The following is a 288,358-nucleotide window of genomic DNA, read 5'->3' on the forward strand; positions in this document are numbered from 1 at the left end:
AGGAATATTTTATTTCTAGTGTGAAATTTATAGTTTTAACTTTTTAGGAATGCAGACTTCGTAGTGTAACATATTTCTCTTTTCCCCTTAATACCAGAGCATTAGTCAGCACTCCCTTGTAATCATGGGTTACTCTTGGTCTTGGTAATGTGGCTTGTAGAGAAGTGCCTGGTTAATACAAACTTGCTGATTTGTTGAATGCAGGGATTTGTTCCTTTTGACCAACTCATTTTTATTTCTGAAGTAAATGTCATATTTTACATTGTGCTTCAGCTTATACTTCAGCTTATACTTCAGATTATCTCAGAAGCAGACTGAGAATCTTAAATTCAATCTATAAAAACAAAGAGGTGAACTGCTCCTATAGAAAAATAAGACAATGATTTTCCTTCACCTCATTGCTTATTGTAATATAATGTAATCTCTAAGAACACAACCAATGTTGGTTTCATCTTTAAGGTAAGTCAAGAAAAAAATAACCATTTCACAATTTTTAGCTAATACTTTGAGTTGGTTCAAGGAAATAAGCTCACAGGAGGAATGTGCTCTTTGAGGTCAGTTTACATAAAATTTACAAATGTTCTGACCTTGGAAAGCTAAAAAGCTCCTCTGAATCTGTTTTTCTTTCTTTTGTCTGCAAAACTGAAGCAATAATAGCAAATATCTCTGATGGTAGCATATGAGTTAAATGAGATAACATGTGAAGCCTTGGACATATAATTGGACAGAGCTAAATGTTCAGGGGACTTTAGATCCTTTCCATTTCCTGTGAGCATCACAACAAGCAGAAATTCAACTATGGGAGAAGAAAGGGAATTAAGGAACATTCAATTTTCCTTATATTCTTACAAATCAAGAACATATTTATGAGTTACATTTTAATGTGCTTACAGGAGAAAGTGAAAACAGCAAACACAAAAACCAGGTACTAAGCCTCACTATTCTCTTATATTATCATGACTGTAAAAGGTCCATGGCATTTTTCATTTGCCATTTAAAATCTGGTGTTCCTGAGTCCTGTGAGGAACCCTGCAAACCACTCACTCAGCTTCAGGTATTGACATTCCTGTGAAGAACTGATATTTTCTATAGGATTATTACTCAACATGACTGAAGTTCAATAGGTAAATTAAAAACAGAGCCACTCCTCAGCCCTGGAAGTGACTCACTTCTCAAGTAATGCTTTCCCTTCCCTTCAAGATGGGCTTAAAGATGCCATGAATCAGAAATGCTCATTGTCAAAGGGGCCTCTGGACCATTCCCGGAAGAATTTGTGGGTTGTCTAATAGAACTGCGCAGACATTTGGCTGAGTGCTTTCTGGAGCCTGTCCTGCAAATTCCTGTAATTTGCACCAGGTCACTTGTTATCCATTTTAGCTGACTGAACAATTTGAATTCACGGGTGTGAAAAGGCAGTAGTTAGCAGAGACCTTCCAGGAATGTGTGATTGCCATCATGATTGTATGTAAGCAGGGTCATGAACCACCACAAGCTCTTCACTTTGCAGAAAACACACACACACATAATTTGTTTAAGAATGATTATAGGTCACTGTGAAAACTGCCTTACAATGAGTATCTGCAAAAAAACATGAACTCTAAGCCTGAGTGGAAAATACTTGAACTAACTGAAAGCAAACACTTCTTAAACTCTAATGGGTCTCCAGCCCTGTTTTGGATATCTTTGGTGTCCCTTTTAGATTCATTAAAGCTTAAACAGTTCAGTGCTGTTTTCTATGTTACATTGCAAACGTGGTATTCAGACACTTATTTTCCAGTTTAGCATTTCACTAATAGTCTGTTATTTTCTGCCTAGGTTGCATTGTGACAATCTCATGCAGAATTTCCTCTTATGTGGTCTTTTCTTTTTAGATATGTCTTTATTATCCATTAAAGAATAATGAGATAAATAGGTGCCATCAAGGGACTACAGAGCAGTAGTGCCCAGCACAACCTTGCAAATAAGTAGTTGCTCTCTCACCTGGAGGGCTTTACAATATGTCCACACTGTTAAAAGGGCTAGTTAAAAAGAAAACCTTTACTTAGTATTGCATCTATACAGTTCTCACAGGAGTCTTGTTAAAACTCTACTTACCATGAATACACATGGGTGTGTACAGAAGCAAGAAAAGTGAAAACGTGAAATGGTTTTCCCATTGGGCATGTTTTATGCAGGGTATGAAGCACAGAAGTGGCCAGAAATGCTAGATTTCTCCAGGGAAAGCTATCCCCTCAGCCCAGAGCCTTGAGGAAGGGTGGTTGGTTGAAGGCAGAGGTGCTCTGACTGGAACAGCTGTCTGCAGATGCCACAAGGAGCACCAGTCACTTCTGGGGCCTCCATTGCAGGAAGGAGGAACTTAAAGTCCTACCGAGGACCCATTTAGGGCAGAAGGAATGAATCTGTGGTTCACTGTGCAATACCAGGAAGAGGAATAAGGCTGCCAGCTGGGGCGTCCATGGTCTGTGTTCTGTGACGTACTTCATTAGAGCAGGAGGTAAAACTACTTGGCCGCAGTTCCAGACACCACCCTTTGTTTCTCTTGCTTGTGTCCTGTGGAGTTTGCCACAAGGTCTGTGCCATTGTCTGACCTCTATGATCCAGATTCCTTCAGACTCCCCAGACTAACTCCTAGTTAAATTTGTGAAACAGAGGTTGGGAGCTAGAATAATATATAGATCACAGTTTTAGAAACTTAAAAACAATTATTCAGAAAATCTCTTTTATCCATCCCCTTTATCCATTTGAGTATCAGGGGAATTCAAATTTAGAGATTAGTTTCTCCTAAAATCAGGCCCAGTGTTCATGGTGCTGTAGTAACATTGCTAATGAAAGAGAGTTTCCATGAGACCCATCTGTCAAATTGTTCCAACCACAAGGGCTGGATTTATAAGCTCCATAAACTACTTCAACTCTACTCATTCTCCACAGATTCATGTATTATTTTGTAGGCAGACATCAAACTAGGTAGCTGGATTAAAAATGTAATAAAATACTATGACTGCTAGACTATCTATTGAAACCAATTAGAAAGATTGTAGTCATCATTATACTTACCCAGTGTTTTCTTTCTTTAGTTTATACAAGCTTTAGTGGCAAAACTTCTTCCAAATCCTGCGCATACCCATGATATAAAGACAGATGTCATCAAACTCCTCCCAACCCAGAAAAAAGTGATGCATTCAAACATCTGGAGCTTCGGTAAATTAAATCCCAGCTTCAGATTTTGACTTTGACCCCATCCTCTGTTTGATGCCACTAGTTAGTGTGTGATACCTTCTTCCAAAAATGATATGCAGGGGTGTAAGCAGATAGATGCTGTAAGCAGGAGCTTCAGTTTTCCAATGGCAGATTGAGTACACATTTGCCTTTGATATTTCCTAAAAACCGCTGGGAAATAAAGGGCTAGAGGTAGATAAGGGCAAGGGGTGGTGGGGGATAAAGAAGAGAGTTTAATGCATTTCTGGAAGACAGAAAGAGAATGGAATTATTTGGATGGAAGGAAGCCCAGAACCTTCTGTGGGAGGTAGCAGTGCAAGCAGGAGCTGAGAACCTTGAAGAGACCCCACCTTCTGCATCAAATCATAAGATAAAAGAGGAGCAAAGGGTGCGCACGAGTCAAAGCTGATCTTAAGGAACAATTGCCCAGGTGGATTCCTCAGGTCTGTATGCAGAACAGCAAGAAGCCTAGGACTTCTCTGTGAGCTAAACCCATCAACCAAACATCTAATCCACCCACCCACCAACCGACCAGCAATAAAAGAGGGCTGCTCCCTAAAACAAATATGAACTCTGAGAAAATGTTAAGGTTCTAGCTAGGTGTTGGACCCCTCTGCCTCTGGTAGACCTGTAGCCCAGCAGAGGCTGAGCTTTCACTCATTCTAAAGTAAAGCTGTCAGCTGATGTGCTTCATCCAGGTGAGCAGACTTCTCAATCAGAATTTCCCCAACAAAGGAGAGGACCTTTTGGGATATAGATCCACTTTTATAAGAGCAGAGGAAAGTCACACCAGCCACTCTGTTTTCTGCTCTTAAATATGAATGACCATCATCAGTCATAGGACAAAATAGGAGATTCATCAGTATGGGACAAAAACCAGGCACATGGAAAAGAAATGCCAAGATAACCTTTATCAGCTAAGATGCATTCAACTGCGAGTAACTGAAAACCCAATTAAGATGGATTTGAACAAGGAGGATATTAATTTTCTCGTATAAACAAAAGTCTAGAGATAGGAGGGTTCTTAAATAGAGTAGCTTAATAGTGTTGCTAGAGTTGGGGATCTCTTCTTTCTATTCCACCCTCCTTAGCATCTTAGGGATTTCTTTCCTCATGGCTGTGGCTAGCAGCAGTTACTACATGAAGAAAATTGTTCTTTAAACTTTTAAATTATTTATTAATTTTTTTACCATGTGTCACTGACTGTTAGTGTGAGTGCCCTTCCCATAAATGTTCTAGGAGATTTCCCTAGGGTCACATTGGATCTCATGAATTGGGTCTCATGCCTCTGCCTATAAAATCACTAGAAATGGGAATGAGACTATGGTGAATAGCCTAGATCAAGCTTTCCTAATCTTTGCACTATTTACATTTTTAGAACAGATAATTCTCTGCTGTGGGGGGTTGTCCTGTGAGTGGCAGAATGTCTAGCAACATCCCTGGCTCCCACCACTGGATTCTCCTAGCACTCCTACCCTGTTGTGATAACCAAAAATATCTCCAGATATTGCCAGATATCTCCTGGGGGCCAAAATGACTCCCATTTGACAATCATAGCCCTACAGTAACCATCAGACCCCTGATTTTGTGCCAATAGGTTCAGAGGCGCACATGTATCATTCTTTAGGGGCATCTTCTCACTTGGTCCCTAGTAGGCCATGGAAGACCATGGTCAGCAGTGAGTCTCCTAGAGCTCAGAACAAGGGGCAGGAGAAGGACCAGGGGAGCTGCAAACAGAGAGCAAAGCCAAAGGCTCGTTTGGCTGTAATGGGATGTGGTAAGTGCAGGCGAGGGGTGATCTCTGTACACGTTCCATTCTGTCATTTCCTAAATGCGTGGTATTTGTCCTGTTTTGTTTTTTGGTTTGCTGGGTTTATTTTTGTTTTTCAGTTATTCTGTTTCTTCTCCTCCATTGTATATTACATGTACTGTTTCCTAGGATAGATCACCTGACCCCAAAGAGAACCACCCACACCTGGCAAAGAATAATTGCTTAGAGATTGTGGACTTCAAGCTTGATGCAGCATCTGACCGAGACTGGGTGTCTCCCTTGTGTCTGCTAATGTGTATGGATGCTGGGGAGCCAAAGGGAGGACTTAGGTGGACATATAAATCGGATTACTCATAATCTATTGCAACCTTTTTTATAGAGGTTGTCAATGTGCATACTTACCCAGTCGTTCACACAGCTAGTGGTGGCCGCCTGACACAGTGCTGACAGTGAGACATAAACAGGAGTTTATGGAGGGGCTGCTGCACGAAGGCACTTGCTTCACTGACAAAACAGATACAGCTGGTCTCAGCTCTTTCTTCCCTTTTCTGCTTCCTCTTGCCTGAATCACAACTGTGATTCCTGGAACTATAATCATGTTGCAGCCACAGGACAACAAGCCAACATGCTAAGGGTGGCACAGTGGGAAGATACAGTCTCGTTATTTGATAACCTCATTGTCCATTGTATCAGTGCTGATTGCCTGTCTCTGGACTTACTGATTATTGAGTAATTTATAAATCAGGTATTCAGCCATTTGAAAATGAACAGCAACTGATTAATAACAAAGAAGAAGGTTGTGAGTGAAGGACAAAAGATGGAATGAAGTATAGGAACCTCGCCTTCATACAGTGCAATTCAGATACTGATTTCTATCTTAGGAACCTGGTCTGTAGTAATATTTGGTAATTCCCCACCTACCCCACCTTTTGTTTGTTTTTAACCCCAAGATCTTTTCCCTATTAAGTACAGTATACTAGCCTGTGGCATTCTGGGTTTATTACCTAGAGGAGGGCTGACATGGGCACATGTATCAATCAAGCTTTTAGCTTTTGAGATTCTAAATATGCTTTTGAAATTCACTGTCTCTTGAAATCCAAAGACTTCAATTTGCAAGAGCCAGGACTTGCAAATTTTGCAATTTGCAAGAATATGTCATTGAATTCCAAAAGCTGGGTTTTAAGTATCCAGAGGAAAATGTCTGAAGGAATAATGGGGGCACAGGGGTAGATTTGTCTAAGTAAGGAAGGCGGTCAGAGGTTTACCAAGTTAGAAGGAGAGCAAGTAGTTGGGAACTTGCCTGTGTTCTGCCCACCACCCTGACCCAAGTCCTGGGTAGGAGTGGGCAGGTCTGAAAATGGAAGAGTGGAAAGGGGCAGTTCACTCCTCTCTGAATCCAGTTCCTGGACGGTGGCAAGCCAAACAGCAAGCTGCACAGAGGTCCCCCCTCAGCGCCCAGCAGAAGATACTTTAACTGGATTGAGAGCTGTGTGACAGGCCAAGGCCAAGAGGGCCCAAGACATCCTACTGAGTTTGCTGTGTCCCCATAAATCGTAGAAGAGAATGAAAAAAACTGCTTATGGCCCTAAAAAGGGTCACAGGAGGGTTAGAATGGGTAGTGGATATAAAGGGATCTCTTATTAGAGCAGGGATGATACAAATCATATAGACTGGTAACGAGAGAGCCTGATAATTCCCTGATCAGTTCAGTGGATGTCAAATGAGATGCCAATGATCAAAGATCAGATGCCAAAAAAAAGACAAATGTCAAGCAAAGAGAAGCCTACTTACTCCCAACGTTTGGTGCCACATAAACACCTCAGCAATGACCTGCCCTCCCCTGAATGGTGGTAGGGAAGGGAGGGATTAAATCTGACTTTTATAGAGTTTAAATGTAAAATGACCGAGTTTGCTTGGAATTGACAATGATTAAAGGTTTCTGGGGGCTGGTGCAATGGGATCTTTAGTTTCAGAAATAAAGAAAGTTAATCCTTTTTCTGCCTTACAAAATGGCTTGAGAAAATTGAACATGCTACATAGGAAACTGAGGCATAAATATATTATTTAATGTAATTAAAGATACACAAGCAAAGAAATAAAAATGATAATACATCAAATGAGGAGGGGATGGGAGAGGAGAGGATGGTTGTAAAAGTTAATTAAATCCTCATCTTTCATTTATGGAAGACAATAGGCTAAATATAAATTTGATTGTAAAGAAATCTCATATTCATGTATTTTGTATTTGGAAGGTAGCAAGTATAAGAATGGAAAACAAACAGTTTAGAGGTTGTTTCTTGGGAGAGGAACTGGGATAGGTAGGGGACTGTTTCTTTTCATCCTTAATTGTTCTTTACAATTTGATTTTTTTCTTACAACATAATCGTATTGCTTTGATATAAATTGAACTAGAAAAAAAAAACCATGAGCTGTGTGTGTTCATGCTGTGTGCTGCAGCAGTGTATATTAATATATATGCTAAAGATAAAATACACTTAAGTGTTCTAAAAGTATGGAATACCGTACATTTGAAAATGGCTTTGCAGAGCTCTGCAAACTTCCTTGACTCTGTGGGCAGATACCGCAACCACCAGACCAATAGGAAATGGATATTATAGGGCAAGAGATAGACAGAAGGACAAACAACATGAAGGTTTAAATAGGGAGACTTTTCAAAACAGTTATTGTGAGAGAGCTTGTATCAGAGGTTGTGTCAGCAGTTGGAGGTGCAGAATGATAAATAAATGTGGAGCTTGGATTGTCTTTAGTGAAATATACTGGGAGTGGCTTTTAAGGCATAAACACACACACACACACACACACACACACACACACACGCATGTTGGGTTTGGCTTGTGCACTAGATCACCAGTTGTCTGTTTCTCATTTAGCCCTTGAGTCTTGGGAGCCCATTTAGAGACCCCAGAAGTAAGAGTCTGTGATTACTGTCTGATCTCCATACTTCACCCAGGTTCCCTCATAGTCAGAGGGCTGCAGATAGAGGTTAGGGGGTTATAACTGAGATTGGGGTGTCATTTGACCCATATCAAAACATATAGTTCCTGGAACAAAGGACTGTGACTTCTCAGGGGTCTAGAAAACAGCCCAGCAAATCCTTGTAATGTTGTCAAGCATATGACTACTGTGCAATTACATGGAGACCACTTTTTTTTTCTTAGTCTGGATAACTTTTGTGCAGAAAATTCTGGCCAGCAAGCTTCATTATCTTCTTGGGCTAATGGAACTGTAAAGAGGTACATTCTGGGATAGGTGAATTAGTGACATGGATAGCATCCCCTAATTGCTTGTTTAGGCAAAACATGTAAAGTAGTATTTTCAAAATGTTACCAAGTTCAGTCTCGTCGAGTCTGAAGAGGCAAGAAAGGGTTACATATATTCTGGTTTCCAAATCAGTTCAAGTTGATTTATGGCTGGGAACAACAATTAGTGGGCTTATTTAAAATGGTCATCAGACAAATTCCCTGAAAGAATTTGCAGAAATTCGTAAAAAACAAGAGAATGAGTTGAGATTAAAAAAAAAATTGATTTCAATCCATGACACCAAGGGTATAATCATGCTGCTTCAGAGCTATATTATGGGCTCACCAAAAAAAAAATTCTATTTGTGTGGCCACAGGGAGGTGAATGGGAGCTTCTGACCTCTAATAATGCAATTTTGCTTTCCCAATAACAGTGTGATGGAAGCACTGGGTGTAGATTGCTTTTGCTAGAATGCAATACCTGAAAACTGGCCTTTACTTTCTGGCCATTCATCTGACCACCTAGGAGAGGGCTTTTCACAGCAGACAATGCAGAAAGAAGTTTAATCAAAACCAAGCTCCATACACATATTTTATACCTCCAAGAGGGTGCTTTGGTTGAAATTCAACCCTAGGATTTTTGAAGTCTTGCTGGTAAGAGTTGGAAAACTGATCATTTAAAACCTGCCAGCAGGTGTCTAGCTCCGTGGAGGCAGCAGAACTCCTTTCGGAACAAGATGGTTCTTTTGTTCTGGGCGAACCACCTCAAAGGGCTGCTTAGCCAACAAAACGCAAATATACTCGACCCTCACCATCAGCATGAATTCTGTCCCGAAACCCCTGCTACTGAAGAATTTTACATGAAAAATATTTCCATTATTTGTAATGAATTCTGTCCTCACTTTAGGTTATCAAACAATTTTCTCAGAAATAGATCAACTGGATAATGAAAATAAGATTACACAGTTAATAAACAATAATTGTAAAATACAATAGATAAAATTTGCACATAAAAATTAATGTAATGGAGGGTTTATTGTACCCTTTTTCCCTGCACCATTTTCTTCACCCATTTTAGGGCTCATGGTTATCTTGCATCAGGCAACATTTAAAAATAAATTTAAGCACGGACAAGTATCTTTAGGGAAAAATAAAAGCTGAGAATTCTTGGAAGGTACAATGAACTGAAGATGAGTAGAAGATGCCCCCTTTTCATTTCTCTCACTCTGTATAGGTACACAAAGCAACACATCCAAACATGTGCAATTCAGATTTGTTCCAGACAATAGTCTCTCCAACTAGAAGCTGTCAACTTGAGTGATTCGTGAGTGTGTCTTTGCCTGAATGTATAATTTCAAAATATTTTTTATAGCTCATTTATTTAGCATGTTTTGGGATACAAAAGTCATTATACTAAAATAAAGTGTGAAAGGCAGAATAATGGCTCCCAAAGATATCTATGCTCTAATCCCCAAACCCTGCGAATATGCTACCTTACATGGCAAAAAAGATTTGCAGATGTGGTTAAGTTAAGGATCTTGTGACATGAAGCTTACTCTGGATTATCTGGGCATGTCTGATGTAATCACAAAAGTTCTTTTAAGAGGGAGGACAGAGGGTCAGAGAAAGAAATGTGAGGATGGAAGCAGAGGTCAAAGTGATACAAGGAAGGGGCCATTAGACAAATGTGTGGACAGATGGCTCTAGAAAAGGCACGCAAATGGCTTTTCCCCCGGGAGTCTCCAGCAGAAACACAGTGCTGCTATTCCATTTTAGACTTCTCACCTCGAAAACTGTCAGATAATAAAGAAGTGTCCACCATGGAAGAATGGGTAAAGGAGTTGTGGCATGTATAGTAGAATATTATATATATTATTATATTAATATAATGGAATGTTATTAATACAATGGAATATTATTCAGCCAGGAGAAAGAAGGAAATCCTGCCACTTGGGACAACATGGAAGGAACTTGAGGACATGGTGCTGAGTGAAATAAGCCAGACAGAGAAAGACAAGTAGTACATGATCTCAAACATATGTAGCTTAAAAGAAAAAAAGGTCAAAATCATAGAAACAGAGTAGAAAAGTGGTTGCCAAGAGTTGGAGCAAGGGGGAAATAGGGAGGGTTGATAAAAGGATATAATTTTGTATCTATAAATAGTCACATTTTAACAATTGGTTACCATTGTACACTAGGTCTGAGAATTCTCATTTAAAAAAATTCTAATTTAACAAAAAGAGGCTGCTGATTAGTGTCCTAAACAACCAGAAATTTAAAAAATCGTCTTGAAAGCTATTTTCCATAATCAACCTGCTTGATTAAATATGCATTTAATAAGTATCAGTGTATCCAATTCAATTCAGCAAACCCTTAGTGAATATTTATTCTATTATCTCTTTTAAACTTCTGTCTCAGTAAATTCATGAAAACATTTTTTTCCCATTGTACAAATCAATCTCATTAAAAGATGTCTGTTAAAAGACTACCATTTAAGGTACTGTAAGAGTCACTATAGTAACTTTAAACCTGGCCCAATGAGAAGGTATAATATGTTAAATATGAGGGAGAAAAATTTGTTACTGGAGTCAGAAAACCAAACTCAGGCTTAAGAAAATTTATGAATTTATTAATTTAACTGAAAAGCATAAAATGGCATGACTCCAAGTACTGTCTTACCCAGAGTTTCAAAATATCACATTTTCTTCATGATTCTTTTAGTTGTCCCTCCTCTTTGTTGCAGATTTATCTTTAGGATGGCTCCTGTCATGTTAGCAAAATGACTTCTGCAATTCTAGACCTCACACCCCCCATCACACCATCTGAGAGAGAGAGAAAATGTCTTCTTAGAGTTCCTGTGGAAGACAAGGGAGCCTTCTATTCTCAGAGCTCCAGCAAATCTCTCTCACGCCTCATGGGCCTTAACTGGGTCATTTCTTTTTCTCTAAACAAACTATCGAGACTCAGGGATGGGGGGAATGGGGAGGGGGTGGGGCTGATGGACTGGTGGATTTTGAAAATGAGAGGAATAAATTCCACCCAAATCACATGGCAAAAAATAGGAAAGGAGTGATTGTCCAAAGAAAAAGGTGCGTGCTGTTTGAGGGAAGAGGTGAATCAATATATGCCCACATCGTAGAGTAAAATAAATGCAGTAGGATAAACACAAAGTCCTATGATGCCATGGTATCAAACAAAGAAAGGCTCAACCTCTTGTCAGTGTTGGCAAGATAAGTAAAGGTTTCATTAAATATTTGTGGTTTGCCTGTAGGTTCCTACTTATCTTTAAAGGTCTATTTCAGAGAAAAAAGATCCTCAGAGGTAGGGATGTAGCAGCAAAAGCAGGGAGGCAGAAAGCTGTAGAGTTGTCGTACGGTACACTAATTACAGTAGCATTACTACAATGCAAAATGTTGGAAGACAGAGCCGACAGGGGAAGCTGCAGCCTTACTGTGCAGGGCTTTCCTTGAATTCCAGCAAGAGGTGTCATATTTAACATAGAAACCAGTAGGAAGCTATTGAATAGGGAAGAGACATAACCAAATACACCCACTGGAAATACTAATCTTTCAGCAGAGAGTTGGATGAATTGCAGCAGAGAGAGACACAGCTCATGGAGACCAGCTAGGAGGCTGTTGTGTTCTGATGAAAAGCGGTGAAGTAGGGTGGCAGCTAAGAAGTGGAAGTTGATGAAGGACATGAGAGACAATGGTAGAATCTTCGTGGCTGGTTAATAAATTTGTTGTAATGGATTAAAGGGAGATCAGTAGTGACATCGAGTTCTGATGTCACTGTAATTAGCAAGAGAATGATATCATTCATGAAAATGAACTCAGAAGCATGAGATATTTTGCAGAGCAACAAGCTGCATGAGGAAGGAGAGGAAGGAGCCCTAAAGACTGCCTGCCCTTATGCCAGCTGATCCTTAATTGCTTGAAAAGCAAGGGGGTCCCTCTGCTGTAATTTGCCTCTTTTATGAGCAAAAGTAGTTAACTATGATCTCTTTTACTGTGTCATTTCATTAGCTCTTAACATCGCAGAGACACAACCCAGGGGCAGAATCATGAGCCTTCAAAAGTGTCGCGGTTTGAGTGGGTTAGAATGACATCCATTTTTCTTTAGGCAGGTTCAGAATTAAAAGTCTAGAGTCAGGTAGATGGGAGATCAAAATATTATCTCCAGTACAGATAAAACCATAGGAGAATGAGGCTTAGTGTGAGGGTCAGATGGACTTCCTTAGGTTGCCCTTAAAATGACTCAAATGACTCAGTGATTACAGCCAATGCTCCGTGTGCAGGTTGCCTCCTGCGGTGACAAGAGTCCCTCAGTGAGAACTTAGGCCGCATCATAAGAGAACGGCACTTTCTTTATGCTCAGGCAGGTCCCCGGGAGCAGAGAGGACATACTGGCTCATTTATATCATCAGTACCTCCCCCTGCCAACCTCCTGGGAGGAATGGGAGAAAGGGGCGGAAGCAGGCCTGGGGATTTGTTCCTCCCTGACAGTGGGGACCTTCCTGTGACCCCATGCAGAGCTTGACTTCCCCTTCTTCATGCTCAAAGCCTGGCGTCCCTGATTCAAGACAGCCTCTGACCTCTTTCCCCTTGGCTTTGTCTAGACAGAGAGGTAGAGGAAGGAGATGAGGCAGATTTCCCAGTAATTATATGAGGGGCTTGAAGGAATTTAATTTATGACTGTTGCGGTGAGATTGGGGTTGTAGAAGGTTCACTCTGGAGCCAGTGTGGAGAAGAGCACATGGTGGAGAGACCAGCTGGAAAGACTGGGCTGAATCCGGGGGGACGGTGAGGAGGGGGTGCACTGAGGCACCGAAGTGGGGCTGGGGCGGAGCAGAGAGACCCCCGAGCCACGGAGGAGGAGGAACCCACGAACTACCCGAGGGCAGACTGGGGCGAACTGGATGACTGACTGTGGCGACTACCTTGGGCCTGCGCTTGATCAGTAATGTCGTTCCTTAAGGAAGCCGCAGGAAGATAAGCATGTTGGAGGGGGCACAGTAAGATTTTATTCTGTGGCATGTTAGATCCATAGGGCATTTCCAAGGGAGGATGGCGAGCGATGGCCTTGCCTCCTTGCCGAGGAAAGGGCAGGATAAAGCTGGGACCTCTGGGAGTGGAAGCATGGAGGCACGTACTTCTCACTCTTCACAGTGCCCAGCCCCGGGGAGGGACGCACACCCTCCCGTCCTCTCCGCTGCCCCATTCACCCACGCCTTCCCTGGAGCCCTCGCTCTTCCCGCTGGATCTGCCTGCCCACCCAGCGCCTCCTTGCCTCCCCCGCCTGTGTCCAGGGAAGGCCTGCTGCCTTGGTTTCCCTGCACGCCCTGTTGGCTGCTGACTCACAGCCACGTTCTCAGATCAGTTCTATCACTGATTTGGCCGGCGCTTTGCTCTCATCCGTTTCCTGTATCTTATTTGTTAGTTGGCTCAGAACTCCCCAGGAGAGCATATTAGTTTGCTAGGGCTGCTATTACAAAGTATCACCAACTGGGTGGCTTAAATAATGGGAATTTATTTTCTCACAGTTCTGGAGGCTGGAAATCCAAGATTAAGGCATCTGCAGGGTTGGCTTTTTCTGAGGTTTCTCCGCTTGGTTTATAGATGGCTGTCTTCTTCCTGTGTCTTTACCTGACCTTCCCTCTGTAGCTTCCTGCGTCCGAATTTCCTCTTCCTGCAAGGATTCTGGTCATATTAGATCAGGGCCCACTCTAATGACCAAATTTAACTTGATCACCCCTTTCAAGGCTCCGTCTCCAAATACATGCTAAGGTACTCAGGGTTAGGACTTCAACATAGGAATTTTGAGAGCGGCAGAAGGGTTGCAGTTCAGCTGATAACAGAGAATGGTATTTATTGATCCTGTAAAGATCCATCAACAGCTCCTATCCTGTCTTTCTTCTTAAATACATTGTCATACACAATTTTGAGACTTTTTTCCCCTCCACTTATTTCAATGCCAAGAACTAGGAAACTTAATCAGGGCATTTTAAATTTCATTTAAGAAAAAGTAGGGCCTTTGCACTTGAAGGCTAGATGCCAGGAGGGGGAGGGTTGCTGGGCTGTGCTTCACCTGGAACTGGAACTGCATTCCAGACGAGAGCTGGTGGGCACCTGACCCCCTGATAACCAAGACATCAGTACGTCCTCCCTCAGAAACAGCATGAAGCAGTGAGGTCGTCATCTCCTTAGCCCTGCAGAATTTACGATTTGCCAAAATACCTGAGGTCCACGTTGTGCATATATTCGGGTTCACAAGTCATTATAAGGCCATAATAATCCAGGCCTGTGATTCCCCATTAACTTTCTTCTCTGATATTTCTCCACCTGATTTGAGTCAGAATGGTTTTCCCAAGGGAAATTATGCATCTTGAGTGCTGGCTGATTTTATGGAATTCTGTTACTATCCTGAACACCACTTGAGATGATCATTCAGAGCCTTGTTTCAGGGACGTTAAGACCTTTAGGCATCTGCACCCAAGGAGAGGAAGAAACAACACACTTGTGGCGAGCCGGTGCCTTTGCTGTCAGTGTGATGCTGTCAGAATGCTCAACCTGGATGTATTGATTTGTCTTTGAGAGCGCTTTGTGCCACATAAATCTCATGGAAATATCTTTCAGGGGCTGCCTCAGAAGGCCACTGCTCCCCTCCTTTGCAAAGAGCAGCAGAGCCAGGGAGTCATTTGTCAGAGTTTCAAACAAAATGGTCCATTTATGAACTGATACTAGATGGTTTCCTATTCTGACATTCATGGGATTTTAAAACAAAGATGCATATTATGATTAACCTTAGTATATAGAAGCAAAGAGCTATATTTGTCTCTTTTGACTTACTTCACCAACCTCAGTTTTTAAAAAATCACCTTTAAGGAGAATGGTATTTATTATACCTCAGAAATTCAGTTTATATGCACCATTGTTGGAGCAATTCCTTTTTCCCTATTCTTCATGGCCAAGTGGTCATTTGTTTTGGAGATGCACTCATCTTTGGGAGATTTGGCCACCAATGGACAAGAACATTCTTGAGTATGTTCCCCCAACCCCCACCCACCACCTTAGTATAGGGAAAATAATCTTAAAAATTATAAATGAATTGATGAAAAGTTTCTCACCTGCTCTTTTTTCTGGGATACATAACATCAATTTTCTAACTCTTAAGCGCTGTGATGAAAAACCATCTTTTCTCTCTCTCTGGAATTGGGTGACCTTGAACAAATTACTGAATTCAAATTTACTTTCCTCCCCTTGTGAAATGAATACTGTGATGTTCATATTACTAAGGAGGCAGTTCTGGAGAAAGAGGGGGAGTAGCTGGTACATCTGTCACTTGGTAGTCATACGATATGGGCTGTGTGTTAACCCCATAAGCCTCAGTTTCCTTATCTGGGAAGTAGGCATATGATTGCTCCTTCTTCATGTGGTTCTTTGGGAAGGAAATGAAATAATTCACAAGCATAGTGCGAAGCACACTGTAAAGGTGAAGTCATCAACCATTGTCACCATGATGATGAAAATAACAAATTACCACTAACTGGCTTAATTATTTTACTTCCATTAATATACTAAGTAAGACATGGACTCAAAGGGAAGGTAGAATCCATAAAATTCAAACTGTTCTGGGCAAAATGGACTGAAACCAGATTTCTTTAATTTAGAATATGTCTTTTGAATGTCTATATTCATCTATACATATACATATGCAAATATATATACATATACACACAGACACATAGATATTTATATAGAAATATGAAATACCTATTTATACTCAGTTGAAATTTGTTTTAAATAATAACTTGAAGTATACTTACCAAGATTTTATATTATAACTATATATTTCCATTTTTAATGCAAAACTATTTTCTAAATAAAAAAATATTTTGTCTCAAGGACAAAATTGGAGTAAGATTTAATACTCTCCTTTAGGAACTGATTTTAAGGTTTAAATTATCTTTTTATGAACACTGTATTAACTCTTAAATCCTTCTTACAACGTCTTCCTATTTAAGCTTCAGTGGAAAGAAAGGAGCTCACCATTCTCTCACTTGTTTAAAAATATTCCTGGATTAAAAAATATTCAGAGCTTCCGCTGGAAGATGGCCCCATAAAGATAATTGTATTAAGTTCCACTCTCTAATATCAACTGAAAGCAACACAAATTCCAACAGAAGGGCCCAGCTTTAGTGAAACCAGGAGACAGACACAACCCCAAACCATGAAGAATTATTTCTAAATATAGGGACATTTGGCCCCAATTCCAGGAGCATGCCAAAGTAGATTCACACTCGACAGTCTACACACATATTGCAGTTTTCCACACTGCCACTGCCTTGCATAGCTGCACCAGTGATCCCTTACTGGAGACCATTCATTCCACATCCCACACTGAGCAACTGCAGTGCACGTGGAATTGCAAGGAGAAAAATCCATTAACTGTGCAGAAGGTATATAATGGATAATACCAATACTAATAACCATATCAGCAATAACAATAGCTGGTATATATGACTGCTTCCTATGTGCTACACCCTTCTTCAAGTGGTTTACATGGGCCAAACTCAGTAGTCCTCACAGTAACCTTATGATGAGGGTACTATTATTGTCCCAATTTCACTCATCACTTGTAGAGCCTCTATTCTTAATCTCCAGTTCTGCTGCCTTTCTAATGTGTGTATGGTGTCAGCTTCAATCAGTGGCTCAATATCGTTTGAGGATTATGAAAATAAATGTCAAATTACCCATAGGAACTGGATTCTGCCAACAACTTGAATGAACTTGGAATCAGACTCTTCCCCAGAGCTTCAATGGAAAAGCCCAGCCCAGCTGACACCTGAGTTCAGTCTTGTGAGATCTTGAGCCAAGAATGTAGTCATGCTGTGCCAGACTCGTGACCTACAGAACTCTGAGTTAATAAGTGTGTGTTTTAAGTTGCCGTAATAATTTTTACACAGCAATGGAGAACTAATACATAATCATCCCTCACTAGCTGAATGTCCCAGAGAAAATCTGATGATAAATTCTGGGTGGAAAGAGGCAAGGGAATATTACAATGCTTTTGCAGAGAATGGCTAAACCAAAATACAAGGTTAACTCTTTTCCTCCATGCCTACCCACTGTCCTCATGGTCACCAGATCAGAAACAGCTGATAGACATCCCAGCCTCCCCTTCTGCCTGTTCCTCATTTCTTAGTTAGCCAACAAGTTCTGTCCAATGTCCATCCAAAGTACCTCCTCTATTTTTTTTTCCTCACTGAGTGGTCTCATTAGAAAACTTCATTATCTCTTAATTTTTTAGTTAAGATACAATTGGCATATAACATTATATTAATTTCAGGTCTACAACATAGTGATTTGACATTTGTGTATATTGTGAAATAATCACAATAAGTGTAGTTAACATCCATCACCACACAGTGTGTATTTTGTGATCTGCTCTCTTAGCCTTTATTACTTCTTGATTATATTAGTATAGTAACCCCCTAACTCAGGGCTGTACTCAGTTCCATACATTGCTCTTGCTTTGAAGCTTCTGAATCTCTAATTCAGTTATGCCACTCTTCCACTTTAATTCCCTCAAAGACATTCGATAGCTCCTTGGCATAGTACTTCCAGCTTGAATTTCTCCCACACTTGTCATGGGCTTTAGTTAATATGAAATTACTTTCCTTTACCACAGTGAAGTGTATTTTTGTGCCACTCTGTGCTTGAAGACTATTGCCAATTCTGTAAGAAAAATTGTTCATCCTCAAAATTCAATTTGAACATCATCCCTTCCTGGAAGTGTTCTGAGAGTTAGATATGCCATTTCTCTCACAGGAGCCTCCTCATTAGACAGTTGGATTCTTTAATGGGGACTTTGTTCCCTTTGTTACTGAAGGTCCTCACAACCCCTTTACCAACAGGCAGAGAGAGACCCTGGATTTAGACCAGGGTCACATGGATGTGCATCAGACAGGTCCAGTCCAGGTCCAGAAGTGTGTCTCAGTCTTTGTCATTGTGTCAGGCTTTGACCAGCCTTGGAGCAGGATGGGGCAGTTCGCATAGGAGACTCATACGTGTGTGAGAAAGAGGGCTAGTCACTCATCTGTCTCTTGGCCAGATGAATGTCTAGTGATAGAGAAGAACAGTAAGACATTTCATATAATGCTAGTTTGAGTCCAGAGAGGGATATGAAAGGCTAACACAAAGGGATGGTAGTCCTGGTCTATTAGGTGCTGCTGAAATGGCCTTGACCTGGTTCATGTGGGGCCTGTTCTTGCCCAGGGAAATGGTTATGTGAGAATGGAAAGGGCTGGTAACTCAGGCCCAGTAAGTTGTGGCCAGCCTTGATGGATGGAGTGGGCCACCTTCCCTTGAACAAAGTCCTCCCAAACACCAGGGAGCAGGGCACTTAGCAAAAGACAGGACAGTCAGCTGCTGCAGCCATCCTTGCATTTTTACTCCAGGAATGATTCTTTAGCCTTGTTGGCTGGTTTCCTTGGTGCTGAGGAAACAGTAGGGAGTGGGCAGGTCCCCCGGTGGAGCTGTTACTGGTGTGGTAGCTGGTAGCATAGGGAGTTTGTCCCGCCTCTGGTGCTTTGGACATCATCTGCTGTAGCCAGCATCTTTTCTCTGTCAGAGCATCTCCTCCATGCTGGAGGTGGGATAATAGGATGAGTTTCCTCCTGCTACCAGTGTGCTGGTGCTTGAGCAAGGTGCTTTGGCACTTTTATGGTTTCCTCAGTAACATTTTGTTCCAGTAAGTAACAGAAATAAAAGTAACCTTTCTTCTTTCCTTCACTCTGTGCAAAGTAATGCAAACAAAACTATGTAAGTAACTGTGTAAGTAACAGAAACGATAGTTGAACTTCCAAAAATATTTGCCTAACCAGCCATGCCTAGGAGACCCCAGTGGCTTGAGGCAGGATTGTCAGTCTTCAGGCAATCAAGCTGGACAGACACCTCAACACGCGTTTACAAGACCATGGTACTCTATGCACTGGTTTACCTGTTTTTTTCTGCAGCCAGCTTAACAACATTTTAAAGTCATTCCTTTTTTCTATTTCTTTTTTTTTTTTTTTTTGTAGATAATTATTTTTTATTGAAGGGTAGTTGACACAGTATTACATTACATTAGTTTCAGGTGTAAAACATACTGATTCAACATTTATATACATGACAATTCTAGGTACCAGCTATCACCATACCAAGCTGTTACAATGTCTTGACTATATTCATTACATCCCGGTTACTTATTATTTTACCATTGGAAGTGTGTACTTTTTTTTTTTTTTTTTTTTTGTGAGGGCATCTCTCATATTTATTGATCAAATGGTTGTTAACAACAATAAAATTCTGTATAGGGGAGTCAATGCTCAATGCACAATCATTAATCCACCCCAAGCCTAATTTTCGTCAGTCTCCAATCTTCTGAGGCATAACAAACAAGTTCTTAAATGGAGAACAAATTTTTACATAGTGAATAAGTTCTTACCTGGTGAACAGTACAAGGGCAGTCATCACAGAAACTTTCGGTTTTGCTCATGCATTATGAACTATAAACAGTCAGTTCAAATATGAATACTCATTTGATTTTTATACTTGATTTATATGTGGATACCACATTTCTCTCTTTATTATTATTATTTTTAATAAAATGCTGAAGTGGTAGGTAGATACAAGATAAAGGTAGAAAACATAGTTTAGTGTTGTAAGAGAGCAAATGTAGATGATCAGGTGTGTGACTGTAGACTATGTGTTAATCCAACCTAGAAAAGGGCAATAAAACATCCACGTATGCAGAAGATTTCTCTCAGAACAGGGGGGGTGAGGTTCTAAACCTCACCTCTGTTGATCCCCAATTTCTCACCTGATGACCCCCCTGCAACTGTGCCTGTCTTAGGTTGTTCCTCCCTTGAGAAATCTTACCCGTCTCTGGCTAACCAGTCATCTTCCGGGGCCATACAGGGAAATGTAAAGTTGGTAAGTGAGAGAGAAGCCTTATTGTTTGAAATGGTTAGCTTTTTATTTCTTTGCATATTTATGCCCTGTAGCTTCTATGCCCAGCATTTGTCTTGAGGTATCTTTACCACTTGGAAGAATTATGATACTCGGTAAATTTGATATGAGGCACTAATTCTATTTAAGGGTTGTAATTAGGAAGGAATAAGAAAAGCTATAGAAGTAGCAGGCGGCAGAAAACATGGGAAGATTGATTATTTCTTTGACATATCTTCTTGTCGAGTAACTTCAGCAAGTATAGGTTTTAAGCTACTCCTTAAATTGCGCACATATATTAACATAATAGGAGTATAGTTACATAACCAAAGCATACCTGTAATTACCAGCCATCTCCAGTGAAACCAAGAAAACCAGTTAGGCACCTTAGGCATTTGTGAAAACTTATCTATGATATGGTGGATATTGTCCAACTGAACTTGAACAGTCTGAGAGAAATCAGACAAATTAAAACAACCCATTCCTGGGGAATGTTCACATCCCTTATGTTCTTTTAACAGTAAATAGTCTGTAGTTGTAAGATTTTGGAGTGCTACAATTTGCACTTCTCCTAATTATTGGTTGAGTTCCAACAGTATAGATCCAGTCAAATTTGTTGTTTTACTGTATGCACAGGCCAGCTTAGATATCTCCTTCATTCCCATGGCAAGTCCAGGAACTGGTGGGATGAGTGCATCTACAGCTGTAGCAGTGCGTGGATCTTTGTTGGGGTTTTTTGATGATTATCTTCTGGCATGAGTCTTCCAGAGAGTGCTGATGTTGGAAGTTCTCTTTCATATCGTATCTTAGTTCATTTTCAGGGTAGCCCAATTAGGCTTTGATTCTCTGTATAAACACAAACAGACCCTTTGCCTACACTTTTATATTACCCTTATACTCTCGTGTAGAACTCATTGGAGGTCACCACACAGGAAGTGCCTTTTTTTTTTTTTGGTATCACTAATCTATACTTACATGACGAATATTATGTTTACTAGGCTCTCCCCTATACCAGGTCCCCCCATAAACCCCTTTACAGTCACTGTCCATCAGCATAGCAAAATGTTGTAGAATCACTGCTTGCCTTCTCTGTGTTGTACAGCCCTCCCTTTTCTCCTACCCCCCCATGCATGCTAATCTTAATACCCCCCTACTTCTCCCCACCCTTATCCCTCCCTACCCACCCATCCTCCCCAGTCCCTTTCCCTTTGGTACCTGTTAGTCAATTCTTGAGTTCTGTGATTCTGCTGCTGTTTTGTTCCTTCAGTTTTTCCTTTGTTCTTATATTCCACAGATAAGTGAAATCATTTGGTATTTCTCTTTCTCGGCTTGGCTTGTTTCACTGAGCATAATAGCCTCCAGCTCCATCCATGTTGCTGCAAATGGTTGGATTTGCCCTTTTCTTATGGCTGAGTAGTATTCCATTGTGTATATGTACCACTTCTTCTTTATCCATTCATCTATCGATGGACATTTAGGTTGCTTCCAATTCTTGGTTATTGTAAATAGTGCTGCGATAAACATAGGGGTGCACTGATCTTTCTCATACTTGATTGGTGCACTCTTAGGGTAAATTCCTAGGAGTGCAATTCCTGGGTCAAATGGTAGGTCTGTTTTGAGCATTTTGATGTACCTCCATACTGCTTTCCACAATGGTTGAACTAATTTACATTCCCACCAGCAGTGTAGGAGGGTTCCCCTTTCTCCACAGCCTCGCCAACATTTGTTGTTGTTTGTCTTTTGGATGGCAGCCATCCTTACTGGTGTGAGGTGATACCTCATTGTAGTTTTAATTTGCATTTCTCTGATAATTAGCGATGTGGAGCATCTTTTCATGTGTCTGCTGGCCATCTGTATTTCTTTTTTGGAGAACTGTCTGTTCAGTTCCTCTGCCCATTTTTTAATTGGGTTATTTGTTTTTTGTTTGTTGAGGCGTGTGAGCTCTTTATATATTCTGGACGTCAAGCCTTTATCGGATGTGTCATTTTCAAATATATTCTCCCATACTGTAGGGTTCCTTTTTGTTCTATTGATGGTGTCTTTTGCTGTACAGAAGGTTTTCAGCTTAATATAGTCCCACTTGTTCATTTTTGCTGTTGTTTTCCTTGCCCGGTGAGATATGTTCAAGAAGAGGTCACTCATGTTTATGTCTAAGAGGTTTTTGCCTATGTTTTCTTGCAAGAGTTTAATGATTTCATGACTTACATTCAGGTCTTTGATCCATTTTGAGTTTGCTTTTGTATATGGGGTTAGACAATGGTCCAGTTTCATTCTCCTACATGTAGCTGTCCAGTTTTGCCAGCACCATCTGTTGAAGACACTGTCATTCTGCCATTGTATGTCCATGGCTCCTTTATCAAATATTAATTGACCATATATGTCTGGGTTAATGTCTGGATTCTCTACTCCGTTCCATTGGTCTGTGGCTCTGCTCTTGTGCCAGTACCAAATTGTCTTGATTACTATGGCTTTATAGTAGAGCTTGAAGTTGGGGAGTGAGATTCCCCCTACTTTATTCTTCTTTCTCAGGATTGCTTTGGCTATTCGGGGTCTTTGGTGTTTCCATATGAATTTTTGAATTATTTGTTCCAGTTCATTGAAGAATGTTGCTGGTAGTTTCATAGGGATTGCATCAAAACTGTATATTGCTTTGGGCAGGATGGCCATTTTGATGATATTAATTCTTCCTAGCCACGAGCATGGGATGAGTTTCCATCTGTTAGTGTCTCCTTTAATTTCTCTTAAGAGTGACTTGTACTTTTCAGAGTATAAGTCTTTCACTTCCTTGGTTAGGTTTATTCCTACGTATTTTATTTTTTTTGATGCAATTGTGAATGGAGTTGTTTTCCTGATTTCTCTTTCTGTTGGTTCATTGTTAGTGTATAGGAAAGCCACAGATTTCTGTGTGTTGATTTTGTGTCCTGCAACTTTGCTGTATTCCGATATCAGTTCTAGTAGTTCTGGGGTGGAGTCTTTAGGGTTTTTTATGTACAGTATCATGTCATCTGCAAATAGTGACAGTTTAACTTCTTCTTTACCAATCTGGATTCCTTGTATTTCTTTGTTTTGTCTGATTGCCGTGGCTAGGACCTCCAGCACTATGTTAAATAACAGTGGAGAGAGTGGGCATCCCTGTCTAGTTCCCGATCTCAGAGGAAATGCTTTCAGCCTCTCACTGTTCAATATAATTTTGGCTGTGGGTTTTTCATAGATGGCCTTTATTATGTTGAGGTACTTGCCCTCTATTCCCATTTTGCTGAGAGTTTTTATCATGAATGGATGTTGAACTTTGTCAAATGCTTTCTAAGCATCTATGGAGATGATCATGTGGTTTTTGTCTTTCTTTTTGTTTATGTGGTGGATGATGTTGATGGACTTTCGAATGTTGTACCATCCTTGCATCCCTGGGATGAATCCCACGTGGTCATGGTGTATGATCCTTTCGATATATTTTTGAATTCGGTTTGCTAATATTTTGTTGAGTATTTTTGCATCTACGTTCATCAGGGATATTGGTCTGTAGTTTTCTTTTTTGGTGGGGTCTTTGCCTGGTTTTGGTATTAGGGTGATGTTAGCTTCATAGAATGAGTTTGAGAGTATCCCCTCCTCCTCTGTTTTTTGGAAAACTCTGAGGAGAATGGGTATTATGTCTTCCCTTTATGTCTGATAAAATTCCGAGGTAAATCCATCTGGCCCGGGGGTTTTGTTCTTTGGTAGTTTTTTGATTACCGCTTCAATTTCATTGCTGGTAATTGGTCTGTTTAGATTTTCTGTTTCTTTTTGGGTCAATCATGGAAGGTTGTATTTTTCTAGGAAGTTGTCCATTTCTCCTAGGTTTCCCAGCTTGTTAGCATATAGGTTTTCATAGTACTCTCTAATAATTCTTTGTATTTCTGTGGGGTCCGTCGTGATATTTCCTTTCTCGTTTCTCATACTTTTGATTTGTGTTGACTCTCTTTTCTTCTTAATAAGTCTGGCTAGAGGCTTATCTATTTTGTTTATTTTCTCGAAGAACCAGTTCTTGGTTTCATTGATTTTTGCTATTGTTTTATTCTTCTCAATTTTATTTATTTCTTCTCTGATCTTTATTATGTCCCTCCTTCTGCTGACCTTAGGCCTCATTTGTTCCTCTTTTTCCAATTTCGATAATTGTGACATTAGACCATTCATTTGGGATTGTTCTTCCTTTTTTAAATATGCTTGCATTGCTATATATTTTCCTCTTAAGACTGCTTTTGCTGCGTCCCACAGAAGTTGGGGCTTAGTGTTGTTGTTGTCATTTGTTTCCATATATTGCTGGATCTCCATTTTGATTTGGTCATTGATCCATTGATTATTTAGGAGCGTATTGTTAAGCCTCCATGTGTTTGTGAGCCTCTTTGCTTTTCTTTGTACAGTTTATTTCTAGTTTTATGCCTTTGTGGTCTGAAAAGTTGGTTGGTAGGATTTCAATCTTTTGGAATTTTCTGAGGCTCTTTTTGTGGCCTAGTATGTGGTCTATTCTGGAGAATGTTCCATGTGCACTTGAGAATAATGTATATCCTGTTGCTTTTGGATGTAGATTTCTATAGATATCTATTAGGTCCATCTGCTCTATTGTGTTGTTCAGTGCTTCCATGTCCTTACTTATTTTCTGCCAAGTGGATCTATCCTTTGCAGTGAGTGGTGTGTTGAAGTCTCCTAGAATGAATGCATTGCAGTCTATTTCCCCCTTTAATTCTGTTAGTATTTGTTTCACATATGCTGGTGCTCCTGTGTTGGGTGCATATATATTTAGAATTTTTATATCCTCTTGTTGGACTGAACCCTTTATCATTATGTAGTGTCCTTCTTTATCTCTTGTTACTTTCTTTGTTTTGAAGTCTATTTTGTCTGATATTAGTACTGCAACCCCTGCTTTCTTCTTACTGTTGTTTGCTTGAAATATGTTTTTCCATCCCTTGACTTTTAGTCTGTGCATGTCTTTGGGTTTGAGGTGAGTTTCTTGTAAGTAGCATATAGATGGGTCTTGCTTTTTTATCCATTCTATTACTCTATGTCTTTTGATTGTTGCATTCAGCCCATTAACATTTAGGGTGACTATTGAAAGATATGTACTTATTGCCATTGCAGGCTTTAAATTCGTGGTTACCAAAGGTTCAAGGTTAGCCTCTTTAGTATCTTACTGCCTAACTTAGCTCGCTTATTGAGCTGTTATATACACTGTCTGGAGATTCTTTTTTTCTCTCCCTTCTTATTCCTCCTCCTCGATTCTTCATATGTTGGGTGTTTTGTGCTGTGCTCCTTCTAGGAGTGCTCCCATCTAGAGCAGTCCCTGTAAGATGTTCTGTAGAGGTGGTTTGTGGGAAGCAAATTCCCTCAGCTTTTGTTTGTTTGGGAATTGTTTAATCCCACCGTCATATTTGAATGATAGTCATGCTGGATACAGTATCCTTGGTTCAAGGCGCTTCTGTTTCATTGTATTAAATATATCATGCCAATCTCTTCTGGCCTGTAGGGTTTCTGTCGAGAAGTCTGATGTTAGCCTGATGCGGTTTCCTTTAAAGGTGACCTTTTTCTCTCTAGCTGCCTTTAAAACTCTTTCTTTGTCCTTGATCTTTGCCATTTTAATTATTATGTGTCTTGGTGTTGTCCTTATTGGATCCTTTCTGTTGGGGGTTCTGTGTATTTCCGTGGTCTGTTCGATTATTTCCTCCCCCAGTTTGGGGAATTTTTCAGCAATTATTTCTTCTAAGATACTTTCCATCTCTTTTCCTCTCTCTTCTTCTTCTGGAACCCCTATAATACGGATATTGTTCTTTTTGGATTGGTTACACAGTTCTCTTAACATTGTTTCATTCCTGGAGTTCCTTTTATCTCTCTCTATGTCAGCTTCTATGCGTTCCTGTTCTCTGGTTTCAATTCCATCAATGGCCTCTTGCATCCTATCCATTCTGCTTATAAACCCTTCCAGAGTTTGTTTCATTTCTGTAATCTCCTTTCTGGCATCTGTGATCTCTCTCCGGACTTCATCCCATTTCTCTTGTGTATTTCTCTGCATCTCTGTCAGCATGTTTATGATTCTTATTTTGAATTCTTTTTCAGGAAGACTGGTTAGGTCTGTCTCCTTCTTTGGTGTTGTCTCTGTGATCTTTGTCTGCCTGTAGCTTTGCCTTTTCATGGTGATAGGAATAGTTTGCAGAGCTGGGACGAGTGACGGCTGGAAGAACTTCCCTTCTTGTTGGTTTGTGGCCCTCCTCTCCTGGGAGAACAGCGACCTCTAGTGGCTTGTGCTGGGCAGCTGCGCACATACAGGGTTTCTGCTTCCTGCCCGGCTGCTATGGAGTTTATCTCCGCTGTTGCTGTGGGCGTGGCCTGGCTCGGGCCTCTGCTCCAAAGTGGTGGAGTCGCGTTGGAGGGGGAGCGGCGTGGAGGCTATTTATCTCCGTAAGGGGCCTCCCTGCTTCCTGCAGCCCAGGGGTTAGGGTGCCCAGAGATCCCTGGATTCCCTACCTCTGGATTAAGTGTCCCGCCCTGCCCCTTTAAGACTTCCAACAAGCACCCGCCAAAACAAAACAAAGATCACACACACACAAAAAAATTTAAATTAAAAAAAAAAATTTTTTTTAATTAAAAAGAAAAAAATGTGGCCGCTCGTTTTTCTTTATTCTCCGGCACCAGCCTCAGGCATCTGCTCACCGGTCTTGCTGCCCTGTTTCCCTAGTCTTGGGAGCCCTATCCCTTTAAGACTTCCAAAAAGCGCTCACCAAAACAAAACAGAAAAAAAAAAATGGTCACTCGCTTTTCTGGTGTCCTCCGGCGCCAGGCCACTGGTGCCCGCTCACTGTTCTTGCTGCCCTGTTTCCCTAGTCTTGGGAGCCCTATCCCTTTAAGACTTCCAAAAAGCGCTCACCAAAACAAAACAGAAAAAAAAAAAAATGGTCACTCGCTTTTCTGGTGTCCTCCGGCGCCAGGCCACTGGTGCCCGCTCACTGTTCTTGCTGCCCTGTTTCCCTAGTCTTGGGAGCCCTATCCCTTTAAGACTTCCAAAAAGTGCTCGCCAAAACAAAACAGCAAAAAAAAAAAAAAAAAAATTGGTTGCTTGCTTTTCTTATGTTCTCCGGTGCCCGGCCTCCGGTGCCCGCTCACTGTTATTGCTGCCCTGTTTTCCTAGTATCCAGGGCCCTGCACTCTGGCCCGGATGGCTGGGGCTGGGTGTTCGGCAGCCCTGGGCTCCGTCTCCCTCCCGCTCTGCCCGCTCCTCTCCCGCCGGGAGCTGGGGGGAGGGGCGCTCGGCTCCCGCGGGGCCGGGGCTTGTATCTTACCCCCTTCGCGAGGCGCTGGGTTCTCTCAGGTGCGGATGTGGTCTGGATATTGTCCTGTGTCCTCTGGTCTTTATTCTAGGAAGGGTTGTCTTTGTTATATTTTCATAGATATATGTGGTTTTGGGAGGAGATTTCCGCTGCTCTACTCATGCTACCATCTTCCACCCCTCCCCCTTTTTTCTATTTCTAGTGAGAATCTACCTCATTCACATTAGGCAATTCAAATAATGTTCAACCAATTTAAAAAAGGCAGGGTTTTGTATCCTGCATTTTTGTACATGTGTTTTATTATCATACTTAGTTTTACAGATATAACATGCATTCTCAAAGGATGAAGAATGCTGATAATTAAGTATGCCCGTTAATTACTAGTTATTTAGATACTTGATAAAAATATTTGAGGCAGATTTGTTGGGAACGTAATTTGTCTAATCAAATGAATACTATGAAAATTATAATAAAAGCACTGCTTTATCAACACATTTAAAGTCTACCATTTTCCTCCAAATTGGAAAATTATCTAAAAAAATCCCACATAGCTTTCCTTCATAGAAAATACAGAAACAAGAAGTTAACAATAAAAAAATCAAATGATTATACTTATTCAGCTACATCAAATGTTATTTTACACTAACAAAATGCTTAAATATTTAATTTTATAATAATTTTCCCTCTACTTCCATGAAAGGAATTAGTAATTCCTATGACAAAAGCAGGACACTAGTAATTTGAGTTATTATTCTAACTTAAGAATTTTACTGCAGACAGGAGAAATACTTTCTGTAAAGGTTTCTTTCTTTCTCACTCTGCAAAATAATGCAAAGTAAAAGACTTTGAAATACTCAAGACTCATGATTCAATGTATCCAAGTCTACAAGTGGAAATGTAAACTATTAATTTCTCCTTGGGAGTTTATTAACTGAAACCAGATAACAGACAAGTTAGAAAAGCAACCCTTATGGGTAAAACAGCTAGAGGAATCAAATAATTTCTCCTTATAACTGGAGAGTATATACAGTCATTTTTAATGAACAGTGCTGAGCCACTCAGAGGGTGAAAATATTTAACAACTCTTGCAAAATAAACAAAAATCCAATTTCTTATCTCTGACATGGCTTTGAAAGAACTTTGCATGGAGCAGGTGGACTACAAATGCTTTTAGAAACCACTGTGTGGGGAAAAAAAGATGGTGGTGTGAAAAATGAGGCAGAAATCTCCTCCCAGAACCACATATAATACGAAAATACAGCAAATACAACTATTCCTAAAAGAGTGACCAGAAATTAGATTGCACCAGATGTAAAGAGAACATCTCATGGAAAATGGTAAAGTAATAAAGCCGTGTCCTGGCGGGACCCGAGCACTCCCCACACCCCAGCTCACTGGTGGGAGGAAGAGAATCAGAGTGGGAAGGGAGTAGAAGTCCAGAACTGCTAAACACTCAGCCCTGGAGATCTACTCTGGGAGCACAAACCCACATTGCATGGTGCTCAGGAGATTAGAGGGGTTGAAAACCAAAATCAGAGACTGAGATTCCAGCCACTTGTGGTGAACACGTTCCCACAACTGGCTGCTCTGGGAAAAAAGAAAGGCAGGTGCTTTGAAAGACTCAGCAGTGAGAGGGCTGCTAAAGGGGCAAGGAATCAGGAGGAAGAACAGGTGAACAAAATCGTCCTGGCACAGTCAGCCCAGCAGGTTGGGAAATTTCAGGAGCTTCAGGCGCCCCCATCTCCCTGGCTGGCACGCAGCCCCAAGGGCCCCCACCATGATAAGCAGCTTGCTGCTCTTTCCTGCCCACCGGCACCCACGCACAAACCTGCTGCCCCTGCCATAGCTTCAGGGCAACCAGAGGGTAGCCCCGCCTACAGCAACTACAGTGGCTTAATGCAGAGGCTGCTCCTTGTGCGCAGCTCACATAATAGGCCACAAAGAGCCTCAGCAAATTCAGAAAGATTGAAATTGTATCCACCAATATCTCAGATTACAAAGGTATAAAACTAGAAATAAATTGTACAAAGAAAACAAAAAGGCTCACAAACACATGGAGGCTTAACAACATGCTCCTAAATAATCAATGGATCAGTGACCAAATTAAAATAGAGATCAAGCAATATATGGAGACAAATTAAAACAACAGCTCAATGTCCCAACTTCTGTACCATGCAGCTAAGGCAGTTCTAAGAGGAAAGTATATAGCATTTCAGGCCAATTTAAAGAAGGAAGAATAATCCCAAGTGAAAAGTCTAAATTCACAATTAATGAAAATGGAAAAGGAAGAACAAATGAGGCTCAAAGGTAGTAGAAGAAGGGACATAATAAAGATCAGAGAAGAAATAAATACAATTGAGAATAATAAAACAATAGAAAAAATTAATGAAACCAAGAGCTGGTTCTTTGACAAAATAAACAAAATAGATAAACCCCTAGCCAGACTTATCAAGAAAAAAAGAGAATTTACACACATAAACAGAATCAGATATGAGAAAGGAAAAATCACTACAGGCACCACTGAAATACGAAGAATTACTAGAAAATACTATGAAAAATTATATGCTAACAAATTGAATAACCAAGAAGAAATGGACAACTTTCTACAAAAATGCAACCTTCCAAGACAGACCCAAGAAGAAATAGAAAATCTGAACAGATCAATTACCAGCAATGAAATTAAATTGGTAATCAAAAAACTACCCAAGAAAAAAATCCCAGACCAGATGGATTTACCACTGAATTTTATCAGACATTTAGAGAAGACATAATACCCATCCTCCTTAAAGTTTTCCAAAAAAGTAGAAGAGGAGGAAATACTTCCAAACTCATTCTATGAAGCCAGCATCACTCTAATACCAAAACCAGGCAAAGATACCACAAAATAAGAAAATTACAGACCAATATCTGTGATGAACACTGATGCAAAAATACTCAACAAAATATTAGCAAACCAAATTCAGAAAACATCAAAGTGATCACACGTCATTATTAAGTGTGATATATTCCAGGGTTGCAGGGACGGTACAACATTCGAAAATACATCAACATCATCCACTACATCAACAAAAAGGACAAAAATTACACGATCATCTCCATAGATGCTGAAAAAACATTTGACAAAGTTCAACATCTATTCATGGTAAAAACTCTCAACAAATGGGTATAGAGGGCAAGTACCTCAGCATAATAAAGGCCATATATGACAAACCCACAGCCACCATCATACTTAACAGTGAAAATCTGAAAGCTTTTCCTCTAGGATTTGGAACAAGACAAGGATGCCCACTCCCTCCACTTTTATTCAACATAGTACTGGAGGTCCTTGCCACAGCAATCAGGCAACACAAAGAAATAAAAGGCATCCAGATTGGTAAGGAAGAAGTCAAACTGTCACTGTTTGCAGATGACATGGTATTGTACATAAAAAACCTAAAGAATCCACTCCTAAACTACTAGAACTAACACCTGAATTCAGCAAAGTTGTAGGATACAAAATTAATACACAGAAATCTATTGCATTCCTATATACTAATGAGGAACTAGCCGAAAGAGAAATCAGAAAAACAACTTCATTCACAATTGCATCAAAAATAATAAAATACCTAGGAATAAACCTAACCAAGAAAGAGAAAGACCTATACCATGAAAACTACAAGACACTCATAAGAGAAATTAAAGAGGACAGTAATAAATGGAAATACCTTCCATGCTCTTGGCTAGGAAGAATTAATATTGTCAAAATGGCCATCCTGCCTAAAGCAATCTACAGATTCAGTGCAATCCTTATCAAAATACCAACAGCATTCTTCAGCAAACTAGAGCAAATCGTTCTAAAATTCATATGGAACCACAAAAGGCCCCAAATAGCCAAAACAATCTTTATAAGGCAGAATAAAATGGGGAGGATTATGCTCCCCAACTTCAAGCTCTACTACAAAGCCACAGTAATCAAAACAATTTGGTATACTGGTACAAGAACAGAGCCATATGATAAAGGAGCCATGGATATACACTGGGGAAATAACAGACTCTTCTAAAACTGATGTTGGCAAAACTGGATAGTTACCTGTAAGAGAATGAAACTGGGTTACTGTCTAACTCCATACACAAAAGTAAACTCAAAATGGATCAAAGACCTGAACGTAATTCATGAAACCATAAAACTCATAGAACAAAACACAGGCAAAACTCTCTTGAATATAAACATGAGCAACTTTTTCATGAATTTATCTCCTTGGGCAAGGGAATCAAGAGCAAAAATGAACAAGTGGGACTACATCAAACTAAAAATAACTTTTGTACAGCAATGGACACCATGAGTAGAACAAAAAGGCATCCTATAGTATGGGAGAATATATTCATAAATGATGTATCCAATAAGGGGTTAACATCCAAAATATATAAAGAGCTCACATGCCTCAACATCCAAAAAGCAAATAACCTGATTAAAAAATGGGCAGAGGATCTAAACTGACACTTCTCCAAAGAATAAATTCAGATGGCCAGCAGGCATATGAAAAGATGCTCCACATCAGTAATCATCAGGGAAATGCAAATTAAAACCACAATGAGATATCACTTCACACCAGTTGGGATGGCCAACTTCCAAAAGACAAGCAACAACAAATGCTGGCAAGGATGCGGTAAAAGGGGAGCCCTCCTATACTGTTGGTGGAATGTAAATTATTTTAACCATTGTGGAAAGCAGTATGGAGGTTCCTCAAAAGACTCAAAAGAGAAATACCATTTGACCCAGGAATTCCACTCCTAGGAGTTTACCCTAAGAAAACAGGATCACAGATTCAAAAAGACACATGTAGCCATATGTTTATTGCTGCACTATTTACAATTGAGAAGACATGGAAGCAACCTAAGTGTCCATCAATAGATGAATGGATAAAGAACAGGTGGTACATATACACAATGGTATATTATTCAGCCATAAGAAGAAAACAAATCCTACCATTTGCAACAACATGGATAGAGCTAGAGGGTATTATGCTCAGTGAAATAATCCAGGTGGAGAAAGACAAGTACCAAATGATTTCACTCATCTGTGGAGTATAACAAAAAGAAATTGAAGGAACAAAACAGCAGCAGACTCAAAAACTCCAAGAGGAGACTAGCGGTTACCAAAGGGAAAGGGGTTGGGGAGGGTAGGTGGAAAGGGAGGTTTAAGGGCATTAAGGGATATTTTAAATAGTGCACATAATATAGGGAGTCACAGGGAAGGCAGTATACAACAGAGAAGACAAGTGACTTTATAACATCTTACTATGCTTATGGACAGTGACTATAATGGGGTATGTGGTTGGGACTTGATAACAGGGCAAATGTAGTAGCCACAGTGTTGCTCATGTGGAAACTGAACATAAGATTGTATATCAGTGGTACCTCAATAAAAAAAAAAATACAAGAAAAAAAGTAAAAAAAAAAAAAAAAAAGAAACCGCTGTGTAAATGGATGCAGAAACAAAGATAAGGGAGTACAAGAGCCTCCTGAAAGCAAATTCCTAGTTTAAGTGTTTTGGATGTTTGAGATGTTGAGAGCAAACTTAGAATAAAATGGTTTTTACTTGTAAAAAGTTAGCCATTTTATTAACCTTCAGTTGGAAAGTCATTATTTTTATCTAAACCAAGGATTTAAAAATTTTTGTTTTTCCTGGCTTCAACTTTCTGGTGCTATGCCTCAGTGATCTCTCCTCATCTCCCCCCAGCAACAGACCAATAGATGTTGTAGTCACATTCAGATAAAAATGTTTTCTTTTTGCAAACAGCCAAAATTCAGAAAGGAATCTTAATACCAAATCTTAAAAAAAAAAAGTAAGTTTTGCAATTTCATAACAGTATTTTCAAAGCTGCTGAATGAGACTTTTTCCATCAGTTTTGATTGTGCAGCATTTTTGCATGGTCCTCATTAATATCCTGAACCTTCTCCGTGCTCAGTCCCATGCTCCTTTCCATTATTGTGTATTCAGAATAGACGAACAATGTGTTTCTGTGTGTGTATAACACTTGTCCCCAGGTATTCAATCTATTTTCTCCTTACTAAGAAGCCCAGCAGCAAAATTCAACACTTAAAAAAAATTCTAATATGTTTTCCTGAGTCACCATCAAATTCTGTATCAGGGGACTTCAAGGTCAATGTGTAATAGCTCAACACAGAATCTTAACTATGTGAGATCATTGCAAACATGAAAAAGATGCTTTATGCACCTGCTCTCTGAAAGTGAGTGTGAAAACATATAACCTTTAAGGTACAAAAGCTTAGGAAAATATTACAGTTGTCACCCTTGATTACTTTTAGACACAGGTTGACATTCCGAAAGACTAGATATTAAAGAGTAACTCTTCTTCAGAGATATAAACATTCATTCATTCAGGTATTCAATAAATATTCATTGGGAACCTACTGGGTCATAATATGACTGGTACATTGATGGATAACAAAGATGTATAGCATATTGATGGTGTGTGTATCATTTGCTGGAGGGCTTTACCAACAAATTAGAAATAAAGAGGACTGATTATTGTAAATAGTGTAGAAAGTTATTTTTTACGTATAGTAGTAACATGACCAGGCATATGTTTAACAACCTTGTCCCCCCAAAGATGCATTGTTTATTATTCACCAATAACCAAGGAGAATTTTTAAAAGGTTCTTCTGTGGATGAAGTAGACCTAAACCAAATTTGATTGAAGATAGGTAATCTGAGCACCAGTGCTTTAAAAAATTTCCAAGTGAAATGAAATAAGCCTGACTTGACTATAGATGTCATCTGTTTACTGAGATAATCATACAGATTTAAAACAAAAGGTATCAGTGCAGTGCAACAGTGGGATCCCAGGGTAGAGGCAGGATTTTCCAAATATAGGAAGCTGCTTGTTCTCTAAGGGTCTAATAAACTAAGGGAGCCTTTGAAACTAAGAGAGCAAGAAAACTCAACTGGGCTATTTAAGGGAATCATTTAAAGGCTTTTTCTATAAAAAAAAAATGATCTTCCAAACTGTGAACTAGATATCAACAGACTGAAATTTTAACACTGCTGAATATGTCACTGAATTGTTCTGTAAAATACAGTATTACTATTTTCCTAAATTTTCTATGTAGTTTACGAGTTTGATGGAAAGGTGAATGGCTTTATATCACATTACATCTTTTAGGCTTTGGAAAAAAGGAGATGGTTCAAACTTTAATCACATCAGGTTAGAGATTGGAGTTACTACCCAAATTCATTGTCCCGAAAACCAACATGGACCTTAATGCTACGTGGAAAGACTTCTCTTTTCAATCATCTCCTTTTCCTCTTCTCCACAGAGGTAACTATGCCTGCTTCTCCTCAGAAACTCCAGAATCTTCTGATCCCAAATCTGTCATCCTAGTACTTCATCTCCTCGCCATCACATTCTCTCACTGCTTCTTAATTTCTGGACAGTGCTGGCAAAGTTCACTACTTCCCATCCTTACTCATTACAACCTGGCTCATGTCCCATCTCCACTGAAACTGCTGTCGCCAGGTCATCTACCACCTCCTGTTTTCTGTCTATTGGAAGCTTTTCAGTCCTTATCTTAATTGACCCTTGAGAGGCAATTGATATTATGGGCCTTCCCACCTTTATTATAACTCTTCTCCTCCATTGAAAACACCATCTCCCCAGCTGTCCTCCTAGTTTTTGAGAAAATGTTTCTCAGTCTGCATAGCAGGGTCTTTGTTTTTGTTGTTCCTTAAATACTGGTGTTCTGATAGGCTTTGTCCTGTCTCTCCTCCCTTCACACTCTGCAGACTCCCCTGCACAATCTCATCTCTCCTGTGCCTGGAACTGCTATCTACATATTGCTGCCTCGCAAAGCTACATCTACAGCCCAAATTGCTTATTTGAAACTTCAGATCCATACCTTCAACTGTTGCTTGACTTTTCTTCTGGAATGTCACACAAACACCTCAAACTTAGCATGCTCAAATCGAACAGGTTGTTTTTCTTTCAAAAACCGTTCCCTTTTTGTGTACCTTCTCTATGACAGTATCACAAGCCATATATATGCTCAACCCAGAAACATGTAGGGATGGTCCACAAATCCAGTCAATCAGTAAAATAGTTTTAAATCTCTTATGAATCCATGGACATAAAAATATAAGCCTGGTTGCTACTGTACTGGTGCTGGCTATTTATACTTCTTGTCCAAATGACTGCACTAGCCTCCTATTTTGTCTCCTTGCTTGTAATTCCATCTCCTTTCCAAGATTTTCTCCACCCTAGAGCCAGAGTTTCAGTCTTTCAAAAGGAAATCTTACCATACTATGCCCCTTCTTCAAATCTTATAATGGCTTCCATTTTAGAATAAAGCCCCAACTCTTTAAAATGTCTTGTGTACTGCTCTTCATGACTTCATCTCCATTCTCCTTGCCTTTCATATCTCACTTTCACTATGCTTCAATCATACCAAACTTTTGAAGTTATCTAAATGTACCATAGTCTCTGTCAATTTTGAGTCTTCTCATAGGCTGTTCATCTGTGTGGATGGTTTCTCTCATCTCATGCCTGACTCTTTTTCACTGTTTCGCATAATCATTCATTCTCAGAAGCTATGATTTGCATCCATACTCCATCTCCATGCTTTTATCATAGCATTTTATTATAACTGCTATTTAACTGTCTGGTTTTTTTCTGCTAGGCTATAAACCCCAAGTGTCTGTCATGTTCAAAGTTGTAGTCCCAAATACCTATCAGAATAAATATTTATTCATATTCATTGATTGAAGAAAAATAGAAAAAGACATAATTTCCGGATGCCATGTTGGGTGGAATGCGTGCATTTGCTTACTTTCTCGAGAAACTGCACTAAAAACCCTCAGAATAAAGAGAATGGAAAAGGGGATAAAAGCTGGTGAGAGTTAGCAACTGAAGTTTAGGAGATGAAGGAGGAGGATAAATGGATGGCATAGAGAGTTAGCTGAATGGAAAAATTGAAGCATAATTTTTAGCACAGGATGGGATCCAATTAGAAGCAAGCTGATTCATAATGACCCCACACAAGGGCAAGAACTTCAGATGTAAGGTCCCTCTGACTGCAAGTCTATGGGCTGTGGCTGAAAACGAATTGACTGTAAATCTGTACAGGAGCCATTAGACCCTCTCCCCTATCCTGCATGTCCAGGTGACATTTTTTCACTGTTTCTTCCCATCCCAGCACAAGGCAGGTTTACTTTCTAGAAAAGCAGAATCAAAGGGACCCTGTACTCAGGTATATTTGAGGACAGGGAAAGAGCAGTACTTGCAAGGTAGATTAAGTGGAAATCTATGCTCTGAACATTGGGATTCCCCCCAGTTCCTTACCCCTGGAAAGTTCTCTGAAAGATGGCAGCCAGGACTGAACCATCAGGTAGGAGGTTGGCAGGATCCCCTCAATGCAAACTGACTGATCCAAGACCAAAGATTTACAAATGCTGACATTTGGGTCTTTCAGTGAGCCCTTCAGTCACTTCCATTACCCTATGTTGACACCCACCAGCTGACACACAGAGCTTCTAAGCAGCTTTTCGGGACCTCACTATTAGAATGAGCAGGTGCTAACCATCACCAGACGTTTGAGGAAGATTTCTAACATGGAAGACAAAGACCAAAGCAAACAGAGAAAATAAATTCAGAAAAACTAGAGCTAAGGGAATAGCAAGTAACAGAAGAAAATGTTTAAAAAATTATTCATGAGAGAATGTTCATCAGAGAAATGGAGAGTTTCTGTAGTGATATTGCAAGAAAAAAAAACTGATAGAGATTACCTTACAGGGCTGAAAGGAATTCAAGAATCATGTTAGGAAGTCTGTGGCTGAATTATGACAGATATGTAGAAAAATGGGCAAAATTAAAAAAATTTTTTAACTAGTATTTTTTAAATTGAAATATAGTCGATATACAACATATTGGTTTCAGGTGCACAACATAGTGATTCAGTAATGTTATATATATTACTAAATGTTTACCATGATAAGTGTAGTTGTCAACATACAGAGATATTACAATATTATTGAGTATATTTCCTGTGCTGTATTTCATCTCTGTGACTAATTTATTTTATAATTGGATGTTTAAACCAATTTATCCCCCTCATCTATTACACCCATGAGTGTAATGTGTGTAATTACTAAAGGCTTAATTCAGCAAGAAGATACAACACTTGTAAATATCCACATATCAAACATAGGATCACCTAAATATATAAAGTAAATAGTAATAGATATCAGGAGAGATATTGACAGTGATACAATAATAGTAGGGAACTTTGACACCCCACTTATATCAATGGATAGATCATTTAGACAAAGAAATCAATAAAGAAACAGTGGTTTTAATGACACATTAGACTAAATGGACATAGGTATATGTGTGTGTGTGTGTGTGTATATATATATATATATATAAAAGTGTGTGTGTGTGTGTGTGTGTGTGTGTGTGTGTGTGTGTAGAGAGAGAGAGAGATCATTCCAAACACAAACAGCAGAATGCATATTCTTTTTATGTGCACACAGAACATTCTCCAGGAAAGATCACATGTTAGGCCACAAAACAAGCCTCAATAAACTTAAGATTGAAATCATACCAAGCATCTTTTCCAACCACACAGTATGAGACTGAAAATCAATTACAAGACAAAAACCTGGGAAAAACACACACATGGAGGCCAAACAACATGCCAGTGAACAACCGGTGGGTCAATGAAGAATTCAAAGAGGAAATAAAAAATACTTGGAGAATAATAAAAATAGAAACACCATTGTACAAAATTTTTGGAATGCAGCAAAAGCAGTTCTAAGAAAAAAGTTGATAGGAATACAGGCCTACCTCAAGAAGCAAGAGGCATCTCAAATAAACAATGCAGCCCTACACCTAAGGAACTAGAGAAAGAAGAGGAAAGCCCAAAGTTAATAGAAGGAAGGAAATAATAAAGATCAGAGAGGAAACAAATGAAGCAGAGACTAAGAATCAATACAAAACATCAATAAAACTAAGAGCTGGTTCTTTGAAAAGATAAACAAAATTGATAGACCTTTGGCTAGACTCATCAAGAAAAAAAGAGGACTCAAAATCAGGAAGAAGTTACAACTGACACCACATACAAATAATTTTAAGAAAATATACAATTCAATTCATATATTCATTTATGAAAAATTATATGAAAACTAAGCAAAGTTTTTAAAAAGCAGTTGTTAATTTCAGGGAAACATTAAGTTGAATAAGAAAAGTGAAATTATAGGACAGTATAAGGTTCAACTGTGAGCAACATTTACATAGGCTGGTAATATAAACATTTAGTTACCAATTGTGCTGTAACTATAGCGGAAGGATGGGGCAGAAAGAAGCATGTGCATGCATATGTGTGTGTGCATGTGTGTGTGTGTGTGTGTGTGTGTGTTGGTGTTGTAGTAAATCTAAATCCTTACTCTTCATATGGTAAGTCAATAGACAATGTTTAAAACTGTAAACCCAAGAAATAGTTAAGTTGAACCATCTGAAATTGTTGAAATTAACCACTTTTTAACCTACAAAAATGGCAGTTTCTTATGATTCAACCTAATATAAGGATTACATAGAAATATAGAAATAAATACTAGAACTGTCTGGAAGAGTGAAAGGGGATTACCTCTGAGTAAGGGAATGAGGGCAGAGTGGGAAGTTTTTGCCATAAGCATTATAAAATTATTTGGCATTTTAGACAATACACCAACATTTAATTTAAAAATTAAAATTAATAAAAGAATAAATAAATGGCTTACTTCCAAATTACCTAAGTGTAAAGACCCAACTTCTAGGAATTATTAACAGTGGTAACTGTTCTGATTATGCTCATCTTTTTGTTCTTAAAGGATTTTTACCTTTTAAAAAAAGATGATTAGAAAAGCTTTCTCTGAGAAGGCAAAAATAGCTGTTTCAATAGTACCTTTAGAACTTTAATTGGAAATTTTGTTGTTTTCTTCTAATTAAGCTAAATGAAATGGAACTCTGATTGGGTCCTGGGAGAGGAGGTGTTCCCCAGCCGAAGCTCATAGAATAACAGCTGACTTTAAAAAGAGAGAAACAGAAGTAAATGCTTAGGAAGACTGGTGAATCAACTCTGGAGGGATTCCAATTATTTACTTATTGACTGACACATGCAGGGAAAGCAGCCAGAAAAGTTCTGAAAAAAAAGTGGGATTGGGGAGAACTTCACCTGAGGTTTTAGTTAAATGTCTATGAACTGTTCCTGGTATTTTAATTGGAAACTTGCAACTTTTTCTAGGGAGGACATCTGTTTTAATCCCTCTGTAATTTTAACTCCACATCATTATCAATGACAAGTACATGCTTTGCATCCAATAGGTAGAGGAAAGTTGGAAAGCATGTGCAAAAATGTTAGAACTTATATTCTTCCCCATCTCTTCCAGAACCTTCTTTGCTTGTCAAAATAATTTACTCACAGTTCCTTCAGCATGACTTCGCCTCTGTTCCTTCAAGAGCTTTGCTTCTATCTCAAACTCTGGTGTGCATAAAAAATCACTGGGGAACTTGCTATAAATGCAGATTCTCAAATCCCAGACCTTTTCCATGATGTGTTTGAATACATTAGACACAATACACACAACACCTATTTGCTCTCAGATGAGCTATGGCCCCCCAAAACCTAACTTTAACAACAATAACAAAAGGCCTCAAAATACAGAAGGAAAATTGCAAAAATAAAAGCAATAGAAGTCTAATGGTGTATATAACCTTGGTATGTAAACTAGTGAACTGCAACTTGATTTATATCTTTAAGGTAGTGTGAGTACATTTTTATATGTTTTATATAATGAAGCTGAGACCTCCAAAGTTTGGAATGCCTTCGGGCTATGGACTACATAAAATAGCCCTGATGATTTCTGGAGGGGGTACCAGGACTTTGCATTTTAGAGAAGCATCCTGGTGACATTTGCTGTACATTCTAGTGCTCCCTTTGGGAGGCCCAGCTTAAGTCTTACTGGTGAAACCAACCTGTGCCTCATCCTTTTCTCACCTGAGAGTTATCATTTTTGCCATATTCTTTTAAGGTAGATGTATTTGCCAAAGGGAACCAAACAGTCTGGATTTAACTTGTTTATTGTTTCCAATACTGATTACTTGTTAAATATATAGTCCCCTGTGATTTCATTTTTGTAACTTTGCAAGGTTTTTTCATAGAAATGTATCACAAATCAGAAAACACTTTGTCATGATCTTCTTGATTTATGACAAAGAAATACATATTTAATGCATAAAGTAGGTAGTAAAGTTCTCAGCACATAAGAGAAATTCAGAAATTGTTGAAGACTGGCTCAATCTTCAAATACTATTTAATATATTTTAATACTATAAATGAATACTTTTTACAATTTTTGAGATAGTAAAGCATTAAGAAAACACTGTTATAGATTAGTGTTGTTTGAAATAGTAACACTGGGGTAACTTTCAGCTCTCTCTGAGTCCCTACCAAAGCCATAAGTCAGGAAAGAATCAGGTGTCTTTCTTAAACTGTTGATCCTGACCTTCTGAGAATGAGAAATAATGACAATAACAGAAAAAAACATTTCTGATCAATAAACTTCAGCCTCCCCATTCTGTGGCGGGTGGGAGAACAGGCAGGGAGGGCGAAGAGAATTATCATATTTTTTATGGAATCCAAATACTCTTCCTAGTTCCCTGAGCAGTGTAGGTTTAAGCTATAACCACCTCACCTTCCTCTTAACCCCAAGTCTTCATGTGACCTTAGCTCCTTAGACCTGAACTGCAATTCCAGTTTGAGGTTGTGGGAAGGAGCCTTAAATGACTAAAGTTGAGTTTCTGTTGCTCACAGGAATCAGAGTTCGAAACAGAAATTAAATTCAGTTCTAGATAAATATGGAAAACACATTATTTTGAGTTTGTGAATGAAGATTTGTAGCTACTGCCCTGGCCACACAGACAACCACCTAACTGAACAGTCGGGTTCCCTGGAATGTCACAGACTCCACATTCTTGCGATGGGGACCTGGATTCAACAGGTGCCCATGGCTGAGCAAGTCTCCCTTCTCCCTCCACAGTGGCCGAATGACTTGAAAGAGCCACTAGTCATGTGTCTGACTTGCCTAAGGAGCAGTTCTTCTTCCTCTCCTATTCTAAGGGCATCGTTGCTCTGCAGAGGGCTTACCACGGGTGATGTCTGAAATATCAATATTGTCAAGTGTGGGGAAGTTGGGGTCCCTATAGCTAGGATCCTCACTGAACTTACCACTTGATGATGTAACTGGCCTGTTGCTCGGCTACTGCTTCCACACCCGTAGGCAATAAGATATTATTGCACTATACGAGAGCTTTGTCCAGTGCTCTGGGCAGAGGCAGAGACGCTTCTGCTAGACCTACCCCTGGGAGAACAAGCTGGGTAATGAACCCTTTCACCCCAAGAATGTTCTACTGTCATTCCTTTGGTTACACTGAATCCATAGTGAACTTGCCTGGGCTGAAACCCATTGGCAAGACATCAAGATTATTATTATATGAAAAATTAGAACTTTTGCAGTCTTTGGTGGAATTTTATATTTCTTGGGAATATTTTTCTTTGGCTACACTTCCAATTTTATAATTGGAATCGGTAGCAGGAGTTAATAGGCAGAATTTTGTTTTTGAGACTTTTTTCCTTAAGATCACGTGGACTGATCTTATAGATAGGAATGTCTTTGAAGCTGCCACCATCAGCAGAGTCCAGCCTCATCTGAATTTGTATAAAGGACAAAAAAATCCTTTTTTCTCCCAATATACATTTCTTGCTGTCTTGCCAATGGGTTTCAGCCCCGGGCAAGTTCACTGTGGATTCAATGTGACCAAAGAAATGAGAGTAGAATGTTCTTGGTGTGAAAGGGTTATACCCAACTTTATTTCCACGGTGGCAGGTCAGTCACTAGAATCCCATTCACTCAGAGCGAGTCTGCATGCAGCAAGCCGGTCTCTGCCTCTGGGCCTCTCTACCTGCACAGCCGTCCTCTGGGCCTCTGTCCTTGGCTCTGCCACCACTCCAGTCTTGTCTCTGCTCTCCTGCAGCCTTGCAGCCATGCCACTGTGTCACCCAGAGCCCTGGGCAGAGCTCTTTATGTAAAGTTAATAATATCATATTGTCCACACATGTGTAGTGAGCTAGCTGACCAGAGCCAGGTGAGAATCCTGGCCACAGGAACCTTCATTTTATCCACACTTGCAAATGGATTAGATTGGACTATGTATACAAAAGGGGAAATGTGGGGTTCAGTGGCAGGATCTCAGAGCCTGAGTTAAAAGGAGTAAGTTTAATTCTAATTCCTGTGACAGGACCTAGGGACAAATGACCTCACTTTGTGAAATGGGGTTGATGCAGCCTATTGGACAGGCTTGTGCGAGAGTTGTTAGGTCATTTGTATGACAGTTACTTCTAAAGTGCTGTGTAAAAGTAAGGTATTATTATCAGGCATCTAAGCAAAGTTAAAAGCTTTAATAAAACCTATGCTTTATAGACTATAATGAGACATTTTCTTATCAATGTGCAAACAAGACATATTTGTCATTAAAAGTTAAGTTTTTGAGACTAAATGGCTTGGGAAGCAATAAATATGATCTAATATGTCAAGAGAGATGTTTTAAAAAAGGAATAAGTATACTTGTCAAGTAGGAGACAATCTACTTTTTTTAAAGAGGCATATGTATTCATAGCATATTTGGAAAAGGATTGAAGTCAGGAATATGAGGCCCAGAAAAGTGATCTAGAGAATTCGGGTGTCATTCAACACAAAATGTTTAGTAAGGCAAGATAAATAATGGGAGATTAAATGATGGCAGTCCTTCAGGAAAGGGTAAGTGCTGAGCAGGATGTACGTCTTTTCACCCCTGTTGGTCTGTCACCTTGATCCGTGCCTGGTCCATTGTTGGTTCGCAAATTATTTTTGCAGAATGAACATGAATGTTCTGGAGTATCACTGAGGAGAGATTCATCAACCAAGCTGAAATAAACATCTGAATTGTCCAAAGATATACATGCTTGTTGGTTCAGATTTATCAAGTAAAGATATGAGCTATATAATGGCAGGCTGAGCCTTTGGCTTCCTAAATTATGCCAAATTTTTGACAATCTCAGGACCAGAATGCTCTTCCCACATGACAGTGGTGAGTATTTAACAAAACTTAGAATGAAAGAAAACAAGCTTTCCTGGAGAACTTAATCTGTTTGGTTTGGGATGGCAGATAGGTTACCAATATTCTCTTTTTGATGTCTGCTGGAGGATTATTAGGGATTCTAAGGCCGCATGTAGGAGCTCAATTAGTCAATTGATTAGCAATATTTACCATGGGTGAAGGAGTCAGGGATGGTAGACCAACGCCTCTTAAATGGGTCCTCAACTTGAAGGTTAAATTTGCAAATGACTTCCTCTGCTCTTCTGATAACATCTTCATGATTATTATGGGGTATGGCTTATTATGGTGACTGAAATTGAGGAGAATTGGGAAAGATCAAAAGATTAACAGAGATTGAACCTCTGTGTGGCAGGTACATGTAAGTGTGCTCATCAAATGCACATGAGTTTATCTGTCTACATATCCCAGCCTCTGCCCAGTTAGTTTGGGGCCATGTGACTGAGCTCTGGTCAATGAGATGTGAACAGACACATATGAGCTACATCTAGGTCCTGCCCTTTAGAAACGTCTCACATGATCATCCAGCAAACTGCTTCCTTGCCTTGTCAAACTTTGGAGGCAGTGTGCTCCACGTGGTTTAGCTACAGGAGGGAGAAAAGCTCACAACCACCCTGAACTTTGTAAGAGTGAGACATAAACTTCATGGAGATTTTGGATTTTGTCTGCTGCAGCAGTTGGTGTGCATTGCTGTAACATATACTGATAATCATTATGGGAAGTGATTTGCTGTGGTGGTGGGAAAGGGCTTCACCTGTCTAATGGTAGCATGAATCTGCTTCCTGAACTGGGTCCTTTAGACAGCACATTGCACTTCCTGCCTCTGTTTCCATTAAGTCAGGGAAATTTCCCAGGTGCTGTAGACTCTTCTTGCCCTGAGGTGGTGGGAGCGCCAAGGAAGGGCTTGGCTCCGGGTGTTGAGTATACTACCGTGCGATGTACATGTCCTTTGAAAAGTGTATTTCTAATAGCATCATTCCTTTTTATGGGTTTCTGTTTCCCACCAAGTTAACTTCAAAGAAAATTGCAAAAACAAAAACAAAGCAACCACAAGAACCAGCTGCTGTGGTGAAGAGGAACCCCTGTGCTCTGGTGCCACATGACTGTCCAAGCCTAGTCCCCTTCCAGCTGAGATCAATTGTGCTGTTTAAACATTCTCTCTTTCCCCTGTATTTAAAATAAAATTTCTTATCTCCCTTTATCTCAGCCTTACTAAATCCTAAGCCTACCCACACTCTCTTCCACTTGGGCAGAAACAGTTTTTCCTTCTTATGAACTCTGTCATCTGCACTTCTCTGAAGACATCTCCGTGCCGCCTTCTGGTGGGTGCTACAGTTATCCACCCTTTCTTCTGGACCACAAGCTTCTGTTGAGATGGGGAAATACGTCTGTCTGGCTTACTGTTGAATATTCCACAGCACACAGTGGAGTACCTATTATATACATTGAACAAATGAATGAATAAGTGAGTCGCTTTTCAAAGCTATGAATTCTCCCAGTTAAAAAATTATGAAATGGCCTCTGTAGAAATAGGCAGCAGCTTAAAAAAGAACAAGCATGGAACATATAGTAGCTCTGAATATGCTAAAAACATTTACTCATAGCATCAGAATGCTGGAAGGATTTTATTCTCATTTCCCTTTGGTCTGGCTCTATTTTTTTCTTCTTTCTTTTCTCAATCAGAGATCCATAGACAATTGTTTTTGTGGGAGTGAGATAAAGAATGGAGATTTGGGATGGGCAAAAATATAGAACTCTTCTTTTTTATCTAAAGCAATTTCCATGAGGATAAACAGCTTTCTTCTTAATATAGCAATTCCATAAATAACAGTAGAATTCTTCATGTCCCAGCAGTAAGAAGTCTGCAGGGCAGTCAGTGCCAATGATACATATTGCTGGCTGGGAGAAACTGTAGTTGACAAGCTAATTATTGTATAACAAGTTGGCTTTAGATAGCTATTTGAGAGTTTAAAACAGCAGATTTGGAAAGATAAAGTGTGTCAGCAGGTACATTTTAAAAATCTGATTACAAGCAATTGAGAGAATTAAGAAAAACAAGTTAGAAAAAAAACCGGTTTATTAAGTAATATCATATAAATAACATGTTACAAAAATTGATTTGCAAAAGGCATATTTACTCTGAGAAATCACTTTTTAAATTGCATTCTTTTCAAATTTAATATGTTTAAGAAAACAAAGCAACAGCAAAGAAGCCGTTTCAAGGAGCGTGTATTTGCCATTTGACTACAACAAAAGGCCCGGCCACACTGAGCTAAAAGCTAATTATCTCAACCCCAATCTTCTAATACAGAGACTTCCTCATGTAAACTGTGAAGTCAGGACAACTACGATGCTGAAAGCTGAGCAGTGGTTCTCACGCTCAGGTGTTCTCATTGCCAAAGAATGAGCGATACTGAGAAAAACCATATGAATTGAGCACTCCAGCCAGTAAATCTTCAAGGGTGGCATCAGCTTCAATTTAAACTTGGGAGTATTTTTAGTTAAAAACAATCAATAGCAAAAAAAGCTTTTATTTTCTGGGTTTAAAATCACAAATCACAGTCGAAGAATGCCAAATTGCCTTAGCTTGGTACTACCGAAGACGCACGTAGCATTTATTATAAGGCCCATTCCTACGTGGTTTACTTTCAAAGCAATGAAAATAATCACAAACAAAACAGTCCGGTAGCTTTGAAGCGTTCCTATGTTTCTTCCACGCAGATCAGTTTAACGTTTGCTACACAGCATTCCCCCTGAATGCAAAGTAATTCTATACATTTGATTTCTTAGTAAACACTAAACTAATAGATCATAGAAAACTAAAAGCATATAGAGGGTAACTGTAGACATATTTACATAAATAATGTAGTCTCGAAAGAAAGACCAAGATCTCATTACAGTGGAATGCTTTTTCCGCAACACTGGGTCTATGCCTTATTTGTCAAATTAACCCCATTTGAAGAGAAATTTGTGATCCAGGGGTTTTTAAGAAAATGGAATTAAGCAACGTGTAAAAGCTCTTTTGAAATTAATCTAATAACCCAGTGGCTCTCAGGCTAAGTGCCTCTGTCCTGTCTGCAGTACAGTGGGTAAAAGGGTTTGTTGCCATTTAACCTCCTTTCGGCACTTTTGTGTGTGGGATCTGTCAGGCTAACAGTCCTCCCAAATTAAAAAATGAAAGTGCTTTGTAAATAAGGTCTTGCAAAATGGAGAGTAGATTAAAGATTGTCTCTACAATGTTTAAATTGACGATGCAGAGACCATAAACTTCCGGCTTTAAAAATGAGCTATTTCTTTATTAACTTTTAACAAGTGTGTGAGTCAGTGTATTTCCTTTCTAAGTGGGAGACTATCTCTGCACATTGAATATAGTTGGGGTCTGATGTTTCTTTGTAGAGAATTATCCCTTTAGAAAATTATTCCATAAAGATGCCAAAGGGAGATTAAAAATGCTTCAACTAGTAATAGTCACCAAACTTTTAAGGAGACCATATTGTAATTCTGAATTTTCTGGAAAGGAAAGCTGCTCATTAGATTTTAGGAAATAGTTCATGTTCCTGAGATCCACACACTAAATCCTGATCTTTCCACCCTTATAATCTGATAAAGGAGACTGTGTTGTACTGTTAACGTAAACACAGTAGACTGCTTGGATTTTTAACCCCGTCACAGTTCAAAAAAATATTTTATTTAGATAAAAACAAAAAATGTTACACTAAAAATGATACTTTTCAGAGGATATTTTTCGAAATAGTGAGGATCATGACTTTTAGAAGGTTCTTTCAAAACAATTACACTGCCTCAAAACTAGTGATTAGGTGAAAGTAATTTATTTGGTGGTTCGTTTCCTAGGGAAAATGAATTTAGCTGTACTTGACTTAAATAATTATTTTGTGCCCAAGGATCAACTCTGTTATTTCGTTTCAACTGCATACTTTTAATGATCCTCAAGTATATAGAATTGAGAAATGCCCGATGCATAGTTCATATACTATTATCTCCATTGAAATACCCATTTCAGGCAAAGCATTTGAGGTAAGGTTTTGCTCAGGACAGGAAGTAATTTAGGTACTTAAAAATGAAAGTAATGGAAACATTCTAAAGTTAATTTGGATTCATAAAATTTGGATGCCTAAGGGAGTCAACTTTTAAGAACTTTTTGTACAACTTTTTGGGAGCTGAAAATGAGCACCAGACCAAACATTTTTGTACTGAGTTAAAATTGAATCAGTAGGTTTTGTTCCATCTGAAAATGGAGTCAATTTGTAACCAGATTTCCCTTTATGCTCCTAAACTGTAAAGCTAAGAAAACTCTGTAAAAAAAAAACATATATTTACTTTGCTCAGATGCTCTCTCTTACAGTTCTATGGAACCATGTTTCCTTCTCCATTTAGTTTAGGTTTCTATTTGGGACCAAATGTTTGCCAGGATTTACACCAGAAAGGGCTCATGAAGTGAAGGGACTTTAAACTTATTCACAATAGCTTAATGTTCTTAAAATATCAGCTTATCTTAGGAACATCTCAGTGGTTTGAAGAATATCTCCCTATTTTTGAAGTGATCTTATATTTAATAAATTTTAGGTTTTCAGTGATTAAAACAAATATTAAAATTTTACCTCTTGCCACTTTTCTTCCATCTTTCTAATATCAGGACATGTGATAACAGGACAGAAGCAGTGTGAAAACTGGGCTTAAAACTAGTATTTTTTTCCTGTAATCATTCATGTTGATCCTGGTCTTTGGCCGGATGCCTTGGTGGGAAGGGAGACGCACACAGAATGTTGGAAACTATGGTTCTTATTGTTTCTGTGACGTGGAAAGTCTTAATCATAGGAGATTATTATTCCACCTTGATACTTATACAGAACCTTAGCTCTGGTCTTAAATTATCCAATTTCTTGGAGATTCACTTCATCATCAGGTTTTGTGGTAAGAGATTGAACAGTTATTTCAGTATGTAGTTGTATTAACCTGTCATGGGTACACTGTACCATCTTCAGAGTGGGATAAAATACCCTGCCAATTACATCTCAAATAATCCACTATAGAAGTTGGAAGTTGCTAGTGTCAACCCTCAGACAGTTCAATTAACCCAAAAGTTCAAAAGGAAGATTTCTGATGGTACCTTTCTTTTTACTGGACTATCTTGATACAATTTATTACATGACATGAAACAGAAGGATAGAGAGCTCTTTAATTTTTACAGTAAGTCGGTGATTAAGGTGCTGTTCTATTGCTATAAATACTGAGTTCTTATTAATTGACTTTACTAAACTATCCTTTTTCAACACTTACTGTGGTTATAATATATATCAATTTATTAGAGTGAAGCCCTACTGTAGTATTTTGCATTCCAGGGTGTGTGTGTGTGTGCATGTATGTGTATGAAGACCTAGCAAAAGAAAACCCTGGAAGCAGGAAATAGCCCAGACAAGAAATACTTGTTAGTACACAGGGAAGTCCATTACAAAATAAGAAACCATTCGGGAAACACAAGGAATAAAATGGTTGTAAAAAATTTTCACCCTAATCAAGCACCCCGAAAGACTACATTTCTCTTATTTTAAAGGTGCTGTCTTTACTTCCTGGTAATATGCCTATTTAAAACTCAACTGAACAACAGGGTGTTTCCAAACAGAAAATATGTGCTGATATGAAATTATCTCCATATGGAGATGACACTAAGATTATCTGTAGGAAATTAACATTAATTCAAAATAAATTGCCAAGACTAATAGCTGAAGTCAGCATATTCTTAAGTACATATTATATATACACAGAGTCTATTTTTTTTTTCTAAGTTCAAAATAAAGATATCTTCATTATAGTAGTTTGGAAATTTATGATGACGGCACAATGTAAGATTCTAATGATAAGACTCATTAGAACAGCCATATGAAATGAATGATATGAACCTGCCAAAAGGACTAGTTCAGTTCAGTTGGGTCCTCTGGATAATAATTATGATGCTAATTGCATAATTAGAGAAATAATAGAGTAGATGAATTGTGCATTACTTTTCTGTCCTAGTTTGAGACCATTACTTTATCATTAGTTCAAAGACAAGGATGCTAGGGTTGTCATAGCAACAAAGTTAAAACCAGTGAAAAAATATTAATGCTTCTGAAAGTCAACTATCATTTGAATACAATATTAAGCACTCTTGTTGGATGGAATCCATGTTTTCCTTTTGTAAGCGTCTTCCAAACCTGTAATATGTTGGTTTTCCACTATGATCTCAGTGTTCATATGTATCTATCATGTTACGTAAATATATAGATGTTTCCATATGTGAAGGACAGGTTATCAGGTTCAAGCGTGGCTGGCTTTTACCTCCCCATCAAACTCCGAGAGCAGGATTTGAGTTTTATTCAATCTGCCTTTACTAATGCAACTTTATTGTGTAAGAAGTATGTGAAGAATATGAATCATTGTACTTCACACTGCTACTTTCCAGTATATTAGCATAACACTGATGACAACTACAGACAAGGAGTTAAAATTTGCCTCGGAAAAGTTCTTTCAAGGATGTCTAGACTATTAGACTTATTTGTAAGTAGCCTACTGATGGCACAAACTTTAAAATATGAATAATATTTCCTTTGTTAACATTATTAGCTATTTCCCTTTCCTTTTACAGGGTGCAAGGGCAAATTTTTACATGTTTAATATTACCAAATTATGAGCTAGTGGCAAAAAAATAAGGTCTTATTGTTTCTTTGTGTTTGTTTTTGAAAGTGGCCATTTAATTTGCTTCCATTCCTCAGGAGGAAAGAGAATCTTAAAACATTGGTGGATTTGATGTTTTCAATAGTCATCGGTGCCAGAAGAAGTTCATGAAGAACAAAACAGGATAGACAGATGTCATTTTAAACGCTTTGTGACAGAAATAACCACGCATACATAGTTCATTATCTCCTTGTGAGCCGCTATACCCGAAACAACCTCACAGTTGTTCCTCTCTCATTGCTTTTACTAAAACTATATTGTTGTCATTAAAGCACAGTCCCTTATCCCATTAGCATGTGAAATGTACAGTCAGAGCAGTCAGCTGAACTGAGGCAATGGAGTGTACTGCAAAGACCAGGCCAGTGGCACGGGGCACGTTCCAAACCTGCCCTCAGAGGGCAAGGGGAAATACTACTCCCCGGCCCCTCCTTCCAGCGTGGTGCCTGTTGGGCTGACTGACTTGGTTAAGTGGATGCACTAAAAAATAAACATTTGCCTCTTGGAAGCTCATAAAAGTGTACTAGAAAAGAGTCCCTAACATTGGATCCGCACGGACTGCAGCCATTGACTTTTGGAATGGGTAGAACAGAGAACCCTTCACCGACCAGTGGATAAATAGAAAGAAATAGCAACTCCACGTATTTCAGTGTCGTATTGGAAGATGAACAAGGCAACGGATTAGGAGTCTCTATCGCTGTCCACGCCTCCGTACATGTCGGCGAGCTTTTTGAACCGGGGGCCCCAGTCACTCAGGTAGTCGTAGTCTTGGTCTCCATCTGTGGTCGCCGACTCCAGCGAGCTCAGGGAATCAGCGACCGAGCCGGTGCCCTCGTAGGCGTAAGTGGCTAAGGAGTCGTAGGGGGGGGCAGTGGGGTCCGTGTCATTTTCCTTTAACCTTTGGTTAATGAAATCTCTGACGTCGGTGTTGTCTCGAGCTGCTGGAGTCCGTCGGGGTAGAAAAAGGGCTTCGGGCACAATGTCCCTGCGTAATTTGCTGTCCTCTATGGCTTCGGGATTCCTCAGGGTGCCGATGTCAAAGGCCTGCGTGTCCTCCTCTCCACCACCTTCGTCGTTGTAGCTGACAATGTTGTCTCTGATGTCCTCTTTGGAAATGATCAAAGGTTCCTTTTTCCGCTGCCTCCTCAAAGCTGCAAACAACACTACTGTCACTGGAAGCAGAAATAAAACAGAAAGGGAAGGGAAAGTTAATTTGCTGCCCAATTAATGTCAGGAAGAAACACTGTGCTCCAATCTAGAGTTTTAAAAGTTCTCTAGGAAACTGCAGACTCAACTTTTATTTCTTTAAGGCTGCACTTGCCTCCTTGCATGATCAAACCAGGAACCCAAACGCAGGAGTAAATATTTGAAAGGAAGTTACAATTTAATAGGAGATAAAACACCTTCATATTTTGTCAGTAGTTCCTTTTGGCTTTGAAATGGCAAACTTGTTCCAAGGTAAGGAAAAAAATAATATAATAATAAAAAACCCCTCAAACACAGTGAGAGTTCTGCAATAAGAGTGCAAATTATGCTGAACACCTAAAATGCTCTGAAACTGCTTATAAGCACAAGGCTGGCACCTTCGGGAAGTGTTAAAAGGTTTGCATAACTCCACATCTAAAATAACTTTTGCACTATGCCTTTTTTTTTTGAGAGAAATGTAAAATAAGTTTAAAACTCAAGGTAGAGATGTGAATGTTTGCACACCTTTCCTACATGTGAGGAATATTGTTACAGGTAATGCCTAGAGAGACCCAGATACAATTCAGAAAGCCATTTTGACTTCAAAATCAGCCAATTTGAAAGGGGGCAGGTAATAATATACACACCAGATTATTTCTGTTTGAGCGAAACAAAATAAACCCATTTAAGTGGAAACTTAAAAAAAATTTTCTTTCAAAGGTTCATGTTCTGTTAAGTTTGTTGTCCAGAATGTTTGCTCTTTTGATTTTTCCTCGTAACTCATATTGGAGGAAAGGCAAGAATTGTGTTTAAATAGCTCCTAATGTTTCTTCACAGCTGGCTGTGTAGAAAACAGCTGGCTACCTGTAGAGAGACACATCTAAAAATGGACATATGGGTGGGAAAATAAAAACCGAGCAACAACTTGAGAGAAAACAGCCATTCAGGGCAGAAAAAATGCATTGCTAAACTGGGTTTGTCCAGGGGAATTTATTACAGGAAGTACTAGTAACAAGGTCAAATATTATGATCCATGAAAATTGCATCATTGCAATAAGAACTGCGGAATAATGGCTTTTGGTGGGTATGTATACCTACCTATGGGATATATGCACACCCATGTCTACGAATTAAGTTTTCAGATGTTAATATTAATGATATTTGGTTATCTGTTGACAGAGTTCTATGAACCAAGCACTGTGCTAAGTGTTTTACATACTCAATCTCATTTAATTATCACTGTAGCTTTACAAAGTAGATACCCTCATTATAACCCCATTTTACATAAAGGAAATTGAGGTTTAGAGATGACGCATGTACAAGCAGTTGAAATCCAGGTCAGACTAAAAAGCTAACACTCTTAATTACTGCGCTTTGTAGCCTGTTTGGATCATAGACTTTCTAAAGGATATGCAATACTGCCACATTCAGATGCGTGGTTGTGTAGTTGTACACATTCTCTTCTGCTGCCAGAGAGCATCCCAAATCTTCATTCATCCCATTCATTCAGGATATTTATTTATTCATTCAGTAGATATTTACGTAGGGCCTACTCTGTGACAGGTGTAGTTCTAGGCACTATCAGTAAAAAAAATTGATCAATAGCCCTGTGCTAATAAGGTAGGCAGGCATGGTGATGGTGGATGGACACAGAGAACCGAAAATAATAAATAAGGAAATTGGTAGAACATGGTAAGTGCAATATAAGCAAGAAAAAATAAAGCAGAGTAAGGAAGATGCAGAGTACCTCTGTGTGTGAATGAAGGGTTGCGTATGTGTTTTAGGAGGAGATTCCAAGATTGAAGAAGTGACGTTTGAGCAAAGATAGGAGGAGATATCCAGGAAGTTATCTGGTGAAGAGGAAGAGCTAGAGGAAGGCCGTCAATGGGAGTGTGCCTGGTGTGTTTAAGGAACAGAAGCCCCTGTGGCTGGGCCAGAGGGAGCTGGGCAGAGGAAAAGAGCAGGAAAGGGCCATGTCATGGGCCTGAGAGGCTCTGTACATCTTCACTTTACTCCGAGGTGTAGTGGGCAGGAAATTACAGGGCTTCAGGCAGAGGGATGTTCATAATCTACCCTTTATCCTGGTTTCCAGTGTGTCCAATGCCAAAGATTTGCAAAACAGAGGGTTGTAGTAAGGTTGGCCTTTTGGATTAGAGAATAGAATCAAGCTGGCTGTGTTGCAAAGAATTAAACTCAGGTGTTCGTGGGTTCATTCCATCATGTAACACCAGATAGCAGGCATTTATCACTTCCTAATTCTTCCCCAGCTTAAGTTTCCTATCTTTTATTTTAGTCCTATGCACACCTGAAAGTATATTTGTGTAGAAGAGAGAGGGCACATTCAGTAATTCAAGGCATTTGTTCACTGCCTTTCTCTTCTACAGCCACAACTGCCTATATCTTTTATTAGCCTAGTGCCTATCAAACAGGATTTCTTGAGAGTATAACTGTTTGGAAGGAGATCTTTCCCTAAGCTAACTTTTATAAACTGAAGACATGAATTCTAAGATCATGGAACAAAAACATTCTGAGAAAGTAGCATACTTTCTTCCGAGTACCTGAGCCCTTCTCATCTCTCTACCCACTTCTGGCCAGAGGACAGCAGTGAGATTTGGGAGGGGAGTGGGGTCGGGCAGCTGCACTTGGACCAGTCTGTGCTCAGATCCCACCATAAAACTAGAAGGTAGTAAGGCATTTGAAATCAGCAGGCCTAGGTTCAGTTAAACGATCTGACCTTTGTTTCCTTCTTTGAAAAAAAAAGCAAGAACACTGAACCGAGTGTTGTTGTCAGGAATGAGTTAATAAATGTGAAAGTTTTGCAAACTCGAAAGCACAATAGAGACACAAGATACAGTAGTGTTTTTATTGTTGCTTTATTTTTGTATATACATCACCTGACCTACTGTCTTGACCTCAGATTTCCTCTGTCAGTGTAGCTCTCCTTCTCGTGTAAAATCTCAGGGTGGCTTCCACTTTCACCTTGGGCTTTCTTTCAGCCTGGACATGGCCTGGCATTGTATAGTCTCACAAAAAAGTGCACTGCAGTGTGGAAGCTCCAAGGCTCAGCGGAGAAGACCTGGGTTTAGAACTTAGTTCTACCACCTGTTCGCTTTGTGACTTGGCTACACATGTTGGCACCTAAGTTTTCTTATTTAAGAATAAATATATACCAGATGGTTCTGAGGCTTAAGTGAGAAAAGCATTTGTGAAGCATGTTTGCCCAGTGTCTAGCTCATGATGTGAGCCTAGTAAAGAGTAAATCCCATTTTTCTCCTTTTGTTATTAGGTATAGAATTTTATTAGAGCAGAATTTCAAAGAGGCTAGACAAGATGAAGTACTGAGGCAAGTTAGGACTAATTAGGAGACAGTGAATTCATTGGAGGAAGGAAATGAAAATGGAGGGTAAAGGGAGCTGGTTAGAAGTGAAAAAATGGGTGGAGAAAATGAGTAGATGATGAGGGAAAAGAAAATGACCTCTGAGATGACAGTCAGCTCTCCTTCCAGAGATTCCAGGAGAGTCCATGGAGTTCTACCTGAGTGCAGCCCTACCACTTCAGCCCTTCTAAGAACAACCTTCTTTTTCAGTCAAAAAGAATATTCATATCATTCTCTTCCAAAACAATTTTTACAGATTCACACCATTAGAAATACTGATTTGTCTGTGTGTACTGTCAGTTTTTATTTATCCTCGTATCATAAAATGCTTTCCCCAGATCTTAGTTGACAGAAACACAGTTCTGTAGTTGAATTTTAAGACTTCTGTTATAATTAGCAAAGCTCTTGTGCTAGGATTCCCTAGGTATTCTCTTCATGGAGAAATGTAGGTCTTTACCTTTCTCAAAGTCACTATATAATATTTATATTTTAGAGTTTTTTCCCCTGTATGATACAGGTAAACTCTTAACACCTTACTCCCTCCCACCGGCCATTGTGTAGGCAAGCTTTATAAATCTTACTTTTATGTTCAGAAGGGCTACATTAGCTAACATTTTATTTCTTGGTTCACAATCATCAAGGGTCTGCTGAGCATTTTCTGCTCAGTTTGTGTGACTAATTACTTGGTTGGGGGTAAAAGTCACATTTAGATCACTGTTAACTTTGACTTTTGCTTTTACCTTATTTATTTCTTTTAGGTCCCAGATTTATTTCCTGAATCACAGAATTTATTTATTACTGAGACTCAGAAATAGCCATCATATATATTTCAATCAAAGAATAATGCTAACAATGTAGTTATGTAACTGGGCAGATCAAAGTAAATTTGCTGGATTAAAGCAAATTTCACAACTTTTTACTTTCCTGTATGAGAGAGAAAAAGTCATCACAATCTTTCCATGCTTCCATTGATCTTTGCACTTGACCTTTGGAGAATCAGCCATCATCATATACTCTATGTCGAATGACTTTCACTCTGAAGTTTACCAGTGTTTGCTAGGTTAAACACTAAACAACAAATGAAATGAAAAGGGCATATTGTTATTGCCCTCCACTCCCACTGTGATTCATTCCTAGTCTGATAGACCAGGGATTTTTAAAAATGGAATAATTCCCTGGATAGATCAAGACACAGGGAAATTTCACTTCTGTTCATTCTCCAAAGCCATTTTCAAGCAAACTCTAGTTCATGGTTAAGCAACGCAGATTCTCAACATATCACTCTACTCACCTAGATCAGGCTGTATGCCTTAATAGGGGAGGCAGATAAACCTAAGGTGTCACAGTAACAGTGTGCGCCCCTCAGCATGGGGAGGTAAGATTTAGGGAGAAGCAGTTTACCTAGTAGCGTCATGATGCACAGAAGGATGGCAATCAGAGCCCCTGTGCTCAGTCCCGTTGGGTGGATGAGGGCCTCGGCGTGGCAGGACTGCATATTCCCGTGGTGGTCACATGCACAGACACGGACAGTCACTGTCCCAGTGCTGCTTTGGACTGGGTAGTCGTTGTCCGAAATGACCACAGGCAGGAGATAGGTGCTCATCTCGTGTCTATTATAGCCATTTTTCCGAGTTAAGATCCCCGCTGTGTTGTCTGGAACCGGGAAGCAAAGTGGTGAATATATGTGGCTACCACATCACATACTGGATCAGTTGTGATGGGAATACGGAGATACAGATAAAGATACAAATACGCAGACAGGGAAGGTAACTTGGGCTCATTTACCTTTGTTGTCTTGAATGGTAAAGTTTGAGCCACTGGCCGCTTCGGGGGCCAAAGAGAATGAAAACTGGTGCCCACTGTATGGGTCATCCTTGTCAATGGCCCGTAGGGTCTGAATCAACTGAAATCAAAACCATAAAGCTGCCGTAAAGTTTTGCTAACTCAAAAGTGTTTCTTAGAGTTTTGCAGTAAATTGCTAGACTAAATGATTTCTAATTTTAACTTAAAAATGAGAGCTTCTAGAAAACTTATGATGAATCCACTCTACGTGTAAACCGATGGGTGGGAAAGAGCAAGGGACAGCCCTTTGCTGGAGGGGTCACACGGTGCATGGCAGGGCATTCAGCAGCTTGCCCAGCCTCATCCTGCTCCATGCCAGGGGCACCGTGGTTGTGACAGCTGAAAATGTCTCCAGACATTGCTCCATGCTCCCTAAGGGGTTAAAACCACCCAGGTTGAGAAGCCCTGCCCTGGAGTGATGCAAAGCTATAAAATATCACAATGATTTATGACAACACCTTGAGAAAGTGGAGGCCCTCTTTGGGCAGCCTGTTTAGAAATGCAATCTGGACATGTACAAAAGCCATTGACTTGCAAAAAAGCTAAGAAGGAAATTTGTATAGAAAACACATAACTTCAGCTTCCCACTTTACCATGTATTTTTACAGTGGCACTTCTATTTTGACAAACTGTGACATAATTTTTACATCACTGGCAGAGAAGATCTATTTCAGGTGGGGAAAATGTAAAACAGGAAAGCATTCGTGAGCTTGTATTACTTGTACAGGTGGGTAATGTGAATTTGTGCAACTATGAATTATAGGCAGTTGTAAAATATGTTCTAGTTATTATTTCTCAGTGTATATGTGGTAATTAAAAGTATCTGCTCACCAATAAAGATTTTTCCAATAAAGCTGTGACTGATCTATTTTAATGAAAACTTAAGACTGATTTGAATCATCATCAGTCTTTGAGACTGATGAACTTCCAGGTCCTAAAAACTGTGTTCTCTTATACAAGTTAAACATCCATCCTGGTTCTTATTTATAGTATTAATTTTGTTAGCTTTCATTTCATAGATAATTCAAAACTAGCCCTGTGCTCTCTGTATTGTCTGAATTATTTGAAGATTAAATTCATCTCAGTATATTAATTTACTTTTTTATGAAACTCACCTGATCTGCTTTTGCTTTTTCACAGACATAGGTTTCATAGAATTCAGCAAACTCTGGGGCGTTGTCATTAACATCTAGAACTTTAATATATAGAGGTACTCGGCTGCTTTGCTTTGGATTATCTGAATATGCCAAAAAGAAAGGAAGAGTCATTTATATGTTGATCAGCAATCTCCTTTAGACAACATTCACTCACTCCTTCTTTCTCGTTCATACACTGACTTCCCAAGGCTGCTGCGAGTACCGTAAGGCATTTTGTACCAACTAGTCACAAAAAAGAATTTGATTGCTGGGTACGTCTGGAGTTGGATGCTCCTGATGGAAATACCTAGGAGACAGAGCTGCCTGTTGGTCCGGTGCAGCTGTATATGTTTATAAACCTCAGAGTAACACACAATAAGGAAAAGCTACCAGGTAAGGTATTTTAGAGGTAGGTTTTAAAGGAAGCCAAGGAAGCAGGAAAACAGGAATATTTTGGACAAAATGAAGGACACCAAATGGTTGTTATTGGTCATAGTGTTTTAGTTTGAGTACTGAAGAAGAGCTAGACATTGTGCTCGGTACTTTGCTATATTATCTTATTTAATCCTTACAAACTGCTGAGGTGGATACAGTTATTTCCCACTGTACAGGTGAGGAAACTGAGCATAGATAAGATAGGCAGTTTGTCCCTGTTCGTAGAGATAGTAAGTCATAAAGTGTATATTCAAACACGGTTCTGTCTGTGTCCGAAGCACAGCCTGCTCATCTAGGCTAATAGAGGGCAGAACCAATGTTTGAAGACCTGAGATAAATGAAGCATTTTGTTTGTCTTCTATGACAACAGGTACTGTTCTGGGTAATGTAGAAGAGAGCTTCCAGGGCTCAGAATCATTCCAGGGGTCATCTTCATTCACTTCAGTCATGTATCTATTTATTTGTTCTCTTCATATTTAGTAAGCATCTAATACCTACCAGGTGCCAGCCTCTACTTGAGGTGCTAGACTCATGGAGAACATAACAAAGATCCTGCGTCCTGGAGCTTTATTCTATGGGGGTAGGCAAACTATAAACACATAAATACACAATGTATCAGAATACATTATATATTTGGATAAATTAAATGGAGAAAGTAACACGGAAAAGGGATTGGAGAGAGATGAAGGTGCTACTTTGAACAGGGTGAACAGGGATGGCTTCTCTGCCATTTGTGCAGAGACATGAATGAAGAGAAGGATTAAGTCATGTGAATATTTCTGGCTTTCCAGATAGAGGAAACAGCAACTGTAAAGACCCTGAAGAGGGAATGGGCTGGTTTTGTATGAGTTCTTGGTTTCTGTCATATCAAAGGTAGTTGAGAAGTTTGGGCAATAACATTTTTTAAGCTTGCCTTGCGTCTAAATTTTGCTTAGATTATTCTTCCAAAGTTAGAGCTGCTGGATATGAAGTTTTAAAAACTCTATCACTAGTACTTTCAAAAACATCACAGAAATATTAAATCTTAAAAACAGAAATTTGTTGGCACACAGCTTAAACTACACATGAAAGGACTTCTTCAATAAAAATTTCATGATGTTGTAAAGAATGGTCCTTTTCAGTGGGAAATAATTTTGTAATTTTAAAGCTTTAAGTTCTGTTCTGTTCTTGGTATCTCCACATAAATTCTGAAGAGCAAATTCCTACTTCACAAATTTATAATGAGGAGTTCTTACCACTTTTAAAGAGCAATGCTTCATTTTACCCATTATTTATTATTCTACTTAATATCTTTCATCCACTTCAAATCTCATGAGTTGATAAAGAATACAATTGTAGTACACCATTTGAAATGGAATATTTCACTTGATATCCAATTGAGCTAAAAATGTTTCAACTTTTAAAAACAAAAACAAAAACTGAAAAATGAGCTATAATTTAGAAGTCTATTTTTAAAACATTTAAATGTTATTTTAAAGATCCTTTTCCTTTCATGGACTTAGATCTACACATTGTGTTTACATTACACAATTTTCACTGTGTATGATCATTTTATTTGAAGCATTCTGTTGGCACTATTTTTCTTGCCTTAAATTCATGGGCACTGCCATAGAAATTCATTCCAAACATTTATTGATTACTTGGTGGTCTGTAGTGCTCACGTTGGTGTATCATGGAAAAGCTAACATTTGTATCTCTTAATTTTGTAATGATTTTGAAATAGAAATTCTATAGAAAGCTTGAGGATGAATATCCAAAAGATTTCTAAATAATGCCTACATTTAAAAATATTCTCCAGTTCTGTGTGCCCATTTTTCTTTTCAGTTGTTTCTGTAATGTTCTGACATACAAGTTTTCTGGAATCAAATCCAACATGTAGCAATTCAGAATCATTTGAGAGGTATGTTCCCATTTTATTGTTTCCAAACTGCAGAACTTCCCCAATTGCCTCTGAATTTGTGAATGAACCCACACATGTCTAGAAGACACTTTATTGCACATCATTACAGCATTTTTCCACTTAATATGTATGGAGCAGGATCATCAATACATGGTGATGAATTTCAGCTGTGCTTCAGCAGCCCTTGCTGGGACACTCACTCTGTCAATTGTGACAGCAGTGCCATGAGGTTGGACTTACTGATTTCTGTTGCTATCACTGTAATGTTGTGCCACAGCAATGTTTCCCGGTCAAGGAGTTTTGATGTAAAAATCGAACCATTTCCAGAATCGATGTTGAATAATCTGTCCATATCTGTGTGTCGATCGACTGAGTACCTGAAAATGTGGAGTAGAATTTAGAAAGGTTTTCTTTATATTTGCTATTGTCACATTCTGAATCTATTCCCAGAACATCTTTTGCATGCATTTTTTCCCTGCAAACTTGTAGCATGTATCTGAACATCTACAACTTAACATTAAGCAAAATATTCTGAGAAATTAGTTCTTTACAGTTGAGATCTTACTAGTAAACCTGCTGGACAAGTTGCAGATTTTGAGAATCACCAATAAAGTTTCTTTTTTTATGTAATTTTGATCAAGTTTATATAGTAATTATTATATTTTAAGTCAATGTTTTTGAACTGTAGAACTTTAATTTGTGCACATGAGTGTGTGCTTGTGTGCATAAATTGGGTTATTGGCTATTTTTCTATTATCTGCTTTACTTTTAAAGTCATTATGCTGAAAGAAGCAAAAGATGGCTAGTGTGGCTGAAGTCAGTGAGGCAGGAGAGGGAGACAGGAGGTGAGGTTGGGGAGAGATCCCGAGGCTGAACTATAGGGCAGGCTGGCCATGCTGAAGAGTTGGAATTTATTCTAACAACAATGTGAATGTACCACTGGATGCTAAGAAGGGGTGTTTCACAATCTAAATCATGTTTAACCTTTGTTTACTGGTTGAATTAAGGAGCATGGTTGAATGGTGCTGTCATAAACTGATAGGAGAGAAGTGAAGAACAGGACTTGGGAAAGATCATAAGTTTCTGTTTTGATATTGAAGCTGAGATGTGGGAGGGATGTCCAGGAAGAGACATCTAGTCTGAAGCTCAAGATCAAGATCTGGACTGACAACCTGGATTTCTTACTCAACTGTCTGGGAAGAGAACATTCAGGAGGGGAGAAAAACACTAAGGGAATAATCAATCACTTAAAGGACATATGGGAGAATGGAGACTACAGACCCACAGGGACTAGAACAGCACCCAGAGCAGAGTAGGAACTTGATAAATATTGTAGGAGAATTTGGAGAATTCAAAGAAAAATAAAAACTAAGAAAAGTTTTGGTCAAAACAAAGGAGGACAGAGTTTTCAACACTGAAATTGATGGAAGACCAGTAGATTTTGAGAAATGTTATCTTCTTTATAAATTTATGTCTAGTTTTTGGAATAACTATGTAAGGGGAAAATATATAAGCATTCTATTTTATGGGGGTTACATAAAAGAGAAAACTCAGAGGGAAGTTGATATGTTAAGGCCATTAGGAAAAAGAATTGCCCATTTCAGCTATATTCTCAAAACTTACATCATGATAGGAAATTTAAAAATGTTGGCTCAGTGTAAATACAATTTAAGTAAATAACCTAACTAATCATACACATGTGAAATTATTATGAGTGCTCTAAGAAAAATAAACTCTTGTTACTAACTTGCAATGATGTGCCATGCCCAAGATTCTATTTCAATTAATTATTTTGTTTTAAAATGTAACTAGTGAATTAAAATAAACAATATATTTTATCTTACTAAAATCTATTTTTGTCATCTAGCAGGGGTCTAAATTAAATAGGTGTTTCATTATTTAAGTTCTTTAAGCCTAATTTTAAAGAAAATTAATGAAGTTCACAAAGGATATATATATCAAGTTCGGTTAGAATTTTAGTTTTCATTTATATAAAACTCTTTCTTTTATTATCAAAAGGGCAGAAACAGATGAGACAGTTATTGTTTTTGCCATTTATGTCATGAATCAGCATTTATGAAGAATTTAGGCAATAGTATTGAACTTGCTTGATCACCATTTTTCATTTGAGAATGATAAATATTTATAGCACATGATTAATTATCAAAAAGGAAACTTCAATATCCATAGACTTTGTAAGAAATCTAATAATTGTTACAAATACAATTTTTTTCCTCATGAAATATGTCAACTTAAAATGACCTGCTTATTGTCTTTATAAGCTGTTACCATTTCATACACCAGTAATCTTATTGTTCCTCATCTCTTTTCTTCCTGCTACAGTTTATGTTTTACAAGTGATATATTTCCCCAGTAAGCCTTGAAGAGAAGGTTAACGGGTGAGGAACTTTTAGTTGAAGGCAGCTTTTGATTTTAAAGAGCAAGTAACTATTTAGGAAATACCAAAATTGCATATTACTTTTTTCCTTAATGGAGTGATTTAAATATTAATAATAAACCTAAAATGTCTACAGTTTTTAGGAAAGATGCTTGCACACGAAGCCTTGTTTGTTGCTTTTCTTTCCAAAGTAATTTCAATTTATGTCTAGGATATTCACCATCAGTCAATTAATTGTAGTCATAACTGATAAGGAACAAGGTAATCAATCTCATCGGATTATACCAGATCATTTTAGGTGGATTTTTTTTTTCTAGAACTTTATTGTATTCTGTGATTCAATAGTTTGTCTTCTAATATGTCCTTCCAAGTAAGGAGATTCATGGGTTAGAAGGGGAAGTGTATTTGCATGTAAATTTTTCATAGTATGTATTCAGAATAACATTTTATAAGACTCATGGAAATTCAAGGGCATTTTTTTATAAAGTTATTGGAAGAAAATTATTTTATGTGGTTAAAGAATTAAAGATTTGTGCCTGCATAATGATAAATCAATGTTTGGGGGAAGAACTTCCTAGTATTAAGTATGTACCTAACATTGTCTAGCACCTAGTTCTTCAATATTTATATCTTGAATCATCAGAAACTATATAAGGATGTACGCTCTTAATATAAGAATCCATTTTATCCTCCAGAAGGCATCACTGGAATATGCATTTATATACCAGCATATCTATGTGTATTTCTATCCTTAAATCTATATCTATATATGAAATCCATATGTACCAATGGAAGGCTGGCAGGAAAAAAGTTCAAAATTTGCTGACAGCCAACACAGTCTGACAAACTAACTATTTCCTTTAATAAAACAAAATAATGTAGTGGGTAAAAATGGTTTTGGTATAAAAGGTAAAATAGACAAAAATTCACTCCTTCTTCCAGAAGACATTATATCTTTCAATTAAAAATGTGTTGACTGATCAAAGAAGTAACTGATGCTCATACTTATAAACTTGAAGCATTAACACTTTTTAATTGGTCTTGACATTGATTTGCTAAGATTTTTCCTTACATAGAACAATCTCCAAGTGGGAGAACAGTTGTGAAAGTACTTAAAATTATTTGTGTTACTTAGGTGAGTATCATCATTCATTTTCCTGATTAATAATATTAAATGTCTATGGATGCACACTTGACTGATGGAGCTCATGTGTGGCTACTTCAGGTTGGTCACCGTGCAATTCAAGGAGTGTGTAGATACTCCAGTAGAATGATAAAACAACAGTCTATTTTCCCAATGATTTAAAGTTGTTCCTTGAAAGTAAGCCAGACATTTTTGTTTTGTTTTGTTTTAGGTGTGGAACTTGCCACAAGTTTCTTTGGAACAAAGGGCTCAATGGCTAAAAAGTTAGAAAACAACTTCCTTAAAACATCACTGTTTTATCTGTAATAGTAATCTTCATGCAGCAGCCAGTGCAATCCTTTTACAAAGTAGTTTTGGATTAGGTAACACTTCTGTTCAAAACTTTCCAGTGGTTTCTTAGCTCAGTCAGAATAAGATCCCATCTGTATCAGGCTACAAACTTCGGTAGGACCTGCTGCATTCACCACCGCCCAAACCTTTCTGTTGCCTCCTAGGTTTTCTAGGTTTCTGCTTCACTCACTCCCTTGCAGCTTCCTGGGCAGCCTAGCTGCTCCCCCTACCTATGGAGCAGGTTCCGGTGTCAGACCTCATTCTTGCTCTTCCCTCTTCCTCGGATGTTCTTCCCCACACTGTCAACTTGGTTCATCCCTTCAGTTCTGTCAGATCTTCACTTAAGTGATTTCCTACCAAAGCCAAGCCTGACTACCCTATCTAAAATTGTGCAACAGATAAACTTAAGGTCTCTATACCCTATCTTATTTCACTGCTTACAATGTATTTTACCTCATATATCACTACATATTTATTGTTTGTTACTTCTGTTTTCCCTGTTAGAATGTAAGCTCCATGAGATTAGGACCTGGTATTGTTCTCTGTTGTATCCCCAATGCCTAGAACATGCTGGCATATGGCAAGTGCCCTGATAATATATTTCTGAACTCACTGGCAAGAGTTCCTCTAGCTTGTCAGCCTTCTTACTTTCTTTATGGGGAATAATTTACACATGATATTCTGGTTTAGCACTTTTCTCATGTAGTCAGCTAAGTTGCTGGCTAAAGGCTGGAAGTTGTTGACTCCACTGCTTTTATGATATGCATCTGGAATACAAAGCATCCGCGGTCTCAGAGCAGTGAGGCTTTCTTGCAATGTGATGTACATCTAAGGTGTAAAGAAAAGTACGGGGAGAATAGAGCTTGCTTACATAGTATAAATTTGGATTCAGCTCTATTAATTTCCCCAGGATTTCACAGACATATATTATAAGATGGTTCTTGTTTTTATCCATGTCTGCAAAAGAAAAAAAATTATGCTCCAAATGGAGCATAATTCTGCCTCTGAGTTGCATGATAGGTTCTTCCACACCGAAAAACAAAAACAGACTGTGAAGCCCAGTGCTCTGTTTGTTAAAAATCACAATGCTTTCTCCATGCCACTTTTCAACAAATCTAAGAGCTTAAAAAAAGATTCCAGGTCCCTCAGCTGCATTACCTCACACCACTTCCATGTATGCAGTAAACTCATTTTATGTGCCCCTCTGCCTAAATGTTGTGTTTTTAGGTTTATGCTGTTGCTAAAATAGTATGTTGAGCAAGGAGAGTTAATATGTTGTTTAGAGTAGTTTCTCAGGAAGACACAAGTGTCTAATTGGGAAAAAAGGATTCCTCTTTTCTAACCCTCAGGTAGGTACTTGAATGTAATGTGCCACACAAGTATGCTTACTTGACAGGATTCCTGGCAGCGTCTGGATCTTGGGCTGCGACCGCGCCAATTGTGGTGTTTATCTGAGCATCCTCTCTTACTTGTAGGATGTAGGCCAGTTTGCTGAAGGCAGGGGGCTCATCCACATCTTCCACTGTGATTCTCACGGTGGCTGAGTCTTTGAAAGGACCCAGGTAGAGAAAGCGGGATTCAACTTGAGGGTTGGAGGCTTCCACTTTGAGGGTGTACACTTTCTTCTTTTCAAAGTCCAAGAGCTTGGTTAGTGGGAGTGGGGTGGGAGAGAGAAAAATGACATATTTAAAGCAGCCAAGACACAAAAAACTAAGACATGAGCCATTTTTATGCAAATCACTGATAAATGAATGTGATCATATTGCTTAGAGACATCACTATAACGCTGTGATAATGGGCAAAGTCATGGGAGTTCAGATGCCATACAGTCCTGAGGCAAGTGCACGATGAAACCACGCCTGCTATTGACTTGAAAATGGGCCCTGGGGTGCAAGGTATAATGGACAGGACAGGGAACCTGGAAGCAGCCTTTGTGACTGCTTGGAGACAGCCATGCCAGTGGCAAGTTGGTAAATATGTAGTAGGTTATTCTGTGCCAGATGTTGTCACATCAACTTTAATCTAACACCTAATCAGTGTTTAAAATTTGCTGATATTTAGGCCCCACTTTGGACCATTAAACCAAAATAGTGGATCTGGGGTGGGGATGGGTATCTATACTTTTAAACACTTCCCCTAGTGATTCTAACGTGCAGCCAGAATTGAGAACTACAGGTTTGCATCTTGACTTCCTCTTCCCCATTCAGATAAAACAGACTAAAAACGTGTGTGTGTGTGTGTGTGTGTGTGCATGAGATGATAAAATATTCCAAGTGATAATCTGATAAGGGCATTGGGCTCATTACTTGCCAAAGAAGGTAATGATGGTTGTTGTCAGAGGTCTTTAGGAAAAACTATCTCTGTTTCTGGAGACATAGTGAACCCAAATGCTGGCTGCTGACTTTTAGTTTCAGATGATCATATGACAAGACTCACTGGAAATACAATTAATCAAGACATCAGTGAATGGGATTCAGTCAGCTAGGCAAAATTTCAGTTTGAATCTGATAAGGCACCAAGAAAATTAAAAAGGTTAATGTACACTAATGGGCTTTCTAATTATATTATAGTATAAAACATTGGTCTGAATGTCACTTAAACATGTTTTATTGTGTTTCCAGGCACTAAGCTACATTATCCAAAGCTTAAAAAGAAAAGAGTTTTCTTGTTATTTACACCCATTTATTTACACCCATATTTAACAGCAAATATAATGCTGTGTTAAAGAAGAGAGAATATATTACACCATGCATGATAAAAGTGAAATCATTTTAAAAAGGAACCAAAATAGATACTATTTTTTGCTTTAAAACACCGTTTTATTAATTTTAATATTTTGCCACCCTTGTACACTGATTTGTGGTGCTAGACAGTTTGGGGGTTAAACAGTGAATGAGTACATAGGGGAAAAGTAGGAATTCAGCATATGAAAATTTTATTGTTGTGCTCCAAAAAGTAGCCCAAAACCTTGCAGGAAATTCATGTTACTTAATTTATTTTTGCTGTCTTTTTATATGTTCTCTCTCTAATTCAGGTCATTTTTTTCATCAGTGCTGTATTAGTCTTTTCCTTCAATGCATATGCCAGAATTTGTAGTTACACATTTCTTGTTAGCTTCCTTGTCTCTTCCCTGCTTGGACTGGGTGTTCCATGAGAGCAGAGACCATTCTGTTGAATGTACTATTGGGACTCCAGTATCTTGTACAGTGCCTAGCACTGTTTGCTTATTTATTGTGCTTTGATATTATGTACTTCATGTACTTTAATTTGTATCATTTAAAAATATCATTTATTTACTTACTAGGTTTTTAATAAAAATTTATGGAAAGTATGAAATTAATGAATGCATCAGATTATTGAGAAACCCTAAAAGCCAAAGAGATCGCAATGTAATTAGACTTGGTGTTTTAAAAAATATAATCAGTAAAAGAAAAATCTAGAGGAATGTTCATGTGAGATGTAATTGCCCCCAGGTACTCGGGGACCTGAGGAAAGTAAATATGATCATTTGTATGGTATTTAACACACAGCATTACCTTTTTGACAGTTATAATGCCTTCCTGTGTTTCCTGGTCGGTGATGACGTCAAACATGTCCAGCCCCTCTCCCTCTGTAATGCTGTACTCAATTTCAGCATTTTCTCCCACATCCGCGTCACTGGCTTTGATCCTGCCAATTGGTGTACCCGATGGAGAAGATTCAGGGGTTTTAAACTGGTACGTACCTATTAATCACCAGACAGACATAAGTCAAAACACAGCATCCTCTAACATAATAAAAACAAAACCCATTTACTAACAGTGGTTTTAGACATTACCACGAATGCAGGCAGATTTGTACTTTCCTTAAAATAATTAATGGTGCCCTATTCTCCTCAGGTCTTTACTTTTATGATGGTTAGGAATATTTCTTCTGTCACGACCTGTCTCTTTGCAAATGGAGAATACTTTTCTTGTCCTGTAAATAGATTTCTAGGTTCATGGTGTGTGTGATTGTATGGCTGAACTGCTAGGAAAGGGCGCAGAAGGTTTTAAAGCCCCCTGTTGACATAATCGCGCAGAAAAGAGTAGAAAAGAATTTAACCTGACCTGTGTCTTTAAACCAATTACTGGGTATTCTTTAAAATATTTCTTTCTGTCATTGCTAATAATAACTGAAGGAAAATAAATTATGGCAATTTGGAGAATGTATCCAAGTAGACATTCTCTCACCCACTCGTGGAGCTGGTCTGGTCACAGTTAGGGATATAGATAAATACATGGAGAGCCAAAGCTTGTAAAAATTTTTTTTTTTACTAATTCTTTTAAAGTTTATGATAATATTTTTCTATGCATAGGTTTCTCCCATTCTTGTATTTAGATTAAGGATTTAAAATCTATTTTTCATAGATACACACTTTTATTTATGGCCTTATGTTGCAAAATTAGTTTAAGGAGATTGCATGTGAGTTTCAGTTTAGATCTGTCAGACCAGCATATAGTTAGGACCAAAAAGATAAAAGAATGAAAACAAAACTGACTCTACTCCCATTGGTTACATTTTGCCAACCATTCACTCCCATTTTTTAGGAAAAAAATACAGACTATGACACTAATAAAATGTAGTCATTCAATAATGTCTGTCCATTAAGTATTGGGCTCATCCTTGGTAAAATGATAAAAACAGGCCAAGTTTTTTTCTATAGGTGTCCTCTCCTCCTGTTTCAGTAATGATCACAGGGTATCCAAGGAGAGGGCAGAGAGAGGTCAGGTCCCAGTGGTATCAGGTGCTGGTGAATCATTTTGTTTTCCTTCCTGAGGGCATTCCCTGCTAAGGAGAATTTTGGGCAAAGTGTTGGTGAACCTGATATTTTTCATTTCAAGCCTTTGTGGCAGAAATTTTAGGGCTTATAATACCCTTATTCTACCCATTAAATCAGGAATTGGTTAGTTATTCTGTTTTCTTACATTTAGCTAACTGTGATTAACTACTTAAAAAAAAGTAAAGAAAATATAAGGATGTCCTGTTGATCCATGCATATCTCCATTATGAAAGAAGCCGAGCAGCTTAAAAATGCAGTGATTGGGTAAATGGGTTTCCTATTTAATAATAGGCAGCTATTTTTCTCCTGGAAGATAGGATTCAGGTAATTTTCTTAGGAGTTCATGGTCAGAAAGGAATTTTGTTCCTGGAGGAAAAATTACATCGACAACAATACCCACTTGAGATACTTTCTATGAAAGGATCTAGTGAACTGCTTGATAAAAAGTGGGAATTTAAGAATGCTGTTTCCCTTTCTTCTTCCTTCCTGTCTAGTCTTAAGAGTTAATGATTTTAGGGATGACTTTCAGTTAACCATAATGTAGAAAACTATTTATAATTACAAATGGATTAAGTACATAGTTATTTCCTCAGTTTTATTTTTAGAAACAGTAAAATGATAAATCCTTCCCTTACAAACCTTCTTGAGGATTTAAGAGATTACATGCCTGATTAAATTCACAAAACATAGTCAGATTTTTCCTGACGAATAGCAGCATGCTTTTATTCACATGTTCTGCACAAGCAAATTTATGACTATGGTAGTCTTTTTAATAAAGAAAAACAAAACAATGATGTTTAGCTAATTACCAATAGAGGAACATAAATGTTCACATCTATTGAGCATAAATGTTGTCAAATTATTTTTAATAAAGTGCCAGTTCTAAGTTCACTAATTTTGACAATTAATAACAACAGTGGAAAATAAATATCATGCTTAGAGTTTTACAAAAGTGCACAGAAGAAACTCATTCATTCAAATGTTCCTACTCTGGGGAAACCGGGGTGGATTGTCGTTGACGTCGGTCAGTGTGATGTTTACTGTGGTGGTCCCAGATAACCCCCCCATCTGGCCGCCCATGTCCTTGGCTTGAATCACCACTTGGTACTGCTCCCTGTTTTCTCGGTCCATGTTGAGCAAAGCCGTCTTGATGATTCCTATGGATATGAAATTCAGAAGCAGAAAAGGATGCAGTAAAAATACTTGATCAAATCATTTATTTATACAAACATAGATTGTCACCTATAATATGCAAACACTATCTAGATGTCATGGGTGACATAAAGATGATTATAGGTAGCCTGTATTGTGAAGGGGAGATAGATACATTAAAAAACCCTATAATATGAGGAAACTAAGTACAAGTCAAATCCTGAAATACATAGACTGTAAGTAGTATAAATATACTATAGCATAGTGAAGTAGAACTTGGCATGTGTTACAATGGTATACTGTAGTAGTTGCTTGATAAAAGGTGTATTATGAGGAAATTGTTAAGAAACTGACTCTTGAATTTCACTTTACTGAATTGGCTAATTAGTCATCAGATATACCTACCATTCTGAAGGTTCTGAGGATATTTCTAAACCACAAAATTATTGTCTTAATAAAACACAATATTGGTTTGCTCATAATTTTCATCTGTATTTTTCTAGGAAATTAAAGTTATCCTAAAGCTGATGTGGACATCAGTCATTTCAACTGGTCCCAGCAGTAATCAGCATTCTTAAATTAGTTTCAATTTATCTCAGTTGTAAGATAGTAATAAAATAATTAGTTAAGGAGCTTCTAAAAGTTTGCCTAATCTCTGTGTAGGTTTTACGCTTAAATTAACAACATTCTTTAAAAAATCTTTTTAGACTTTAAAGGCTTTGAAAACTTTAAAGCCTTCTCTGGAAGCACATTCCAGTGCTTCATTCAACCAATGAAGTTGAAAATGTATACTTTTTATTTTTAACAAGAGTATCTCCAACAACAGGTCAATTTTATTCCTATAGTCCTGGCTTCAGTAAAAGTGTAGTTGCATTCTGTTCTCCAAATAATAGGACTTCTCTCCTTAAACACAGGAGATCACCTTAGCCTTTTCTACTTCAGGTTGAATAATTCTAATTTTTCAGACCTCAATGTTCTTCAACTCAACATTTTCTTTCTCCTTGGGATTCTTTCCAAGTTCATTGCACCTCTTAACACATCAATTTCCAACTGGATATAGTAACCTCGACAAGTTTTGGTTTCTACTGACAATAATGGATGTTTGAAAAATGTATAAAAGGAACTCAACTCCTATTATGATAGCAAAAATATGTGTAGCATTTACTATACTGTACAAATGATATTTACTAAAAAAATAGTTCATTATAAGATAGTATGTAACTTTGTGGGGAAAGTGCAGAAAAATTAGATGTTGAAGAAAGGATCCCATTAAGGCCATCTACTTCATTAGGACAGTATCAGTTAGGACAGGCTATACAATGTAATAACAAACAATGCAAAGCCTCAGTGGTTTAGCAGAACTAAAACTAATTTTTTTTCATGCTCTGAGGAGGCCAGCAAGAAGCTCTGCTCATAACACCTAGATATCCAGGCTGGAGACTCTTTCCAACATTGGTTTCATCTGTGATCATCCATGATCTCAAGAGGAAAGGAACATGGTAGATAGTGCACCAGGCCTAGAAGTCCCACTTGGAAGTGACTCACATTACTGCCACACTTCACTGGCTCAAATAAATCACATGGCTACATCTAGCATCAGAGAGGGGTAAAGAGATGCAATCCTAACAAATAATTAGAGAAAGAATTGGCATATTTACAAACAGCCCCAGTGGCTATCAGAAGGGGTTGGTCTTTTAGCTTCACCCCGAACTGGAAGAAACAATAAAGCAGTGTATGTTTTCTGAATCTAACCTATCTAAACATCATGGATGAAAGATCCATCATCAGATTTCTTGATTAAAATGATCTGGATATTACATTTACAAATACATCACTGTGTTTGGCAAATGATTTGGAAAATTCCATCACACTGATTTTTTAAAAATATGCTAGTTCAGGTGAGCATGTCAAAGTTGAAGAGTGTAAAAGGAAGATGAAAAAGGAATTCTCACCTGTTTCTGATTCAACTGAAAAATAGGGCTGTCCCTGTAGGATACTGTAGACGACTTTAGCACTGTTCCCGTAAGTCGGGTCATCAGCATCAGTTGCAGTGACTTGGACAACAAATGTGCCTGCAATGACAGGAACATGACTTGAAAATAGATTGAGGGTCCATATGAGTCCTTGATACACACATGTAATGAGGAAGCATGATCTTATTTTGTATAAACTGTCATGACAAGGCAGTAGAGAACTTCAGCAGGATAATAGGTTAAAAAGCCTTGGATTTCTAATGCCTAAGGAAGGTGATCAACATTCATAACTACTGTAAGGATTAGGTTAAATAGAAGCCTGGTAATGATCATGACTTTGGGTGGAACTGATTTCACCCCATCTCCAAGGATGAGATTTGACTGGATTCTTGCTCTGGTGATTCTTCCATGTTATGTAGAATTGTTATTTTTCCTAACAAAACAGAGGCTTCAAATAATAAGATGAGCAAGTTCTTTATGAGAAATATTTAGATGTTTTATAATCATGTGTGTGGATTAGGTATTTTTTTAAGTCTTGGAACTGTGACCTAAAATGCCCTTGATATCTGACTCACAGAATTATAGACTATGTCATTTAACCCTTTTGAATTAGACGCTTAGTGAGAATACAAATAACCCTTTATGTAAGTAATTTAAAATTTGTCACCATCTCCCAGTGAAGTATTTTGATGTGGCTAAGAATGACGTTAGGTAGAATTTCTTTTCTAAATTTGAATTCTGTTTGCACTCTCCCAATACAAGCAAATTAAATGTACACATATTAACTTTAAAATTGGTAGTAGTACTGTGCACAAATATTAATTCACCATATTAATGTTATGAAAGTCTCTTAATTTCCACCACTTAGTAAAGGGTGGGCCCCCTAGATGTCATCTGCATATTGTTTATGGATTTTTTTTTAAGTTTTCTTTGACTCTCTTCTCCAAATATACAGTTAGGTAAAGCAACCATCATTACTCTTCAGTCTGGACTGTAAATCCAGGCTTTTGCTTCGCATCGGGGAGATGCTCACCTGAAGACTAATGCCAATATGGAGTAAGAGAAATAGGAAGGGCTGCTATCTTTCAGCCGAGGAGCCAGAGTGGGCCTTTGTGGGGGAGGCAGTAGATGAGATAGGCTCCTGTTCTTCCTCCCACTCTCACCCTGCCATTTTTCATACCCTCCTCATCAGAGGAAATGCTGTTTTCTTAAAAAATAATGATAAAATGAGAGAAGAGTAATATTAGGAAACACGGGTGCGCTTACAAAAAGAACATAGATGGATTGTTTGAAATAGGATACTTTTAGAATTTAGCATCTCAATCCACTCTACTTAGCAAATTTTACTTACAGGAGTCTTTATTCAGTTGAGGCACTAGAGGAGAAACATTGAATGGTTAAAATCACATGTCACTCACCAACATCAGACATTTCAGGAACAGTGGCCGTGTAAACCTCCTCGGTGAATATTGGTTCGTTGTCGTTGATGTCATGGATCTTGATGATAAATTCAGACTCAGGCTCCACGGGCCTCCCTGTCCTTCTGTTTATAGCTTGAGCTCGAAGGATGTAGACAGGTTTTTCTTCCCTGTCCAACCTCTTGGTGGCCTGTATGTCCCCTGTGTTTTCATTGATAATGAAGAGATCTCCTGCTCCATCTCCTGAAAGGATATATTTAAGTGATCCATCTCCTCTATCCTGGTCTGAATGTAACTAGCGTAGAAAAAAAAAGATTAAAGAAAGTAAAAGTCAGGCATATGATCCTAAACTGTATGTCTTTATGATGCATGCACTGCATGCAGTGTTGACTTTCATTCAATCCTTTCTAAGGGATGCAGGTTTTTTCTTTTGATTATTTACTTAAATCCTCAGTAGTAAATGCCATGCATTAATGAATATGTTTCCTTATAATCCTAGAAATGTCCAGAACTAGAGCAGAGTTGAAAATTTAGTAATTCTTGTTTTTGAAGAAAGGAAAACTAAAGGCCAGAGTAATAGCAAGATGCCCAAGGACAGTTTTAGCCTGGCTGGAATGAAACTATTTTCACTATTTTCCTATTTTCATTCGTTTTCAGATTCCACTGATATACTCTCCTCCTCACTTATATGTAAATGGACACACTAGAGAAGCAATATACTATTGAGAAAAGGATTTGGGTTTTTGAAACAGAGAGACCTGAGTGCATTCTGCCTACATTTTTCTATCTTGGTGAATTTAGGGAAGCAAGTTAATCAACTTGAAACTAATTATGATGGAGTTTGTAATCACTTGTATGGGAAGTTGTGATATTTATTTACTTATTTATGAAATTCAACTCATAACATTTGAGAAACCAAGTGTTGCCATGAAAAATGCCTTGAAAATCCCTTGAGTAGATAATTTACAAGATCACTTGGTAGAAGAACATTTAACCATCATATTTTAGTTTAATATAGGAAAGAATCTTCTAAAAAATGAAGCCAGCATAAAATAGAATGCCTTGTTAAGTAGTGGGTTCCCTGCTTCTGAAGGTAATCAAGCAGAGACTTGTAAGATTAACTGACAATGAAATGGGTGTGCGTAAAATGTTGAATGAATGCTGATACCATTTCCTAACCTGGAAAACTAGCCATATTACCTACCCCCCAAAATTATTGAATTCCTCTTGTTTTCTTAGTTCCCTTTTTCCCACCTCAGAAAAAGTTTAGAAGGTATATCTCATAGGTACCTTCAGATAAGCTAACCATATTTACAAAATTTCAAAAAATGTTTTTAATTGAGGAAAACTATTAAGACACTGTTATAAGTATTAGCTACAAACTGACAAGTTAGTTTTAGTGGGAAGTCAGCTAATCTCTTTTTTCAACTCTGTCTAGAGTATAGGCTATGTTACAGCAGTAATGACAATAGCAACAGGTAAACCAACCCTGTGTCCTCTTGATTAAAGCTACACTAAATGGTCAGGGTAGCGTCTACAAGTACATTTGAAAACAGAATCTTAGGGCAAAAGGGACTTGTTAAATATACTAACCCAGGCTTTCTAAAGGTATATCCCATGGAATGTCATTTGTACAAAATGTAAAGGAAAAAGCATTCTGTGGTCCAGTAAGTTTGGGAAATACTTCCTTTTTCTGCCTTTCTCTCAGAGTCATCAAGTGCCCATTAACTTATTAAAGGCTAGGATGCCTGTAGTTCAAAACTGTGCTTGACTATTTAATCCTGCTTTCTTGAACTTCCTTGTGTAAAGAATCCTTGTGTAAAGGGGCCTATTAATCCTTTAAATAGATATAAACTATATTTATAACCCCTAGAACAGTTTTCCAAGAAACACACTTTGGGACACATGAACTAATTGAATCCATCATAGTAAATTCAAGAAAACCAAGGCTCCAGTTTATGTAGTGTTTCCAGAAGCACATAGCCTGTGTGGAAGACTCAGAAGATTAGAACGTGAGTGCAAAAAGAGATCTGGTAAATTATTAATGCAACCTCCTCATTTTTTGAGACAGGGAAACTGTGTCCAATGACACACAACTAATGCTAGTTAGCTAATAGCAGAGTTTGAGAAAGAGAATATTATTCATACAATTAGTAGCCTTGAAAGCAGTTTGGCAGAAATAATGGAAGATAAATGTGAGCAGGGAAGAAAATGCTTAGAAGTGAGACAAACGCAGTAAGAATTGTAAAACAAGAGCATGCCATGATTTGTGTAATGTGATATGCTAAGGAAATGTTGAAACCATGATTACACAGAAAGAGCCACGAGGGAAAATTTAACTCTCCGTAGTCAAATTCTAATGACTGAAGAGAGCTCTTAAAAAGCTATTTCATTAACTCATGAGTAATGAATCCAACATCACTGCCCATCGCATCCTGCCCCAGGATAGCCATGGTTAGTAACCTGGCACAGTGCAGGGGGCACCACACCCGGAGTCCCCAGGCCAAGCTATGCTCCTGTCTCACTCCCCAAATGTGAGAATAGCTGAGTCAGCCTCCATGCACCTGGATCCTTACCAACAAAATGAGGAAAACAGAGCTACAGGACAAGGCCGTCATGGAGATTTAATTAAAGACTACATGCAAGCACTCTATTAATTCCTGCATAAACAGGTGATAAAGCATAATATATGTCGTATAAATTATAAAGCACCTTCCAAATTTAAGATATTGTTACTATTAGTTCATGATAAGCATGTTTTTGCTCTTCTTTTAACTTTTAGAGCTTTGTTGTGAGTACTTTAAAAACCTAATTCTATAAAAAGTATCTCTAAGGTGAAGTCTATTATCAAAAGCCAGTATTCTACCAGGTGGCCGTTTCTGTCTTTCCATGTGATTTCTTCTATTCTTCATTCCACTAGATTATAGACTCCCCTGGCCAGTTCTTTCATCACTCTCAATGTGTAATTGTTGCACACTTAGTAGTTGAATACCACATCTGGTCACAAGATTTATTCAGGTAAAAGTAATCAGAAACTTCTTTTAAGCTGTCAGGAGGGACCGTTTGGATGACTTATAGAACAAACACTGGAGACAAAATTAAAAGGGCAGTGGAGACGCCAACTGAGTATGATACAGGATTGCTCTGCAGATCCCAATTCTGATTTATCAGTATTTGAAAACTACTGGGGAAATGCATCTCTTCACTCAGGCATTGTCTGATAATAAAAGTTTCACCACATCCCTGTCGAAGTACAGTCTCTGCATCTGACAGAGTGTAAGGAGTGGAAATCTCCAGAAACATTCCTGTGTTCTTTCCCTTCTTCTTTCCCCTTCCCTTGAGCTCCCCTGGGGCCAGTAATTTTCTCTCTTCTTAGGGAAAAGAGGAAACAAGACATCAGCTCCAGTGAAAGCAATGGTGGCAACCAGACATTAGGGGTTTATTGAGCACTTAGATTTTAATTGGAGTTTTTCTTTTGTGATGTCATTCATCATGGCCACTGTAAAAGGCAGAAGTTAAACAACAACAAATAAAAGGTTGTAGGCTGCCTGAGGCATGTTTTTACTAATCAGTTTAATGCGGCTGTTCCATTAAGTTTAATCATCTGGTTCACTTTTAACGATTCACCATCAAGTAAAAATTACCCACTTTCCCAGAAAGTCACATCTCATCTGGGGCTGGCAGGACTTTTTACTACTGTACCTGTAGCATTTCGTTCCAGAAGGAGCTCTTGGTCTTTGTTTATCTGTTGATTTATTATTATTTTAAAGTGCAACACCCTGACAAATAGATATGGGGATTTGGGGTTGGAAACATGGCCCTACTGAGGTTGACACCAGAGCAGTGCCTACATCTTTTTACCTGCTACAAGTGTCAACTCTCAACTTGATTTTGACTCCAATTCAAAGACACAACACTAATTGTACAGATTATTAGTGGTTTAATGATTTACTTAAGGCTGCTCTGTTCCTCCCATTACCTGTGTGTTGCTGAGTCACTATCTGACCCAGTAACCAAATCAAATCTAAGCATGTGCATTCTGAGACAGAAAACAGAGTCTAAACAAAAGCTTACATACAAGGCACGCATAGGGAAATACCTCCAACAGACTTAGGGAAAGAATTATGTGCTTTTTTTTTTTTTTCCTGAAATAAAAAGTTGGGTTTTTGGCTAATATGCTCACAGAGTGTAGAGCAATCGTCATGTGCCCTTAAAGAAACATAATGGTTGCCAGTCTCGGATGTCACAGGGCAGTCAGAGAACAGCTGTGGTGGTAGGATGTCTGATTGGGACTGAAGTGGAGAAACAGGAGTTACAGCAGAGAGAGAGAACACCTTTGTGCTAAATAGATTATTATTTTAAATTAGGGAAATAAATCTACCACCAAGTTAGGACAAATTGAGGCTTAACTGAATTCAATATGTATATGTATATGTATATGTATATGTATATGTATGTATGTAGGTAGGTATATCTACAGACATCTCTCTTCATAATGCTTTTACATGTAATGCTAATAAATATACTTAATATTGTGAAGGCTGTGAAGAGTAGAGTTTATGTCAGGAAGAAATTCAACTTTGTGGCAGGGATTAGGAGTAGATTCTGTTTTAGAGATAATAAATAGGGTTAGGTAAATAAAAATAGCTTTAAATAAAATTTTATATATCTTAGTGTGCTGTATTTGAATGTTAATGATTTAGTACGAGTTAACTAATTTATATCTGATTTATGCTAATGGCAGAGTTGGGGAGGAAGAAATTTCCTCTATCCTTTGAGGTTCTTCTTGTTGGACTAAGACTAATTGACATGAGACAGATTAACAGGAGAAAAAAAAACAAAGTTTAATTACATATGTACAGGGAAGCCATAGACATGGATTCCAAAGGCAGTCAGAGAGAGGGATGGTGTATATGTCATCCTGAACCAGGGAGGAGGGGGAGGGACCTGAGGCCTCAAAGGGAAAGGGAAGCAATTCATAGGAATTTGAAAAGAGTAAACATTTGATACAAAGGTTTTCTGGGCCACACAGAGGGGACACAGAAAGAAATTTTAACAGACTTTGTCACATTCCTTCCAGTCTGTCACCCCCAGGTTACATTATGACACAGCTACCTCTGGTAATAGCCCGCCTCCTGGAGTAGTTCCTCCACCTAAATTCTTTTTATGTAGTGGGGAGGACAGGAAGCAAAGTGTCCTCCTGGGTCCTTTGAGCCTTGATGGTTTTTCAGCTCTAAATAATCTTCACATCCACAATGGCACATCTTGGAGCAGCCTGCCTTTGGTCCCTATAGCAGCATATTATTGTGGCGGGTTTGGCTAGAAATGCAAATTAAAATAAGGGAGCAGTGCAAATTATCAGGCCCCCACCTACCTCCAGGTAATTCTAATAAGTGTTCAAGTTTTAGAACCACTGCCTTAACTACTACTATCATAATGGTTAAAAACATGGACTTGGACAAGGGAAAGAAATGGGTGTAAATTCATGCTATGTACTAGTCGTGTAATTGTGGGGAACTTAGTTAATTTCTCCAAGTCTCAGTTTCCTTCTCTACATGATAGGAACAATAATGATATTTAGTTTACAGGTACATTGACCTGAAAATAAATAAAAATAATGTACATAAAATGCTTTACAGAAAGCCTAGCTCAGAGAAATGCTTCAATAAATTATTCTTGCAACATGAAGAAGCAGTAATCAGAAGGTGGGCTTTGAAGGTGGAACGATTTGGGTCTGAATTCTGACTTTCCTATTAATCAACTAAGTTAAGTTTTCTTAGTTTTCATTCCATCATTTATAAGATAGAAGTCAGAATAATTAATTAGCTTTGCCAGCTATTTCTCCTCTGCTTGTCCCTTAAAAGTTAAAGTCCCTTAAAACTCTCCTCTCCGCTTCCATTCCCACGTTCATTAAGCCACCTGCTGCCGTCAATTCCATCTGTTCCGAATATCTAGACTCACCCATTTGCCTTCCTTTCCACTGTTGCCACCCTGGTCCAAATCGCCACCATTTCTCCGTGGCTTACTGCAGTGAGGCCCTCTTAACACATACTCCATCTTGCTTTCCATCTATTTTCCTTTCTGTAACCAGACCAACTTCAACAATAACAACACCAGCTCTGAAGATGCCACTCTTCTCTAATTAAATCCTTCAGTGTTTTCTCTTTGCTCTTGGGATAAAGCTCTCATCCCCACTCCTGCATGTGGCCTCCAAAATCCACCACAGTCTGCCCCTCTCTTCAGCCTCCTCAGTCCCATTCTCTCCTCAACGCTCCTAGTTCTAGCATGCTCTTCTTAGTGCAGTTTCCTGATGATACATTACACTTTCCTATCTAGGCCTCCCAGCATGTGGTCCCCTTGGCATCAAATCCTTTTGTACATCTTCTCCTGGTTAATCCAACTCATATGTCAGCTCTGCATGACCTTTGTTCCCTCGGGGAAGCTTTCCCTAGACTGCTAGTCTAAGTTAGATTCCCCTGTGTACACTCTCAATTTATTCCCCTATTAGCCCTTAGTGAATTCCATTTTTTGATGACTTCTTTCACAGCTGTTTCTGAGGAAAGCAGGTACTTGGGACAAGGGTCATGCCATTATGAAATCTACTTAGCCAGTGAACAGAGGCCTCGTTTATTCCTTAATTTAACTTTTAACATACCGTTCTCCCCTTCTAGTCACCTTTATCAATTAAGTAACAATGTGACTAGAACAGAAGACAGACCTCTCCCCTTGTAAATGAACGTACATGGGTAAAGAATGCCGAGATACGAATCAGCATGGTCACCTGGATAATCCTATTCTTAAGACAAAACTTCAAAGGAAATATTAATCACCTGTACACATCATCCCTTATACTACCCCTACCCAAAAGGCCCTATTAAACCACAGATCCCAACCCCTTAAGTGTGCGTCCTCTGTAGGTTGCCTGAACTCCTGAGTGTGTACTGCTTGACGCCTCTTCTCCAGCGTTGCTCATATTCCCCACAGCCCCTTTTCAAGTGTGTACTTTGTTTTAAGTAAAACTTTCTTGCTGTTCAGCCTATTGTGCTTTGTCTCTGAATTCTTTCTTATGATGAAGACAACAACGTGGATCTTAATCAGGCGCAAGGGAGCCTCTCTGACTCACCAATGCCAAGCGCCTTGTCACTTCACTATTTCATTCAGCTTTCTAGTGTTGAATGCAAACCTTTTCTCTCTCCCTGTTTTATTTCAGACAAGTAGAAATGGCTGCAGGGACCTTGGAGTAGGGGGCCTTGCACGTTCCTGTCACCTAGGTGACACGGACAGGACTGTGGCCGTAAGACCACATTGTTTAGCAGCCTGCCTGAATGTCTCCTTTCTTTTGCTTTGCAAAGTTCCCAGAACATAAAGTGATTCCATCCAGTGCTCCTTGGCTGCCCCAGTCCTGGGGTGGGGGGACATAATGCCCATGTCATGTAGATTCAAGCAGACGTTGGATGCCAGGTGACCTTGGCTTTAGGGATTGGTAAGGGATTTGTCTTATACTGAGCAGTAGTTCAGTGGACTTTCCTTTTCTCCCTCTGTTGTTTCTTGCTTTCCACCACTTGCATGTCCTCTCTTCCCAGCACAATGTGAGCAACTCCAACAATCACTCCTGCTTTCACTTTAAGGAATTCCTTTCTTGCTTGCACTTGTTTGCCTGTTCTTGAATTCTTTCAGTTCAGAGTCAAGAGCTCTCTTCCGCCAGGGTTGAGTTTTCACCTAGCACACACAGAGAGACCCCACTAGACGGGACTGCCTAACAGCATTTCCATGTTTCAATCAGCAAGCTGCTAGACTGCAAGTTCCGTGAGGGAAGGCAACAGACCTGTCTGGTTCATTTCTGTATTCTCAGCACCCAACACATTGGCACATTAGAGATCCTTAATAACTAGTGATTGCAAAGAAAGGAGGATTGGATATTATAAAGATAAAATTGGATAAAATATCAATAATCAGTGAAGACCCCTGTCATACAGAAGGCAATCAATGAATGTTAGTGTCCTCTACCCCTCTTGCTTGATTTTAGGATCACTCTATGTATCAAGACGATACATTCTTGAAGTTGCCAGATGATTTAACATTCACTACCAAGCACTGGTCTACTCTGCACAATATGAGGGAGGAATTCGAGTTATCACTTCAGCTCTAAATAGTGTCCTTTAATACCCAATTAAACCTCAGTACAAAAGTAAAGCCAGCTTGGATTGGATCTATTGAAGAGAGAAGACAGGTTATAAGTACATTGAGCACATTGGCCATTGTAAGAACACTGGGTTCTGCAACAGAAGTCAACTGTCAAGAGTGAAGAAGCTTCAAGGTTTATTGAACCCTATCTGAAGTATCATCCTGTTGTGGAAACTAATGGATAATGAATGGAAAATACTCTGTTTCGTGGAAACACTGTTTCAGATTTAAAATAATTTAACTTGTCAGCTAAGACCATTTAAAAACACTTATTGGCCTGAGAGCTGCATATGGCAATGAATAAAAAATACTTAATACCTGCCTTCTACAAACTTGCCATATAAGCTTGGCAACTCACATATAAAAGATAAAGGATAAAAGCAGAAATTAGACATTTGAGTACTCTTAAGTATTAGTGGGAATAATAACATAAGTGAGAAGCTGGGGAATAGCGCAGAAGGAGCTTGTAAATTGGATAAGGTGGAGGCAGGGAATGTGTTAGCTCTTTGACGGTTTATGAAGACTGGAGAAGTTTAGATTACGGTAAGAGACAAATGACTTAGCAGCCAGTATGAGTGCATGGCGTGGTTTCAAGGCTCAGTGTGGCAGAAAATCAGAGGAGGCCTTGAGTATGTGCCTGGGGTAATAAAAGCAATAAAATCAGCTAAAATAGTAACACTCCCTGAGTTGCAGGGTCACATATTTTCTTATACTGCACTCAGAAGTGCACGGGAAAATGCAGCTCCCTCATTTTTTTATAGCTTATCCCTCAAGCTCTAATCCCATTGAGTATTAGGAACTTGATATTAGGTTGAATATCAAGTCAATAATTTAGTGCAGCCCAATAATGTCTGCCTGATTCAATAATACAGTCTCTTTAGATAAGTCTTTTAGATAAATCCCAGTCTTTCTGGTTTCTGCTTTCTCCCTTTGTCCCTGATCCACTCCAGAATGCCATCTGGGTATACAAAGAAGAGAAACCCAGACAGCCTGTGTCAGAGGGAAATTCAGGGCTTTTAGAGCCCCAGTCCTCGTACTGCCTCTGGCCCGCTGCTCTGTCTAGATACTAACTCTCATCCATTACTTTCACGGTGGCGTCATCTGTAGTTTTGGCAGGTGGAGTCATAATCTCAGCTCTCCAGGGCCCAAGGTCCAAGGCTAGCTCCATCCTGCGGGCCGCATTGCCGTCACACACCCTGATGTCTGACAGGGGCTCCACCATTCCCCGTGGCACATATGCCTGGTTGCTTTGTCCTGGGCAGGTGCCATCTACGGGAGCCTCCATCCTTTGCTTGCCCTGGAGAAGCCCTGGAAGTCACCTGGGAGCCAAAAGCAGCTTCTGCCATATCAGGTGAGAGCCCCAAAGGGAAGTGGGCAAAACCCCCCTCTGCTTTTACCTTTACCCACAGACTTGCCACTGCTGCCCCTGGGGCTTCAGACACCTGTCTCAGGACAGCAGAAATGACTTCAGGTACATACAGGGCTGTGTGTTTGTGTATTTAATCACCAGGACTGTGAAACGCCTCCCTTAGTGTCAGGAATACCCTACCGTATGAGTTTGGGTGGGAAGAAGAAACAATTCCCTCTGTAAAACTGAGAAGGTAACTGGGGTGGAAGCATGAACTACAGCCCAGAGCCTGGCACTAATAATTTTTGGTGACTACATTTATAAGTATAATTTGCGAGTTTTTTCTAGTTGGTCAGGCCCATCTTTTGATATGTTAAATGGGCTCTAAAAGAATCTAGAAAATCTTTTTTTCTCTGACAAAACCTAGGATCAGGTTGCCTCCATATCCCATCTTCTTTTTCTATGACACCATGTTGGCTTTTATAATGATCCGAAAAAATTATATTCTTCTATGCAATATAAATAATCTGATTGATTTTTGTGAAAGTGGACATATTTTATCTTTAAAGTATTCTGTTATGTGTATCATTTGGCAACTGATCTGGCTGGGATTTGGGAAAATAGTAATAGCAGACATGTATTAGCTCATACAATGGGGCCAGGAAATGTGCCACACTTGTTACATGGATTATGTAATTTGTTACTCATCATGATCCTTCTATCCCCTCTTAACTGATGAGGAAACTGAGGCAAGATAAGAGTTATGTAAATTCTTAGCATCATACCACCAACAGGAGCAGGCCTTGGTCTGATACCATAATCTGTTTCATTAATCACAACACAGATATTTTCTCTGGGATGTTTACGTTCAGTTCTATGAATATTCATTAAAGGCTTATTCTGTATCAAATGATATTTTAAGTGCTGAGTTACAAAGATCTATCTAATTCAAGATTATCAAACCTCTGCACTATTGACATCTTGTGATGGCTAACTCTTGGTGGTGAGACCTATCCTGTGCATTACAGGGTGTTCAACAGCATCCCTGGTCCCTACCCAGTGGATACCCTTTGCACCTTTCAAATAGTGGCAGCCAAAAAATACCTGCAGATATTGCCAAACATCCCTTGGGGGACAAAATTGCCTCCACTGAGAATGACTGACTGACTTCTCTCTCTCTTCTTATCTTTCCATCTTTTCTCCCATAGGGTACCTTCAAGCTTTTAAAATACATTCAAATAATATCATAAAGTGTTCTGCATGTTCTGAGATTCCAGTGACCCCACTCAATTCAATCTTTTGTTAGATTTAATAACCATTGAAACAGACCTTGTGGTATGTGGAGGAGAATTTTTGACAAAGTGCTAAAAGCAAGAGAATTTTAAATCAAGCTCAGAAGAAATTTATGAATTCTCTTGACATTTGTCATTTGCACTCAATACCTTGAATTTAATGTCAAAAGTACCAGAGAAACTATTAAATGAGTAAAACTTTAGAGCTATAATGATTGTGGTAGACAGAGTATTAGTTCATCCCAAAGATGTCCATGTCCTAATTCCAGGAACCAGGGACTGTGTTGATTTACCTGGTAAAAAGGAATTTACAGATGTGATTAGGTTAAAGATGTTGAGATAGGTTAAAGATGTTGAGATAGAGAGATTATCCTGGATTATCTAGGTGAGCCCAATGTAATCACCTGTGTCCCTGTAAGAAAAAGATGTAGGGGAGACTTGGAGCCAGGAGGAAATGCCACGAAGGAGCAGAGGTTAGAGAGAGAGAGTGTGTGTGTCTGCACATAAGAGAGAGACAGAAGCAGAGAGAGAGATTTGAAATGCTCTGCTTCTGACTTTGAAGATGGAGGAAAGACCATGGACCGAGGAATGCAAGCAGCCTCTGGACGCTCGAGAGGCAAGGAGACGGATCCTATCCTAGAGCCTCCAGAAGGACACCTTGCAGATCTTTGATTTAGCCCAGTGAAACCCTCTTTAGACTCTGACCTCCGGCACTCTGAGATAATAAATTTGTACTATTTTAAGCCACTAAATTTGAGGTAATTTGTTACAATAGCAATAGCAAACTAAAGCAGTAGTTCCATATCTTTGGAATTCAAGGTGAACTGAAACTGCATGTGGTCCCTAAAGAATCCCAGCAAGGAATAAGGAAAACTATGACAATTACTGTATGTCAGGTACTGCAGGAATGCTTCGTGTGTTACGTCAATTAATTCTCATAATGACTGCAGGAGCTAACCTTTATTTTCTCCATTTTTTCAGTGGAACTGAGGTCTGGGAGGTTAAGTAACTTGCCCAAATTAAGGGCAGAGCCAGGAAGGATACCAAGATCTGCCTGACTCCAAAGTTTATGCTCACTCACACCTAGTATACTGCCAAACAAGAGTCTTCACAATAATTACAAACATCTCTGGCTCACTGTATTTATTATATTAGACTCCTGGCTAAGTTATTTGTAAACTTCTGTTGGCACATATGATAGAAACTGTAATTGATGTTATTGTTCACTTGGGATTTATCAGTTAAACAAGTGCTTTTTGGTTCATTCACTGCATGAAGTTATTTCCCCAAAAAGGCTTTGTTTACTGCTTTTTGCTTGGCTCTGAAAGTCCAAGGTCTTTGGCAGGCTGCAGCTTTAGGCTCAGCTCCTGCTTAGTCTAACATTTCCATTTTCAAAAAGTCAGTGGTAAATCAACCTGAGAGCCAGATACCCAGTCAAAAATTGATTTAGTGAGGCATTGTACCTCCGCAGTTACAATCCTGCCTTTTTGCCTTACAGTGTAATCTCTTTAGCAGTTGCCAAATCTAAGAACATACACACACACACGCCCACTCCCCAGCCCCTCTCTCTCTCCCCCTCTCTTTCTGATGCATAAACTTTGGAAGAAAATATTAATAGATAAATGCAGACATTTGATGATTCAAGTGATGGAAGTTAAAAAAAAAAAACGTGTTCTAATGAGCTAATGGACTTTTTCCAAAATGTGTTTTTTTCTTCAAAGGTAAAAAATATATTGGATATAATATTGTTATGTTGATAAAACAAGGAGTTTGCTTGAGAGAGAGACTATTTCTTGTTCAAATTCCTAACTCTCAAGCATCTTGTATGTGCTCAATAAATGTTGATTAAATTGAATACTGTAACTTATTCATATAGATCCAGGTGAACGATTCTGCAGAAAACCAGCTTATAAATTCTTAAATGATTTGAACAGCCCTTCCTCCCTTCTTTCCTCCCTCCCTCCCTCCCCTCCTTTCCTCCCTTCCTTTTCCTTTACAGGAATTGACTGTGAAACAACAGTAAAGAGAACTGTGTACTACCAGGATGGCCACACTAGGGAAAGTGTGTTCATGGTGAAGTTAAGTGCCATGAACTTGCATGCTGTTCTCACAGAGCTACAACTCCTAGGATTTAGGGGATGGTTTCATTTGCCTATCATGTCTGAAATACTCTCTGCTATTTTGGTATCTTGATAAGGTGGTATAAGGAAGATTGTTAGACTCAATCACATCAAAAAAACTGGACTCCCCGGCTTTGGCACTCTGCTAGCGCGGGCGTTGTGGTCTCTGGGACGCTGTTTCCTCACACACAGAAGGACTTAGTCCTGCTCAACTGGAGTGTGCTTATAGCGGTCACCTGAGGCATGGTTGTACGTGTGAAAGAACTTCATAAACTATAGCGCCTGATACAATGTGAGGAAATACTATCATTGCCTCCTATCTTGTTACAAATTGTCTACAATGAAAGTCTGCTAAAGAACAGTCTGGAATGCCTTTTTGCCTGCCAGAGGATGATTTCTCTTGTGTCATTTCTGTTCTGCCTCTCCCTATCCTGCACCCTCCATTCTTTAGAAGTTACTTGATTTGCCAGTGCCGTAAAGTTCCAACTGCTGAATCATCATTTTAAAACTCTTTTTAAAGTACTGCCACTCAAGTTTGTCCAAGTCAATTTTCTTGATTTGGTTTTAAAACTGTATTTCCCTTTAAGGGCAGGTGGATTGATAATCGCCAAGATCATAACTCTAACACAAGGTAAATAGCTCCCCCACTTTTATTCTCTTATTGGGGGGGATAGATCGAGCATTCAAGATACAAATAGTGTTATCGCAATGAGAATTTCTTTTTCTCTTTTGAGTATATCTATATGAGATAATGGATGTTAAATGAAGTCATTGTGGTCCTCGTTTCACAATATATGTAAACCAAACCATCATACTGTGCACCTTAAAGCATACAGTGATGTACATCAATTATTTCTCAATAAAACTGCTGTAAAAAGGTACCTATAGGTTAGGAAAGTAATTTCTTATAGTCCATTCTGCTTTACTTGATTTCTAAAGGGGAAGTTCACTTCCCAGAGGGTACATACCCTCATTGGAAAAAAAAAAAGGAAAAAGAGGAAGCCCTAGGCTATAGATTAAGTGAGGGTTAAGATTCTTAAGCTTCACAATTATAGAAAGAAAACAATAAAGCATGCTAAAATTTTGCATAACTCAAAGTTTTTACTTTAAAACTTTTACTTTTACTCTTCACATCTCTTATGTTTCTCTTCTGAATTGTACTTACAAGTACTAAAAAGAGTTAAGATGGGATTATTTTCCAGAAATGATTATTTTTCCTGCAAGAACTCAAAATATGTTGATTAGAAGAATACATAGTTAGTAAAAAAAAGGAATTAGTCTTTATATAGAATTTTTCTCTCCCTGTATTACTGCATTTTTCTCTATAGTTGATTTTTTGTGAATCATTTAAATCACCATTCTCAGGTCTTAAATGATTTCTTTTTTACTGAGTGCTTGAATTGTCTGCTAAATTTAGCTTCTTAGGCATTTTAAGAAAAATAAATTTTCTTTCTATTGGCCAATTCTGGCTTTCTCTCATTTTATTTCAAACTTTCTTCTGTTAAGACCCTAAATAATATCTGGTTTTCATTTGCTTTAAAGGAACCAATTTTATGATATTATTTCCTCTTTTTGTCTTTCCTGTTAGCTTGTGTTGTCTTTAGTTTTTCTGGTTTGCACTAAGGAAGCTTGAGTTTTCTCTTAATGTATCATAAAATACTTGTGTCATTTTGATGTGAAGTTTCCAAAGGTAGTTTCTATGAAAAGACGTAGTAAATTTGGTTTATATTTGCTATCTAATATATCCTTGCACTTTAAAGCCTTTAGATTTTCTGATGTCAACCCAATGACACAACTATCAATGATATCTGCATCAAACCACCTACATCAGTAAATCGGGAGGCAGTTTTTAGATAGCACAGCAGGCTGTTACTTTTTTGGTTCTTGCAGCTTAATTCAAGTAATGTTTGGCTATTTCCAATGTGTAAAGTCTGTGTGAGGCACCTTTAAGGTAGAAAGATGAATAGAACATGTAGTTTAGGGTCTTGTGGAGTTTACAAAGATATAAGTGTCTGAAGGTTTAAATTCAATACCTAAAGTACTCACTGAAAGAGCAGCTCTGGGATCCGACACAAAACACTACTCAATATATTGAAGGTCATAGTTCAACCTTAAACAAGAAAGTAATTATTTTGCTCTTAAAAAGGTGAAGCTTTCAGAGTAAGGAATTAAGTCAAGAGTAATCTTTCCATAATAAAATTTTCATTCAATAATACAGGGAGATTATAATATTAATTCCAACTTCATAACTAAACTATGATCATTCCAACTTCAAACATTAGTATGCCCCAAGTGCAATAGTGATCTTTTGAATTAGTGGCTGCATTAAACTTTTTTTTTGAAAAAGTAACAAGATCTAAACAAACCCTTAACATGTCACAGCCATTTAAGTAATAGGAACTCCAAAGAGTGGTGTAAAGTGATGATTTTAAAAGGAAATGATAAATAGCCTTAATAGGATGATCTACAAAAGTTATCAGAATTACCAAATAACATGAAGAATAGTTACTACTACCACTACTACTTCCCAGAGGGTATCTACCCATGGGGGACATGGGGAAGACCTCATGTGTTTGTACATACGCAGCCTCTGACTTGCTGTTGATGAGTCCCGTTTGCAGCTGCCTTCGCTGCTTTGGCGCCATCTTCTAGCCCATAATACTTGACTTCACAGAAGGAGACTGAGCAGTAGTGGAATTGTCACCTGGGCACCTATGGTTAGTCCTCCTCATCACCTCTCCTAGTCAGCGACGGTGCAGCTGGTAGCAGGTCTGTCCCCATTACCCTACTAGTGAGTACAATGCGCCAGGCCCTGTACTAAGCCCTTTTCTGTGGAGTAACTTATTTAATCCTCACCTCAATAACATTATTACTCCATCACTTAACAGTTGAAAAAATGGGGGCAGAGAGGCTAACTAACTTGCTTGATTTTTATAGGTAGTCACAATGTAGCTGGTGCTCAAACATAGGCAGGCTCCTATGCTATTAACTTTACATTCTCTAGTGAATAATTGTTGAAAGAATGAAAAGCATTTTCTCTCCAAATCTATTAAAAAATGCCAGAGCTGAGATAACTTCTTCAATTGCCTTCTTAACTTCAATCTCCGTTCCCTCTAGTCAGCAGTAAATTCCACATCCAGAATGATATTTTAAGCTTTTTGTTATGCCCTACTACTGCCTTCAGGTTTTCTGAAAGACACCAATTCACCTAAAATATTTATTCATATATTTCACACATGTATACATTTTAATCTTCTAAAATGCCCGTCTTTTCTTGTGCATTCATATTCTCTGTGACTGGAAAACTGGAAGAAACTATAACCAATTTTCCTGTGAAATATGTTGGCATGCTGCTTTTCTTCTTATTCCAGGTGACATAATTTCAAATTTGGTTCTTGACATTGACCTTTGAGAATATATGTTAGTTTTACTTATTTATCAGTAATGACAGTAAGAAAAAATTCTCTTTCTCTTTGGGGGATTCTGTACTTTCTCTTAACTTCATCAATTCTAGATGGAAATATCAGCTTGCAAAGAATACTGATATATTTAGCATGCTCATGAGGATTATATTACATTGTCATCTTAATAATTGAAAACACAGAAGCTTGTAGGTAGCTGGAGTTTGCTACCAGCAACTTACATCTGCATAAAAAGGGATGCCTCCTTGAGGTTCCATTGCCACATTAACATAAACATAATCTCTAAATTTGATAAAGATTATCAAAGGCAGGGCCTCTTAACAAAAATCTGTTTATTTTTGGTGAAAGACAGTAGAGCATAAGGAACATATCCTCTTAATTCTGACTAGAGAGGTAAGGCCCTATAAAGATTAAAGTTACATTACTGGTTAAATATATTCTTGGCTTCTCATATTTAATAATGTACTAATTGTGTCATTCATATCAATGTAAATGCAAAAAAATCAGTGGTTTAAGAATCTTTGGACTGTTGATTACCAATATGTCAGGCACATTAATCTGATTTTTGAAATAAAATTCAGTCAAAATGCTAATCAGAGATTTTTATTTGAAAATAAATGTAAACTAGGATACTGGAATTTTTATACATTTACACTCCCCTCTGCTATGTCTAACCCATAACATGACAAAAAAATGAACAACCCTGGTGCAAATCAAATCAAGTATTTACATGGTTCTATAATAGTACAAACAAGGTAATCAGTAAAGAAATAATAGTGTCTATGGTATAGATTTGAGGGGATTTGTTATAATGAGCACCTAGAGTCTCTATAACCTTCCAACAACCTCTAGCTGTATTCGACTTGCAGAGCATAGAGGTAAAATAGCTCCGTGGGAACTAAAAAAGACCTGACCCTTAACTTTCTTTTATTCACCTTGATCCCTCCATTTTGTTCCGCAAACTGAATTACAAGCAGAAGGATATAGGATTCCACAGCCATCGTGACATGGAAGTTGGGGGATTTGGGACTGGGTCCTCATTTGGCTTTCTGTATTTTACTCTGTGTGACCCAGGCAGTCGAACTGTTGCCTCTGGGCTGGTGACCAAGGTCAGAATGTCCAACTGTTCTGCTCTCCACATGAGCGACAGTGCAGACTGGGAAGGTTCAGACTCAAAAAGAGAACGGCTGCTGCACAGGACATTTTCTTAGCATCAAATAGCAAATAAAACTTTGTCATTAGGAAAGTGAAATCAGTTGGCTGACAGTGGAAACAAAATGAGGATTACTGCCAATATTGGCAGTTATTTCTTGAAACATTTTTCAAACTTACATTCAGTGAGGAAGCGAGTATATGCACATTCTCTTAAATACACTAACTAGTTGAAATAGAAAAATGTTAAATGGCTGAGCATTAAATATAAATGATGAAGAAGAAAGATGTGCCCAAGGCATTTGTTCTGACTCAGAGAGAAAAGATTATTGCAGGTCATTGAACCAGAACAGAAGTTTAGAGAAGGTTATCAAGAGAAATGAAAAGAAGAGACATTTTTTCATCATGATGACCAAAAAGACTGCTAATTGCCTACCTAATTTTAAGGTGCTCACAAGTAACATTTTGAAGATGTGTTCTGTTCAAGAAAAAGCAAAAGGAACACACATAATAATAACGCAGACATATTTGTGTAGCTCTTTTAAAGTAATCTTTTTTTTTTTAAAAAAGTTCCTTTTCTTTCTACCCTTGGGTTTCACACTGCAAGTTCCTAGTAGATATTTGTGGTATTGAGTTGAATGCCATCACTGAATGCCAAAGCAGTTCGGCCTGTTTTTCATTTGTGCCTTCACACACTACTGTGTGAAGTAGTGGATGCACAGGGAAGGGGCGACAACTGAGCAGTTAGGAGGTTGGGTGGAGGCTGACTGCCAAGTTCTAGCAGTCTGAGACCTTGGGCTAAAATTCTTAACTGCTCTGAGGCTTCATTTTATTCATCTGTAAAACAGGGATATTAATGATATCTAGGTATAAGGGATCCAATGTGATAATACACCTGAAGCACTTGGCAGAGTGTCTGGAACAAAGTAATGCTCAGTAAATGTTAGCTATGATGGTGCTTTAACCTTGATGCTGCTCTGAAGCACCCATTGAGGTTTCTATTCTTGAACTTACATTCTTTTTGAAAAAAAAAAAAAAAAGGAATTGGAATATAAGAAAGCAATATTTTAATGACAGCATCTTTTAAATGGTCATTTAGAATAAATCAAATATTACCTAATGTTTACTGACTTTGGATCATGTAATTATAGGAACCAATAATTATTCATCCCTAGTTTTAAAGGTGTATATGAATGACAACTTTTATCTTTATGGACAGTTAAAACATGACTCTTTAATTATCCTGAGACTAGTGGATTCACTGAATTAGCTAGACATTAATTTTAAAGACTCAAGAGAAAGGCACATTAGGAAGACCTGTACATTAGAACTTCAAATAGAACCCAGTGCTGTTTATAACCTGATGGGGTTTCCATTATAAATCATCTTTTGTGTCTCTCTGGCTGCTTTTGATACTTTCTCCTTATCTTTATTCTTTGTCATTTTTATTACCATATGTGTTGGTGTTGTCTTCCTGAGGCTACTTTTGTTAGGAGCTCTCTGTACTTCCATGATCTGAGTGTCTATTTCCTTCCCCAGGTTGGACAATAGAATTTCATGCTGTTTAAAAAATGTAGCTGAACAATTTTTGGGAAAAGTCCCCCAAATAAAACCATCATTAGCTTCTAAAAAGCTAACATCAGAAAATATCTGTGAAAATATGCAGTTTATCAAATTAAATAAAAATAGATCTGGTATGCCGCTAAAAATAGAAGCATCTTAAATGCTGCTAATGGAGATTCCTTATATGTCTACATTGTATGGAAGGAGAGGATAAAGAACATTGTAAAGCATAAAATGGAGATAAGAAAATTACGTATTGCTGTGGGTTAATGGTCATATGCAAATCTTTTGCCCAAATTGTGCATAGGTCTGAGACTTTGAATATATTCATGGGTGTATTAATGAAAGCCCACATCCTCAAAATCTGTATCTATACTCATTCTTTGCTTATTGAACTTAATCTTGGACTACATAACAATCATCACCAAGGAACTACTACATTATGTAACTGGCAGGAGGGCTGTCGGGTTTCCTGAAATGTGGAATTATGAAGCTTCCCTCTTATTTTCTATGGCATTTTCATAAACTAAGTAGATGTTGTTTAAAATCAAATACACTTCTGTCAAGCTCCTGATAAGAAATTATGTATCTCTCTCTGTTTTCTGTGCTGGCATGAATGACACTTTCACTCTCCTGATGGTTCAATCTTGAAATATCCCTTTCAACTCCTGCCTTTCTCTCCTTTGGCTTCTGCATCCAGTTAATTGGGAGGTCCTGGTAATTCTCCTTCTGCAATGTGAGCTAACACCTGTTCTTCATTTAGCATGTGTTTCCAGCATCACCACCTTTAGGAAACTTTTCTGGTCCCCCAGGCCTGGTTGGCCTCTCTCCTTTGTATTTCCACAATACTTTGTGGATGCCCATTTTATCACTGAACTTGCCATGGTTTGTTATAATCATTGCCAGTAATGTCTTCCTAGGGCAGTCAAACTTTGCCACATATTAGAATCATAAACATTTCATTGAAATCAAACTAAATCAGAATCACTGGGAAGGTGAGACCTAGACCAAGCTCTTTTTAAATAAAGGTATTGAGACTTGGAGACTCAGGGAAAAAAAGATGGTGGAGTAGGAAGGCAAGGTGGTAACCTCCTCACACACACACGTGTACCAAGGAGGCAACTACAGCAAATACAACTAAAACTGAAAATGACCTGAAGACTATACAACAGACTACCTACACCTGGTGAAGAAGAGAAGACTACCCAGAGAAAGGTAAAGGGCAGAGCCGCTACTGAGCAGGACCCAAGTCCCTTCATCCTAGCCCAGAGTTGGGATGAAGAGGAATGGAGCAGGGAGGGGATAGGTGCTCAGGAGCTCTGCACACCTGGCCCTGGAGATCTGCTCTGGAAGCATGAGTCCACATTGCACTGGGTTCTGGTGATTAGCAGGGCTGGACACTAGGGACAGTTGGAACACTCTGGGAGGCTGAGACTCTAGCCACTTGTGGAGGACAGGCATATTCTGCTGGTCCTGCTGAGACCTAAGACAGAGGCGGCAGTTTGAAAGATTTGCCAGCAGTGGGAGGGGTGCCAAAGAGGCAAGGTTTGGATGAAGCTTTCTCTGCAGGAGAAAAGGAAGGTGGATGACACTTTCCCATCCCTCCCTTGGCCCAACAGGTCAGGCACTCTCAGGAGCCCCACATGCTCTATCCTCCTCACTGGCTGCTCAGCCATGTGGTGCTTCCCTGAATAGCACCGGTGCACCTGCCCACTCAGCCCAGCAGCATCAGGCTTCGCTGCCTGGCAGGCAGAGAAAGGTTTTCGTAGCTTTTTCAACAATGTCTTAGCCCAATTAGAGTGGCACCAACAGGATCCAGCTCCAAGCACTCCTTCCTCTGACAGGCAGTGAAGCCTGGTGCTATACAACCCTGTAACCACCTTTGGACCCACTGCTGTGAGTGCCTGCTGCACCCTGTTGCCAGGCAACTTGCTGTCGTCTTGCAACAGTGTGACTTGCCACCACCGTGCACTAGCACACCTGCTGTAGAGCCACGTGACCTCCCTGCCCACTCAGCTAACCCAGCAGTCCTGCCATTGCTGCAGGGAAGGCAGAGGGTGACCCCACTCACAGCGATCCCAGAAGAAGCCACTGCTCTGATCACAAAGGGCCAGCTGAGACAAATTGCTGGCAGCAGTGGACTGAGACCACTGCTGGCAGACAGACAGAAAGGTGGCCCCACCGATTGTCCACCAACAGCAACGGGTTCATAGCAAAGGAGAACCGGGCACTGGAGAGTAAAGAGTCTTGAGCTTCAGGACACCCCAGGACACCTTCTTTGTAAAGCCATTACTCTCTAGATCAGGAGGCATACAGATCCATCTAATACAAAGGAAGAAACACAGAAACCCTGACAAAATAAGGAGGAAGAGGAATATGTTCTAAAGAAAACTACAGGGTAAGACACTAGAAAGAGGGCTAGATGAAACGAGATCACCATTCAAAGATAACAGGAACAGTCATAAATATTCTTGCTGATCTGTGGAAAAGTCCTGAAGATCTCAGAGGACTTCAACAAAAAGATACAAGAGCTGAAAAAGAGCCACTCAGAGCTGAAGAATACAGTAACTAAAGTGGAATATATAATGGAGGGAATGTATAATAGATTGTTGCAAGTAAAGGAGACAATGAGCTTGAAATCAGACAACAGGAACACAACAAAGCTGAGGAACAGAGAAAAAAAGAATCTCTAGGAATCAAAGAGTAATATGAGAGCTGTGTGACCAATCCAAATGAAACAATATTCACATAATAGGGGGACCAGAAGAGAGAGACAAAGGGATAGAAAGTTTCTTTGAGGAAATAATTGTGGAAAACTTACCCCAACCTGGGAAGGAAATAGACACTCAGGTCATGGAAGTACAGAGAGCTCCTAGCAAAAGGAACCTCAGGAACACAACACCAAGACATATAATAATAAAAATAAAAAAGATTAAGAATAAGGAGAGGGTATCAAAAGCAGCCAGAGGAAGACAAAAGATTACCTATAATAGAAACCCCATGAGGTTATAAACAGACTTCTCAGCAGAAACTTTATAGGCCAGAAGGGAGTGGCATGAAATACTTAATGTATTGAAACAGAAGGACCTTCTAATAATCCTCTACCCAGTAAGACTATCATTCAAATTATGAGAGATTGAACACTTCCCAGATAAAGGCTGAAAGAATTTATAACCACTAAATCAGCCTTACAGGATATGTTAAAGGAGTTCCGTCAATGGAAATGTTCCTAAATCTAAATAGTTTTCACCAGTAAAAATTAAGCCACAGTAAAGGTAGTAGACCATTTACTAACTAAACAAGTATTAAAATAAAACAAAGCAAAAGTAGTAAAACCAACTATACACAAAATCAGTCAAGGGATACATTAGAAGTACATATTATGACATCTAATACATAAAGTGTGGAGGAGGAAGAAGAAAAAAGAAGTACTTTTAGATTGTGTTTGAAATAGAGCAATCATCAACTAAATATAGACTGTTATGTAGTCAGGAAGCTATCCTTGAAACTTATGGTAACCACAAACCTAAAGCCTATAGTAGATACACAAAAGAGTAAAAAAAGAGAAAGCAATCAGATAACAAGAGAAGAGTATAAGAAAGGAAAAACAACATCAGAGAGGAACTATAAAAACAGTGAGAAAACAATTAATAAAATAGTAAAAAATACATACCTACCAATAATCACCTTAAATGCAAATGGACTGAATGCAGCAATCAAAAGACATTGGGTGGCAGAATGGATAAGGAAACAAGACCCATCTATATGCTGCCTACAGGAGACTCATTTCAGATCCAAAGACATATACAGACTAAAAGTGAAGGAATGGAAAAAGATATTTCATGCAAATAATAGGGAGAAAAAAGCAGGAGTAGCAGTACTTATTTCAGACAAAATAGACTCCAAAACAATGAAAGTAACAAGAGACAAAGAAGGACTTTACATAATGATAAAGGGATCAGTTCAACAAGAGGATAGAACTACTATAAATATCTATGTATGCAACATAGGAGCACCTAAATATGTAAAACAAATACTAACAGAAAGAGGAAATAGATGGCAACTCACTCATTTTAGGAAACTTTAACACACCACTCACATTAATAGATCAACCAGAGAGAAAATAAATAAGGAAACAGAGGCATTGGACAATATATTAGATGAGATGGACTTAACAAATATCTACAGAACACTCCACCAGCAGGATACACATTTTTCTCAAGTGTACATGTAATGTTCTTCGGAATAGATCACATACTAGGCCCAAAGAGAGTCTCAATAAATTCAGAATGATTGAAATTGTATCAAGCAACTTCTCACATCACAGTGGTATGAAACTAGAAATAAATAGCACAAAGAAAACAAAAAGCCTACAAACACATGGAGGCTGAACAACATGCTTCTAAATAGTCAATGGATCAATGACCAAATTAAAACAGAAATGAAGCAATATATGGAGACAAAAGAACACAAAAATACAGTATTTGTGGGATGCCGCAAAGGTTGTTCTAAGAGGGAAGTACATAGCAATATAGGCCTACTCAAGAAACAAGAACAATCCTAAGTAAACAGCATAAACTCACAATTAAAGAAAGTAGAAAAAGAACAAATGAAACCCAAAGGTAGTGGAAGGAGGGACATAATAAAGATTGGAGCAGAAATAAATAAACTAGAGAAGAATAAAACAAAAAAAATCAGTGAAACCAAGAACTGGATCTTTGAGAAAATAAACAAAATTGACAACCCCCAACACAGATTTAGCAATAAAAAAGAGAACATATAAACAAAATCAGAAATGAAAAAGTAAGAGTCATAATGGTTACCACAGAAATACAAGAAAGTATCAGAGAATACTATGAAGAATTACACGTCAATAAATTGGATAACAGAAGAAATGGACAAATTCCTAGAAAAATACAACATTCCAAGACTGACCCAGGAAGAAACAGAAAATCTGAACAGACCAATTACTAGCAATGACATGGAATAGGTAATAAAAAAGTCCCAACAAACAAAATTCTAGAACCAGATGGCTTCTCCTAAATTCTACCAAACCTTTAAAGGAGAGCTAATACCCATCCTTCTTAAAGTATTCCAAAAGGTAGAAGAGGAGAGAATACCTCCAAACTTATTCTATGAGGCCAGCATCACTCTAATACGAAAACCAGACAGACACTCCCCAAAAAAAGAAAATTATAGACCAATATCCTGCAAAAATACATCAAAAGGATTATCCATCACAACCAAATGGGATTTATTCATATATGCAAGGATGGTCCAATATTTCTAAATCAACAAATTTCATATACCACATTAACAAAAAGAAGGATAATAACCACATGATCATCTCAACAGATGCTGAAAAAGCATTTGACAAAATTCAACATCCATTCATGATAAAAATTCTCAACAAAATCGGTATAGAGGTTACATACCTCAACATAAAAAAGGCCATATATGACAACTCACAGCCAACACCATACTTACTAGCAAAAAGCTGAAAGCTTTTCCTCAAAGATCAGGAAGAACACGAGGATATCCACTCTCACCACTTCTATTCAACATAGTACTGGAGGTCCTAGCCATGATAATCAGACAACACAAAGAGATAAAAGGCATCCGAATTGGTAAGGAAGAAGTTAAACTCACTATTTGCAGATGACATGATATCATACATAGAAAGCCCTAAAGACTACACCAAAAAACGATTAGAACTAATAACTGGATTCAGCAAAGTTGCAGGATGCAAAATTAATACACAGAAATCTGTTGCATTGCTATACCATCAACAAACTAGCAGAAAGAAAAATCGGGAAAACAATTCTGTTAACAAATACATCAAAAAGAATAAAATCCCTAGGAATAAACCTAACCAGGGAGGTGAAAGACCTGTATTGTGAAAGCTATAAGATACTCAGAGAGAAATTAAAGAAGAAACAAATAAATGGAAATCTATCTAGTGCTCATGGATAGGAAGAATTAATATTGTCATAATGGCCATCCTTCCCAAAGCAGTTTAGAGATTCAGTGCAATCTCTATCAAAATACCAACAGCATTTTTTCAATGAACTAAAACAAATAATCCTAAAATTCATATGGAACCACAAAAGACCCCCAAATACCCAAAGCAATCCTGAGAAAGAAGAACAAAGCTGGGGGTATTATGCTCACTGACTTCAAGCTCTATTACAAATCTACAGTAATCAAAACAGTATGGTACTGGCACAAAAACATACCCATAGATCAAAGGCATGGAATAAAGAGTCCAGATATAAACTCATGCACATATTGTGAATTAATATACAATAAAGGAGCCATGAATATACAATGGGGGGAAAGACAGCCTCTTCAATAACTGATATTGGGAAAACTAGACAGGCACATGCAAAGGAATGGAACTGGATTACTAACTCCATACGTGAAAGTAAAGTGAAAATGGATCAAAGACCTGAATGTGAGAAATGAGAAACCATAAAATTCTTAGAAAACATAGGCAAAAATATCTTGAACATAATAAGCATGAGCAATGTTTTCCTGGACATATTTCATTGGGCAAGGGAAACAAAATAAAAAATGAACAAGTGGGGCTACATCAAACTAAAAAGTTTCTGCACAGCAAAGGATACCATTAGCATAACAAAAAGGCAACCTATGGTATGGGGGAATATATTCATAAATGATTTATCCGATAAGGCGTTAACATCCAAAACCTTTAAAGAACTCATATAACTCAACACCAAAAAACAACTAACCTTATTAAAAAATGGGCAGAGGATCTGAAGAGACATTTATCCAAAGAATAAATAGAGATGGCCAATAAGAACATGAAAAGATGCTCCATATTGCTAATCGTCAAAGAAATGCAAATCAAAACCGCAGTGAAATCTCACCTCACACCAGTTAGAATGGCCACTATCCAAAAGACAAGAAATAACAAGTGTTGGTGAGGATGTGAAGAAAAGGGAACCTTCCTACACTGTTGGTGGGAATGTCAGTTGGTGCAGCTGCTGTGGAAAGCAGTACAGAGATTCCTCAAAAAACTAAAAATAAAAATACCATCCGACACAGTAATTCCATTTCTAGGAATTTAACTGAAGAAAACAAAACCCCTGATTCAAAATGATATGTGTTTATTGCTGCATTATTTACTATAGCCAAGATATAGAAGCAACCTAAGTGTCTATCAGTAGATGAATGTATAAAGAAGAGGTGGTACATACACAATGGAACATTATTCAGCCATTAAAAAAGAAATCCTACCATTTGCAACAAACTGGATGGACTTGGAGGATATTATGCTAAGTGAATAAACCAGGCAGAGAAAGACAAATCCTGTACGATTTCAGTTATTTGTGGAATCTTAAATCAAACCAAACCAAAATGAGCAAAATGGCAGTAGACTCACTGACACTGAGAAGTGACTGTTGGTTACCATGGGGGATAGGTTGGGATGGGTGGGTGGGGAAGGAGAAAAAGAGGCACAAAAAATTCTCATTCATAATATAAGTTGGTCAAAGAGATAGTAGTACAGCATGGAGAATATAGCCAATGATTCTGTAACATCTATGTTCACTGATAGTAAGTGCACTACAGGGGATGAGGATTTAATAAAATGGATAACTGTTGAACAGCTGTGTTGTACACTTGCAACCAATATAAGATTATATATTGGTGATACTTCAATTTTAGAAAAGCATCACTTCTCAAGTTTTCATGTGCATACAGTTCACCTGGGAATCTTGTTGAAATCCAGATTCTGATTCAACAAATCTCAGGGGTCCAAGAGTCTACATTTTTAACAAGCTCCCAGGTGACACAGATGCTGCTTATACTAAATTAGCTACATGTTGGCACCAGAAAGTCATGTCATGTATTTTAGAAAAAAATCATATTCCTTATCTGAATCTGTATTTGTATTTTAAGCTCACAGACTCTTACCCAATACAGGACAACTTCTTTGCATACGGGTACCCCTATGAGATGCCTCCATTTTAGGTGAGTGAGGGTGTTGCAATTATTTTATAAATCAGAATGTGGGTGGTCAATATTTCAGTTGTAATTGGCCTTCCACATTTTTACTCAGAGTGTGTGAACACCCCTCTGCCACCCTGCCTGGCCGTGTTTCTGCATTACTCTTGCTGGCCCCAGGACAGGGAAAGGCTGGGGAGGAAGGCCCTTGTTGCCATTTCTTGAGCTTCAAGTTTTTATGTTTGTTTTTAAAACATTTTTTTTGTTATCATTAATATACACTTACATGAACAACATTGTGGTTGCTATACTGCTTTCCCCATGTCCCCCGCCCCCACATAATATGTGCTAATCATAATGCCCCTTCTTCCCCTTATCCTGCCCTTCCCACCCATCCTCCCCAGTCCCTTTCCCTTTGGTAACTGTTATTCCATTCTGGGTTTCTGTGAGTCTGCTGCTGTTTTGTTCTTTCAGTTTTTGCTTTGTTCTTAAACTCCACAGATGAGTGAAATCATTTGGTACTTGTCTCTCTCCACCTGGCTTATTTCACTGAGCATAATACCCTCTAGCTCCATCCATGTTGCTGCAAATGGTAGGATTTGTTTTCTTCTTATGGCTGAATAATATTCCGTGTATATGTACCACCTCTTCTTTATCCATTCATCTACTGATGGACACTTAGGTTGCTTCTGTATCTTGGCTATTGTAAATAGTGCTGTGATAAACATAGGGATGCATATGTCTTTTTGAATCAGAGAAGTTGTATTCTTTGGGTAAATTCCAAGGAGTGGGACTCCTGGGAAAAATAGTATTTCTATTTTTAGTTTTTTGAGGAACCTCCACATTGCTTTCCACAATGGTTGAACTAATTTAAATTCCCACTAGCAGTGTAGTAGGGTTCCCCTTTCTCCGCATCCTCGCCAACATTTGTTGTTGTTTGTATTTTGGATGTTGGCCATTCTAACTGGTGTGAGGTGACATCTCATTGTGGTTTTAATTTGCATTTCTCTGATGATTATCAAGTGTGGAGCATCTCTTCATGTGCCGGTTGGCCATCTGGATTTCTTCCTTGGAGAAGTATCTGTTCAGTTCCTCTGGACATTTTTTAATTGGGTTACTTGTTTTTTGTTTGTTGAGGTGCATTGGCTCTTGGTATATTTTAGATGTCAACTCCTTATCTGATCTGTCATTTATGGATATATTCTCCCATACTGTAGAATGTCTTTTTGTTCAACTGATGGTGTCCTTTGCTATACAGAAGCTTTTTAGTTTGATATAGTCCCACTTGTTCATTTTTGTTTTTGTTTTTGTTTTCCTTGCCTGTGGAGATATGTTCATGAAGAACTTGCTCATGTTTATATCCAAGAGAGTTTTGCCTGTATTTTCTTCTAAGAGTTTTATGGTTTCATGCCATACATTCAGGTCTTTGATCCATTTTGAGTTTACTTTTGTGTATGGAGTTAGACAGTAATCCAGTTTAATTCTCTTGCATGTAGCTGTCCAGTTTTGCCAACACCAGCTGTTGAAGAGGCTGTCATTTCCCCATTGTATATCCATGGCTTCTTTATTGTATATTAATTTACCATATATGCTTGGGTTGATATCTGGACTTTCTGTTCTGTTCCACTGGTCTATGGGTCTGTTATTGTGCCTCTACCAAATTGTCTTGATTAGTGTGGCTTTGTAGTAGAGCTTGAAGTTGGGAAGCGAGATTCCCCCCTGCTTTATTTTTCCTTCTCAGGATTGCTTAGGCTATTTGGGGTCTTTTGTGGTCCATATGAATTTTAGAATTATTTGTTCCAGTTCATTGAAGAATGCTGTTGGTATTTTGATAGGATTGCATTGAATCTGTAGATTCCTTTAGGCAGGATAGCCATTTTAAGAATATCAATTCTTCCTACCCAAGATCATGGGATGAATTTCCATTTATTAGTGTCCTCTTTGATTTCTCTTAGGGGTGTCTTGTAGTTTTCAGAGTATAGATCTTTCACTTCCTTGGTTAGGTTTATTCCTAGGTATTTTATTCTTTTTGATGCAATTGTGAATGGAATTGTTTCCCTGATTTCTCTTTCTGCTATTTCATCATTAGTGTATAGGAATACAACAGATTTCTGTGTATTAATTTTGTATCCTGCAACTTTGCTGAATTCAGATATTAGTTCTAGTAGTTTTGTAGTGGATTCTTTAGGTTTTTTAATGTACAACAATATCATGTCATCTTCAAACAGTGACAGTTTGACTTCTTCCTTACCAATCTGGATGCTTTTTTATTTCTTTGTATTGTCTGTTTGACATGGCTAGGATCTCCAGTACTAAAAATAAAAAAATAAAAAGTTAAATAAAAGCAGAGAGAATGGGCGTGCTTGTCTTGTTCCTGATCTTAGAGGAAAAGCTTTCAACTTCTTACTGTTACATATGATGTTGGTTGTGGGTTTGTCATATATGGCCTTTATTATGTTGAGGTACTTCCCCTCTGTACCTATTTTGTTGAGAGTTTTTGTCATGAATGGATGTTGAAATTTGTCGAATGCTTTTTCAGCATCTATGGAAAGGATCATGTGGTTTTTGTCCTTTTTGTTGATGTGGTGGATGATGTTGATGGATTTTTGAATGTTGTACCATCCTTGCATCCCTGTGATGAATCCCACTTGACATTGGTATATGATCCTCTTGATGTATTTTTGTATTTGGCCTGCTAATATTTTGGTTAGCATTTTTGCATCTATGTTCATCAGGGATATTGGTCTGTAGTTTTCTTTTTTTGTGGTGTCTTTGCCTAGTTTTTGGTATTAGAGTGATGCTGGCTTCATAGAATGAGCTTGGAAGCATTCCATCCTCTTCTATTTTTTTAAAACCTTAAGAAAAATGGGTATTATGTCTTCTCTAAATGTCTGATAAAATTCAGCAGTGAGTCCATCTGGTTCAGGATTTTCTTCTTGGGTAGTTTTTTGATTACCGATTCAATTTCATTCCTGGTAATTGATCTGTCTAGATTCTCTCTTTCTTCCTTGGTTAGTCTTGGAAGGTTGTATTTTTCTGGAAAGTTGTCCATTTCTTCTTGGTTATCCAGTTTGTTAGCATATAGATTTTCATAGTATTCTCTAATAATTCTTTGTATTTCTGTGGTGTCAATCGTGATTTTCCCTTTCTCATTTCTGATTCTGTTGATGTATGTAGATTCTCTTTTTTTCTTAATAAGTCTGGCAAGCGGTTTATCTATTTTGTTTATCTTGTCAAAGAAGCAGCTCTTGGTTTCATTAATTTTTTTCTATTGTTTTATTCTTCTCAATTTTATTTATTTCTTCTCTGATCTTTATTATGTCCCTCCTTCTGCTGACTTTGGGCTTCATTTGTTCTTTTTCCACTTTCAATAATTTTTTATTTAAACTATTCATTTGGGATTGTTCTTCCTTCTTTAAATAGGCCTGGGTTGCAATACACTTCCCTCTTAGAAGTGCCTTCACCATGTCCCATGGGAGTTGAGGCACTGTGCTGCTGTTTTCATCTGTCTCCATATATAGCTCTCTCTGCTTTACTTTGATCATTGATCCACTGATTATTTAGGAGCATGTTGTTAAGCCTCCATGTATTTGTGAGCTTTTATGTTTTCTTTGTACAATTGATTTCTAGTTTTATATCCTTATGATCTCAGAAGTTGGTTAGTACATTTACAATCTTTTTGAATTTACTGCGGCTCTTTTTGTGGCTTAGTATATGGTCTATTCTGGAAAATGTTCTGTGTACACTTGAAAAGAATATGTATCCTGCTTCTTTTGGGTGGAGAGTTCTGTAGATGTCTGTTAACTCCATTTGTTCTAATGTGTTTTTCAATGCCTCTGTGTACTTACTTATTTTCTGTCAGGTTGATCTGTCTTTCAGAGTGAATGGAGTGTTGAAGTCTCCTAGAATGAATGCATTCCATTCTATTTCCCCTTTTAATTATCTTAGTATTTGTTTTACATATGTAGGTGCTCCTGTGTTGGTTGCACAGATATTTTTAATGGTTATATACTCCTGTTGGATTGACCCCTTTATCATTATGTAATGTCCTTCTTTGTCTCTTGTGACTTTCTTTGTTTTGTAGTCTATTTGATCTGATACAAGTACTACAACACCTGCTTTTCTCTCCCTATTAGTTGCATTAAATATGTTTTTCCATCCCTTCACTTTTAGTCTGTGTATGTCTTTGGGTTTGAAGTGAGTCTCTTGTAGGCCACATATACTTGGGTCCTGTTTTTTTAATCCATTCATTGACTCTATGTCTTTTTTTTCAACAAAACGAGGTATGTCTTTAATTTATTTTTCAGATTCCTCTGCAGGATTAAAAAGTCTCTTTCTCATTGCACTGCCATGCTCCCTGCTCTTGGTCCTCTTTTCAATGTACTCATTCTTCAAACATTTTCTCATCTCCCGATCTAGATCATTGCAATGACCAAAAAATTTCAGAAAGCCGACTCGCGGCCACACCCGACGGCTGAAGCAGTATTCACCAGCGAAGACTTGCCACTCGAAGGCCGGGGGCTGCGCGCCAGAACCCAGCCAGTGCTAGGGTGCGAGGCCACCGCGCCCTGACTCTATGTCTTTTGATTGGTGCATTCAGATCATTTACATTTAGGGTGATTATCGATAGGTATGTACTTATTGCCATTGCAGGCTTTAGATTTTTGGTTACCAAAGGTTCAAGGGTAACTTCTTTACCCTCTAAGAGTCTAACTTAGCTCACTTAGTATGCTATTACAATCACAATCTAAAGGTTCTTGTCTTTTTTTTCCCCTCCTTTTCTTCCTCCTCCATTCTTTATATATAGGGTATCATATTCTGTACTCTTTGTCTGTCCCTTTGTATTACCTCTGGTGACAGCTATTTAACCTTAGGAACACTTCCATCTATAGCAGTCCCTCCAAAATACATTGTAGATATGGTTTGTGGGAGCTAAATCTCTCAGCTTTTGCTTTCCTGGAAATTGTTTAATCCCTCTTTCAAATTTGAATGATAATCTTGCTGGATAAAGTATTCTTGGTTTGAGGCTCTTCTGCTTCATTGCAGTAAATATGTCATGCCACTCCCTTCTGGCCTGTAAGGTTTCTGCTGAGGCGGGTGATGATAGCCTGATGGGTTTTCCTTTGTATGTGATCTTATTTCTCTCTCTGGCTGCTTTTAATCATCTGTCCTTATCCTTCATCTTTGCCATTTTAATTATTATATGTTCTGGTGTTGTCTTTCTTGTGTCCTTTGTGTTGGGAGATCTGTGCACCTCCATGGAGTGAGAGACTATCTCCTTCCCCAGACTGGAGACATTTTCTGCAATTACTTCCTCAAAGACACTTTTTATCTCTTTTTTTCTCTTCTTCTTCTTCTGGTGCCCCTCTAATATGAATATTGTTCTGTTTGGATTGGTCACACAGTTCTCTCAGTATTCTTTCATTCTTAGAGATCCTTTTTTCTCTCTGTGCCTCAGCTTCTTTATATTCCTCTTCATAATTTCTATTTCATTTATCATCTCCTCCACTGTGTCTAATCTGCTTTTAGTACTCTCCATTGTGTTCTTCAATGATTGGATCTCCATCCTAAATTCGTTCCTGAGTTCTTGAATATTTTTCTGTACCTCCATAAGCATGTTAATGATTTTTATTTTGAAATCTCTTTCAGGAAGATTCATGATGTCGATTTCATTTGAATCTTTCTCAGGTATATTCATAATATTGCTTTTAACTAGGTTCCTTTGATTTTTTATAATTTGTCTGTGGTGTCATCTAGTGACCAGAAGCTCTACTCTTTGGAGCTACTCAGCCCCTGGAGCAGTGTTGGGGGTCACAGGGGAGTGGTGTTGGTGCCTAGGTGGGGGGAAAGAGCTGTTTCCTGCTTCCCGGCTGCTGTGCCTGTCTCCATTGCTAGACCAGTGAGCCAAACACACAGGTGTAAGCCTCTGTGCTTTGTGTTTGTAGCTGCCATAGGCAAGGCTTCCCTCTGGCTGGCCTGACACCAGGGCAGAGGTTGCTTATTTCCTAGCCTGAGCCAGGTGCAGTCTAGCCAGGAGGAGGACGCAGCAGGCTGAGTATCATGGTGGGGTGTGAGCTGCGTAGCCAGCCAGGGGAATGGAGTGCGTGAAGATTGTTTAAGCTCCCAACCTGCTGGGCAGAGTGCACTGGACAATTTTGTCTACCTTTCCTTTCTCATGAGCAGTAAGCTCTGTGCAATCTTGCCCCTTTAGCAGCCCTCTCGCTTTTAGGAAGTCTCTCAGGCTGCCCACCCAGATCAGCTGGATATGAATCCCTGTTTTCCACAAGCAGCTGGAATCTCTGTCTCTCCAGGTATTCCACCTGTCTTAGCTTTCCAACAGCACTAAATCACCAGAGCACCATGCAATGTAGGTTCGTGCTCCCAGAGCAGATCTCCAGGACTAGGTGTTCAGCATTTCCAGGCCTCCACTCTCTTCCTGCACTGTTTCGCTTCCTCCCACCCATGAGCTGGGATGGGGGAAGGGCTTGGGTCCCGCCAGGTCATAGCTTTGGTATGTTACCCTGTTCCTTGAGGTCTGCTGTTTTCTCCAGGTGTATGCATTCTGGTGCAGCCTTCTTTCTTGTTGGTCTTTCAGGATTAGTTGTATGAAATTATATTTTTGTATTATATGTGGTTCTAGGAGGAGGTCTCTGTCTCACCTCTCACGCCACCCTCTTTAATCCTATAGTGGAATTTTATCCCTAGCTTCAGGTTTTAAGTATGATCTCTACTCACTCCACTGTCACTCTGGCCTCTGATGCCTGTCTTTTACTGCTTCTCAGATGTTATGGGACCCTCCCTTTTTTTCTTCTTCTATAGTTGAAAGCCCTTTGCTCCAATACCCATTCCCACATTTTTCTGACTCCATCTTTATCACTGTCATCTTTATAGACTTACTCCAAGGTAACTGGAACCAGTTATAACCATTATAACATGCTTGTAATGTGAAAACTTCTTACTTCTACTTAAGTGCTATTTGCTCAACCACTTTAGTTTCCCCTAATTAATGCTTTTATGCATTACATGTACAGATCAATCTTTTCAGTTTTGGGACCCAAGGATAGGGTCAAAGTATCTATTATTAAGTAGGGCTAATAGCACAATTTAAGGTTTTATTAGCCTTTATACACCTTTGTATAGCAACCTGACTACCATCTTATGGTCCCGAAAGTGCACACTGAGGCACCCTGAGGTAAAGCAGGGAAATACAATAACACTTGAGCTCTATCACATACCCCTTGAATTACTAGCTCAGGGTAGTTACAGTTTCAGTAGTAGATGGTGCTACATTCCTTTTGATGATGTCATATGCTTATGAAGCTGGATTTTCCAAAATACTTGTGATAAAAAGCAAGTTTGGTGCAAAAAAAAAAAAATCAATGTGGAAAGGAAATAAAGAGATGGTGTCCATTCTGAGAAGTTGTTCAGCACACAGTAGGTGTCCATATTCCTTCAGTAATCATAATCATCATAAATAATTGTGGTTATTTAAGAGTGAAATAAAACATTATTCTTTTTCTGTTATTTTTTGCCTATTTTTTTCAAACAGTTATTTATATGTAAGAACATAAGTACTTATTAAGTTGTTAGGACCTGTTTCTTTTGGCCTAAGGGCATTGTGAAAAAAAAATATTGAGACATTAAGGGCATGGTGAACCAAGAAAGTTCTGGAACCTCTGCTTTAGTCTAGCATTTTTCTTTTCAAAAGTTTCTGCATCTGTGGACTTGAATCATCCCATCAGGTATCTGTTTTACTCCAAATCTATTAAAAGGGGACCAACTTGTCACTGCATGAGGAACAAACTTGTTTTTTGGTCTATTTTTAATATTGGTAAAAAATACATTATAGTTTAATCCTTTTGTCTATTGGTAAAACATAACTCCAAAGATAGATTTGAGAAAATGCCTTATGAATAGTGAAAAAACCCTTCTTACAAATATCTGATGTAGCAATGCTGGCACGTATGACAACTTCAATTATTGCCCTTGACATTTTTTCCCCAGTAGATACGCTCTTCTGTGTTACAACTTCAAGGAGGTGGGGCAAGCCACATGATAGTGAGGTAGTGAAATTTATTTAGCTGCCAATAAAAATGAATTGTGTTCAATTCTCCAAATTGAAGCTGTGTTGGTGAAAGAATTTTGCCACTATTCTCTACATTTTCCACCCACTGAGAGATCTGTTAATTACATTTTACTACTGCAATGATATAAAAAAGTCAATATTCCACTGCAATGCATTACAGGTAGACTTAGTAGAATGTACACAAGGATTTTTCACCAATATTTTTTTAAACGCACCTACTATGTGCCACCTCCTAGCTCTTGTCTTATTTAAACTGCACTGTGGACTCTGTGAGGCAGGCACTGTTAGATTCATTTTCTAGATGAAGAAACTAAAGCCCAGAAAGGGTGATAACCTGCCCTGGGCCACAAAGCTGGCAATTGGTGGCAGTGCTATGCCACTTCACATTTTCTATGCCATGTTCTTTGTTGCCACTTTTAGTATCCTGAAACATCCTGGCCTTTCTTTAAAAATATGTGGCACCATCTAATTTGAAAAAAGACATATGCACCCCTATGTTTATTGCAGCACTATTTACAATAGCCAAGAAATGGAAGCAACCTAAGTGTCCATCAGTAGATGAATGGATAAAGAAGATGGAGTACATATACACAATGGATTATTATTCAGCCATAAGAAGAAAACAAATCCTACCATTTGCAATAACATGGATGGAGCTAGAGGGTATTATGCTCAATGAAATAAGCCAGGCAGAAAAAGACAAGTATCAAATGATTTCACTCATCTGTGGAGTATAAGAACAAAGAATAAAACTGAAGGAACAAAATAGCAGCAGACTCACAGAACCCAAGAATGGACTAACAGTTACCAAAGGGAAAGGGACTGGGGAGGATGGATGGGAAGGGAGGAATAAGGGGGAAAAAAAGGGGCACGAGAATTAGCAGCCATAATGTAGGTGGGGTCACAGGGAGAGCTGTACAACACAGAGAAGATAGTAGTGACTCTATAGCATCTTACTGTGCTGATGGACAGTGACTGTAATGGGTATGTGGGGGGGGGACTTGATGATGGGGGGAGTCTAGTAAACATAACATTACTCATGTAATTGTAGATTAATGATACCAAAATAAAAAAATATATATATGGCACCATGATTTGAGAAGAACAAGCAGAAAAATAAAAGGGAGGATCAATGATTTAGACAAAGTATTATTAAAAACTCAATCTTTTATGGCAGTAATGTTATTTGTATTGCAACAAGTGCTTTAAAGATGATTAGATTATTGTTATTATTTTTTAACAAACATTACCCTATTAAAGTAGTGCTATTCAAATTTCACAGAGGAAACAAAGTAGAGTCCAAGTAAATGGACTGTCTTTCTCAGCAGTCACACAGCGTGTAAATTCCACAGCAAATACAAGGCTAGCCCCTCGGGGATCTGTGTTGATGCTCACTCCTTCACTGAATACTTCCTCTCCTACTTTATTCTATATTAATAATTCACATCATTGGAACAATGCCTGGTTACCTCAGCCCAAGCTGTGGATAGCTTTCCTTCATTTGTATAGTAGTAAATACTTTACAAGAATATTTCCACACAGTTATTGAAGAATATTTTATAACATTGAAGGATGAAACATGCAGCCCTTGGAATCTGCAAAATTTATGCTATTGGTTTGATATCCCAATATAGATATTTTTAAATGGTAGCTCTAATCATGAACAAAGACATTTTATTGTCTCTATTATGCTAATTCCTCATTAGTTTATGTAAAGGACATGTGCTAATTGTTTTTCTTATCAATACCATATAATGAAACACAGAACCTACAAAGTGCAAACCTGTAATCCTGCTTTTATATATCTATTTTTGCAGTATGCAGATATCCTGCAACAGGAATATAGCTGATGACAAAATTTCAGTGAACCTCACGATGACAGCCTAGCCAAGTGGCTTCCCTGACTCAGCTCCAGTAATCCGTAAGGGCTGTGGTAAGTGATACCTCCTCATTCTACCTTCTGGAGTCAGGAAAACGGTCAGATGATGTTTGGAAACAGTGCCTTTACATGCCATTTTTCTCGGTCATGAACCTTGCACAGTTAAATCACAAACCTTTGAAATGCCTGACTTTTGCCCATTATTTGAGACAAGACAAAACAGAAGCAGCGGGCGCGATAGTGACAGCCAGCTCTAAGGCACGTGTGTTCTGAGGACAAAGAGCTCCATTTGGTCAGAGAATGGATGGCACTGTAGGCAGCAGAATTTAGAAATAGTTTAATCGGAACCTGGCCAAAGAACTAAAACTCAGGATGTTTGCTTTCAGAGTGAGAAAAAGGAACCTTGTTTTCCTTACAGCTTAATCGCTCTATTCCTGTTTTGAATACATCCTACTTTATAGAACAGCTGGACCACATTTTTCAAGCTACAGTAAAAATTAAAGGATTTATGATAATCCTGTGTGGATGGCTGTGGGTGTTTCATTTTCAGGTGGAGCACTTTTTCCTTGGTTGCAGTGCTAACACTCCTCGCTTCTTGCTAGTCTTCTTCGCGAAACTACTCATGTGAAAAAAAAAGTCTTACCGGATAAGCAACAATCTTACTGTTTTGGGGGAATAGTTCACATCCTCCCCATCTATTTATCAGAAGTAACTTCTTCAGGCTTTTAAAGCTAGAATGTCAAAGTGCCCAGCGGAATCCTACCTTGCCCACATACTGATAATCGGATCCCGTATATTCCTCCAGGAGAAAGAACTGATTCCACATCCAGCTCCTTTTCGAACGGCTCAGCTCATTTTTGCTGCTTCCAGAGAGCTCCAGGGCTCTTTTCTTTGCAGGGAAACCACTAGTCCTCTTAGATAACGGAGTGGAGATAGTTGGGTAGGGCTGACCAACCCAAAAGAGCAGCAAGAAGTACCGGTAAGTTCTCATTCTGATGCCACAGTCCCGTCTCTGAGGGGTGGGTGCCCCTCTCCGCGAAGTGCCTTTTCTCACTGCACTGTAGCCAGCCTCATTCCTTCTTCCTTCCTTACTGTTCTTTGCTTGGCTCTCGGAGGATATCTGGAAGGAATAATAACATCAAGCAGTTTTAGAGACGCTTAAAATTCAGAGTTTGAGCAAATAAGCTCTGGAAAAAGAGGACAGACATTTGAAAAGCACAACAAGGGTAGGTTGGCTATCAATTTTGAAATGAGGAAAATGGTTTTCATATATGCTAAGCAGAAGGCGTGTGCCTAGTAGGAAGCTGCTGTTTTCTTTTCTCCTTTTCTAGCTCTTAAAAGTCCTATTTGAAGTAATAGCATTGCTGTAGGTCCACATGACGGGGTGGGTTATTTCACCACGCTTTTCTCTGAGTACATGGGCTGAGATCTGGTTTGAAGAAACGAGTTTGTGTTTCTGATTCTATTTGCATATTTATCCCCATGAGCAAGTCTGAAGCAAAGAATATCACAATTTCCATTCAACTAAAAGTGGGTGATGTTGAAATTTCACTAGAATGCATTGAGTAACTGTGAGGTGCAGGCGTAAGTCAATACAGAACCTATTACGAAGACTGTTGGCTTAGGAGAAATGCTGTGCGACACCATTCTGGGTCAGATAAAGTTGGAAAAGACCATACACATTTTCTTCGGAATGCCTATTAGCATATTGAAGTTTCTGAAGTGAAATATTTTGTAACAATGATAATGAGCCTACATTTTTTAACCCAGTATTTCCCAAACTTGACCTGGAAACGTTTGTTTCTCCTAGGACCTAATAACACTATAGGATGGGTAAATGAACAACCTACAGGGTTTGTATTTAATAGAATGTAGGAATAAAATGAACAATTCTCTTGAAATTTCTTTAGGATATCCTGGGCTTTTATCTCAAAATTTTGCTTATATCATGAGTAATCAAGCCTATTTATTAAAATTGGTCCAACAATTTCTATGTAATTTTCACAGGTACATCAAACGCCTCAGTATCACAGTTGAGGGCAATCAACTGCAGGATCTTCAGAAACTCAGCTATTATACTTGTGAGTAACAATTTTCTATGACAAATATTAATTTTCAAAGAATGTAACCAAGCATTTAAAAAATCCTCAGGCTAGACTACTTGGCAAAGATGTCACAATTTCATTTACTATCGTATGTAATTAAAATGATACATGCCTATATTTACATCCTGATCTTTCCCACGTTTCTTGGGAAAAAAAATTCGACACATTACTCCTTCATCATACTATTTGGTATGAGAAAAATATTTTCTTAACTAATACTAACCAAAAAATGAACTGCTTTGTAATGCAGATCATAATAGTTATTAAACTGCTACATTCGCTAAATAATGCAGGTAAGACACAAGTTTTGGGTAAGCTGATCAGTATTTTTTTCTCTATGTCAGAAAAGGTCTGTTTACTTGTCTTCTTTTGTTTTACCCGGTAAATGTATCTGTGACTTTTTTTTTTAAACCCCAACAATGAGTGATTATGGCCACCTAACACATGGCTTAATGAAGGATTTCTGTTGGAATGTAAGTGAAATGTTTCAGAGTGTTCATCATTTTAAAACATTTATTCCAGTATTATACATCTTTTTAATAGCAGACTGTGGATGTTGAAAATTCCATAGATGAGTAAATTAGTACTGTTGTTGCCAGGCAGCTGTATCTGGGGAGGGCTCTACCTGTGCACTAGGTAAAACCTCAACTTGGATAGGGGAGGGTTCTTGACTGATCGAGAAAGTTTTCAAACAGGTCAGATGAGTGTAGGTATGGGAGGAATTCATTAAAACAAGAGTAGTGTGATGAATGGCAGCAGCTGTGCAGGCAGTAGAGCGCAAGGGAGAACAGAAGGGGGAAAGGTAAGCTCAATGAACTCCTGCTCAGCATTGGGCAGATCCCTTGCCCACTCCTGAAGGCAAGGTCACCTGGCATCCAGTGCCTGCCTCAATCTGCACGGTGTGGGAACTAAGCCCCTACACACCCCAGGATTTGGGAGAGCCAAAGACCAGTGGATGGAGTGAGATTATGTTCTGAGAACTTCCCAAATGAAGGAAAGGAGATTTTCCAGCAGGCTGCTAAAGAGCATGATCTTACAGCGGTAGTCCTGCCTGGGTCACCCAGGCAACAGGAACTTGCAAGCCCAAATCAAAGCTCTTGGTAGCCCTTTACTACTTACCTGAAGTAGGACAGAATAAAGACTTATACTTAAGAATAGAATATTGAGTGAAATAGCAAAGTCACAAAGACACTAACCATGGGGAAAGGGGTCTCTTATTAACCTCCAGAGAGGCTTTGAAGAATGCAGAGACTTGACAAAGTAAGCTGAGCAGCAGGAAATCTTTATTTAAGGTAAAGTATACAGTTGAAGAAAGGGGGGTGTGGGCAACCTCAGAGAGGAGGCGTGCTTAAAGGATTCATGTCTTGTAAGGATTTCAAGACTGGGGCAAAGGGCCGGGGTGGTATAGGCTTGACATGTGGTCTCGTGATGTCTGTCTCTGGTGAGAGACATGTCATTGTCCATAGTCAGTGCTCTGGATATTCTGTAAGGTAAATGTTAACCCAAGGAGTTTATTGATCCTGTTCTTCTCCTATATAGTGGTTACCCTCAAGCAGTGGAAGCATACCCTTTAGGACTGCCTTTCCTGCCTTAAGAAAGGGTTGGTGGTTGGCTAAATCCCGTAAAATATGTTAGGAATCTTACCTGCTAACTCCCTGGTTTTTAAAATGAAATTTTAGCCTTAAGATGGAGTCCCTCCTATTCTTACTATACTATTTATATCCCTGCAGTTTTCATTATAGGCAGGATAAATTAATCAAGATGCTTGTCCCATGTCCCTTTCTACCTCACTAACAATTAGTCATGCTGGAAAGATGCCAGATAACAGAATACTTGTCATTATGTGGCCTTGGTACAGGTGTGGAATGACTGATGATCAATTAGGTAACACGATTCTTCTCTTTTCTCATGGATAGTATATAGAGGGGATTGAGAGAGCATATGTAGAAAAGCCCTCTAAAGACATCTATTCATTTTCAGTAGTAGAGATTACAGTGAGGTTGATTCAGTGGAAATTACATTTTTCTTAATTTCTCACATTCTCCATTATTTGCATAGACAAATCGTGCAGTGAAGAATTTCATGTCTGCTGCTGCACTCAGTGTGTGCCCCAAGGAGCTGGCAGGAAAGAGGGATGCAGAGAATGGAAGTGTCAGCTGTTTAAAGGCAGACTCCTAAAGGCCATTTTAAAGAAAAATCTATCCCTGTGGGTGTTGTGTGCAAACTCTACAAGCTGTTGCCACTCGAATATTAAATATTAGTTCTTTTTAATATCACAGATACCAAAATGTCAAGTATTTCTTTTTCTTTTCTTCTTCTTCTTTTTTTTTTTGCTTAGTTGGTAATGAGCTTTTAAAGTGATAAAAATTCAAGCAGTATTTCCAAGTATGCTAGAACATCTAGTTTGTTATAACCCAGCTTTCTCTGTAACAACTTGGCAGGGTGTGTCTTTGTTAAAAACTCAATGTGCAAAATTACTGTGATCCACTTGCATTTGGTGTTAGCATTTTAGAGAGATAGATTTCTCTGTGAAATTCCATAAAAAAACTATTAAATAACCCCAACAAACTCTAAACTGTTGAATATATAACTTAGCCATTCTTATTTAATAATTCCTAATGGACAGGACTGCACAGTGGTTAAGATTATCGATTCTGGAGCCAGACTGCCTGGGTTTATGTCCAGACTCTGCCCATTAGTTGCTATGAACTTGGGAATGCTTAATCTCACTGTACATTAGTTTCTTCTTCTATAAATGGGGATAATTGAGTAACTACCTCATAGGGTGTTGTAAGAATTAAATAAGTCATTGCATGCAAAGCACTTAGAAAGGTGTCTGGCACTTAGTAAAGTATCAACAATGATTAGCTATTATTCTTAGTATTACTATTGTTATCATAACTATTATTTGCATTTTATGTATAGAATCCATCTATAACACACTGCAAAAGTCTGCAAAAAATAGTGTAGTTCCCCCTTAGGCTTATATACTTTTTCTTTTTCTAGAAGCATTTCCAAGCAAGTCAAATTTTTTTAAAATTAAAGAATAGAAGCACTTTAAAAGTCAGAGTTAGTCCGTTTGCTAATTGTTTTTCTTTGTGTGGACTCAGTTCAGAATTTCACTGTAATAGTGTGCAAGGAGAGAAGGCAGAAGCTTTATGCGCAGTGCCTACATGAAGCAGAAGAATATAGGCAAAAAGGAATTACTGGAGGAATCACTCATTCATAAAATCAATGTGTACTTTTTTCCCTTGCCATTTTTGTTAAATTAAGGTTTTGAAAGTCATCTCTACATAATTTAGGTGAAAAAAAAATCAGAAGTAACTTAAACATAGTAATTTTGTCCTTACAAAAAAAAGACAAACAAGTCTTCTTGTAATCAACATGCTGATATTATTTTAATGTTATATTGGATAAGCATTCGAGGTAGTTAAAAAAATAATACACATATATTTTAGGTTCTACTTAATCTAAAAACATGAAAAAAGAAAAAAGAAGACACATCCACCAAATATGACCTTAGATGCAAACATCAGGAGTCTTAAGGTGCTGAGTGACTCTAAGTTCAAGGAAAGAAGGAAAAGACCCAGTGTAGCACAACTTTGAGAAACGTGGGAAGGCTGCACAGTGCAGGAGAACCACAGGGCAGGCAGTAGTCAGATGTGCCGGCTCTTTTTCGAGATGTCAGAAAGTAAACCAAAAGGACAATGCAGTAAGGCCATACATACATGAATTTTAAATTAGGTATGGTTTTTCAATTAAGAAAGAACCAGAAGGAGGGCTAAGGGGAAAAAGGGGGCATTATGATTAGCACACACAATGTGTGGTGGGGGGCACAGGGAAGGCAGTATATACAGAGAAGACTAGTAGTGACTCTATAGCATCTTACTAGGCTGATGGACAGTGACTGTGATGGGGTATGTGGTGGGGACTTGATAATGGGGGGAATCTAGTAACCATAATGTTGCTCATGTGATTGTACATTAATGATACCAAAATTAAAAAAAAAAAAAGAAAGAAAGAAACAGATGATTCGATAGCAGGAGGGGAAAAATGCAAAAGAAAGTAGACAGTGAACTTTCCCCCCCACCCTCACCTCATGGCATTAAGAGCAAATCAATTAGAAATATCAAAAAACTCTGTAAAAGTAAAACTAGAACTGCCTAATTACAGCCTGATGACAGCTTAGCAATGGACTTAAAAGATTACTTAATAGACAATATCTCTATTTTTTATTTTCTTTTTGCTGGGATCTGGGTTTTTTTGGGGAGGTGGGGGATCTTCTATTTCTTATAAGCAATCATTTACATGGTCTGAAATTTGATATGCTAAGCAGTTGATCCAGAAAAAGAGTTCAAATCTTTGTTGAAACCTTTTTTTTAGTGACGTGTAGGTGATAATTAAGATGTTTATGGATTGTGGGGCAAGGCCCATGTAGCTTTGATAATTGTATACTTTGAAATTTAGTTGCCTGCAGCCAGTATGCATATATACTTCAATCTTCACAAGAGTATATAGTCAAGTCCTGCTTTTATTTAATGCATGCCATTTAGGAGGAGTCTGGGCCTCATTAATTCAGGTTCTACCAATTTAGTATAGGTGATAATTAATGCAGAAGTTGGGCTGAAGCTTTTCTTTGATTAGCAAAACCTTTTCCTCTAGATTATTAGAAATTAATAATGTAAAAGTATCTCATAAGGATATATAGAATGAGAAGGCAAACTACTGTGTCTTCAAGTTCCCTAGAGTACTTTGGAATCACCTTTTATTTGCAAATAATTAATATGCTAATTAGAAAACTTCTCTGTTGATTGAACTGCTTCTCCAGTGACTTAATGTTTGATAACAGTCTGAATGACTCAACTATATTATCTGGTTTTGAGATACTGATTTCATTATACTATTTACAGACAAATAAATAACTAAATATTAGATTTAAAAGCAATATAATTACTTTAAAGTTTTAGAATGCAGACAGCGTATGTTCTGGTGCTCTTGATTAATTCTAATCAGTGCAATATTACTATAATGCTATTTAGGCTTGCAAATTAAGCCAAGCACATTCATTCTTTGGTATACAGAGCCTTAACTTTGGCCTTGAAAGCACAGTAAAGATTCAGTAAAGCAACATTATTAACATACTTTAATCATTTACCATAGTAAGAGAATATTTTAAAATCTGTTATGAAACTGTTTCTTCAAATAAACAGTGTTGCATATAAGTACTGTTGCATAGTATTTTGCATGCTGCTGCTCACAGAAAACATTTCTGAAAATATTGTCTATGCATAAGTCATCCTAACTCATTGGCATAATGCATTAGCAATGCTTTTAGCATATGTATCATAAATCCCTTATTCATTTTTGGTACATTTTCTCACACTACATCATTAATGAAGTAAAAAACAGCTGGTTATTTACAACTATTTAACATTTCTCCAGACCCTTTGGGATTCCAACTCTGAGCCTGAAATCTCTCTTGTCCCACCCTGTCTGGGTGTGATGGGGCTAGGATGGTATTTACTCCATTAAAACCTAGCAAATTAAAGAAACAGAACTGTGAAATCAGAATGAATTAAACAGAGTGAAGCCAAAGGCATACATGTCTTCCTGCAAGAAGATCTTTGAAAATACACATATGTTCTGTATTCTGAGAAGAATTGTATAGCCAGTTGACTTTGTTCAAGATTAATTTTCTGATCACCCAAGAAACTTTTGTTTTGAATAGGTTGCCACCTGCTGTGAATAAAAATAAGTCTATAGAAATAGCTGATCTAGATGTGGTGACATAAGGATAGAACCAATTTAAAATTTTTGGTAGAGATTTCACATGAAGTCTTCATTTCTAAACCGCCATTTCATTTTTCTGTAAATGTCAAAGTCACTGTTGAGTAAAATTGGTTCTGTTTCGTGTGTGTAATGAACTCCACTGAAATGTGTCAAACAGCTTTGGCATCTCTCATCATGTAGCATTTCTCTTGTGCCAATGAATCATTAGGGCAACAGCCATCAAATGATGCCTGGCTTTTTTTTTTAATGTTTATATTTGTGGATAATACGCCAATCTGTTTGCAAACTGATGTATTTCCAGATGAAGCTATTCCAACAGTATTACCCTCATTCTAAAATTATATTCCACACATTGCATTAATGAATTAAAATCAAATGTGTTACAGCACATAAAATGGTCTTATATGTAGTTGAGGCTCAAGGAATATTTGTTGATTTGAATAATCACTTGGGACAAAAAAAACACAAACTTGAACTAGAGGATAAAGACGAAGTTCTTTTTCCATATGGGGGAAAAGTACAAACTATTTTATCATGAGAGGATTATCAGAATATGGTTAAGAACAGGCTCCAGCACGCCACTGGCTGGGCAAGTGGGGAATAAATGTGAGTCTCAAATTTCTTTATATATGAAATGTAATGAAATTATTAGTTCTGAGATAGGGCAGGGAAATGGGATAAGGGTTATGCCATTGTAAAATCTACTTAACCTGTAAAAAAGGCCCAGCTTATTCTTTAAATTAATTTACATGCTGTTCTTCCTCTTCTTCCAGCCCCTTAATCAATTAAGTAATTTTGTAACCATGACAAGAGATAGATTTCTGAAGTGTAAATGAACTTCTCTATATAAAGAATGCTGAGATCTGGACAAATGCAGTCACCTAAATAACCCTATTCTTAAGACAAAACTTCAAAGGAATTATTAATCACCTGTATAAGTCATGTCTTGTGCTGACCTCTACCCAAAAGGCCCTATGAAACCCCAAACCCTAAATCCTTACATGTACCTCCTCTCTGAGGTCGCCTGCACTCCCATCTGAGTGTGTACTGTCTCATATCAAATAAAATTTCTTGTTCCATAAGCCTATTGCACTTGTCTCTGAACTCTTTTCCATGATAAAGACAAGAACTCTCCAACTTCCACCTCTGGTGGTAAATGCTTTTGTCATTTTGCTCTTCCATTCACTTTTCTAGGCTTAAGCACCAGTCTTCACTCTCTCTGTCCTACTTCAGGTAAGTAGGGAGGGGCTGCTGAGATATCTGACTTGGGCTTGCAAGTTCCCATCGCCTGGGTGATCTGGACAGGACTGCAGATGTATGATCATGCTCTTAGTGGGCTGCTGGAATATCTCCTCTCTTTGCCTTTGAGAAGTTCTCAGAACATAATCTCACTCCATCCAGTGCTCCACAACTCCCCCAAATCCAGGGGTGGTAGGGACTTAGTTCTCATGCCGTGCAGATTCAAGTAAACACTGGATGTCAGGTGATTCTGGCTTCAGGAGTTGGCAAGGGGTTCACCCTACACCGAGCAGGAGTTGAGTTAGCTTCCCTTTCCTGCCTGTGTTCTTCCTTGTTCTCTACTGCCTGCACACGTGCTGACATTCTCTTCTATTCTCGCTTTAATAAAATCCTTCCTTACCTACATTCATCAGACCTGGTCAAGAATTCCTTCTCCACCAGAGCCAAGAATCCTTGCCTGTCCGGGTTGAGGTTTTACCTAGTGCACAGGAAGAGGCATCCCCAGACGCAGCTGCCCGACAATGTACCTTCCTCATAGGATGACTTTGAGAGGAAATATGAATAAGTTCATGTGAGGTTTTGCTACTAACATTAAAATGGCCACAACTACCTAAAGTGTCAAAGAATGTCTCAGCAGAGGATGGACATTGGCTCTGCTAGGGCCAGTTTGCCTCTTGTGAATTTCTTGTTTTGCCTTTTACAATTAAGAAGCTGAAATTAGTCACTACTCCTTAAAGATTAATACATGCCCATTTCTGATTAACTTGAACCCTCAGAAGTCTGGTGACATTTTTATTTCTGGAGTGGAGGGAGCTGCCTCCTGGAGCAGAGCAGGTACATCCCCACCGATCCTGATTGATGCCTGTCCCACTTTGTGCTCAATTGACCTTGGCCTTCTCACTGTCACTGTGGTTTTCTTAAACCTGCTGCTTCATTTCTTTGTGCATATTGCTTGGCTCCCGAGGGCGCTGGGCTTGTGGATGTTTTTTTTTTTCCCAAGAGATTTACTCATGTGAGCAAAGGAGAAGAGAAAGCATCTTATACCTTTAATTAGCTATTCATACCATGAATTTTAAATGTGTCTGTAGCAACCTATATGTCTAGGTTGCAGAAATAGATGAAAGACTTGGTTTCATATTTCTCCCTGCTTGTACGTTAGACTGTCTGGCAGCTACGGTAATTCTTTTGGGCATAGCCATGTAGGACAATGAAGCTTGAACAAGACTGCAAGGTGTCAAAGCCCACTTGCATGTCAGCATGAATTATTTCAATGAGTTTTGCTCTTCTTTCAATAGCTGGATAAAAGGGCAGCCTGAGAATATTGGCTGGGACTATGGGCCAGCAGGAGATAAGGGAACCTTAGTGAGTGTGAGGAGTTCAAAACAGTTTTAACTTTATTAAGTTGCAAAAGGAGTCACATGGTTTGTCTTACCATTAAGTCACTGTGAAACCTGGTACATCACAAGATGATTTTTAAAGGCTCATACTTGTGTAAAGTGTTACGAGGAATGGAAATGTATTTATTTTTGCTGATATAATGTCTAAGCTTTTTATCAATTACATGAAGTCTGACTCATAAATAGTAATGCTAGTCAAATATGCTGTGTTCTATCCCTGAACTTGCTATGTGCTAAACACATCACAAACGTGATGATCGTGTGAGGCTGATAATATTCTTACAGTTTCTGCAGATGAGGGGCTGAAAGTTAGAGAGGTTGTGTAACTTGTCCAATGAGTACATAATGAGCCAATCCAAACCCCTGCATCAGACTTCAGATTCCTTACTCTGAACTCACCCTGAGGAGTCACAGGCCAGCCTGCTGCCCATGATAAGTACATAAATAACTGTGACCTTGAAATTGAGTTTTCACTTCCCTAAAAATATAATACAGGTCTCTGAGAGGTAAAAATAATTGTCACAAAGTGTATATGCTAAATAATAACAGCAAACAAACATTTTACTCTGTGCCAGGTAATGGGATAAATGATCTATAAACATGTAAGTCTTAAACAACAATCCCTTGAGAGGGAGACCATCATTATTATAATTTGTTGATTTAGAGATGAGCGGCATAGGCTTAGAGGGACCTGATCCTCTGACCAAGGGTGCACAGCAAGCAGTTGGCAGAACTTGGGTAAAACCTTGCTAAGGCTCCTTCTGAGCTATGATGCTCACAATCTCATTTGTATTTTGCTCATGGAAACAGCACCTAGGCCTTATTTACTCTCATTTCAGACAAAATTTGAACAAATTTATCACCAGGTTTTGAAATCCCCAGCAAATTCAAGGGAGGCATAAGGAGTGGGAGGAGATGGAATACTGATATAAGTGGGAGGGGGTGGCTGAAAGCGGCAGAGAGAGTGGCTACAAAAAGCAGGTAGCAGAACTACCGACAGAGGACCAAAAGAGGGGCTGGCCTTGGGAGAGTGGCGATGCTCTGTGGTCCCAAACTGAGAACAGTGCCTGCACACGGTGACACTAGATAGACATTTGTGAAGCTGGTGGATGGATGGATGAACGCATGAGCAACTGAATGTAAGAATGCTTATATGACTGAGTCAACTATGAGACGACTGATGAGCATAGGAATGCTTCACCTTTGTTTTCATCACGAGGACATCGCCATGTTGCCGATTCAGCAACGAGTGTTCATGAAGATGACCTTGTTTTCATCAATGTTTGGTTTGAGAAGGCATGGATATGTAGAATACATCTGAACAAAATGACATCAAACGTTTTTGAGGTAGGTTCTCACTGTCTATCTTTCTTCCCAGATTATCACGGGCAAGCTACTCACCTCTCTGAGCTTTTGTTTCTCATGTTTGAAATTAATGCTGGTGTGCTGATACCCAGGGATAGGTCAGCCCTGTGCACCGAGCCAGCTCACCCGTCTGTATGCCAGCATTAACATTATTCATCTTGAGAAGTTGGCAAGTGACTTGTTATGATGTGCTTCAATTCCTCATCTTCAAATTGGGAAGAATAAAGATTTGGGGACTCAGTGGAGGCACTTGATGAACACCCTGAGAAAGCACCCTGCTTGAGAAAGCACCCTGCTTTCTCTTCTGAGCTCCAAAGAAATTAAGAAGTAAAACAAAGGAGTGGTGGATGGAGACCACAGAATCACCTTTATTACTAAAAATCAAAGAGCCAGGCTGGAAAGGTCACTTAGCATGAGCGCTGAGTGGGCTTACTAAGTAAACATCAGCATTAGGGAGAATCCGCCTGGACTCAGGGGGATATTTTGCTTTTTCTTTTATAAAAGCAGAAGTGGTTGCTAGCTCCATATAGCAGGCTCCAGTTCCACAGTACAGAGACAGAGGGAATGACTTTCTGTTCCCCCCCTGGCCAGCTCAGGTACAGGAGCCATAGATCTAAAGAAATGATCTGGAGCAATCTGTTTTAATCCTCCCCAATTAAAAAAAAATCATTAGAAACATCAGTGATCCTGAGAGCCAGTAAATCACTTATAAACTACCAGTAATTCTTGTGTTTAAGGCTTTGTTTTTTGGAGTTGTTTACAGCATCACTAAAAGGAAAAAAGTATGAATAATTTAAAGAGAGGGAGTTTGATGTTTCCCTTAAAATGTCTTTCACTTCAGGTCAATCAATCCATTACAGGCAAAATGAATTATTTTCCATCTCTCTTCACCTTTCCCACTACACACACATACACACACAACCATACAGAAAAGTGGCAAAAAGAGATGATGATCCAGGTATTTTATGTGCTTTGGACATGTTCCTGTTAGCGTTGAAATGCTACTGTGCTACTCTCACCAAAAATGATAGCACTGTTTATAGAGGTGTAAGCCTTTTCATGAAGTTGTAATGGGAAAAAATTACCAAAGCCCCACTTCATGTTTCAATAGCTTCATTCATTCAATGTGCTTTATTTAACCTTTTATTTGTAGAGAATCCATCACCTAATCTAGATGCTTCTCATAATATCCTGGTGTAATAACTTAGAAGAAATTTAGTTGAATAAATATTGAATAACAACTTAAGGGGGTACTGCAACATTTAAAGGTTTATCCCCTAAGACTAACTAAAGTAGAATGGGGCCTGTGAAGGGGGAGGACATCTTAACTAATTCAGGTTAATGTTAACTGACCATCCAAGTAAACTTGCACTAGACAGGAAGACAATGTGCTTGAACGGATTGCTGGATGTTTTACCAATTTCAATTGCCTTCATTTAAAAACTTTAATTAGAACCTCTCTTTACTTGAGTCAAATTGTGCATAAACTATCATGCAAAACATTTAAAAAGGGAATTTTAATTATACTGCTAAAGAAATGCCCTTGTTCAATGTTTACTAAACACTTGCCAGAACAAGTTAATTAATACATGCTTAAATAAGTGAAAGAAGAAAGAGAGAAACAAACAAAAAAACCCCACCACATTCATCTTTCGTCAAGTTTTGCTGCAGTTGTCAAAGAAGTTCAATTTCTAATTTAACAACTGTACAGTGAACATGTGTAATTATAAACAACGGGGCACCAGAGCACAATGCGGGCCAGCGGAAAGCTAATTCCCACTGTAAGTTGTTGTTCAAAGTAACTGTCATTGTTACTTGGCGCTCTGCAGTCGGCAAATCAAGTGCTTTTCAGTATTGCTCATCTATCCATTTAGTCCTTGGTAGAAGATCAAAATGTTCACGTGGTACTTCTTTAATAAGTCAGTAATGTGGCCTTTTAACCATTTAAAACTATAGAAAAGTACTTTTTAATGAAGAGCATAATGTGTAGATAAACAACATTTTGATGATTTTGAGGTTTTAGTTCTAATTTTTATATGCCACCAACTTCTTATGTCATTTATCTTTTCATAATCCCCATTTTCTCCTCTATTGATGTAAACCATGATTACTTATGTTAGTAAAGATTGATTTTGGAAAGGAGTTGATAATCTACTAGAAGAACAAATTGAAATCAGTCTTTCTGAGATATTCCCTATCTCACTATCTTTATGAAAAATCAGGAGAAAAAGTATCCAAAATACTTTTGAAAGCTTCTGGACAAAGAAAGTACACATATTCCATTAATGGTCACGACAATTATTAAAAACACTTTTCTCTCTATTTCTAAACAACAGAACCTATATCAGGCCTATTACATTTTGTTTCCATACTGATAAAGCTAATCATCAAATTTCTCACATCCTCTAAGAAATCACAACCTGTGGAGGTCTAGGAAATGGCATTGACTTATGAGCAGGCTTCCCTTGGGTATCCTATTTGAATTACCACAGAGGGGCCTGGCCAAGCCAGCTGAGGAAGTTGAGCATTGATTGGTTTGTTATAAAAACTAAACATGATACAGCATGTAAAACATCATATTGCCATGTAAGCAGGCAATAAATACTAGCTGGTATTCCTTTTCAGTAAGCTTATTCGTTGCTTATCAAGAGCTGATCACATGCAGTACAAGAATAGCACATATAACAATCTGTAGTCTTTGGGCCAGTTAATATCAGGAAAAACATGAAGTCAAAATATAAAAGGCAGCCTACTTAAAAAACAAAACAAGTATTTTTCTTACATATTAATTTTATTTTAAAGAAGAAAACTTTATACCCAGAAAAAAGGCATGTTTGTTACTTAAGCATACCATTAAGTTGCTTTGTAATTTTAGATGGCAGGGGAAATAGAATTTCCTAATGTATTTTCATAATAAAATAAGAACCTGAAGTGCTAGCATATTTGCACACCTACCAATTATGAAATGAATTTCCTTGGATATTAAAACTAAGCCAGAATATGATTTAGTCCTATAGAACTACTGCCAAACTCAGCTATAGTTCCATTTGGAACATCACGAATTGTTATTTGATTAGCAATTTATTAATGGACTTTAATGTAATCATTCATTTTTTCCCATAACACATTAGAAAGCTTTTGTGAAAAGAGCATTATTTCTTTATGAAGAAAACAAAATCTATATCCATATTTATGTATGTGTGTATATATATATTTAAACACTTTAGAAGCATCTTTAAGAGTTGAGTGTTTCTGATATCCTAACTTTAGAACACATTGTAGCTCTGTCACTGATGTAGAATTTCTTTTAGGTGACTGTAAATAAAAATCAGGTATCCATGCTTATAAATAGTCCATTTCACATTTTCTTTAGTAACAGCAAAAAATTTCAATTAACTGAATCTCAGCCAACTACAAATAATGCCAGAAGTGCAATACTTGGTGCTCCAGGTCATGAGCAACCATTAATTAAGATGCAAAGGATCAGCATTAAGGGCCCCAAATAGAGGATTTTTGTCCCAGAATTCTTTTTTGATGGGTATGGACCAAAATATCTATAAAATGTAGTGTCAGCTACATGGGAAAAGAGGGAATTGGGTACAATCTTTATTTTGCTTGCTCTGGAATTTTGATAAAGTTCTGAAGTGTCATTTTTGAAATGAAAATGAAAATCTTAACTTAAGGATTTTTATTTATAGAAAAAAAGACCCTTTTGTATTCCATGTTATCATTATTTAAAGTAACACCGATTCAATGATTTCCCATTGAAGAGATGGAGGAAAACAAAGCTCTCTGAAATGGTTAAAGCCACAAAACGAGAAATTTGTAAACTATGACATAACTTATGCATAAATTTTCCCCAAAATTCCCCTGCCAAGAGGGCAATAGAAATTAGTTATTTGCAAGAGACAATCCACAATCTTTCATATCTAGATTTTAGGACAGTATAACTGCATATGTGTATATGATTTACTTTTTGGAATATAGATATTCCTTCATATTGCTTTATGGTAGATGAGTTCAAACAAGAGGAATTCTGAGAAAAAGATCAGTACAACTTGTTAGCCTCCAATTTATCATCCACCTATACAAGATCTAATGGCTGTGTTAACCTGGAGTCTCAAGAATAATTACGGTCTAAAACAAGCCCTTAATGTAAAGAGATGAAAAGAACGATATAAAGGGAAGGCTGTCGTGAAAAAGAAATTGCACAAGCAAGGGACTTTCATCATGTTTAGTAAGTACTTACTATGGGATTCTCTTTTAAATTAGGTCCCTCTTAAGTTGGATGAAAATAAAATATGTATGATTAGTAGGGAACACCTTGGCCCAGAGTAGTTGGATATGAGTGGAAAAAAGGACAGAAAGGTGGTTTTTTTCCCCCAAGTCATTACCAGATGGGGGTGGGGGGGTTAGTTCACAGAGAAGTTATTTCAAACACTTGCTTTGAAAGATTGCTTTGAGGTCTGCTTTTAATTTAACAGTTAAATATCATATTCATGCCAATGAATCTTTTTTTCTTGTTTTAATATCATTAGGAAGAAAGCCTCCCAGGCTGGAGTGAATAGTGTAATTGCTTAAAAGAAGAAATATAAAACATACATATTTAATTAGAACCTTTAAAATAATTTTCTGGTGTTGGCTAGGTACCTTTGTTTATATAAGTTTTAGTTTTTAGACAATTAAACTGCATTGAACCATACGGAAAAATCTCTAAAACAATAGTTTAGCAAGTAAATAACTTCTCTCAGCTCTTCCTCTGGTATATCTGTAATTTCTGGTTATATCTGTTTAGGCTTACAAGATCCTTAATTTTGCTAGTACAATTACAGTAGGCCACACTCTATACTAATCAGGAAAACTCCAAAGAACAAGATGGGGACATCATGAAACTTGGGTCATAAATTCAATAGGACAAATGCTTTGAAATTCTCCATGTCTTAAAGTGCTCCCACCAACTAAAAATATTTGTTTTCATGAAAAGTTTCTGAAAAATAGAATTAAGTGCCACTTTTCACAGCTCAACAGACTGCTGTCTGCATACACGACATTTACCACTGCTTATAACTAAAGAGAAATGACTTTGGTACTTTATCTGTTTGATGAAAGACTGTTATTGAAATTGTCCTATGAGACACCAAGCCACCTGAGACAGCACCCCTGGCTGTTTTCTTGTCCAAAGCAATCCTCTCCAGTTGGTGTGGGAATAGAAAACCAGTGTGCTACCAGATAGACTAGCTGGATCATTGTAGCTCAGAGAATGGGCTTTGGCATCAGCCAGATAAAGGCTGAAAATTGTATTTACTTATGTGACATTGAGCATGTTATGTAACCTTAAAATTTTTAGCCTTTTTAGCTTTAAACTGAGGATGACCAAATTCAGATCTGAGGGTATTAATGTGGAGATCGAATGACAGGGTACACAGAAGGAGTAGCTATTATTGGGTCACAGTTTGGTGAAAATCTGATGAATTGATAACTTTTGATATGCTTTTCTTTTCCATCATGGCTTTTCAGATAAAGTAGCTAGCTGACCCTCAGACTTCGCTGTAGAGATGTCCTGAGTATGAGGGTCCCTGGGGGTATGAAGGAAGGACCCAAGGTATGAAATTTATTCAAATTTTCCTTTTTATCTTACACACTTAACCATATTTTGCATTCTACTCAATAATAGTTCTAAATTGTTTTATTACCCAAATCCTTTTTGACCCTCAAATCTCCTTGCAGACCTGATGGTCTGATGTTGCCCTCACACTGTGGCTTGGCCTGGCCTCAGCATCAGGCTGGCCATGAGAACAGCTGGCCTGGGGCACCATGGAGAAAGACCAGACAACTTAGATGTCTGTAAACGCTGCTTTCTGGTGCCTTTGTCACAGTGATGAGCAGAGCTCCCTCTCTCGTGACCACCCTGTCTCATTCCAAAATGAAACAGACAGGAGGTTCCCCCTTACAGATTATCCTTGCATTTTTTACTTAAAATTTTGTCTGAGAAATGGGGTACAATGGTAAATAAAATATATCAAATGGTAAAACACATGCCACTCTATGTTGGCCTCTACACCTCCCTATTTTGGTGTCCATTAAGAAAATAATAAAATAGCCTAGAGTCAGAAGGGTTGCTCTAGGAATTATTACGTATGCTCAGTAGAGTTTGACTCTCATCCTATGAGTCTTTGGTAACTTTGCAGATTGAGAAGGAAGATAAAACATGCTTTGGGTGACTGGCTATGTAGACAACTGGGTTTTCTGCTTAAGCTAAATAACATTTCTTATAAATAAAAATCCATGATGATAATAAATAAATCATTTATAACATAAATAATAACATCACTGCTTTTATCAGTTCTCAACCTTCTGTCACTCTAATAGGTTAAACAACTATTTAACTTAAAAATAAAGCCCCACCGTGTCCTCTGCTCACCATCAACCTTTGAACTCTGTGAGCTGGGACAGCCATGTTGAGGAACTGACAGAGGCAGGATGGTGCTTCTCAACATTTCATACTGGACAAAGACCAGTAAGGCAGATGAGAGAGAAGGAGTCAAAAAGAGAGAGGGAAAGAGGAAGAATAAGGGCAAACTCTGCAGTGGTCCATTTATAATAATAACCGGAAAGGGATCAAAATCAAAATGTAAATGTGTCTCCCACTGTTTGTTTACATTTCATTCAGTGGAAGTAATATTTGCCTGTTACCAGGCCTGTGACAGGTGTGGCCTTTCTTTCTTCATAAATGGGCTATTTATTTTCTCAATTCAGTGAGTAGACTGTGACATATATATGCCACGATCAAACCAAATCCGGTTTAATAAATCTTCCCTTCTCAGCTCAGGCTTGCTTCCTGCTGGAAGTACGCCATGGAGAAGGGGTACAGCTCTGCTCCCTGCCTCCTAGCCCTGAGCTCCCAATTCATCAGCTGCAGCTTCTGTCCCATGTCAATGTTCACGTTGTTAGTTGGGAGGAGGGGTAAGTTAATGGAGCAGTTCTTTATGCTTTCTGGGCTTGTCAAATTGCTGAAATTGACGCGACTGGGTGATTCAGGTATATAATTAAAGTGGACTTTCCTCTCTTGGGGCATTTTGATGGGCTTCTCAAAAGTTCCCTACTTCTGGTGACTTTTCTGTAATTCCCTTGCTAGAATTATATGGTTCTATTCAGGATGCCCTAAGAGGTCTCCTTCTGCAGCACCTAAATACTTTTAGCCTCTTTCTCCTGAGGTTGCCTTACTCCTCCAGGCAGCCTGGCTGTATGGAGCCCAAGATAACCCCCTGCCAGTTCTTCACCATGTGCTCCACATGTGTCCCCAGGGAACACCACACTTCCATAGCCTGACAAACTGCAGAATGCCCCTAGCCCTGTCATCTAAAAATGAGTCAGTCCCTCTCTCAGACCCCAGTCCACAGCCTGCTTTTCCTCCTTCCACTGTGAGTCAAGACTAGTTCTTGTCTGTGTCTCCCAACTCAGGGAACACATCTCACAGCCTTCTAGGTGGTCTTGATGTCTCCCTTGACTAGGCTTAGGATTGGAAGGTAGCAGCCCCTATAACAAAGGGATGGGGGGTTGGTCTCGACAATGACAGAACCCCTCAGTGATCTCATCTCCAAATCCTGTCTCTGACCCTCTTTCATCTTCTCTATCTGGTGAGATTGTTGTTCATGCCATTTATAAATGGGAGTTGAATCCACATCCTGGCTGCCCATTATCTTGGTAACTCAGTTTTAACTGAGTTAGAAGTCTTCATCTTTATTGCACATAAATCTGGCTCAATTCAGTTAGGGAAAAAAGCAAACCCTCCATCATGACTAAAACTTAAAAATGTATAAACATTGTTGCCAAAATTAAGCCACCACAATACATTTAACTTTTCTGGCAGGCAATCCAGCACTTATATTTGACCATAAAAACAAGTCAGCACAAAATCAGACTGAAACAGTCATAAAAAGAAATGAACTTTAAAATTATATCAAATTCACCTCATGAACTTTTCCTTTAAAATTGTATTTACAGGCTTGGTACCAACTCTGTAAGCGAAACGTGAAGCAAACATTCCCTTTGCATGTTTTCAGGTGATGCCTTTGATTATGTTAATGGAGAGTGGATAAGATACTAGTTTGTTTTAAAGTATGTAGCAGGGGTCCAGGTTTGAGCATGAGCTGTGTTTACCTCTGGGATTCCAGGGGGTCTAGATGTGCCTGGCAGACTCCTGGGGTCAGTCTGCCCAGAGCCTGTGAGCATGAGACACCATGATACCTCCCTGGAGAGGAACCGTCCGCAGAGAGGGAAGTGTCAGGTAGACAGGCTTGAACCTGTACTGAAGCCTCAGCCATCCCATGGAAAGGACAATTCTGAGCACAGTGTGATGCTGCCATTTGAATTTGTTCCCTCAGGGACTCAGGTCTGAGTCCTAGGGAGGAGGGGGCTGCAAGTAGAAACGGAAAGAGCTATTTTTACTAAAATCTTCTGAGACACAACAAGATTCAGATGACCTGAATATCCCTAAATCCCAATCGCTCTCTGTGCCTCCCTGGCTGGAAAAAGCAGACCCGCTTCTCTCTGTAGAGACTGATACAGTCTTGGTTGAAGATGGCCCCGTAACCCCAAATTGGGATAGTTGCAAGGAATGCCAATTCTCATGTCCCCACCTTACTAAACCTCAGTGCTTAAAGACCTGTGTCTAGCAGCAGAGCTTAGCAGACCTCATGGGCCAATTACAAAATTAGGCCTGGAGAAGAAGGCTCTCACATGAAAAGAACTGCAAGGTTTTGAGGAATATGTGTTGAAAGGGATTCTAAACGTGTTACACCAAGTAGGGAAGATCACAATTTTAGATTGGGCATGTACGGACTTATCAGATCTACTTGGTTCTGTTTGCTTGGTTGGTCAGCTCAAAACTGGCCTCAACAGTTGCCTATGTTGAATGAAATTGAGAGGCCAGAGATTCACTGGAATAACATAGTAGAACTAGCTGAAAGACTTAGGGAGATAGGAAGTTGAAGTGGATTTGTCTTTTGTTACTGTTCAAGGTGCCCAGACAACACTCCCTTCATTAATATGTTGAGAAAATATACAAGCATCCTTGCAAAGTAACAAGGACATTCTGTGTAGGCTGGTGATGAGTATGGTGATGCTACCATTGAAAGGGTAGAACCCTGGCCAAAGTGGTGGTCAAAGTGGGGAGAACCACAGAAGTCTTGGGTGGTGGTTAAAGGATCACAGAGATTTTAGGGCTGAAATAGATAGCCTCCTAAGGTTCTCTCCTTGATCTGTAGAGCTGAAAAACTCCAGATTTGGCAAGCAGAGTCACCTCATATACAGACAAAGCCACTAACCAAATTCTAAGACTTAAGACAATTCCTTGACCCAGTAACTGTTAATGAAGAGGTCTGGAATCTTTGAGATCAGACCCTTTATAGACCTTAGGCTTCTCCAAGGGACCTGTAACCCTTTACCAGTTATTGTATACAAGGAAAGGCAGAGCCCCCAAATTCTTCATACTTTTGATGGTAGTATGTCTCTGAAACTCCACTGGAATGGTATTGCTTTTGGTTTACTTTGTTAGTTAAGGGGATGTCCATTAACTTACACTGACTCCTAGTTCAGTGCTCATTTCCAGGAATCAGGGAGCTCATGTAGAGATTCAGTTCCTGGGTTTATCTATTCCAACTGTATTCTCAGTAACTGAGTTGTGATCACAGGGACACTGGCTAATCCTGGGGCCCAGACACCACTGTGGTACACTGTCACAATGGGGGTTTCTAGAAGTCAAGGGGAAAATGGAATTTGGGGTCCAACCCAACTCTCAATGGGCCCTGCAGGTATGAGAAAACACACTGTAGTTATTTTCTCAGTAGGGGTTGTAAAACTGAGTCACCTGGCAAGCTAACTGGGATTAGGGAGCCTCTGCTTGCCTGGGACTTCTTTAAAGCCCTACAGCTTAAGCAGAGAATGAATTGAAGCATCATGTCCAAATATGGCATACATTGTCTACAAAGTCCAAAGAAATTCTAGCGAAGACCAGGCAGAAACTTGGCTGCAGGCCAGTTCTCAGCCCTCTTCCCTCCTGGAACAGACACGGTTCTTGGGTATGGATTTGCTTTCCCTGCATGCTATGGTTCTGCTACCACCATCATCCGTGGACTTACATTGTCATATTCACTGTCATAGTAAGCCATCCAACACTGAGCTGAACAAGAAACTTCCTTTACAGGAAAAAAAGAAAGCAAAGCAGTAGGTGAATGCCCATGATATTCTCTGATTTTCACCATGTACCCCATTACCCTGAAGCAGCTGGTCTTTAAGCAGAGTGGCTTGGCCTATTGAAAATTCAGTTACAGAAATAGTTGGGAGATGGCATTGTGAGACTGGATCACTGTCCTCTAGGATGCTCTGATCTAGTGAATAACATATGATCTAGTTTCTCCATAAATACAGTTCCTGGAGTAGAATGGCAGCTCCCATTATTACATCTAAATGATCTCACTTACAAATATCTTATTTCCCAACTCCACAGATTTGTGTTTTTCTGATTTAAAGACCCCAAGATTCAAAGGAAAAGTCTTTCCCTCAGGGACATAACAATAGGTCCATTTAATCAAACACTGAGACTTCCACCTGGTTACTGTACTTGCATGTTAGTGGACCAACAGGGAAAAGAGATGTCACTATGTTGTGGAATTCATCCTGATGATCAAGATGGATGGAAGGGCGATACTTCATAATAGGGGCTAAGAGGAGCTCAGGGACCCTCTAGGATGATCCCTAGTACTACCATGTAAGGTGGTAAAAGTTAACATAGCAGTGAAACAACTCTATGGCAGAGACTGTGGTATAGTCACCAAAACACATGTGCTTTTTCCTCCCAGGCACATGGCTAGACTATAATTCCTAGCCTGTCTTACAACTCATAGTGAGCATGTGACTGAGGTCTATCAATGGATTGTGAGGAAAGCATTTTCTGTTACTTGCAGGCCTAGCCTAGGAAAATCTCCCATGTAATCTTTTCTATTCACTTTCCTCAGCTGATTTCTGGGAATTCCAGGGCTATAGAAGAGGGCAGAGCTATAAGATAGAATGAGCTTAAGTATCAGAAGGCCACCTCATCTGACCAAGGACACTCTCTTCGTATCCTTAAAAGAGGAATAGACATCCACTGGGTTAAACCACTGAATATTTCAGGTTTATCTATTATAGCAGCTGGCATTACCTATTTCTAGCTGGGTTTATCTATTCCCACTTAATTACACACCCCTTAACAGCATGATTTTGCTGTGAGTCTATGGCAAACTTCAGGAGAGAGCCTGGCCATAGGCCTTTATGTCTGTGTTCTATCCAGGAGGGATGCTTTCTGGATGAGAGGCTCCAAACAGCAAAAGACCACAAGAAGCTCCAAACACAGAGGCTGGAAGAGGTTGAGCTCAAGTGGCTCTCTCACCTTAGGAACTGTGCGATTGGGGGACCCCTGCTGGATCCCTGAGAAACTCACACTTGGTCTGCATGTGAGAGCTTGATTTGAATGCCTGCCACACACACGATGTTAATGGACAGAAAGACCAGAGACGTTCACTTTGTCTCTCTTTCTCTTCTCTGTGCCCTAAAATGAGGATCTAGAACTAGAAGTTTGGTGGAAGGAGGAGGAGGGAAGCAGCCTTTCTCCAATCCATGTTCCGGCACTGCAGCTGGACATCGCCAAGGAGGGGAGTGAGAGAGGTTTAGGTCAGATCTGACACTGGAGCTTCCCACTGGACAGCACTAGACTAGACTATAAAAATAATAACACAACCTGAAAGTTACGGAATTTGTCCAAAATAAACATTAGCTCTGTGGCTCTTGGCAAAGAGAGACTCAAGACAGCATGAAGTAGACACTGAGAAGGGACTGCTGGTTACCATGGGGGAGGGGTTGAGGTGGGTGGGTGGGTAGGGTGAGGGGGATAAAAGGGCATAAAAATGCTCAATCATAATATAAGTTGGTCATGGGGATGGTAGGACAGCATGGAGCATACAGCCAATGATTCTGTAACATCTTCCTATGCTGATGGAGAGTAACCACAGTGGTGGGGGTAAGGATTAAATAATATGGCTAACTGTTGAACCACTGTGTTGTATACTTGAAACCAATCTATGATTATATATCAACAATACTTCAAAACATAAAAATAAAGAGCATGAAAGATTGTAGCAGCTGAAGAAAAACATTTCATACTGTTTAACTGTTGAACACAACTTCAAGTGACACAATTATTACACACTCCTTTTCACTCTGTGTTGTCAGATAAGCATGGAGAAAAATCAATTAATCCTAGCATTATGTTTTCTAATTGTGGGAGAAACCAGTTCATAATGACAATAAAAGTTGCTGTGTTTCTTCTTGGAAGTTGGTGGGCTGCCTGAGAAGAATGAGGTTTTCCTAAGGGAGGACGGAGAGAGTTCTTGATGGAGGTGCTGCTCGTGAGATATGAGGTGAATGTGTCAGTTATTCAGCATCTTATTTTCTGCTCTAAGAATGACCTAAATGATCTGGCTGTGTCCTACACACTTTGTCTCTAAGTGAAGGCTAAGATGCCTCAGGCGGGGCTGGTGGTGGTGGAAACATTCCCTCGCTGCCCTCCATGAATGGACGCTTCTGGTCTGGCACACTGCAGTTAATTCTACCTTTCCCCTCAGATAGAAGAAAGACACAGTTAGTATTTCCTAAAGTGTGTTCCACAGGAGTCTGCTTCCATGAGATGTTTATAGATGTGACAGAAGAAAAGAAATCTCTATGATCAAATAACGGGTAAATCTGGATTAAACAAGGGGGAAGAGTTTTCTCTTTACCACAGACTTCTCCCAGGCTTTATTAACGTGTGTAGTGGCACCCACGACAGAGATACTCAGAGCAGAATGTCACACTTCTAAATTGATAGACCCTCTTTTAACCCCACTCACTAAGATTGTCTTAGTGAATGAGTGTTCATCAGCCCAGACTTTGAGACCTGCCAGTACAATTCATTTCTCCTTTTGCTGAAAAATTCACAAGTAATAAATTGATGGGAATAAAAAGAGAAAGACAGTGAAATTCTATTCATTTATCTAAAAGACCATTTGAAGAATTGTCTGTGTTAAAATTATGTGCTTTTTTCTCAGACTAGAGAGAAGACAGACCATCCTTTGATAAAGTGAAGGTCAGTGAAATGGGAATGCATGTTTCATCCCAATGCCAAGGAACTCTGGACTCCTCTGTGACTCTTAATATACAGCTTTTGTGCAAGGGAGTTTTAAAATGAATACTATGCATTTCCCTTGTCAGGTTTTCCTCTCTTCATCACCTGTACCACCTTTTACCTGCCCATGTGGATAGAGAAGCCACACTTGCAACACATGCCCTGTTGCAATAGGGCAGACCCTAAATTCACCTTGCTTTTCTTAACCATTCATTCATAAATATTTTTTCCCTAAACTTCTGGGAATTCTCTTTGATACTATTTCACATCTTTGCATCAGTGATATTTCTAACTAGCTAAATTTTGTTTAAAAAGAAATTATGAACATAAATGGGGAAATAATCTTCCCCTGAAATAGTATGAATTAGAAACATGGATTTGGTGATCACCTAAAGTATGTGAGCAAGACCTAAATAAATTCTCATTATTCATAACGTAAAATAAATCTGAACTTGGAGTCAAGAAATCTACTTTCTGCTTCTCCTGTGTTCCTGATTAGTTCTGTGGCCCTTAGCAAGTTTCTTCTCTTTTCTAGGTCTCGGTTTTTCAACTATAAAGTAAGAGGGCTGGAGATGATATCCTCTAGAGATCTTTCGAGCTATAAAATTATATGATTCTCATACTATTTTTTCCCCAAACTTTCCACATTTAGCAGATTTCAATATATATCTGCCATTGTGATGCCCTGCAGAAGAACAGTTATGATGTCTAAAACCACACATCCATGGTATGTTGAAATAGATGACCTAACTAGAAATATCATACCCCATTATTTTATAAAGGATAGAACCAGCATATTTCTTCTAGCCATCAGTCAAAACTATGTTTGGGCATTTGGCTACTTAAGTGTGTCATCGTTTTCCTAAATATATACAGAGAAATAAATATGTGACCCAAAATTCAGACTGAACTTTATTTCAGAATTTCCTAATGATGCCATTAGGAAAAAGCAGGTAACACCTACCTCAGAGGAGAGGCAAAAATTTCTAGAGCTGTACTGTCCAATACAGTAGCCACTAGGTACATGTATTTACCGAGCACTTGAGATGTTGCTAGTTTGCATTGAGGTGTGGGTAAAATACGTACCAGATTTTGAAGATTTGTTACGAAAAAAATGTAAAATATATCATTAGTAATTTTAAAAAATTGATATTGATTACATGTTGAGATGATAATATTTTGGAATACTAGGCTAAATAAAGTACATTATTAAAATAAACCTTACTTATTTTTTTTTTAGTTTTTAAAATGTGGCTACTATAAAATTTAAAATAACATGTGTGGCTCTTACTTTTCTAGTGATGTAGTGTTTTAAGAGGTTCTGTCATGCTAATGAAAGTAAAGAGGCTTTAGATATCAATAATGAATTCTACTTCCTACAGAAACATTAATCAATATAAATATCTCCAAACTTCTAAGTGGGATCTGCTCCAAATTTTTATGTCACTTTTCTTTCGATTAGAATGATTTTTTTTTAACAGCAAAAACTATTATGAAAGACTGGTTAGTTTCCCAGCTTGGCTCTATAGCTTATTTTACTTTTAGTGCAACCAAAATAGTTATTTTAAACAATGAATTTATTAGGAAATGATACTATTCAGTTGACAGTAATCTTAAAAAATAAAATAAAACAAAAAATTTTTGGTATGTTCATTTTAGTTATTTATGCTTGAGTTAATTTTTTTCAACCAAAGGAGAAATACAAGATGTAGAAACCTTCAGTGTGGCCTTTCAGAGGACTTTGGGATGTCTTCAAAGATTTAAATCTTTTATGTCTATTATCACTCAAAACTTAAGACATATGTAATTCTTTCTCTACCTTCTTACTTAATTCCTTTAAATAAACAATTGCAGTAATTGTTTTGGCATACAACAGTGAAAGCAAAAGGGAAAGATGAAGCATTTAGAAAGACTTCTTCCTGTCTACTTTCAGGGGGACAACTGAACCAAACGGCTTGCTTTGAGATTGGGAGAAAGTAGAACAGCCTTGGGGTGGGAGAGTGAGGGGACAGAGGAGGAGCTAAGTGCATTCCTATGCATGGCCTCTCTTTGAAATAGTACTTTGCAATGGGTACATTTCAGTTCTCGGCCAGAGAGTACAGGGTTCTAAATGGCAATATAATTTTCCCATGTAATTGTTTTTTTGGAATACTTAAAAATGCACAATAGAACCTGACTACCTTAATAAAGCCAGCTACCACCATCTGACAGTTACATCCCACATTGAAAAATCCTTAAATGTAAAGTTTAAGATAATTTTTAAAATCATCAATGATCAATGATTTAACCAGTCATGCCTCTGTAATGAAGTCTTCATTAAACAAAATCAATTTATTATTTATGAACAAAATCAAATACAGGAATATCTGGATAAAGATTTAGGTGGTCCTAATTTAGGGGTAGGCTTTTCTTTCCCCCTTTCAGTTTTCATGGAGAGGAAGAGGCTGAAGAAAATAAAGGATTAATGCCTATTGAGCATCTTCCCTATACCAGGCGTTGTAAAAAGTGATTACAAATCTTTAGTATTTTTAACTACTGCAACAGTCCTGTGGGGTGGACATTATCATCTCTGTTGACTGAGGAGGAAACTGAGACTCAGGGGCTCCTGAGTAATTGCATAAGCTGCTGATGGTTGCACAGTGAGCAAAATGAAGGTCAGAAATGGATTCAATATCTTGTGATGAAAAAGCCCATTTAACCTTGCTCTTCTCCCACTTTGTCTCCCAGAAAACCAGTGAGAGGAAGAACATTGAGTGGGAGAGAAGAATTGTGGGGGTGAAACATATTTCACACACAAAGAAAAATCAGGGAACAAAGGTCAAATCCAGATCAGGGAACAAAGGTCAAAATCATCCAGAGAGTACAGGGTTCTAAATGGCAATATAATTTTCCCATTTAATTGTTTTTTTGGAATACTTAAAAATGCACAATAGAACCTGACTACCTTAATAAAGCCAGCTACCACCACCTGACAGTTACATCCCACAATGAAAAATCCTTAAATGTAAAGTTTTTTATCTCTGCCTCAGAAATGAAAAGTCAACTTTTAATTACATGGGTAAGGTTGACTGGGAGCTAACCTATCAAAAATGCTGAGTTCAGGCTTGAAGATTAAATACAAAGAAAGGCTTAATTTATTACTATTTGGGAGGAATAAACATCCTTACACAAGAAAGACTGGAATCTCTCTGCCTCCAGCCTGCCCTTGACCCTGAGGTAAAGAGTGTGAAGCATGATCTCTCGGGACAGTACATTAGTTAGTGAACAGCATGGACCAATTTATGCCATATGCTCTAGGGTGCTGACTGAGTGTGGGGTATCATGTGCCATCACCATCTGCTGACACCTCCATCCTTTTGGGGGCACAGGTTTGCCAGGTCATCGAATATCCTTGGGAGTCTGTTGAGGGCTCCTTTTTTGCTTGTGGATCCTAAACCCTTTGCCTGATTCATTCTTTTCTAAACTAAATGTCTCTGATTACTAACCAATTATTCAACATTATTCCTCCTGCTTACCTACCTTGTTCAACTGCCTTAAATCCTCTCTGGAACAAGACCAGATTTAAATAAACTGGGTTCATTCATTCTTAAACATGCTATCTTGCTGAACAGCTATTTTTCTGCATGTTTAAAAATATAAGATGGCTAAATGGCAATGTAGTCTTAAACAAACAAATCTGTGGATTTCTTTCCAAAATGAGATGAATTTTGCTTTTTATCATCTTACCAGCATGATTCCACAGTACTCCTCAAGCATCTAAAATCACACTGAATAAGGCACTAACGGTGATGAAAGACAGTTAGGGGACTACTACAAAACCATAGTAATCAAGACAATTTGGGACTGCCACAAGAATATAACCATAGACCAATGGAACAGACTAGAGAGCTCAGACATAAACCCAAGCATATATGGTCAATTAATATATGATAAAGGAGCCATGGACATACACTGGGGAAATGACAGCCTCTTCAACAAATGATGTTGGCAAAACTGGACAGCTACATGCAAGAGGATGAAACTAGATTATTGTCTAACCCCATATACAAAAGTAAACTTGAAATGGATCAAAGACCTGAATGTAAGCCATGAAACCATAAAACTCTTAGAAGACAACATCGGCAAAAATCTGAATATAAACATGAGCAACTTTTTCCTGAATGCATCTCCTCAGGCAAGGGAAACAAAAGCAAAAATGAACACATGGGACTACATAAAGCTAAAAAGCTTCTGTACAGCAAAGGACACCATCATCAGAACAAAAGTCATCCTACAATATGGGAGAATATATTTGTAAATGACATAGCTGACAGGGGTTAACATCCAAAATATATAAAGAACTCAAATGCCTCAACAAACAAAAGGCAAATAACCTGATTAAAAAAATGGGTGGAGGATATGACCAGACAATTCTCCAAAAAAGAAATTTGGATGGCCAACAGGCACATGAAAAGATGCTCCACATCGCTAATTATCAGGGAAATGCAAATTAAAACCACAATGAGATATCACCTCACACCAGTTAGGATGGCCAGTATCAAAAAGACTAAGAACAACAAATGCTGGTGAGGATGTGGAGAAAGGGGAACCCTCCTACACTGCAGGTGGGAATGTAAACTAGTTCAACCATTGTGCAAAGCAATATGGAGGTTCCTCAAAAAACTAAAAATAGAAATCCCATATGACCCAGGAATTCCACTCCTAGGAATTTACCCAAAGAATACAAGTTCTCAGATTCAAAAACACATAATGTACCCCTATGTTTATTGCAGCACTATTTACAATAGCCAAGATATGGAAGCAACCTAAATGTCCATCAGTAGATGAACAGATAAAGAAGAGGTGATACATATACACAATGGAATACTATTCAGCCATAAGAAAGAGACAAATCCTACCATTTGCAACAACATGGATGGAGCTGGAGGATATTATGTACAGTGAAATAAGTCAGATGGAGATGGACAAGTACCAAGTGATTTCTCTCATTTGTGGAGTATAACAATGAAGCAAAACTGAAGGAACAAAACAGCAGCTGACTCACAGACTCCAAGAAGGGACTAGCAATTACTAAAGAGGAGGGGTGGGAAGGGTGGGTGTGTGGGGAGGGAGAAGGAAATCGAGGGGTATTATGATTGGCACACATTGTGTAGGGGTGGTCACGGGGAAGACAGTGTAGCACAGAGAAGGCAAATAGTGACTCTGTGGCATCTTACTACACTGATGGACAGTGACTGCAATGACATATGGTGGGGGGACTTGATAATACGGGTGAATATATTAACCACATTGTTTTTCATGTGAAACCTTCATAAGAGTGTATATCAATAAAAAAAAAAGAAAGGGGAGAGAACAAGACCCATTAGGACCCTCTTCTCCATTCACATGTTGGGCCCAAATATTGATGTGAAATCCTAGCACATGGGGCCATAATTTCAAATTCTGCTGATCAAAATAGGTTTATAGGTAGCCCACTCAAGTACATAGATAAAATGACACTAGGAGACATGGGCAGAGGGGAGGAGATTCCTTCCATGCAGAGCCTCCCCTCATTATCTCCCTGTATCTCCTAGAAGATTAAAAGCACAGGTCAGGCAAAGAAGCTGGAGAGGATTTAGTGGTGTTTGTGGTAGGACAGAGCACATGGCAATGAATCCTGCCAGAGTTCATCACCACAGGCCAGGACTGGGAAGGGTTGTGTACCTCTGAGAACTAACTAGATGGGATGGAAAGTTGCCTCTATTTTCCCTGCTTCACATCACCTTCATTCACAGGGTGTTCACATCACTTCTTAATTAGGGGAGTATATTATGATACTTCAATGGGTCATTACAAACTATAACTGAAATAAACCTGAGTGATTTGTTCAGTGAAAGACACCTTGATTGAGGTGGTTATTAGTAAACCATAAAGTGCAGTGAGGATAATTGGTGTGAGCACTATCGTTATTTAGTGATGTCTTCAAATTTCCCATTAATTTTCCTGTGATTAAAGAAAATTACTTACATTTACCCAATAGAATGTAGAAAAGAAAAATCATTTGCCCAAGTATAAAATTGCCATTTATACTTAAACCATTAATAAAATTTATACTTCATAATAAATTGTTACATATTTTTGGACATCTGCTTCATATTCAAAAACCTGAGAAATGTTTTCTGCAATTCAAAACATGAATGACAAAGAATAAATTCTTAGCAATTAAAAGCAGATAAAACTGCAAATATCAATTCTGTTACTACAAACAACAGGCATAAATTGATACAAATGAGGTGAACTGATGTCCCAAAATGTCCATGATTTCCTTCTTCCGATCAAAGGAATACAAAAACTGTAAAACAGGTATTTTATAAATTTAAATTATATAGTTTTCTTAATATTCTAGAATGCAACTAACGTATAGCTTCTTTCATGTGTTAGAGTATATTCAGCCCTTGGCCTTTCATTTTGCATAAAAAAAAAAACCCATGTTTGAAAATGAAATTGTCTTTCATTTCCTTGAAAATAGAAATTATTTATTTGGTTTTTGTTGCTATAAATAAATTACTCATTTGAGTCTTGTTTCTCTAAAATGAAGGGTTTATGCAATCAGTCATTCATAAAATGTGTTATTCCCCCTCCACTTAGTCCAGTAGCTGCTTACAGAGAAATTGTATGAGTAGTTGGTTTTCACTGTCATTATGGCAAACTGGAGACAGAGAATAAGGGAGAATAGTGGAAATCAAATAGAGGGAAACTCTAAATGTACCATGATGGCAGACGGCAATAAAACTGTCGACTTTGAAATGAAATCATAGGACAATATTTCCTTACAAATATATGGGCACAGTGAAGCCACTCAAGTCACAAAATTATTCTTTTGTTGGTTTTGGCTCTGAAATACTGTATCAGCTGAAAAAGTAGTATTTTTCTAACTTTCTAATAGAGTAAAAGAAAATAATTCTTCTGTAGTTTCGAAACCATAAATAATATATGTATGTATAGTTATGAATATACATAGAATATATGTGTATGCAGGCCTATATACATGTTTCTGTAGATGTGTGTATATGCATTATGTATAATGTGTATGTATATCTATATATATATATATAGATATATGTGCTATATATACATATATGTAAATTGAGTTAATCATTATTATAATAATAGAGTTCTTAGAAAGAAGGCCTGGAGCCTAGAAGAGAAGACATGTTTATCTCTATAAACTCTGGCAAAAATACAGGGTAGAACTGACCATAAACTGCACTGTTGATATGTATGTTTGATAAGGGGATTTAAAAATAAAGTTTATTAGAAAAATACATCGGTGGGGTTATAGGGAAGGGTTGTCGACAAAGTGAAGCAAGGATGTGGAAATGAAGAATGCCAATGTGCAGTGATTTCCAATGAGGGCCCCAAGTTGACAGTACACAGTGGTGGACTGGAATGTGACTCCGATCCACTTTCCCTTCCTTTCTAGATGGATAGGATTCTAAATGGCAGACATTAGAAGAGCATCTTAGCTATTAGTAACTTTCTTTTAGATCACTAATAAGGCATTTTTCTGTGGATAATTTCCCATTCTCAGTCTGTGATAGTTTTGCTAAGTTTAAAGATCTGACTTAGCAGACATGGATACATTCAATAGACGTGATAAGACTCTGAAGTCATGACACATCCATTAAAAAATACAGTTGTTTTGAACTTTATCCCACTGTACAGAAAGATATAAATTTTTAGATTTCCTTTTCTAGTATTTTAGCATAATCTATGTGTGAATTTTTTATCTAGTGTATCATAAGTTTTTGTTACATTAGACAAGATAACATATTAATAAAGAATAAAAGTATACCAATGAATACATTTATTATTTGGCTAGAGATTTATAAATTTCCAGACTATAAAATATGATATTTTGTCAAACTTTTTATTAAAGAGACATTTTGTACAGAATAGTATTAAGAAAGAGAAATTTTGAGATATTGACTACTACCATAATTTTTCACTCATTTAAAAGCCATCAGAATTGAACATTTAATAATTCAGTCATTTTTTGAGAATTATTTTTGAGTTCTTAATATTATGCCCCAGACACTGTCCTGCTTTGTGGTGTTTATAATCTAGTGGAGAAGACAGACTATGATCAAGTGCATGGATAGGTCAGTTGTGTATTTTTGGGTCACTGATAAGGCTTATGCAGATAAAATGGACATGGACATGGTCAAGGGATACTGAATTACAGAGAGTGAGGGGGAGGCTATTTTATGTAGTTAAGGAGAACTTCTCTGTGAAGAAATGAATCATGATAAGCCACTCATGGAAGAACTGGTGGAAGTTTCTAGAAGAGGAAACAGCAAGTGCTATGGCCATGGAGGAAGCAAATTTTCAATGATTTTAATAGAGCAAGGTCAGAGTAACTGAAGTGAAGGAGGAAGTGAGTTGACCAGAAACTGTAAGGAATAATGGTAAGTAATAATAAGGACATAGACTAAGCAAAGTTTGGTAATTAAATTTTTTATAACACATTTCTCCTTTCTTAGCTTTTATACTTAAAAGATTACTTCTTTGGTATAAAGTATGCCCCTTATAATAGATATTCTCTCTGTATGTTTGCGTATATCTGTATGCGTGTTCATGCATATGTATATGAGTGTGTGTGGATGTGTATGGCAGTGTAATTACACTTGTATATGTGTGCGCATGTGTTTGCACACCTATGTCTGTGTATGCATGTGTGTGTGTGTGTGTATATTCAGTTATTCATTGCATATTAGGAATATGATATAGTGGGCTTTGATCACCTAGCTTTACATACTGGCTCTTATGTGTGCCAGCTCTGCAACCTTTGGAAAGTTATTTCATTTTCCTCATCTTTACAATGGGGTTCATGACAGTAATTACTTTGGAGGGATGCTGGGGACAGTGCCTGGTAACACAGTATATATGGCACATCATGTAAGTGCTACTTTATAACTTCCCCAACAATGATCATTTTATCTAAATGAGTGAAATATACTGTAATTATTAATTCCAATTTACACTCCCACAGGCAAACTGAAAGTCAGAAAGCCTGACTTGATAGTTCCTCATTGGCCTCTCATATTCATTTTATGTACTTGGCAATCTAGTTCAAGCTTTCATTTATTTTTGGAATATTTCAAGCTTAAAGAGGAAACCTCCTCTGCTTCTAAATTAGGACAATTAAATGTTTCTGTCCTGGATAGAATGTGCAGCCAAAAGTGTTTTCTATAGGTCAAGGGTGCACTAAACACGTGTCCACTTGAGGGAGTGCCAAGGGTTCTCCAAAGCCCTGGCCTCAGTCTTTTCAGCCCTGGGACAGGCACCCACACCTCTGGGCTTGGCTTACATACATTTTCGAAGGAAAATTTAAAATATCCACAGTTAAAGTTTGGGGAAAAAAAATGTGTCTGGTAGAAAAATGACAATTATTTTACTGTTTTCCAGTTATGTATTTAATTGAGGGGAACAGAAACACTTTTTTTGAGAATTTCAAACAGCTCAGCTGGAAGCACAGAAATTAGCATAAAGTGAAATATTTATGGGAGCTTAATACTGTTTAAGACTTATTTTCTCCTTGCCTTAAGACAAGAAGCCAAATTAACCATTTCTAATTAAAGAGTTGGAAACAAAGTAGTGTGAGACCAGAAGTAGAAGTTAAATGGCAATGTCTAAGTTGGGAAGTGTGAAAAAGTCATTTGACACAGAGGTCAGGAATGGGAACATATAAAAGAATCCCCATAGAACAAAGGAAACAAACCAGGGTGATTTAAAATGAAATATAATTATGGTAGGTTAACTGCCACTCATTCCTACATGAGTATTTTTCCTCTTAGGGCACATTCCTGCAACTGGACACGATAATGCCCCTTTGTCTCTCTCTGTTAATGGTTCAGCTACAAAGGAAGCATACACATGATATTCCAAGTGAGCTGGGATTGCTTTAGATATAATTCATGAGAATTCTGACCCAGAGGATCAACAACCCATTAAGGCTATCGAAAAGGAAAGAAATTCCTAAAGCCCAGTGAAAACAATCCTGGGAGCTCCAGGCCACTCTTCCTCTCTGTTTCTCAACCACTGTGTAGATACACAACTATTTACTTAACATATCAATTTTATGCACATAATTTAATTGTAATTACATCAGTAGTAAACTGTTAAAAAGCCTGAACGCTTGGCCCCTAAATCTCTATAGGTTGAGTCATCTAAAGAGGAGAAAATAAGGCAATAGAGACTACAGCTCAGAAGAAAAGAAAAATATTGTATTTGAATATGTTTTCAAGAAATGAAAACTATAATTAAAATATAATCATATGATTAGGAGCAAATTAAAAAGAGCACATCATCCTTCCAGCATATTGTTTATATGCTTAGATCTTAAATTTTAGTTTGTCTTAACATGGCTTTAAGCATTTTATGCAAAGATTCATGTCAATCTTTTCATTCACAGTTCATAAAATTCCCTACAATTATTTCTTTATTAATTAACATATAGTATTTTCACCTGGGTGGTATACTGTATTATTAAGATGCTTTTGTATGCATCCCAAATTTCCCTTCAGTGTTATCTTGATTTTTGACTACACTGAATGGATTTGTTGTGCTACTTGAGAGCAGAATCAGGAATATCCTGCAGATGGTTTTTAAAATCTTTTTTTTTTCTTAATCATTTCCATTTTTCATGGAGCATTTGCTTCTTTTTGCTTTGCCTGTAAATTTCTTCCCTTGTTTTTCATAAGTACATTACCTCATAGTCTTAAACATCTTCTGTTGCTTTCCTAAAGTTGAAACATGACAATATGCCTGTTGAGGAAGCCTAATGTTACTGTATTTTCTCTTAAAAAGTAAATTGGAAGTGTATTTTAATGATGTTTAACACAAAGGGTTTAATACTTACAAACAGAAACTTTCTCTGGCAAGGGACTAGGTATGAGCCAGCCTTTTTGGAGATTTTCTCTGCTTTTGATGGCTACACAGACAAGCCTATGGATAGTCTTTTTACACAATATCCTTTAGTGTGTTCTCCTTGTCTTTTTGGAGATGTAATCAGGTGGACAGAGACGACTTCTTGAGTTGATCTTTTTATTTACAGTGTAGACCCTAAGCATTGCCCTGGATCAGTACTTGGAGGAATTCGCAGGCCCCAGACTTCTTAACTCCTTTTCTAAATTGGGGCTTTACAGCTTTCTGTTAAAAAGAAGAAAGCAAATTCTTTTCAAATGTAGTATTCTGCAATGAGTGGGATCCTTGTTATCTTGACTTTGCTGTGGAGACAAGCCACGGTGATGGCCATGACAGCATCAGCCAGTTAAACCCCAATACAGCGCTCAAAGGGTATGAAGATATTATGAAACAGACGACACTCCTCAATCCTAATTGTTACACCAGGATCCAAGTCAAGGGCCTGTTTGTAAATAAACAGCCAGGAGAACGGATAGCAAGGCATTTTATATCACCAAGGGCAAAAACCATCAGTCCATAATCACACTGTACCTTAATAATTCCAGTTAGGAACAACAAATAGAAACTTCTTTTTACTTTCTTTAACATTAACTACTGGGAAGTATTTATTTGGTTACTACAATTGTAGGCAATTGGATTTCTCTTTCTTATAATTAATTTTCACTAAGAAATCCTTAGATGGAACTCTAGGATATCTTTAATTTTCACAAGTATTTGTAGTTACAATTCTTTTTACACAAAAAAATTAACTATACTTATTGGTTTAGTCAATAATATCAGGGGAACTAGAGACCTGTAAAAGCTTCCAAACTGGCACCAGCCATACAGTCAGGAACAGCCAAGATGCCTTAAGAAATTGCTGCAAACGCCTGACAGCTCCAGATAGAAATATTTTTCGGAACCTACAATTCCTCGTCTGTTTCACTTTTCTGCGAACTTCACAGAAATAATGGGCAATGTGCTTCATTTCCTATATAACAATCTATTTTGGCCAAACATTTAATTTCTAACCAGTATGGTGACCAGAAGTGGAGAACAAGAAGTCCATTATACAGAATAGAAAAATGTAGGATTAGAATCAAATTACTGGTTTGGAGTCCTTGCTTTGCCCTTTCACCTTTATCACAAAGGAAGTCCCATAACCTTCATGAGACTCAACTTTTGGAGGTGGGGTAGAGCCCACGGGTTGTTGTGTAGATTAAGAGAGATGACATGATTAAGACAAGTCAGTTAACTGTGGACATGCCATACATTTGCTAGTATGAGGTTGGAGCTGTAGCACCAAAATGGGAAAAGAACTAACCTTAATTGAACACCTATGTGGGTAAAATTTTAGTATTTCCAGAATATCTCGCCTGGCTTTAGTGCGTCTACATACCAGCAGGCATTCCTAGGCGGTGGAGAGAAGTAGTTCATGTCCGTATCAGTGGGTAATTACCTGGGCAACTAAGAGCTTATCTGAACCTGAGAGGTTAGGGGGAGGTCTTGCTCGCTTCTGCTGGAGCAGGAGGGAGAAATGGCCCCATTTCTAAGCAATAAATGGGTTTTAAACTTTATTTCGCCCTTTGACTGATTTCAGTTTTAGAGGTATTTTGCCCCAGTATTTCCTCTCCCCATTGTTACAGCCTACTAAAGGCTGTTTACATTTTGGTACATTTGCATCTTTATGCCCTTTACAAGGTCTGATTTTCTCCATGTTGCAGGATAGGAAACAATCATGAAGACATTAACATGTTTAAAATCATACAGCTTTGTTACTGGCAAAGCTGGGATGGGAATCTAGATATGCATAACCCTGGGATCATACTTTTTTCCATTCCTCCAAGTTTGGAATCAAGGCAAATAAATGCAGCTTCTGTCTTCAGCTGATTCAACTCCTGAGTCCTGGCATGGAATCTGTGGTTGGCCGAATAATGGCCCCCTAAAGATGTACACGTTGCAATTTCTGGAACCTGTGAATATGTTATTTGTTATCTTGTGTGGCAAAGGGATTTTGCAGATGTGATTAAGTTAGGGATCCTGAAATAGGGAAATTATCTGGGTAGGTCCAATGTAACTAACTGCAAGGACACTACATGAAGGTGGCAGAAAGGTCAGGGAAGAATGGCAGTGAGGCACAGGTCAGGGAGAAAGAGACCGATACTTGAAGATGCTGCCCCACCAGCTTTCAAGATAGAGGAAAGGGCCATGAGCCAAGGAATGCAGATGACATCCAGAGGGTGGAAAAGGTGGGAAATGGATCCTCCCCTAGAGAGTCCAAAAGCAACATAGCCCATTGATACGATGTTTCAGCTCAGTGACACTTCTGACCTATGTACACATCTGTAATATAATAAATTTGTATTGCTTTAAGCCACTATGTTGGGGTGATTTGTTAGAGCAGCAGTAGACAACTAATACAGGATTCTTGTCTTTTTTGTGGCTCTCAAACTTGGCTTGTGCAGATGTAGGGTGGCTCAGCTAGCGTCCCTTTAACTCGGGAGGTAAATGGATTGTGTAGGCTGGGCAGTTGGTAGGCAGGGAGTGTCTGAGAAACACAGCCATATCTTGTGGCTGGGCTGGAATCTATACCTGCTTCTTTAGAAAAATGAAGTTGGGACTGGAGATGATAGAGATAAAAATTCTGGAGGAAGCCATTTTCTGTGAGGCTTGTTAGGAAGGAAAGGGAAGAGGGCGTTTGGCTCTGATGCACCACCAGGGAGGGGAAGGAGGGGAAGACTCAGAAAATGTTTCTGTTCTAGAACATATAAAACAGTGACCTCAAAAAATTGTAAAGTTATATGTATATTTAGCTTTATTAATTATATCCATGTATTTCTGTACTAACACATATATGGCATTGAGTAAAGAAAAATAAATTGAAAGTATGTGTGATGAAAATAATTAATACTGAAGTTCAAATATCTTCTTCCAAACTGCAATAGATTACCTTCCATATTCACTGTGGAGTGGTATAGAGCACGGAGGTATGGAAAAGGAGATCTGGTGGGAAGGGGTACCCCCTTCATGTATTTCCCTTTCCTTGTCTCTTATACAATTGAGTTTAAGAAAGGGGGTGAGGTGGAAAGGGTGAGAAGAAGCCTCCACGTAAGTAGAGAGATTGTGACATCTGAGGCTTGAGGAGCCCTGCTTTTGGGGAAATGTGTCTGCAGGGAACATGCTGTCTGGGAGAAGTAATAGTGGTTCCAGAAAGGAGTATTTTCAGGCTTTGAGATTATATGGTTTGAACAGACTCACCATTTTCTTGTGAAAGTCATGAGATTGTATTTCTTCACATTTGATTCTGAGGAGCATAAAATACTGCAAAATCCTTAATTAGTTTTACAGAGTGATTTGACTGCATAATAATGAGGATTGTGGGATTTCACTGTTCTCATCTTTCTTCTTCAAAGGACTAATTTTCCAGAACATATTTGCAGTGCTAAACAATTTCTGGAAATAATGGAGATAATGAGTTTGTGTCCCTAGTCTATAAGAGCATTTCTCTAGTTCAAGTGGATGACCTGACAGAGGCTTCCCTACCATCAGCCCCACTGCAGGGAGAAGGGGGTCAAGGAGGTGGGTACACTGTGGGAAGAAGCAATAAAGGGACTAGAGGTAGGAGAACTGAGCCTGGTCACAGACTTCCCCTAACTTGCTGTGTGAGCACAATCAAGCTGCAAACCTCTATGTGCTTTGGTTTCTTTTTCAAAGAAGGGAAGCATCTGATTAGAAGAGATGATCACTCATATTCCATCCTAAATAAATACACTACTTTTCATACTCTGTTTATGACACAGCAGGGTATATATATATATATATTTTTGTGTGTGTGTGAAATGAGAACATTTATTCTCAAATTCTCATATCTAACGGGCTACTCAATTATATCTAAGCTGAAAAGTATATCTAAGCTGAAAAGACTTTATGTGAGGAAAAATCTCACATTACTACAGTAAAAGATTAGGGCAGAACTCGGGACTCTACATTCTCTTGCTGACTATGTCTGCGGAATGGTGAACAGAGACAGTATTTGGGATGTGAATCCTAGGGCATCTGCATATGAACTATTTAACTTTAGGAAAGTTATTTTAACCTCTGTACTATTCAGGCTTCTTAAACACAGTATGGAGAAACCCATACCCACCATGCACTAGCATCAGGAACATCTGACTATGTAACATAGTCGGTACAGTGTATGTCGAGAATGGGCTCTCATGTTCTGTCTATAGCAATAATATCAAGCCCGAAGGATACATTACTTTAACGCTCTGCAACTCTAAGGGATGATGTAAGCCCTCTGAGTTTGCTTTATGCAGTCTCTCCTATAAACACAAAGTCCAGAGTCATTTAGGCCTCAAAACACTGCAGTTAGAACAGAAAGCAAGCCATATAAAGGCATGATTACCAGAAGATCATTCACTGGACATCCTTACAACAGGTTTCACAATCTCCGCACTACTGACTTTTGGGCCAAATAATTATTTGTTTTGGGGCCTGTCCTGTGAATCGTAGGCTGTTTGGCAGCATCCCTGGCTTCTACCCACCAGATGCCAGTAGTACCTCCCAGTTTTAATAGCCACAAATGCCTCCAGATATTGACAAATGTTTCTCTGGGGCAAAATCCCCCCTGGTTGAGAACTACTGCCTTAAAATTATGAGCTAAACAATACAGAGAACTAGACTTAAATATAAATAATGTGAGATTACTTGTTATAAAGACCAAAATGCTAGTCAGAGTAGTTAAAAGCTTGTCTCTGGAAACTTGGTATTTCCTCTATCTCTAATTAACCATCTGACTTGAGATCATTTACTTGATCAAAGTTTAAGTTGTCTCGTTTATGAAATGGAATAATAATCATACATGTCTAACAGGTCATTGCGAGGATTAAATGAGATGATGTCAGGATACTGGGCCCACATAAACAGTTAGTAAGTGTTGGTAGTCTTTCTCTATTGTTTATCAATCACCACCACCACCATCATCATATCATTATCACTGATAAATCCTTCTCTATTGCTGCACTGCAGTATGTTTTAAAAATAGAGCTGTAGATAAAATTGCAATATTTCTAGAATCTCTAGCCTGGCCTTAATGCATCTAAATATCAATAGGCATTTCCAAGGGGTGGTGAGAAGTAGCCATCTTCATATCAACAGTTGATTACATGGGGGAGCAAGGGCCTTTCTGAATAGGAGAGGTTGGGTGGGGTCCCTTTTTGCAGCTGGGTTGTGAGACATGGGTGAGCAGAAGTGGAAGACTGCTTGTAAGCAATAAATGGGTTTCTCCCTCTGACTGATACCAGTTTCAAAGGTAATTTGCCCCAGGCTGGGAAAATATTCCCCCCCACCACATAATTACAAAAGCATACCTTTAATAAGTAATTATTTGGGAAAATACATTTTTAACTCCTTTATGGGATTTCAAACTTTAGCCTTCTAAATAAAAGGCTCATCAAAATAACCATCCTTTTTTCTTTTGACTCATTCATTCATTAGTAATCATTTTATTGGACACAGTTAAATATGCATTTCATCCAGAGATGCCCACAGGGAACCCAATGCAACATATCCCACCAGAACCAAAGTGTGATGTTAATGGAAATTCACAAAAGACAAATCATTCCATAGCACACTAATTAGTTTTTTAAGAATTAAATCACTGAGAGCTGCACATTCTACAAATAATTACAAAAAAGAATAAAATAAGAATCTCATTAAACTATTTAAACAAAGTCATGGGTTTATCAGACTCCTAAGTTCCACATTAAAGAGCACAAGTGTGCTTCCCAGAAGGAGGGATAATGTCACAAAGCTTCCATTTTTCTGAAATCCTAATTTTATTAGCAGCAGAGTAATTAATTTTTGTGACAACAAATTTCTTTAAGGAGAAGTATATACTAAGAGTGATGTTAGTAAAGCAGTTCAAGAGAGGGAGATGAAAACACGTCAAGGAAGCCTTAAGAGCAATTTTTATTCCCCACAATGAAACTGTCCTTAAAATCTGGTTCATTTTCAAAAGGGCTTTTAAACAAATCTCCACTGCTCAAAAGATAAACACGGTATCATGAGCTTGCAGAAAAGTCAACTAGGAAAGAAAATGGGGGAGGTTTTTTTAGGTACTGAAAGATACTGTATAGATTGAGGGAGTGAAGAGGTTGATGAAAAGAAAGCTGTATGTGCGTGTGTGAGAAAGAGAGTTGTAGGTGTTGCGGAAGGACGAAGGACTCCCCATCACACAAAAGGAGGACTTGCAAGACAATATAGTCTTTCAAATATTTAATGATCATGGCATTCATCACTATGATGTGCAAAATACTAAAAACAGAAGATAAGTGTATATTAGATTGGCTTAATTTTATTTTTGCTGTGTGCAGTTAATGAATAGAGGGTATGTGGAATTAGGTAGACTTTGATTTAGGTAATAAAACCATTATTAATTGTCCTATCTTAGGTAAGTTTCTTAACTTCATTGCATCTCAATTTTCTCATCTGCACAATGAATCTAAATACTTACACATTTATATCTTAGAAATATTGAGAGGATTAAGTGAGAGAAAGTGTACTAATAAACTCTTAGCATTGAACTTGGCACCCAGAAAGCGATCCTTATTGTATTGATATCTGAGGCATCAAAAGAAAACACTTTGATGTTAAGCCCAATTTAATGTACTCATCTGGAATTTTTTTTAATTAAAAAACTTTCCTTATATTCCAGAGAAAATAAAAACGCATAAAGTCTGATATGTATGACAAATAGAAAAATAAGCGACTTAACATACTCATTTCTAATTCACTCTCTCTGATTTATGAGCAGGGCTAACTTTTATATCTGTATCAATCACTTTAACAAGATGGCAGATTCCATTCTTGGAGTAAGGAAAAATTAGTTTTAAAGAATGTTCAACTGATGTCAGAGTTTGGTCATTGCATATCATATATTACAAGCTATATATTTCAAATATTAAAACATCTACAGAAGTTGTGAATATTCCTATCCAAAAAAAGTTATGTGGATCATTTTAAGATTTATTTCTCTTATAATGAGTTTTATAGAAAATCTGGTTTGGGAAGTCTTTTCCATTCTTAAAAATATGATGTGAAAGGTATTTCATAGTTTATTGAACATGTTAATAGGTAAAAGAAAAGCAAACTAACATGTACTGAAAGCTTACTACTTGAGAACAAGCGCCCTTGATGGTTTTGTATATGGTTTCTCATATAATCTACCCAACAAATCTAGCAGTTTTCATCCCTGTTTTTATACATGAAAAAACTGAAGTTTAAAGAACTTGAATTATTTGTCCCAGAGACTCAACTCATAATGGCCAAGTTGGAAGTTTAACTATTTGTTAGATTACCCACTGCAATGCCAGCTTTTCTTACAGCACGCTGCCTTTCTTTACCAACCCTCCCCCAACACCTCAAACAAACATTCACATTGATTAACTGACATGCCTGAATCTGATAACTCATCTTATTCACAAGAGAGATGGCTTTTATTCTATTTTACAGATGAGCAAATGAGGAATAAAAGAAATCAAGCACAAGATGGCACAGTCACCAAGTTCTATTACTATGCTAAGTTGGGTTTTCTGATTCCTTCAGTTCATTCCATGAGTCGTTGGTCTTTGATGGCAGCCTTTTCTCAGGTGTGTTTAATAAAGGTCAATAAAAATATATTTCAAAAGGTAAAGTCTTTCTCAGTAAGATGAGTTTTCTAAACCTCTGGAGGACTGTTTCCACTCAATTCCAAGATTCTATGACTTGGAGATGCTATTCCTTCAGAATAGAATTAAAGTTGATTTCATATGACCTAAATGTCTGTGGGCTGAGTGCAAGACCATTAATAGGTTTCTACATTCTACCATCTATGTTTGGCCAACATAATCAGTACAATAAGTATATAAGACAAAGAACTATTGGTTCAATCAATCCAGTCAGAAGCGTCTACTTTCTAAAGGGTTCTGGCAGTGAGCTGGAGTGCTTTACTAGCAAACCAGGAGTGACTAGGGATAAACTGAGTTGCTGAGGTTGACAAAGGACTTTGTCAAAGTGCAGCCACAATGTGCTTGCATAATGAACAACCAGGATATCTATTAAATCGAATTCTGTTCAAGAATTTCAGTTTGCATGACAAACTACATGGTTTCCATTTAAATGTCTCCCCCACTGCACACCCGCTGTCCAGAATAGGGTGAGAATTTAGGCAAGGCAGCATAAGATCTTAGCCAAAGGATAAAGGAAAGAAAAAAATCCATTAGATTTCAAGGATGATGTCTCATGGAAAAAGATGTCTTCAATTCCTAAACCGATCAAGCACATTTCTCTCCTTAGTCCTTACCCATGCTGCTCCCTCTTTCTGTGGCCCCTACCCGTCTCCATCTCCCCACCCTGCTTTTCTTTTGGCTTCCTCCTTGTCATCCTTCAGGTTGGGGAATAAAATATCAAAGGGACTTTTATGGCTTCCTTATCAGAGTGCATGTTCCCCCAGTTTTTCTCTCATTCTAATCAGGTCTGTCTCCTTCATGGCACACATTACAGTTTTAAAATAAAGTATCTCTTTGCTGAATTGTTTATTTGCTTACCCTGGTGTCCTTCCTTTAACACACTCTTAAGTTTCTTAAGGGGAGGGAGTATGTCTATTTTATTCACCAATGTATACTTATAAGGTAGCTCAGTACCTAGTGCTTAACAATGCTTCATAATGAAATGAATGAACAGATGAGAGAATAAATGGAGAATTTGGTCACCCTCACTTTAATCAACGACATTCACTCTATGAGATAATATGAGACCCAAGGAGTTTGGTGGAATATGTTTTTGAAGTTGTGGATAAAATGAAGGTTCTTGTGGCCAGGATTCTCACCTGGCCCTGGTCGGCTAGCTCACTGCACACGTGTGGGCAATATGTTGCTATTAACTCTATATAAAGGGTGAAGGATGTAGTGGAGCCATCAGCCCCAAGAATGGAGGAGCGGAGATTTGACGAACAGGTCGGGGTGGAGGCCCTGCCTGTGCTGGAGGCATTGGCCCCTCTCGGTTGAAAGCCCACCTTGTTGAAAGCTGATAGAAAGCCAGAAGGACTTGGCAACCACGGGTTCTTTGAGGAGAGATGCAGCCCCCTCCTCAGGTCACGGAGCACTCCATGCTCTGCTTCTATCCTCAGGCTCAAGCACAAAAGGAAATATGGTCTGCTTCTTGAAGGAAGAATTTAAAGGTCCCCATGAAGGTCACGAGGACCCAGATGTGGGTTGATTTGAAAAGGCAGGAGCAGACAGAAAGAAATTGGATGACTGGAGCTGTGGCAACAACAGATGGGAGCAGCGGTTCAGGCTGCGGAGGACAAAGCAGAAGGCAGAGATAAAGCAACAACATCGGCCTGTGTGTCTGCAAGACTTTTTGCTGGAGAGACTGGAGAAAGAGGGTATTGTAAGGCCCATCCATGGTTCTTTTGGTTAATTCATTTGAGTAGAACTGGTTTGAATACAGCCAGGATGACCACTTGGTGGCAATGGATCTCCTCAGGCTTGAGGGTTATTATAATTTGTAATTTGTTATTTGTATATTGTATTATGTTGTTGTAGAGTTTGATTACAATGTTCCAGCTTCCTTGCATGAGGACCATTGCAGTGGACTGAGGGTACATAGATTGAGAGGAGAGAATCCTGGAGGGGTTGAGTGTGGATAAAATGAAAGTTCCTATAGCCAGGATTCTCACCTGGCCCTGGTTGGCTAGCTCACTACACACGTGTGGGCAATACGTTGTTATTGACTCTATATAAAGAGCTCTGCCCAGTGCTCTGGGCGACACAGTGGCATGGCTGCAAGGCTGCAGGAGAGCAGAGCAGGGGCTGGAGTGCTGGCAGTGCCAGAAACAGAGGCACAGAGGATGGCTGTGCGGGTAGAGAGGCCCAGAGGCAGAGACTGGCCTGCTGCATGCAGACTCGCTCTGAGTGAACAGGATTCTAGTGACTGACCTGCCACCGTGGGAATAAAGTTGGGTACAACCCTTTCACCTCAAGAACGTTCTACTGTCATTTCTTTGGTCACACTGAATCCATAGTGAACTTGCCCGGGGCTGAAACCCATTGGCAAGATAGTGTTCTAGTGAGAAAAGGTGTCCTAACTGTATAGTTGTTGAAGGTGTTACAGTGAGAAAAGCTTTGGTATGTTTGGTGTATTCGAGTTTTCCAGAAGAAAATAACCAACAGAATATCTGTCTAGCATCTATCATCATCATCTACCTATCTATCTAGATTCATTTTAAGGAATTCCTTCATGCAATTATGGGTGCCTGGTAAATCCAAAATCTAATGGGGGTGTGCCAGCAGGTTTGAGACTCAGGGAGAAGTTGCTGTTCAAGTCCAAAGGCCATCTGCCAGCAGAATTCCTTCCTGCTTGGAGTGGATATGTATTAGACTTTGGTCTCTTAGGGCCTTCAGTTGATTGGATGAGGCCCACCCATATTATGGAGGGTTATCTACCTTACTCAGAATCCACCAATTTAGGAGTTAGTCTTATCTAAAAATCACCTTCATAGAAACATTCAGAGTAATGTCTGACCAACTATATGGGCACTGGGGACCAGCCAGTTTGCCACATAAAATTAAACCATCACATTTAGGAAAGAAAAAGAAGTTAAATGTGATTGAAGTGCAGTATACAAAAAAGAAGTGGTAGAAATGAGGGCATCTAAGTATAGTGGGAACCATGGGAGCTTTTGAAGTAGCATGAGGAATATGTTCTGATTTAAATTTTACAGATGACTCTGTGTAGAGCCTGATTTCACAGAAGCAGGAGAGAGAAATTAGGGAGACAAGTTTGGTGGCTTCTGTGGTAGTTTGAGCAAAAGGAAAGGGTTGTTTGGACTTAGGTGCTCACAGTGGGGAGAGAGGAAGCATCTGGGGTATATCTCAGAAGCTGACATGACAGGACTCTGCTGCATGAATGGGGCTAACACAAAGGGGTCCCAGAGCCTGTATCGGGACCTTGAGTAACATGGGTAAGAGTGGGAGGCACATATTCAAGAATTTCCTATCAAAATAAATGGGAGTAGTTATACCTTTAAAACCCAAAACCCCTGTGTTTTCTCATATAAATAGTTTATACCAGTAGAATAGGTTCTTTGTTAAATGGATGAAATTGCAGTGTATTTGGAATTACCTACCTATGTTTTTCTTTAATTAACTATAAATCTTTAAGACATGTGAGATAAACCTCTTTCAAGTACAGTTTTCTTTTAGCTATAGTTTGAAATACAACAATTGGGTATTTTGTAGTTTTTTTGTTTTTGTGAATTTCTCTGCATATAAAATGTCTAATTGCATCTCTGGATAATATAATTAAGCTTAATGTAGTAATAGTTATAAGAATATATTACAAGTATATTTCAAGTTAGTATTTCCACAATTATAAATGCTCTGTAATTTCAAATGTGTTATAATAATATTAACATTATTTAGTAATTTGGTTATAAAAATGAACTAAAATGAACGTAAGACTTTAATGACAATGGAAAACACAAATACCTTCCCTATTTAAGCAAAACACTTTTAAATGCCTATTCTTATATCACCTATACTTAGACTCAATTTATATCTGTATTTAAGCTAAATACATCTTGAAGTTTTTTCTACTCAGAAGTTGGTTTAAATTTTTAGGAGTGATAAGTTCTACTAAATAGCAGAGCAGGAAACCATGTCTTAATCCAAAGTTAATTAAAATATTAACTAAATAGAGGCACAGCTGGGCCTGGGACTTGTTCTTTGCTTGCTGCTGGGGACTTGAGACTGTAATTTGTGTATATCCTGGCTGAGCTCAGCAGTGTTCAACCTTTCTATCCTTTACTTTTTACTGGTTACCTTCCCATTTAAACATTCATCTCTTTGAGGGGAGGGGAGGATGTCTTGTTGATCATAACATCCCAGTGTCTGGCTTGGTGTCTGGGCCAGGACTTACTTAGGTGCTCAATTAATGGTCCTACAAGAACTGATTCACTCAATTCACTTGTGAATACTCAGTATTTATTTTGAAATACTGTGGACAACTTTTCACTGTAAATGATGACCCATCCAGTCAGTCATGAAACCAATTTAGTAAGTCTGATGAGAATTTAAAAAATAACTAAATGGAATAGAATGGAACAGAACAGAATAGAATAGAATAGTTTTGAATGTAGAAAGGTTTTTTTGGTGAAACTTTTCTTTTTATAAATATATATGAAAGTGTATATTAGGTTGCAAAGTAAAATGTATTTTTTACTGTGATTTGCGAGAAAATGTTGAAAAACTGGTCTGAGTTTTTAAGATGACAATGTTTTAAAAAACAATCTGAATTTATGAAAATTGGGCCTAATAAGAAATAGCTGGGGACTAGATGACTTGATCATTCAACATAAATAACAGAATAAATGGATTTCATCTAACAAGTATATAGTGTTCAGTTATAAACGCCTGTGGCTAAGTACTGTGAGGAATATAAAAATACCTATAAGGTTCCTCTGCTCAAAGAGTATGAAAGCACCCTTGGGAAAAGTTATATGTATCTAGCTACAGCCTTTCATCAGGAAAAGGTTATGAAAATCTTTTTCCCCTCTGCAACTTATCTCCACCTATTTCTAAACTCTTTAACTCAGGCTCTGAGTACTACAGTTAAAATAAATTAATGTTCATCAGCATTTGTGGGTAGCCCAGGAATCAAATTGCCATTTATTATTTGGTTTTCATGTGCAACTGACTTCCAAATGAATTTTTGGAATAAAACCTATTCTTAAATTCCTATGCTGCTTGAACATTTTTTTTTTCTTGGGAGCAGGGCTTGCTATATGAGTGGGAATTGGCAGACTTTCTCTAAAGGGCCAGATAGATTTTAAACTTTGTGGGCATACATGGTCTCTGTTGCTACTACTCAACTCTGTTATAGTTTAAAAGTTGCCATAGATAATATGCAAATGATTTGTTCCAATACTATGTTATTTATAGGCACTGATATTTGAATTTTATATAACTGTCATGAAATATTATTTTACTGATTTTTTTTCCTAATCATTTAAAACTGAAAACCTTTCTTAGCTTGCAGGCCACACAAAAGCAGGTAGATGCTGGATTTGAGCTAAGCCATAGATTGCCCACCCTGTATTAGAGGAATAACACATACTTTCTCCCCAAGAGATTCACTGTAATGTTTTTCTGCAACTAAATCAACAAAATAAGCACTAGATTGTATGCAAAATTCTTAAGCTCTGAAACTGGCACTAATTTTTTTAAAACTCCAAGTTTTCAAAAAAAAAGTGTCAGATGATATAAATTCTAAAAATGTATTGAATGTTTGCATAAATGAATGATTTAAGTAATATAGTAGGCTATCTGGTAGAATTTACAACCATGTAAGACCCCTTTTATACTTCTTGTGGGAAAAATCAAAAGCCTAATTCCTGTGTTATAATAGTGACTGTGTTTTACAGTAGGGTCATTGTCAAGAAAAACAGGTTTTAGGTTGTCTGTTTCCTGATTCCCATGTGGAACCTCTTTCTTCACTGTAAAAGTGGACGAATCAGATTTGATTTGATGAAGGAGTTGGCTGGTTTCTCTACTCACACATATGCGTGTGTGTGAGAGAGTGAGGCTGGGAAGATTCAGAAGTCAACATTTTTACTTGCACAGAGTAACAATAAAAAAAAGAAAATAGTATTAATCAAAATGGACAAGATTTATTAAGTACCTACTATGAGCCAAGAACTATGTGAAGGCCTTACAATACCTCTCATTTAATCCTCACAATAGTTAAAAGAGGTAGGACATAGAGGGAAAATGATAGTGATTGAGTTAGTTACTCAAGGTCATGTGAGAATCTAGGTAAGACTCTGACTCTTATACGTAATCACCATCCTGAATCTGCTTATAGGTGGCAATGCTCTTTAGTTTAGACATGGAAACATTAAAATCACTGTTTTGAAATAAGTAATGAGTCTTCTGCACACCATACACAGAATTCTCAATTTACCTAACTTTATTAGAGTTATATTCTGTCAGGCTACATCTTCAAAGAATTGATTTGCTCCAATCAGTATTATTTCACATTGTAGAACTGAATTGGCCCCAAGGTATTTCGTTTTGCGTTTTCTATTGTCTTAATATTGATGGGTTCCCCAAATCTATCACCTTCATTACATTCTTTAAGGCTTGCTTTTACTAACAGCAAATGTTTTAAATTACTTCAGGCATCCAGAGTAGGAACTATTTTGAAGCATGGGTTGAATAATATTCACACACACAGTAGTTTATTATAGCTCAATAAATGCTGTATCTAATTCTATAAAGGATTCAAAATTCACCAAACATTTTCAGTGAAAATGTAAGGTATCATATAAAGCCTCACTAGTTTATTGACTAGTGCTTACTAAAGAACTTTTCTTGTAATTATAATAGAAATATATTAAAGTTCATGACAGACATCATTCAAGAGAATATTCAGATAGAATTATAGCAGAAAGGAATTTACTGCTCTCATTTTTGACAATTTATCCCAAGTTGAGCAAGATATCTCCTCTGCAGCAGGACTATATTTTCAATTGTAGCAACTAGGTGTAAAACAATTAAATCTAATCATTCATATGTGTAACTTGATCCATTTCTACTGGATTTCATGAATGAGCTAATATGAATTGTAATGCTCTTTACATCAAAGTTTCAAACTGAAGCTAGATGTTTGAAAGTAGCAAGAGGAAAGTCATAGTATAAAATCATTCAAAGTTGGCAGTTCATATGAGTTTTTCAGAACTTTACTATGGCATGCTCACATTTTTCATTAATTTCAGGTCAAGATTTATCTGCAATCAGTAAATAAAGGCTTACAGAAATGTAGTTCCATTGCCAAACACCTTAGCTTCAAACGCGACTTTTTCCCAGTGTGATTTCTTTCAGATACAACACAGTTTCTTTCTGATCCTGAGCATATGGGCCTATTCAAATATGAAATGGTGTCTTAGAAAGGTTATTTTTGTTTTCTGCAGGGAGCGGGCATCCTGTGACCTATATTCAATATGTGACATGGATTTGATTGTGCAACAACCATTAGCCTCATCTGAAATCCCTAGTTGGAGGTCAGGGTTCAGGTCAGGGACCATTACTCTTGGGTGTCAGAGCTAAACTTAATTAATGCCTTTAAAAAATACATGAATGGTATTTTATTCCCCTTAGGATGTTTGAAAATGGCCTGCAGAACTTAAACCTGAAAAACTTTGAAAGCAAGGATGCCTTAGTTGTTTGAAATGCCCCCGTGACCTCCTGGAATCACCATCATTGCCCAGTGTGTTTGGTTTCTTCCTAGCCTGCTGTCCAGTTTTTTGTGTTTGGGTTTTTTTTTTAAAGCCCAGAGTCCTTCTCTGCACCTTTCAGGTACTCAAGGCACCCTCTGGTTAGCAGTGGTCCTTTGAGGACTGTCTCTCCCCCATTGTGCTATTCTAGAACCCAGGAAGGCCACAAAGGTGGAGGGTTGCAAAGAACAAGGCTTAGTCTCACAGTTATGAGGAACAGTGTCAGTTCCCATGCGCAAAGGAAGGAACTCTTCTTGTGAGCTCCTGCTGAACTGTTTAGCAGTCATTTTCCAATGAGAATTGGCAGTTGTCTGCCAGGATGGGATGTTATGTCAGCACAGGTGTCAGAAAATGAGGGAGGTTTCTCAAAGAAGTAATTGGCAAATCAGATAGGGCTGAGGAGAATGAAAGGTGCTGGGGAGTGCAAAAGAGGGCAAGGTACTACCCAGCAGATAGCTTTAAAAGTAATTTTTAACCAACATTACTTAAGAGCCTTTTGGAAAGCAGATCCCCCCTTTCCCAGAGGCATCTGCCAGTTTGACAGTTCAACAGGAAAAGAGGAAACTACTTTTGAAAAGGCTTTAAAAAGAGACTTTTAGAGGCTGTTAAAAAGACATACAATCACATTCTGCATAAACCTGTTTAAGCAGCAGTTTACTGCTCAGGCTGGGCTCCTTTCACTTAACAGTCTGCTGTTTTCTTTTACCCACCAACCTTCCAGCCACTCTCCAGAGCACTTCACCCAGGAGCTAAGCAGTGCCACTGTTTTCTGGCTGAGCTCTGCACAGGATGGAGACACTCCAGCTATTCCCTTGGGTGGTCTGGAGAGGTAGTTTTAATTTTAACTCTTCATCCTTGAAGTACACTTCTTCACCTCTGAAAGTGATGTGTATGTACTGCTTGGGAGTTTTCCTGATGGCTATAGTGCAGCCTTTGTTCTGTGCCTTCATAGTTTGGGTTCTACGGTCCTTTCCCATTATCATCCATTATCCAGCCAGGAAGTAGCTTGGCTTTGTGTTTTCAGATTTGAAGAAAATGTGTTCCAGGTGCCCCTTACCAGTCCTTTTTAAGAATTTGCCTGGAGACATAAAGTTCTCAGTGAAGGAAACAGGAGTTATGTTCATCATCATATCTGCTGTGATAAGCACATAGTAGGCAAACAACCAGTACTTGCTGAAAATAAGAATGAATAAATTAATGAGTGAATATGAATGAATGAATGAAGAATAGGAGCAGCAAAGGGAGGTGTTCAGAAGTACTAGTTGGGCTAGAAAAACACCTTAACCAGCTGGTAGCCTTAATTTCTACAACTAAATTAATTTCCCCTATTTTTTTCATATGCAAATACTGTATTGGGGAATGTTTTTCCAGAGAGCAGAATTTCAGGGCAGCAGAGTGAGAAAGGAGAACTGATACAAGAAAGTGTTCATCCAGTTGGCTACCTCTTCATGGGGTTGTCCTAGAAATCCTATGAAATACATCTCTGGACCATCTCTCCTGGAGAAGAAAGGGAGAAACACTTATCTATAGACTCCTACCCTCCATATGCCAAAGGTTCACCTCCTGGGAAAAATTCCCTACATTTCTGGGTTGTATATGGTTTAGCAGAGAACAGGTTCCTGTGGCGTCTCATTCTGTGGTGTCAATAGGAAAGCACTAGAGTGGAAGGCAAGGTGCCTGTGGCACAGGATTGAAGCAAAGCATGGTAAGGTTGCACCTGTGAATGGGTGGGAACCTGTGCAGAAGCGGTTGTAATGGCAGTGGATGGAATGGGAGACAGTGAAGCTGAGATCTGAAGTGGTGCGTGAGTGGTATCTGATACAGTCTCCCAAATACTAACATACTACATGTAGCCATTTGCTGTTTTTAGGGAAACAAATGTAAAACCACTTAAATCTGAATTCATACGTTGAAAACTAGAATGTTAAGTATGTGTTTAGTAATGTAAATTGAGTGTTCTGTTAGTAAAACCATATCATCATAAAGTTAGAGAAATAGAGAATTAGAGTCATCTGGCTCTGTGTGTGTGTGTGTGCCTTGTTTTCGATGACTATATTCTTTTCAGGAGACCTTAAAATTGGAAACCTGCCAGGAGGGACCTGCAGTCTGACATTTTCTCCATTCATGGTAGGGGAATGACTATGCAAAGGAATTAGCCTGGGCTCAGTACACAGCTCCCTGGACATTTCTGGGAAATTCAGTGTCGGCTACAGAAGCACCTCAACTGATGAATGTAGGGATGCACCATGGCCTCAGAGCGTCAGCTACGCCTGTACCGGTTTGAATGGTGAAGTACACATGAGTCTTTCATGGCCTACCATCAGGGACCTCAAACTTTTTGCTTGCACATCAATTAAGACAATACTGAAAAATCTATATTTCTTCCACATGAACAGCTGAAAGTTTAAGTGGTTGAAAACAACGTAATTTCTGGCCAATTTTAAACATTAACATTAGAACAAATCATGAAGTTACTTTAAAATTTTTCCAATGGCACCTTAATACAGTAGCAATTCAACAGCCACAACGCCTCATCTGAAAACATGTAAACAAGATCATTTTAATAGAAGCTTTAACCATTCCTTTCCTTCTTTCATTTCCACTGAACTCCCCCCACATATTTTAATGTATTTTTTATGCGTGAATGTCTTCTATTGATCTTATATCTTTGTGAATTTTATATATATGTATTGAAATTTGAAAATAACATTTTTGTCCTGTGTCTCAAAGTAATAAAAATTTTATTCTGAATAGATTTAACAATTATAGTTAGGAGGCAGAGCAACTTATTTGGCCAATTTTTATAGTTACGTAATTATATTTATAAACATGAAAGTAAGCTTTGTATGAAGAAGGCTCATGTAAATATCTACAGTCCTATGGGACCGCGAGCGTCCGAGCCGGACCAGCGCCAGGTGATGCCGGGTCTCCTGAGGAGCACGCGAGCCCCGGCTGTGAGGTGCTCGGGCTCCGTTGAGGCAGCGGAGGGTGAAGGATGGTGCGGCCCGGGTTCCCGGGGGGCACACCCCGGGGCCCATCGCTCTGCCAAACCTGAAGCCTGCCCCTCGGGCCAGAGCTCCAGGTCATGCAAACAGGCCTCTTTTTACCCGCGGAAAGACTCCGGGTGTGTTTCATTCAGTCCGCAGTCTGTGCAGGGCCCGGGGGTGGCAGCCTGCCAAGAACTAGCTCCCCGCCCTGCGGGCCCCAGAAACGCAAGCTCCTGGCCACCAGAGCCGGGCAACCAACGGATGGTCCCTGGGCGGCAGCTGTGAAAGTCGGGGCGCCAGGTGCCGGTAGGAGCCCCGCAGGGAGCTGCGGGAGCCCCGGACGGGGCCGGAGGGGCCGAGATGGCGCCCGAGGCACGGGCCGCGCGGAGCTGAGAGGAGCCCGTTGGTGTCGGCCTGGACAGCACCCCACAGCCACCCGCGTTGGCGTCAGGCCGGACGGCTGCCCTCAGGCCGAAGCCCCACACCTGCACGCGAGCCCCTGGCGCAGGAGGTCGGCGCCGCGTCCACGCTGGGTCCAGGCCGGTGAGTGTGAGCGGGCGCCGTGGGTCTGGTGCACGCAGAGTCCCGTGGGTTTTCAAACTAGACGGGACCTGACTCTCAGGTGCGCGTCCTAAAGGCAAGGGGTTCAGACCCTTCCCTCTTCAGGATGCTCTCTGGGGTCTGAGCTCCCCGCTGACCGAGGGTCGCGGGTAGGGTGGGGTGGGCCGGGGCCGGACTGCGCCCCGGCCTCTGCTTCCCGCTGCAGAGCGGCACCGGGGTCGCGCAGCAGGGCTGTGGGCTCTGCATCCGTAAGTTGCATTGCGTGTAGCTGTAGACTGGGTGTTTGCTGGGAGGAGGTGAGCTCAGGACCCCCTACGTCGCCTTTGTGAACGGAACCTTATTTCCCTCATTTTATTGGAGGTGCTGGGTAGTGGAGCTGGTTCATGCGTGTGCCGTGTTCTCCCGTGGGCGCCTGGCGCCGCCATCGTGTTCTCTGGCTTCCCTGCCGCCATCACCACATAGACAAGGGCTGGCAACCAGGTTAGAGGCGCACCCACAGGCCGAGATAGCGGTGCCGAGCAGCACGCACGTCTACCATTTTTGCATCGTTTTGGCTGAAGTTAGTTCACACCTTTGCAAGCCCAAATGAAGCCCAGCTTGGGTGGCAGATTTTCTGGGGAATAGTGCTGAAGAAGCTCTGAGGAAATTCTGAATTTAAGCCACATTTGACACGTTCTCTGTGTCAGCCAAAATGCGTTTCAGTGAGTAGAGTTATGGGCAGATTGCCCCCAGTGGCACATTACATTTGTGACATAAAAAATGTTGTGCCTCATTCCAAGTAGTTAAATTAAAAAAGAAAAAAAGATAAAAAGCCTGCAGCATGTTAAAAATACCTAAGACCCTTAAACTGATTGAAAATTTGGAAAAAAAAAATGATCACAACGAACAGCCATAGAAACACCTAAGATTTTGGGGGTCCTTCTGATGTGCTTGACACGGTGCTAAAGTTATTTCCAGATTCAGATGCTCCTCACAGTACCCTTAGGAAACTGCACTAAGAGAAATGTCCAAAAGGGTCATCTGCCCTCTTGGGAAGTGGTTGTATCTACACAGTCAACCTGGGACTCCCTTCCTCATGCAAAAGTAGGGTAGTCTAAAAGTTCAATCATAAAGATTTTCTATTCCTCAAAATTTCACATATAACTCACTGCCTAGTTAAACATGGATCTTTTATGTTCATGGTTCCTTAATTCTGCCCTCAAATTGCTAGGCAAAACCATCCACCCCCCCCACCCCCCAATTTTTTTGTCACGAATATTTGCAGAGTGGTGAATGCACAGTGTGGCAAAGTCAGCTGTAAGGAAATACAAATAAGGTTAGGAAAGAAATGTAAGATTGCAGATTTTATTACAGGATGTTTCAGAAATATCCTGTTGTGTGGCATACATCACATCCACATAAAGGCACTTGTAAAAATAAAAAAGCAACCCCAGAACCTTACTTTTGCCTGAAATTTTCCAGATAACAGGGGTAGAATTTGGTTTTTCATTTTATATTTTATAATTACTTCTTGATGTTTTGACTTGGCTTTAGATACATACCTACATTTCAGCTTATTTGCCTTTCAAATTAAGCCTTAAAAAAGTTCTTAAAGAAAGATTTGGGATATTTTTAGCAATGAAGAGTAAATTGTTTTGTGATGCTATTTTTAAATACCACTTTTTAAAGGTTTCTTAAAGCTCCAGTGGTTAGGACAGTGCTAAAGGCAAAAATGCTGCTTAAGAAAACACTTCAGAACATGCTAGAAAAGTTAAAGCCTGAGCCAAGCCCCCCAGAAAACAAGGAAAGTGGTCACATAGCATAGTGTCCTTTGAATCTCTTAGGGTTATTTTCTAAATGAGGCTATGAGAACAAAGTGAAATTATACTTTCCTTCCAGCTAGTTAAGCCTCAAATCTCTAGATGAAAAAAAATATTTTCTTTTTGGACAGTGATGTATTTCTGGTCAGTCTGTTCCCAAAATAAATACACCAAGAATCCATTTTACAGATAGAGTGAAATAAAAGATAGGAACAGAGGTTGTTTAAATGGTTTAGTTTCACTCTAGTTGCCATTTTGGAGGTAACCGTCACTTGATGGGGTAGGTGGAGTTGTTATAAACTAAAGCTACAGTTCTTTAAATTGAATCCCTCTTATATAATACTTAGAGCAAAAATACTGATTCTAAGTGAGTAAATTGTAGTAGACATTGTTAGTTAACTACCAACATCCCTCTCTTACCTTTTTTCCTGAGAGAATCCCAGTGTTTTTTGGGTATCTTGCCTCCCCCCAACACACACTGACCAGCAGTTCAAGGGAAGCTTATCCCAAGAACGGATCTTTAGTCTAAAAAGCCAATTAGCGCATAGGATTTCTGAGCCACTAATAATATATTAAGTAGGTTGGTATGATCTGAGCTGGCTGAATTGGAATGAAGGGCACTACCCTTAATCCTTGACTGTGAGAGAAGTTTTTCTCTCTCTTCTGCTAGACAAGAATATGTAAGCCTGTAGCCCCAACTGCCACTGGCAGGCATCTTAAAGTCTGAGAGAAATCACTGGTTAAATGACTTTGGTGCTGAAGGTGGCAGGACGCAGAGACAGAAAGATCCTGAAGTTTTGATCACACCACTCATCCATACATCTCTTGGAACCTGCCCTCCTATGGACTGTCTCTTACATAAACTATAATTTTATTTATTTCTTAATCTTGTTTGAAATGAGATCTACTCTTAACCTTAGCCTAAAGCATACTAATACACAGGCTAAAAACACTTTAGTGAAAAAGATTAAGAAGTAATCAGATTTTTAGGATGCTGAACATGAATTACTATAGCTCACTTTTGTGATAGCCTTTCCTCTGTTAATAGGCTTATTTTCTGGCTTTCCCTTTACCCCCACTAAGTTAATCACTCCTGAAAATCCTTTAATTCTCTACTTACTCTGAAGTTGGGGATGAGAAGTGTGGGAGAGGACTGTCCCTATACAGTTTAGATTACTTGTATTAATGAGTGATGTTACTTACTGGAAAGTGTTAATCAAGGGAACGGTGCAGAGGCCGAAAGGAATGTTGGGATCCACGGTTCTAAATTGGTTTGAGTTTCTACTTTTTTTTTCCTTGGGAGTTATAATTTCCTATAGTGGTGAGATGTAATAGAAAAATTTGCCAGAATGTACCCTGGTACCTATTCTAGTCTATAAAGTCCACTTATGTAAAACAGACTAACTTCTATTGATTAGTAAGTTTAAATTTCTCTATGTACCTTTGACTTCAGGCTGATGAATATCACATTAATAGGGGAAGTATAAAGAACATCATCCAAACTTCTTCTGCTTCATCTTACAACCTTACAAAACATTTGGCATGCTCAGATAGAGCTGGGCTGAAATGCATATTTCATTGCCAAGCAATATTCATGAAGATCCTATTCCATGCATTGACTGCCACTTAAGGAATGAAGCAGGACTACATAATCAGTTGAATTTAATTCAATCTATTTTGTACAGCCATGTTCAAGGTTATAACAAGGTATTTAGAATCTGGTATCAAACTTCCTACAGAGCCTCAAGAAACATTTCCAAGGTAGGAATTTAAGGGAAAAATGATTTTGCTCATAAAACGTGTATGTAAGAGTGTTCCACAGATTGTTTTGTAGATTCAATTTGATGTACTACTATGGGTGGATAGTAAACCAAAAGATAGCTATGGTTTTATCATACTGGCCTACACCAAAGAGAAAAACTATACAGCCATAGTTTTCAACCCGAGCACATAAATAAGAACTGTATACAATTCTGTGCCTTGGGATAGAGTGACCGAATGTATGTCAACTTTTAGATAAGAAAACATTGTATTGAATTGAAATCATGTATTGTTCAGTAGGCCCACCAGTTACAGGACCTGTAATCCTATTTCAGGCATTTGGCCAAAGCCACCAGGATCATCCTGGGGATATCACCCTTCTGTTGGATGAACCTCTTTGGACAGTCTAGAAGGCTGGCACCGATGTTCTTGCTTCTTAAGTGTATTCCCACAATGTGTCCAAAGGAAATCACATTATGAGAAAAGTAACATCCAATAAGAATAATGTAAAAGTATATAAATGTAGTCCAGAATTTCAAAGTGAACACTTTCCACTTGTTCTTTCAATAAACATCTAATGTGTTTTTGCCACTTGTCAAAAACAGAGCTAGGCCTTTGTGGTAAAGAAGACCCAGAGCCCTCATTCTCTAGATGCTTACAGTGTGGTAGGTGAGACCTAGACGGTCATGTCGAGACTTTTGGAAAGATGTGTTTACCACGGTACTGAGGCTAAGTAAAGGCTATTACAGGATCATGCAGTGAGGTATCTAAGCAGAGAGCAGGACAGATGAGTGGAGGTCAGGGAAAGCTTCCTGGAGAAACAGACCTCAACCTTTTCCCTGAAGATCCAGTAAGATTTGACCAGGTCATTTGGAAGGTGAGTGGAGATCCTAGAGGTAAGCAACCTGGGCAGCTGTTCTGGTACACCCCAGCTGAATATTAGTACTGAGTTTGGGTGTCAACATATTAAACTCTAGACTTAGCAATGGTAGATCCTAATTTGTTTCATGACTGAAAGACTCAATCCTTACAGAACATCTGTCTATTCATTATATAAGTTTCTAAATTGGCAGTTTTGAACAGTCATACTTACTATCAAATATATTGGAACTAACTTATCAAAGCATGGTGTTATCCATGGCACCCAACATAATGCCTTGCACAAAAATGTTCATTAAATGCTCATTGAATTGATATCCTAGTGCCTATGTTTTAAATTTCAGCTAGTCTTCTCATGTAAAATGATTTCTTGCTGAATGTGTTTCTACTGATCATATAAGGCTTTATACTGAACATCAAACTCATTAGGGAAATTAGATTGGTGAAACACCTTGAAAATGTTCTGAGGCATACTATCAAAAATAAAACTTGAATAAGCTTTGGTACTGGAGGAGAGGTGTGGTGGTTCTTTCTAAGCTGAGGCAATAGGTCAAAAGCCAAACCTGAAAATGAAGAGAGACGGTACAAATCATAATGTAATGTGAAACTAATGGCTAGTTTCTATATTCACATAAGATAGAAGTATTGGGAGAAGACAAAATACAATTAAGTCTGAATGTCCTATTCATTATATACAATGCAGGTACTATGGCCTATTATTAATAGAGCATGCATCCTAATGACTCCATCTTCCTTTGCTTTGTTTTCAAGTTCTGGCTTCATGCTTAGGAGGTCCATTACTCTCCCAAGATTATAAATATGTATTTATCTAATTATCAGTTAGTAAAGTTACAGTTTTATTTTATACTCATAAGTCTTTAGTCCATATGGGATTTATCTTGTATAGTGTATGAGGAGAGAATATTTTCCCCAAATTGCTAGTGTATGTTTGTCTTATCACCCACTGTCTCTCCAGCATTGGGCACAGGAGGTCCTCAATCCTCAATAAATATTATAGAATGAATAAATTAATAATGATGAATCTGAACCTTCCAAAGACTCTTGCTAGGTTCCCCTTGGGACCAACAGTAAATGATTGCAAGACTGACTCAAATTAAAGTGAAGAGCCAGGCCTCTAGCTAAAAAGGCGTTTGTGAAGCTGATATCTACTGCTTTGGGCTATCATTAATTGATCTAGCTTGTTAGGAGAATATACGATAAATTCATTGAAGAATGAAAAGGAAAGAGGTGTTTCTTGTTTTCTTTCTAATTGTATTTCTGAGTCCTGAAAAATGCATACATATTATGTATATTGTATTTATTGTACATATATTGACATTATTTTTGGATTCAAATCTATAATTTATCTGAATATGTACATGTGTGTACGTACATACATATCAAGCATAAAAGGCCACAAGAGTTTAATGCTGAAGACTATGGGCTATTCCAACTACAAGGATTTAATCTGAGCTTTGACAAGTAGTAGCTGTGTGACCTTGGGCAAGTTGCTTAACTGTTCTGTTCTACAACTTTGTCTTTGAAATAGGGAAGACTGACAGAATTTACTTCAGAGAATTGTGAATTTTAAATTCATGTAAGACACTTAGAGTAGTGCTTAAGTATTGTAAATGCTCTCTAAGGGTTAACTTTTATTATCTTACTCAATTTTCTCAATCATCTTTCTTATTTTTACTTAAATCCTTAAGTAACAGATTTCACAATATTTTTAAAAGAATATATGGAATTATTTGAAAGAAGTGAAAAAAGTCACTTAGCAAAAAAGCAATTGCTTTATTTATCATAGAAAATATATAGTAAAATGCATGGATATTAAAACTGTAAAAGAAAAAAATTCAGAGAAAACAATGTTTAGGTTTGAATTTTGAAAAATACCATATATTGAAAGTGTCAGAGGTACATCCTGTTTTGAAATACAAATTAAGAATTAAAAAATCACAATGACAGACTTCTGCTAATCTGTTTAGGAAGGCATAAATTGTTAATCAGGCTCCAGGCAACATTGTTTCATACCAAGTTTAATAAAAAAAGTCTGCCTGGAGGAAGAAGAGGTCTGGTGGCCCAATTCTGAAATCTGGGCAGTTCTATTTACATGCGCTTCGTCTTGCTAGCTCTCAGGTCACCATTGATAGGGTTTCCTTTGAAATTGGTTCCTGTTAAAGGAGTCAGAACTATTTAGAATTATTAGTACAGGATAGAAAATTTATATTTTTTCACTGATGTGTATGAATGTATAAAGGAAATAAATTGGAAAACTGCTTATTTAAGAGAATTGGAGCTTGTATGAGAAGCTCATATTAAGCCCTCACTATATGCTTATATTTGCTAGTGATGCCTTTATCTTAAAACTGTGATCCTGAGATAGAGAAGTGGTATTTTAAAACCATTTTCTCCTTTCTCCCCAACCTAGATTTATTTATTCCATAAAGCTTCTTTTATTTTTATCACATGGGCTTTTGCTGGTCAGGGAATCTAATAAGGAATTTTCCAAAAGTCTTGGCATCATTTTTAAGAGCACTTGTCAATCAGGTAAAACCTAAACAGGAAAGTATTTGACCAGCTTAGCATCTTCTGAGCAGTGGAGCCCCTTGGCTGTTGCTGAGTTAACACACAGCCCAAATTTCACTCCTTGCTTTAAGGTATTTCTTAATAACATCCCAGATGTTAGTGCATATTTCTTAATTACAAAGCAGGGCCAGTTTGCCTGTTATTTCCTGTGATTGGTTTCTCTAACCAGCCATGATGAAAGATTGTCATACAGAAAAGAGAAAAAAATAAGCCATTTAAAAATCCATTTTAATTTAGTGACAAATTGGATAGCAAACATAGCTCTATTAATGTGCAGAACATCTAGGGTGCAAAGCAAACTTCTTCTTCTTCAGTGTCCAGTTCATCCAGCATAGGGTTTCAGTTATTTCTCCTCTATGTACCCATTATATAAAACACTTTCATTACATCACATTAAGCTCAGTTGCTTGAGAACATTTTTCTCTTAGGTAGCTTTCAACTTCATGTCTTAAAGTAACCGTTGATGAAAAAGTGGTTTTCACATGATCATTAGACATATTGCAGTATCCTTTCCTCTACTGTGGTCATCTCTTTAATTTTATTGTATTTTAGAACACAAAACGCACACATTTAAATTCAAAAGGGAACATTTTTTAGAAAAACAACCATGGTGATATATGGAAAGATAATTTGGAATGTGGCATCTGATAAATAAAAGCAAACTTGAGGAAGGAAAGAAAGTATTGTGAGACAAAATTTTAAAATATGGGACCCATATTTGGCATGTCTGCACCCATTTCAAAGGCAGTTTACCTGCAGGTAAATATGCTTTCTCTGAATGCAAAACTTATTTCAGAGCTCGTACTTTCTGGATCTGGAGGTTTTGGGGACCACCTCCCCTTGATGACACTAACCAGTAAGTGACCCCTTCATTCTGCTGTCTCAATTAGGACCTGCTTGAAACACCTCTTTTTTTGATAAAAAGGTAGATGTGAGTCAAAGAGAATGAAACTGTGGCACTAATATTTACCACAAGGCCTCCCTCATAGAATTAATCCTTTATGAAACACTGACAAGATCCCAACTAGATACTTACAAACTAGTAGTTTAATATGAGAATACTTCCTAGGAGATATAGGAGCTCAGCCTGGCTCAAATTAGAATTTGTCAGTAATATAACAGTCTTGGTGTATTTTATCATTTTACATAAGTGGTTACTTAGTCTGACCACACCATCAAATTAGAACCTGTTGCTAAGGAAAGCTTAGAATATATTAGTTGAATATGAAATTGAGCAGTTTCAAACATTTTATGAAATGGATGATAGTAACTTAATGAAACTCTTTTTAATCCTGAAAAGGAGTAAGCTTTGCAGCTAAAAATACATTAAGCTCATTTTCATGATGGAAATCTTTACTATAAATTAGAAGGCAATCATTTTTTTCAAGTAAAAATGCGTATCTTAAAATATAAATCAACACCTTAGAAAGTCTGTGTTCACAATATTATATAGTTCACTAAAAGATAGCCCTTTTTATAACATCCATGGTTAAACTGAGCTGGGTTTTCCTTATCAAATAAGATAGAAATCAAAATACTTTTTTGTTTCCACTGAATAATCCACTCTCTAATCAAGAAGGCAAATTCATTGTTGATGACACATTCTAGCCATGAGCTTGGCAAAGTATACTTTCGGAATACCTCTTAATAATAAAGATTGCATTAATAGTCCAAACATTGGTATTAATCTCTATAAGGTTTAGTTAAGGGATTCAGGGATACATTTTGATTGAATGACTTTTGTTTAATTTGTCTTTTTGGCTTTTAAATATCATTGTAATTCCCCTTTACTTTTTATTCATCCAAATAAGGAAGAGAACTAGGTCAATCATTTTTCAACATAATGTTATTCATTATCTAACCCAGTGGTCCTCAGACTTTTGGATTTCATGGAACATTAACAATCTTTTTTTGTAAAGGGGGAGGGTTGACATTGGGTTGCCAGCCAGATTTTAATTTTGCCAAGGGGAAAAACAACATAATCTATCCATACACTTTAATGAAAGAATTGGCGTTTAACTTCAGAGAAGTGGGAAATTCACTGAGTCCTTTAAATTGATTGCATTGAAACTTATGAAAAATACAATAGGTTGTCGTCATTTTTCATATCTGATCACTGACCAATAAACTTTTTTTTCCAAAGATGGAGACCTAACTTTGGATAGTCTGGAGAATGATTGATTTAAATAAAGCTCACTTAAAACTACCATCAAGCCGTTACAAATGAAACAAAAACCTAAGTTTTATCATGTGCTCTCCCCCCACCCCTGCCATGTAGTGTAGTGGTCATAGTTTCAAAGGAAAACTTGACTTTTTTACAGCTGGAGCTTTACAAAATGGTATGAACACATGAAATTACTAAAGATGCATAAATCCTTATTTTCTCCATAAGTTTCCATGTTTGCTCCTTCACACATATTTATAAATAACAATATTGTAGGCTTAAATGTCCTCTTTAATTTTTAATGCCAGAATTAAGTGGAGATCATAAAAAGCAATTACACCCAACAACTATTAGTCAAGTTATTGAAGAGAGAGAGAGAAACAAGTCACTTTATTTCTCTAGTCATCAAATGTAAGTGTGTCTTAAATGTAAATGAAAGTTGGGTGTTGTCATTGGGTGTTGGGTGTTGAGTAAAGTCATTTCTATCTCTTTTCTGTGTCTCACATTCAGTGATTATACCTATAATTATCAAACTGTCCATGCAGCCTGGATAAACTACATGTCTTTTTGAATGGTGGCAATAGAAATAATAGAGTTTACTGAAAATGGCTTATTAAGGTCAACTGTATATAATATTACTATATTGTTAAGAGGATGTCTTCCTACCTCTTTCCTTTTTTCCTTCCTCTAACTAACTACCCCTCCTCTGCTCCCCAACTTTTTTTGGTAAAATTTAACTTGGTAAAGAAATCATTCAGAACAAATACTGAACTGTGATGGTATGAATGAACAGAATTGTGGTCATTAAAGTAGAAAAGTTATTCGTACCCATCAGCTAAGGAAGGGCATAAACACAATTTTACTCAGCTCTACCCACAGTTCCAAACACTATGTACCCAGTGATTATGTCAATGCATTGAGAAAGGTCTGATGTCCTCAGATGCTATGACATGGGATGCCCCATCAGTGAAATGAATAGTTGTCATTCTTAGCTACTTTCCTGAATTAGCCTCTCCAACATGAGGCTTTTTCTGAAGGCAGGAGAAGAGAATTTATTCTTGTATGAAAGTACCATTATTCTCAGACAAATGGCCCACACAATCCTTTTTATTACAATTATATACTCAAGTGAATGCTTACAAATGGTTTTTTAAAATCAGTAACCTGCAAACATTTTCCTTAGCCTTAAAATCTGCATTGCTCTGGTCAAAATAATCGCATTATGCCCATGCCCTCTGTTATTCTGTATTTATCAGAGTCACACTTTTACTTCTAAGATATCACAAGTATTTGTTAACAGCACATTCATTAAGTACTTGGCTCAAACAAATTCCCTGGAAATTCAAACCAAAAAGGCTAAATAAAGAGGATAGAAGTTTAACATTTCCTTTTGATATACTGTGTAACTATTACTATACAGAATGCATGTAAAATACTTAGAATAGTGTGTAACATGTAAAAGAGCTTAGTAAAGATTAGTTTATTATCACTCACTTCACAATTATCATTATTATTTGGATGTATAAAAATTCTGAGCCTCCTGGTCACTATTTTTTATCTTGGCTGACTTTTTATTTTTCATATTTGTTTTCAGGCATGTATTGGGTAGGGGTGGGCTGTCTTGCTAATTTAGTCTTTCATCATGCTGTACCACATGTAGGATCCAAATGGGTAACATATTTGGTCCATATCACTATTGTATACTTTGGGTTGCAGGTGTCAGAAGGACACACAGTGTATCTATTTAGCTTGCAGGACAATAAAGATAATAGAAGAAAAAGAGTTGATATTTTTCAAAGCACTAAGAAAACCTCTCTCTTTGATTCTCCTGAGATCTCAGACTACTCAAAAAACATATATACTCCTCTGGTTATTTTATGATCCATGCAGGATTGCTTCCTTTAGATGGTGATACTTTCTTTTTTAAGGATAATATTCAAATTTGCAATCCATGGTAGAGAAGTACACTATTTATAAACATAGTAATGATGTAATCATGTTCATAAAGTTTTATTTAATAGTAGCAGTATTTATAAAGTGGAAGATGCACCTTGCATAAAAGTGTTAATTGTAGTTCTCTTTCTATTCTTATGTTTCCCTCATATAAATATTTACCTCTTCATCTCTTTTCATTTTACTCACTTGGACACATCTTCAATTTAGTTTTTTCTTGCTATTTTCCATTCCTAGAGTTTATTAAGTCTCCTGCACATCTTTTGAGCAGGCCTACCAATTTAGGAAATTATAGAAAGAGAGAAACACAGTGATCTTTCAAGTGATGAAATATGAAGATAAATCATACCCTGAAGCGGCTAGCTTTATTTTCCTCATCTCCTTTATCATGTGCCCTCTTCTAAGGCCTATCACTGCATATCCAAGGAGAAACTTGGGACCTATGCTGCGCATTTATACTGCACATCAAATTTAATAGTAACATTCTGGTTTTAATTAAACTTATAATCTCAGCAAGGTGATCTGATTAAGAGAGGAAATGAGCACCCAACAATGTTAGTGTAAATATAATAAACAGGTAAAAGAAGGTAACATAGTCTCTAAAAATCTGTGGGGATGGCAGGGCCCAGTACCCTCTGCATATGGGCCAACCCTGCATAAATATATGCACGTGTGCTCAGAACATTCATTCCTCAGTAAGTTTTCTTTATTTTAATATAGAGTTGAAAAATTCCTGGATAGTTCAGTCTTGAGCAGGTAGATACTGGCTTTATCTAGTCCCCTCTAACCCAAACATTTAAAGAGATTTACCCCACTTTATTCTTGTAGTAAATGAAGGTGTACCACCTTTTTGAAAGGTTATTTGTACTTTCCCCCTCTTATCTTATCTTCCTACTTTGTGAGTGATGGGGTTACAAAGACTATCTACATTTGGTTCTATAGTTAATTAGGGAGAACCTGAACTTTCTCATATAACTGCTTTGAAAAAGGGAGCATTCCTTAGGAAAAGGAACTTTTAAAAATGGAGACCAGTTAATTTTCATAAGAGGAAAGCTCAAACAAAAATATTACTATTTGGGTCCAGGAAAGTGTCTCAACTACTCATCGGTTTTCAAAATAAAATTAAATCCCAATGGAGAAAAACAAAATAAAATAAAAAATGAGGAGGAAAAAATTCAACCCAAACCCTACACTTCTATAATCTCTAATATTATTGGAACACTGTCACAGCTGGGTGATCAGTGTGTATGTTTTAATTTTCTTCTTTCAGCAATTTCTCCATTAGCATGATATTCTTGTCTTTGTATTTAGAATCATTATTCATGAAAAAAATTTAAACCAGAGAGGGTTTTATTATCTGTGTTTTTACCTTTTTGTAAAGCAGATAAAGTAAGCTCAGTAGACACTAGCTAAGCTGAAACATTATTAAAAAATGTAATTCAGACTGAGTCACTGCTTGTTATTTTTATAAGTGAGACCTTAATTCTGATCGACCCCAAAGAATGGGTGCTGTGACTAAGCAAGCAGCACAGGGCAACTGCCTTCTGATGGATGTTATCTCATTTGAAACACATTTCAAACTTTAGAACAGATTTTTAAATTGAAAGTTAAAACCTGCAGACTGTCAGCAGAAGAGGCTGTTCACCTTCATAGAACTTATCTTACTGTAAGTTCCAGGCAGAGTTTTTTTTAAAGAGTAGTGTATCTAAAATGTGTAGTGATACATCAAAGAGAGAAATACAGAAAAACAGAATACAAAATAGCCTCCCAGAATAAGGGTGATGCATGCATCTAGACATCTTTTGGGCTTTGAATATATGCTTATTTGAATGGGAACTTCTTTAAATTAGAAGCCTCTGGTTCAGTATAACTTAGGAATGTTCATGGATCTCTTTAAGGCTAATTAAATATTTTTTTCTGCAAATATTTCTTTAGTGGTGAGGGTTCTTTATGTGGAACTTTTTGAGTCATAACTATAATGCCATTATTATTATTGGCTAAATTTGAATGAAGGACCTTGGCAAGGTCTGAAATAAGGAACATCTTATATTAATGGTGGTGAATTCTTTATTAATTGGCCCTTGCTTCCATTTGGAATCATAGAAAAGTTGCCAAAAGTCTAGATACCCAGAAAATTGTGAATTAAATTAAATTAGAGGAACTTAAATTAGAGGAACTACATGATAGCAATAATAATGATTTTGACCTGACATAAATGTCAAGACAGCATTTGGAGAATACTAAATTGTGTATGAAGAAAAGCTATTATACACTTACTATTTTAGATAACAAAATTCATGATGCAGCTGAACTACAGAGAGATATGCAAGGAGTGACCCACTAGAGGTCCCCTCCAAGTCAAAAAAGTTTCTGTAGTTCGAGGGTGCAGCCTTAGTAAGTTGGCGCTCATGACTGCAAAGCAAGTAAGGGCCAGAAGGGGGGACCACATATTTCACTTCCTGAATATAGGTGGTTTTATTTAGAATATTTGTCATATTTTATCTTTTCTTTAATGCCTATGTGGGACAATCAATTAACTCTAATTAGATATTCAGAACTTATTCTTGCCACTTACTGATATATTTGCAATAAAGAAGTATCATCTGATGCCCTGGAATTGCAGTTGTACTTTCTAGAAATTTTATCTGTTTCAAGTATCTCAGAGCAGTATTTTGTAAGATGTTTCTTAAAAAGGAATCGTGTCTTAGAGTTAAGTTTTTACTTGCAAAGCTGATGGAAGTGGTGGGTGGAGGAAATAAAGTACACGTTTTCTGGTAGTAGGCAACTTGATAAAAAATGATTTTGTTTCTATATATTATCTTTGCAGAGTTAGCTTAAGAAATGTAAGTGCAATAAAATTATGTAAAAGCCGGATAGTAAAGGAACTAAAAGTCCCTATAGAGACACCAGTCTGTCACTTATAATGGTAGCAAAAGATAATTGTAGACAAGTACAGTAGAGCTAAATCATTGCCATTTTCCTTCAAAAATGTGCTGCTGCCTCTCATGTTTTTCTGAAGAAATTGGTTACTTCCTCTGCTTCAGAAGTATGCCATGAACCACCAAAATAGGTAGAAAAAGATCTGTCTTTTTTTCCCTCCAATATATTTTTAATTAGAACACACCAAAGAGCAGGAGATGAGATTCGATCCCTGTATGATTGTATTTTCTGGTAAATGGTTGGATTTGTTTTGAGTTTCTGAGCTTTGCATTGAAAATCTGGCCTCTGACATAAACTTTGTCCTCCTCCTTTTGATATCATGAAGACATCTGCTTGATCATATCCCCTTTCTTCACACAACTTGTTTTCCAGCTCTCTAAAATAGCACAGAGCCATGCAAGTGCTATTACACAAAGGATGATGCTCAAGTTAATCTGGATGGGATTTTTCTCCTGAAGTAGAATCCTAAAGGTTTTCTTTTTCAGGTAAAGGCATCAGCAAGAAAAGAAAGGAAGCAAGCAATCCTTGGTCACTGTTTGTATATACATATTTGTCATTCATTTATAGAAGAGTTGGTATATCCCTGTATTCCTGTTCCAAAATGGGGAGGAGTTTGTACCCCCTGGATAATAAACACTCAGAAAGCCCAGAGCACCTCTGTGCTTCAGTAAGTGAAAGTACAGACTGGCGAAGACCCTGCCTGGTACTCCTCTAGAGTGTGAATATCATAATTAAAATATCTTTATGAAAAAATTAGGGACAAATGTGTGGCTATTCCAGATCTTGAACTTCTTGGTACTTGAATGTTCTCCGTAGTTAACTCAGTGAACAGCCCCTTGAACTAATGGGCCTGCACATAACTCCCCATAAAATATGGATATTATTGCTGCAGTGAAAACACTTCTCAGCATCACACTGACCTCTCCAGCATTTTCCACCTCGAGATCTTTGATAACTCTTGGCAGAAGAATATCTCGGTACCGAAGGAATAATCAGCTCTGAACTGCTGCAGCACACAACATAGCAACGTCCGCTTTTACTCAATTCCGGTATTAACGCGTTTGAGTCCCCACTTTTCCTGCATCCGACACCCAAAGCCAGTCGCACTTTGCTCTGCAGCCAGTGCCCGGGAGGTATTAGCCTCTAGACTTGCGCTTGGCCAGCCGTGGGGGAGCGCGAGCGCGCTGCCTTCCACATGACTTTCCCCTGGACAGCGTGCTCCATTTTCGGAGTCCAGTGCTGGACTTCCCTTGCAACCTAAGCATTTCTATGCTATGTGAATCGGCAAGCGTTGCCCCGAACGTGCAAGTAACAGTTTTCTTTCGCTCTCTCCCAAAACCAGATAATTTCTTATCTTAAGTTTTTTTTAATTGGGAACAGTCAGGAGTTTTCAGGCTGCCTGATTTTCTGCTTTACCCCCAAAGCCAAGAAATTTAACTGAGCCAACGGAGTCCCCACACAGACCGTTGTGATGTGGGCAGGTGGAAATAAATCAAGCCCCAGACCGCTACGCGGGTCCTGCACACACCAGCACCCTAGCGAATTGACCAGTCAACTTTGCAAATGCCGGAGCTCCCCAGGCAGCCTCTGCCCCCGGAGAGAAAAGCAGCGGGCTCTTCCCCGCGGCGTTGCACATGCCCCCACCCATCCCCACGGCGGATCTTACCCGAAGGCAGAAGAGCGGCGCCCAGGCTCCCCGGGAACCAGCGCCCGTCTTGGGCAGCCGCGGCAGCGCCGCTCGAGCAGCCGGACCCGCGCGCCCGCCGCGACCCGGGCTCGCAGGCTGAGCATCCCTGCCAACTCGAGCGTGCGGCACCCACCGGGCAGAGAGGGCTCACTCTCTGATTGGCTTCCATCAACGCTACGGAATTAAAAAGGAGAAAAGGCATGCACAACCGCCGCCAGGGCCAAGAGACCGAACCTACTTCCGCTCGCCTTCCTGCGCTGGGGGAGACCCTGCGACCCGCTCCGGGCTGCTCCTGTGTCCGCCGCGGCTGTGGTCGCCGGCTCGGCCGTTCCGCTGCGGAGGCTGAAACTGCGGCTCTCGGACGGGAAGGTTACGGGCTCCGGAGAGCGGGCTCTTGTGGGCACACTGATTTGCAAGTGAATGAAGTGGGAGGGAGCAGAGAGAGGAGGACTTTGTTAGAGAGGCCCAGTGCCTGCCCCCGCCCGCCTCCTCCCCTTGACAGAATGACTCCCTGTGTTTGAAGTCCTGAGCGGTTCGCTCCTTCTAACACTCCCTTAGCCCCAGGCTCTCCTTTCTTTTTCTTTCTTTCTTTTTTTTTTTTTGAAGGTTAAAACTCAGAACTTCTTTGACTCCTCCTTTATACTACCAAAATGCACCTTGTGCATTATCAGCAACAGTCGGATGTTCTTTTTTTTTTTTTTAAGAGACGGAGCAATTAGAATTCTCAGGGACTCCACCTCATTGCGCTGTCAGTTGGGCAGCTTCGTGTTGTAGCACGGGTAACATGCACGCATATAAAACAAACCCGGTCTTCTGAGATTACAATACTGATGGCTTTTCTTTACAACATAAACAGGCTTTCCCCAGACGCAGCAGGCATAGATTCCGACATGTCTTTCCTTCTCTCCTTCCAGGAAGACAGGTTTCTACATAGTCCTATGATCTCTCTTACTCCTTTGGAGTAACCCCAGAATGTTGTAGCATGAAGCTTGCTTCCCTGAGCTTGCAGAAACACTCAAAACCCAAACCTTTCAGGCTTGCCAGTGACTTATGGCTGATTCCATCTTTCTAAGTGAGTTGTTACAAGGATACGAAAGACTTGGAGAAGAGGGATGTATAATGATATTCAAGGTCTGATTAATGGTTTAAGATATTTCAGGAAGTTTCCTCTAGTAGAATAACCTCCAAATTCAACTCTTTGGTACACATAGTAGTTTGAAAAGCTATATTTACAGCTACGAAAAAGTGATGTCTAATATTAGAGAACTAAGCTGCAAAAATCTTAAGCATATCAAATTATTATTAAATGAGAGTAATGGTTTTCTTACATCTAAGATGCAGACATGATGGAGCCAGGCACTGTTGGATTAGGAAAATTAAATCTAATTACCACAGTGATTGCACCCAGGGTCAGTAGCATCCCAAACCAGCTGTTTATGTATGCTGCAAGTTCACAGGGAGATTTCCATTGCATGGTGCTCTAAAAAACAAAAAATCCAGTCTACTTTGGCCTCTGCTTTGTTAAACTGGTTGGAGATTGGTCTCTTTCCCAACTTAGCTGTTACTAGAAAATCTTTTGTTTCTTCAGTAGAAGTTCAGGCATTTAAAGCCCAAATCAAAGTATTTCCTTTAGGCAGTCAGTGCTTCAAAGAAGTGTGCATGGAACGGTTTTAGCACAGATGTTCCACACATGGAAGATGGAAAGACTTTGAATTTCTTTCTTGAAAAGATCTTCCCTTAATGAAGAATTGCCACCAACTTACAAAAAGAAGCCGAACATTTTCTTTTCATGCAGTTATTTAAACTTTTCTGGAGAAAGGAGAGGAGAGGAGAAATCTGCTTCTGATTCACAGTCCATTCCTCAGATGATGAATTTCTTATCCATTTAATTGGAAATACCAGCTCCTTATGTTTGCATAGTCCTTTACTGCTTACAAAGTACTTTCATAGACTATTTTATTTAATTCTTCTTTCAACAAGTGGTGTGATTTTTCCCCATTAGGACAGAGGAAATAGATCGATGAAGAGATTGTATTGGTTAGATAATATGCCCAAGGCAATAAAACTGGTAAGCAGAATACGCAGAAATAGTACTGGTAAAACTGTGTGTATCTATCTATCTATACACATATCCATAGATATGTAGTATATTAAATACTTATGAGTATTATATGCTTAGATTAGCATATAATTATATGCTTACATGTATTATATACTTCTATAATTCTAAGTATTGCAGTCAAAATAAGTCACATTTTAAGACTAATTTTTACAGAAAGATAAGCAAACAAACTGATTTTTATGGTAAAAGTGGGTTATAGTGAAGCTGATGTTATACCCACTGAAGTTAATATCTCACAAAGGAAATCTTTAATTGTTTGCAGTACGTTGTTTTTCTAACTGCAATGAGTCACATATCAAAGGTGGTTAAAAAATAACTGCTTTTCATTAAGAATGATAAACAATCAATTTGCTTCTGTAACAGTTCAAGTGGCAACATTCAATTACATAAAGGAGAGTACTTTTTACTTTTTATTCTAAAAAAGTGTGTGTTTTTTGAGGATTTCTAGTAACATTTACTACAATCATTATTAATTTTCAATTATACAGTCAATGTAAATATATGGAGTTATTTTATTCTCATTTCAGAGATAAGGAACTGAGGGTTGCAAAGGTTCAGTGATTACCTGGTACCATATGTAAGTGCTGTTCCCAGTTCATTCTTGGAACACCAAACCAGGTAAAAGAACCTAATTCAAGGTAATTAAACAAGGGGGTCTTTGCTATTATCATGTAGGGTCTTCTCATGAAATTTGAGAGTGGAAATTCTGCAGGGCCTCTGGAAAGGCCTGGAATCAGGCACTGAGAAGCCACTGGTCCTCTGCAGTAGCGCTGCTTTCTTCTCACTGTACTTCTTTCCCTTTGTCTCCCTTTATACCTGCTTCCTCTGTCCTTCGGACTTTCAGAGCAGCACCACTGACAGTTCAGTAGCCTGCTTGTTGGAGAGTGAGTTTCTCTTTCTGCTCCATTTCTAATTTATTGGGAAGCAACTGATTGGTCAGGTGGTCCCTTGCACTGGCAGCTGGGGCTGGGGCAAGACAGTGTCCTTATAAACTGGGAAGACACTCCCAAAAGTGCTCCATTCCACATATTCTGTTTTGTTTAGTGATTTGGTACAGCTGAAATATCTCATCAGTTTTTAGGCTACTTCCTTATTTTATAAGCTTCAGTCAAAATTACTTGTACTTCTTTTATAGCTTACAAAGTTTCAATTAAAAATAAAACTTCTTCATAGACCATTACTAGGGATATTAATTTTGATGAGGAATTTTTCAACTTCCACTAAATCTCTCTTCAGATGATTAAAGGGGGATTTCTTATCCTTATACTGGGGATGCATATAAATAAATAACTACAGGTTGTCTGACTTTTCAATAACATACATACTAGTGCAATGATAATCTGATAAAAAACATTTTCATGAGCATCAACGATTATTCTTGATTAGAAGAAAAAAAGTTCACTTTTAAAACCATGTGTGGGCCTAATAAGAATGTTGGCATGGGTCATTTTGCTTCAGCCCATCTAAATATCCCATCTAAAATTTACCTTGAATGTGATGCTATCAGAAAAGTACACACATTGCAGTGCCTTTTACTTACTCACTCTGGTGTGCACATGTGAACAGATTTCACTGAGGAGAGAATGCCTGTTCTCCACTTCTGCCTTTTGTGTGTGCATGCATGCACCACTCACATGTACACACACACACACACACACACATACACTAGTGTTTAAGGCAGAAAAAAAGATTTAACCAGTCTGGGTTATTATTGAACTGAAACAAAGGAGACAGGAAACCTCAGCGGAATTACCCTTTTGTGCGAGCCATAGACATCTCAATACAAGCTAAAATAAATTCACACCAACTTCATGTGCTTATCCAGGTTTTCAAATCCTGGGAGATTTTCCAATACTGTATTTAAGATGGGTTGGATCCCAGGATGCATTAAGATATTTCCTTCTTCATCATTACATTTGACTCAACACTATAGGTAGGTTACAATAGCCAGGAGATTTCTAAATGAGATAAATGCACAGCAGCAAAATGTTATTGACCTACACAGGGCATTTCAGTGCTCTGGGCCTTTCAGGGTTGGTTGAGTAGACTTCAATTTTTGCTGAATTCTTTTTATATTTTACCTGCTACTCTGTACTAGAAACAAAATTTGTCTGATCAGATATATACAACTCAAGTTTGGTAGACTCTGCTAGTCAATGAAAGGACAAGTCCTTGTTTAAAAGAAACAGCCCAGTAGCAGGATATGTGATATGTCAGTATATTCTCTTAAATAACTGGCATAGACTAGAGTCAGCAGAAAATCCTACATTTGCAGCCAGAGAGAAATATAATTCCTTTCTCCCAATAATACCTCTCCCAATTATAAAAGCACTTGATGGGAATAGTGGCAGACTGGAGTGTGAAAGGCAATATAATAATATATATTCAAATATGTTTTGATGAGATTTTATAGATTGTGAGAGTATTAAAATTTCACAAATTTTGTCAGAAAGACTACAAGGATAAAGGCAAGAAGAATATTATTCTCTGATTGTAAGTGTTCTCTTTAGGATAGGCCAGACCTCACCTATATATAGCCTTCTGTTCCTCTTTTGATTAACACTCTCAAACACCCTTTTCTCTTTTTGCCAATTTTCTTGTGTTTACACTGCACTTAAAAAAGCACCAGTACCCTGAAAACTATGGGACATTCTTAAAAGAAATTAAAGAGGACACTAATAAGTGGAAATTCATCCCATGCTCTTAGCTAAGAAGAATTAATATTGTCAAAATGTCCATCCTGCCTAAAGCAGTCTATATATTCAATGCAATCTCTATCAAAATAACTGTAGCATTCTTCAGTGAACTAGAGCAAATAGTTCTAAAATTGATATGGAACCACAAAAGACCCAAATAGGCAAAGCAATCCTGAGAAGGAAGAATAAAGCAGGAGGAATTATGCTCCATGACTTAAAGCTGTACTACAAAGCCACAGTAATCAAGACAATTTGGTACTGGCACAAGAACAGACCCATAGACCAGTGGAACAGACTAGAGAGTCCAGGTATAAACCCAAGCATATATGGTCAATTAATATACGATAAAGATATACAATGGGGAAATGACAGCCTCTTCAACAGATGGTGTTGGCAAAACTGGACAGCTACATATAAGAGAATGAAACTGGATCATTGTCTAAACCCATACACAAAAGTAAACTCAAACTGGATCAAAGACCTGAATGTAGATCATGAAACCATAAAACTCTTAGAAAAAAATATAGGCAAAAATCTCTTGGACATAAACATTAGCAACTTCTTCATGAATATATTTCTCTGGGCAAGGGAAACAAAAGCAAAAATGAACAAGTGGGACTACATCAAACTAAAAAGCTCCTGTACAGCAAAGGACACCATCAGTAGAATAAAAAGACATCCTACAGTATGGGAGAATATATTCATAAATGACATATCCAATAAGGGTTGACATCCAAAATATATAAAGAGCTCACACACCTCAACAAACAAAAAGCAAATAATACAATTAAAAAATGGACAGAGGACCTGAATAGATACTTCTCCAAAGAAGAAATTCAGATGGCCAACAGACACATGGAAACATTTTCCACATCCCTAGTCATCAGAGAAATGCAAATTAAAACCGCAATGAGATATCACATCACACCAGTTAGGATGGCCAACATCCAAAAGACAAACAAACAACAACAAATGTTGGCGAGGATGTGGATAAAGGGGAACCCTCCTGCACTGCTGGTGGGAATGTAAACTAGTTCAACCATTGTGGAAAGCAGTATGGAGGTTCCACAAAAAACTCAAAATAGAAATACCATTTGACCCAAGAATTCCACTCTTAGGAATTTACCCTAAGAATGCAGCAGCCCAGTTTGAAAAAGACATATGCACTCCTATGTTTATCACAGCACTGTTTACAATAGCCAAGAAATGGAAGCAACCTAAGTGTCCATCAGTAGATGAATGGATAAAGAACAGGTGGTACATATACACAATGGAATATTATTCAGCCTTAAGAAGAAAACGAATCCTACCATTTGCAACAACATGGATGGAGCTAGAGGGTATTATGCTTAGTGAAAGAAGCCAGGCGGAGAAAGACAAATATCAAATGATTTCACTCATCTGTGGAGTATAACAACAAAGAAAAAACTGAAGGAACAGCAGCAGACTCACAGAACCCAAGAATGGACCAACAGTTACCAAAGGGAAAGGGACTGGGGAGGATGGGTGGGAAGGGAGGTGTAAGGGGGTAAATGGGGCATTACGATTAGCACACATAATGTAGGGAGTTGGAGACATGGGGAAGGCAGTATATACAGAGAAGACAAGTAGTGATTCTATAGCATCTTACTACAGCGATGGACAGTGACTATAATGGGGTATGTGGGGGGGACTTGATAATGGGGGGAGTCTAGTAACCATAATGTTCAAGTAATTGTACATGAACGATATCAAAAAATAAAACACCAGTATACTTTAGACGTCATTGTTTGCATATTCCTTTTCATCTACTAGACTGTATATCAGTTAACTTACTGAAGGTGGAGCATTTGTCTCTTTTGGTTGTCATTTTTTCTCCTAGTGCTTGAAAAAGTATTTGGTGTTTACCTATATACGTAGGTAGAGATCCAGATAAACTAGAATAGACTCAGTAGACAGAAACTGGGAATGATTCATAGACTTATGATCATGCTCATGAACTAAATGAGGTGATAAGACTGGAAAAGAGAAGGTTCAAATTAGCCATGAGTTCTCTTCAAATACTAGACAAACTGTCTTATGAAAGAAAATTAGATTGGCTTTTAATGTGACACAAGCTTCTATTAATATCAACTGGTGAAACCACTGAATGATATTGCATTCCTTAGATTCTAACACACCCGTATTTTTGTATTTTAACATCTCTGAAATTATGGTGCTTCTTAAAATTAATGTGATAGACATCATGTCATAGTGTAATTGGCAATGTCTCTCCTTTTTTTAGTGATAGATAAAATAATGGTACAACTTACTGCCATTGGCATCTTAGATCTGAAGACATGCAGGTGATAGATTTCAGCTCAACATATGGGAGAATTTTCAAACTATTAGTGCTGTTCAAGGTGAAAGGTAATGGTAGTTTCAGGATAGAATCCCATCTCTGAAGTCATTCAATCACAGACCGGACAAAAATATTGTCTCAGTAAATGAGCTCAAGCATCAATATTGAGATTGAATGATCTTTTACATCTTTGTCAAACTTGATATTCTTGAATTTGGATCCAACTCTTGTTTTTGTTGATAAGAAAACAAGGATTACGTGGGTTAAATGCTTTGTCCAAAGTCATACATCTCATGAGAGGCCAAAATGGACAGTCCATGTACCCCTTTTCCCAATCAGAAGCTACTTTCACTTACTGTTTGTCCATTTTTCTCTCTAGGCTTACAGTATAGAAAATGGTTACACACAGAATTTTGATAAGAGAAATAACTATCATTTACTGCATGTATACTATGTACCATTTACTTGTTCTTTACATGTATTATTTCATTTAGTCCATCTAACAGCCGATATGCTAAGGTATTGCAATCATTCTTATTTGCAGATGAGGAAACTGAGGAATGAGAAGTAATTTGTTCAAGATCACACTGTTAATATGAGTCAGAGCTCAGATTCAAACACATTATTTTCAAGTGAGTTCCTCTACTCTTAATCACTGTATAGGGACTTGGAGATTCACAAAATGTAATGAAGAATCTATATGCAGTGATGTGCAAATAAAAAAACCTGCTATAGTCCGAAATTTCAGATTTTAAGATAAACATGCTTTGGATATTACATTATAATCTCCTTTATTATTTGCCTTAACCTATCTGGATAATGGTTTCAGTTCTCTAGTGCATTTGTGTCCAAACAAAACCTTAAGTGCTTTTGTTAAATTCTGTTTGCAGGGCTAGCAGAAATCTTACTGAGAAACCAAGTGATTTATCTCCCTAATCAAAAAAATTCACCTTTGTGCTCTGCCATGTGTGTAGCAACCCATGCATTCTTTTCCTATCTGGAGGTACCTCAAATTTGAGAAAAATCAGTGTAAACTTATTTCCTGACTTCTATTTCATATTCGTGGGATCTTGGACATTTGAAAAAAATGGGTTGACTCTTACTAGTCTTTTCTGAGCTCAGCTATCTTTGTGCACTTCTGGCTCCTCAGAAGCATCCTTTATGCCTCAAAATGGAATTCCTTTGTAGAGGATGCAGGCAGCGTTCTTGGTCACAGTTGAGATCTTCATTTTGCCCCTGGGAAACTATACTTATTATCTCTCTTAGAAGGGTAAAGGAAACTGGCAAACATCTACTTGAGTGTCAACTGATACACTTTTATAAGAAACTTATCTAAGTTCACTTTGGGGGTGCTTTTCCAGATATAATATTCAAAATATCAAAAAATATTTTCATATGCTGATGGTTTACTGAAAAACCATGTAGTCTTGACAAACCCCTTGTCTCTTGGCCTTTAGCTTATTTATCTGTGAAATGAAGGGGCTGAAATAGTTTTCTTCTCCAGTAATTATTTTGAAAAGTCTTTTCTTTATATGGTGCTGTTTCGTGTGTGGCCACTAGGGGGACAAAGTAAATGCCTTTCTTTTGAGAGTTGATTCCTATGACTAATTTGAAATAATGGTCTTGAACAACCACGGGGAAAGCCGATTTTTTCTTAATGAGACATTGAATGTTTTAAAGTGCCTTTTTATTAGTTAGCATTAAACTATGATACGAATTAGTACTTCTTTTTAAAATTTGAGAATTTGAGGGAAACGATTACAGTATTCTTCCCTTAACTGTGGGGTAAATGTTCCAAGATCCCCAGTGGATGCCTGAAACTGAATAGTACTGAACCCTATATATACTATGTTTTTAAATTAGGCAAAATAAGACACTAACAACAATAATTAATAATACGACAACAATTATAGTAATAAACTGTAATAAAAGTTACGTGAATGTGCTTTCTATCTTATTTCACTCACCTATCTTCTTGTGTGATGAGATGGTAATGTGCCTAGGTGATGAGATGAAGTGAGGTGAATGAAGTGTGCACTCAGACAGTGTTAGGCTGCTACTGACCTTCTGATCATATGTCAGAAGGAAGATCGTCTTCTTCCTGACCAAGATTGGCTGCAGGAAACTGAAGCTGCAATAAAGAGGGGTTACTGTGTTACTATTCCTATGACCTGTAAAGTTTTCTAGTACAATCACATATCTCCATGAACCTTACCATGGAGGAGATTTACTAAGCCCCTGAAGAACCACAGATATGAGCCTTTTTGAAAAGTATCACAAGCCATAATATTTTAAGAACGCAGACAAAAACATTTAAAGGATATTGTGAAATTTTTTAGTGTTTTTCAAGTTTGGTAATAATTAGTTAATATTTTGAGAAACTAAACCAACATAAATAAAAATTTCTAATCACAAAGCTGAAAGGTCAGTGTTTTGTAATTGAAAACAGTCCATAATACCTGATATTCTTTAAAAGCAATTTTAGTAGCTAATATTTATTGAACATGTATTATGTACCAGAATGTGTTAAAAGCATGATTATATTCTTTTGATTCTCTCAATGACTCTGTGGAGTACTTTATCATGCCCACAAGTAAATGGAGATTAAGAGAGTTTATTACCGTGCCTATCACCCTGCTGGCCTGTAGCAGAGTGAAACTGTGAGCCCACACTTCAGAGTGGCACATAGTCTTATCCACCATCTGTATCACTGTCCATTGGTAATAGCCTGTCCCGTATTGCCATTTTTGAATTATAAAATGTTTCATATTCATTACTGCTCTGCAGGTTTGCTATACTTCTCTTTGTTAGAGGGTGCATATGTTACTAGCCTTCGTGTTTTTAGGCAGGGTGGGCAAACTCAGAAAGGTTAAGAGGCCTGACCAAGAACTCACAGTTTGACTTACAATGCATTTAGAAATGACAGTATTTTAGACTCAACTATTAGAACCAGAATCTGGGTTGAAAATTTCAACTTTTAAGTTCTTGGTTTTGAAAAGCTTATGTTTTTTTTGGTTGTCTCTAGCTTATAGACAAGACCCTAAAATTCTCAGAGAGCTTGAACTTTCCCATTTCTGAACATCAATAATCATTCCATTTATCAAATGCTTTTTATGTGCTGAGAACTACAGTCAGTACTTTGTAAATTGCTTTGTTTGATTCCTCAAGACAACTTCCTAAGGTCAATGTTCATCTCATTTTACAAATGAGGAATGTGAACCTCAGAGAGATTAAGTGACCTATCTGAGGTCACACAGCCAGCAAAAAGTTGGATCTGAATCCAGATCTTAGGTATGACTTGAACTCAGTATACTCAGTTGTGACACTTTCTACTCTTAGATATAAATATAATCCAAGTTGCAACTGGTGAGGCAGGAAGCCTGTGGCTTTGTATGGATATAAAGAAGCATATGCAGCAGGAGAGGAGGGCAAGGTTTCTGCTAGACTAATGTTTTTTGTTTTTTAAATATGATCACTTTCTGGTGAAGAATAAGGTAGGGCTATTCTATCATACAACCAGCTGGGGCTGTTGCCTGGAGTGATTGGCTCTGAGCAGTGAATTATGGAGGTTGAAACATAAGTGCTGGTCTACTGCTATGATCATCTCCAGTTCATCTATTAATGTTCCCACCACATCCTGGTACTGGGTGGTAGAATTTCCCTGTCTCCTGCCTGATACCCACCTCTTAGCCCTTTATTTTTCTAAGATTCTTTTCACTTTTTGTCCACTTGAATATTATACTTGTTTAAAGTAGAAGGAGAAGGAAAGACAAAGCTTGCCTCCCCTGAGTCACTCAGCTCTTCTGAGATGCTGTGAAAAAAAGAGGGACTATCTGATAAAATTATATGGCAGTTCAACATTAAATTGAGTATCCTTCCCCAAAGGATTTCATTTTAAATAACTGATGATACACATAAAATTAAACCAAGAAGTAGTATGATGTTCAGTGCGCCTGTATTATTATTATTTTTTTGCTGGTATTTTTCATCTGTTATTGTTTTGTCCATGAGGGTTTTGGATAAGTGCATTCAAGTTACATTGTGTGCTTAAAGATAGTAGTTTCATTTGTTATTTTTATTGTGTTTAATAACAAATGTATGTAGCCTTCAGCTAACGTTCATCAAAGCTTATTTGAAACATTTTTTGCACTGAAACTAGTCGATTCTTGGAGTGTGACTTGTTTCTTGTGTATGTATAACCAGACAGACCCCAACCCTGTCGCATGTCATGCCTCTGCTCCTGCTCTCAGGACTTTCCCATAAAACTCTAAATGATGCAAAGTGATGGGGGGAACTTGAAGTATCTGCATAAGTGTCACAAGACAACATTTCACAGTGCCATTCTAATCTGACTCCTTCATTCCTTACTACCTCTTCCTCCCTTTTTTCCATCCTCTGTTTGGAGCATCTAGACCATGCAAAAAGAAAATGATTATGTGATTATGATACCAGAGAAAAGCAGTTATGGTGTGTCTTACTAAATCATTTTTGGGCCCATATCTTGTTCTGCTAGCATTCATATGGCCTGTAATTACAAATATATAGAGTTCTTGAAGATTGATTAAACATTAAAAACACAGCATCCTTTTGCATTTCTAAATGAAAATCATTAGAACAGGCTATTAAAAATAGCAAGAAAGCACATAGCCTATCGGATGAAACATTTAAATTCAGATTTTTCTGGTGCAAGTGTTTATGGTGGAAACTGTTTGAGAAATATTACTTAGTTCACACTTTCTTTGAATCCCTCTACATGTTGCTGCCTCTGTGGTGTTCTACTAAAAAGTTGCAGAGACTTCAGTGAGATTTTGTGATAAGCTGAACTCCTCACAGCTTGATCCTTTTTTTACTTTGTAGTGAAAACCACTGTTGTTGAGTGGAACACAGGTTGCTCGTTGCTCTGTCGACTCTGGCATTCGACTCAAATGCGTCATGTTTATTCCTTGCTTCCTGGTGTCACCATATGATTGCCCTTCTGATGCCTGATGCATGCCTCTGAATACTGACTGGGGTGGGATATTTTGGGGTTCAGTATCTAAAAACAGAGCTTAGTGATCTGGATCTTCCCATAGAGCAGATTTCCTGGTTTGTGGTTCGCCCTCTTGGAGCTGAGACTGTGCAAAGATGTTGATGGGTTTTAGAGACTGGCCCCTTGGGACGTGGCAGCTTGCCACGATGCCATCAGTTTAAACTAATGATTGCACAGAATTCTCATGAAGCAGATGGCTACTAACCACAATATTAATATTATTTTGCTTTGTACATTTAGGAAAAAAATAATTTCCACGGTTGCAAAGAAAAACCTCGTTTGGATTTTATAAAGAATGATCTGCTACAGAAATAACATGCTGTCAGGACCTGTTTTATATGCTTTCATTATCAGTGACAAATTGTGATATTAATTCTATAGCAAATTTGTGCTTGGGATTTTAGCATTTTTCTCAGCCATTTCCTTTTTCTACATAGCTCACTGTAGAATAAAATGCTATGTATTTTACCTTGGAGGGATGGACAGCTGGATTTAAATGGTACCTCTGTAATTTGCTTAGAGATACTATTGTTTATAAATTTGAGGAGTGAATATTCTTTGACAGGATTCAGAATGAGGTGGAGGTTTGAGGAATTGCTTAGATGATCCAGGTAGCACAGACACTTTTGCCTGGATTCCCCCACAAATATAGGCAAAACAGAAGACATTTATTTCTGTTTGAATTAGTCAGATAATTTACTTCTGTGCCATGCTTTGTTTTGCTGATGACATTCTGGTTTGTGCACACTGGGAGTGTTGATCGTAGCAGTCAAGTTCACGTTGATGGAACAGCTGTCCTATGATCTGTGTGATTCAGCCACGGGGTGCCAATCATTATTTTGATCAGTGTTCTGGATTTTCTATAATGCTATATTCAGGATAATTCACAAACAAAGATAACTCAGTAGTTCCTAATATTAGGGCATTAGGGAATTTAGCATGACTTGGCCTCAAGCACAAGAATTTTAAAATTTGTAACACAAGAGTGAAATGGAACACTTGGTAGCTGTGTGCCTCTTTCCTGCTCATCTCTCAAACAGTCTTGAAGCCCAGTGTAGGCAGACACGATTTATTGTATGCTTTTTTGAATAGACCAGATGTTCAGAAATGGTTTTCCACCTGTTTGTTTTTTCTGACTTCCTTATTCTTGTGAAGTTCTTAAAACAATGTATAAAAGGAAGAGAAAAAAGCCAACTATTTTTTGGACCTAGTAATAAGGAGACAGAAAGTCATAAAAAGATAGAAAATGCTAATGAATAAGAGAAGGAGAAAATCACGTCTTTTCACTTTGGAAGGAAGACTTAGTAAGGGATGATAGTCATATTCTACGTAGAAGGTCTATTTTTAACTCTTGGTAATTTAGCTCCAATTCCAAAACAGGCTTTCTCAGTATTCGAGTGACTGTTTCTTAACAAACCATCCATAATTGTATTCGACATCTAGTTTTTGACTACTTAGCAGTTTTGTAGCAATAAATTAGAAAGACAGGAGGTGACATGATGTTAGATGGAAGTTTAATGACAGTGGAAGTGACAGCCAACCATAAGCATAAGGAGACCAACCACCGCCACACAAAAGCAGACCCTGAGGGTGTCACAGCGGAGATATGGGGCAGATCCTTGCAGAAACTGCTCTGCAGCTCAAGAAAAGTTGAATTGCAGTCACTTTCCTTTACAAAGCTAGTAATGATTTCTTTAAGAAGCTGATGAATGAATTGATAGTGAAGTTTGCCAAACGAATAGGTGTGCTTCAATAATTTGGAAAATTCACTTCTGTGGGAGAGTGAATTGCTAGTGATGCGGTTCATTCACTGTCTGGGCATTTGAGTTGGGTCCTAACAAGTTAGACCATCTACCCTTCCCCGAGTAGTAATAATTCAAGGAATACTAGTGTGGGTCTGAAATTACTCACTTGGAGATTCATTCCTTTGGGCCTTGAAGGCATTTTCATTTTTACAAACCTATTAAAATTAAAGTACCTATAAGTCAAATAACTGTACCCTGCTAATCCACGGGTATTACATTATTAGATGACTCTGGCTGTTAGATACAGAAGTGGTTTGAAAGCAAAGCGTTTATTTCTATTCTATAAAACAGTTGCTCATCTTTCATTTTCACCATCCCAAGGAACAGAAATCTCCTAAATTGGATGCACTGGAAACTTCCATCCATGGTGCTAGCTGTAACTGATGAATTGATTGGTCACTCTTTTTGACTATATGACAAGTGTGCTGAGTTAATGATATTACAATTGAAAAATAAACTTTGCAGTTAAATGGCATTTAGTTATATCTACAAGGAGAACTCAAGGATGACTGGCAATGTTCCATAAAGTAGGTAGGGAAATAATAAATAAATGCAATGTACCGCTAATTCATACCTATATGGGCAACCATGATTCGTGTTAGAAGAGATGGAAACTGCAGAACGGGTGAAGGAGAAGCTTTGACTGTAGCAAGTGTGGAAATCAAGCAAACTATTGGCCAAGTGGCCTACCTTGTTTGGAGAGAACAATATTAAATTCTATCAACCTCCATTCCAAGTAGAAAAACATTTTGTAGGAAGATGCTTAGTTTCAGGGTAATCATTCATCCTAGTTTGCCTGGGAGAGTTCCACTGTATGCCTGTTGCAATGGTTTAATTATTGATAGTGCCTTATTTTACTGTCTAAAGTGTTCTGGCTTAGACATTAAATAATTACATGTTTACTTAATTTTGAGTGAAACAAAAGAGAAAATATGAAGCTTATTTTGGAGCTCATCATTCAGAGCTAATACCTCTCACAACAACCTCTTACTTCCTTACAAGTGAAATAATAAAAATGCACCTGACAGTCATAATTCTAGTTTCCTACCTAGTAAAGAAATGACATCAAACCCTACAGCAACTTCAACCTTCTCCCCGTACTGCCTTTATGTTTTATGGAGTCACCTATGTTCACTGTGGAATTGATAATAACTAGGCAAAGACTAACATTTCAGATGAGAAATGTAGAAAAACAATGCTACACTTCTGAGTTTATATCCAGTAGTGTATCAGCCAGGGACAGGAAAGGAAAAGTGAAGTCCTAAGAATCTGTCCAGAAAAATGTTAATATTCTCTGACTATCAGCCTGCTGCCTCTGGCCTGAGTGCTGTCCCTCCCCTGGCACCCACCCCACATCCCTAGCTGGGGAGGTTATTAGAATGAATTTATCATCCCTTGGTAGTTATTAACACTGACTGCAGTGGACAGTAAATTTTTTACATTCTTTATGAATGGGTCTGGAAAGCAGTTTCAGAATTTTTCAAAGTGACTTTTGGGGGCAATATTCATTATACCAGGGATATATCTTTCCAAACAAGAACATGAAGCCCTGTCTCTCAACAGTCATATGTAGTTGCTTTTTAGGGTGTTTCTGGTGTTAAAAACCCTGACTTACTAACTTTATTTTCACTCTTATGTAACATTAGTATTCTACTAACAGCTCTTAGAATATATTGGTGAAGGCAATTAAGAAGTTTCTGAGAACTGTGCTCACATATCTTCTTACTTTTTTGTTATCTGTTCAATACCTTCTGTATATATGATTTTCTTTTTTTGCCCCTACCATGAAAGCACTCTTGAGGAAAACTTTGAGACTCAAACAGGAGGATTCCACACAGCATAGTACAAACAACTAATAGGAGTGTGACAGGTACACATGAGGGTATGAAGAATGAGAGGGCACATGAAGTATAGGTGAGATGAAAAGGAAGAACTTAAGATCAGACAGTGGCATGAAAGGATGCAGCCCTTAGGACCCCCAATGCTGTGAAAGAGGCATGAAGAGAACAGTGGGTTAGTGGGTACTACAGATATTCCAGTAAGCAGAGGGGAGTATGAGCCCTCAGCAAAAGTGATGTGGTGGCCCAGACCTCTGATTTGTGATACAATTTAGAACCTGGGATCTACATCCCAGCATCTCTCCCTAATAGCTGTGTGGCTTCAAGCAAGTCTCTTAATGTCCCTGTACTTCAGTTTCTTCATCTTAAACTGTAGGTGATCACATTATTTATCTAATAGGGTTGATGTGAGGATTGTGTGGATCAATCTATGTAAAGATCTTAGAACAGTTGCAGGCTTATTATGAGCACTCTAAAAACACCCCTGGTCATTGATTTAGGTATGATCCTCTCCCTACAGATGCGTATATTGTGACTGAACATTGCCAAGCCAAGAAAGACTTAGCTAACAGGACCATCAGCAATGTGACCATGTGCTACCAGCAGTTTTTCTCTGTAGCACCACATGGATTCTCAACCCACTAGCTTGAGTTCACAATTTCCCTCTGAGCTGAAGGCCAGAATGCTGAAAGATTACCACATAAAATGGGTACTATTATAACCCCAAATCTAGATGTCTATTGGGGAATATCAATTGACCCTAAAACAATAATCTCCCTTTGGTGATAAGTGCTAGAAACACAGAAAGTACCTCATTTTTTCTTGTTCTGTTTGCCGCACTTTAACCGTGTCCTTAGAGATGGTGTTTAGCACTGGGAAGAGTGTATCAACCTTTACAGTTGATTATAAATCATGCTCTATAACTGGGGTGTCTAAAAATCCCTTTGGTTATCTTTTTAAATTTAAAACATCTTGAGTTTTGATTATGCATGCATACCAGACTCTCCTAGTTTCTAATATCGATACTCAATAGACTGGCCTTTGCTAAGTGTATCTGTGGCTGTGCTGGGGATAATGGACTTTTATAAAACATGGTCCCCACCTTCAGAGAATTTATGATCTAGTTGAGAAATAAAACGTCAGTCTGCTTTTGAGGACTGAACTTGTTGGTGTCATTGCCACTACAGTTAAAAAAAGAAAAGCCTCTCAACCTATTCTTTATATGTGTTCTGATAGTGCAACCCTCCCTTTTTGTGGAATTCATATTAGGAATAGTAACACACCACCTCATGCAGGGCTTTAGCTCTGTTTGCTGTGTTGTAGGTTACTGACAAACATTGTAATTAATTACTCCCCACGTCACTCCTGCCCGAAAAAAGGCAAGACCTTGTTTTCTATGTGGTTTTGTGATTTGTCCTGCTCTTACCTACCATTTTTATATCTAAAAATTCTTGTTAAGTGCTATTTGCATCATCTTGATTTAGTTGTAACTTTTTAAACGTTTTTCTAAATTTAAATTGAGGTCATCTATGTAAGGTGCCTATTACAGTGTCTAGGGCAGAGAAGTAATCAGTACAAGTTAATTCAACCTATTAACACATTTTTGTTCTTCTGCCATGCATTTCTAAACATTCATTTCAATCAGGTAACATACTCAAGTCCATTTCCATTTTGTGCATTTATTCTTACCTTATGGAATATGAAAACGAAAATGTAAAGCACTAGGAGGAGGGTCATCCCTCTCTCCTGGGACGGGAGCACAAGTTGGAGTAATATATTCTGTAGAGCAAGAGTAAAAACAATAAACGTCCTGAATATACTTCCCATTAAGCAGGTAAAATTATTTTCCTATTTTCATAGCTTTGTATTTGAAGCTCTGTACTTTATTTATAGTATAAATTCTATGTTCTTTTCAGGACATGTTGCTTCTTGTACTGAGCAACAGTTACTAAAGACTATTTTTCACTCCTCATGTAATGTGCTCCTGCTGCACAAACAAAAAGCTTTCTCTCAGGTACTTGCTCACTTCTTTCATGGCAGCAACATGGAGCAGTATTTCAAAACCTTGAAAACCTCAGTTTTATACAAGGTATTGTTTATTTGTATAGTCTTTTAAAAAATTCTTCCTGCACAAAGTAACTTTAGGTTAATTCTTTGAACTTAATTTTATAAAAATACAGCATGGCTGAATGGGAATTTCATGTTTCTCAAATTTGGGCTTTCTTGTCACTGGCAGATTATTATTATTTTTCTCTTGGAAGATTAATTGCATTATACCAATCATCATAAGAGGACTCCTTTTAGATGCACTAAGGAAATAATAACACGGTTCTGCATTTTTAAATGGATGATGTTTTAAGACTATGACTGTAATGGAGAAAATGTCATGAGCTCCCTGGAGGTTTCTGGTGCTGAGGCCTGACAGCACGCTGAATTTCATCAGGGTGCTCCTGGCTGGTGGAGGCGGCAGTCCACCTTTCCCTCTCTGTCACAGACTTTACCAGTTCTGATACCTTCAGTACATCTACCTAGTGCTTTGGATGGTATACTGGCAGCTGATACACAGATGCTTTGACTACTTCTATTATAGCGTCCACAGGGGAGACCAGAAGAGTACTACTTATGATTTCATTTAGAACTTGTACTGAATGGAAATTAATGGAATGAAAATGAAATTAATTCAGATTTTAAAATACAACTAATCTGAAGAGGTAATAATGAAATTGATGAAATATTTCCTCTCTACTTCAGAACTTGCACTTCATTCAAGATTAAAGATTAACTCTGGCTATCAAAAAAAAAATCAGATTTTGTTCTTTTCTTTTACCTAGAGGACCACTTTATCTTCATTTGTGCTGGTTGGCGATAAAACCCAATGCCTAGGATGATGAGACACTGGTAGATATTCCTAAGGAATGGTTCAGAAAATTTATCCCATTTAGATCTCATATCTTATTTAGAAGCACAGCCAGTATCCAAAATACGCACCCTGCTAGCTACTCAGTGTCTAAGACTCTTCAGGATTTTGTTAATTTATACATCTATTACTATCCACTCTGGATGGACAATTAACCACCTCACTGAACTTTTATTTAGGTCTGAGAAAGAGGAAAAAGCCTAGTTATAAAAGTTTTTGTAACTTAGATCTTTGGATTTTACAACTCTTTGTCTTTTGTAAGATGATCATGGAAGGCTTTTTAGCTCTGAATCTTTTTTTTTTTTTTCTTAATTATGTGAAGTAAGCTGTGTAATGTCCAAGAGAAACTGGAACAAGCAAAGTAAGGATTATCTGTGATTTGAGCTTCAAAACTGCATCCATTTAATAATGATATATTCAATAAGACAGATGAGAATGAGAAGGCAGGGTACATAAAAAATATCTATACATTCCTTCTGTGTAATTTTCTCCATATCAAAGACATAGACTTGTACTTAGAGGAGAACTTATAAATCATCTTGGAGGCTATTGCATTTAAGGCAATGTCTGTATGGGTGACCAGTTGGCATGGCAATGATAGATGGACTCACACAACTGAGTCCGGTGGTTCATATGTAGTTCACTTTGGCAATGACTGAAAGTCTTTATGATCCAGTGATTGTTCAGCGACCTGGATGAAAAGAATTGGTCTCTTTCCTAGTGAATAGCAGTCCATGTCACAGGACTAGAATGTAACTGGTACTAATTGTCTCCTTGGTTGATAGTCTTAGAAATGGGGTTAAAGAGGTCATAAGGAAGGGTGACAAAATGCTCTGTCTTTTCACACCGTTGCTCATTTATCGAGCTCACTGCACCAGGTCATCCCATCAGCTAGGCAGAGAGGAAGAAACCATTCATTGTTGCAGCCAGAGTTAAACTGAGCCTATCTTAAATGACACATCTTCAATTCTCTTGATTATCTCTGTGACAAAATCTGTATACATACCAAATTTAGTCCAACACATTCACCCCTTGGGGGAACAAAAGCAAAAGTAGTGTTAAAAAAGAAAAGTAGTCTATAATGACAGACTCTTCTGCTCATTTAGAGCAAAGTCTATATTTTAATGATTCCTGGAATTAGCTTCATAGTTTCTTCATAATTATACCCTATTGTGTTAAGACTGTTGATTTGAAATTTACTGTCATCAATGCTCATCCTTCATGATCCATTAGAATATTTTTTAACATTTTTGTCTTGCCTAAAATGAAGTCCAGAAGAATTTTTCCTGGGTGGGAAGAATTAATGATGTAAAAATGTCAATCTTTATTAAATGAATATAAAAATAGAATTCAATCACAATCAGCATCCAAAAGATTGATATTGAAGTCCATAGGGAAAAACTGCGAGATAATTAATAATAAAGAGGTATACACAATAATATTGAGACAAAAGAGTTATCACAATAAAACAATATGAGACTAGAACTTAAATAGACAAGCAGATCAATGAAACCCAACATGTGAACTATAGCTACATAAACACATCCCCACATATGGGAGCTTAGAATTTATTAAGCATGGTATTTTAAATCTGTGCAATGTTTGAACATTGGAGTATTCACAAAACACAAAATCATACACAAAAGATAAGCTGCAGATGGGCCAGTAATCTAAATATAAAAATTATAAAAAAAAAAAAACTAATCAAAGAAAACATTTATAAGTTTGGAGAGACATTCTTAAGATTTAGAAGCCAGAACTCACAAGGAAAGCACCATGGGCAGATTTGAATACATTAAGATTCTAAGAAGGGACAGCAAATCTAAAGTTAAAATAGAAACAGCTAGTGCAAAAATATTTGTACCATATATACCAGGTATATGTAATAAATACAGTGGAAAAAAAAGTATCCCAGTACAGTGAGAAAAAAATTAGCCACTTAATAGAAAAACGGTGAAAGAATATGAACAGGCAGTTCAGAGATGAAGAGCTGGAAAAGACTGATAAACATGTAAAAAGTACTAATTAATGGAATGAAAATTAAATTTTTGGCTATTAGATTTGGACAGTATAAAGAAAATTAAGAACATTCTGTGCTGGGCTAATCTGGGCTATACTATGGTATGAAAATTAGTTTTTTATACAGTACTGTGTTAAAGGGAATTTGTAAAACCTTGGGAGATTAGTTTGGTAGTAGTTGCTGAAAATTCAAATGCACCTTTCCCATAACCTAGAAATATTCTGAGGAATCTGCCTATAGCTCTGGATTCAAAAGCATGTTCGTGCCCATGACAAACATAAATATCCATGAATAAGAAAATGGTAAAATTAATTACATTATAAATTATATCTTTACAGTGGATTCTATGTAACCATTAAAAAGAATGGGGTAGAATTATATGTGCTGACATGAAAATAATTTGTGCTTTATGATTGGGTGAAAAAATGTGTCATATGATGATAGTTTTTATGTTGTGTGAGTGTTTATTCCCCTATAATCAGAGGAAAATATTGAGAAGTATATGTACCCAGCTGTTGAAAGTAACTAAGAGCTGAAAGGGCAAGTGTGACTGGGGAAGCCAAGGTGAGACTTTAACTTCCTTTAAACAACTTTGTCTAAGAGGAAGGGAACATGGGTAAATGTCTAGACTTGAAATTTTGGGCTGAAGTGAGATAGATTTGTGCCTGCAGGGCCTTCCACCATGCAGACCTCTTTCTTAAGTCCCCTTATCCAGTAGGGCCCAAGCAGCGACAATCACAGCCTGCTCTCGAAAGGAGTGTTCAGACCCAGCTAGGGGGCCTTGTGAGTGTGCAAACCCCAGGTGGTTTGAGGCGTGCCCCACACGGAGATAAAGGCAGAAGGAAAGTGATCATTCATTGCTGACTGGGAGAATGTTTGCCTTCCAGTCACTGATGCTTAATTTTAGAGTTATTCACCTTTGGTGTAACATATAGTGCCTACCATAAAATAACTCTCAATAAATGCCCACTTTGTGGAATCGTTGTCAATTGGAAAAATTATTTTTAAAATGTTTGGATTTTCAATTCAATATTTTAATAGTATGGAGACTTTTTAAATGGGAGCATCATCTTTTTTTTTTTTTTTTTTTGCACTTCCTTCTGTGAACAGTTTTAGTAGTTTATGTTGTCAAATTGGCATTTGAATCAAGGAGAGACTCTGTAGCCACTTCAAATAGAAAAGTGGGGTAAAATTTCTAATTCCTAAAGTACAAAGCTTATTCTCCCTAGTCATGTTTTTATAACACAGCATGGAAATATGTCTTCTGATTTCTTAGAGTGAGGAATTAGTTTCTAAAGTACCAAATTGCTTTTAAAAATTACTTCTCTGTCTTATTCACACTCCTTTTTCTGTCTTTTGTGTAACATATTTCTCATTTGGAAGAGGTTTGTTCTTTGCTTTTATGAAGTATACATCAAAGCAGACATTTATATATTTTTATTTAAATACCTTTTTAAAAAAATCATGACCAGTATCCTGATTTATGGTTATGGTGTCAAGGTGATACCTCCCATGTGGGAGATATTTTATTGCCAGATTATATATGAACTTTTCTTCTGTTTATATCACAGCTTTTCAATTATCATTTCTTCTAAAAAGCATTTTTATTCTTATATAGGAAAATCATGAGTAAAATCTTATTTAAGTAATCAGTGATGGAGAGTGATTATGGTATTTGTCCAATACTAAACTAGTCATAAAACCCAGAGAGAGGAAATCATGGGGATTGATTTCCCTGGAATGCTGTGCTCAACTCGCCAATCTGCTGTTCAAGATACTTTAATATTTTAATTGTGTAGCACCCCTTGGCTTTCAAAGAGTAAAATAAAACATTAACCTCCTGATCTTCAACCTTCTGTTACCACCCCCTTACTACTGAATGAGGTAGAGGATGGTGAAGAGTAGTTCTCACCTGGTGCAGGACAGGCCTTGGAGGAGCTCACCCATTGAGCAAGAAGTTAGCAAGGAAAAATGACCCTTGCATCACCAACATTCTTGATTTTCCCTTTTAAAGAGAGAGAGAGAGAGGAAGGAGACAAAGACAAAAAACGAACTGAAGTGAAGTCAAAACCAAGGCAGCTTTCAAAAGATATTGACCCTTAAGTGGATATTTGCATAAGAATGTTATACATGAGAGTAAAAATTAGCCATTTATAAAAGCACTTTGGGAATAAGCCCATGAGATTTAGTAGTGGTAATTCAGATTCTAGGCAGGAAGGTCCTTGGTGTCAGCTTTGGAAGTAGGGCAGTTTTTTTGGCTAGAAATCAAGAGGGGGGAAAGGCACAAAATTGTTGGAATAATATTAAAGTGATACTACTGAGTAGACTTGGGATAAAAATAATTTATTTGTGGTTTAGCAATAAATGATGCAGACATTATTTTAAGTGAAAAGCAATGTGGTATAATAAAGTTTATGGAAGCTTTTAGATCTGGGCTAAGAGGATGTTCATGCAGAGTAGCCTGGTGACAAATGGAGGCATAGCTCAATCACTCATTATGGAAGAACCGAGGGTAAACAGCCATTAATACAAAGGGGCAGCCCTGTGCCTACTTACTGGGGTTTGCACAGTGCTAAGAGAGCTTAAATGACTCGGATATTCAGAGGGACACAGCCATGAGCAAAGAAGCTGCCTTGTACCTGGTGTGGTTAAACAATGAGCAAAGGCACACACAATGCTGTGTGTGCTCAGGAATCAGGTCTCCCTTGTCTGGTTTGCATGTTTACTGGGCAGGAAATGATCTGCCAGTTTAATTTAGAATTTGTATTCTCAATGGAGCTGACAACTGGGTTAAAAAAGTCAATATAAGACTTAAAAGATAAAATAATGTTATCTTATTGAAAGCTATCAATAAGGGATAATAAGGCCATAGCTTGTACTAAATATAAGAATTCTTGAATAAACAAGAACTCAAGGCTGTCAATATGTTGTAAATGAAATTCTAATTATGTAGAATTGTTAGCTTGAATTTCAGTCCTAGGTATTAATGTAATTAATTTGTAGGAAAGTGGCAATTTGAATGTGAGAATTCAAGTGTATGTTTTATTTTATTTTATTTTTATACAAATAGGCAGTCTTTTAGAGAAAAAGACCTTTCTCCTTTGCAAACAGAACCATTGCACTTATAATATGACATATGAACACATGCACATATGAGACAAATTTCTTTTCAGTTTATGGGACATCATTCTAAACTTCCTGAGAAGAAAGGAAATATGAATCGCTTAGGCAATCTAATAAAATTTAGATATAAATAAATTGAGTTTAAGATAGTCAAGTTCCTCAGTATCAGTTCAAAATGGAAATAAATTTTTGTGTTGTGTAAAAGTAAGGTCACTGTTAAATGTTTCTATTTTTTCTTTGCCATGGTTTAAAACATGAGAGCAAATGTGTAACTCCATAAGGCTTTCTATCAAGTTGGGTTTTCTAGAAAATTAGAATCCTTACAAAGGTAGCAGTAGAGATAGATTTTAAAAAGTTCTGTCTTCTATAGTTTTACCCATAATGGCAAAAATTTGTAAGCAGCCAAGATATCCTTCAATAGATGAATGATAAACAGTTGTATATCCATACAATGAAATATTCAGTGATAAAAAGAAATGAGCTATCAAGCCATGAAAAGACATGGAGGAAATTTAAATGCGTATTTCTAAGTGTTAGAAGCCACACTGTATGATTCCAACTATTTAACATTCTAAGAAAGGTATAACTATAGAGACAGAAAAAAGATCAGTGGTTTCCAGGGACTGGAACAAGGATGGTGCTGAAATAGAGGGGAGGTATGAATAGATGGGGCACAGGAGTTTTCAGGGCAGTGAACTATTCTGTATGACACTGTAATGGTGGATACAGGATGTTATGTGTTTGGTAAAACCCATAGGATGTGCAACACAGAGAGTGACCCCTAATGTAAACTATGAATGTTGGGTAATAATAATATGTCAGTATGGGTTCATCAGTTGTGAGAAATGTACCAGATAATGCAAGATATTAATAGGGGAAACTGTGTGTGTGTGTGTGTGTGTGTGTGTGTGTGTGTGTGTGTGTGTGTGTGTGTGGTGGTTGGGGGGTGTGGTGGTTGGTGGGCGGGGGAGGTGCAGAGAGCAGGCATATGGGAACTCTCTGTTCTGTTCAATATTTCTGTAAACCTAAAATGCTCTAAAAAGAAAGTCTATTAATTTAAAAATTATCTCTTCAAAATTAAAGTTTGAAATAGAAACTTTCAACTCACAAGATTAAGGCTACTCTGGGTGAACACATCCCATAAACCATCGGGGTCTATCTTAGAAAGCCAGGTGGCTTTCTCCTTATGTGTTTATATTGACTGTACATTTGGCCCAAAGCATTAATCCATATATAGCAGGATGAATTAGTTATTGCATAGAATCTGCAGGAGGCACAAGGAGGATGTCTAGGGCAAGTCTGTCATTTGTAACAACCCTGACCAGTAAGTTGAAACCTCCCTGAATTCATTCCAGGGTTGAGGTAGAGTCATTGATTACTTATGTCAAGGACAAATTTGTACAAAGTTTCTAACTGGATGTCTTCCATTATAGGGATAACTGTCCACAAGGTGCACGTAAATGACAAGTCTGTTATTCCTCCAGGAAGCTCCCCTGAATAACCAAGACCCTCAATCAGTTTGGAAAGATCTTCACAGTCTTCTTTGGCTACATAGTCTACTGCTAGTGTTTTCCTAACATTTGCACATCTATTATGCTTACCCCTAAGGTGCAAGGCAAGGTGTTTTTGGGAGGGAGGCAAATAAATGTTTGGCTTTCCCATAAGTAGTATGTGGAAGCACATGTACTGAGAGAGCATGCAGTGCCTTTGGAAAGAAAGTGCTGTTTCCACTTGCGAGACAGTCCTGAGACAGATTGGCAGTATCTCCAGTGTGGTCTTCTGGGGGGCTGCTTAGCTTTAGGGTTCCAAGTTCAGTCTGAATAATTGAGACTAGTTCTTGATTTTAGAATGAGTGGCTGAGTGCAGTCAGTTCAACCTTTCCTGTTTGTCTAAACCACTAGCCAGGTGACATTTTTCTGCCCCAGGGAATGACTAGGGAAGGGGAAGGGAAGCTATCAGGAGATATTAACAGGTATTTTGCCTGGGAGGTTTAGGAGCTGGGGCCATCCTGCTGTTTCCGATGGACTTCGTGGTAAGGGGTGAGCAAACTGTAGCCAGAACTATTTAGCAGGGGAGGGAAGCCCCTGCTAGTCAGCTAAACTTAAGGTGCTTGTAATAGTTGGGGAGAGCTGCACTGCGGCATTTCCCTTCACGAGAGAGTTCCCAGGTGCGGATCTCTTCTACCCTGAATCTTCCAGGGTAGAAGGTGCTCCTTTTCCAGGAGTATGAGTTGTTGCTCTCTCTCTACTGTCACAAAACTGTGTTTTCTTCAGGTAAGTTTACCTTTTTCCATTCGTTCCCTACTTGCTGTCAGACCTATCATCCAGAAATGTGAGATGTAAAAAGGGCAGAACATCATTATAAAACTTACAGAGACCTCAGATGTCCCAGTCTGAGCCCACTGAACCATTGTAGGGTGCTTGTGGGGGTCATTATCATTATGGTCTAAGGTCACCAGACCACAGTGGTCATTATACTTATGATCTAAGACCATGTCAGTCTAACAAAGGAGTCCAGGTAGCTGAACCAGAATCAAATTTGAACCCCTCAGCTTCCCTTTTAGTTGGGCACCCAGTGTGTCTGAACCAGATAGGCCTGACATTACTGTCAGGGAGAAGGGCGATGCATCATGTCCAGGAATGTCAAGGAAGAGTTCTGAATTTTCCAAATTAGGTCTATGTAAATCCCACTACCCTTTTGTCCAGATCTTACCCAGAGATAATTATTCCTGGTTTTGTGTAACTCTAGTATTACTTGTATTTTCACATCTTACTGAATAGTTGCAATTTCTTTACATGTGTGATTTTCCTACAGAGTAATGAGTTTTTTAAGGCAAGGAATTTTGACCTTTGCTATGTATTCCTAGGGCCTAGGAAGGGACCTGGCACTGTAGAAGGCTCTCAAAAAATGTTTCTTAACTAGAACTCAATAGTGAAAGATGGATGACAATAGTAGTCTTCAAATTAACTGGGAATTGTGTAAAATACACAGAATCTGATTAAAAAGAAAAGATTATTAATTCGTTATGTGTAGAGCAAACAATAGGCTTAGAGATATATATTACATATTCCCTAAAAAATTCTATTATTGTGTATCACTTCAGGAAAAATTCAATGAAAGTAGGAGATTAATATGTTTCTCATATTTTTTCCCCTTTTGCATTGAACTATTTAGTAATATTTGACATTTAACAGCAATCTATAGAATTATTTGATTAGATTATATTAATTTTTGGTCTTAATGATGCTTAGCAAATTAGTTCATTAAAGTAAAAAAATCAGCTTCAATTTCAAAGTGCCTGCCTGAGATAAATGACAACTTCATGAAACTAAAGAAAGAGTCAAATGTTTTAAAAGAAATGAGAACAGGTTTCCTCAAGTTTGTTCATCTATCTTGTGGTGAGTTTGGGCCACAGTGAGAAAAGGACTCCGGGACTCTGATTTAAGTGCTGACACACTTCTACTTGGAGAAATTCAGCCAGTCAGTTTGATGAAGGCAGCAAGAGCAGAGGCGGTGCTGTGGCTAAGCAGTGAAAGGTCTGAATAGCAAGGGTAATAACAAGCTTGTCTCTGAGTCCTTGGTGACTCAATGGCATGCTTTAGCTGTTAGCTTTCAAGTCTCGGCTACTGCTTTACTGCTGCTCTGCAAGGCTCACCTTCCCTTGTTTTTCTCCTCATTTCTTCTGAATGCACTCCCTGGGAAGTGAAAGTTAAAATTTGCCTTGACAGACATGCCAGAACCTTTGGACTTTATGGACAAAGGGCATGTATTCAGAAGCTTCCTGCTTGGTGATCACACCCTTTGTTCTTTTGTGCATATCCTAAGTGAACTTTGCTCCAGACAAATTAGCCTGGGGCAAGGTGTTAAAAGGAGACTTGGAGAAAGGCACATTACAGAGTAAAAGGGGATTCCTCATTCGTTTCCATTTAAGTTCCTGTTTTTAACCAAACATCTATTATTTTTGTCTTTAATTCTTCCCAAAAGATAAGAAATTCACAGTTTTATTTTGTTGTAACTGCTTCAGTCTCTTTCCTCAAGTTTTCAAGCATTGCTCAACTTTAGGGGCAAGAAATCCTTACATTAACTAGGGGAACAATTTGATCAGCATGTCTGCTTGAGGTTTTTACTATCTGGAATCTTAGGTAACACCATAGATGTTATAGAGCTATTGAAATATGCTAGTTTACAATATCCCGTCTTGTGAAAAATCTTAATTTTATTAAGCAAATTTTACTCTTCCAGCGTCTGATGCAATAGAAAATCAATGCCATCTTTTTTTCTGGGAAGTATTTCCTGATTGCTGGTATATTATTAGAATAACATATCACACATGTTAGGATTGATTGTGTGTGTGTTGAGAATGTGTCAGGCTTTTCAGTGACTTCATGGGGAAAGAAGAAAGTTACATTTGTGCCTTGGCTTACCCAATATCTATCCCAGTATTTGGTACAGAGGAAACACATTACCCATTATTTGTTGAATTGAATTGAAGTAAATCCAAGTCTCATCTGAAAACTTAATAGGATTGCTTAATTTTAATAGGAATATAGAAAATAAATTGATATAATGATCTCATTCATGAACAATACTTTCTTTTTTAAAATAAAGATTATAATCCTATAATGGTGTTCTAAGTTATCATTTCTGGTATTTCAATTTTTGCTGGACTCCACAGTTAGGCTTATTTTTCAGAAATGTTTCTTCTCTTATGCCTTTTTTCTGCTGAAGATCCTTAAAAACCTTCCCATGAGGAAGGGGTAAATTGGACCACTTTGCATCCCTTGCAGTACCTAGAATGGTGTTTTTTGCTGTTACTCAATGGGTGCTGATTAAGTAGGCTATGTCAGCCTGAAAGTGGTTCTGATGCTGGGCTGCTGAGCTGTTTTTAGCCATGTCTTGTTAAAATCATGAATCAGTGATGTGTATGAATACCTAGAATGTGTACTTAAGAGATTTGCAAATGACCCAAGGCTGAGATGGATAGCAGATTAGATGACAGAATCAGCATCTGAAAATATTTTGGCAAGCTTCCTTTGATAGGATGAAATTTAATATGGATAAAGGTAAAATTCTACCTCAAAAGAACAAAAAGCAGAAACCCTTGTGCTGAGCAACTGTGTGCAGGAATGTAGAAAGTTCTCAGAAAGGACCATCAGTGATGAGGCAGTCACACAGCTCAGTGAAGTTACAGACTTATTTGGAGAACAGAAGGAAGTAGGTAAAGGTTGCCCCACTGGCACTGGTCAGACTTCATCTGAAGTCTTCTGTACAGTTCTGTGGTTCATTTTTTCAGAGTGATGTAGACAAATTGGAATGTAGTTAAAGGGTGTCAAGGGTTTTAAATCTATGCTGTGGGATAAGGATTTTTTTCTACAATAAGAGAAAACTCAGAGGAAATATGCTGTTTTTTTTTTTTTAAATAGTTGAAGTACCATCATGAGAAAAGAGATTTATATGGAATTGCATATTCTCAAAGGTTTGACTAGCAATAGTACCTAGAAGTTACAGGAAAAACAACTTTGGCTAACCCTAAGAGAAAACTTTTTAATAGCTAATTTTTAAGTTAAGTCATGGATTGCCCAGAAAAACACTAAATTGCCCAATTTCTTTCTAAGAGAGGGAAAATCCAGTAAGAAAAAGCTGCATGGAAACAACAATCAGATACCACTACACATCTATTAGAAAAGCTAAAATCCGAAACACTAAAAGCACCAAATAATGATGAGGATGTAGAGCAATAGGACCTCTCATTCATTGCTGTCAGGAATGTAAAAATGTACTCATGAAGATGGTTTGGCAGCTTCTTACAAAACTATACAACTCTTATCATACCACTCAGTGATTATGTCCCTTGGTATTTGTCCAAATGAATTGAAAACTTATGTCCACACAAAAACAGGCTCTCAAATGTTTATAGCAGTTCTACTCATAATTGCCAAAACTCAGAAGCCACTAAGGTGCACTTCTGAAGATGAATGAATAAACAAACTCTAGTACATCCAGTCAATGGAATATTATTCAGTGATACAAAGAAGTGAGTTATGAAAAAACATGGAAAACCTTAAATGCATACAGTTAAGTGAAAGAAATCAATCTGAAAGGGCTACATACTGTATGATTCCAATGGTATGGCTTTCTGGAAAAGACAAAATTATGGAGATACTAAAAAATTGGTGGTTGGCAGCATTCAAGAGGAGGGAGGGAGAAAGAGAGATGACTAGATGGAGCATGAGGATTTTCAGAGCAGTTGTTTCCACTTATTACTCTGCATAATACCGTAACAGTGGATACATGCCATACATTTGTCAAAACCTGTAGAATGTAGAACACCAAGAGTGAATCCTAGGGGAAACTATGGACTTTGGGTGGTACTTATGTGTCAATGTAGGTTCATTGATTGTTACAAATATACTCCATTGATACAAGATATTAATAACAGGGGAAGCTTTGTATGGGAATTGGGGGGTGAGGTGACCTTATGGGAACTCTCAACTTTCTAGAGACCTCAAACTTTAATAAAAGCTGCACAATCTAGTATATATGCAGCAAAGGTTCATGCTGCATAAATACATGCAGCTAGGGGAAGAGCACAGAGGTTGGGATCTACTGGGCAGAGGATTCTCCTGCAGCATTTAGTAAGGGTCAGTAAAGATCACTGTGGATGAAGAGACCTGATTTCAGCATCAGAGAAGCAGTACCCAGTACCAGGTCCACAGGACACTTGGAGATCATAAAGAGCTGCAGTTCTCTAGAGAAGTTTATAAGGTAGATTGTCAGGCAACAAGAGATTAAGGATTCAAGATGGAAAGCAAAGCAAGTTTCATGGTTGTGGGACTCTGGTGTGGCCCAGCTGGTTCAAAGGCATAGGGTCCGACTGACCTTAAGCTTTCAGTCTCTGAAGGAATTTCCCATAAACCGGGGGACTACTTTTTGGGAATGCTACGTTCACACACACACAAATATATATTCCTTCATAGACACATGCATATGTGTATATATACACACAAATATACACACGTTTGTATCTATAAATACACATATGCATGAATAAATAGTAGGATGATTTTAGATGCTGATAAGCACAATTAAGAATATAAAAACAGATCTATGCGATGGAAAAATGATGCTGCCAGGGTGGAGGGAGATGAGCTTTATCCTGGGTGGTTGATCAAGGTGTCTATGGAGGAGACACTGGAGCTGATACCTGAAAGATACAAAGAAAGCAGCCATCAGAAGAGCTGAAAAAATAACATTTTGGGAAAGGCACATATTTATTTGTTAATATTCTGTTAGTTTCCTTTGGTGTGTGTGTGTGTGTGTGTTTATTATACGGGTAGTAAGGGAGAAGGGAAATCATTAGAAAGCAAAGGAAGAAAACATTAAGTATAGAAACCAAAGCTATTTTAAGGATTGAGCCCAAGAATTTTGTATAAGGCTTTTAGAAAGACATAGGACTCTAATATTTATTACCAAGAATAACATTAGATAATTTTTCTTATAATGGTCTGAAGAATAGTTTCCTATCTAACCTGGGAAAATTTTATTACTTTGTCAAGTCAGAAAAGATAAGCAAGAGCTGTGGTAAGAGTTTGGGATAAAAATTTCTTGTAGTTTAGAATTAAACAACAATTTGGACAATTAATTATCTAACACAAACTGTGTACCTCTCTGAGTAGAACATTTATTTGTGAGCATGGCAATTTCTTCTGCTAAAAGAGGTGACAGGAAAATGACATGGTTAGGAGCACTGTGAAATGACCAGGCTGTGCACACACTGGGACACATGTCTTCTGTATCTTATGGTCCTGAGGGAGACACGAAGAGAGAAAGCAAATTCAGTCATGCAAACTTTGCAAACACACTGAGAGCTAGAACAGCTAAGAGCAAAAAAAGAAGTGAGCAGGCAGGGAGTAGAGAGAGAGAAAAGTAAGGGTAACAGAGAGTATGAGAGCAGAATAGGATAGGACACAGATACAAGAGAGACAAATCACAAATCCTTTGACATATGATCTGGGAAAAATATTTAAGCCATAAACTGATGAAGGGTTACATGAAAGGATCACTCATGATCTGGTAATGACCAGTGCAAAGCTGTATTTCTCTTAGGTAATGTTACTTTTAAGAAATCAAAAGTACCATGGTCTGTCCTCTTTCAAGCATAAGCTTCTTCTCCCACTGTTTCTTTTCTGGGAAAAAGTAGATACTCATCAGGCTTGTGATGTGCTATCACATATTTTTAAAGGTCTACCCATGTATTTGATTGGTGCCTCTCAATATGCTTACCTACTACAGTTCAAATCTCTGCATTTGAGAATTGTTGAAAAGCTATTATACATAATACACTCTGTTGTTTTCGGAGTTTCACAAGTGCAACTTCCGTCAAACAATTTCTCTTTATGTTATTTGCAAATTTAAATTCAAGCAAACCCATTCAACACAGGGAAATTAAGTAATAATTTAAGTGGACACTAACTACTTCAGCACAAAAGGATTTATTTGGGGGTATTTTTAGAACTTAGTACAACACACTGATTCAAAAATACTAAGTCACCAGGAAAAAAGTCAGTAACATTGTAAAGGATGTTAGAAGGGAGAAAAGAACAAAGGACTTTTCTCCAATCAAATGCAAATGGAAATGACCCACAAGATTCTGAAAACAGTCTTCTCCTAACAATGAACATTTTCATGCAGTGAAATCCATTTTTGAGACTCATTAGCAAACGCTGTGATCTTGCTTATTTTCTATAGCAGTGTCTGGTTATTTCAAATTGATTAGGAGACCTCTGATGTGGGAGAGCAAATCACTGAACTACCCCAGGTATTTCTGTAATTGGTTATCATGCTTAATTACAAATGTTTCAGCACAACCAATTTATTCTGGAGCAGCTTTTCCTTGCCTTTCTGCTGCTGCTCTGCCTGGTGCTGTTTTCTGTTTTCAGGAAGAGAAAGGAGAGAAAGACTCAAAGAGAGACAGGGAGAGCGCACAAATTAACCTCCTGTGCATGTTTTGGTTCTAAAAAAAGCAGACTAACAGACTGAAGGATGCATTCAAGGTATTCTATCAATAGTCGTAGTCAAAAAGGAAAGAAATGGAAACCTGTGTGTATTAGTTTGTAGTGGGAGATCACTCATTGCAAAATGTTACCAATCTCTTCTGGTTCTATTATTTCCATTAACTAGTGCTGGGAGCTGTAAGTTCAGCTCTCTCATCTTTCGCACCTTGCCACTGTGCTGGCTGACCTTCATGTATTCAGTCCACTTGCTCCTGAGCTCATCAGAAATAAATGGACTAGAATAGAACAGAGTATGGCTCCACATCACGCAATCCAGTGTCGGGCAATTTTGAGGACCTGAGCAAGTGGCTAATAGTGCTGGTGTGCCGGGCTGCAGACAGGGCACACATTACATCCTCCACAGTCTCTATCCACAGCCCGGGGCATTCCACAGTCCAGTAATGGGGGGTGGGACTCTGGCCAGGGTACTTCATTGTGCCTCCTGCATCAGCCCTTCCTTCTCTGAGGATATGTGTGAACTTTGCGGCACCAAAGAGAGATGACAAGACCCCGAGTTTAACATTTTAGGATTAGAATGAGATTTAAGAAAATTTGGACATTCTTTTCCAGACCATCCCTGCTGGACACTGCACATTGCCACAGTGCTTCTATCTACTAAGTGTCTTCTTACCTGTGGTAGATATTTTTGGCCCAAAAGCAAAACATGCATTACCAGGTGCCAACTTTGATTTCTGTCTAGGACTTTCAAATTTAAAGTGTTATTATTATTATTTGAAACACTGAAGTAAACCTTCAAATAAAGTGAGTTCTAAAAAGAAAAGTTCTGCTAAAGATTGGGAGGGGTTAGATTTGATCTAGTTTAAGTCTCCATTAGTGAAATTTACTGGATACTTGAGGGAAATTTATTCTTAAAAAAATTGGTGCTTGCGAGGGCTCCTTGGAATAATTGAGGCTAACTTACTTTCCAGATGATGGAGATCAAGAGAAGTCATGTGAATTTTTTGAGGTCAGTTAGTGGCAGAAACCAGAATCGAGCTTTACTTCAGGTGAAGAGCCTGTCTGATGGAAAAAAAAGTTTTCTGTTTTCTTTGTATTCTCAACAACCAGCATCTTTCTTATGACAGGAATTTTCTGTCCTTACAGGTGATTTCATTTTGCTTTTGTTGTGACAATAGATAGGAACTGCTGATATAAATAGAGTATAATAAATTATAAGATGTGACATTTTTCATTTTTCAATGTTTATTTTAGGATCTAATGAAACTGTGTTTGATTCTTGAACATTTAAGTACCCAGAGAATCCACTTCTCTTCTGAGGCAAAGATATCTATTTTACAGTTCCTAGTATTTAGTATAAGCACTTCAGTAAACTTCTGTAGGTCATTATTGAGGGTGAGAATTAATTTTAAGGAAAGTAGCCATTGGCAACGTTCACATAAGTGTGTGAGAAAAACATTCCAAATGAGATTTTATAGTCACTGAAGGAAAACCTCTTCTGTTATATTAGAGCTGCCAAAAGAATTCAGAACTAGAAAGATCCAAATGACAGCAAAGCAGATTGAAGCCGCGTTTCCCTCTACATTCTCTTTTCTTTATGCATTCAGGGCCCTGCATCAAGAAAACTTATATGCAAGGGATCCAATTATACAGAGCTCCAGCTAATGTCTGACTCTTTAAGTACTTCTCAGAGTTTCTGTAGATCGCTATAGAGCCACCTTTCAATTTCTCTAAAGTAAGGGGGAAAGCCTTGGAATACATTACTCCAAAACACATAGAATGAAGTAATTAACATTCATTACCAATTTTATTTCAATAGCTAATTGCACTTCACACTCATATATTGATAGCAAAAAACTGGCCAGTCAAGTAGCATTTGCTATCATTTATTATATGGACATGGAGAGAATGGTTTAAAGGAAGTTTTTGCTGCTCCAAAGAGTCTGCAAAAATTTGCACACAGTTTGATAGAGTGCTGTGATCTATTCAAAATCAGACCTGACACTAGGAGCAGAAGGGTGGGGGAATGTTCTTGATTGGTAGGCAAGATACCATTACATTTGAGAGCAGGAAAGAGGTGGCATTGAGTGAAGGTGGTCATAGTGGCATTTGTATGTATGTGTATGTATTCTGATACTTACAAAGGACCAAAATGGGCATGAACAAAGTTTTGAGAAACTTTGGTGCAAGTATCTACTGAGCATGATGAACTGTGCACATTTCCAAGTTAGGGACATTCTTAAAGATATTTTTCTCTGAGTCTTAGGAGGCAGAAGACCCCCACTAGCCTTTTCTGAAAACTCCAGAGGGCTGCAGATGTCCATAAAATTAACTCATCTCATTTTCACTGTCCTTGCATTACCACATCAATGGAAAAAAAAAAAAAAAAGAAATACATCTGCTATTTTCATTCATGAAAATTTTCTGGAGCCCTCTTAAAAGTGAGGCACTGTAGTAGGAGCTTTTGCTTGCATATTGGGGCCCAGGTAAGAAGCAGAAAACAAGCTAAAAGTAGGAAATTTGGGAAGGATATAGTAACAGGACAATTAAAAAATGTGTGGGCATTGTGTAGAAAAACCATAGGAGATTGGGAGTTACCTAGGGCTAGTAAGAGTAGACTTATAATGTCTTCATGGAGCTCAGAATGAGACAGCAGTGATAGGAGTTCTCACTCAGTAGAGGAATATAGCCAGTGCACAGGAAACCTTTAGAGAATGAGTGAGGGAAGAAAGTTCTTTTCCCCAGATCTTCCACCATTACATCTGATCCTGGTCCTTTCCACTAGCTGAACTTGATCAGAAACTAGAGGAGAAGGGAGCTTGGTGCAGCCCATTATAGGTCAACATTTTGGAGGGTAGGTCGGGGTGTAGAAGGGTGGTCAATTGAAAGGGAATGCTCTGAGAATGTCAAGAATGCATGCTTCCAGTCCAGGGTGGATAATGTAAAGCAGGATTTTTAGTTGCAATCAACAGCAATCAGCTTTGGCTGGTTTAAGCAGGAAAGTCTATAGGAAGACTTCTGGAATCCTGGGGACACCTGGAAAACCAGTTATAGATGGATACCAAAGCTCCATTCCCTGGGTTTATATCAGAGACACTTTTGCTGCCAGTACTGCAGCAACTGCTAAAGTTGCCTTCAAGGCCAGAAATTCTTCCTCAAGGACACTTTCCCTTGTTTCACCACTTCCTGTTTTAATACCAGGGTATGTGCCTGTGACTCATAGAATTTACATCTCTTGACTAAGCTTTATCTTCAAAAGGTGGAAGAGAAACTACCTGGCATTGTTAGCTTTCTATAGAAGGGCAGTGACTCACAGAATTTTTAGCTGAAGAATTCTCCAAATTTAGGAATATAGCTCCAGTGATAGGTGGCCAAAGAGCATGTCAGATGTCATTACAATGATGTTTCATTAGCTCCATTTTGCAGATGAAGATATGCAGTTCAGAGAGGCTACAAATCTTGGCCAGATATATAGCTGTATTGAGAGTCAATCCTCAAATGCAGATTTTGACTTTTTCTACTATGTCAAAATTTCTCTCCATTCTCTCAGAGAATTTACTCTGATTTCCACATTAGTGCAGTTTTTTTCTTTTTAAGATAGCACTGGATATTTTTTTGAAAGTGCAAATGATTCTAAAGTTAACTTAGATGAATAAAAGTATGAGAAAAATACTTTAAAAAGGAGGAAAAAATGAATAGTGAGAGAAGATATGCTTTCTGAGTATTAAAACACAATAGAATGCTATAGTAACTGAAATAATGTAGGACAAGTATAGGGATATATGGATTGACACAAAGGACTAGAAGTTCCAGAAGTAGATCCACATGAGTATAATATTTCAGTATATGACAAAAGTGGAATTTTAATACAGTGGAAGAAAGGGTAGATGATAAATTTGTTGGGACAACCTGCTTGCCATTTGGTTTAAAAATTTTCTTAAAAATTGAATTTCAAGCAGTAGAATCACAGAACCCAAGAAAGGACTAACAGTTACCAGAGGGAAAGGGACTGGGGAGGATGGGTGGGAAGGGAGGGAGAAGCAGGGGGAAGAAGAAAGGGGGCATTACGATTAGCATGTATAGTGTGTGTGGGGGGCACGGGGAGGGCTGTGCAATACAGAGAAGACAAGTAGTGATTTTAAAGCATCTCGCTATGCTGATGGACAGTGACTAATGGGGTATGTGGGGGGACTTGATGAAGGGGGGAGTCTAGTAAACATAATGTTCCTCATGTAATTGTAGATTAATGATACCAAAAAAAAATTGAATTTCAAAGGCATTAAATGTTTTAATATGAAAAATGAATAAAACCCCACAGGAAAACGTAGGTGAATAGTTTTATAGTCTTGATCTGTGTAATGCATTGTTAAGTATCGCATCAAAGACAGGAAGCCAGAAAACTCCTGCTAGATTGGAGTATGTAAAAAAATAAAAATTTTTCTATGACAATAACAATATAGATAATTTCAAAAAATACTTGCAAAATGTATTCTATAAAAGGGCCAATATTTGTAGTATATAAAGAAAAAAATTCGAGATTGATTCAAGATGGCAGCATGAGAGGTGAGACAGAGAACTCCTCCCAAAACCACATATAGTATGAAAATATAGTTAATTCAATTAATCCTAAAAGAGCAATAGGAAAGAAGGCTGCACCAGACTAAATACACCTGGAGAACAGAGCAGACCTCATGAAACAGGGTAATGTACCAAAGCCTTGGTCCGGTGGGACCCAAGCCCTTCCCCAACCCCAGCTCACCCATGGGAGGAAGAGAAACTAGCATGGAAGGGGTGGAAGCCTAGGACTGCTGAACACCCAGCCCTGGAGATCTGTTTGGAGCACAAACCTATATTGCATGGTGCTCTGGAGATTAGTGGGATTGGAAAGCTAAGACAAGTGGAATACTTGAGCAACTGAGATTCCAGCCGTTTGTGCAGAACATTGATCTACATCCAGTTGCTCTGAGACAAAGGAAAGGTGAGTGGTCTGAGAGGCTTCCTAGCAGTGAGAGGGCTGCTGAAGGGGTGGGGTTTGCATGGAACTTGCTGCGTGGGAGAAGGGATAGGTGGACAAGTTTGTCTGGTTGCGCTCTGCCCACCAGGTTGGGAACTTTGAGAGGCTTCAGGTGCTCCATACCCCTGGCTGGCTACTCAGCTCTGAGACCCCCCACTGTGACATGCAGCCTGCTGTGCCTTCCTCCTGGCCTGCCAGCACTGGCTCGCGATCCTGCACTCACTGCACTGGTGTCAGGCCAGCCAGAGGGGACGACCAGTCTATGACAGCTGCAGACACAAAGCACAGAGGCTTAAACCTGTGTGCTAGGCCCACTGGCTCTAACACTGTAGACTGGCACTGCAGCTGGGAAGCAGGAAACAGCTCTTTCTCCCCCGAGACACCAGTGCTGCTCCCCTGTGACCCCCAACCTCATTCCAGGGGCTGAGAAGCTCCAGAGATTAGTGCTTCTGGGCACTAGAGGGTGCCACATAGAAATATGAAACATCAATAGAACCTGGTTCAGACCAAAATCTCACAAACCCCAGAAAAAGGGCCAAATGAAACTAAACTTACCAATCTTTTTGAAAGAGAGTTCAAAATAAAAATCATAAAAATGCTTATGGAAGTAGAAAGAAATATTCAAGAACTCAGAGATGAATTTAGGATGGTGATTCAATCATTGAGAAATTCCATATCTGAAAGGAAACATACAATAGAGGGATTTAAAAGCAGATTAGGTGTAGTAGAAGAGACAGTAAATGGAATAAAAATTAGAGAAGAGGAATACAAAGAAGCTGAGGCACAGAGAGATAAAAGGATCTCTAAGAATGAAAGAATATTGAGAGAACTTTACGGCCAATCCAAACCCATATTCACATTATATGGGTACCAGAAGAAGAAGAGAGAGAAAAAGGGATAGAATGTCACTGAGGAGGTAATTGCTAAAAACATTCCCAGTCTGGGGAAGGAGATAGTCTCTCAAGCCATGGAGGTGCACAGATCTCCCAACACAAGGGACCCAAGGAAGACAACACCAAGACATATAATAATTAAAATGGCAAAGACCAAGGATAAAGACAAACTTTTAAAAACAGCTAGAGAGAGAAAAAAGATCACATACAAAGGAAAACCCATTAGTCTATCATCAGATTTATCAACAGAAACCTTTCAGGCCAGAAGAGAGTGGCATGATATATTTAATGCAATGAAGCAGAAGTACCTCGAACCAATAATACTCTACCTGGCAATATTATCATTTAAATTTGAAGGAGGGATTAAACAATTTCCAGATAAGCAAAAGCTGAGAGAATTTACCTCCCACAAACCACCTCTACAGTGCATTTTGGAGGAACTGCTATAGGTGGAAGTATTCCTAAGGCTAAAGAAATGTCACCAGGGGAAATAAAACCACAGCAAAGTAGAACAATTAATTATTAAGCATATGCAAAATCTAATCAACTATACCCAAAGTCAATCAAGGGGTAGAATAAGAGTACAGAATATGATACCTAATATATAAAGAAAGGAGGAGGAAGAACAAGGAGGGGAAAAAATAACCTTTAGGTGGTGTTTGTAATAACATAGTAAGTGAGTTAAATTAGACTGTTAGATAGTAAGGGAATTACCCTTGAATCTTGGTAACCATGAATCTAAAGCATGAAATGGCAATAAGTACATACGTATCAATAATCACCCTTAGTGTAAATGGTCTGAATGCACCAATAAAAAGACATAGAGTCCCTGAATGGATAAAAAAAAACAAGACCACTCATATGTTGCCTATAAGAGACTTACTTCAAACCCAAAGACATACACAGTCTGAAAGTGAAGGGATGGAAAAAGATATTTCATGCAACTAATAGGGAGAAAAAAGCAGGAGTTGCAGTACTTGAATCAGACAAAATAGACTTCAAAATAAAGAAAGTCCCAAAAGACAAAGAAGAACATTACATAATGAAAAAGGGGCAAATCCAACAAGAAGATATAACCATTATAAGTATCTATGCACCCAACACAGGGTCACCTACATATGTGAAACAAATACTAACAGAATTAAAGCTGGAAATATAATGCAATGCATTCATTTTAGGAGACTTCAACACACCACTCACTCCAAAGGACAGATCAACCAGACAGAAAATAAGTAAAGAGACAGAGGCACTGAACAACTTATTAGAGCAGATGGACCTAACGGACATCTCCGGAACACTCCATCCAAAAGCAACAGGATACACATTCTTCTCAAGTGCACCTGGAACATTTTCAAGAAGAGATCATATAGTAGGCCACAAAAACAGCCTCAGTAAATTAAAAAAGACTGAAATTGTAACCACCAGCTTCTCAGATCACAAAGGTATGAAACTAGAAATAAATTATGCAAAGAAAATGAAAAAGGCCACAAACACATGAAGGCTTAATAACATGCTTCTCAATAATCAATAGATCAGTGACCAAATAAAAACAGAGATGAAGCAATATATGGAGACAATAACAACAATAATTCAACACCACAAAATCTGTGGGATGCAGTGAAGGCCATGCTAAGAGGGAAGTATATTGCAATACAGGCCTACCTAAGGAAAGAAGAACAATCCCAAATGAACAGTCTAAACTCACAATTAATGAAACTACAAAAAGAGGAACAAATAAAGCCTAAAGCCAGTAGAAGAAGGGACATAAGATTAGGGCAGAAATAAATAAAATCGAGAAAAATAGAACAATCAAAAGAATCAATGAAAGCAAGAGCTAGTTCTTTGGGAAAATAAACAAAATAGATAAACCCTTAGCCAGACTTATCTAGAAAAAAAGAGAATTTACGCACATAAACGCATCAAATGAGAAAGGAAAAATCAGTACAGACACCACAGAAATAAAAAAAGGGTTATGAGAGAATACTATGAAAAATTATATGCTAAAAAACTGGATAACCTAGAAGAAATGGACAACTTTCTAGAAAAATAAAACCATCGAAGGCTGACCCAGGAAGAAATGGAAAATCTGAATAGACCAATTACCAGCAAGGAAATTGAGCGTGTAATCAAAAACCTAAGAACAAAACCCCTGAACCAGATGGTTTCACTGATGAATTTTATCAAACATTTAGTGAAGACCTAATACCCATTCTCATTAAAGTTTTCCAAAAAGCAGAAGAGGATAATACTCCAAAACTCATTCTATGAGGCCCACATTATTCTAATACCAAAAGACACCACAAAAAAAGAAAATTACAGACCAGTATCCCTGATGATCATAGGTGCAAAAATGCTCAACAAAATATTAGCAAACTGAATTCAAAAATACATCAACAAGATCATCCATCATGGTCAAGTAGGATTTATTCCAGGGATGCAAGGGCAGTACAACATTCAAAAATCCATCAACATCATCCACCACATCAACAGAAAGAAGGACAAAAACCACATGATCATCTCCATAGATGCTAAAAAAGCATTCGACAAAATTCAGGATCCATTCATGATAAATCTCTCAACAAAATGGGTATAGAAGGCAAGTCCTTCAACATAATAAAGGCTATATATGACAAACCCACAGCCAACATCATACTTAACAGTGAGAAGCTGAAAGCTTTTCCTTTAAGATCAGGAAAAAGACAAGGATGCCCACTCTCCCAACTTCTATTCAATATAGTACCAGAGGTCCTAGCCATGGCAATCAGACAACACAAAGAAATAAAAGACACACAGATTGTCAAGGAAGAATTTAAACTATCACTGTTTGCATATGACATGATATTGTACACAAAAAACCCTAAAGAATCCACCCCAAAACTACCAGATCTAATATCTGAATTCAGCAAAATTGCAGGATACAAAATTGATACACAGAAATCTGTTGCATTCCTATACACTAATGATGAACTAGCAGAAAGAGAAAGTAGGAAAACAGTTCCATTCACAATTGCATCAAAAAGAATAAAATACCTAGGAATAAACCTAACCAAGGAAGTGAAAGACTTATACTCTGAAAACTACAAGACAATCATGAGAGAAATTAAAGAAGATAACAATAAGTGGAAACACGTCCCATGCTCATGGATAGGAAGAATTAATATTGTTAAAATGGCCATCCTGCCTAAAGCAATCTACAGACTCAGTGCAATCCCTATCAAAATACCAAAAGCATTCTTCAATGAACTAGAGAAAATCATTCTAAAATTCATACGGAGCCACAAAAGACTTCAAATAGCCAAAGCAATTCTGAAAAGGAAGAATAAAGCTGGGGGGGATTATGCTCCCTAACTTCGAGCTCTACTGAAAAGCCACAGTAATCAAGACAATTTGGTACTGGCACAAGAACAGACCCATAGACCAATGGAAGAGACTAGAAAGCCCAGATATAAACCTAAGCATATATGGTCAATTAATATACGATAAAGGAGCCATAGATATACAGTGGGGAAATGATAGCCTGTTCAACAGCTGGTGTTGGCAAAACTGGGCAGGTACGTGCAAGAGAATGAAACTGGATTATAATCTAAACCCATACCCAAAAGTAAACTCAAAATGGATCAAAGGCCTGAATGTAAATCATGAAACTATAAAACTCTTAGAAGAAAACATAGCCAAAAATCTCTTGAATATCAACATGAGCAACTTTTTCCTGAATGCATATCCTTGGTCAAAGGAATCAAAATAAAAATGATCAAATGGAACTATATCATGCTAAAAGCTTCTGTACAGCAAAGGGCACTATCAGCAGAACAAAAAGGCTTCCTACAGTATGGGAAAATATATTTGTAAATGACATATCTGACAAGGGGTTAACATCCAAAATATATGAAGAACTCACATGCCTCAACACCCAAAAAGCAAATAACCCTATTAAAAAATGGGCAGAGGATATGAACAGACAATTCTCCAAAGAAGAAATTCAGATGGCCAACAGGCACATTAAAAGATGCTCCACATCGCTAATTATCTGGGAAATGCAAATTAAAACCACAATGAGATATCGCCTCACATCAGTTAGAATGGCCAACATAGAAAAGACTAGGAACAACAAATGATGGTGAGGATGTGGAGAAAGGGGAGCCCTCCTACACTGCTGGTGGGAATGTAATCTAGTTCAACCATTATGGAAAGCAATATGGAGGTTCCTCAAAAAACTAAAAATAGAAATCCCATTTGACCCGGGAATTCCACTCCTAGGAATTTACCCTAAGAATGCAGGATCCCAGTCTGAAAAAGACATATGCACACCTATGTTTATTGCAGCACTATTTACAATAGCCATGAAATGGAAGCAACCTAAGTGTCCATCAGTAGATGAATGGATAAAGGCAGTGTGGTACACATCTACACAATGGAATATTATTCAGCCATAAGAAGAAAACAAATCTTAACATTTGCAACATCATGGATGGAGCTAGAGGGTATTATGCTCATTGAAATAAGCCAGGCATAGAAAGCCCAGTACCAAATTATTTCACTCATCTGTGGAGCATAAGAACAAAGCCAAAAATGAAGGAACAAAACAGCTTCAGACTCACAGAACCCAAGAATGGACTAACAGTTGCCAAAGGGAAAGGGACTGGTGGGGGTGGGGGTGGCAAGGGAGGGAGAGGGGGAATAAGGGGGATTATGATTAACACACATAATGTAGGATGGGTCATGGGGAAGGCAGTATAGCACAGAGAATACAAGTTGTGACTCCATAACATTTTACTATGCTGATGGATAATGACTGTAGTGGGGTATGTGGTGGGGAGTTGATAATGGGTGTAATCTAATAACCACAATGTTACTCATATAATTGTATATTAATGATACCAAAAGAAAGAAAAAAAGAAAAAAATTTGCAGAATACATGAAAAATGGCTAAGTAGCATATGAAAGGGTGTTTAATCTCATTTGCAGAATAATCAGAAGAATTCATATTACAACTAAATTAGCAGAAATTAAAACAATTTACAATATCCGAGGCAGCAAGTGTGTGTGTGTGTGTGGTGGGAGTAGGGAATGTTATTTTATACTATTCTGTTTGGGTCAAAATTGGATTAATTGTTCTGGGGAGTCATTTGGCATTGTAGATAAAAACTTTGAGATGCAAAAAATGATCAAAGTGTTTTTTGATAAAAATTTCACTTCTAGAAAATTTTCACCATGAAATAGTTTAACAAACACATAAACCACACAGGGATGAACATTTCAGTGTTATTTTTAAAGAAAAAATTAGGAAAAGTATAACTAAATATTCATATATTGGAGATGGTAAATGATTCATGTACATTTATAAAATGGAATACTATTTAACCATGAATAGTCACACATCTATGTTTTATATCAAAAGAGATTCATGATATATTTTTAGTTGAAAAAGCATAGGAAAAAAATACTATGGATAGCATGTATAATGTTTGTAAGAAGAAAGAAAAGCATTATATTTAGAAAATTTTGGAAAATTATGCATTAAAATATAAACAGTGATTTTATTTGACTTGTAGCATTGTAAATGACCTTTAGTTTTCCTTTACTCATTTAACATTTTCTAATTATGATAAGCATCTGTAAGCATAATAAGAAACAAAGCTATTTGTTTTGAAAAAATAAGGTTGAAGGTATATATCATCATTAAGCAACATATAAAGACTAGTTTCATATTCTAATTTTACATGATTTTTCTAGTATAATTGTGTGTGTGTGTGTGTGTGTTTGTGTGTGTGTGAAAGAGGGTAATAAAAAGCTAGAAAGAGTCAAGGAAGACAGAAAGATGGGAGGGTAGATAGAAAGTGATTTGTCCTAATTTGAAATCTTAAAAAAGGATGTGGAGGGAGAGAACAGATGACTATAGCCTGCACCTATATCTTACCTTTTACTGAGAGCTGGTTCCAATCCAGCTTTACCATCATCTGATTTAGAAGAGTATGTCTGCCACATGCTTTCTCTCCAGCCCTCTTTCCTACAGCAGTGCTGATATGTAATGGAGATGAACAGAGATCTGCAAAGTAGACAGAGGGGCACAAGCAAACCAGAGGCTATCTATAGTCTTCTCTTGGTCACTGAATATTGAACTGCTTTACTCAAGGAATGTGTCCACTTTTGAGTGGATTAGGAGAGCAGTCTTTGGTGGAAATAGAAGAAAATGAGGCTTTGGGGAAGATGGTTGGGAGGATTAAGGGATGTTCAGGATGGGTCAATGACTATCGCCTCAAGGTCTCTCATCTTGCTTCCAGCCTTTAATAGTCCAAATGATTCCAGTTTCTATGTTGTGTTCTGATAGAGACCTGGAAGCTTCTCAATGTGTTCAAATATGGTCAGGGTGGATGTGCCCAAGAGTGGGGAGATTACACCCGTTGTTCACTGTAGCATGCCACAGCCTGACACCCACTAACTATCACTGTTGGCTACTGAGGATCTGTTTGCTTTCTTACTATTTTACCCTGTGCTGGACACCACCTTTCTTTTTTTTTGCCTCAGGTATCTCCCAGTGAAGCATGCTATGGGTAGCAAACTTTGACTGTAGCTTTAGAATGTGATAGCTGGAAACACATGAGGTGAAGGGGGCAAATGGATATGACACATTCAACACTAAGTCTAAGTATTTCTTAAAATTTGTGTCTATAAATCCTTCCTTTCTCCAAGCTGCCTTACATATCCTCTCTTCCATAATTTGTGGAACATTTACCCCTTCTATTTCAGGGGTAGAAACTTAATGTACCTTCTGAAAGACAATTTACTCCTCTATTTCTTGGTGCAATGGATGGGAGGAGCTAGTCTTTTGTATCCAAAAGACCCTCAAGATAGTTTCCTTAAATGCAAGAGCTGTCTTTCCTGGAGATCAGTTACATTGCTTCCACATTTGCAGTAGTAATTGGTTAACTGTTCCTTCTTTATTCTTCCCACTGTATAATACTGGACTGGGACAAGACTGGAGGAGGGTCAGGATATCCTTGGGATCTGTGTTGTATCATGATATGTTTTCTTTTCCCCCAGGGTCTTTTTTTTTCCCCTTTATGAGATCTTTCTGAATTCTCAGGGCCACTCTGTAGGTTAGGTTAATTTTGATACCAAATGCACCTTCACTCTGGGACATAGTAGGTGTGGGGTAAATAGTAGAATTTCCATAATCTCCTACCTAGCCTCAGTTCATTTACATATCAATAGGTGTTCATCACTGCAGAGCCTCCTGTAGATCTGGGGCAAGGGGTGAAGAGAAAATGGCCATTCTCTCCTCCCCTCCATTCCTGGTATGTAATTGGTCTGGCATTTGCCAATCACCAAGGTCCCGTCCATGGAGTTCTTGCTGGAAGCGGCAGGCAGAGGAAACAGTGTGAGCTGCAGCTGGAGGAGATGGACAGTGCTAAGCCTTACTAGCAACTGCAAGAAATAAAAGCCTTTCTCCCATATACCCTTTCCCTTGACTTATTTAGGTTTCACCGGTTTTACAGTGGGGACTCGCCCCAGGCCGGGAACACCCTTACTCCTGGAGCTACAGAAGGGAGTCTGTATGACCTCAAATCTGAGAACTAAGAGATTACTCACGGCTTTTCTGAAACTGAACTCATAGGGAAGAGTTATAAAGGATGGGCTGTGAATAGAGAGAAGGAAGACAATGGCTTAGAAGGAAAAAATAAAAGAGGAGCAAAGAGAAAGGAAAGAACATGAAGAGAGAAGAACAGAAAACAGAGTACATAAGGAAAAGAAAGGACAGAATTAGATATTTTTAAAAAGGAGGAGCTAGTTTAAATATTCTCCTAGAGTACTGGAATGGATCATAGTGATCTACTCTACCTGCTCTTAATACATATGAGGAAACTGAGGTTCCAAGAATTTAAGTGACTTACCAATGCCATTTGATTAATCAACATAGTTCTGAGACTGGACTCTGTGTTAAATTTTCTCCTAGAGTACTAGAATGGAGTAGAAACTTAAAGTACCTTCTGAAAGACAATTTACTTCTCTATTTTTTGGTGCAATTCACTGTAGCATGCCACAGCTTGACTCCCAGTAATGGTCACTGTTTCCAGCTATCACATTCTAAAGCTACCGTCAAAGTCTGCTACCCATAGCATGCTTCACTGGGAGATACCTGAGGCAAAAAAAGAAAGGTGGTGTCCAGTGTGGAGTGAAATAGTAGGAAAGCAAACAAATCCTCAGCCTCAGAATTTAGGGTTTTTAGCCACCAAAAAGTGATATTTCCACTAGGACATATTTTGGTTCTTCTAGGAGGTTTGGGCCAGCTAGATCATCATTAATTAATGGAAATAGTGAAGAATAGATATGGACATTGGTGTAGCAAGGTGACTAATTATACCAAAGATTTGAGATTGTCTCTTTTGGGGAACTTTTCTACCATTATTTTGTCTAACTTAGTAGTTTTCTTTTTTTCTAACAGAATACTGTATTTAGAGAAGTGTCTTTCAACATGAAAAGACTTAATAAGACAAATAGAGATCATTTTACAAATAACTGAATAACAATCTATTAGGGGCACAAATAATAGAGCCCTGATGACAATAACACTTTTCTTGAGCAAGTATTTTCATGTTGAATTTCATATGTATATATGTGTGTGTGTGTGTGTGTGTATATACATATATATGTGTATATATATATACATATATATACACATATATATGTAATTTCCTCTCTGTTGGAAAAGGTCAAAGGACCAATACTCAAGAGACAACTTCAATAGGCAAGTCAGCATTTTTGGCTAAGTTTTATCTCTTGCATATAGGCACCTACACAGCAAGAACAGCAGCAAAGGGATTTTCCAAGTGAAAGGAAAGAACATATGAAGCAGGAGAGAAATAATTTTCTTGCAAGAAGGACTGTGTGATGATGGTTCAGCTGGTGATCCATTATGCCTGTTAAGAGGCCAAAGAGAACCATAGATCTCTAAGGTCCATGGGGGCAGAGGCAAGGGAATAAGATGAAGGGAACACTGGAATAAATGAAGTACCTTAACAGCTGAAAAAGGCTGATGAATGTGCTCCACGCCTTAGAAGACAGAGCTCCCAGCAGGAGAATAAAGAGTGCAGCAAAGGAGAGCCAGCTAGAACCACACATTTAGGGAACTGATCCTCTTATAACCTTCCATTTCAAGAGTTTATAATGTGCTATAAAAACCCCCTGTCTCCAGACTAAAACCTGGCACGACCACACTTTACTACATTTTACTGCCATCACACAAATCCCTGATTTGCTGTTACTTTCTCTTAAATAGGGATGGATCTATTTTCAGCATTGCAGGTGCCAAGATGTTTTGTAAAAATTTTCCGTAGGGAATGGATTTGATTTTAAAAATGCAGAAACTGGGTTTCAATTCTTAAATTGAAATGCTGGAATAGACACCAAGGACATTTTGATTAAATCATGCCTATGTTCAGGCTATTAATTCCAGCTTGGATGGTGTCTGCCGATATAGAAAAACTACTTGAAAAGCAGAGATATTCAGAGTCTCCAAAGGGTGAAGGTCATCCAATAGCTGATTCTCCTCTGTGGTCTTCATAACAAAATTTTAGGAAGCTTTTTCTTCTCATACAAACTGGCAGTTACATTTATTATCAATCAAGAGGAAATAAAATATTTTATTTCATAGAAGAGTCTATTGATACTTTAAAAAGTAGACCCAATAATTGACATAATACATGTGTATTTCTAATGTTGCAACCATTGTGATGAGTCTTCTTATACCTTTGCCTGGCAGTTTTATTTCAGTGATTGGTTATAATTCATAGTCTGTCCATTCTATACTTCAAAAACAGGCTCACTAGAATTCTAGTTAAATGACTGTGTGTGGTCAAACTCAGAGTCAGGAATAAAAGTAAGGTCATTTTACCTCTACTTTCCTTCTCTACATCATTCTCTATAATCAGAATTGATTATAATGAATTATTATCTATTCACTAATTTCCAAATAACAGTCTTTTCTTAGGTACATAAGATACTCCACAAAATAGAGAAAAAAATAGGCTACCATCATGGAACCATAATAAATTGAAGTAAAAAACACACTTAACTGTATAGAGAACCAAAGGCCTAATTAAGCAATTAACAATATTTTGTATCTTCTCAGATTTGTTCCTAAAGAAAGGGTCACTTTCATAGTCCAGCTGTTCCAGCTAATTCTTTCAAAGTTAATTGCAATTTGCTATTGCCTCTATTGGTTTATTTATTTTCAAGTTAGAGGCTGAGCTTCAAGCCAGTATTTTCAATTCAAAGGTCAAAATAATCCCCTCCTCCTTTTTTTGAGGAACTCGTGGGGTTAATATGCTCTTCTAGGGAAAAAATATTTTGCACAGTGGGTGAAAAACCTTATGATTTTTCCAACTTTAAGGTACACATTGCATTTTTCTTTCTGTTGTCACTCAGACCAGTGTGTGAATGATTATAATGCTCCCCTTATCTTTACCCAACCTTTATTATGTTAACAAGTCAAGACTGAGAGTTCTGGAAATAGACTTAAAACAAAAGAAGGATCTCACATGTTCCTTTGCAAACATTTTAATTCTGTTTTTAAGGCTAAGCTGTCCTACTTTGATTATTTGAGTTATGGAATTCTGCATCAGTTTTATTTTTTGGAAATCTTCTTGGGTTATTTTTGTGCATCTTGAGCTATGTGAGTCACTTGGTGCAGTGATTAGAGTGTAACTGGTGTGCAGTTGTTTTTGTGCAATTTTCTGAAGTACTCCATATAATAAAGTTCTAACTGGGATCTCTTTGTATATGGTGCACTTAGAACATATAGAAGGTACACAGCCTAAGCGATGGCTTCCTGGAGGAATACCTTGAAATGAGGCTTAAGCAGTTAATATGAGCTGCCAAATGCATCGTTTTTGCACATGAATTCCAGGCAGAAGGAACTATGGGTGAAAGATTCTAGAAATAAAATGTGTATTCTTAAAATTGAGTGCAACTGAAATGTAAGGTATATGTGTGTAGGGAAGGGAAATTGTGCAGAGAGGAAAGGAGATTAAGGCTGGCAGGTAGTCAAGGTCCAGATGTATTTTGGCCTTACCAGGGGTGGTGGAGGGGAAGGAGGAACTCTGGAAGATTTTAAACAGGTACTCAATTTGCATATGGTTAGACCAACTATATAATATGCTGCCATGGAGCCCTTCAAGATCTTTAGAATTCTTTATTATACCACCCAGCAGGCTGCTCTACAGGCTTCATAAATTGACAGCCTTTCAACCAAACAGAGCAATTTGCTGAGCTTCCTGGTGGCAGGGCTCACCCTTCCTAGGTGAAGTGAATTTCTTTGGACCTCTTACTTTTTCCCTTCTGTGCTTTTACAATGCCTGATTCTTTCCCAGATATCCTGATAAACTATGGTATTACTGAATAAATCAAGAAAATTATCCCTCTTATCACATCTTTGCATTTGAGCCTGGATCCTCAGGCATGGCTTTACTAGAGGAGATTGCAGGCCCCATGCCAGGCATGAAGAGATTTGAGTTCTCAGCTCATCTCAAACTAGGCAGTGTGACAGTCTACACTGACTTCAAAGATATTTGGTTTTGGTGCTTAACCTGGTCTGCCCTGTGAGAGGCTTACCATTATACCTTCTAAAAGTAAACTAAGTATGTGTGGATGTGTATTTAGGTTCAGCATAACAGTGTGTGTATGATTTAAAAAAATTATTTGTAGTTTGTGCTTTCAAGAATCAACTAAGAAAGTTCTATTATTTGATCCTCCTGATGTTCTCTTCCAGACAGCTGCCACCAGTACCGCTTGGCCACTTCCTTTTTATTTCCTATTCCCTTTTAACTGTCTAGCTTACTTTGATATGATTTCATCTCTCTCTGTAATGGCAATGAGAAGAAGTTGTTTTTTCTCAAGGCCACGGCATGATGTGCCTTTTAATTCATTTTAGGCTTATTACCTTGCAAATGTAAGAATGAATTAGGGCTCTGTTTGCCTAGGCCAAGCATATTTTAGACATGTCAGAAGGTGAAAGTATGCATTAGACTACATGTACACTTGACAGCCCTTTTCTATGACAGAATTGGTCATTAGAGATTTGATTCCTGGGTATGCCACTTTTCTGTTTTGTGACTTTGGATAAAACCCACATAATCTATCTGCTTGCTGCCTCCTTCTTTATAAAATAGTAAAAAGAATATAATTTTATCTCCCTGGACTCCCAGGGATGCTGTGAGCTTTCAGATCAGGTGTGAAGGTTGTTTTGAATACCATGAATTCCATGTAAGAATGCTTTTAAAATGGCTTAATACAAAAATGTTAAATAGAGAGTCTGTTTGTTGTGGAAAACAATGTGTGTTTTCAGAAATAATACTTGCATTGCACAATTTCAGTTAAAAAATTTTTTACTGTGACTTCTGGATCTTATTTTAACATATGATTTAACAATATGCTGTGCTTTTGACAGCATCATTTATCTCTCTATAGAAATCTGTAAGAGACTGTGCTGTTAATTTGAACCTAGGGAGTGGATATGGTTGGTCCCTGGTGGGTATTGCCACCACTGGAACCTGATGTCCTATTAACAGTCCACAAAATAAAAACCACAGGAAGTGTTGCTACAATTGTGTAGTAACTCTTTCCCAGTAGATTATAGTGCCTATTTTGCAATGCATTTTTATTTCTCACTCATTCTCTCTTAATTGCACTCAGCCTCTAACTGACCTATTGGTAACTCCAAGATAGGAGACATTGCTCTATAACTTAAGGGGGAAAGAGCTTTGTACTTAACACAAAGACCATACATTTATATTAAGTAATATGCATAATGAAGTACCTTATATTCTTATTTATAATTCCTTTTTTCTATACATCTCCAGTTCTTTCTGTGTTGGGTGCTGGCAGTTTCCCACCATGTCTTTCAGAGGACAGGAGCATATGCTCAGCTCTCTAGATTTGAAAATTCAGACCATATATATCCACTAATGAAATGATTTGGAAATCACTGAAATTGCTTCTTTTTCTCTAAAGACCAAAGCTGTAATTCCCAGCTCCAGTTTCATCACCCTCCAGGGTAGCTCCAATCATTTCAGAAAGTGGCATGAAAATTTCAAGACAAAATTAATTTTAACTCATTTTAAATTAAAAACAAATGCATGCCAAATTGTGCTGTTAAAGAAAGGCTATCTTGATTTGCAATAAATGCCACTTTTAACCTGAAAGTATTCTATTTATGTATGTTGTACACTAAATGAGGACTATAAGGAGACTTTTACTTGGGGTAGCCCAAGTGAAAAGAGCAAATTGGGGAGGAAGAATTTGCTTATTCTACAGAAACTTCTTTTTCTAGATTTTCTAATTAAGGCTTGACATAATTTTAGTTCATTGTGAAGGAGGCAAAATTGTAGTTGAAGGTGACTCCCTTTTTTCTGGTAAAGCTGACTTCCATTTGAAGTATAGATAAACCTCCATGCTTGGATAAAAAATGGTTTGTTTCATATTCCTTGCACTCTATGTAGTATGTCTATCAGTGTTTAAATTGCCCTAAAATCCTTACCTGATGTCATGTGCCAGCTTTCTATTAAAGTACTCATAAGAAACATCCCTTTAATTCATTGCATATTCCCATGGTTTTAAAAGAATTATTGTTATATCAATTATTTGGCCTTTAGGAGCAAGAACATTCTTTATTAACCATTGGCATTCTGGCCATCAATATTTTTTGCATTATTTCTTTTCTTCTGATCCTTTTGCTGATGTTCAGCAAATGTTTTAAGGTGGGAAAAATTTTAAAGTGTACAAGAAAGGTAAAATTCAGATTCCATATCCACTTAAATTCATAGTTAGAGCAAAGAGCCTGCATGTGTCAACATGAATCTTAGCAATTTGATAAGGTATGAAAAATACAAGGAAACAATATCATTATCTTACTGTACCTCAGTGTACAAGATGCTGAGGCTCTGATGAATTAAAGACACTTTCAGCAGTACCTACTATTTCTATGTTTTCTGTTTACAAAAATGAAAAAATGTTTCATCATAAACTTAAAACTTTCAAAAGGAGCAAAGAATGGAGTTGGAAAGGATGAATATTCTTTATATATGCTGAACTTCTCATTCTAGTTTAAAATTATAATTATTTTTATTATTACAACTACTTGATATAAACATCCAGATGCCATTGAAGTCTACTTTAGCATTATAAAAGAGGTCTAACAGATATTTCTGTCCCACAACAAAAAGAGTTCATTGCATATGGAATGTGTATGATGTTTTGGTTCCTTCTGTAACCAATTTTAGGTCTTTAAAGGCAAAGGATGTTGAGAAGAAATATAAATAACATGCACGGCAGAGGTGCCTAGCTGAACAATCTGTGAGCATCCATGCATCCAAGGCAGAGTGATGCTGGGCAGTGTTGCTGCCCAGTGATTGCATTTTCTAGTTCCTTTCCTCTTGAAGGTGGGACTGTGTGACTAGTGCTCACCAATGACATATGAAGAGAAGTGAACCTTTCCCGACCAGTGTGATTAAGAAACAGGTTGGCCTTGGTCACAGTGAAAGAGACCTTGGTCATAGTCTCAATATCCATCAGCTGAATGAAGAGAACTTCTGGGGCCTAGAAGACAGCAGAGCCCTAAGAAAGATGAAACAAGTGTGGGCCCTGAGTGACTGTGTGGAAGGCGGCCCTGCCAAGAATACCCTCACGAATTCTGCTGTGAAAAATAAACCTTTGTTAAGCCCCAGAGAACTTGGAACTTATCTATTACAGCAGCTAACATGTACCTTGATAAATATAACATGAAAAATAACATATTCTAGTTATGGGATACAAATCAAGTGCAGAATAGTCAATAGGAAGAATCAAGTTGAATACGTGCAAGTATATCTCTTTAATTTCCACACTAGGAAAGTATTCTAAAATGATTGCCTTATTCCTAATTTCATTGATCATCTTTCTAATTGCATATTATCTGAAAGGTTTTAATGAACCTGCTTGAAAGGCTAAGTGTTTTGAAAGACGGTTTACTTTAAAGAGTTATAGTACAGTGGGCTATCCAAATGTATGCTTATTATTTATGTAATATATCTAGCACATGGTTCAGATGCACAGCATTTGAGGTAAAAGTTTGCCTATGGGCGTATATTAGCATTAATGTTTTCTATTGTGTAGCACAATCTATTATAGCTTTCTTATCATGAGATAATTAAGACTGTTCATATGCTGTAAAAACTAGGAACTCCAATGCACTGGGCATCAATACTTGATAGAGAAAAGGATTTAACATGCTCCAACATTTGAAAGTTCAACATCCTCTTGCATGGACATTTCTCTTTTTCTCCCTTTGCTTTACTTCTCTCATATAATTCCATGGAGATTTAATAAGACTTCAAATTCCAAAATGCTCCAACTGAAATGTGACATTATAGTAAAAATTAAGAATCATAATTCTTATTTTACTTACCTGTGTTCAAACATGCAATAGCTCTGAAAGCTTTTGGAGGTTTGGGGTACATTTTTTACTTCAAATACTACATCAAGAAGATTTTAATGTTGATCAAAGATGGGACTATCATATTTATAACTCAATTTTAATTCTGTTATTACTTTGGGAACGAAAGTCCTCCAGGGAGAGTCGTACATTTACATGATGTATCCCAATGCTCAACTCTGCATTTGTGACTCTGTTTCAACCAAGAGATGTGTAAAGTCACAAATGACTGGTCAACTCCCTACTGGATGCAACTGAGAAGCCTTATGAATTCCATTTTCCACTTATTAAAATGTAATGCTCTAATATTAATAGAGGCTGTGAACTAGGTTCTTGCTCAGATTTTAAGATAAGAATCTAAAATTGGGTCAGGCTTAACTGGTATCAAGTAATATCTCGAAGTTGGATTATTCTCTCCTCTGCTTATCTCTATTCTGTACCTTTTTCCCTCTCAAACTTCACCATTCCTTTTCACTGTATTTTTCTTACATTTTCTCTTGGTGACCAGTCTTTACATCACTGTGGGATTCTGTTTTCTTTGGGTTGAGGAATACAATTTACCCTAGTCTGTGGCTTCCTACTCTGCTCTTACCTCTCATCACCACTTCTTACCTGGATTACTGCAATAGCCCTCTTATTCAGTCTCCCTAAATTCAGTCTTCTTTCTACTCTGTTCTCCAAGTTGTATCCTGAATGATATTCTAGAAATGCACATCCATTCTTCATATTTCTCTTAAAACCTTTCAATGTCTTTCTGCTTCTCTCAGCATAAAATTCAGAGTTCTTAACAGTGTTGGTAGGAGTTGAATTGGTGTCTGGCTGGCTACTTATGGCTGTGTAATTTGACCTAGTTACATCTTAGTTTTATTACACAGCCAGTTCTCATTACTTGTGGTACTTACGTTCTGTAAAGTTGTTCTGCTGAATTAGTGAATACTGAACCATTGCTCCTAGGGAAAATACAGGGTTAGGTTTCTGTGAGCCTCTGGTCATAATATGTTCATCCATGGATCAATACATCACCTTGTTTTATGTGCATTTCTATTTAAAGACACCTTACTTAGCACACATTATTGATTCACTGACATTGAACTCATTGGTTAACAGCACTATAATTCAAGCCTAAAGGAAGCTTATCTAACACACATATTTACTCCATAAGGCATATGACAGAGTTCTTGCGTGAAATACCTGACAGCATTTCAGCACTTTCTTAGGGGCTATTTAAAATAATGAAATCACCAACAAAAAGCACTAAATGCAAAAAACATGGCACTAATTAGACTGCAAAAGAGCTGAAATTGTAGCTTATTTGACCTCAGCAGGGAATATGTTCATACCAGTTGACTCAAAATTTTCACTGATCCATACATGTCTATGAATGACTTCAAAAGTGCTATTATGAGTATTGATTTTGGGATTACAAGTAAATTTTAGTGAGTAGGGAAATTTGCAAGTGAGGTATCCATGAATAATAGGATTATCATGCATGAAAAGGAGTATGTTTATAGCAGATACTCTTGGTTTCCTACCCTTCGTGTCCACCATGTGCTTTATTGTCTGATTTTTAATTTTGAAGGAGCTATCTTCACTGTTTCTATGTGGTCGTATGCTCAGAGAGCAGGCCCTGGACCCCTACTATTCAGAAAATGCCTTTGAGCATCCAGAATAAAACCATATTCTCTCTTTAATAGTATTTAATTTCCTTTTAGACATTTAAGTCTAATATTTTCACTTTGCTACATTTTTCAAAGTGTATTCCAATCAGTGTTGACGTAGGAATTGTATTATTCCCTATGTAATATGCACAATAAAACAGAGAAACTTCTAACAGACCTCTTTCAGTCATAATGAAATGAACATGAATCATGAGTTTGAACTGCTCTAGGGTGCTATCTAAATGTGAATATTGCACTGTAACTACTCTTTTAGATCCCTATGTCTCCTGAAAACCTCATTATAATAAAAAAATGGCCATTCTTTTTTTTTTTATTATATTTATTTTTATATTTTCTGAAATAAAACTTTTACCATTTTAACCATTTAAGTTACAGTTGTGAGGTATTAAATACATTCACATTGTTGCATACTAGCATCACCACCATCCATCTCCAGAACTTTTTCATCTTCCCCAACTAACCTCTCTGTACCCATTCACAATCCCCTCTTTCCCAGCTCCTGGCAACCACCATTCTACCTTCTGTATCTATGAATTGGACAACTCTAGCAGTCTCATATAAGAGGGATCATACAATATTGGTCCTTTTGTGACTGGCTTATTTCTTTTAGCATAATATCTTCAAGGTTCATTGATACTGTAATGTGTCAAAATTTTCTTGTTTTTAATATTGAATACTTTACCATTGTATGTATTTGCCACGTTTTGTTTATCCACTCATCTGTTGATAGACCCTGGGTTACTTCCACCTTTTGACCATTGTGAATAGTGCTGCTATAAACCTGGGTGCACAAATATCTATTCAAGTATCTGCTTTTACTTCTTTATGGGTGTATGTCCAGAGGACCTTTTAAAAATGGCCATTCTTAATGGAAGACAATTCATACTTTAAAATACACAAAGCTTGGATTTTAAAGTGAAAGAACAAGTGGCCTTTTATAGATTTGTTGGGGTGCTTGATTTCTGTTATTTTGAATAAACCTGTTATGACCTTGATGACCTTGATTAACTTTGCTGTCTCCTTATAGGGTGCTCATGTTTCTTTGTGAGATGGTGTATTAGGGTGCATTAAGTTAGGTTGCAGTAAAAAAAAATCCTAAGATCTCAGGGTATTAACACCCACAAATTTATTTCTTCTTCAGACTACATGCTCATTGTGGATTGTCAGAGGGGAGGCACTGTTCATTGCTTGTCACTGGGGAGCAAAGTCAATGGAGCCTCCATCTGGGCGTGAACTTCCCAGGGAGGAGAGAATGTGGATTTCAAGACTTCTCCTGAAAAGTTCATTTCCTTTCTGCTCACCTGTCATTGGTCAAAACAAGTCATATGACATGACAGATTTCACCCAGGTGAGCAGAAAGTACAGTCCTCCCACAGGGCTGGAAGGAGAATTGGGATCTCTGTGAGTGGCCCTAAAGCCCATCACCACTGTTAGTGATAACTGGAGATGTGATTAGGAAGAGGAGTTATTTCCTGAAGCTGAGTTTACAAAACACACAATCAACTTTTATTCTGTGTTTTTGTGGGCTAGTTTTTCCAGCTGGGGAGTTGATGAGGAGATATTAAGAGAGAAGCTTTAGCTGTACAAGCTACCTCTTGTCCTACCTTATATTTCTTCAGGAAATAGAAGTAGTGCTGAACTCTGTTATAGGGACTATATGAATCATTGCATGCATGACTGTGAGATGTCTGTGCACACGAGGTTAACAGTTTGCTTTACATATATGTATAAAGTTTAAGATTACCAAACGATGATATTTAAAAAAAAATCAGTATCTGTTGCTTTTGTTGTCTGTAATGGAATGATACAGTAAAGTCCTTAACCAGGTTAGAATAAATGAGCTACAGCCCCCCCCATATATGTTTTCTTGATTTGCTTCTAAAATACATATACTTTTTCAATCTGAACTCAGTGTGTATTTTAAAAATCATAACAAAAAAATCACATCATTTTAAGTGCATTTAATAATCTCATTTGATGTATTTGTATTTTTCCATTGGTGTTTCAATTATTTCAAAAATCAAAAAAAAAAAGAAAGAAAGAAAAATGGAAACCATAACCCTGTCATGGATACAATTAAGAGAGTGTTTTTTGGGAAGGGTTTAGAATGACCCTGGGTGGTAGGTTGTTTTTATTGGCCTGAGTACACATCAGAAAAGATCTTTTCAAAATTGGTTTAGGGAAATAGAAGCCAAAATAAAATAATTTTCATTTAGTATGAATTAAAAAAATAAACAACTTTGGCATATGCTTTTTTGAGCAAAAGTTTAGTATTAAATTGACCAATATGCCAAGTTGAAGCTAATGCCCTTAGTGGAAGTATAATTAGTAATGAGGTCAAGAAATGGATATACTTTATTTTCTTAATAAAGAACAGACCTTTATTCTGTAATTTATTTTAATTTCAACAATGCAGATTTTTAGATAATAGAAAAAGGACACTAGGCTAGGTTTTTATTTTATAAAGTGTCGTCAAAAAGTCTTAAGAAATGTTTCTAATAGGACTGTCCCATAAATACTGCATTTGTTTTTCAGAGACTTTGAAGCTTGGTATGTGTTCCCTTCTATTATTGAGTGACCTCCCCTGTTTGTTTATTACTACTTTACCAAGGTTTGTTCCTGGCAGGAGCAGACATCCTGGCTGCATAAAGTTGGACCTGAATATGCTCAGTCCAAAGAGATAATCACTGGGACCAGCGAGCTTCTATAGGGATGTGTCTCTGCTCACAGCAAGAGAGGAAATAGGAAATGGCTTGGGGCCAGTCTTGATAAGCTGGAAAAATGAATTAGACACACTCTTAAATAGAATCGGAAGGCATTATAGTTGGAGAAAAAGGAGAAAAGGTATGCAAAAGGTTTCTTACTGTCCCCACCTGGGAGCTGGGAAAAAAAATTATGGCTATATAGAACCTCTTGACAGTGCCAGAATTTTTTTCAATTATGTTAACCAGAAAGGGACATCACCATTGAAGAGATGTCTCCATTATTTTCATGGGTTCTGCCTTTTAATATTTTTTTTACATTTTTAGTTATGAGAGAAGGACAGTATATTGGAAACCAAAATTAGTGAGCTTCACTGAAACAAGCATTTCCCACTTAAAAATCTGGGAACTAAAACTGTAACAATAGTTCTCACTACAGAGGCACTTTATCATATGCAGTGCAAACTTGGGCAGCTCCATCTAACATCAGGTCTGTGAAACAGACATTGCTACAATTGAGTTGCAAGCTTTATGTTCCATAATAATCATACCATTATTTTGTCAAGATATTGGAAGAGAAGCCAAAAGAGCAAATTTTCTCTCCCAGAAAAAAAAAAAAGTCTCAGAACAGTAGCTTCTGCTGGTCTAGTACATTTGGTCATTTTATACATTAAAAAAAATGATTTAGGGTTTTAAAATCTAAAACTCAGTGTCAACTATATATCCTTTCATTTGATGGACTCTTAGTTTTAGTTTATTTTTAACCATGTTTGGAAAGGATATTTAGGAAATTACTTCCTTAACCTTTTTGGTTATTTATTTTTACTGATTCTGAGTTCCAGAAATTCAGAAAACAGGATGAAATACTTTCAGGAAGATACAGAGTCTATTATAAAATCAAAATATAGACTAAACAGCATAAACAAGAAAAACAGAAGGTGAGATGAGAAACCCTCCCCATTCCCAGCATCTCAGGATAAAGCAGTGATTACTGTTTACAACAGTTGATTAGGGTATGGAAGTGGGCGAGTTTTATGGGCTCTTTACTTTCTTCATCTTGATCTCTTCTTCTTTTCCCTTTTCTCCTTCTCTATAATGCCAATTACTAGAAATTCAATGCAGAAGAGAAAGTTGATAAACAAAACCTAAATGAATATTAATCACCTTAATAGGAAATAATATTTTTGGACACAGGAAGATACAAGCATCAAGGGAATATTCTCATGTGAAGTTCTTCCTATGATCCTGTTTTTTTTGGGAGAATATAATTAGCCCCTGTGCTATACCCTCTATTAAGATGATATTTTATTCTCTGTACTTATTTTAGAAGCAGGCTGACACAGTATATTTGATGTTTTGACATGAGTGCTAATAAAATTTAGAATTTTTAAAATGAATTTCTAAGTAAAATTACCATAATTTCATTATTGTATATTATTTTTAAAACGTCCTGCTTCCACTACAATCAAGTGTCTAAAGAGATGACTAGGCAACGCTGAGTTGCAACATGAGTATTTTTCAGCCCCTTTCTTAGATTATTTGTCCTTGAAAGGTTTTAAAAGATTTTGTTTCCTCATTTGGAGTTGAAAATATTGTCTAGTGTTCACAGATGTCTATGTTTACTCTCTTTAATTGTGAGTCAGTTTTAACATGTAAGATGCTAGACATTTGTGCGGTCATGATGCTCAGGCAGTAGAATGTATTATTTTCCTTAGGGTGACCCAGTGCGGGATGCAGGGCTCCAAATACAGTGGTTGACACACAAAAGTTTCAGCACTCGTCACTCTTGAAACCCTTTTTGGGCAAGTGAAAAACCTTTTAAAGATTTAAACAGTTGTGATATCAAAAGGTATTTGATGGTTAGCCAAAATTCCATAAGGATAGGTTTAGCCAGCATAAAACATCCTCCTTTTCAATGGTTTTAAGATATGATTTTTAGAAATAGATTAAACATAGAGTTCCTTTGTATTGGTAATGAATATTCCAAATTACTATGATAGATTTATGGTGCAGTTTTGCTTACCTCCAGGGATCTGAAGGTTGGTCTGGTCAAATGACTTCCAACATATAATAATGTTGTGGTTATTAACATGCTTAATGTTGTAAGCCAGATGAATAAGGAAGGTAGCCTAGAAGCCCAGCTTTCTTTGGAGACAGTGCACTGTACCTTGCTTAAATTTGCTCCTCAGAGTCTTTGCATGCTATTGGTGATATAAGTAAGACAAGGCTACAAAAAGGTCTTTCTACTATAAACACCTCAGCAGGGTTTCTGCTTAAACGGAATTCCAAAAATTTGGACTTCCTTAAATACTTAAGTAGGGTTAAATTCACAAAACTATTACATTTTAGTTTATACTAGAGGTTTACTACCTCCCACTTAAAATTCATGGGTCCGGAAATGCTTACGAATTCAGACTCCTACCTGCCTCTCAGTTTTAGAAAGGTAATACTATGTGCATATGATATATTGCATAATATATTCCGCAAAGTTTGGGACAAAACCCCATGATCAAACAGATTAATATTTTCTCAGGAATCATATAAATGTTCACAGTAAGATAATGAGACTATAAATACCCTGTCTTTAGTTCAGGTCAAATTGCTTTCACCAAAATTTATGAAAGACCCTGAAGTTTTTCAGAGCTTTTTGGATTTTGGAATTTCAGATAAGGGATTATAGGTCTGTATCAGTGTTGTTTTTCTTCTACACCTTGGTAGTCTTTGTGAAGCTTTTAAATATTTATCAATAAAGAGAAGCATTGTAAAATTGTTTTAAACAATGAATGCTTATAATATCTTTAAAATATTTGGAAACTTGTTATTCTAGTGTTGTTGACATAAAGACAGTGGAGTACTACTGGTAACTAGTTTATACAGACACAAACATCAGTATTTGCCTCACAGTTATAAAAGTGGGACCAAATTACATGTTTAAATCTTGCAAAATTTTATTAGAAGCATTGAATACTGGCATACTTGAGATACATATAATCATATCCCTCTTCCACCTCCAGTGATCCCATCACCTCTTTCCTACTCCAGGTATTTTCCTTCTGAAGTTCTCCCTTTCTTTAGTGGATCATTTTGGATCATTCCCTCTTGATCATTCACATCACCTCAGCACTTGCCTTACAGTATTCTGTGCTTAAAACAATCTGCAGTAAGATTTAAATTTGCAATTTCAGCTAAGTACCACAATAAAATAGATGCTGCATTTCAGTTAGTGCTGAACCAATACAGTATTTCCAAAGGAGTTCTAGAAAAGTCATTATGTGACCCCTAAATTCTACACTCATATTGTGAGTATAAAAAGGTCAAATTAAAAAGCAGAATTTGAAGATTTCTTTGCGCAGCACAGCCCATGTGAGATGAGCCTTCTACCTCCACCTGCACCTCTCATCTCAAATGCGTGAGAGGACATTCAAAGAGGACCACTTGGAGAGCACGATGGTGTCTTAATGAATGCAGGTGTGCAACCCCGTACTGAAAAACTTAACAGGCAGAGATGGGATGGCTCAGAAAACCAAAGAGGAAAAAAAATTGCTGCTAAGGTCTAACTATAATCCCAGGGTCTGTTTGTGCAAAGGATGCAAGAGTGTTTCTTTTGAGATTTTAGGGTCATAAGTGAGAAAAGGCTGCTCTGGGATCACTGTTGATTTGATCTAATAGGATCATCTTTAGAGGATTAGAAAGGTAGGGTTTCAACAGAGAAGCAGCAGGAGGTGGCCCGAGGAGATATGAAGGAATGGCTATAAAGCACATTAACCTGGTCAAGGGGAATTCAGATGAGAGGCCGCAAGGGTAGGGTCACCAAGGAACACATGAGAAAATTTCTCCAGAAGAGGCAACTTTAAACATCCAAAGGGCACAAAGCCAGTTTATAACAGCGCCCGTCATGTGGGCTTTCCTGTACTCCTCATCGCCCTTCCTTTCGGCCTCCTTCCTCTTCTTCTCCAACACTAGGAAGGATGAGTAAGAGTAGCCAGTCATGGGAGGGGAGGGGAGGGCAGTGAAAAAGACAGAATGAACTTACTTCATTCCCCAACATTTCTTATGTCACCCAGGGAATTTACAGGGTGATTTTTCTGTGGGCATCATTGGATTTAAGATCAGACCTCTTATCTACAAAATTCCCACAAAACTGGTATTTGTTTTATATATAACTTCCCTTTGAATGATATTGGAGGCATTGACTCTTACACGGTACTGGGTGATTTAAGTAACCAAACTGAGGTCATGCTTGGTGACTTAAGGTAGGAACTTGGAATTACCAAGAGTTACTGGACGAGTCATGGGATTGCCTAAATTTCCATTCAGAGAAAGAAGCAAGTAATCCCTGAATAAAGTTTAAAAGACTAGGTGGCAATATACTGATCATGATTACCTTCCTTGAGTCTTTTTTTGGTTAACTTAATGGCGTCACATTGCACCCCTTCCCTCTCTCTTTGCTTCCCGGAGGTGTCCAGTTTCCCACTTCCCTTAGAACAAACTCTGCTTCCTGTTGAACAAATGTTTACCTAGACTCACTGCTTTTCCTTCCACACCTTTCAGTCATAATCCAGTCCCCTCGAAACTTGGTCATCTCTGTCACTTAAGGGAAACTAGTCTTAAATATCACTAATGACCTGCCTGTTGCCAAATCCAACATAAGCTCCACTGCAGGGGCCCAGGACTAGGTTGTGGCATCTGTCTTGTCCCCGCAGGTCAGATGACTGCGTTTGAGCCCATGCTTTGTGTCATCTGTAGGCTGATGACATCCAAGTTTGTATCACCAACCCTGACTTTTCCCCTGAGCTATGGACTATGTATTTAACTTTGCACCTGACCGTATCGTCATTGTTTGGATGTCTAATGGATGCCCCGAAGTTAATATGTCCATATCAAACAATTTTCCCTTGAATCTGTTTTCCCTGGCTTGCCATCTCAGTAAATGGCACCACCATTCCCTCACTGTCTTGGACCAAAAACCTAACTTGTTAGCGCTCCCTTTCCTTTATACCCCACATCCAAGCCATCATAATGTCTTTCCGTTTTATCTTCAGTGTTCATTGTGAATAGAGACTCTCTCTAGGTGGGAGATAAGGTGTTTAGATTATTCTGACAGATGTGTGAAAAACAGATGGTTGGCAACAAGAGAGGAAAATTCTCCCTGCACTTTTATAGTGGTCTGAACTCTCCCTCAAACTTTATTACAAAGTGCACTCCCTTAGCTGGCTGTGTCCTAAGTAGGCTTGCCTCCTCTTATTCTTGCCACACGCCAAATTCCTTCCTGACTCAAGCCTTTGTGTTTGTTTGTCCTCCTGTCTAGACTTTTTCTTGCTTATGTACTGATTAACATATTTATTTCTCTTTTCTTGCTGCCTCCAACTAAGATGCAATGTATGTTCACTTTCCTGTTCAGCACTGTATTCCCAATAGCTATGGAAGACAGGACATGGTAATTGCCTGTAAATATTTGTTGATGAATCAAAGAATGTAAGTATTTAAGATTTATAAATCAGAAGGAAAAAAAATCATGCTGTGATAAAAAGAGCAATGGGAAGCCCAACATCCACTACTGCATCCTGACTCAACCACTTTGGCAAACTCAATTAAAGAAACTTCCGCACGTATTTTTTTTCTGTACTCTCAAACATGTGGCTTCTTGTGTCCATCAAACAAAAACCAATGACAGCCCACAGAAATAAAAATGTAGGACATATATTTCCACACTGAATTCAGTACAGCAAAAAACATTTATAATTTCAAGCAAATGGTCTCTCTTCAGTAACAGTGCCCTTTTGATAAAATTTCACACCACAGGAAATCCATTACAATAAATATCTGTTCAGTATCTGTTCATTTAGCAGTAATTCTCTTTACGCTTGGTGCTTTGTTCTGATGAACTGTCCTAGTGACCCTCTTCTCCTTCCCTCTGAGATTCCAGTTGAGACTCTGCCTCTGAGTACTTGCTGTTGTCATGGGAGCCTTGCTAATTTTGTTTATACTTTTTTCCCCATATTTTCCCACAACCTTTGAAAACACTAAGCTAACTATGTGCCAAAGGCTATTTCTGACTTAATGTTGTAGGCATGAAGATACATCTTTTCTTAGCCTCTTGAAAAATGTTAAATGGTTGTCTCAGCGTCATTGATTGAAACTATTTGTTTGTTCCCAGGGGTGAAAGTTAAGACCATTCTATTTTGATAGAACTATTTATTTAAAACAAGCTTGAAATCAAAGACATCTGATACAGTATGCAGAGAATGCTGTTTAACCCAAGTAATCCCAAAGTAAATAATTTATTGGATGACTCAGTAGGTGGAGAAATGAAGGATGTGTTTGGTTTGCCTTCTTCTTTTTAATTACTCACTAAGTAAGTCTCTGTGTTGTGTGAGTTTAAAAGAAAAAAAAAATATTGTTGAAATGAAGACATTATCCTGGTAGTGGCCCTATGTGGCCCCAAGAAAGAACAGATTCCATCCATACTCGCGCAGTAGGTCAACTCTGCTACTCATGGGCGGGGGTGGCCGCACTTGGATCCGACACCTAGCTTTCCCAAAAAGCAGCTGTGGGACTGCAAGAAAGCCATTAAATTCTTTGCGATTCAGTTCTGTTCTCTCTAAAACAAGCAAAATAAATCTCTCCAGTCCCTCCCAGCTCTAAGATTGAGCCTTTCTCCTTTAGACCAACCAGAGATTATTATAGGAGTGAGGCAAGCAAGCTACAAGGCAGTGCAGCAAGGGCCGAGAGACCATAACGCGGACGTCTCTGCAGCTCAAGACACAGATGGCCCATCCCTTCCTTTTTATATCAAACACTGCTTCCTTTCAAGCTGATAAAATGTCATTTTGTTTCATTGTGTTTTCTTTTATGGGAAACATGCCACAGATCTTATACCAAAGTTATTTTACTCTTGGTGGCTAAAAGAATACAATACAAATTTTTGTTCCTTATTCTTGCCTTTTCAGTGAGATTTGGGATTACTTATTTTTTGTTGCCAACTAAAAATACATCTCCACAGGCCCAGCTGCTCATGACCCCATGTTGACTGCGTGTGCTGCTTCTTTGTCAAGTTCCTGTTGTTAAGCCCTGAGAAACAATGCTTATTTATGTATTTATTTACTATTTATGAGAAAAATACTGATAATTTGCTATTTATGGTAAAAAGAAGGAAATAGGCTCAGCAACAGAAAATATTTAAGCAGAATATAAGAAGGAACTCATGGAACTGGGACAATAAAAAGCTGGCAAGAAGTGCTAGGAGTTATACATGGACAATCAACCACCGTTTGGGAGGATTTAAACATTTCATCAACTCAATATAGAAACTTCAATTAAACGTAGTGCACAAAATCATAGTTACTGGTCTACCAACTCCCAGCATACTTCAATCATGAAACCTTTGGAAACGTGAAGTGGGTAGTTTAGGCCAAATTAAAGGTAATAGATTTATAGAGCTCATTATATAAAAAGTAGTACCTGATTAAAATATCATCAGATGGGTTTAAATGAATTTATGGTTGAAGATGCATTACACATTAATAAAGGGAACCACTGACACTTGAAATAGAGACCTGATCTAAGAAATACTCTACTTATAACCTTAAATATTTAAAATTGACAACATGCACAAAATGTACCTTGTTGCTACTCACAGAGAAAGCCTATCAGACTAACTGGATCATTAATTTGACCTATTATGGCATTTCTTATGTTGTTACATTCCTGTGACCTCCTTGAAGGCTCATTTGGCCTTGAAGCACTACAAGGTGAAAAAACAATCTCAGAATTAATCGGGAAGTTACCAAAGTGCTTTTATACAGGCTTAGCAAATTGTCAGCTTATCCTTGAAAGAACAGCCTCTACTGGAATATTTTTCCCTGTGATAGTGACAAAGGACAGAGAACGGGGTTGTGAAATTGCTGCCAGATATTGGGTTTCCTCCCTGATTCTTTTCTACCTTCCAGCCAGGCCTAGAAAAATCTTGGGTTCAAATATTAAGGTAACCTCAGATGAAGGAATACAGATATTTTCATTTCTTAGAGTTTCAGAGTAAGGCTTGATTAACTGGACACAATGGGCAAGTCAAGTGTCTTTCATTACTAATATGAAAATCAAAACTGACTCAGCCTAAGGTAAACAAATCTACACGAAGAAATTAAGAAAGTACAAAATGCATTTTTCTTTCAAAATATTGTAATAACCTTTAAGGTGTGCTCTCTTGACTGTATATGATTAATGAGGAAGTAGTTACCTAACTCTGATACTCAGACTTGTGTCTAAGATGTGTAATGTTTTGCAACCAAAAGAAATAGGATGGGACAACAGTAACGTGTGAATAGATCTGCTATGATGAAAAACACTAATATACAAACTGTCTTTCCAGAAAATGGACATTGACTCTTGGGGTGGTTGATTCTTACACCTAGTTGTTATGTCCAAAAAACTCACTCTAATTTGATTGTTCTGTAACTGTAAACCAGCCTGTAAGTGAAAGCCGCTCTGCCAACATTGAGTCATTAGAGAAGTCAACCAGTTGTTCTCCTGTCCTTTCTGCATGGCTGAATTTCCTTAATGACCAATTCATTGTGTGCCTTCAAGCATGACACCTGAAAAGCTGTGATCTCTTTAATGAAGGATCCATTAGTCTTTCAAGAATGTGAACATGTGAAGTTGAAAAAACCTATTCAATAAGGTATCTCCTTGAAAGGACTCTAATCATGCTGTGCAGTACATTTACACAAAATATAACTTCTTCATGCATGTTTAACTGCACAGAATGACTTTTGGAGTCACATTAGCTGACCCTGAGAAGAACATGGGCTCAGTTTTTCTAAGTACTTTCCATTTTTGTAAAATTGCTAAAATATCACTTTTCTCATCAATGCACATTTATATATAGAAGAGTGTTCTTAGAACATAAGCCATTGTTCAGTCCTCTTCTGGCATTCTTTGAACCTTAGCACACTGTCTCCAAGATTCCACGACCACAGACAGTCACCCTGCTGTTGTGTGCAATGTACTGCTTTATACAAATCTTTCTGGTGCCATTGGAAGTGACTCCCGGGAGACAAGCCTCAAAATGACCCTGAGTATTACCTCTTTGTATATTCACTTCTGCATTTCATCTTAGTTCTAAACCTGTTCAAAGGTCTTTTCTGTTTGAGCTTCTAAAATTTAGCATATCCTCTGCTGAATCTAAGAAAAAAAGATGTAATTATAATATATGAATTTATCTTGCTCTGCACATTAACGCGGTAATGGGAAATAGGAGATTTTCAGTACAAAAAATAGGTTTTTGCTCTTATTTCACATATTTAAAAATAACGTAATACATCAGGAATTAATTTTAAGATAGTCATGTGTGATTCATCACCATTAAGTCACATTTACCAAGGAAAATAACTCGATATACTTTCTGTATCAGAGGAGGAGAAATAAAATATATTTTATTTTAACACAGAAATACAATTTTGTCCCACAGTATAATTGGATTAGTGATATAGGAAGGTATCTCATAATAGGATTTTATTGTGTTTTCCCTGAAGTTGCATAATAAGTATCAGCTTCCATAAAGGTACTTACCTGCAGAATCGTCTGAATAGTTGTATCTCTGAGTATATCCCATAGTTTCCATTGAATGTGTTCACTTGGGAGGTTTCTGGTCTAGTTATAATTTTTATAGAATTACATATTTGGGTATTGAGTGTTTGAAAAGACCTGGGGTTAATAGAGTTTGGTAAGTTTAGTTGGTTTATTACCCAAGTTTTTGAAGTCAGGCAGGGTGGAAGCAAATGGCTTTGAATATATGTGAGGGGAAAGTCCTGTAAGTGCTTGTCTACCTAGTGTCTTGCTGGAGCCAAACACCTCGGATGCAGACATGGGTCTGGGCATGTCTGAAACCCTGTAGGGCACTGCCCACTTGTTGCTGACGACAGAGTAAGTTTCCTGAGAGAGAATGTCTTCTGAGAAAGGAGGCAGGCAGTCAAGCTTGACCCAATAACAAAGACTGACTCTTGAGAAGCAGGGGTTTTGAGTTCAGCATGGAGTCTTGTTTGCACTGATTTGTTTTCCAGTCTAGACCCCTATGGACTCCTTCCTGTGGGTTTTCAGTCCTATAAAGGATGTGTAAGCAGCCTGGATGGGTGTGTGTGAGGAAGGACGAATTAGAATAAAAGCTGAAAGAACTGAATGAGTACAGATTCTCTCAGACACTGTTTTGGTAGGAACACTAATAGATGTGACACAAAAAGTAGGAAGAGGAGTATCCACCCACTTTGTAAAAAAATGAAAACAAAAGCAAAACCCCCTAAAAACCCAAAAAACACAAAATACTGCTGCTTTGATGGACTACTAAAGGGCCCATTCATCTGTGGTGTGAAATTGTGGGGCCAAGTGGGAAATAATATAGCTCAGCAGAAATGCATCAGTGAGTTATCAGATTTAGGGGAGAAGCCACTGGAAATAGGGTGAAGAATTCTTCTCAATGAAGCATTGAGGCTACTTGTATTGTGATTAATTTTTGTGATGAGCAATGTGCTTACTTGCTTTCCTCCATTTTTACATTATTAAAATGGATATTAGTACCACTTGTTCACTTTCATATTTAATGGGTAGTAAAACTTAAAAGATTTGCTTAAAATAAAAATAATAGCTTCTTAAAGGGCTTTCCTGTTTATGAAAAATCTTTGCATTGAAATGTTAGGAAAATACTCTTCTTCACGCTCTATGTGACATGAATGTCTATTCTTAACTGGAGAGTGTAAGGAATACACAGTTGATTAGACTCCTCACTCCCCTTAGCACCCCCAGAAAGTTAATTCCAAATCATCTTCTAATTCAGGGTTTCTCAACCTTGGCATTACTGGCACTGTATTTATTTATTTATTTTATTAAGGTGTCATTGATATACAATCTTATGAAGGTTTCATATGAGCAACATTGTGGTTACTACATTCACCCATATTATCAAGTCCCCTCAATACACCCCATTGTAGTCACTGTCCATCAGCATAGTAAGATGCTATAGAGTCACTACTTGTCTTCTCTGTGCTACACTGCCTTCCCTGTGACTCCCCTACATTATGTGTGTTAATCATAGGCATTACTGATACTTTAGACTGGGAAATTCTCTTTTGCCAGAGCTAAACTCTGTCCAGGAGCTGCCTTCTGCACACCTTCCCTCCCCTCAAGTTGTTACAATAAAAACTCTCTCTCCCATTGCTAGGGGAGGATAAGCAAAATTTCACCAGGTTGAGAATTACTAATCTAATGTAACACAGTGTACTGATTTGAAACAAACAGAACTTGGAGAAAAATAGTGTTGGTAGAAGTGGTTATAAAGTTATTAAAATAATACATTCCTAGGTATTCTTAATTGTTTCTTGTGTGAATGAAAGATGCCTGAAAGTAAAAACAGTAATACTTGCCATTTATTGAATCTTTCTGAGTACTAGGTATTATTTTAAGCACTTTATCAACATTCTATTGAATTCTCTTAGCACATCTTTGCATTTGGTATTTTCAGTTTTCAAAGGCTCAGGTAAAGAACTTGCTCAAAGTCACATAGGTAAGTCATTGAATACATCATATTTAAACCCACTTCTGCTTGGGCACAGGTTTTGCAGGGTTACTTTATGAATCAGGGTCCTTGCAGGTAAAGGCTGACTCCAGTAGGATAAACTGATGAGACTTTAAGAAATGTCATATTTGCATATGAGGGTGGGGACATCAACAAGGAAGATGAAACTCCTCAAATGCAGAAAAGATCTGCCAGATCTTATGCTAAGTCTGAGGGGAACGGAGAAGGGAGTAGTTGCCATAACCCAGAAAGAGTGGCTATAACTTTCAGGAGGACTGTCGGACAGAAGTACAGAGGGAGTTAAGCCAACTCAGCAGCTGTCTGGCAGGAAGGCATCTGGGGAGGAAATATGTTAAAGCACTCCTACGTCTCACCCTTTGATCTGTTAGTAACTCCCAGGTCCAACAGGAAGCCATGAGGCAAAGGAAACTGATGCCGTTTCATCCACAGGGGTCAGCTCCTAGAGCTCAGAGCTGGGTAAAGACCAGGCTGTGAATCTGGAGTGGCAGAGGGAAAAATTTCAGGTCCCTTTAACCTTAATAAACAATTATATAACTAAGATATTTTATTAAGTGGCTTTGGGCACCTACACAGACCATGACAGTAACTATTAGCAATAGTGTGCTGTTAGAAAAAATAAACTGAGGCATATTAAAAACTTTAAGATTTTATTTGTGTGATTGTCCATTTATATATATATATATTTTTTAAGGTTTTGGGCAGATAATTATGAGTTTTAAATTGTTTTTCCATATACTATTTGGTGCATTTCTATTTCCACAAATTCACTGGTCTCATAAACAATAATATTGTTCCTCTCACTTTGTTTTTCTCACTTTTTAGTAAATGCTGCACTGGGCTTTAAAAGTATGTTAAATACTATTTGCTCTCTTCATTCAGCCTGTCATTGCATAATAGGGTTGAAGCTATAGAAATGAAATTCATAAATCCCATTGCAGGATGTTTTTAATTTTCTAAACCTACATAGAATGATCTGTATAGATCTGTAAAAGAAATGTGCTATATTTTTCATTTGTTTTGTATTAGCTTTTGGGGTTGGAGTATCAATGACTTAACGTTATTTAGTATGCATAGTATGTAGTTCTGTTTTCCTACAGCAGAGAGATTCTACAACTTTGATTCTAAACCAAAAGATAGGTACCTTTGCCCCTCCCTCCCTCCCTTCCTTTCTAATATATAGATTCAAGTGAAACTGGCTTGATTAACCTCACCCCGCATGTCACAGGACCCTTGCATTCTTCTCAGGCTACTGGGTATTCGGAGGGATGGCTTCTGTTTCCTTAGTTGTCTCTGGTTTGAACTGCAACCGTCAGTTTTGAGTCATTTCACCATTTCGAGTGTGCTGTCCTAGTGTATGCTTTGGTGTTATGAATGTGACAAGGTTCCTTTTCCATGATTCCCCCATTAACAAGTCCATGTATGTAGTGCCCTTTATTGATGGTTTGAAGAGATGTAGGAGGCATTGTAACACATGTAATTTATAATTGATAATTAGACAATTAATATATTCTCTAAAATCCTTGAGTGAGCCTCATCTGTAGTCTCTAGCCTCCCAGACATTTGCCTCTAGCCCAGTCTGTCTTTCCCCTGGACCATGGAAACACCTCCCCCACCCCACCCTCAAATCTCTTCCATTTTATTAAGAGGAGCATCCTGGGTCTCCCCAAACCTAGCCCTGCATGGGAAAAATTTTCTCATACTCTGATCTTGCAATGGACCACTTGCTCTGGCTCTTCCCAGTCTCACCTCCTTCACCATCTGTAAGGGGAAGGAAGGAATCAGGTGCATTGTTTCTCCCTGATAGGAATTAACCTTCCCTTGAGAGCAGAAGCAAAGAATCTTAATAGTTAAAAAAAAAAAAAAGGCTAAATCACTATTATACATTATAACTTTGAAAACTACAACACATGGGAAATTAAGATTTTATCCTTAGTTTTCAGTTGTTTTATTTTATTTAGCTATTTTTTTGCCTGTCACTGGTCCACTATGCAAAGATGACAAGGTCCTATTGACCATGAAATGGGAGATAATGACCATTGGATAACTAGGAAACCCTTATTCAGGATTTTTGTTTGGGGTTATTTTCTTGGCAAAATTTAGAGATAGAAATTGTGCATTTATTTTTGAAACTACTTTACTTTTCCAGACTTTAAAAAAATTTTATTTTATTTTTCAGAATTTCCCTGTCCTTATCATTCTTTTGTCACCTACTCAATTGAAAGTGAACAAATTAAGCACTTAATTGTACAATTTAGGTCTTTATCAATAATAAAAATGAATAAATCTGCTTTATTTTAAGTTATACATATAAGATCATCCTTGTCCTACTTAATATTACTTTGTGAAGAGCCAGTCATAAATAACAGGTGAGAGAAATTTTTTTCCAACAATAATTACATGGATAGAGAGCTGAAACTCGTATATTTAATTCCTGAGATACTGACTGAGATAATCACAGCATAGTGGATAACAAGCCAAGGGCAACAAATCAGGCTGAAGTTGGCAAGAAGTATGTAGTTTTATCAATAATATTAGACCTGAAATTATTTATACAATTTGATCAAGTGCATTCATCAAAAAAAAAAGAATATTTTTTTTTAACATTTAGGGAAATGATGTACATCATGGCCTATGGAAACTTAACTACATTCCTTTTTGGAATAAAAATCTACATTACTACAATGTTGATGTTATGGAAACCTGTAGTGGAGAAATTGTGATTAAAATTAATTCTGGTTATTATGAAGGTAAAAGGCAGCCAGCCAAAGTAAGGGCAAAATGAAGTATATGCCTTAAGAAAGTGCAGTTTCAGACTATAAAATTGTGAGTCTAGAAGAGGAGGGAATTGGGATGATTTATTTAGCTCAGTAATGAAACTTAAGCATAATCTAAGTAATAGTTTCTAAAGTAACCTAAGGTGCAAAACCTTCCAATTATGAAAATTAACTCTGAATGTGTTTTAATTTATAACAAGAAGGTATATTTCCACATTTTGACTAACAAAAGAAGTTCACACACAGAAATTTCTAGAGTATAAACCCATAGAGAGAAATGGATAGATAGCAGATACATATTCCAAGGCACTTTTGGAATTAGATTATTATTTTAATGCTTTAAATTTTGTAGTTAGCATGGAATTGAAATATCCAATAAAGCTTAGTGAGGAAAATAGCAAATATTCCTTCTTTGTAAAATTCAGTTCAGTTCAGTTCAACTCCCCAAATATTTTGAGGGCCAGGTGATCTCTGGGGGCCTTTTGCAGTACCATTCTGAGTTGTAGAAGTTAAATATTCAGTTGCTGTCTACTTGGTTGTGTAGAGGTTTGACTGGAGCATTGGAATACATTTTTAAATTTCTTGCTGTCTCCCTCCCATTTTTAAATTGACTTTGTAGAAACATTTCTCCTCTTGCCCTTCCCTTCCCTTCTCCTTCCTTTCCCATCCTTCCCCTCCTCTGTTTTTCTTTTAGTTGTTAATTTCTTTATAACATTTTAATCTGCTCTTTTCTTGTGGTGAGTGAGTTCTTTATGGAACCAAGTCTCTTTCATGAGAAGTTCTTAACCTGAATCATAGCTTGTCTGATACCCTGTTTTAACAAGGATTCCAAGAACAGTTGTGATTTCTGAGACTTTCAGTGTGTAGACAATGCCTGCATTTCAATCGTTCACATCTTGAAAATGTACATAGGGATGAGAGGTGAAATCTCCTCTATACCTGTTTGTTCTTTGGTTTATTCTTGATGAATTTACACAGGACATGCTGCACATGTATGTAGTATCATTTTACTTCCACCCTCAGACCAGCCACATCATCTGTATCACCGAGTAATAAAGCTACTGTCCTTGTTACCCTAGTCTAAGCTAATGTCATCTCTCTCCTGTCCACTAAAATAGCTTTCTCATGGTTTGCCTGCAGTTCACTATTCATGCGGCAATCACTCTGTCTGGTCACTAGTTTTCTTTTCCTTCCTCCAGCACGCCTGTTCTATGGTAAGCAATGCTCTTTCCTCCACTCATTCCAGGACTGCCAATTATAGTCACTCAATTGTTGGTCATATTGTCTTATGCAAAGACGCTGTCTCCTTCCAATCCTTCTAAAGTAGCTACACAATACCATCACATCACCTCTTTTAACTCTCTGCATACACTTACCATTATTTGATGCTTATCCTTTATTTATTGTTGTGTTTTGGCCACCTTCACCCAATAAAATACATATCTTTACAACTAAGGACCATGCCCTGTTTATTCATCTGTTTCCTCAGAGCCTAATATAGTATTTACTGTGTAGTAAATGCTCCATAAATACTTATTGAATGAATAATAACCTGTACATTTTTCACCTGGGGTGTAAGGCTATAAACAAATTATTACAAATCTAGTTATATCACTAATTCAGTTGGTTAATTGTGTCCCCTATGTAAATAGTGATAAAATATATCTTTTCTATAATAACCAGAGTATCTATAATGTGCTTCCATTTTTTAAAAACAATGAATTCCTGCTGTCCTCAGACTGAAAATAATCTGCTATCATTTTCATTATGAATTGTATGCATTTAATTATTTAGTATCAAAACAGATTATCTTACTCTTCCCTTCTAGCTTTCTACTTTTAGTTTCAGTCATAGATAGCTATAATTTCAGCATCCTAAGGCCAAATGTTTTATAGATCTTCAGAGAAGTGTACTGAAGAGATATGCCCTTGAGTCTGTGGTGCCTGCCTGTCAAGGAAACAAGTAGAGGCTGTTCATGCTCAGGCACACTTTTTAAAAATGTTGACCCCAAGTAACAACACTGAGACTGTGAGGGAAGCCAATTATCAACTTATATTTTGCCTAATGAAGCTTCAGTTTTAATGTTAGAAGTTGGAGGTAGTACCCAAAAGGTGGTGAGGCTGGGAAAACACATTTCTGACTTACTCAAGCTGAAAATACAGGGTTCCTGGATTTAGGGCTGATCCAAGCAAATATCTATTACTCATGCCTACAGGTGTGTTTGTAAAGCCAACTCATATTTTTAAAGCCCTTGTTGGAAAACCAGTTGTAATTTATTAGGGAGTGTGTGATCCTTAAATCCATGACCCGTTTTACTAGGTCTGTTCAAAGTAAAGATCTAGACTCAAGCAATATCATTCAAACTGTAGTAGGATGACCCATTATTGTAAAATCAATTCAGTGAGTCATGATCAGCATTTGTTTTTTAAAGGACATAGAATTGAATCAAACAGAAAGTATTGGAGGACATCACATATTATAAAAAAAGTTTAATTAAGATTTTCTATCAGTTATGTGACTGTGGGATATATAGCATTATCATGTAAAATACATTGCTCACTCTGAATGGGGTAAAAAATCTGTGAAAGCCACCAGAGAATACTGGCTATTCATTCTCACAGAAAAGAATGTGTTGGACTTCGTAATTCATAATTCCCTCAAACATAGCTTTACATGCTTTGCCCATTGATGATTCATAACTTGTTTATTGCTGTTTTGAGCTTCCCAACCAGAAGTTAAGCTCTTTGAAGTAGAAGCGGTCATATATAATTCTGCTGTGTGTCTTGAAATGCTGAGATCACATTAGTTACGTAGAGCATTTCTGTTAACTGACCAACTGAAAAATAAAAATGTGAGGAAAGATCAAATATAATCTGCATCATTTTAGCTGGCCGAGCAAAATAACCCAGTAGTTTTGACAACTATCCCAGTCTGTCATCAGTATACACATCGGTTTTCTCTCTGAACATTTTCAAGCCAAACTATTTTGAATTTATTAAAAATAGAACATGTGATAGTTATCAAATATCAAAAATGCCTTTCAAAAATTCCAAATAGTTTATTACAATCCATTCCATACTTTGTAATCTTCAAATCTGTGATTCTTAAGGAAATAGATCCCATTCTCTCAGCTTGATTTGTCTTTTTTCATTATAGTAAGGTTGGAACCCAGAAGAGGTAGAAATGGTTTCAGGTTCCTATTTAGATTCCTTTGTCTAACTTGGGTTTTGGATCAGCTTCTTCTTCACAATCCTAAATCATTGGGTTAAATTAAGCAAGAGATTCCTGAGAAGATGAAGTCAAGCATGACTAATGCCTTGTCTCAGATACATGTCAAGCTTGGTTAAGAATTAGACTCCCCTTCATTACCGCTGGGATAGAGGGAAGTCTCTTTTAGTATGGCCCAGCATGAGCGAGCAGGTCTCATGTTTGTTTGAAGCAATTTACTTTTGTATTTCTCTCTTTTAGTTCACAGCAGGTCCTTTTAGGAGGAATAAAAGGGCTTGCTCTGCAATCTACCTTTATTGTTTCACTGAAGGGTAGACTTAAAACATATTTCAATTAGAAGAATTATACCTGAGTGCTATAAATGTTTCCAGAGCCAACAGAGAAAACTATGCTACATTTAAGGTCAGGAATGACGTTTTAAGAGGAAAATGTGGATGGTAAACCCATGGGGAAATAAAATCCTTAACTATCCAAGTGGGCTATCTCATTGGGTAGTAATCAGGAGGTAAGGCCAGAAATTCCAGAGATTAGCTACAATAGATAGGATTCCCAGACTTCTAAAGAGAAAAAAGACATTGCTAGGATACACAATGACTTCTGTGGAACTTGAGTGCCACTGTTTTACAGCGAAGCCACCTTTCTATTGATCAGTGTTAATGAGATAAGGGGCCCCACATTGATGTATTATCAAAGTCTACCTAATCTTGTTTTTTACTGTTTAATCTCTCTTGTTGCTATGGTTAGAAATATGTGCAAACTAAATCCTTGTTTCTTTTTCCACTTGACCTTATTCTGATTCATCAAAGTGATTCTTGTACACTCTGAACTATGCCAATTATTGCGTCTGTCAAGCCACACATTCATTAGAGTATTTTGGCTTAATGGACATTGTCTAAGAGCACATTCATCTTTAGGAATACGGTAAAAGCTAATTCTTTTGGCTCAGCAAAGCTCAGGTTGACATCTTGCCACTCTTTTCCTGCCAGGAATATGTGGTGACTTAATGAAGCAAAGATCTTAAACACACAGTGGACTATTCAGTATCAAGGTTTGCACTAGAATCAGTGAAAAAGGATTAACACTTTCAGTTCTGCAAAAGCACAGGCAATGAATTAAAACACAAGAGAACTCTAAGAATGGACAATGAATCAGAGGGATTATAGAGTAACTTGTACCTCAAGAGCCCATTAATCTTCCTTTTCATATGGTATTTTAAAAAATAATCTTTTATATACTGGTAGTAATGCAGCTGGATTACTGAAGCCAATGGGCTGTGACTGTTTAAATATTAATTGGGACAACAATGTCTAAATCAGTGATTCTCAGCCTTGACTGCATATTAGAATTACCTAAGGGGTTTTTAAAGTTTGCCAATGCCTAGTCCCCACACCTTAGAGAGACTGCCTTAATTGGTCCACGGAGATGCCTTGGCATCAGAATATTAAAAGCTCCCTTGGTGATTTGCATGTGTAAGAGGACCACAAATAAATAAATGCTAAAACAAAATAGCTTTCTGTTACCAGAACACCTGACTCAAATTACCTATTCTTTTAAAGATTCTCAACAGTGTATCTTTTGTTAAACGAATAGAAGGAACATCCTGTTTCATTCAACTCCAATTACTCTGGCCTTTGCCATCTTTGCATATTATGGGCTGTGTTGAATGCAATTAAAATATTTTGGCCATTTTCAGGAGTTATTTCTCAATTTCAAATATAGCCTAAATGAATTTATGCTCTAGAAAAGTCTGTTTAATTTTTTGCAGCATCATAGAATTTGTTCGTCAGATAAAAAATGCAAAAATACCCAAAGACTGCCAGTCCAATAAACAAGCAAACAAAAACCTTAAAACCTATTTTGTTTAGTTAATTCAGTTGACAGAAAAAAGAAGAGGACAATTAGTTACTCATCAATTTCTGCCAGAAAAAAATAATCAGTTTATTTCAGAGGTAGTTACAAACACATGCATGCACACTTGTACCCACATGGGCCTTCCCCCTCACCCCCATCCCCCCACTCCCTACCCCACAGGAATGCTAACAAGAGACTCACCATTAATTTTCTGGAGTTTTGATCAAGTCACTCAGCTTTTCTGAGCATCAAGGTCGCATAGCGGTAGAGCTGGGATGAACACCTGTGACTTCTGTTTCACGCTATGTGCTCTACTACTTGGTAAAAGAACAGTGGAGACCAAGTAGGAAGGGAGATGACCCGGGCAGCTGATGTTGGGCTCTGCCTTAAAGATTAGTAGAGTTTCTACATTACTCTACAGTTTGCCCCTGCTGATTGTGTTTCTCAGTGTATGTGTGTGCACTAGTGTTATTGGGGGGTGGGGGCAGCGTTGTGTATTTTCCTTGGTTCTTGTCCCTTCTGTGACAAAGAATTGAAGGGCAGACACACAGTAGTAAAGCAGAGTAAAAGTTTTACTTAAAGTTACTTAGAGAAAAAGTGCAGCAGGAGGCCTCAAGGAAGAGAGGCTCCTTTAAAGGTTGAAAAGAGAAAGTTTAAAATTAAAACATTATGCACTTAGAATGTGCAGGTGACCCCAGAGAGAAGCGCCCCCTGAAAGGTTGGGAGTTCCCCCTTTTAAGGATTTTTTCAGGAATGTGGCAAAGGGCTAGGGGTGTAGACTTGTTAAGTGATCTCAAGTATTTTTGATGAGACATTAGGTTTCTTAACAGTCTTCCAGGTAGTTCCGCAAAATTAGCTTAACACAAGGAATGTACTGCTCTGGTTCCCTCCCAGGGTAGCAGCTTCCTGTTTGGTAGCGTATCAATTAAGACTGCCTGCCCAGCCTCTCATGGTGGGCTGAGTTATTGTCTGTTCACTAAAGAGTAAATTAAGAATCTTACTTCTCAACTTCCTGGGTATTAAAATGCAATCTTATCTTTAAGATGGAGTCCTTCCTGCCTTCTACTATGTTGTTTACAGCTGGGCCTGCATGCTAAATTAGTTGCATAGGTTGCAAATTACTTGATTAGGGCTGAAGGAGAAAAAACAGCATATAGGTAAACTTAAAAAATAAGCCGGACCTGTGTGATTAACACAATAAAGACGTGGGCTTCAGCCATATATGACAAAACCACAGCCAACATTATACTTAACAGTGAGAAGCTGAAGGATTTTCCCCTAAGATTAGGAACAAAACAAGGATACCCACTCTCCCCGCTTTTATTCAACATAGTACTGGAGGTCCTACCCATGGCAATCAGACAACACAAAGAAATGAAAGGCATCCAGATTGGTAAGGAAGAAGTCAAACTGTCCCTGTTTGCAGATGACATGATATTGTGCATAACAAACTCTAAAGAATCCACTCCAAAACTACTGGAACTAATATCTGAATTCAGCAAAGTTGCAGGATACAAAATTAATACACAGAAGTCTGTTGCATTCCTATACACTAACGATGAACTAGCAGAAGGAGATATCAAAAAATAATTCCATTCACAATTGCATCAAAAGAATAAAACACCTAGGAATAAACCTAACCAAGGAAGTGAAAGACCTATACCATGAAAACTACAAGACACTCCTAAGAGAAATTAAAGAGGACACTAATAAATAGAAATTCATCCATTGCTCTTGGCTAGTAAGAATTAATATTGTCAAAACAGCCATCCTGCCTAAAGCAATCTACAGATTCAATGCAATCCCTATCAGAATACCAACAGCATTCTTCAACAAACTGGGACAAATAGTTCTAAAATTCATATGGAACCACAAAAGACCCCAAATAGCCAAAGCAATCCTGAGAAGGAAGAATAAAGCAGGTGGGGATCTTGCTTCCAACTTCAAGCTCTGCTACAAAGTGAGAGTAATCAAGACAATTTGGTACTGGCACAAGAACAGACCTGTAGACCTGTGGAACAGAATAGAGAGTCCAGATATTAACCCAAGCATATATGGTCAATTAATATATGATAAAGGAGCTATGAATATAGAATGGGGAAATGACAGCCTCTTTAACAGTTGGTGTTGGCAAAACTGGACAGCTACACGTAAGAGAATGAAACTGGATTATTGTCTAGCCCCATATATAAAAGTAAATCAAAATGGATCAAAGACCTGAATGTAAGTCATGAAACCATAAAACTCTTAGGAAAAAACATAGGCAAAAATCTCTTGGATGGGAGCATGAGCAACTTCTTCATGAACATATCTCCCCGGGGAAGGGAAACAAAAGCAAAATTGAACAAGTGGGACTATATCAAACTAAAAAGCTTCTTCTGTACAGCAAAGGACACCATCAGTAGAATAAAAAGACATTCTACATTATGGGAGAATATATTCATAAATGACATATCCAATAAGGGGTTGACATCCAACATACATAAAAGGCTCATGCACCTCAACAAACAAAAAGCAAATAATCCAATTAAAAAATGGACAGAGGAGCTGAACAGACACTTCTCCAAAGAAGAAATTCAGATGGCCAACAGGCACATGAAAAGGTGCTCCATATCACTAATCATCAGAGAAATGCAAATTAAAACCACAATGAGATAGCACCTCACACCAGTTAGGATGGCCACCAACCAAAAGACAAACAGCAACAAATGTTGGCAAGGATGTGGAGAAAGGGAAATGCTCCTACACTGCTCGTGGGAATGTAAATTAGTCCAGCCATTGTGGAAAGCAGTATGGAGGTTCCTCAAAAAACTCAAAATAGAAATAGCATTTGACCCAGGAATTCCACTTCTAGGAATTTACCCTAAGAATGCAGGAGCCCAGTTTGAAAAAGACATATGCACCCCTGTGTTTATCACAGCACTATTTACAATAGCCAAGAAATGGAAGCAACCTAAGTGTCCTTCAGTAGTAGATGAATGGATAAAGAAGAGGTGGTACGTATACAAAATGGAATATTATTCAGCCATAAGAAGAAAACAAATTCTACCATTTGCAACAACATGGATGGAATATATTCATAAATGACATATCCAATAAGGGTTATTATACTCAGTGAAATAAGCCAGACAGAGCAAGACAAGTACCAAATGATTTCACTCATCTGTGGAGTATAACAACAAAGCAAAAACTGAAGGAACAAAACAGCAGCAGGTTCACAGAACCCAAAAATGGACTAACAGTTACCAAAGGGAAAGGGACTGCGGAGGATGGGTGGGAAGAGAGGGATGAGGGGAATAAGGGGCATTAAGATTAGCACACATAATGTGGTGGTGGGGTGCACGGGAAAGGCAGTATAACACAGAGAAGAGAAGTAGTGATTCCATAGCATCTTACTACGCTGATGGACAGTGACTGTAATGGGGTATGTGGGGGAGACTTGATAATAGGGGGAGTCTAGTAACCATAAAGTTGCTCATGTAATTGTACATTAATGATACCAAAAAAAAAAGATGTGGGTTTTGCTGAGTTACCCTCCTTTATCTGGGGAATATCCAAACATTCAAGGCCAAATTGCTCCTGACCTTCTGAGGTTTAGCTGATTAACTTTGAGTCTTTTCTGGCTTTCTAGTTTTAACTGGTTAACTTTGAGTCTTTTCTTTTCTTTTTTTTTCTTTATTAAGGTATTATTGATATACACTGTTATGAATGTTTCACATAAAAAAACAATGTAGTTACTACATTCACCCTTATCCTGTTCCCCCCCATACCCCATTGTAGTAACTACCCATCAGTGTAGTAAGATGCCACAGAGTCACTATTTGCTTTCCTTGTGCTACGCCGTCTTCCCCCTGATCCTTCCCACACCATGTGTGCCAATCATATTACCTCTCAATCCCCTTCTCCCTCCCTGGCTACCTGCTCTCCCCCACCCCTCCCCTTTGGTAACTGCTAGTCCCTTCTTGGAGTCTGTGAGTCTGTTGCTGTTTTGTTCCTTCAGTTTTGCTTCACTGTTATACTGAGTCTTTTCTATTGGACTTTACTGACTTTATTATCTTTCCACTCCATTCGTATCTATTTTCCTGCCTAATAGTGCAAGTTCTTGTGCAAAGGCTGACGTTAAATCCCGGTCCTGTTTTGGATTCCAGTGTGTGGTTGCTCTGCAGGCCAGGGGTCTTAGCAGCAATGCTGACCATAGAACCAGTGACCAGCATCCACAGCGTAGGCTCTCCTCTTCTGTTTGTCCATAGGACCTTTTGTTGCATAACAAAACCATATTCATGGTTTCTAATCTTCCTCTAGGTGATGCCAACTAGAAAAAGTACTTCTGTACCTTGAGTAACTAGTTATTAACTTTCAGGTGGTTGCTTAGTAAAATACCATGGAAAAGCAAGAAGCCAAGACAAGGCAAGCAGAAGAGATGGAGGCATAGTATAGCCTTTTGGGAAACTGGAACTTGGTTTGGTTAAACTATAGTCCTGTCTTACTTTTGTGTCTCACCCTATTTTTTTGGTTGCAAAATGCAAAAAACATCTACACTTTTGTTGCTTCCTCTCCGTATATTTGTCTTCCTAACGATCTTGGTGGCCTTTATACCTTTCTCTAAATTCTCTTACTTCACATTTGTATTCTAGTAATTCTGATTTATTTTTCTTTAATCCGAATTTCTTCTCTGATCAATCTACTTGTGCAACATCTCCTAACTTTTACATGTCTTCCTAATATGATTGCTCTATAAGAAGATACCAATTTTATGATTTTTATTTTTGGCTGGTCCTTGTTTGCTTATTTTATAATGCATTTTATAATATAATACTAAGAAAGAATAGTGTGACTTTTTATTAACATGTTGCTCTCTTCCACTGAAATTTCTCTTCCCCCTAACACACACAACACTGTTGCCTAGTATATCTTTATAGCATATGTGTGTGTGCGCATGTGTGTGTGTGTGTGTGTGTGTGTTGGAGTTTGTCAAATGCATTTTATGCATCAATTGGTAAAATCATATGATTTTTTTCCTTTAGCTTGTTGACATGATGGATTGCCTTGATTGATTTCAAATGTTGAACCAGCCTTGCATCGCTGGAATAAGTCCAGCTTGGTCATGGTGTATAATTCCTTTTACTCACTGATAGATTCAGTTGTTAATATTTTTTGAGGACTTTTACATCTAAATTCATGGGAGATACTGGCCTGTAGTTTTTGTTTTTTTTAATACTTTTTTAGTCTGGTTTTGAAATCAGGGTAATACTGGCCTCATAAAAAGAGTTGGGAAGTGCTCCTTCCTCTGCTATTTTCTGAAATAGATTGCATAAAATAAAAAATAAATCAACTTATTTAACAAAAAACCAAAACCAGTTCACTCATTCTCTTACCCCCTGTACCCCATTTCTGACCACCACCAATTTATTCTGAGAATTTGTGAGTTTGGTCCTTAGATTTATTTGTTTTTAAGATTTCATCTGTAAGTGAGATCACATGGTATTTGTCTTTGTCCGACTTATTTCACTTAGCATAATGCCCTCAACGTCCATCCAAGTTTTCACAAATGGCCAGATTTCATTATTTTTTATGGTTTAATAATATCCCATTGTTTATATATATACCATATTTTAAAAATCCATTCATCTGTTAATGGACACTTAGGTTGTTTCCATGTCTTGGCTACTGTAAATAGTGATTCACTGAAAATGGGGGTGCAGACATATTGTTTTCATTTTCTGTGGATAAACACTCTTAAGTGAAAATGCTTGATTATATGGTAGTTCTATTTCTAATTTTTTGAGGAACATCTGTACTGTTTTCCTTAGTTGCTGTGCTAATTTACATTCCCACCAATAATACCAAAGGGTTATGCATTAATCTTGTACAACTTTATTGAATTTTTTAAAGAATTCTGACTGTTTCTTGATGGAGTTTTTAGGGTTTAATGTATTTAATATCATGTCACATGCAAATTTAATATCATGACAGTGTTACCTCTGTCTTTCCAATTTCGATGTCTTTTATTTCATTTTCTTGCCTAGTTGTTGTAACTAGGACTTCTAATACTGTGTTGAGTAAAAGTGGTGAAGGTGGGTATCCTTGTCTTGTTCCTGATGTTAGAGGAAAAGCTTCTAGCTTTTCACCATTGAGTAAGATGTTAGCTGTGGGCTTGTCATACACTGCCTTTATTATGTTGATGTTTGTTCCCTCTATGCCTAGCTTGTTGAGAATTTTTATCATAAGTGGGTGTTTAATTTTGTTAAATGCTTTTCCTGCATGATTATATGATTTTTACTCTTCATTTTGTTAATGTGGTAATGTGTAACTGTGACTGATTTACAGCTGTGAACCATTCCTGAATCTTTGGAATATGCCTCACTTGGTTAGGGTGAATGATCCTTGTATTATTGAATTTGTTTTGCTAAAATTTTTTGAGGATTTTTGCAATTTTTTCATGCATGAGATTGGCACATAATTAACTTTCCTTGTGATATCCTTGTCTGGTTTTGGTATTAGGGTAATGCTGGCTTTGTAAAATTAGTTTGGAATAGTTCCTGTCTTTTCTATTTTTTGGAAAAGTTTGAGGATAGTTATTAATTCTCCTCTCAGTGTTTGGTAGAATTCAAGCCCATCTGGTTCTGGACTTCTGTTTTTTTGGGAGTTTTTTGATTGCTGATTCAAGCTTCTTACTAGTAATTGGTCTGTTCAGATTTTATATTTCATCATGATTCATTCTTGGTAAGGTGTATGTTTCTAGGAATTTAACCATTTCTTTTGTGTAGTCCAATTTGTTGATGTGTAATTATATATACCATTATATGTCTCTTTCATTTATGATTTTATTTATTTGAGTCCTGTCTCTTTTTCTGTTGCTGAGTTTAGCTAAGGATTTGTCAGTTTTGTTTCTTTTTAAAGAATCAGCTCTTAGTTTTATTGCTGTTTTGTCTGTTTAGTCTCTATTTAATTCATTTCTGCTCTAATTGTTGCTCTTTTGTACCTTCTCTCACTTTGTGCTTTGTGCTTCTTTTCCTTGTTATTTGAGGCATCAGGGTAGGTTGTTTACTGAGACTTTTTTTTTGCTTCTTGAGGTATGCATGCATTGCTATGAACTTCCCTCTTTTAACTGCTTTTGCTGCATCCCATAGAGTTTGGTGTGCTACATTTCAGTTTTCATTTATCTCAAGGGGTTTTAAAAATATCTTTCTTGATTTCTTCTTTGACCCATTGGTTGTTCAGTAGCATGTTGTTTAGTCTCCACATATTTATTAATTTCCCAATTTTATTCATGTAATTAATTTCTAGTTTCATATCTTTGTGGTTAGAAAAGAAGCTTGATATGATTTCAGTCCTCTTAAACTTATTAAGACTTTTTTTGTGGCCTAACATGATCTATCTTGGAAAGTGTTCCATGTGCACTTGACAAGAATGTGTATTCTGTTGCTTTTGGATGGAATGTTCTGTTAATATCTGTAAAGTCCATCTGGTCTAATATGTAGTTTAAAGCCAACATCTCCTCATTGATTTTCTGTCTGAATGATCTATCCATTAATGTAAGAGGGTATTAAAGTCCCCTACCATTATTGTATTGCTGTCTATTTCTCCCTTAGGTGTGTTATACAGCATATTTCAAACATGCCCAACAGTATAGAAAATAGTAGTGTACACCTGCTCACCAACAAATTCAGTCAAATCTTGACATTTTCCAAACTTGCTTCAGTTATTTTGAGGGAATAAAACACTATGTATCCCTTTGTCTCTCTTCCCATTCACTTCCTGGCTTTCTCTAAGACAAGCACTATCTTACATTTATCATCATCCCCATGCATGCTTTCTATAATTATTAAATGCATATGTCTATAAATAAAATAGGCACTTTACTCAAGTGGTGTTTTATGAAGTGGTATTCTTTAACTCCTTTTGTTGTGGCTCAATATTACAATTTTTGAAACACATAGTGCAGGTTTATGTATTTTAATTCCTATATTATGTTCTAATGAATGTTCATATAATATATTTAGCCAGTTGAGGGAAAATTAGTATGTTTCCAGTCTGAAATCATTATAGACAATATTTCAGTGAACACCTCTTTACCTGTCTCCTCATGTAGACAGGCCGGGTTTCTCCTGTGTCCCTAATTGTTGCATAACAGCTTCTCCAAAATTAAACTTTCTTGCCACTTACTATGAGGGAGCTGAAAAGCAAATTTCCTGGTTTCCATTTCATTTTAGTGTACTCTAGGAGCGTAAATAATAAGGTTCAGACCAGGACAATTAAAAGAGGTTGAGCTACCTCGTTGGAATAAAAACAGCCTGTGGTGTGAATTCTTTGTGATTTATTGGCTCCTTTTAACTGTAAATTTGCACTGCTTTTGTAGTAAGTAATTTCTGATGTGTACTTCCCCACTGTTCCCTCTAACTTACCTCGCACTTTGAACTCAGAGGAAATTGTTCAGTATATCCCTCTAGGATGAGAGGCTTTTCCATGGGGTGTTTTAGGTATGTCCATTGTGACCCTTCTAGAACAATCAGAGATTTAATGTTTACCGTCACCATTCCAGCTTTCTGTACGATGGTCAGCTCTTATTCCTAATGAAACTGGAATCACAACTATACTTTTCTGATAATTGCTCTCAGACTTGGGCTGTACTTTATTCCAACTCTGCCTTTGGCTCATTTCTTTATATAATAATAGCTAAGTGTTTTCTGCAAAACCTAATCAAATAATTGTAACAATTGAGTAAACATAAAATCTGGGTTGTGTGATATTGCATTTTCAAGTGATATCAGTGGGAGTTTGAGTCAGTCATGGCAGCTCCTCCCTCATGGGTTTGCTTCCATCTTTCAACGTTGACCTCTCATCTCCCTTGGGTAGTTGCAGGTCCAGTTTTGCTTTTCCCTGCAGCCTTATCTGCTTGTAGTTGGGAAAGTATGCCAGTTTATATTATGCTGCTCTCTTTGTACTGTGATGAACTCAAGAAAAGTAGACTAAGTTACACTGCATAGACCACCCCTCACCTCATTTTTGTTTTGAGACATTTTCATGTCTGACCCTTGTGGCATCCTACAGGACTGTCTACTTCTATCCTATATGATGCTCCCATATATTTGAAACAGAGTAACCAGAGTTTTCTTTTTCTCTCATATTGTCCACCAGTACTTTAACCTGAGCCATGTTAGTTTCATTAGAGAGAACAGGGCAAGAGCCAACATTACCTAACTAGATCACCTAAGATCAATATCTTGATTGAACAAGACTTATGGCCCCTCTACTTCGAATTAACTATGTAACATTTGAAACCAGAAAAATGATAGGTGATGTTGCTTACTCCAAGTAAGTTATCTTTTTCATCTGAACTTTTACCAGCTAAACCCAGGTCTGATTATTCCACTACTTAGGAGTTAGGATGGGTGGTATGAAAAGCTATTTGGACACAAAAGTCTGATTTGTCATGGGAGGAAAGGCGAACATGCTTTCCACTGTCAAATTTCCTTATAGGAGGTATTACCCTTTGTTTTGTTTTCTTGCTGGTACTTATGCCATCACTATTAAAAAAAATTCTCCAAAGAAATAGGAAATCTTTTGAGTACTCTAATTCTCATAGGTGAAATATGGGTAGAATCAAAAAAAGAAAAAGGCAAGATAAAGTCAGGGCCAGTGTTAGTCCCTGGAGTCTTTGAGTTGGCTAACACAGTTGACTTGTGTTATTGTCTAAACTATTCAAAAGGACCTGACGTGGTAGATGAGGATGAAGTGGCCCCCCCACCTTGTCTAAGGGAAAAGGATGTGACTGGGTCTGTTCACCATCATTACTTTATGTCTTGCCTTATGCTCTGCAGCATGTTGTGTTGGCATGCCCCCATGTGAGCCTGTGCTGTTCCTACTCTTCATGAAGCCAGTTTGTTTAAACCCAGGAAGATCTGGTACAGAGTCTTCCTGAACTGAACAGTTAGGTGGCCTCCTCTACGGTGACTTGATGGTGTCTGGGCTCCCAGTGTTGGGCCTTCCATTCCTCCATCCTATTTCTAATCTTAGGGGCTGGAGTGACTAAGCTCTGCTTGCCTGCCCAAACAAGAAAGCAGTTCGTAAAATTAATCATTTGTTGCTTGTGAGCATCTATTCTTGTGCCCATTACTCAAATTTCACTGCTTGAGGAGTTTGGTTGTGAGCTTTTACTGATGGTAGCTGATTGGAATATGTAGACTTTAACTAGTCAACTAATGTTTATTAGAAATATACTCTGGGTCTGTCTTTGGTCTAAGTAATAAGAGCACTTATATGGTTCTTGCCTTTGATAGTAAGTAACCTAGATAGTTCTTACTTTGATAGTAACTCCATGGGCAATTTGGAAAGTGTGTGCATATAATTCACACCAGTGGGTGATCTCCAATGAAACATGCTAGGTGGCCTGATGCCCGCCATGTACTGGGCTCCACAGTGTTGTAGCATTTAGGGGGCCAATAGCCTTCCTTAATCTACCTGTGGAAGGTGCCCTGATTATTGCTATTGATCACAGCAACTCTTTTCCTGCAAATAAATGGGGATGCCAAAAAATGGTTTATACATATGGAGATCATGAACCCTTATGTCTTTGTTGGCTTGATGGCTGGATGGAATCTTTTCAGGGAGGAGCTTCCCATTGCTCCCTGCATCCCAAACCACCATGCCATCTCCAACCTCCAGCAGCCTTTCAGTTTACCCTGGTTTGTTTCACAAATATTAGCATATGTAAAATAATGTGAAATATTGGGTAGCTCTCTTTAGATAAGTGTTCTGAGGCCTAGCTGTACTTTAGGATCACCTGGGGAACTTTAAATTAAAAAACCTATTTCTAGGTCCCATAGACAATTAAATGAGAATTTCTGGGTAAGGACTGAGCATTGGCATTTAAAAAGTGCCCCTCCCCCCACCCCCCACCCAACCCCCCAGGTGATTTGAATGCCATGTTAGTGCTGAATACCACTGCTCTGGACAGAAATTCAAGTTCAAGAATGTATATTGGTGATAGAGGGTGGGCAAAAGAAATATCTGAGAAGGGAGGTTGGTAGGGTCATGTGACTTTGTTGAGATTAGAATATGAAGAGCCTGGTTGGGACTGAGAGATGCCCAGAGGGTACTCCCTCTGGATGGTTTACTATCCTCAGTTTTTACTCCCAGAATCTAGGGATGGTCACCTTTGTTGATCAACGTTACTTCTCTACATTCTACATTGCAATTCCTTTTAATTGCTAAAGGACAGGGCTTGTAGAGAAAAGTGCTGTCTGCCTGACATAGCATCACTATTGCTCTCAAAAAGAAAAAGCCTCATCCTTGAATGCCTGGGTCAAGGAATTTCCAGTGGTGATCAACAATGGGGGGAGGGATGATCTGGGGTGAAGCCGGGCATGGGGAAATACACTTGTTTATGGGAGCCACTTCTAAGTGGGCAACTAGTAGGAAAATGAGATAGAAATTTGCTTTCCTATTATATACTGGAGAAAGATCATACTTTAAACTTCAGTGAATGCATGAATAACATAGGCAATGAAATATAACTCATTGTGTGTGTGTGTGTGTGTGCGTGTGTGTGTGTAGAACATTCACATCCTCCATTTTATTCATCACTACAAATACCTGTGATCTATGGAAGCAGACCAACTCACGCATAAGTAGTATAATAAACGATCGTTTCACTGAATGGCCAATTCTTCACATAGCAAATTTATCAATTTTTCTAATTTATCTATTTACCAGAAACTTGCATGTTCAATAGTGGGTAAAAATAATCAAATTACATTGAAATTTAAAAATTTACTGCTAGAAACACAAATTAAGACATGTTAACTTAAGGAATTGGTATAGCAACATTAAACATACGTAATATTTAGAAACATCAGAAATTAATAACTTTTAGACACACATTTTAGAAATAAGAAGTGACCAGAATAATTAAGCCACACAAAAAATTTGGCTTTTAACAGTGGAATATGTTGGTCTGGCAATAGTTTGAAATGTGTTTGACACAAAACCTGCAAGTCATTCAAAGGAAAGTAAAGGAAGTGAGAATTCATGGAAGGTACCATTTGTCTCAGGTGACAGTGATAAGACAGTAAGTATAAGTGAGAAAGAGCAGGAAAAGAATAAAAAAGCATGCATTTAGTTAAACCTTAGAAATATTAAAACATTAAGCATGCTAAAAGGTGGATAAATCTGAGTGAGGCAGAGACAAGAACAACCATGTTACTTGTTAAATTTTGGCCACTAATTGCTACATCAATATTAATATTGATAGTCTACTTGAAAGATTGGTAAGAACCTTAAAATTTTAGAAATTGGAAATGACTTAGAAGAGAAATGGAAAGACATCAGGATAAATTGAAAAATGTCCATATGAAATTCTGAAAATAAAACTCAGTCAACGAAGATTTTTAAGAAATTGTGAAAGTGTCAGAAGCCATCCCATCTTGTTGCTTTAGGCTTTACAACTAGCTGGTTTTTAAAAACAAAAATTTTGATAAATAGATAGATGACTAAATATGGCAATTGGCCATTCAGTGTATTGATTTTTTTGTGAATTGACTAGAATGGTAATGTACAGAGCAACAAAGGAGTTATTCTTATTTTCCAGAGAAACTTAGTCTCATAGATAAAGGAGCAAAGTTCATACCTGTTTTGTGTGTACAAGGGTAGAGCTGCATAGAAATCTGAAGACTATAGAGTAGATGATATGAGCTTATGTCTGACATTTGAGAGGTATATCAAAAAATAGTTCACAAAGCATACTAATTAAAGGATATCAGATAAAAAATATAAAATGTAATATAGCTAATTGCCAGAAAACCTCCTACTGAATTTCAGAAACACACATAATGTCACTTGAGTTCTTATGGAGAAGAAATAAATCCAAAGCTAGAGAGTTCCAATTGCCAGTATATATGAGAATATTGTCACTTCCAGATCTAGGATGGTGTTTGGCACATGGTATGACATATGTCATCTTCACTGCAAGCACTTTCTTGTGCATATGGTCCCTCCAGCTAGAGAAGCCCATCCACAGTCTATTTTATCAATAGTGAAGACACCCAGACTGAAAATAATCTTGCACTAAGTAGAATCAACTTATATTTTACTAAGAAAACAGTGTATATTTTATAGATACACTTTTTTCCCTTAAGCCATTATTGTGGAAAATATTGTGTATTGATGGTATAGAAAAATTCTATGCCTACATGCTAAACATTAATTAATTGCAGGAGTTTAGGAGTATTCATTAACTACAAGGAATTTGCTATGGATTCTGAGTCCATATCTGGCTAACTTTGAACAAAAACCTCTTTTCAGTTTAGAAATAGTTTATAATTTTTTTATCCTTTTTTTCTGATGTGTAGTATTTACTAGTAAATATAATTTAAAGATGTAACTTTCAAAGGGAGTCTTGGCACAAATTCTTTGATTATGTTTGTTCAAATTATGTGAAATTATGTTAAGTAGCTAACATGTAAATGTAATATGTTAAATAAAGGCAAGTTCAGGAGGCTTTTAAATGAAAAGAATGTGGCACATAATTTGTGTTACATTTTTTCTTTCTTTAAAAAATGCAGGAAAGTAATTTTACAAACTAAAATAGACCACAATTTAGATGCTCTCCTTAATAGTGGGAAAATGATTTTAAAAAAATACATTTTACTCAGTGTGGCAAGTATATTTCTATGTACACTAAGAGAACTCACAGCTAAAGTTCAACTGCTATTTTTAAATGTTGGAAAGGACCAAGGAATTATTTTGAATATCAAATGAATAGAATTCAGAAGTGCCCGAGAGTTCAGAAAAGTAATACTAACATCAGTGGGAGAAATACTTCCTCTACTGCTAAAGAAAACTTTGTCATAGGATTTGTAAAAATAATTCAGCACTTTTACCAATACTCTGTGAACTTAGAGCCAGAGAATCTAGACTTTGGTAAATTACACTGGAATTACAGTGTTGTGCTTTCTATGATGGTACCACATTTGATGCAGTCTCTCCTTGGGCAAGAGGCAGTTGACTCTTTCTGTCTTTCAGACTGTTTTTGGCAGTGATGATGACTGGTATTAATAGTCTGTCTCAGATTTTCTAGCTCTTCTCCTTCTGGTCCTATGGTAGAATTGCACTGCCCCACTCCCCTTGAAATTAGACATGACCATATGACTTACTTTGAAGAATGAAGTGTGATTGGAGCAGATGTATCATTTCTGGATGGAAGCTTTAAAAGGCAGTGTGCGATTTGTTGTATTCTCTTTCCCTCTGTCACAGGGATGGGCACCTCTCTGGATGAAAGGGTCTTTGTCAGGTGGATTTCCAGAGAGAGGTTGCATGGCGTCCCCAGTCAACTCAGTGGGTATGAGACATAAGCCATTGTTGTTATAAGGTAGTAAGAGCTGGGGTGGTTGTTTATTACTGCAGCTTAATGTTGCCTACCCTTACTCAAATTAACAATAATAAAAGTAACAGCAAATTAGCTACTATCTGAGAAGAGAAAACTGTAAGAAGTGTATCACAAGCTATTTGCTGAGTAGAGATCGCTTTTTATATAATGTGAAGAAATATATACAGTGAGAATATTAATCATTAAAACCGAGCTTTGAAAGTTTGATTTTAATGTGTGATATAGAATTTATCACTGGTCCTGTGTCATTTTATTTTACTAAGTAGGGGTCAAGGGTCTTTTCATATATTTGGACTGATAGTAGTTATTTGAAAGTTTGCAAGCCATACAATCTCTATCACAACTACTGAACTCTGTCACTACAGCCAGAAATTAGCCATAGACAATATGTAAATGAATGGGCATGGCTGTGTTCCAATAAAACTATTTTCAAAAACATGTGAGCCTGGTTTGGTCTAGTGGCTGTAGTTTGCCAATCACTTATTAGATACCATAGCTATGAGACTGAGTACATTTGTATTACCATCTTTTAGATTTTCCTACATGACCCAAGCAAGTATATTTTCTTAAAAATGAATTCCATTTTTTCTTTTTAAACATGTTCTAAGGATGCATATTTCAATTTATAAATTACTAAATAATATTATTTTTGACTGAGTTAAATATTTTAGCTGATAAGGCTATTGAAGCACATGAGACAAGAGATTTATTTGAAGTCATGGAAGCAGTTTGTAGAAGAGCTAGGTTTAACCGCTGGTCTTCTGATTTCGACTTGTTCCCATTTTATTTGCATTATTATACACTGACTTCCAAATGACTACAAATTCTGAAGGATTAGGCCAAGAATTTTAACAAGTTTCCTGGCTTTATTTAAAGAGTGTAGAAATTGATTTTAGTTAATATTGAGCAAGTGTTAAATGAGTATATGTGAATATACACACAGTGTATTTAAGCTTCAGTTCAAGGTTTGTTCGAGGTAGGAGGAAAAGGAAGATGTAGAGTCCCACTGCTAACCTAATTTATGATGTTTACTTATTCCTACCTATCTGACTAATGCTCCTTTTGTTCTCTTTATTATTCTTAGTTTCTACCTACTACCTCTTTCCCCCCAAGAGCTGCAAACATTAGCTGATTAATACTCAGTCTTCTTAGCTGGTGTGATCAGTGTAGGTAATCTCTCATAGTGTGTTGATATCTAAATCACCTTTGCTGATCTGCTGGAATTTGCTTTGTATTTCCTGAGCTTACATCTTCACTACAACATGTGAACATAGAGAAAAAAATACCTAGGACATAAAGATATGAGAATTCAATAAAGTAAAAAAGAATAGGTTTCACTTTTATAGTTTGAAACATTTCATCAAAGTCTTTAAAAAAGTTTCCTTTTTTTTTGGTTTAGTTCACACTGGAGATTTTTTCTACATATAAACCATCAGCTTAAATGACCATTTTCTATTATGTTTCATACTCTATATTCTTGTACCTAACTAATGTATGAGAAATAGATTGAATTTGGCTACAGTATTAGCCTGAATAATTGCCCATCAAAGACCAGCCATGTCCTAATTCCCGGACCCTGTAACTATGTTATTCTACATGCCAAAAGGGACTTTGCAGATGTGATTAACTTAAGTCTGTTGAAATGTGAAGAATATCTTGGACTATCAGGTGAGTCCAATGTGATCACCAGGGCTCTCATAAAGGAGAGGTAGTGGATTTAGAGTCAGAGAGAAAGTAATGTGAAATGAGACCAGAAGTTGGAATGATGAGCGCTGAAGGTCAACGAAGAAACCATGAGCCAAAGAATGTAGGTGGCCTCCGGGAGGTGGAAACCATGCCGAAACCAGTTCTTGTCTAAAACCTCCAGAAGGAGTGCAGCCCTGCCAGTGCTTTGACTCCTTGATTTTGAACTCTGACCTCCAGAACTGTAAGACAATACATTATGTGTGGTTTTAAGCCACCACATTTGTGGTAACTAGTTACAGTGGTGATAGGAGACTTCCTGGATTATCAAAAAATGTAAGCAAGTTTGAATTTCACAATAAGCACCTATAGAAGGAATAACCAGTTTCTGTTTCTCAAACGATAAAACACAAGTTTTTAGTAAAATATAAACTTGTTTTAGATTGTCATTGTATCCTTTTTTTTTTTTTTCCTTTGGGGATAATTGTTAGTTTTTAGAAAAGCTTTTGATTTTAGACTAGACTTCTAATAGTTACTAGACTTCCAGTTGCTCCTCAGTGTGTTCTGATGATCTTGTGTTTTCTTCTTGCTTTCTGTGAAATTTAAGGAACACTATTGTGGAGGAGGGAAGCTAGCTTCCACTAGCTAGAACTACCGGAGCTTGGAGGCTTGGGTGTGTGGGCTCGCTTTCAAGTAAGCCACAGAAAGTGTTCCATTTTCTCCCTGGGCCATTTTACTTGCATGGCCTGAGGTGGGGCCAGGGGCCAAAACACAGCAAGGGAAACAAAAATCTCTTGTTACAAATTAATTGGATGAGAAGACAGGGAAAAAAAAGAAGCTTCTCCACCCCGTTTTTTTTTACTCAAGTGGCTTGTGAACTATAGTTGTTAAAGGGTGAATTAAACTCCATTTTATGATCAAATATTTTTTTATACTTGGCCATGGCCAAGCTGCAAAGGGTCTTTAAAGACACAATAGTCTCAGAATTTTCTAGGACTTTTAATAACACATCTGGAAAAATGCTCAGTCACTTGCTGGTGGGACCACAGACCCCTCTCTCCATTGTCATGCATAGTCAGTGCTCTTCGAAGAATCAGCCTGCAATTCCTGCTATTTTATTGTGCCGTTACTGGTAGCTGGTTTCAGTTTTTATTAAGCCCAGAAGGAATATGCTTCCTAAAATATAGAAGGTTGCAAAATTTAAAATGTAGATTCCAATAAATGCTTTGTTTTTGTACATGATCTTCCCTCCTGCTGCCCATTGGGGATTGATTTGTTCCCCTTTCCTACCTGATTTTAGAAAAGTATTTGTTTCAGAAAGTGGTTATGTGATTTATTGCCCAAGAGGAAAATAATTTATCTTTACATTGGTGCTGAATTTAAAAACTTTATAGATGATTCCTTATAAATTGATGTATTCTCAAGAAAGAGATTTGGAAGTTGAGCACTTGGTACTCACTGGGCTGTGGGTCTAAGCTCTTATTTATAAAGCTTGTACGATGAGATGCTCTTATTTCCCTGAAGCCATTTTTAAACCTTACTTTTAATAAGGCAGAGTGGAAATGCTTTGAAAAGACTAGTTCACTGAGAACAAATACATGTGGTCTCATACCTGGTGAATGATGAGAAGTTAAAAGAGGAAAAGCAGAGAGTGGGCTGGGTGGAAAGGTTGAAACATATCTTCCCAGATGAGATGGGGGTGAGTTAGATTCTGAAATATTGGAAGGATTTAAGAATGCAAAGAGGAGAAGGGAGAAAGGAGAGAGTCGAAGGTGCCAGGAGATGTCAACAACAATTATGAGCACATCATGTCCCAGAGATAGAGAGGAGTCCTGATCTGTGCTGCTGAAAATGTACATTTATAATCTAATTGGAGGCGGATCACTGCAGTATTTTTCTTTACTCTGAGATTCTAAAGAGAAACACACTCTTCATTTCCAGGTGGGGTGCAGCTTTTCCTGTTTCGTGCCAGCCTCAGCTGGTGAAGTGCTGGCTTAGCCATAACAGACTCTTCTCCAACAGGCACAGACTTATCTTAGAAGGCATAGCATCCTGTCATTTTTCACTTAGCATTTGCTTCATAGAGATGAAAAAAAAAAAAAGAACTTTCTAGCAATTGGAAGTTTTGCAGTATCAACAAAACCTGTGTTAGAGCTAGTACTTAACTCTCTCGTTTCCCTGTGAAGGCCCTGTGGTATTGCAGGGCCCTCATCCTTCATCTTAACTGGCAATAAGGCATAATTTTGACATTTTCAAAACTTTTATGTTTTTTTCTTTTATTTAATCCTAAATGGTTTGGGGCTAGATGCCATGAGAAATAAAATATCTTACCATTCATGGACCCTGCACTGAAATTTGAAAATTATTTTTTGCCCTCACAGTTTGAAAACATGACAAACTCTGAAGAACCGCCCTTTGAAAGTAAAAAACAAAGTGGGTTATGTCAGGTTTTGTTTTGAGGCATGGCTTCCTAATTATCTCGTAGGACTGAAAAACCTTTCAGATGAGAAACCTAATTTTGGAACTAAACTTCTTTCCAAGAATGAAAATGTGCCATCCGGCTGATTGCTGTTATTATAACTGAGAAGGGAGCTCTCAGTTATAGAACTGTGCATGGGCCCAGCAGCCATGGTACCTTCTGTGCTTGCTTTAATATGCATGCTCACAGAGTTCTCTCAGACTCACCTTCTTCCAGATCTTGTTTTGGCTTGGCCTGCCAAACATCTTGACCAAATACTGTATTCAGTGGCTCCCTATAACCAAAAACAAGCTCTTTAAGACAACAAAGGGCCCTTCACATTCAAACAAATGGTTCGATTAGATTTTTCAAAGCTCCCCTCTGTGTGCCAGTTTTAGATCCCAGTACACCAGTCCTTGTTGCCTATGCATAACAAACACCTCTAAGTGGGGACTCCAGAATGTATAAGTAGTCTCATTTGATCCAGTTTGTTTCATATTTCCAACAACCAAATGGGAGGAAGGCCCCTAATTCAGTAAGTCCAAAGCCAAACTGATTAATTTTCTCCCCCAATTGCTTAAATTTTGTTTTTCAGCTTATTGCAGTGCCATTCATTTGGATGTTCAAAACTAAGAACCTTAAACTCATGCATGTCTCCTCTTCTTCACTATCCTTCCTTCTTCCTAGCATCTGCATTTCTACGAGGACTCTTGTTCATTTCAGACTCTCTAAAATTCTTATGCAATTAGCACCACAGACACCTCATGCTTTCTGCTATTTCCAACATATTCTTTGCAGTCTCAAATAAAGCATCTTCACTGAACACAAATCTGTTCATGATACTGTCCTTTCAAAATCCTTTGTCCAAAGAAAAATATCCAAATTTCTTGGCATGGATTATGTGGGCCTTCATAATCTGGCCCCAATCTACCTTATTTTATTAATTTTCTACCAAACATTATCATGTACATTATGCTGTAGGTGCATAGAACTTTCTGCAAAACATTGTTTTCTATTAAACCTTTTGGTTTCTCCTCATTTTTACTTGGCATTCCTTTTCACACATATTAAAATCCTATCTATCCTTTAAGGCAGTTCAAATGCCACCACATCAGTAACTAATTTCTTTTTTTTTTTCAATTGGAATGAAGTTGATATACAATATTATATGGATTTCAGATGTACAACATAGTGACTTGATAATTATATACATTACTAGATGATTGCCATGATAAGTGTAGTTACGCCATTACCATACCAAGGTATTATAATATTTTTGGTTAGATTCTGTGTGTTGTACTTTCATTCCTATGACTAACTTATTTTACAATTTGCAGTTTGTACCTCTTTATCCCCTTCACCTATTTCATCCATCTTCCTACCCCTTCCCTGTGGTAACCAACAGTCTGTTGCTCATATTTATGGGTCTATTTCTTTTTAGTTTCTTTGTTTTGTTTTTTGGATTCCACATATAAGTGAAATCATTTGGTATTTGTCTTTGTCTGCCTGGCTTATTTCACTTAGCATTATATGCTCTGGGTTCATCCATGTTGTTGCAACGGCAAGATTTCCTTATTTTTAATGGCTGAGTAATATTCCATTGTGCATATGTACCACATCACCTTTATCCATTCATCTATCAATGGGCATTTGGGTTGCTTTCATATCTTGGCTATTGCAATAGTGCTGCAGTGAACATAGGTGTATATGCATCTTTTCAAATTAGTGATTTAGTTTTCTTCAGGTAAATTCCCAGAAGTGGAATTGCTGGGTCATATGGTATTTCTACTATTAGTTTGTTTGGGAAACCTTCATATTGTTTTCCACAGTAGATGGGCAATTTACATTCTTACCAATGGTGAGGAGAGTTCCCTTTTCCTCCACTTCCTCAGAACACTTGTTATTTCTTTACTTTTGGATAGTAGCCATTTTGTCTGGTATAAGATGCTATCCCATTGCAGTTTTCATTTGCATTTCCCTCATTATTAGTGATCACATATGTGTGGGGTTATATCTGTTCCCTTGATCTATGGATCTGTTCTTGTGCCAGTACCATACTGTTTTGATTACTGTAGCTTTGTAGTATAGCTTGAAATTAGGGAGCATGATATCCCCAGCTTTGTTCTTTTCTCTCAAGATTGCTTTGGCTATTTGGGGTCTTTTGTGGTTCCATATAAATTTTAAGATAATTTTCTCTAGTTCATTGAAAAATGACCTTGATATTTTGATAGGGATTTCATTGAATCTGTAAATTGCTTTGGGCAGGATGGCCATTTTGATAATATTAATTCTTCCTATTCATGGGCTTAGGATAGATTTCCATTTATTTGTGTCTTCTCCAAGTTCTGTTATCAGTGTCCCATAATTTTAGAGTACAGAACTTTCACCTCCTTAGTTAGGTTTATTCCGAGATATTTTATTCTTTTTGGTGCAATTGTAAATAGGATTGTTTTCCTGATTTCTCTTTCTGCTAGTTTGTTGTAAGTATAGAGGAACACAACAGATTTCTGTGCATTAATTTTGTATCCTACGACTTTGCTGAATCCATTTATTAGTTCTAATAAATTTTTTTGGTGGAGTCCTTAAGAGTTTTTTATATATAGTATCATGTCATTTGTAAATAGTGACAGTTTTACTTCTTTACCAATTTGGATGCCTTTTATTTCTTTTTCTTGTCTGATTGTCCTGGCTAGGACTGCCAGTACTATGTTTAATAAAAGTTGTAAGAGTGGGTATCCTTTTTATGTTCCTGATCTTAGAGGAAAGCTTTCAGTTTCTTGCCATTGAGTATGTTGGCTGTGGATTTGTCATATATGGCCTTTATTACATTGAAGTATGTTCCCTCTATGTATACTTTGTTGACAGTTTTTTTCATGCATGGATGTTGAATTTTGTCAAATGCTTTTTCAACATCTATTGAGGTAATCATATATATTTTTTATCTTTCCTTTTGGTAATGTGGTATATCACAGTGATTGATTTGCAGATATTGTACAATCCTTGCATCCTTGATTATATCCCATTTGTTTTTGATGAATGATCCTCCTGATGTATTTTTGAATTCAGTTTACTATTTTTTGAAGATTTTTGCATCTATGCTCATCAGGGATATTAGTCTGCAGTTTTCTTTCTCTGTAGTGTCTTTGGTTTTGGTATTATTGTGATGCTGGCCTCATAGAATCAGTTTGGAAGTATTTCCTCTTTTATTTTTTGGAATACCATAAGAAGGATAGGTATGAACTTATCTTTGAATGTTTGCTGGAATTCAGCTGTGAAGCTATCTGGTCCTGAACTTTTCTTTGTAGGAGTTTTTTGATTCCAGTCTCTTGTTACTAGTAATTGGTCTGTTTCAGATTTTCTGTTTTTTTCCTGGGTCTGAAATATTGTATGTTTGGAAGATTGTTCATTTCTAGGAATTTGTCCATTTCCTCTAGGCTGTCCAATTTACTGACACATAATTTTTCATAGAATTCTCATAATTGTTTCAAGTTCTTTGGTGTCTATTGTCAGTTCTCCTTTTTCATTTCTGATTTTATTTGTGTCCTTTCCTTTTTTCTTTTTAAGTGTGGCTAAGGATTTGTCCATTTTGTTTATCTCCCAAAGAACTAGCTCTTGGTGTCTATTGTCAGTTCTCCTTTTTCATTTCTGATTTTATTTGTGTCCTTTCTTTTTTTCTTGATAAGTGTGGCTAAGGATTTGTCCATTTCGTTTATCTCCCAAAGAACTAGCTCTTGGTTTCATTGATTTTTTCCTATTGTTTTATTTATTTCCACTCTGATATTTATGATGTCCTCCCTTCTACTAATTTTGGGCTTTGTTTGTTCTTCTTTTTCTAGTTCCTTTAGTTGTAGGGATAGATTGTTTATTTGAGATTGCTCTTGTCTTTTGAGGTACATCTGTATTGCTATAAATTTCCCTCTTAGAACCACTTTTGCTGCATCTCATATATTTTGAGCCATTGGGTTTCTGTTTCATTTGTCTCTGTGTATCATTTGATTTCCTCTTTGATGTGTTGCTCAATCCATTGGTTATTTAGAAATGTGTTTTAGCCTCCATGTGGTTTTTCCAGTTTTTTTCTTGTAAATTGATTTTTAGTTTCATACCACTGTGGTCTGAGAAAACTTGATACAATTTTAATCTTGAATTTCTTGAAACATCTTTTCTGTCCTAATATGTGGTATATTTTGGAGAATGTTCCATGTGCACTTGAGAAAAATGTGTATTCTGTTGCTTTTGGGTAGAATGTTCTGTATATACCTGTTAAGTTCATGTGGTCTAAAGTGTCATTTAACACCTCTGTTTCCTTTTTAATTTTCTGTCCTGATGATCTGTCTATTGATGTGAGTGGTCCCCTACTATTATTGTGTTGCTGTCAGTTTCTCCCATTAGGTCTGTTAGTATTTAGTTTATATATTTAGTACTCTTATGTTGAGTGCATAGATGTTTATGATTGTTATAACCTCTTTTTGGACTGACCCTTTTATTACTATGTGATATCCTTGACTCTTGTTACTTTCTTTGTTTTGAAGTCTATTTGGTCTTACATAAGTTGCAACTCCAGCTTTTTTTTCCATCCCTATTTGCATGGTATGTCTTTTACCATGTCTTCAGTTTCTGTCTGTGTGTGTCTTTAGGAAGGGAGTCTCTTGTAGGCAGCAGATAGATAGGTCTTGTATTTTTAACACTTTATGTCTTTTGATTGAAGCATTTAGTCCATTACTTTTAAGGTAATTATTAATATGTATTTATTCATTGCCATTTTGTTAAATGTTTCCTGGTTGTTTTTCATTGTTCTTCTCTGATCCTTTATTCCTCTCTTGCTTTATTTTGTTGTGTTTTATGACTATTTTTAATGTATGGTTGGGTTTCCTTCTCTTTCTTTTTTGTGTATCATAAATTTTTGGTTTGTGGTTACCATGGGGATCTTATATGACATGCTATGAATATAACGACATATAATAAGCTGATAGTCACTTGAGTTTGAATGCATTCTACCAGTACTACATTTCTTGCTCCCCCTCCCATATGTTTTTATGTATATATCTTTTTTATGCTTTTTATTAAGTGATTTCCTTAACTAGTTTTTTAATGTGATTGCTTTTGCTACTTTACCCTTTTTCACTTTCATATTATCTTTTAAATAATTGATCTACTACCTCTGCTATTTTTTCTTTGCCAGTGAAAATTTTTCCCTTTCTTAAATTTCTTCTAATTAGGGTCTTTTCTTTTCATGTTAATGAATTCCCATTCACATTTCTTGTAAGGCCATTTAGTTGTGGTGAACTCTTTTAACTTGTGTTTATCGGTGAAGCTTTTTCTCTCTTCAATTCTGAATGCCAGTCTTGCTGGGTAGAGTATTCTTGGTTTGAAGTCTTTTCCATTTAGCATTTTGAATATATCATGCCATTCTCTTCTGGCCTGTAGAGTTTCTGCAGAAAAATAATCTTATAACCTTATGGGGTTTCCCTTCTATGTAATTCTTTGCTTTTCTCATGCTGCTTTTAAGATTCTTTATTTGTCTTTAAGGTCTTTGATGTTTTAATTATGATGTGTCTTAGTATGGACCTCCTTGGGTTTATCTTGTTTGGAGCTCTCTGTGCTTCATGGACCTGATGGACTGTTTCCTTCCTCAGGTTAGGGAAGTTTTCAGCTATTATCTCTTCAAATAAGTTTTCTACTCCTTTCTCTTTCTTCTCTTTATGGGGCTTCTATAATATGGATGTTAGGACATTTGATGTTATCCCAGATCTCTCTTCCCTATTCCCAGTTATTTTCATTTTTTTTTTCTTTCTGCTATTCAATCAAGTACTTTCCATTACTCCATCTTTGAAGTCACTGATCTGCTCTTCTGCATCCTCTAGTCTGCTGTTCATTCCTTCCAGTGTATTCATTATTTCATCTATTGAATTATTCATCTCTGAGTGGTTCTTTTTTAGGCTACCTTTTTGTAGAGGTCTGCCTTGAGTTGCACTATAGTTTTTTCAATTCCAGTGAGTATCATTATAACCATTGCTTTAAACTCTTTATCAGGTACATTAACTCTGTTTCATTTAGTTTTTTTTTCTTGTTCTGTCTCTTATAGCATATTCCTCTGTCTCCTCATTTTGTATTACTTTCTGTGCTTAGTTCTGTGAATTTGTTGAAAGGGCTGCTATCCCAGTATTGAAGGATTGGCCTGTGTAGGAGAGTCTCCTGTGTAGATTGCAAATGCCTCCTGGTTTTGGCAAGCTGGACGCTAAGTGTGAGATGGGCTTTTCCTGGTGCTGAGGCTCCTGGGAAATGGTCCTGGGGTGTGGCCTTGGTGGCCCATTGGAGGGGATCCTGGGTGGACACCTGTGGGTTATGCACTCATGAGGGGGAGGATATTGGGCCTGTGGCAAGTTGGAGGTGCACTCAAGTTAATGCCCAGATTGGTGCCAACTGAGTCTCCTGTGTCTCCTCACCATATGTCCATGCATGCTCTGTGTCACTTAGGACCACTCCAGAGAATTCCCATTTTGGGTGCCCACTTTGTCCCACTGGTGGCATGGAGTCAGGCTCTATGCACATTCTCCCTTGGCTCCTGCATGCTCTGGGTTGCTCACAGGAATTCCCAAGTCAGCATTCATGGTCCTTCTGGAAGCTTGGATTGGGCACTATGTGTGCTTGTGTTCCCATGTGTCTCCTGTACACTTGGCAGCTGGGGAGAATTCCTGGATCTGCACCCACCAGGCAGTTCTTTAGTGGCCAGGATCAGACACCCCTTACCTGTGCTCTCTGCCACAGCCCTTTTGCTCTGGGATGTTCTGGGGAACTCCCCAGTTGGCACCTGCTGATCCTGCTGGGGGTCAGGATCAGACACTGTGCATGCAGTGTTCCCCCATGGCTCCTGTGTGCTCCTTAAAGCTCCAAGGAATTCTCATGTTGGCACCTGCCAGCCCTGCTGGTGGCTGAGATCAGACACTGTGCATGCAGGTTTCCCTGCAGCCTCTGTATGCTCTGGGCTGCTCTGGGGAATTCCTGTGACAGCGCTGCCAGGTTCAGTTGGTGGCCAGGGGCCAACCCTGCACATGCATTCTCCTGTGGTGCTCTGGGGAGTTGCCTTTGCTGCAGCAGCCCACAGATTCATGCACCCTCCCTGTGAATGTGCAGAAGGAGTACAAACAATGACACTGGTAGGCTCCTCCAATTCTGCATTGCTTCCAACAGTTTCCTTGCCAAGCAGTGGATGTTTAGTTCTGACACTTAGGTTCTTTAACTATGACCTTTAAAACGCAAGATTTTTTCCTGCATCTCAGTGCAGGGTGTCCACATCTTATATCCCTTTTCCTTCCCTCTCTGTTGGCTATGCTGGGGCTGGGGTTCCTGTGGTTACTGTGTGTGTGTCTCTCTCCTGCTGTTTGGATTTGTGTGTGGGTGATTTTCTATCCCATGTTGTATAGAATGTGCTCACTTCAGTCTTTGCTCTTCTTCAGGGTGAAATGCTCTGTGTGTAGGTGTAGATTCTGTGTGTAGGTGAGAGAAAGTGGATTCAGTCTCTCTCTACTCCACCATCTTCTCAGAATCCTCTCAATAATTTATTTCTGATCTCACCCTTTTAACTCTCATTACCCCTTATCTTTTTCTCTCTTTGGACACATATCAAGTTGTACTTTATAATTTAATAGAAGAAAGTTTGGAATTGTCATCCCAAGTTTAGGTTCAAGTCTAAGTTTTTCTTTATCTGTGATCTTGGACAGGATATTTCATTCCTTCTGGATCAGTTAGATATGGATAATATTCCTCACTTCTCAAGTAGATATTCTTATTAAATTATGAACTGCTACAAATGTGATTTGCTTGTATTTGAGGAACCAGAGATGATTATGATATTAAGGCTATGCCTAAAGGTTCAAGGGGGCAGGAACAATGAAATTATTATTTTTGGTTTAGCTGGTCAGGAGTATATTTAACCACAACTGGCAGTGAACTGTCCAAAGAATCTTTGAATTGACAATGCCAACCTGTAAGTTTGTAGAGGTCTGTGTAAGTAAAAATGTATGATTTTTGAAGATGGACAAATCTGGGTTTAAATGCTGAGTCAACATTTAAGCTATCTTACCTTCTTAAGATTCCATATAAAAATAACTCACTGGTAAAGAGTTGTACAGGTGTGTCATAAAAGGCACCAACAAGGTGAGGCATTGGTCCTTTTAGATAACACAATTCTGGAAATTTTTTTTTTAAAGAAGATGTCATTCCTATAAGAAATGAAGGAGAAACTCAGTTTGTGGTATATCCTGAAGAAGAGTTTTGGGCTGTTCACCAGTTCTAGATCTGGGGTTTCTCCTATTGGAGCAAATTTAGGCAGTGGTCTATTTCTCATTGAAGCTGGGCTCAGGAGTGGTGCAATGCTAATAAAGAGTGGTGCTTCCAATAAAAGTCCTGGAGTCTATGAGTGGTAGTTTTTAGGAAGGGATGGAAGACTTACAAGGTAGACACATGGGTTGGGCTATTTTATTCCTTCCACATCATCTTTAGCTCAGCATTTGGTACATGAACTGAAAGGATGGCCATATCCTTGAAGCATTGCAAATGGTGTTGTTTGTTCCATCTTTGTTGAAAAAGTGCTGCATACTTCTTTAAAGCCTTCCTTTATCTTGCCAGCTTTTTGATTTCTGAGATAATTGTTAGAGACATGCTATGCTTTTTTTATTGAAGTATCATTGATATACAATCTTATATTGGTTTTAAGTATACAACACAGTGGCTCAACAGTTACCCATGTTATGAAATCATCATCTCCACTAGTGCAGTTACTGTCAACAGATGTGCATTGACTGCATTCTCCATGCTATACTACCATCCCCATGACCAACTTATATTATGTTTGAGAATTTTTGTGCCCTTTTATCCCCCTCTGCTATTATCCCCCTACTGTCTACACACACACTCCCTAACCACCCCTGTCCCCCATCCCCTCTCCCATGGTAACCACAAGTCACTTCTCAGTATCTATGAGTCTACTGCCATTTTGTTCATTTTGTTTTGTTTTGTTTTTATATTCCACAATTAATGAAATCATATGGTATTTGTCTTTCTCCACCTGGCTTATTTCACTTAACATAATACACTCTAGATCTACTCATGTTGTTGCAAATAGCAGTATTACTTTTTTATGGATGAATAATATTCCATTGTGTATATATACTTACTACCTCTTCTTTATCCATTCACCTATTGATGGACACTTTGGTTGCTTCCATATCTTGGCTGTTGTAAGTAATGTGGCAATAAACGTTGGAGTGCATATATCTTTTTGAATCAGGAATTTTGTTTTCTTTGGGTAAATTACTAGAAGTGGAATTACTGGGTCATATGGTATTTCTATTTTTAGTTTTTTGAGGAACCTCCATACTGCTTTCCACAGTGTTAACACCAATTGACATTCCTACAAACAGTGTAGAAAGGTTCCCATTTCTCCATATCCTTGCCAACACTTGTTATTTCTTGGTTTTTGTATAGTGGCCATTCTAACTGGTATGAGGTGATATCTCATTGTGGTTTTGACTTGCATTTTCCTGATGATTAGCTTTGTAGAACATGTTTTCATGTGTCTGTTGGCCATCTGTATTTCCTCTTTGAAAAAAATGTCTTTTAAAGTCCTCCACCCATTTTTAAATTGGGTTATTTGTTTGTTTGATATTGAGGCATATGAGTTCTTTATATATTTTGGATGTTAACCCTGGTATGCTTTTTTAAATTATGTTTGAAAGCATCCCTTTTACTCTTTATACAAATAAAACTAACTTATTTTTTAATTACATGACTCCATGGTGGAGGGTGCCTTAGATATATTTACCAGTAGGAAAGGACGATGGAGGATACAAGTTTGAGTTACTATTGGTTTTTGTCCTTTAACCCCTTGGAAAATTGAGAATAAAAAGGTTGTCGTGAGAATTAAATAATATTGTTAGAGGAAACATTATTCAGTGGTACTTGTTAAAGCATGGTAAAGAAGACTTTATTCAAGTGAGGTGGCTATTGCAATAGGTATAGGGACCACGGAGATAGAATTTTGTAGTGGGAGAGAGACATAGGGCTCAATTCCAAATGCAGCATGGGCAAATGGGAATTTTTAGCCAAGGAGCAGTGTGGGGGTCAGTGGATGGAGAATTACTAAGAGGACACATCAGGGCTAATGGGGGTTCTGAGAAAACTCACCTAACAGGATACTTGCTGAAGACAGGTCAGGGAGATGAGGCATCACTGGAGGCTGGTGGAGCATGAGGAACCTGATCGGATATTGCAAGTGGGGGAGGTTCCAGATAAACTGACTTAACAGAGTTCCTGTTAAAACTGCATTTTATAAGGAAGTACACAGATGGGCCTAGTCTAGGCTTAGGAGTCTAATTAAAACTTGGTCAAGCAAAGAATCTTTGTGAGCATATACCAAGTATACATTCTCCATATAACAGGCTCTAAATAATTCCCCCCTTTCCTTCTTTCCTCTCATCTAAAATATTTTCCCTGGAGCCTAAAATATCTTTGACAAAAATCCTATATGTTATGTCATATAGG

General features: G+C 37.9%; 1 protein-coding gene across 2 annotated transcripts; it reads right to left on the bottom strand.

The window, feature by feature from the left end:
- Positions 1-45,783: 45,783 nt before the first annotated feature.
- CDH6 (cadherin 6) lies at positions 45,784-182,167 on the bottom strand. Of its 2 annotated transcripts, none has more exons than XM_036926620.2 (12): positions 181,459-182,167; positions 111,310-111,666; positions 73,533-73,827; positions 72,094-72,213; positions 69,979-70,146; positions 67,725-67,912; positions 65,578-65,831; positions 60,557-60,693; positions 57,961-58,082; positions 56,789-56,906; positions 56,405-56,656; positions 45,784-51,614 (listed from the first exon to the last, which is right to left on the bottom strand). In XM_036926620.2, the coding sequence occupies exons 2-12, from the start codon at positions 111,535-111,537 to the stop codon at positions 51,124-51,126; spliced, it is 2,373 nt and encodes a 790-aa protein (XP_036782515.2). In that variant the 5' UTR covers positions 111,538-111,666; positions 181,459-182,167; the 3' UTR covers positions 45,784-51,123. The 2 variants fall into 2 exon arrangements, with proteins under 2 accessions (XP_036782515.2, XP_036782514.2); XM_036926619.2 differs by lacking the exon at positions 181,459-182,167 and adding an exon at positions 181,200-181,428.
- Between the last annotated feature and the right edge of the window lie 106,191 nt (positions 182,168-288,358).

The sequence above is a fragment of the Manis pentadactyla genome, chromosome 2 (genome assembly GCF_030020395.1).
Source record: "Manis pentadactyla isolate mManPen7 chromosome 2, mManPen7.hap1, whole genome shotgun sequence".
NCBI classification, from domain to species: domain Eukaryota; kingdom Metazoa; phylum Chordata; class Mammalia; order Pholidota; family Manidae; genus Manis; species Manis pentadactyla.

Excerpts from the sequence above, each read along its gene's own strand:
- CDH6 (XM_036926620.2), bottom strand. The coding sequence starts at position 111,537 with ATGAGAACTTACCGGTACTTCTTGCTGCTCTTTTGGGTTGGTCAGCCC. Across the intron at positions 73,828-111,309 it reads ATTATCAGTATGTGGGCAAG|TTACATTCAGACCAGGATAG; the intron begins GTAGGATTCCGC and ends TTTCTACGCTAG. Across the intron at positions 70,147-72,093 it reads TTCAGTTGAATCAGAAACAG|GAATCATCAAGACGGCTTTG; the intron begins GTGAGAATTCCT and ends TCATATCCATAG.